General features: G+C 41.3%; 2 protein-coding genes across 10 annotated transcripts; one reads left to right on the top strand and one right to left on the bottom strand.

The window, feature by feature from the left end:
- Window positions 1-13,348: 13,348 nt before the first annotated feature.
- On the top strand, window positions 13,349-35,381 carry KCTD18 (potassium channel tetramerization domain containing 18). Of its 2 annotated transcripts, none has more exons than XM_019974633.2 (7): window positions 13,349-13,494; window positions 16,296-16,501; window positions 18,409-18,620; window positions 20,931-21,124; window positions 22,217-22,311; window positions 27,960-28,062; window positions 32,565-35,381. In XM_019974633.2, exons 2-7 carry the CDS (start codon window positions 16,342-16,344, stop codon window positions 33,067-33,069), a joined length of 1,269 nt encoding a protein of 422 aa, XP_019830192.1. In that variant the 5' UTR covers window positions 13,349-13,494; window positions 16,296-16,341; the 3' UTR covers window positions 33,070-35,381. The 2 variants fall into 2 exon arrangements, with proteins under 2 accessions (XP_019830192.1, XP_019830185.1); XM_019974626.2 differs by having other exon boundaries at window positions 13,350-13,494; window positions 16,267-16,501.
- A 10,037-nt stretch (window positions 35,382-45,418) lies between these two features.
- On the bottom strand, window positions 45,419-236,720 carry SPATS2L (spermatogenesis associated serine rich 2 like). 8 transcript variants are annotated; one of them, XM_070800186.1, is made up of 13 exons: window positions 236,702-236,720; window positions 212,053-212,101; window positions 148,073-148,133; window positions 116,573-116,681; window positions 111,794-111,843; window positions 109,015-109,261; window positions 88,224-88,430; window positions 86,729-86,864; window positions 62,140-62,198; window positions 54,837-54,946; window positions 51,464-51,566; window positions 48,402-48,622; window positions 45,419-46,321 (listed from the first exon to the last, which is right to left on the bottom strand). In XM_070800186.1, exons 3-13 carry the CDS (start codon window positions 148,109-148,111, stop codon window positions 45,926-45,928), a joined length of 1,677 nt encoding a protein of 558 aa, XP_070656287.1. In that variant the 5' UTR covers window positions 148,112-148,133; window positions 212,053-212,101; window positions 236,702-236,720; the 3' UTR covers window positions 45,419-45,925. The 8 variants fall into 8 exon arrangements, with proteins under 8 accessions (XP_070656287.1, XP_019830138.1, XP_019830132.1 ...); XM_019974579.2 differs by lacking the exon at window positions 236,702-236,720 and adding an exon at window positions 236,183-236,290; XM_019974573.2 differs by lacking the exon at window positions 236,702-236,720 and adding an exon at window positions 235,853-236,096.
- Between the last annotated feature and the right edge of the window lie 30,659 nt (window positions 236,721-267,379).

The raw sequence follows: 267,379 nt of genomic DNA, 5'->3' as shown, positions 1-267,379 counted from the left end.
CACAACTTTTCATTTTACTTTATAGAATCTAGATAAATGATGCAAACAATGGTTTTGAATTAGATCTTTAGTATATTTCAAGATCAGTCTCCAAAGATATCTAGCTGAGTCTTTTGTAAGCAGAAAAGTATTTACTGATTGGCCACCTGCTAAAATTACAGTGTATACTATAGTAAAAACTCAAATAATAGTGGTTTAAAATGAAATTGATTATAGAAATCTCTGCATATCTAGAGTTTAACTAGCACTATGTCTTGTGTACTCAGCTTGACACATTCAAGTCAGTTCAATTCAGTCCCTCAGTCATGTCCGACTCTTTGTGACTCAATGGACTACAGCATGCCAGGCTTCCTTGTCCATCACCAACTCCCAGAACTTGCTCAAATTCACACCATCCAACCATCTCATCCTCTGTTCTCTTCTCTCCTGCCTTCAATCTTTCCCAGCATTAGGGTCTAAATGAGTCAGATCTTCTCATTAGGTGGCCAAAGAATTGAAGCTTCAGCATCAGTCCTTCCAATGAATAATCAGGACTGATTTCCTTTAGGATCGACTGGTTTGATCTCCTTGCAGTCCAAAGGATGCTCAAGAGTCTTCTCCACAGTTCAAAAGCATCAGTTCTTCAATCCTACTCCCACAACCATACATGGCTACTGGAAAAACCATAGCTTTGTCTAGATGGACCTTTGTTGGTAAAGTAATGTCTCTGCTTTTAAAATGCTGTCTAGGTTGGTCATAGCTTTTCTTTCAAGGAGCAAGCGTCTTTTGATTTCATGGCTGCAGTCACTATCTGCAGTGATTTTGGAGGCCAAGAAAATAAAGTCTCTGTTTCCATTGTTTCCTCACCTATTTGCCATGAAGTAATGCGACTGGATGCATGATCTTAGTTTTTTGAACTAAGCCAGCTTTTTCCCTTTCCTCTTTCATTTTCATCAAGAGGCTCTTTAGTTCCACTTCACTTTCTGCTGTAAGGGTGGTGTCATTTGCATATCTGAGGTTATTGACACTTCTCCACGCAATCTAGATTCCAGCTTGTGCTTCATATTCTGGCATTTAGCATGATGTACTTTGCATATAAGTTAAATAAGGAGGGTGACAATATACAGCCTTGACGTACTCCTTTCCCAGTCTGGAACCAGTCTGTTGTTCCATGTCTGGTTCTAACTGTTGCTTCTTGACCTGCACACACATTTCTCAGGAGGCAGGTAAGGTGGTCTGGTATTCCCATCTCTTTAAGAATTTTCCATAGTCTGTTGTGATCCACACAGTCAAAGGCTTTGGTGTGGTCAATAAAGCAGAAATAAGATGTTTTTCTGGAACTCTCTTGCTTTTTTGATGATCCAACAGATATTGGCATTTTGATCTCTGGTTCCTCTGTCTTTTCTAAATCCAGCTTGATTGAACATCAGGAAGTTCTCGGATGAAGTACTATTGAAGCCTGGCTTGGAGAATTGTGAGCATTACTTTGCTAGCCTGTGAGATGAATGCAATTGTGCTGTAGGTTGAACATTCTTTGGCATTGCCTTTCTTTGGGATTGGAATGAAAACTGACCTTTTCCAGTCCAGTGGCCACTGCTGAGTTTTCCAAATTTGCTGGCATACTGAGTGCAGCACTTTCACAGCATCATCTTTTAGGACTTGAAATAGCTCAGCTGGAATTCCATCACTAGCTTTGTTCATGTGATGCTTCCTAAGGCCCACTTGACTTCATGCTCCAGGATGTCTGGCTCTAGGTGAGTGATCACACCATTATGATTATCTGGGTCATTAATATGTCTTTTGTATAGTTCTTCTGTGTGTTCTTGTCACATCTTCTTAGTATCTTCTGCTTCTGTAAGGCCCATACTGTTTCTGTCCTTTATTGTGCCCAACTTTGCATGAAATGTTCCTTTGGTATCTCTAATTTTCTTGAAGAGATCTCTAGTCTTTCCCATCCTATTGTTTTCTTCTATTTCTTTGCATTGATCACTGAGGAAGGCTTTCTTATCTCTCCTTGCTATTCTTTGGAACTCTGCATTCAGATGGGTATATCTTTCCTTTTCTCCTTTGCCTTGCACTTCTCTTCTTTTCTCAACTATTTGTAAGACCTCCTCAGACAACTATTTTGCCTTTTTGCATTTCTATTTCTTGAGGATGATTTTGATCACCATCTTCTGTACAGTGTCACGAACCTCCATCCATAGTTCTTCAGGCACTGTATCAGATCTAATTCCTTGAATTGATTTGTCACTTGCACTGTATAATCATAAGGGATTTGATTTAGGTCACACCTGAATGGTCTAGTGGTTTTCCCTTCTTTCTTCAATTTAATTCTGAATTTGGCAATAAGGAGTTCATGAACTGAGCCACAGTCAGCTTCTGGTCTTGTTTTTGCTGACTGTATATAGCTTCTCCATCTTTGGTTGCAAAGAATATAATCAATCTGGTTTCGGAATTGACCATCTGGTGATGTCCCTGGGTAGAGTCTTCTCTTGTGTTGTTGGAATAGGGTGCTTGTTATTACCAGTGCGTTCTCATGGCAAAATTCTGTTAGCCTTTACCCTGCTTCATTTTGTACTCCAAGGCCAAATTTGCCTGTTACTCCAGGTGTTTCTTGACTTCCTACTTTTGCATTGCAGTCCCCTATGATTAAAAGGACATCTTCTTTTGGTGTTTTAGAAGTTTTTGTAGGTCATCACAGAATCATTCAACTTCAGCTTCTTCAGCATTAGTGGTTGGGGCATAGACTTGGATTACCATGATATTGAATGGTTTGCCTTGGAAAGGAACAGAGATCATTCTCTGACCTCCCCCCTCCCCCATCAGAACAAAAGCCAGAATCCCCTGCCCATGGTCCCACCCATCAGAATAAGGCCCAGATTCCCTCACAGCCAATCCCTCCCATCAGGAAGCTTCCACAAGCTCCTTATCCTTATCCATCAGAGGGCAGACAGAATGAAAACCACAATCACAGAAAAGTAACCAAACTGATTATATAGATCACAGTTTTGTCTAACTCAATGAAACTATGAGCCATGTCATGTAGGGCCACCCAAGATAGATGGGTCATGGTGGAGAGTTCTGATAAAACGTGGTCTACTGGAGAAGGCCACGGCAAACCACTTCAGTATTCTTACCTTGAGAACCCCATGAACAGTATGAAAAGGCAAAAAGATAGGACACTGAAAGATGAACTCCCCAGGTCAGAAGTTACCCAGTATGCTACTGGAGAAGAGTGGAGAAATAACTCCAGAAAGAATGAAGAGACAGAGCCAAAGCAAAAACAACACCCAGTTGTGGATGTGACTGGCGATGGAAGTAATGCCCAGTTCTGGAAAGAACAATATTGCATAGGAACCTGCAGTGTTAGGTCCATGAATCACGGTAAACTGGAAGTGGTCAATCAGGACATGGCAAGAATGAACATTGACATTTTATGAATAAGTGAACTAAAATTAACTAAAATGGGTGAGTTTAATTCAGATGACCATTATATCTACTACTGTGGGCAAGAATACCTTAGAAGAAATGAAGTAGCCCTCATAGTCAACAAAAGAGTCCAAAATGCTTGACACACTAAAAGCTTAATATATGTTCAGTTCAGTTCAGTTCAGTTCAGTTGCTCAGTCGTGTCCAACTCTTTGCGACCCCATGAATTGCAGCACACCAGGCCTCCCTGTCCATCACCAACTCCCAGAGTTCACTCAAACTCATATCCATTGAGTCGGTGATGCTATCCAGCCATCTCATTCTCTGTCGTCCCCTTCTCCTCCTGCCCCCAATCCCTCCCAGCATCAGAGTCTTTTCCAATGAGTCAACTCTTCGCATGAGGTGGCCAAAGTACTGGAGTTTCAGCTTTAGCATCATTCCTACCAAAGAACACCCAGGACTGATCTCCTTTAGAATGGACTGGTTGGATCTCCTTGCAGGCCAAGGGACTCTCAAGAGTCTTCTCCAACACCACAGTTCAAAAGTATCAATTCTTCGGCGCTCAGTTTTCTTCACAGTCCAACTTTCACGTCCATACATGACCACTGGAAAAACCATAGCCTTGACTAGACGGACCTTTGTTGGCAAAGTAATGTCTCTGCTTTTGAATATGCTATCTAGGTTGGTCATAACTTTCCTTCCAAGGAGTAAGTGTCTTTTAATTTCATGGCTGCAATCATCATCTGCAGTGATTTTGGAGCCCAAAAAATAAAGTCTGACACTGTTTCCACTGTTTCCCCATCTATTTCCCATGAAGTGATGGGACCAGATGCCATGATCTTAGTTTTCTGAATGTTGTATGTACCTTATTTCACAGTTCAGAGAACATAATGAACCAAACGTTTTGTAAACTATAAAAAGCTCTTGAAAATGTAACTTCTTATGTGTTTGCATGCTAAATCACTTCAGTTGTGTCCAACTCTTTGTGACCCTATGGACTGTAGCCTGCCAAGCTCCTTTGTCTTATAGATCTCCAGGCAGGAATACTGGAGTTGGTTGCCATGCCCTCCTCCAGGGGATCTTCCTGACCCAGGGATCAAATCCACATCTCTTGTCTCCTGCATTTGCAGGCAGGTTCTTTATCACTAGCACCACCTGCGAAGCCCAAATTCTTATCATACACAACCATAAAGTCAAAAAGTATAATGGAAAGGGCTGAATTTAACCTGATCTCAGCTTGTTTTAGGGGCTTCCCTGGTGGCTCAGATAGTAAAAAATCTGCCTGCAGTGTGGGAGATCCGGGTTTGCTCCCTTGGTTGGGAAGATCCTCTGGAGAAGGAAATGGAACCCACTCTAGTATTCTTGCCTGGAGAATTTCATGGACAGTACAGTCCATAGGGTCGCAAAGAGTTGGATATGACTGAGCAACTAACACATTCACTTTTACCTTGCTTTTAGGTCATTTGCCTCTTGGATGGAGACAAGTAGGTAGAACCATAAGCCCTGGACTAGGAGTGTGAAGATACAGTTAGTTGTATCTTGAACACACATTACCTTTGGGTTCTTTGTTGCAAGTTCCTATCCATAAAATAAACCAGTTAAATAAGCTCACAGTTGTATTGTGATACTCTTATGCAGAGGGCACTGATTTTGCTCCTATCCCTCTATTTCAATTTTCATACTCATTAATTGTCTGATTTTTCTCTTCCTAAGAGTAGATTCCAGTCCATTAGAATTTGATTGTACTGAAAACCTCCCCTGCCCTCCACCCCACACACACCAAAAAAGAAGACAGAGGGAAAGGTAGAAGAGGAAAGCTTCCTACCAAACAACAACAATGAACAATCCTCTTAAACATCTCAGCATTACCAAAACAAAAATCATCCAAGAAAAACAGTCCCTGAACAGGAGCACACTGCAAATCAATAAGCCAATAAAGGTAGAAATAATGTATGTGCATTTTATTAAGCTATCTGATCTGATAATCTTTATCAGTCTGGCAGGTTGAAAAATTAACCTAAGCTGATAGAAGCAGTAAAGGACACTGGGTTATTTAAAGCATTTCTAGAGAGGATACAGCTACAAGCTTGGAAAACAGACAAGAACAAGGGCTCTTGGCAGCAGATAAGGCTCACCCACAGTCACAGCCTGTGAGGATGCTGCTGATCCTGCATGGCCAGCTGTGGCCTTGCACGCTGCTGTTGGGACCACTGCTTCCACTACCTCTGAGAAAAGTGGGCACACTGTATTGCAGTGCTCCCTATACCTGCCACTTGGCTTCAGTAGCTCCTGTTGCTAGGCCTGGGTTGAGTGTACCTGATTGGTCCAGCTTGGATCTCAGGCTACAAACGCTACCTGCAAGGGAGTACTGAACATGCAACCTGTATCTGGCACTGTCAGGCTTTTAGTGATAGGCCTAAAACTGCCTATCTAGACTTAGGAAGGGCATTTTGAACTGGGCAGCCAAAAGCATGACAAAACTTTGTTTCAATATTTGATACAACCTTACTACAATCATTATTTCTATTCTCATTAATGAAAAGACTTCCTGCTGTGCCAGGTGAGGGATGGGTAATAATTACAACAGCAGCAGATAACATTTATCAAGTGGTTACCATTTCCTCGGAGAAGGCAATGGCACCCCACTCCAGTACTCTTGTCTGGAAAATCCATGGACAGAGGAGCCTGGTAGGCTGCAGTCCATGGAGTCGCTAAGAGTCCGGAACGACTGAGCGACTTCACTTTCACTTTTCACTTTCATGCATTGGAGGAGATAATGGCAACCCATTCCAGTGTTCTTGCCTGGAGAATCCCAGGGACGGGGAAGCCTGGTGGGCTGCCGTCTCTGGGGTCGCAGAGTCAGACACGACTGAAGCAACTTAGCAGCAGCAGCAGTACCATTTCCTAAGCCCTATGTCAAGCCCTTTATATGCCTTTTAAATTCTCATAATGATCCCATGTGTAGTTATTATTATTTCCTTTTTATGGTTGAGGAAACTGAGGCACAGAATATATAAGTAACTTCTGTAAAATTTAGTCAGTACTGCAGCTGGAATTTAAACCCAGGCAGTCTGGCCTAAGCCTCTTTCTGAAAGAGCAGAATTGACTTGTCATCTGCCACTTCAGTTTCGAGGGATGATGTCCATCATGTGAATTTCACCAGGCCACCTGCTTGCCAGTCTCCTTTTTCTTCAGTACACATTTTTGGGGAGTCCCTTTTGGCATTATGCTAGAGGTAGAGGTAAATGGGTACAATGGGAAGATTATCCATTCCCATACATTTCCATAAGTAGAGGCTGGAGGTTATTTTAAACTGTTTCTTTGGTTTAGGTAAGAACAGAGTGAGTGAGTGAAAGTCGCTCAGTTATGTCTGAGTATTTGCAACCCCATGCATGGTGGCCCACTAGGCTCCTCTGTCCATGGAAATCTCCAGGCCAGATTACTGGAGTGGGTAGCTGTTCCCCCTTCTCAAGGCGATCTTCCCAACCCAGGGATTGAACCTAGGTATCCTGCATTGCAGGAGGATTCTTTACTGTCTGAACCACCAGGGAAACCCAGGGAAGGACAGGGAATATGGAATAGGAATACCAAGCATTCTTCTTTCTGATCTGGGTATGTGTATACGTGGAAGGAGGCTTCCCTGAGAAAGGTCAAACTACTCAGGGGTTATGTTGGGCTACATTTGTCCAGCTGCATAGCCTCTAGCAGTAGCTGTCACTGCACCTCTTTCACCTACACCTCTGTAATCCACATGCTGGACTATATTGAGAGAGAGGGAGGGGTTGAGGGCAGTGTCTCCTTCCCAACCTCTATACTGTGCCTCCACAGGAAACTCCAAAAAGGTTCAAGCATTTCTTTATTCAAGACTTCCAATGATAAAGGCTTCCCTAGTGGCTCAGACAGTAAAGGATCTGCCTGCATTGCAGGAGACCTGGATTCAGTTTCTGGGTTGGGAAGATCCCTGGAGAAGGGAATGACCACTCACTCCAGTATTCTTGCCTGGAGAACTCCATGGACAGAGGAGCCTGGCAAGCTACAGTTCATGGGGTCGAAAAGAGTCAGACATGACTGAGCAACTAACACTTGAGGTTTCCCAGGTGGCACTAGTAAAGAACCTGCCTGCCAACGCAGGACATGTAAGAGACGTAGGTTTGATCCCTGGATTGGGAATATCCTCTGGAGAAGGAAAAGGCAACCCACTCCAGTATCCTTACCTGGAGAATCCCATGGACAGATCCAAACCATACAAACTAGAGGTTTGGGGAAGGTTTGCAAAGTCAGCTGTTGTGGTCACTAGCTTTACCAGCAGACTTATATTCACATGTACTGTCCAACAACATGGGGGCCCTGAAGCCCACATCTCCAGTGTTCTCTCCACGCAGACATTTCCCTGGATCGCAAGAGGTCTCTGTCCCCACACTTCCTTATCTATACTCCTTCTCCCTTCTGCTCCTCACTGCAAATGCAAAGGAATAGCAGTTGTGGAAAACAACGAATTCTGCTGTTTTCAAGTCCTTTTGGGTTAACTATCTAAGTAGAAATGTCCAGCAGACACACAGGTATAAAACATGGAGCCTAGAAGAGACGTCTGGATTTGGGAGTCAGCACTTAACAGTTATAGAAATCATTGGAGTCAGTTAAGGAGGGAGAGTATGTGTAAGCACAAGGAGGGTAGAAGATAGAACCCTGGTGAGCATCAACACAGGGAGGAAAGATGAAAGGGCAACAAGAAAGGCAGTGAGGGGGAGGAGGAGGAGACATAGGCCTCGTGGAGGAGCTCATTTCAAAGAGGACACAGCCACTTTGTCTTTTGCAACTGGAGATGTGAGTGCAAACAGCCTCGGAGGTTAACATTAAGGATGCAGCACAGAGGATGCAGAGATGAGAGAGGAAACGATTCTTTGAGGATGAAAAGAGAAGTGACAATAGCTCCAGGGTACCCAGGGTAGAGGGAAGGTTTGTGTTCTTTGTACAGGCTGGAGGAAAGGTCAGTAGAAAGAGAGAACAGATGACACAGGAAAGAAGTGGGTTGTGATGAAGCAGACTTCCATGGATGCTACGCCATGGGCTGAAGGGTTGCCTCTTCCTCTGAAGCAGGAAGAAAAGATGAAAGGCCTGATGTCGTAGACATAGATGAGTATGAAAGCAAAAGAGTTTTGTAAGCTTTCAAATTCATACAAAAGTAGGACTATTAACTATCATTTTATTTAAAACACTTGCTTCCTTAAAAGGCCATCTCTACATTTAAAATATTTTGATGCCTTAATTTAGTAAAAACTAAGGTCAGGGACATTAAACAAGAACCAAAACTTTCCCATCTCTGTAAACAGTTTCTCTAACAGAATGAAAGGAAGTAGTTTGTGCCTAAAACTCTCAGCTATTATCAAATCAACCATTATACAAAGTTAGGACCTCTTAAGATACAATTAGTTATAGAAATAAATATAAAAAGCACTGGTTTCAAACTGGCTGACTAAAGCACTGTAGAATTTGAGAGGGAAAAGGTAAATACAGTGGATTGCAGATTTCTCCCAAAGTAAAAATGTAGACAATGAATGTAAATAAACTCAAACAAATAGGGTCATCAAATCAAAATTTTCTCAGCCAAGGCAGGAGCCATAAGTAGCTAAATATTTATCATAACAGTTGGCTATAGAAAACTTTGCTACATTCACCCTTAAAGCAAATATGAAATACTTTTCTCAGTTAAAGGACAACACATAACTTTTTAAACTCACAAAACACATATTTCTCATTCTCAAAGACAGGAGACCTCACTGACCACAGGTGAACAGAAAGGCCCCTTGGAAGCCAAAGAAAAGTGATGTCAAGGGATGCTCTACCCATAGGCCTTTGCAGTAGAATTCATCTTGGCTAAGAGATGTGTGCACACACATGGGAGAATCCTGAGATATGCTAAACATGGACTGTGAACAAGGCAAATAAAAATGATTAGCCAATAGAAACCCCGGAAGAAATGCCCCATAAAAGTAACTTAAAATGCCATGAGGGTATGACTCAGCAACTCTCTGAGTTCACCTGTGTGTCTACCCACACATAGTGTATACTCTGCCTCCAAATAAATACTGTACTTGTTTCACTACTTTCCATCTTTGTGGGAATTCTTTTCTCCAAAGCTGAAGGACCAGGGCCCTTGTCACTGACCACTGGTCTAGCGGCTAAGATTTGGTGCTCTCACCACTGTGACCCAGCCTCAATCTCTGGCTGGGAACCCAAGTCCCACTCCAAGCCATTGCAGGCTGAGGTCACCAGAGATCATTTCAAGGTGGATATTTAATTCTCTTTGGAGTTTCTGTTGTAGTTTTTTTTTTTTTTCTTTTCTGCTTTGGGGTAGTTTTTTTTGGGGGGGGGGAAGCACTTTTTATTAGTTGAAGTTGTCTTGTTTTCTGTTTTCTTCTTGTAACAGTTTCGTGTATATTTACTGTTTTCATCTATTCATTTCAAAGATTTTTGAAAGGTTTTTCTTACTGGATGGTTCTTATGTGTATTTGCATCTATGCACGTGTGTATGAGTGATATGGGCTAAAGTGAAAGTGTTAGTTGCTCAGTCGTGTACTACTCTTTGAGACTCCATGGACTGTAGCCTGCCAGGCTCCTCTGTCTATGGAATTCTCCAGGCAAGAATATTGGAGTGGGTTGCCATTCCCTCTCCAGAGGATCTTCCCAACCCAGGGATCAAAACCAGCTCCTGCATGGCAGGTGAACTCTACCGTCTGAGCCACCAGGGAAGTCCATGGATGTATGGGCTAATGATTGCATATTTTCACAGCTTTGGATCTCTTTTTTTCTTACCTGACCCTAAAATTTCCTTTTGCTTCTTTTCTTCTTCACCAGATTCCAAAAGGGGCCTCTCCATTCCTTTTTTACCTTCTATTCCAGAAGCAAGGGTTTTACACACTGTTCCCTTGAAGTACGTCCATCTTTACTTTTTAAAAACATATGCAAATGTTTTGATTTACCACGGTTCCTTCCCAGTATCTTAGCACAAAAGTGGACTTTTTCCCTTTTGTGGTTATCTTAGACCAATCATACAACCATCAGTAGTCTTCTCTTCTATGCATTTTCTCTGTACCGTCCCTTACTTCTGTGTAAATTTGCAGCAGGAGAATGGGACACAGCTTGCTGAGATTTGGTGTTTATTTTTCTACTTTGAGAAAATCTGAAGTTTGGGCATTCTCTTTTAGTTATGCAGATAACATGGGTTTTGTGCAGTTTTGTTATCTATTTTGTTTTCAGTTTTATGGACAATGAGTTCAGATTTATGCTGCAATTGCTGCTATTATCTTGGCTACTCAGGAATTCTACCCTTAGCGTTATTTTGATAGAAGTGTGGTGATGCTAGTGGTAAAGAACCCACCTGCCAATGCAAGAGACTTTAGAGATGCAGTTTAGGTCCCTGGATCAGGAAGATCTCCTGGAGGACAGCATGGCAACCCACTTCAGTATTCCTGCCTGGAGAATCCCATGGACAGAGGAGCCTGGCAGGCTACAGTCCATGGCGTTGCAGAGTCGGACGCAACCGAAGTGACTTAGTACACACGCACATGCCCTCTGCACCAGAAATTTTTAAAAGAAAAACAATGCAATTCACTCAGGTTTTGTGAATAAAGGAGCAACCAGACCCCTCATTCTCTTTCCAATACTTTGTCCTGGCTTGGAGGAAGAGGGTTGCTTATGGTTTGGGAATCTTTTCCTGAAGGATGAACATAAAGTTATTTACTTCTCAAACATGCCAAGTCCCTATCTTTCCCATTCCAGGAAGAGCCAGAGAGGAGGGTAGTCTTGAGTCTGATCAGGTCTGTGACTCAGGCTCTTCCTATCTCCCTTCTCCTCAAGCTCCTATGCATCAGAGCTAGGATTGTCCTTTACTTCTGGGAGAGCTGGTGGAGGGAACAGTCACCCAAAGGCTTTCCTAATGCTTGGGTTCCTTGTAAGACCTGCCCATTCACTCTGTTTACCATAGAATTGGGAGCAGCCAGAGGGTGACCTCAATAACTACTGAGGCCATGCAATACTGCTAAATATCTGGATATTGGCTTTAACTTGGAACTAATAGAACTAATAGGACTGTTCTCATCATGGTTCACATCCCTGTCTACCTTAATCCTCCCAGTAATTCCAAACCTTCAAGTTGTCCACTGTCGCTTGAGCTTCTGTTCCCATATTGCCAGTATGTCCATCACTCTGAGCCAATCCCCCACTCTTTCCCTTCCTCTCAAACATTTCCACTGAGCCCTTTAAAATTCCTTTTAAAAATGTCCCATTTTTTTTTAATGAGAGTTCTCTGCTTCTAGTGTCTGTTTCTCCCATTTGAACAGAAGTAGGCAAATTCTGACCCATGGGTAGCCCACACTCTATGAGTGGTTTTTACATATTTAATGGTTTTTGAAATATTCAAGAATATTTCATGACACATGAAAATTACATGAAATTCAAATTTCAGTATCCATAAATAAAACTGGAAGACTCACTCTCATTCGTTTATGTATTATCTATGGCTGCTTTAACACTACAACAGCAAAGTTGAGTAGTTATGTATGGCCCACAAAGCCTAAAATATTTACAGACAAGGTCTTCTGACAACTGCACTAGAATGGAAATGCCATGAGACATTAGGTCAGGGACACTGATCAGGGACATTTTTTAGTCCTTCACTTCCAGGGCCTACTTCATAGTTCTGTTGTTGTTGTTCAGTCGCCCAGACGTATCTGACTCTTTGCAACCCATGGACTGCAGCACGCCAGGCTTCCCTGTCCCTCACCATCTCCTGGAGTTTGCCCAAGTTCGGGTCCACTGTACCCTGGACATGACAATGGACAATATAATTGTTGAGTGCTAGTTAACTAGTTCATAGCTAGCACTCAATTGGAGAAGGCAATGGCACCCCACTCCAGTACTCTTGCCTGGAAAATCCCATGGATGGAGGAGCCTGGTAGGCTGCAGTCCATGGGGTCACTAAGAGTCGGATACGACTGAGCGACTTCACTTTTACTTTTCACTTTCCTGCATTGGAGAAGGAAATGGCAACCCACTCCAGTATTCTTGCCTGGAGAATCCCAGGGACGGGGGAGCCTGGTGGGCTGCCGTCTATGGGGTCACACAGAGTCGGACACGACTGAAGTGACTTAGCAGCAGCAGCAGCAGCAGCAACACTCAATAATTATAGGTTGAACAAACCTTCTCCCTCTCCTGCATACTATCAATATCTGAGGGGTAGGTGGGCTTATCTCAATCTTATTCCCTTCTAAGACCCAGTTAGAAAAATTAGGAACCAATTATTATTGAGTCCGGGAAAGTACTTTGAGAATAGACTGTGTTTTATCCATTTTGAAATACCTAGCAAAGTCTCTTGCACAAGTTAGATTGCAGTTGGAAACCAAAAGCACTCTTGTGGTTATTGTTAAGAGAAAATTAGTGCATGCAAAGAATTTAGAAGAACCTCAGGTTCAATAAATGTTTGCTCCTGCCTCAGTGTTCCTTTCTGTAACAGGAATAACAATACAGGACTGTCACACAGCTAATTTAAACAAGAATGCTCTGTGTGAAACAGCTTTGCAAGCTATAAACACCATCCAAAAGCACAAATATTCCACTGCTTGGCATGGCATTGAGCAGCCCAGTTTGGAGGGAAGGGCCTTCATCTAGAGGTAAGAAAATCTAACTCAGCCTCTTACCACTATGAACTGACCCTGAACGATTGCAATTTCGGCTTTGTTTTCTTCAAGTGTAAAAGTAGCTTCTGAATGGTCAAGATCGTTTCTCGGGCATCCAGACTGCGTCTCCCTCCTGTGACCTTTCTTTTCCCAGCAGGATAGGGAGACTGGGGTGGGGGCGGGAACCTCCCACCATCCCCTCCGCAGCCTCCTCTGCGGCGGCTGAGGGGCGGGGCGCTGGAGGGGCGTGTCCCGGGCGGGGCCTCCTTTCCCAGGCTCTGCCGGGACGCACGGGGGCGCCGCTGGGCCCGCGCTGCTACAGGAGTTGCGGAGCAGCAGAGGAGGCGCTCACTTCCGCATCGGGCCAGGCGGCGTCCGGCTGCGGCGGCGCCCACGGCCAGGCGGGCCGCAGGTCAGTCGGGGATGCCGCCTACCCTGCCCCGCCCATCCGGAGGATCGGGGCGCTGGGTGGGCCTCAGGCCCGGGAGGCGGCGCGGCGCCCTGATTAAGGGCCCGGGCCGCAGACTCGGCTTCCGGTAGATTCGGGATCCCCGGAGTGCGGGAGACCCCGGCGGGGCTTTGTGGTGTCCCAGCCCCTCCCCTTTCGTCCAGCGTCATGGGAGGAGCTCGAGGCCCTTGAGCCGAGTTTCTCAAAGTAGGGTCCGCTGGCGGACTCCTGACCCCACCTCATACTTTGTGAACCGGAGTCTCTACCGTGGTCGGGGAATCTGCATTTTCATCAAGCCTCCCTGATGGTTTTGATGCAGGTGGTCACAGGACTGCACTCTGGGAATGCTTTCTTAGAGGACTGGGCACTTCCGACTCCTTCCGACCCAGCAGGGAGTCCAAGTGGGTCCATTTGAGCATAGGGCCCTATGACTGGCCTTGAAGTGGTAGTCCTCTGTCTTGGGGGTTCTCTTGAATCCTTGCGCTCAGGGTGCTGCTGTGTTACTGTTGCCATCAGCAGGAGTCTTCAGATGGACAGATGTTTAGTGAGTGACGTGCCCGGGTCAGGAGCCTTAGTGAGAGTGCTGAAGGAGGCTGTGTGGCCTGCGGCTGGAAGAACTTGGAGTTGGTCCAGCTGTCCTGGATTGGGGCTGACTTCACCATTTATAGCAGGGCGCACTTTCTTGTACCTTTCTCCAGTGTCCTCACCTGGAGAAGGAAATGGCAACCCACTCCAGTACTCTTGCCTGGAAACTCCCCTGGCGGAGGAGCCTGGTACGCTACAGTGCACGGGGTCTCGGAGAGACCAACGGGACTGAGCGACTTCACTTTTCATGCATTGGAGAAGGAAATGGCAACCCACTCCAGTGTTCTTGCCTGGAGAATCCCAGGGACGGGGGGCCTGGTGGGCTGTCGTCTATGGGGTAGTACAGAGTCGGACACGACTGGAGCGACTTAGCAGCAGCAGCAGCAGCAGCAGTGCTCTCATCTGTCAGTAGGGACAGGAACGCCTACCCAGTAGGACTTTTCTGTGAATTAGGTAAAATCAGTCCAGTGACTCCTACAGTGGCTGGCACTCAGTAAATGGAAATTGTTAAGGGTGATGCTAAGGGTTGGATGGCATCACCTACTCCATGGACATGAGCTTGAACAAACTCTGAGAATTAGTGAAAGACAGGGAAACCTGGCATGCTGCCTGCAGTGAGTGAGGTCTCAGAGTAGGACACAACTTAGCAACTGAACAACAACAGAGGTGATGCAATTTATAGTTCCCCAAGCCAGAGATTAGTCAAGTGGAATAATATGTGGAGAGGGGTACAGAGTATATCTGGAGAACAAAGATTCTAACTGGGGTTGCTTGGGAAGTTCATGTAACCAATGAGGTTTGCCTGCAGCTTTGAAGAATAGACAGGATTCCAGGGAGCTGATAACAGGGACAGCGTGAACCAGTTCCACCCCAGGCCTCAGAAGTGCTTCTTTCACATGGTTTGTTGCTGGGCTGCTGCTTGGACTTATACGCAGTGTAGGAAGTCACAGTGATAAATGGATTTTGAAAGCTGGACTGTTGGCCCATAATAGTTGCTGTCTACTGATTATGTTTCACACACATGGTATTCCTCAGACTCTAATGGTCTCCTTCTCTTATTTCATTGGAAGTTGGGTAAATTGGAACATCTACGAAAAGATCATAGTTGATGGCATAGGTGAATGGCCATGGATGCTTTGGGTGTAGTTGAGCCTCTTGGCAGCCATTTTACACTTGCTATGAAAGGTCCAGATACATTGGGAGTGCCTTTTTCATCATGGTGTTGTTTTAGGTTTCATAGGAACACTGCCGTCACCTGTGGTTCACCTATCTCCAGAATGGGTTAGGAAATAAAATCTATAAAATGTCCCCAAAGCTTCAGCTATTTTGGAGGGAAGAAGCCAGATGATTTACAGATATCATTTTGTTCCTCTAGACCAGTTTGTCTTTTGGTATACATGGAATTCTAACCTTAGTTGACAAATTATATTTGCCTAATTTAAGAATTATCGTTACCATTGTTAGTAATGTCTGCTCTTAGGTTTCCTTAAATCTCTGGAGCCAATATAACATCTTTCAGTATACACCTTCTGGTAGATTTTTATGTCATTATAGATGCTATTTATCATTTATTGAGTACTTACTCAGAGTCAGAGACTGTTCTACATACTTTTTAAATTTTCTGTCAGTCATTCCTCTGATAGTCCTTTAAGGGAAGCATCATCCTTACCTCCAATTTAGACATGGGGAAACAGGCAAAGGAGGATTAATGTTTGCCTAAGGTCCCAAGATAGTAAGTAGTAACGTCTAGCAGCCTGATTCCATGCTACATGCTCATAACCTCTGCAAGTCTACATTGCTCCCTAAGACTTATTATAGTTTGAAAAGATGTGTGAATACAAGAGATCATAAGCACACCTCACCTATGCTCTAAATGTAACAAACAATGCATTAGTTATCTCGTTTAATTCTTTAAGCGATCATCTCAACACCTCGATTTGGTTATAATAGTTTATTATCATTTACATACTTGGGGACAGAGTTTTCCAGCTTCTCAGATTATCTGAGACTTCTTTTCTGTTATATAAAATCCTTCAATTCAATATTGCCAGTGCTGAGGAATTTGTTTAAAATCACATTTGAGTGTATACTTTTTAATCTATTTCATGTATTATTGGAAATGTCAGTGGTGATTGTCCTTTGTTTTTACAGAGGGGGACTGAGATCACTTTGTTTTGCAGTTTCTAAAAGTATTTCAAGGCAGAACTGTGGGTGTTGGAGAGAGCAATGGAAGGTCACAAGGCAGAAGAAGAAGTGTTAGATATTCTTCGACTGAACGTGGGTGGCTGTATTTACACAGCCAGGCGGGAGTCCTTGTGCCGCTTTAAGGATTCAATGCTGGCATCCATGTTCAGTGGTCGTTTCCCTTTAAAAACAGATGAATCAGGTAAATACCTCAAGTCTGTAAGCATGATCATGAATATTCATTAAAATAGGGGTCTAGTTTAAATTCCCTTTAATTTTTCTAATTACAACAGGATGTATTAGCTCAGTATGCTGATTACTAAGATCATTAAGACTGTATGGAGTTTCATTAAGTACCTGGAGAAATTAAATACCAGTTTCTAGAATCTGTGATGCTGTCGCTAAAAGTTGACAAAAAAGTGAATGTATATAAAGGTCAAAAAGTGAAACTGTCCAACTCTTTGCAACCCCATGGACTGTAGCCGGCCAGGCTCCTCTGTCCATGAGATCTCCCGGGCAAGAATATTGGAGTGGGTATCCATTCCCCTCTTCAGGGGATCTTCCAAATCCAGGGATTGAACTCCGGGTCTCCTGCATTGCATTGTCCAACCATGGATCTGATTTGGGGGATTAATTATATTTGGAAAGGTGTTACATTTATGCAACTCAGTGGGTCTTTGTATTGAGCTTGATTAAATATATTAGCTTCTGTATGTGTTCTTCAAGTTAAAAATTGTGTTTCTTAGAGAAAGCAGCTGCCTTCATAGCTAAGGGCAGTCATTGTCAGTGTAGAATTAGTGTTAAATTCACTCCTGGTCCAGCTGCAGAGCCTTGTGTGGGCTGACATGTATGCCACAGAAAACGTCAGTGCAGTGATGCTATCAGTCAACCATGGGAGAGGACTGAAAATTGATGTTTCAGAAGAAACTGTAAAACGCAAGGATTAGGGTCCTGATGCTGCTCTTTGCTTCAAGTGTTTTGGGGTACACTGAACCTACTGCTGGTTGTAAAAAAAAAACTTCAGCAGTGCAAGTAGGGCTTTTTGTACATCTGAGGGATTCTGGGGCTCAGAGCACCCACTCTTGCTTCTGTGTTAGGTTGAGGAGTTCTGAGCCTGAAGGGCTGTTAGTATCCCTGGGTCTTGTTTGCCAGATGAATGGCAGTTGAAAGAATGAAAAACTCACTGATGTGTGGTGCCCAGGACTTGATGTCCATCTGGACAAAAAGGCTGTGGTAAAAAGGTGGTCAGTGGGAAGTGAGTTGTTTCCTCTGCTCCAAAGCTTATACCTTCTTAATCCTTTTATTCTAAACTAATCAATGGAGAAAAGGAATTATTGAATAACCTCATGGTGGTGGTTTAGTCACTAAGTCGTGTCTGACTATGACCTCATGGACTGTAGCCTGTCAGGCTCCTCTGTCCATACAGAAGTATTTTTTTAAAAATTCTGCTGAATTGTCTAAGAAAAGCCCTTTTTTATAAAGTAGTACCCGCATAGCATTTCTCTTTTAAAGTTTAGTACAAAAGGACAAGCCTAGTAAGTCCAAGGTCATGTGTCCAGGTCTTGGAACCATGGGTTTATATGTCAGTGACACTGCAAGTTGATTTGTACGATCACTGACATACGAACGCCAGACATAGTGACGAACACTCACATACCCTCATTAGGGAAGAACTCCATATACCTCTCCTGGCCCAGCCAGGCTGAGGTTAGGGGTAAACTTAAAATTCTACCAGCAGTCTGAGGCTTCCATGGTCTTTGCGGTAGCCAGCAGTGGGAATGTGGTCATTGTATCCAAAATTCCTGATGGAGCTCAGAATACATTTTCCTATATGGTAGGTGTGACTAGCGACCCCATGGACTGCAGCCCACCAGGCTCCTTGGTCCATGGGATTTTCCAGGCAAGAGTACTGGAGTGGGGTGCCATTGCCTTCTCCAAGAGGTTCCCCAAATTTGACTAAATCTACTTGAACACATGATATTAACTTTCTTATGAGAAAGAAACATTTCTACTTGTAGAGGTCTTCAGTCTAATTTTAGTTTGACATGTTGAAACTTTATCATGGTTATTTGTATCTATGCAATAATTTTTGAACTGAATGTTTTCTAGGAGCTTGTGTTATTGACCGTGATGGACATCTATTTAAATACCTTTTGGATTATCTTCATGGAGAAGTTCACATTCCCACAGAGGAGCAAACTCGGGTTGCTCTGCAGGAAGAAGCTGATTACTTTGGCATCCCTTATCCGTACAGCCTGTCTGACCACTTGGCCAATGAAATGGAGACATATTCTTTAAGGTCAAATATAGAACTTAAAAAGGTCTTGGCATTTTCTTAAGCTTTAAAATACATATATGAATATATAATATTCATTTATTATACATTTATTATTCACAAAGCACTGTATGTTATTTTGCATAGCCTGTGTTGTAACGTAAGCCACAATGAGACAGTTTTACATCTTACGATTTTTGAAGTTGTGTTTCTTAATTACCAGTATTCATTTTTAGGCCAAAATTCTGTTCTAGGAAAGTATATTACAAAGCCACTCAAAGGTTTATGGAGTTTTTATTCCTTGTTGAAAATTTACCACTTTTTGATGGCTTTTTATTTTTAAAAATAGAACTCTTCTACTCTTGAAGTTCTCCTTAAATTAAGAGCAGCACTGTAGTATGTAAGGATATAGTGGTAATAATTTCTTTCCCAAAATGATATTTTGAAAGGATAAATGTGTTAGTCGCTTAGTTGTGTCCAACTTTGTGACCTCATGGACTGTATGTAGCCCACCAAGCTCCTCTGTCCATAGGATTCTCCAGACAAGAATCCTGGAGTGGATTGCCATTTCCTCCTCCAGGGGATCTTCCTGACCCTGGGAATGAACTCATGTCTCCAGCATTGCAGGCAGATTCTTTACCATCTGAGCAACCAGGGAAGCATAACTTTAAAAGGATGGTAATGATAAATAAAAGATGGAATAAAATCTTTCACCTGATTGAATGAGTGTAGCAGTTGATTATTAAGTTGAAATATGTTTGATTAGTTCACCTTGAGATCAGTAAATTTTTTTTTAAGCTGCTTCTATTTTAAGTCACATTTTAAAGGTGTTTATATGACTTGAACAGCTTCATCTGTTTTTTTCTCATTAATAAGTATCATATTTGCTATTAATTAGCACTTTGGGGCATCTAAGAAAAATGTTTTTCCTAAATAATTGTGCATAGTGAAAACTGGTTTGAATTGGTCTGAATTCTGTTGACTTAGACGTCAGTGTTTAGGAGAGCAAGTTGATGGTATGGTTATTAGGAATGCAGCATGAAGAGAAAGTTGATTTGGTTCCAGATCCCCTTCGGGAATTTGCGTGGTTGTATAGATTCTGCTACTGGAATTATTTATAAATTGAGTTGTTAAACAGTCTCTTGGTACTGCTTGTCGCATCTGTAGAGTGGGGCTAAAAAAAAAACCTAACTGGGGTTAGTTGGGGTGGATTAACATTCACGTTTATAGTCTTTCATTCCTGGTTTGCATGCACAAAGAACAGAGCATGCATACGTTCATTCTGCCAGCCAACTCGTACTTATTACACCTAAGACACTGTTCTGGGGACCGTGTGGAACATTCAGTTTTTGCCCTTGAACAGTTTATAATGCAGTTGATGATTTTCACTGATGTGCAAGTGAAGATAAAAGCCAATTCAGGAATTAGATAGCAATATTAAATGCAGTACACATTAGGGTCCTCTTTTCCTTCTCTGAGTCAGTAAATAGTAAGCATCTCCTGTGTGTCAGACCCTTTTCTAGGCCCTTGGGATACAAAACCAACAAAACATTATTGCCCACAGCAGTAACGCCGTTTCTCCCAGGGAAGGCCTGAGCCACCCCACCGGGTGAAGTCCTTTTGTTCTGTGCCCTCAGCGCCTCGTAGGCTTTCCTGGTAGCACTTAGTACACTGTGTGTTGATGACTTATTTAATGTCTGTCTTCTCCATCAGCTATAAATTGAGGAGGGCTGGGACCCTGTCTCCAGGACCTTATATACATAGTATTCACACATCACTTAGTATTCAAGTGACTGAATGAATAGGTGGATAAATGCCAAATAAGTTCAGACCGTAGGCATTTAGTTTCATATATTCATATCCTTCAGTGTGAAAGAACAAGTTAATCTGGTTCATCCATGATGGGATTTTGAGTTCAGAATAAGCATCCACCATGGGGTTAGTGAATAGAAGGTAAAAGGAAAATTGAGTCAAAAGGAAAATTTGGGGGAAAAGAAAAAATTCTAACTTTTAGTGATCATATGAAGATTTTAAAATGATGTTGGTAGTGAGTCTAGAGGAGGAGGAAATGAGGCATAATTTCCTAGTGGAAAAGGATTCTCTAGATGAAAAGGTGTTGGGTTTTGGGATAGTGAAATGCCCAAGCCCCCTCTACGACACCCCAAATTCAACAAATGGTTTGGTTTTTAAAGGCATAAAAGGTAGATGATATGTTTAGTCTTTTTATTTCCCTCACAACCAAGTGAAATGATAGCTTTACAGGAAAGTAATAAAACAAATTCATTTTTACTTTGCTCCAGAGTTAAATTCAAACTTTATATATGTATATATATATTTTTTTTTTTTTTTGCTTCAGGCTTTAACAGACTTCTGTGATTCGTATGGTTTAGTATGCAATAAACCAACAGTTTGGGTTCTCCACTATCTTAACACATCTGGTGCAAGCTGTGAGAGTAGAATTATTGGTGTATATTCCACAAAAACTGATGGAACAGATGCTATTGATAAGCAGCTGGGAGGAAGAATTCACAGTAAAAGCATTTTTAAAAGGTATGTCTGTATTTAAATATGAAAAGGAACAAAATAAAGTCTTGGTCTCTTCTAAGAGGTGTTACGGAATTTAATATGTGGTTGACTAGGAAAGACCGTCAGTACTTCTCAACAGACAGAGTGAGTTTCATAGCTGTTGAGATAAGCCTGCTTCATGAAGAGATTGCAGTTCAGGCCATTTGTTATCTGTAGAAGCAATAGGCCATCCACCTGGTCTTACAGAAGTTCTCAGCTGGAACAGTCATCAGAATCCCCTGAAAGGCCTTATACAGAGAGAAAAGAAAGAAGAGAAAAGCCACATGCCTGGGTGTCTCCCCTGGACTGCAGTCCACGAGCAGAAGCCTAACCTAAAGTCAGCAGGCCTGCTGGGTGACCCAGGACTGGCCTCTGTCTTGGTGTCCTGGTTTAAGAAATGCCAAGAGTCGGACATGACCGAGCAACTGAACTGAACTGAAAGGCTTTTCATCCAGTCCCGTCCCAACTTGAAAATTCTATACCTTGAGCATGTTAAATTCTTAAGGGTTATTCTGTTAATGTTTTCCTTGTAATCTTATTTATACTGGTCAATTCACCTAGCAGTTTTATTTTAGTTCTCTGGGAGATTGGATTGGGTCACATATTAGTGACTAATGCATGACCACATGAGCTTGCTTTTTAGACAATTAATATATCATCATTTTCTGAATTCTTTACAGACAGAGATGTTTGTATATAAGTACATGGCATAGTGTTAGAAAAGTTTTAGTCAAAGTTGAACCTTTTCTAACTTTGCTGGAGTTAGGTGATTTTTTAGAAAACTTATTTTAAAGATTTATTAGTTTGTCTACATAGTTTATATTGTGGAGTTAACAAATACTTTGCCACAGTAAAAAGAGATAAAATGTAGATTAGTATGTAAGTTTAGTTTATTGTAATAATATAGCATGTCATATATATATATGCTTAAGGATCACAGAAGAACAATTTTACTCAGTACCGACATATTTTTTCCCTTAATTAGCAAGCGCTTACTAAGTATCTTATTTGCTGTATACATATACATACATTCATACTTAGGTAGTATATTTTCATTACCTTTTGTAATATTTCTAGGGAGGCGGGAAATAATGTTCAGTACATTTGGAGCGATTATTCAGTAGCAGAACTGAAGAAAATGATGGATGCCTTTGATGCCTGGGAAGGAAAAGGTACAGTCCAATTTTTCTATTTCAAGGCGGAAGGTAGACTTTTCCTTAATAAGACAAAGCAAGGTCACATACTGAATTGCTTTTTTAGATAATGTAATTTTTGGTGTGGGTCCAGGTATTTGTCACCTCATAGTAACATTGAGGCAGTTTACTTAAAAAATTTTAAAACTCCTGCATTACTGGCTATTATTAATAATTTATAGTTCAGTAACCTAAAATACACTTTTATTAGTTATGCTTACTTAATTCAATTTAAAAAGAGTTCCTGTAGCACCTTTTGGGTACCTAGCATTGTCGCAGGAAGTATACATCTGTGTTAAGCATAAAATGTATAATCAAAAGGAGAGCGAGAGAGAGAAAATGAAAATAATGCTGGGAAGATAGCTAAAGAGCCCTTAGAAAATAAAATATTATTTAAATGCACACTTTGAAATTTGACCATTTTTACCAAGCTGCTAACTTGAGTTGATAATAATACTGCTACTTGATATGCAGTGTGATACATAGTTTACACTTAGAATCTGTTAGTCCTAAGACTATGTGCTGTTTACTGTTTATTGATGAGGAAAAGAAGTCTCAGGGAGGCACGCCACTTATTAAAGATGGCAGAGAGTTAACTGTTCTATGCTTAAGTATTTTTTTCTTACTTAACATGTATTGATGTCTGTTAGGTGCAAGCACTATAATAAGTCCTAAAATTATCCAAAGATAAATAAGACACATCTTAGTCCTCAAATGATCTTAAAAGCTGGTAGAGACGACATTGCAAGTCACATAAGATTGAATAGAGAACGGAAGAGCCTTTTTAAAACTCTTCATCAGCTGTTCCTCTTTCAGGCAGGATGGTGGTCCCAAGCCTTTTTTCCCTCAGTACCCGTACTTTTCCTCCTTTTTCTTTTCATATCATGCCCCTCAAACAGATAGGATGAAGTGTAATGAACAAAGTGCTATTCTCTCTAAGCTTATTACTTGGGACTTAATTGACTTTGAGACACTTGGGCTTAAGTTGAGGAACACCCCTGCTGGTGTTCTCAGTCTCCGTTTGTGCCCCTGGACTGGCAGGCTGCCCAGGAAGCTTTGGGAGGGCCTGGCTGGGATTCCTTCTCCACTGACTCAGGAAGCTGGGATCTCTGACTCTAACAAAGCATGTGTGTGTAACTGACTTTAACTTTTTAGAAAGCATATTATAAAGTATTACTGTTATCTTATAAAAGTTCTGGAAGGCCTGTGGAAAGCCATAATACAGGAAACAGAAATGAGAGAAAGAACTATTGAAAGGAAGAAGGTGAAAGTGAGAAAAGTGTGGAAGTGTTAGCTGCTCAGCTGTGTCTGACTCAGCTCCTCTGTCCATGGAATTCTCCAGGCAAAAATACTGGAGTGGATTGCCATTCCCTTCTCCAGGGTATCTTCCTGACCTAGAAATTGAACCCGGGTCTCCTGCATTGCAGGCTGATCCTTTACTGCCTGAGTCACCAGGGAAACCCTAAGAAAGCCTTAAATACCAATAAAAAAGGATAGGTTATTTGAGAAATATGCTTGGGAGAAGAACATAACTTTAACCTCATAGCATTTATCAAAATACTGCCAGTATTATTAATTTTTTTTCATTATTTCATTATGAATGAAAAATGAAACTTTTATAAACTATAGTAAGATATAACCAAATAACTGATTTCTTAATTGGAAAATAAATTATAAGCTTAAAATGAAACATAAAGACAAAGATAAATTTGCTTATACAATATTTAATGTATTAACTTTAAAGCATAAAACGTTATAAATAAAATTTTAAAACTAATTAAAAAACTTGTATAAAAGTATTACATTAAGCAAAGATTATCCTTACAATAAATAGAGTTTATTTAAATTGACTAGAAAATCAGTTCAACCCTGTTACAAATAAAGGTATAAGATTCATGACCATAAAATTCCCAGGAAAGGAAATAAATGTGGCAGAGATTCAAACTCATTATTAATGAAATATGCATTAAATGAGAACTATTTTTACATACCAGATTAGTAAAGATCTCACGCAATCTTGGCAGGAATAAAATTAATATTACTTTTTTGGAAATTTATCAGTACATATCAATAGCATCAATATTGTTCATATCTTTTGACTCAGTAATTCTACTTCCAGAAATCTACCTTATGGACATAATCAAATGCAGGAAAAGGCTTATGAACAGAGATGTTCAACTGGGCATTATTCATAATAGAAAAAAAGTAAAAACAATATAAATGTCTATAATACAGGGCTAAATACATATTGGCACATCCACAAGATATAGATGGGATATAGCTATTAGAATTACTTTGAGTAACTTTTTACATTGATGAGCGCCCATGATTAAGAAATGGTCAAAGTAAGAAACAAAATTAAATATAATGTGTTTTCAATTATGTACATATAATATAAATAGAAAAAAGATTTGAATGAGATACATCAAAATGTCATGAGCCATAACTCCTAATCCCTTAATTAGAAGTGGTTTTTATTTTTTATATATACTTTTCTATATTTTCCAAGTTTTATACAATGACATGAATTTTATAGGAAAAAAATAAAAGTTTTAAAAACAGTTTGCTGTGTATCCATATAATAGAATTCTACTCAGAAATAAAAAGAAATGACTATTGATACATATATCAACATGGATGAATCTTCAAAGCATCATAAAGAAGCCAGACACAAAAGGCTACATACACAGTGTATGATTCCGTTTATGTGACCCTCTGGAAAAGGCAAAACTAAGGAATGGAGGGCAGGACATTGAGTGTAGAAGGGCACGAGGGAACTTTTGAGGGTGATAGAAATGTTGTATATCTTGATTGTGGACGTAGTTACATGACTGTACACACTTGTCAAAACTCAAGAGTAATTAAAAAAGGTGAATCTTATTTTATGTAAATTACATTTCAGTAAACCTGACTTGGAGAAGGCAATGGCACCCCACTCCAGTACTCTTGCCTGGAAAATCCCGTTGATGGAGGACCCTGGTAGGCTGCAGTCCATGGGGTCACTAAGAGTCGGACACAACTGAGCGATTTCACTTTAATGTTTCACTTTCATGCATTGGAGAAGGAAATGGCAACCCACTCCAGTGTTCTTGCCTGGAGAATCCCAGGGATGGGGAGCCTGGTGGACTGCCGTCTCTGGGGTCGCACAGAGTCGGACATGACCGAAGCGACTTAGCAGTAGCAGCAGCAAACCTGACTTAGAGATGAAAACTTACTGGATGAGATTTAGGGATGTTTTTGTGGTGTTTAAGTAGGTGTTTAAGTAGTCAAGCAGTTCTAGAAAGTTGTCTTAAAATGAGGTCCACAGACTTTGAGTATTGGACACAATATATATAATAATTTATGGGCTCACCTTGCTAAGTTGGTTATTACTGGACCTTTAATGATGAAAAAGAAAATGCCAAATTCTTTCTTGGGATTTAAAGATTACTTTTGTTTTTAATGCCAAGCAATTTGTATTCAGCATCATTCTTTAAACTTTTTCTAATGTGTCTGTGTATAATTTTTATGGTTGTTTTTTTTTTTAAATTGAGGTGTAATTCACATAAGAATTAAAGTACACATTTCAGTGACATTTGCTGCACCAACAGTGTGTGTAACCAGCACCTCGGTTTAGTTCCAAAACATTTCCTTCACCCTAAAAGGAAACCCAGTATCCATTAAGCGGTTACTCTCTGTTCTCCTCTCCCCTCAGCCCCTGGCAACTACCAGTCCGCTTTCTGTCTCAATGGATTTGCATATTCTGAATTTTTATATAAATGGAATCCTACAATATATGACCTTTTGTGTCTGGCTTCTTTCACTTAGATAATGTTTTTAAGTTTCATAAGAATACATTTTCAGCTTTCAGTCAGAATCATATCAAACAAACTGTTACCTATAGAATAGATGAACAACAAGGTCCTATTGTCGTGAATCCTGTGATAAACATAATGGAAAAGAATATGAAAAATAATATATACATATACATATGTATAACTGAATCACTGTTGTACAGTAGAAATTAACACAACATTGTAAATCAAGTATACTTCAATAAAATAAATTTTAAAAAGAAACAGCAGATTTAAAAATTAAGTGAATTTGACTGGAATCTTGGCTTACCACGTTAACTCAGATTATTCTTTTTTCTTTTTCTAAAAAGATTTATGTACTCATTTCTGGCTGTGCTATGTTCGTTGCCGCGTGTGGGCTCTCTCTAGTTGTGGTGAGCAGGCTTCTCACTGTCGTGTCGTCCCTTGTTGCGGAGCACAGGCTCTAGGCACGTGGGCTTTAGTAGTTGTGGCGTGAGGACTCTAGGGTGCTGGCTTAGTAGTTGTGGATCACGGGCTTAGTTGCTCCCTGGCATGTGAGATCTTCCCAGACCAGGGATTGAACCTGTGTTTCCCACACTGGCTGGTGTATTCTTAACCACTAGACCACCAGGGAAACCCCTCAGATTATTCTTGTTTGAACAGGTGCCTATAAAGTATTGATGACACCTCCTGTTCATATAGTGGTTGCCTTTTATAGAGTGGTTCACAAAATTTATCTGAATTGATGATCGAAGCAACCTGCTGCTGCTGCTAAGTCGCTTCAGTCGTGTCCGACTCTGTGCGACCCCATAGACGGCAGCCCGCCAGGCTCAGCCATCCCTGGGATTCTCCAGGCAAGAACACTGGAGTGGGTTGCCATTTCCTTCTCCAATGCATGAAAGTGAAAGGTGAAAGTGAAGTCGCTCAGTCGTGTCTGACTCTTAGCGACCCCATGGACTGCAGCCTACCAGGCTCCTCCGTCCATGGGATTTTCCAAGAGGTAGAAAGGGCAAGTGTTAGAACCCCCACTGTCCAATCTTTTCACGTTACTACCAACACTGTGACTTACGATAAAGGTACCGAACATCTCTTGAATGCTAAGTTCTAGGCATTTTGCTTTTATTTTCTCATTTAAGGTTTGAATTCTCATCATCATTTCACAGATGAGGAAATTCGGGCACAGAAAAGTTGTTAACTTTCCCAAGGTGTTATGATTAGCGAGTGATAGAAATGGGATCCAGACCCAGGCAGTCTTGGCTCCAAAGCCTGTGGCCTTAACCAGCATACACTCAGTTGCCCAGGTCTATATAATGACCTGCTGATTATCAGTAGCAGAGCTGGGCTCGGAGAAGGCTATGGCACCCCACTCCAGTACTCTTGCCTGGAAAATCCCATGGACAGAGGAGCCTGATGGGCTGCAGTCCATGGGGTCGTGAAGAGTTGGACATGACTGGGCGACTTCACTTTCACTTTTCATTTTCATGCATTGGAGAAGGAAATGGCAACCCACTCCAGTGTTCTTACCTGGAGAATCCCAGGGACGGGGGAGCCTGGTGGGCTGCCGTCTATGGGGTTGCACAGAGTCGGACACGACTGAAGCAACTTAGCAGCAGCAGCAGCAGAGCTGGGCTGGTAGCCAGCTCTTCGTAGACCCAGGTCATGAGCTGTGTCCCTGCTGCCCTGGCTCTTCATGTGAGCTTTTCCTGTGTGTACTTTTCTTTGTTAAATAGGAGGCATGAACTTTAAGGTTTTCCTGGCCAGTTTTATACCAAACAATGTTGCTGAATCTTTGGCAGTGGACAGTGGTTCTCTAAATTGTCTTTTATCTTCCAGGTGTTAGCTACTGGCGGGTGCCTCACGAGCTGATAGAATGCTGGACTCTGGAAGAGCGCCCTTTACTTGGAAGCCTGAGTCACATGGCTCCAATTCGAAAGAGGTTATTTGTTCTCTGTTGGTTTATTATTATTAATCTGTCACCTTTATTTTTACTGCCTTTATTGGGGGAATAAATAATGGTTCTTAACCTCACTGAGCTTACTAATCACCTTGATAAATATTCTGACTTACCATCAAAATATAAATCTAGATAAATGCAAAGTTACCAGAACTATGTAAAAAGTAGAAGTAATTCTTTAAAACTGAGTTATATGGTTTATTAGTATTTAAGCAGAGTCTGATTTTAAAAATACTAATGGACACAGTAGGAATGCTGTGGTATTTTTCCCCACTAAAGTGAAATCTCAGGCTTTATTGGCAATAGTTAAAAAATGTGTTAGACTTAATATTTGAAACTTCCTGTGATTTACTCTGAATTCTTTTCTGTAACCACAAATACTAATAGCATTTTTATTTAGTAGTATTTTCTTATGTTCTATGAGATAATTAGCATTAAATTCACTGCATGTCTGTGTCTTTCACTGTGTTTTACATACATTTAAAATTATTTCATTTTCATTGTCTGGGTATTATTCGTGGCTTTCTGATGTTCTAATTTCTTGATCATCTATTTTAGACTTTGTTTCGGTCCTCCTGTGAAATTTCAGACTGCTTTCTTTTACTCTCTGAATCTTTCACAGAATGCAGAGAATTTTACTTAGTTTTTAGTATTAATCCTATATTATTAAAACATCTTTTTTATTAAGGGCTTTCATTTTATTATCATAATTTCATTTTGCCATTTGAACTTACAGCGAGCAGATATCATTTGGGTCTAGAGCAGTGGTTATCAACCAGAGGCAGTTTTGTTATCCAGGGGATATATTTGGCAATGTTTGGAGACACTGTAGGGTGGGGGATGCTGCTGGCATTTAGAGGGTTGCTTCCTAGAAGGCAGAGGGCAGCCCCTCACAGCAAAGAAATATTGAACCCCAAATGGCAGTGGTGCTAAGGTAGAGAAAGACAGGACTGGAGTTCAGTGGAAGATGCATGTAAATGCAAAGCAAGCAGAAGGGGCTTTATGGAAGCTCTCCTCTGTGTTGGTTGTCTTTCCTCTGGGATTGTATTAAGCATTATTTTTGATTCATGGTCAAGATGGTGATAATGATGACTTAGCAGCACTTGTGAGGTCCCAAAGAACCATTTTTCACCTACAAAATTTCAGTTATGTTCAGTAGAGTTTAAAGGTCAAATATATTATATTCACAGTTTTCAAATCAGTATGCTATTATGATTCCAGTTCTAAGAATCTGATGTTAAGTACAGCTACTCCAGCTTTCTTTTGTTTTCTTTCGGTTTTTGTGGAATATCTTTTCCCATCCCTTCACTTTTAGTCTGTGTGTGTCCTTACATCTAGAGTGAGTACTTTGTGGGCAGCATATAGATGGGTCCTAGCGTGTGATCTGTTCAGCCACCCTATGTCTTTTGATTGGGGAATGCAGTCTGTTTTCATTTAAAGTAATTATTGATAGGTATGTATGTACTTAATTCTCCTGAAGTAGGAAATGGCAACCTGCTCCAGTATTCTTGCCTGGAAAATTCCATGGACAGAGGAGCCTGGCAGGCTACAGTCCCTTGGGTCGCAAAGAGTCAGACATAACTCAGTCAGACTGAGCACACATGTACTTATTTCCATTTTGTTAACTGTTTTCTGGCTATTTTTGTAGTTCCTCTCTGTTCCTTTATTTTGCTCTCTTCCATTATGGTTTGATAACTTTCTTTAGTGGTACGATTCATACCACTAAAGAAAGTTCAGTTCAGTTCAGTCGCTCAGTCGTGTCCGACTCTTTGCGACCCCATGAATCGCAGCACACCAGGCCTCCCTGTCCATCACCAACTCCCGGAGTTCACTCAGACTCACGTCCATTGAGTCAGTGATGCCATCCAGCCATCTCATCCTCTGTCGTCCCCTTTTCCTCCTGCCCCCAATCCCCCCCAGAATCAGAGTCTTTTCCAATGAGTCAGCTCTTCGCATGAGGTGGCCAAAGTACTGGAGTTTCAGCTTTAGCATCATTCCTTCCAAAGAAATCAAGTTATCAAACCATAAATCTCAGTATTTGTACTATCCCATGCCATGTTTTATGTTTTGATATCATATTTTTATACTGTCTTAACTGATTATTGTAATCATAGTTATTTTTTTTACTTTTGACTTTGAACCTTTATATCAGCTTAAAGTGATTAATATACTACCTTTACTACATATTTACTTTTCCAGTAAGATTTATTCTTTCATATGTGTTCTTGTTACTAATTAGTGCCCTTTGTTTTAAGCTTAAAGAAGTTCGTTTAACATTTCATATAAGGCTGGTTTCAGTTTAGTTCAATTCAGTCACTCAGTCATGCCTGACTCTTTGTGACCCCATGGACTGCAGCACCCCAGGCCTCCCTGTCCATCACCAACTCCTGGAGTTTACCCATACTCATGTCCATTGAGTCGGTGATGTCATCCAACATCATAATTTCATGGCTGCAGTCACCATGTGCAGTGATTTTGGAGCCCAAAAAAACAAAGTCAGCCACTGTTTCCACTGTTTCCCCATCTATTTGCCATGAAGTGATGGGATCAGATGCCATGATCTTAGTTTTCTGAGTGTTGAGCTTTAAGCCAACTTTTTCACTCTCCTCTTTCACTTTCATCAAGAAGCTCTTTAGTTCTTCACTTTCTGCCATAAGGGTGGTGTCATCTGCATATCTAAAGTTACTGATATTTCTCCCAGCAATCTTGATTCCAGCTTGTGCTTCATCCAGCGCAGTGTTTATCATCATGTATATAAGTTAAATAAGCAGGGTGACAATATACAGCCTTGACGTACTCCTTTTCCTATTTGGAACCAGTCTTTTGTTCCATGTCCAGTCCTAACTGTTGCTTCCTGACCTGCATACAGATTTCTCAAGAGGCTGGTTTAGTGGTGATGAACTCCTTTAGCTTTTGCTTGTTTGGAAAACTGTTTCTCCTTCAATTCTTAATAGTAACATTGCTGGGTAGAGTATTCTTGGTTGGATTTTTCTTTCTTTTACCACTGTGACTATATTATGCACCCCCCTTCTGGCTTGCAAAGTTTCTGCTGAAAAAAATCTCTTGATAATCTTATGGGGGTTCCTTTGTATATAACAAGTTATTTTTCTCTTGCTGCTTTTAAGATTTTCTCCTTTAACTTTTGACATTTTAATTGTAATGTGTCTTAGTATAGGTCTCTTTGGCTTTACCTTATTTGGAATTCTCTGGGCTTCCTGGATCTGGATGTCTCTTTCCTTCTTCAACTATGTAATTTTCAGCTTTATTTATTCAAACAAGATTTCTTCTCCTTTCTCTCTTCTTCTGGGAGCCCTGTAATGTGGATGTTAATTTGGTGTTGTCCCATAAGTCCCTTCAGCTATCTTCAATTTTTTCACTCTTTTTCTTTCTGCTGATCTGATTGGGTGAATTCCACTGCCCTGCCTTTGAGTTGAGTGATTCTTTCTTCTGCTTCATCTGGCCTGCTGTTGAACCCCTGTAGTATATTTTACAGTTCAATTATGGTGTTCTTGAGCTCTGTGACTTATATTTTTCATATCTTTGTTGAAGTTTTTCACTGTGTTCATTCACTCTTCTCCCAGTCCAGTGTCCATTTTTATGACCATTATTGAACTCCTTATCAGCCAAATTACTTAATCTGTGTTTCATTAATGTCTTTTGGTGAGGTTTCATCTTGTTCTCTCATTTGAAACATTTTCCTCAGTTTTTTCATTTTAGTTGATTCTCTGTGTTGATTTCTGTGCAGTAGATGAAACAATCACCTGTTCACCAGTGTTCCCACTTTAGGCTTTTTATAGTGAATGGTAACTCAGTTCAGGAATCTTGGAAGGTTTGTCCAATACTTCTCGAATTCGAAAAGCATCTAACTGTACCGTGGGTTTTACTAGTCTAGCAGTTCCCAGAATGTGTTCTGTGGCATGCTAATTTTACTGGGTGCCAAGGGTTACATTACAGAATGATTGGTCAGTGGAGTCAACAAAGCTAAACAGGTGTCTTTACTATAGAATCTTTGTTAATATAGAGTTTAAAACTTCAGTAGAATAAAATACACACTTAGCATTTCTCAAGTTTATTTGTGAAACCCGTTTTTTCCCTTAATAAATCTCTTGCAGCTGCTTTTCTGGGAAAAACAACTTGGGACACTCCTGGTTATCCTCTGGATTGCATCAGGCTTTGTGAGAACAAGTCATGTGTTGTATAATTCTAGTGTAACACTTCAGATTTTAACTTATCATTGGTATTAACATTATGCATGAGTTTAAAAGAATGTATTTAAATTGAAACAATCTTCTGCAACCTTGCTAATTTATTTATTGACCTTGGTGGGCAATGAGAGATGAAGTAGGTAAGTTGATACCGCTAAACCTCTTGACTCAAATTCTTGACAAAAACCTTTTTGTTCACCTTGAAGTTAAACTTTGGAGACATTTTCATTAGCTATTAAACCTATAAATGCTGACAAGCACCCATTTCTGTATTTACAGGCGACTAATAGTCAATGAAGAAGAAGAAGAAGGTGTGAACTGTAAGACCGGACCTAAGCCAGTCCGATTTTTGGGTCCTTCCACCAGCACCCAAATTAAGGTCAAGAACTCTGCTTCCATCAGGGTGTCTCCAGCCAGTGCCCCTCAACCCTGGCCCCGGGCAACAGCAAACCTGGCTGCAGGAGGAAGGGCAGTGCAGCGCTCTGCCCAGTCAAAAGTGCCAACCCCGGTGGGAACTGGGCTGCCTGAACATCCCCAGGCTGCACAGGGGCCTGGGGCTCCTGAGAACGGGGCCACGCACCTACCTCCGGCTAAGGTTCTGCTCTCGGACAAGACGGCCACCCCGCACCGAGTGATCAAACTGAGACGGACTCCACTGTGTGCCACCGGGTCTTCCCTGCCTGCCTGCACCACACCCAGGCCAGCGGGTCCCCCGGAACCGCCCCCTGACGCCCTTAGCCCGCTGGGCACGTGGACCGAAAACGGGCAGGACCAGACCAAGTGATGGAAATGGGGACTTGGGACTGTTTGCCTCTCCAAGCTTCCAACCCCGTTAACACAAACAAGCAGCTCTCTTTCCCCATACTGTCCAGGTGAACACTTACGTTTCTATTTAGGATGATTAGTGTGAAGCAGGAATGGAGGAGGGAGACTGTAAGTGGTTGGGCCTATGTTTACTTCTCATTTTCCCAACGTTTAAATTATTTGTCTAGGGACAGTTTTAATTTCAGGTTTTTTAATGTGTAGTTTTTTTTATTTTTAATAAAAATACCAATTTTTATTGGTATTAAGGCAACAAAACAGCTGGGCAAAGTCAAACCTAGGAAGCCTACTTTGTTGCTGAAATAATTATAGATTTTAGGCACTTATTTGATGTTACTCATTTCAGCGGAGAGATAAAAGTGAAATTTGAGCTTAGCTCTTCCTGCCGGTGAAATAGAGAGGGGGATTTAGTGCTCCCCTGTGCTGCATGCCAGATGGGGAAGATTTGAGAGAAAACGTAGATCAAGGTGAACTCCCTGCAGGTGACTCTCAGAATCAAGAGGTAACATGAAAAGAAATGATGGGGAGGGGAAAAAAAAGTAATTTGAGATCACACTTTGACTCTCACTTAATGAAACAGTTTTCTTTCCTAGATTGACTTTTCTTGCTCTTTTCCCTTAGCAGATTTATTTTATACATCACAGGAAGATTTCTTGGGTTTAGAATTATATAACATGTTTTTGGACTGAATTGTGAAAGTATTTTATTTTCATTTGGATTGTGAAGTTTTGAAAGTACTTTGAAAAAGAAAAAAAATTCAGCTTTTTAACTAAAGTTAGTATTTTTTTTCTGGAAATGACTATTAAAGAGTTACTCTGATTATACAATATGGTTTTTATGTATACAATTTCCACATAATTTGAATTTAATATTTTAAAACAGTATTTTGATTAATCTTCTATTTTTTCACAGTTCAGTTGTATGTGCTTACACATACATATTATATTTTGTAATTGGATCACGTTTCTATCTTTAGTGAGCAGTATGTTTTCAGTGTGTTAAAAATAAGTTCATAAAGCAGGATACTTTTTACTCAGTGCTTATCATTGTACTTGCATTGGTTTAAAAGACTAAAGTAAATATACTCAAAACATTGCTTTTTATTAAATAAAGCAAAACCTTTCCATAAAAAGTGATATTTTTCTGTAACTGTACTTATTTTTAAGTCCTTGAGCCCTTTAGTAGTGTGAAAGTTTGTTCATTTATATCTGTTTCTGCTCACAAAATTGCTTTCTTGTATAGTTAATGTATGAAATAGTTAAACCAATTTGGATAGCTGTCTGAGTACCATCAGCTTTTTTAAATAAGTGGTTTATTTGGGTAGAAAAAGTGAATATTTAAAAATTCATGAATGATAGTCCCCTGGGAAATATATAAAATATGCAGTCATCTTGAAAAATACTAAAATCCAGGTCTTCTGAAAATTAAAGACCATAGTGAGTTTTAAGTACTTTCATTTAGGATATTATTCATATTGCTTGATCTATGACATTTTGAATTGCGGATTCATATAAGAAGATTTTATAGTAATAGATGTGTATTTTATACATAGTAAACATTTGTCTGGAGAGGAAACATGTTGAAAGTTAATCATGGTTGATTCAGTTGACAGCCTGCCTTTCTTTGCATCAAGTAGTTTAAGGGACATCTATTGAGCAGATTTGGCCTTTATAAGAGGTGAGTTTTTGGAATAACTACTGGGCCATGGCACAGCTAAAGTGGAAAGGTACAGACTTTCCCTTATAAATATCAGGAATCAAAATGCTCCTGGAACTTGAAAATTACTTTATTTTGGTGTGATTGGGGTGGGGGGGTACGTTCATTTTGCATAAAGAAACATTTTACCTAATACCAGACTCTGCAAACATATGAGTTGGCAACTCATCATAACCCATGGCCCTTCCTGGAAAATAAAAAATTTTTAAATGAAAGAATGCTTTATAGAATAGTAATTCAGTATCATTACTTTGGAAAAGTAGGTTTGTGCAATTGTTGGGTCAAAGGACACAATAGAAATTCTGAATGGGGTGAGTAGGGTATTTAAGTATTGTTCATTATCTTTTTTATGAAAAAGATAATTAACTATGCCCTTCTAGGTAATCTGTGTTGAAAACTGGTTTGCCCTGATTAAAACTGGTTAGTTATACAGTGGAAAGCCTAAGGCTGACAGTAGGAGTCTACTGAAACAGTTGTTTCATGTGTATTTTTAAATACCAAGTTTTTGTTTCAATATTGCCTTATGTTATAGTTTATAAAGTATTTTCATATATTTTATTTCATTGTGTTTATTTTACTTTTTAGTTTCAGAACAACATAATGAAGGTTAATCTTTCCTTGTCCTTTAAAGATCAGGAAGATGAAGTTAAGACTGTACAATAATGACTGCGCTACTCCCAACACACATTTTAGCTTCATAATCTAATTTTCACAGACTGACACAGCATCACTGACCAAAGGAAAAGCTAGATGTAACTAACTTCACATGTCTATCTTCTCCTAGAGGGACTCTGCCACCTCTATACTTGCAATGCCTGGTACATAGTAGGCCTCTAGTATGTTGCTGACAGTTAGGGCAACCGCCCCACCCCACCCCCTCTTCTACCCTAATTATTTTATAAAATGTATATGGTAAGAGAAGGCAATGGCACCCGACTCCAGTACTCTTGCCTGGAAAATCCCATGGACAGAGGAGCCTGATAGGCTGCAGTCCATGGGGTCGCTAAGAGTCCGACAGGACTGAGCAACTTCACTTTCACTTTTCACTTTCATGCATTGGAGAAGGAAATGGCAACCCACTCCAGGGTTCTTGCCTGGAGAATCCCAGGGACGGAGGAGCCTGGTGGGCTGCCATCTATGGGGTCGCACAGAGTCGGACACGACTGAAGCGACTTAGCAGCAGCAGCAGTCTTCATGGGGTGCAGAAACTGATTTCTGACCTTGCAGAATGTATCTTGTTGAACAAAGGAGATGCTTGTGAAAGTCCCTTAATTTGATGATTGTTTTTAATGACCACAGTTACCATTAGTAATGATCATTTACAGTTACATAGCTTGTCAAGTTGTTTAAAATAATTTAGAGATGTGGCTCATGAGACCCCAGAGAAGTCAGACAGATGCTGCCTGACTTCTGAGAAAGGAAAAAAGCAGCCTGGCCCCTCCCCTCCTGCCTTACTGCCCCTGCTAGAATTGCTGATGCAATTTTTCATTCACAGACTGAATCCTATTGCTTCCTTAGCAGGTACTAACATTGAAAAAATTGTTGATTCACTTCGAAGTCTGTGGTTAAATACAGTATAATTATTATCAACCATACCTTGATTTCTAAAGAAGGAATTGATATACAAGCATATTTGGCCTTCCCTGAGAAATTGTTCATACAGGAATTTTTATTTAAATAGCATTTTGAATGTGCATATAGACTTGTGGTAGTAAATTGTGCTGAAAAGGGAAAAATGCTAACCTTTATGTGAATATGAGGTGCCTTGTAAAGGGTTGCCCTATTTATACTTTCAATCCCTTTGAAGAGCTTTAATTGACATTTGGTAGGATGCTGGTTAGAAACTAAGTAGAAAGTATGGACTTCATAAAATGAAGGGAAAGAGCTTCTGCTATAGCAAGTGAAAAATATTTTTAAATGATTTACATGTGTGTATTCCTAAGTTAGCCAGGAACTTTTTAATTATGGAAAATACTGTCATTCTTCCATATGCTGAAGCTCTCCCTCAAGAACTGTCAACAAGTTGCTGAATTCCTCAGCCAGCGAAGAGTGGATGAGTGATTCTTGAGGGCTGCAGTTTTCAATCAGATGAAATCAAATGCAGGATTTCAAGCAGGTAGTACAGTCAGGAAAGGAAACATCATGAATAACTAGCAGAAACAAAAAAGATTGGTTTCCAGCTGTTTTCAGAATTTTGTATGCACGGAATTTGGTTGGTGGTGAGGCCTCAAAGGGACCGTTTTCACTTATGGTTCTCGCAGCCTCATGAGCTACACATGGTTTACATTGTTACAGAAAAGCTAATTTTTCTTTGTTCACATGTGTTGCCTCAGACAGCCCATACGCATTTTAGATTTGCTGGCTAGACACTTCCTGATGCAAGCTGTGGCTAAGACAAACAGAATTTTACAGTAACTGTCAATCAGTACCCTGTCCTAGTTGTTTATTTAACAGCTTTTCATTTTATAATGTTGCTTCTCATACTTTCCCTTCTTTTACCCTAGAACTTCCATTACCTTAGTAAAATTTTGTTCAGCTACAGGAATAAATTTGAGGGCCTGAAACTTAGAAGCGAAACATTTTAAACAGAGAGCACTTTGTGGAAAGAAAAAGGTCATGTGTTTGCTAAAGTTGGAAGAAAACGAACATTGCTTCTTTCTGCCAAGGTTTCTGAAAAATTTGGACGTTCTACTTCAGTAGCACTTCTTTCAAGAACTTATGCCCTAATTTCTGGGTTTGGAAGATGTGGGAATCCAGATTCCATGTAGATGACATGAATAGCCCAAAGACATCAGAGAGCGTGCATTGAGATTCCAGCTGTGGGCCAGACGGTCTGGATTTGGTAACATGGGCTGAACCAAGTGGGAATCCAGCGCAGCTGGAGGAACAAGGCAGGATGTCCTTGCTCATCTGCTGTTTCTGTTTTCTTTCTCCAGAGCCCTTGGAACCTCCAGATCAGAGTTTTCAGCTGTGACACTTTTGGACTAGATAACATTTTTGGACTAGATAATTCTTTATTGAGGACGGCTGTACTGTGCCCTGTGGGGTACTGAGCAGCACCCTGGCCCAGTTGTGACAATCAAAATGTTCTCAAACTTTTCCAGATGTCTCCTGGGGTTGGAGGGTGGACACAAAATCGATTACCCCAAGTTGAGAACCATTGCAGTAGTTGAATAACTTAACCTGAGCAAAATACTGGTGGCTGCCTCTCAATTGGGAGGTGTGGATGAGTAAGGGAACTTTAGAGCTGTCAAACACTGGCAGGAATGGAGCCCTGGGAATTGAGGGGGAGAATAATAAAGGAAGGCTGTCCCAGGCCTGCCAATTAAAAAATTCGATCCCGTTAGTTCTCACATTTCTGGCTTTAGTATAATATTAGAGACATTTTTGTTTGCTGTTATAACCAAGCCACTATTAATATCTAATAAAAACTAAGATGTATCTTTCTAAGCCCTTTATATGTTAACTTAATTGAATACACCAACCCTATGATGTAGGTGTCTTATTATTATCTCCGTTTTTCAGATGGGGGAAACTGAAGCACAGAGGGTCTGGTAAACTGTGTTGCATCTAGCAGGATTCACATGCAGGCCTTTCAGCTTTATTCTAGGCCTCTTATAGGAGCTTGACATTGCTTCCGGAGATGAGCTAGATAGGACTTAGTGTGTCTGTGTGTCTCACAGCTATGATATATTTATCAGGTACTCTTTTAGTGCTTTCTAAGGGTATGTGGGTGCTGTGCTTAGTTGCTCAGTCATGTCCGACTCTTTGCGACCCCATGGACCCCATAGCCTGCCAGGTTCCTCTGTCCATGAGGATTCTCCAGGCAAGAATACTGGAGTGGGTAGCCTATCCCTTCTCCAGTGGATCTTCCTGACCCAGGAGTCAAACTGGGGTCTCCTGCATTGCAGGCGGATTCTTTACCAGCTGAGCTGGTAAGCCCTTCTAAGGGTATGCCAGGTTTCAACTCTTTGCCTCTTGATTTCATATCTGCTCTTCATTGTCCTGTTTGTGATCCTAGAGCTGGACCCCATAAGCACTTCCCTTTAGCCAGCTGACTTTGCCACTGGAGGGACCCTGAAGGAAGAGGAGGCTTTGTTCAGTGAGTGTCCCTGTGTTCTTGTTCCAGCAACGAGTGCTCAGTTAGGGTGTGGAAAACCCATGGGCCCAAGTTTCAGCAACAGCAGGTTGCAGTCCCACAGGTCTCCTTGCTGGCTCCACAGTTAATTCAACATTACTTCCTGCAGGAGGCTGCCGGGGTCCAGCCCCAGTGGATCCAGGGAATTCGAAGTGGGGATGGCATCGGCGAGGATCAGGAAACAATTGCTTAATTAAACATTAATTAAGGATATAAAGAGTGGTTAAATAAGGACAGCTCAGTGAGAAAATTTAGTGGAGAAAAGAGGCTGAATAATTCAGCCAGAAGGTGAGAGAAAGAACGACATGGGGAGACCAAGTTTCGGTGAACAAGGCCCACACTTTATTTTCCAAAGTAGTTTTTTCCTTAAGTTATGCCTAGAGGGTAATGGGGGGAAGGGGTAGAGTCCTGCAGTAAGCCAGGCTTTCTTCCTGCAAATTTATCATATGCAAAAGTTTAGGTGATTTGTATCATCTTCTGGCCCGGAGGCCTCTTAACATTATAAGACCCTTTCTTCAGAAAACTTATTTTTCTCTAAAGGTGACTAGTCAGGCGCCACCCTCCAAAAGCATTAGATAAAGTTGCATTCCTATAGGGCAAAGGTGTGGTGGGCTATAACAAGAAAAAGAATTAACTCAAGGGTCCAAGATTATAAGCATTAAAGCTACTACTTACACCAATTATATTAATCAATACAGTGCCAGGGACACAGCAGGTAAGGGATATGGAAACTTAGCAGCAAATATTGGCCCAACAAGTGAAAAACCCTTCACCAATACAATTTCTAATCAATCTTTTAACTGCTCAAAGGGATCTGTATTCAGACAGTTTAGAACATCTCATGCCTCTCACAGTTGGGAGGCTCCGAACAATCACCTGTGGCCGGAAAAACCTATTCAGGCAGGCTAGAGGACTTCCAAAGGAGTTTGTAGGTTGAAACACTGTCACACCCAGGAATTATTAACTGGAGCTGTAAGTTAACTCTTTTTTTCAGAGAGAGGTAGTGGGGGACAGCCCCCCGTAAAGTCAGAGGTGTAGATGAGAGCACAAAGCAGAAAGTAGGCAACTCTGGTTTTGGGGGTAGATGCTCGAGGATTTCCAGGGGGACTCCTGAGGCTCTATCCCGCCTTTTTGTATGCCGAGCCTCCTTCCTCATGACCTTTGCCAGGGGCGGAGCTCCTGCTCCCGTCAGGAAGCTTCCTAGCTGGTGCCCAGCAGGATTCCCAGTGAATTCAGCGGCATCCCTGGGGTTGGACCCCTGGTGAGTTGACCAGCCTTTCAGGAGAAAGTTCCTGGTTCTCCAGTGCCCTGTGGGGAGCTTCTCTCTTGTTAGCACCTCAGGGAGCTTCTTGACCTCTACTGGAACCATAGCCATACCCTCCCCAACAAGGTCAGAACCTCAGCCTTGGGAGCAGGGCTGGTGGGTGGTGGTGGTGAGCTTTCGCAAACTTGATCCTTTGCTCTGCCTCAAGCTCTAACAGAAACCATCCCAGTGTCTGCTATTCCTGTTTTCTTTAGTAGCTACTCCCATTACTATTTATAACTTCATATATACATACATATTTCTCTCGATAAAGCTTCCCCATATAAATTTATAAAGCATTCAAATTACTCTGTGGTTACTGTCTCTGTACAAAGTGCCAGGCATTATTCCAAATTATTACTTTGCAAATATTAACTTATTCAATCTGTGTAGCAACCCTTCAAGGTAGGTATGGTTATTAGTCCCATTTACCTGTGGAGAAATGGAGATATTGAGCTGTTTAGAAATGTGTCCACACTGACACAGCCAGGAGGTGATGGGACCCTGATATGAATCCAGATAGCCTGCCCCAGGGCTGGGACTTCAGCTGCTGCTCTCATCCCATCTTCTCTAGAATTGACGGACTGGATTATTTTGCACAAGTCATTTAGATTTCAGAATTCTCTAGCGCATTGGAGTTGGTCATTCTTTCATAGTTGCTCTCTCTTCCTTGTATTTATTGAGTACCTACTATGTGCCAGGTCTGATGTTGAAGCTGAAACTCCAATACTTCGGCCACCTTATGCAAAGAGCTGACTCATTTGAAAAGACCCTAATGCTGGGAAAGATTGAGGGCAGGAGGAGAAGGGGACGACAGAGGATGAGATGGTTAGATGGCATCACCGACTTAATGGACATGGGTTTGGGTAGGCTCCAGGGGTTGGTGTTGGACAGGGAGGCCTGGCGTGCTGCAGCTTATGGGGTCACAAAGAGTCAGACACAACTGAGCAACTGAACTGAACTGAACTGATGTGCCAGGCCTTCCCTTTTAGCTCAGATGGTAAAGAATCTGCGTGCAGATGGAGGAGACCAGGTTTGATTCTTGGGTTGGGAAGATCCCCTGGAGGAGGAAATGGCAACCCACTCCAGTATTCTTGTCTGGAGAATCTCACGGACAGAGGAGCCTGGTGGTCTACAGTCCATGGGGTCACAAGAGTTGGACATGACCAAGCCACTAAACCACCACTATGTGCCAGGCACTAGCAGAGGAGTAATGATGTTATTGGGCAGCTTAATGGTAATTTACAAAAAGTACATGTTCTCCCAAAAGACTGCTGCTGCTGCTAAGTCGCGTCAGTCGTGTCCGGATCTGTGCGACCCCATAGATGGAAGCGCACCAGGCTCCTCTGTCCCTGGGATTCTCCAGGCAAGAACACTGGAGTAGGTTGCCATTTCCTTCTCCACCCAAAAGACTAGGAATAGGTAAATCTAACTCAAACTTAAGTTAAAAAATAGAGTAGTTTTCTGTCCATGACAGGAAGTCTTTTTTATATTTATTTTCTGTAGAAGTGTCTTTGGTCATGGTTGCAATCATGGTACTAAAATACATTTTTTTTTTTTTTTTGCCAGAAATCTATGCACACTCTCAGGCAAATACAATAGACAAATTTGCCACTAAATGTATGTATTCTGTAAAAACTGTGTGTGGTTATTTCTGCTCTGAAACTTGAACTTAATAGTAACACTGAAAATGCTTCTGAGCTGTAGGAAGAAGCAGAGTTCACAAATAAGGGGACTTCTGAGAATCAGTCACCAGAAAAAATTAGTGAGAACCTTGTGTGTTTCTCTGACAGCATGACCGAGTCCACGCTGGAGTGCCTTTGCCTGAGGGGCTGCTATAATGAAATCAAAACTCTGATTTGGGCTAATCTGCCTCCAAGGATCAGGGACCTGGTTCTTGGAAACTAAGAATGGACAGAAAACTTCTTTAGGATTTATAAAGCTTTGATGGGAAAAGCAAAAGTACAAAAAACAAAAATTCCTTTGAATAGTTTGCAATGAGTAGTATTAAAATTGTGCCTCAAATAAAACCCTGGCTAGCAACTCTTCCTATTTTTTCTCACCAAATTAGATAAATTAAGATGGCTCAGTACTTTCTGAAAAATGCTAGAGCAAAGTTTTAGTCATTGAACGATTATTATTTATTATTATCTTTCACTATGATATGGGCTTCCCTGGTGGCTCAGATGGTAAAGAATCTGCCTGCAATGCGGGAGATCTACATTCAGTCCCTGGGTCAGGAAGATCCCCTGGAGAAGTGAATAGCTACCCATTCCAGTATTCTTGCCTAGAAACTCCATGGACAGAGAAGCCTGATGGGCTACAATCTATAGGATTGCAAAGAGTCAGACATAACTGAGTGACTAACACACTTGCTATTTTATAGTTTAGGAAATTTGGGAGCAAGTGACTGTTTCTTTCACCTTTATTTTATTGTTTGGCATCCGAGGGCAGTCTGGAATCCTAGCCTACCTGTGCCTGAATTTGAGGTATAGGCTCTGAATCTAGTGTGGTTATTAAAAAGGTGCCATTATGTTTTATGGATGCTGTCACTAGAGTGTCTGCTGAGAAATGAAAATGTTACCATATCCAGACACAAGAGGGCACTCTAAACAGGCCAAGTAGGATACAGTATTGACAGGGAGGGATGGAGGGAAGGAGGAAGCTTAGTCAAAGGTAGTGTTGAATTCAGGCATCCCTCTGTCTCCATTGTTCCCCCTTCTCCCCTCTAAACCACCCCACCCCCCGCAACCCTGCCTCCAGTTTGCTCTAGGAAAAGAGCTGTTCAGGCCCTACATTACCTTTTCACATGGTTAAATCGAGATTAAGGCTTTCAGAGTCAGAATTCCCACATCTCTTACTTTAGCAAAAATCTGCGTGTTGCCTTTGCTCTGTTAACTTTCCCCATTGGCCTCGTTGGATATTGCTTCGCTAAGAATGTTAAAATGGAATCTTTTTTTCTGATGCCAGCAGAATTGAACTGCTAGTGAACTGAGCTTTACATTGGATATAGAGTGTTATTTTTTCCCTACCCACTCTTCCCCCCCAGCTCTTGTAAGTACAGCCTTTATTAAGGATGAATTTTATATAAACTTGTGTTTAACCCTCTGAACCTTGCTCAGCCCCTAGAATAGGCTGGACTGAGCTGGAGTATGGAGAGATTCTCAAATGAAATGTAAATTTGGAATGTAATTGGTAACCCAACTGAGAGGTTTGTCTTTAACAGATGGGAGTCTTGGTGATACAATGTAGGTGAGTTTTGAAGTTATTCAATCTTCATGGGTATTAGAATGGTTTAACCTCTACTAGAGAAATGTTTAGAAAAAAGAATCTATTCTTCTGGCTACTGTGTATTAAGTAGAGAGATTAGAGTGCTCATAGCCCATGGAATTTTTTTTTTTTTAAGTTTGACACAGTTTAAAAGAATCTCAGAATTTAACCCAGATTTCTAGAATCACACCAATGATTCCATCAGAATAGATGAAGATATATATATATATATAGATATAGATCTATCTATCTATCTATATATACACACACACACACACACACACACACACACAATATTTCCATGGACTCACACTGGCACTAAAATATTGAAATTACCATTTCAAAAAATGTATATTGGTAAATGTTTACATACCTGGGTCTACAAGAAAGGCAAAATCTAGGAAAAAACATAAACAGGTATGCATATTTCTTAGCATACTTTCTTGTTTCTTTTCAGTAACTTTGTTATGTGCTTAGGAACGTGACTGCGCTTTCTTAACCCTGAGAACAACATGATGGGTGTGTCAAGGTTGAGAGTCGTGTCCACCCCTGACAAAGACAGGTGTGCCCCTGACCTGGCAAAGCCATTATTTTCCTGTTGCATGAATCACTTGACTCCTCTTTAAAGCTGTCACATTTATTTAAACTGACATTTTCTGTGGTGAGCCAAATCTTGGTACACAAAATTTGTGCAAAGTCCTTCTGTCTTGTAAAATATAAATCCAGGGTCTCAGATGGACTAAACGGAGATTGCAGGCCCCAACGTTTATCTTTCTTATTTGAACGAACAACCCTTCCTTCCTTCCCGGAATGTGACTTAACATTTAAAATTCCTATTAAATCTCTGGATACACCCAGAGACCTCAGAAAGTTCTCTCCAGACACAGCAAACATCCTCCTTGTATTTGGCAAAAGAAGAAACGGATGCTTGCATGGTATGCGGACTCAGCTGCTCAGGGCTGCTCTTTGGAAGAGAAGCCCACTGAACCTGGGCTGCCAGAAAAAATGTTAACATTGAGCTGAAAATAAGCATTTGCTCTTGAAAGAGGCCAACAAATCTGCAGGATACATGGAAATTCAATGGAAGCAGTAGCCAAACTGAGTCACCTTGCACTCAAAGACTGGGGTACTTGGGGCTACTTGGGGTGTGGGCCCCTGGTATCCATTCTGTATTCCTCAGGGAACAGAAGCCCTGCTCCAGGCAGCCCCTGTGCTTCTGGGGAGCCTGCAACAACCCAACTTGGGGGTGGACTCTGATTAGTCTATGCCCATTAGCACATCTCATTTGCTGATTGGTTGAGGGACAAGCCTACCCGCAATCTGGGGCAATGATATGCACTACCCTCTCTGGGACTTTTGAGAAAGACACTTGCTCCTTGCCGATGGTACCTGGAAAGCTTTTCTTTTCTTCTAGACCGTGTTGGGGATGAACATGAATCTGAATCTTAGGATCAAGGCACGTATTTTACCCCATTCTGAACACAATGTGAGCTTAAGGAGGAAGGGAGAGCTAAGATAATCAGGAGAAAGGAGCTAGAATCCTGATTCAGTTGGACCCAAGGCATAATTTTATGCTGGGTTTTTCAGCCACTGAACTAATCGTTTTCTTTACTGTTTAAAGTAGGCTGAGTTGAGGTTTATATTACTTGCAACCAAGGTTTCCAAACTGCCAAGTCGTGTCCAAGACGATTGGGGTACATGTGCATCTGTATATGTGTAAGGTACTGGCAAGGCTATGGTAAGGAATTCTTTCTTCCAAAAGGACCCTTATTCCAAGAGAAAAGAGCATTGTTCAAAGCTCTGTGCCACAACCGCTTTAAGTTTTCATGGTACATTTTATGATAAAGTGGGCTTCAATTAAAAAAAAACAAACCAAGCCAGGTGTCAAATGCAGCATATTTTAATTTGTTTCAAATAAAGCAATATATGTATATATATATATATTTCAGAAAAACACCAGATGTTAAACTCTACAAAAGCGCATGTGTCTTCAGCAGATCATGTTTGTCTGATCAATAAGAATTTTGTTTCCAACATTAACTCTCTAAAGACGATCAATGGACTGACATCACTGCTACAACATAGGTTGCTACTGAGCCTCTGATCTTTAGCCACATCTTGATTTTCCTAACAAATGAGTAAATACTGCCTGGCTAAAATGCTGCAATGTGTCGATGAGAAAAAGCGCCAACAGATCAAGCAAAGCCATGAAAGTTATGAAGCAAGCTAGAGCTGATTATTAGAATTAGTAAAAATGATTAAGAGAGGATGACACAGCCGTACAGGATTTGTGTATTCAGATTGACTCTCTTTTGGCAGCGAATTGGGTCAGCACCTCCTGCGGGGAACCGCAACTGAGTGAAAACGGCCTTTTTTCCCCTCTCTCCACGCTCAGGCCACCAACGTCACAGCCGGGACCGAGAGAACCGTGGCATCTGTGGAAACTTCTATTCTGGTGGGGCAGAGGTTGCACTGGGAGACCCTGGCTACGTTGCCCCGGAAAGGCCTGGCCTCCGCGTTGTCCGCGGCGTGCTGCCTTCGCCGGGGCTTTTCCGGATGGGCGGGGGCCTCAGGGGTCTTTGTCCCCAAGGAGGCCTCTTGGTTTTTGGCGCCACCTTTGTTTTTGGGACGGAAGCCGTTGTGTGGCTGTCTTCTGTGTTCGTGGCGGTTGTTGCTCTTCGCCATCAGATCGGCTTCATTACCACTGCCCTGGGGCTTGGCAGACCCATTTAGCCTGTTGTTGTGATACTGCGGATTAAATCTTCGTCTTTGGCTAGAAGACCCATTCTATAAAAAGAAAGAAAGAAAGAAAGAAAAGAGGTAGATATTAGATGCCAACAAACCCCAGATGACATCAAACCAGGGAAACCAAACCTCTAAGTCACAGGTCACCTTTTTTTTTTTTTTTTACACCCCAGAAGAATGTGAAAACATGCAAATAAGGTCAAGCTGATAAAACCCTCAAGCTTAAAAGAATGGTGGACTGTCTTGTAAATGGAAGTTCAAGAAAATTGCTGATGTTGAAAGAGAGGTTACAGAAGTGTAAGACAGACAATTCCAGAACCAGGCCAAATAAAACCCATCAAGTATAAACCTGAAATAAATCATAAAGAAAAGTAACACAGAGGCAGGGAAATGATGGTTCTCTACCATACATATTTCTGGGACATTCTGTATGGACTATATATATGCATTCTCATGATCATTACCAGTTTACACACCCCTAGGTCTAAAGGGTGATTATCTGTGGAGGTGGGGACGAAGCTTAGGTGTGCAGGCAGGCGTGTCCACATTCCTGTCTCTGTGCACAGCTCCCTCACAATGTGGGATGAGGCCAGAGTTGGGAAGAGACAATATTCAGACACATGGGACGTGGGCCTCCGCCTTTACACTCCTGCCCTGGGCCCTGAGTTACTAGCGGTGGGTCTGTCCTAAACCAATACCATCCAATCACAGTGCACAAACTAAGAACTTGATATATTTGTAACATATGATACATCCAGGGAAGTAGTCCAGACAGACCCTGAGAATAGGCTTGGGGCATTTGGGAACAGAATTCCAGGATCTCGGGTATTCGGAGAACTTTCCAGAAGGGAGAGCGTAGATTCTGGGTAGTCATCTCTTAGTCTCACTCTGAAGGGAGGGCCATGGGCCACGGCTGGGGAGGGCCACAAGGGTTTACTCTAAAGCATGGGGCCAGCACAAGGGCCTTTCTTGGACTTAGATATATTTTCACATTTAAACATGCTTTCACCTGAAATGCTTTGCTGAAAATAATAAAACAGTGAGCACTGAAAAGGTATCTATGTGGTTAACATTTAATCTGGCTTCCTTTGTTTTTAAATAAATTGTGACAGAGAAATTCAAACTAAATTTTGGACTTAATTTTAGCATGGGGTTTAATAATGAGCAAGGAACAAAATCTGTGAAGGTGTATTTCAACGACAGTGAAACAGATTTGATTATGATCTTGAATCAAGGACTGTATGAAACACTCCTTGTCAAAGTGCGATTTTAAAGTTCATGAAGACATCTGGGGCTAGAGAAATGCCTGTCAGAGTTACTAATGAGAATTCTAACAGACCAAGACCACAAAAGCCAACAGGGCATCTGTTAGAAAACCAGCATTTTGGAATGCTTAAAAAAAAGTCTCTTTATTCAAGCTCTCTTTCTGAAAGATGATGAAAAATATCTTTATAGCATGCCCAACTTCTGAATCATCAAATCCCATTTCATGGTCATTCTTTAATAAGCGGGGATCACTTCTCAAGAATATAATGGAGAAGCAGAAGGAGAGAAGACTGTCCTTTGGATATTTCTGTTTTTAAGGGTCATTGTAATGAGAATTAATAATGTCATTTTGAAATGCATGCTGAAAGCCCAAGAGAAGAGCGAGCAGTTTGAACTAACTTTGGCCTCTTATGGATAAATTAAAGATAAATGGGATTAAAGGATCTTAAAAAACATGCCAGATTTCTTCTCACTAATGGTGTCAATAGCCTGGTTCTCAATCTTGTTCCCATGTCTGTGAGCCAGTTACCAGTACCTGGGTGGCACTCAAGTCATGAGAAATGCCATCTCATGTAGAAGGATTCTTTGCTAATGCTGTCAAGTGTGTGAAGACCACTTCCTCCACAGGGGAGAGTGCCTGTGAGGGGACCAGATGGACGAGGGGAGCTCAGGGAGGCTGGCCAGGCAAATGGAGGCTCGACAAGTCAGGCTGCTGCTGGGGGCAGATGGAGCCTAGGGGTGACTAGCAGTGGCTATTTTCTTCCACTGCAAATGGGTGGTTTCTTGCCCAGGCAAGGCACCAGGGTCTGCAGGACCCCTGGAGGTTGGGCAGCGTGGCCTCCTTGGGGCAGCTTACCTGCTTATTAGCCGGCACGGCCTGGTGAGAGCTGTCGGCGGTGCTGGGAAGGTTGCTCGCCATTTTGGGGTTTGCTGCTTTACCCTCGGAGGGCTTGTTGTGACTCGAAGACTTTCGGGTAAAGTTACTCTGTTTCCCAGAGGTGGCTGCGTGAGCGCTGAGCAGTGGCAGCAGGGAGCTGCAGGGAGTTCTTGAGGAATAGTTGTTCTTTGGATGTGTAACTGCAACAAGAAGTGCTTGGTGTTAGGGGCTGTGCCTCAGTGGGCTCCCCCGGTGGCTTAGATGGTAAAGAATCTGCTTGCAGTGCAGGAGACCCAGGTTCAATGCCTGGATTGGGAAGATCCCCTGGAGAAGGAAATGGCAACCCACTCCAGTATTCTTGCCTGGAAAATCCCATGGACAGAGAAGCCTCGTGGGCTACAGTTTGTGGGGTTGCAAAGAGTTGGACACAACTGAGCAACTAACACTCACTTGCTGACTTACTCACTCAGTAATCTGTTAGAAGATGAGAAGTTGGCAGGAACTTCATAAAAACCGTAAGGGAAGACTTTTTTTAAAAAAAGATGTCTTTGAAAAAGCACTTAGGTGCTTGGAACCACAAAATATCTTCTGTGGGAATTAGTGAATAGCATAATCATTCAAGCTGGGAGACATTTGTAGGAAAAGAGACAAATCTGAGAAACTTTAATATTGTTCTTTAGGTTGAGAACCACCTGGGGAAGAGGGATAATGAAACCCCAAAGTACCCTCTCAGCCCTGTCCACAAATGCACTCTGCCCCTTGGGCTCCCCATTACCAAACCCATTTTTGCTGTTCTTGTCAGATCCCTGGACCAGCGGGTGCTGCAGAGATGAAGAGCAACGTAGGGGTACATCCACACTTGGCCGGTCAGAGCCACGGTGTTCTGAGAACATGGGGATGGAGTGATGCTGGGTGTCAGGGATTTTGTCACCCTGGGTTTGTCACCCCAACTTTAAGGCCAGGCCTGCCAGCCCAAAAGATGCATCTTCTATCTTCCATTAGAGCTATATTATCATTTTTTATCAACTCTAGAACCCCACTGCAAATCTGCAACAACTCCATTGCTAATGTCAACCCAGGCTTATCAGACAGGTTCCCAGCAGGGATCGGGCAGGTCTGTTCAATGTTTACTATCACCCCTCCCGCTGGCTTTTGAAAGGGGTGGTTTTGACGGGATGGTTTCTATGTGATTATGCTGAATTGGGGCTGGAGGGAATCAACTCAGGGATATATTCATGATCTTCCTGTCATAGTTCACCAGAATTTGACTGCCAGTCTGGACAGCAAGACCTCTGGATCTTAAAAATGGTCACCAGTTTTGAAAAGCAATTTTCTCTGCTACCTGTGTTGGCTTAGACTTAATCCCAGCATTCTTCCTGAGGATCTGGAGCATGGGTAGGGATCACAGCACATTATAAATGGAAAGGACACGGATACATCTCCAGGCCCTTCATCTGACAGGTCAGGTGTGATGGCATGTTGGGGGTTGTCCAAACAGGACCAGGGGATTTTAGTGCCTCTTTGCTAACGATGTTCAGTTTTCTAGGGGTCATTATTACGGTCATTTTCTAGGGTTCAGTAGCTGTGGGATTCCAATGTGCTCTCAACAAAGCCCAGAAGTAAAGGGCCTTTTGAGGACCACTGTCTCCCAACATGGGAGGCTGGGTTCCAGTGTGGACACTTGGGATTTGGTGAGGGATGGCTCCTCCCACTAGGTGGCACTGGTGTGCTCTGGAGGAGAGCAGGGGACGCTGCACTGCCCTCCCCTCCTCAGATGGTGGGGTCTCTTGGCATCAGGGGCTAGCCCATTATCAAGCTGAGGTGGAAACTAGTCTGCGTAGTTAAATTTCCAACTGTGAATCATATAGTCTGGCTTTTTTCTACAAAATCTGGGGATGGAGAATGGCAAATGGAGTAGATTCTTTCATAAGAGAGGAAGTCTATAGAAAAAAAAGAAAATTTAAAAGAAAGGCAATCAGAAATTCAGATACTTGTCAAAGATAGGTGAACAAGGATGCTCACAGCAATGTTATTTTAATGGTGAGAAGATGGAAGCAATCTAAATGGCCACAATCCTGGGACTGTTTATGTCAATTATATTTAAGTAAATTATGGGTTAAAATATATTGACGTGGAAAAATGTCAACCATATATTGTGAAATGATAAGAGCAAATTCTCTTACTATATATGTATGTCATGTAGTATAGTAAATAAGATGCAGTATAATTAAGTACACTGCATAATTTACACAATAGATATATGTGCATAAAAGTGTGAATGAGCCTCGAAAGTAATGTCACGTTCTGTTTAATATGGCTGTGTAATTTTTAGATCAAGATTGTATTTTTTATACTCAGAGAAAAAATGCAATTTCCACTTTGAAAAAAAAAAAGTGCAGTCAGATCTCCATTTCTTAGCTCACTAAGAGGCTGTGGATATTCCATGTCCTTCATCTGTCCTTCCTACCTCCTTGTGACTGTCCTTGGAGCCACTTTAATGCAGGTTCCCACCTCCCTCAGTGGGTGGGCTGGAGCAGGGGGGAAAGAATCAGCCAATTTTGTTGCACGTTAACTGCTCTAATTAAGGGAGAGGCTTGGGAACTGCTGAGCAGTGCGTGTGTCACACACACACACACACACACACACAGACAGCTGGGCCTTTCACGACAATAGCCCATTGTTCCCAGACTTATTAGGAAGACTTGCTCTTCCCATAACAGGTCTCTGTAGAACCAGACTTTTGAAATCAGAGACACTTGATCCGGCAATGCTTAAGAAAAGTTTGCAAAAGGTATAAACTAGTTGACCTGTTCTGTTCTGCTTAATAAATCCTGGGGATTTACTGATGGGCAGTGGCATTTGAAGACTCGAAGTTCAGATCTTGACATTTTTAGTGACTCATGTCATGACCTTAGATCATTAAACCTCTTTAGACCTCACTTCAGGCCCCTGGGGGACCACACACCTGACATTTCCCATATTGACTCCAATAGTGCCAGCCTTACTCACACAGAATTATTTAGCAAGTATGCAGAACTCACTTTCTCCGCAGAGCATGATTTGGGCCTTGAGCTGTTCAATGTCACAGGAGAACCGGGCAGCTTTCCCGAGCTCTTCATCATATTTACGCTCGCTGACAAAGTGCTGCGGGGAAGAGACAGAACCCCATGATGACAGAAATGACTGAGACACGCTGTTGATCCATTCTCTCTGTTCTCCCGCCCCTGCTGTCGGTGTGAGAGCATCACCAGGTGGGGAGCAGGGCAACTCTGTGCTGGGGGGTGCCTTTCAAGCGGGCTTGGCTTTGTCCTGGAGCACAATCACCTTCTTGTTCTTGGGAACTCATGCAGGTCCTGTCTTTACCCTACGTGGGCTTAGACAAAACTGTGGTTCAGGCAAGATGAGTGTCTGGACTCATCTACTTAACCTTTCAGCATCCTACGCCCTCTTTCTGGCACTTCCTGTCCTGTTGTAAGTTATGGGATTCCCTTCTGGCCGTCTTGCTAATCTGCCCAATGGCCTGCTCAGCTATCATTCCTCATGAGAAAGTGTGTCAACCTTCCTAGACATCCATCTCCATTTTTAATAGGGGACCAGGAAGTGGTAAAGAACCTGCCTGCCAATGCAGGAGACGTAAAGACATGGGTTCGATCGCTGGGTTGGGAAGATCCCCTGGAGGAGGGCGTGGTAACCCACTCCTGTATTCTTGCCTGGAGAATCCCACAGACAGAGGAACCTGGTGGGCTACAGTCCACAGGGTCGCAAAGAGTCAGACACGACTGAAACAACTTAGCACACTTAGTAAGTCCAAAAAGCCTTTAGTAACTAGAAACCATTATCTTGAATGGTAGAATTTCAAGTGCTGTTAAGGGAAGTGGTAAAGAGATTACTTCTCAGTTCATTTAAAATTAAGATCTATGTGCAGATGACAGAGGGAGAAATACAGAAATAACTATGACTCAGTCCCTCTGTGAGTTTACCAGGGAGTTCACCATGTGGCAAGAGAGACAGATATCATAAAATAAAATATAAGGTAGAATGTAGTAGGTGCTTTAGGAATATGAAAGGGAAAGAAATTATTTCCTGCTGAGGGGAATTAGGGAAAGAGTTATGTAAGAGGAAGCATTTGAACTGGAACATTAAAAAAATATTGAACACTTACCAGACATGGGCCAAATTCTTAACAGATAATCTCATTTTTATCTGATTACATTATTATGAAGTCAGTACTGTTATTAACTCTGATTTACAGAGGGGGAAATGAGGTTCTAAGAATCTAAGAGAATACGTAATTAATCCAAGTTTGCAAGAGCTGGGCTGTTGCATTCCAAAGCCTGAGCTATCAACCATTTTACGAAGAGTAGGGTTTTGATAGGTAGAAATGAAACTTAGAAGATGAGTGGATTTCAATAGAGCAGGAAGCTGGCAATTTCATAGTCATCAAAATAAGTGTTTGTTATTTGTTTTGCCTTCCAGGATGTCTTTCTGGTTATCAGGACAGGTTTCACCAGCCAGCCCCACTCTCTATTCTAATCTGCTTGGGGACCAGAGAATGTCCGTGACATTGGAAGTGCATCTGTGTCCACAAGATGAAGGGTTTCTTCTACTGAAACTAATTAGCAATGGTCAGAACCTACTGGGGGTTCCTAGGTGGCACTAGTGCTAAAGAACCTGCCTGCTAATGCAGGAGACGCAGGTTTGATCCCTGGGTTGGGAAAATACCCTGGAGGAGGGCATGGCAACCCACTCCAGTGTTCTTGCCTGGAGAATCCCTGTGGATAGAGGAGCCTGGCGGGCTACAGTCCATGGGGTCACAAAGAGTTGGACACGACTGACGTGACTTAGCACACGTGCTCACACAATGTATACTGGAGTCTGGTGGTGGATTTTGTTCTGAATGGAAGAGTAGCCCTCAGTGGGGAAGACCAGATCTGCTCTAACAACTCCAGTCTTAGGGTGAATGACTGAGCTGGAGGAAGACAGTGGAGGCAGAAAGGCTGGTTGGGGAGGCCATTACAATCGACTGGTTGGAGGCAACAAAGACCAGGAGGGCAGGTGAGAAGGGAAAGACCTCTAGAACTTTTCAGAAGCTTCAGGGGAAGTCCTCACCTCCACAGGGCTCCCTTTCATGTCTAACCAGGACAGAGGGGACCAAAGAGTTACTTGCCACTTTCTACTATCCCCAACCACTTTTATGCTGGGATGGGCAGATAACCCTATTTAGAAAGCTAGCAGCAAATGTGTCTGCCTTCAACGTGGGAGACCCAGGTTCAATCTCTGGGTTGGGAAGATCCCCTGGAGAAGGAAATGGCAACCCACTCCAGTATTCTTGCCTGGAGAATTCCATGGACAGAGGAGCCTGGTGGGCTACAGTCCATGGGGTCACAAAGAGTTGGACACGACTGAGTGACTAACACACACAAATGTGACTTCAGAGCTCCCCGGTTCCCTGGAAGTTGGTCAGAAGCAGGGGTGCATGCGTATATGTGTATGTTTAGTATACTAGAGAAAAAGAGGGTATGGCAAATTTATTAACTGTGACTTCCTATCTTGTTGTAGATACTTTTTCTGCCTTTCTGGTGACAACTTCTCCTTCTGGTAACTGTACCCCAACACAATTTTGAAGATTCACAGCATTGGTGGATCTGTCAATCAAGACCTCTCTTGGCCAAATGGCAGATGTGACCCAAATGGAGGCAGTTCAGAGTCTCTCTCTGGGATTTGAATCAAGAGGGGGATGGCTCAGGGGGTGATGACATCTGGAGGTCACACTCGGATGGTGCCTGGAAGAGTGTCTGGTAATTACTGCTGCCTACATTCCTGCCCAGTTGTAGCCTGGAGTCTTCAGAGCACACTTTGCTTTGGGGAGCTACTTTCGTATTTTTTCCAATTCTACTTGTTCCAGAGGTTAGCAGAGTCAGCTTCTGTTGTGTGCCATTGAAGAAATCCAATAAATACATATTTGTGCATGGTATTCTTAATAAAAGGGCAAGTAAGCTAGAAAAGGATACAGGGAAGAAGTTGCCACATATTGCGCGTTCTTTAGAATCCTCACTGTTATACTAGGTTCATACTTTGTGTTCACATGTGTGCGGTTTATATGCATAAATTACATATGGTGAAAATAATATCCCCTTTCCCAGATATAATTTATGGTTGAATACATTTTATTTGGGTCACTTTCAATAGCCTGTACCTCTCCTCTGTAATGCTATATCCCTTCAACCCATAGTATATTTAAATACAGTGATTAGGTGGTTCTTTACCCTTCTGTATTCTCAATTTCAACCCTGTGAAAGAGAGCGGGGTGTCTGATTTAGATCCTCAGAGAGCAGTGCTCTGTGGATGCAGAACAAACATAATAGGGATCAGAACTCTGGCTCAGGGTTCAGGCTGTGATATTTTAGAACTGACCTTAATTTCTGCCCTGAGTTCGGCCAGCTGCATCTCTGCCATCTGACTGGCTAGATCAGTAAGTCTTTTTAGTTCTTCTGCTTTCTTTTGACGAGCAGTCAGGATTTCCACTGCCGAATAAGAAGGAATAATACGTTAACGCCAAGGATTTAGACATATTAAATGACCTAATTTCTTGGATTAGTTTTCCGTCTGCAGACTGATCACTTTGTTGGGCTATGGCTGTTTTCTGAATTGGTCACTGAGGTGGGCTGTCTCTGGGTGCTCAGCACCAACCACTCATTTTCATATGTCTTTATCCACCAAGCGTCAAACCAAACATGGTCCTTTCTGATTCACTGTACACCCACAATCTTCTTCATTTTCCCCACTGGCACCTGATCTCACTTACTTAATTTGGACTTTCAGATTTGTGCATTACTCAGAACAACAATCTCCAAGAAAAGAAACGTACAAATCCTATCTGAATGATGCTGCAAAGACAGGAGTGCACTAAGCAAAAGCCATTCTTGTGTGTGTGCTGTACTATTAAACTTGAACATTGGACTCTCTGAACTTAACACATATTCATGTAGGGCAACTAGCTGTGTTATTGAAATACGACATAACAGTTTTCCTTTATTAGCTTTCTGTGAGCTAGAAAATGCCTCTGCTTTTGCTACTCTGCAGATTTGTTTCCATTTTGCAACCAAAGAGAAGTTGCAGACCACAGTGTCTTGTTTTTGTTACGTGTCCACAATGGAAAAATTTCCAGAGAGAGTCAAAGCCTGCTTGAACTGAATTCATGTGCACTCTTTAGCATCTGCACATACAGAGAAGATACAAAGGAGTTTTCAGCATCACATTTCACACACTTGCCAGATGAACTAAAGGTTCAAGTAGATGTACAAGCGCACAGGTTAATTTATATGTTTGTGTATGTTCCCCAAAAGATCATGGAGCTCAAAGCAATCAAAGCAATGAATACAAATGCATTGGGTGAGATTTAAATAAGAAGTTTGATTTTATAATACATAGACTTGCAGTTCTCTCATTCCAGTCACATATGAATTGCCTTCATTTCTTTTGGACAAAGATTTTGAGTTATAACAAAAGTCCATCTAACTAATAGGATATGCACACGGAATTCACATTCCTGTCTCAGCTGAACAAAGGTCAACTGCTTTATTAGACCAGATTCACAGAGCACATGCCCAGCAAACAATGTGATTTCCCATTCTAAGAGTTCTTAATTGATAAATGTCCAAAATAGTCACTTCAAAAACCCCCAAAGATGTTCAGAATCAATCAAGAGTTAATATTTCCTGCAAACCATAAACCATTCTTCAGACAGGCTGAGGAACATCTTTTTTATGCTGATACCAGTGTCAAGATGTCAGTAAAATAACTGATCTGTAACTCTTAAAGCCTAATCATCTGCCAGACTACTCTAATCATGCTTTGATTATTTACTGGGATGCCCCCTGCCTCCCATTTACAATACCATGTAGCTGGGCAGAGGCTGAGCTGTGCCTGGTAGCATTTCAGGATACAGAGGAGCTGGAGAAAGCTTGTCCTGATGATGGGAGGCAAAGGAATTTTCATCGTATTACTGAATGATGTCCCAGGTTACCCAGTCACACTGGAAGTCACAAAAAGGTAGCCCACTATCACTTTTGGTGACAGGGTACATATATTTTGTTTGGTCCACACGTTGTTGTTGTTCAGTCGCTCAGGTGTATCCGATTCTTTGAGACCCCCATGAACTGCAGCACGCCAGGCTTTCCTGTCCTTCACGATCTCCCAGAGTTTGCTCAAACTCATGTCCATTGAATCCGTGATACCATCCAGCCATCTCATCCCCTATTATGCCCTTCTCCTCCTGTCCTCAATCTTTCCCAACCTCAGGGTATTTTCCAATGAGTCGGCTCTTTGCATCAGGTCCACACATTACGTTTACAAATAAATTGCCCATATTTGAAAATTAAGATATTCCATTTAAAAGCTGGATTTCCGGCTGTTATTTCTGGCCACAGTTGGCCAAGCACTCCCATATCAAAACCATTAGAGCTGAGGGGTCGCTGCCATGTTTACATGGAGCATGACACCCAGTGTGCCCTAGTCCACTGCTCCTCTGCCCCCACGCACCCTGTTTGACTCACTAATGTTACCTTCCTGGCCCCTGTGGGCATTTCCAATTCAGAAACTGCACATTTAGTTCTTTGTATTTATGATTACTAGGACCTAGGACACAGTGCGTGCCCAATATGTTTGCTGAATGAAAGATTCCAATGAATGGATCAGTGCATTACTTAACAGGAATACGCAAAGAAAGGCAGAAGTTCCTTTTCTACAGGGCCACTTAAGAATACCTAGGACTCATACCTTCGATTGGGCTTCCCAGGTGGTGCTAGTGGTAAAGATGTCCAATGCAGGAGACATGAGATATGCAGGTTCAATCCCGGGGTGGGTAAATTCCCTGCAGAGGGTAATGGCAACCCACTCCAGTATTCCTGCCTGGAGAATCCCGTGGACAAAGGAGCCTGGCAGGCTACAATCCATGGGTCACAAAGAGTTGGACACAGATGAAGTGACTTAGCATACACTCAGGCATACCTTTGATTAATCAATTATTTCCCATTATAATTCAACATATGGGTGGGACTAAAGCCTAGCGAATGAGAAAATGATTCTTGAGGAGGAAGATGAAATGAGGTGCTTTCCTCTGGCAAAGTAAGATAAATGAGAAATTCTGAAGGTCCAGATTTGATGAGCAGCTAGTAAGGGGTCAGTAGACCCCGAGTGACTACACAGTTAAACAGATCTGACTTTTTCTTAACGGATCATTTGTGGGACTGGTGACAATTAGGGGTGATTGTTCTTTTTGATTACGTAGAATTTGGGCATTCATACCAAACAAAAGATTTGGTAGAAATAGATATAAATGGGCCCTAAAATAGGAATGCAGGTGCAAGATCACCAATAAATTCCGAGTTTACACTCATGCAAATGTGCATGGGAATGAATACTTTGCATCAGCAAGTGTTGGGATGAGTTTTACATATAGTCTCATTAACATTTCAAAGATTTCCATTATGAAAAAGCCCTAAAACTTGAGATCAAAAGCCAATATTTTCTGGGGGAGAAGTCAACATTTTCACCTCGGAAAAATCAATGACAGAAACAGAAAGCAAAACCAAAACAGATCAGTTCCTAAAATTCATTGATCCTATAATTTAAAATAGAATGCTTTGAAAGCACCATCCTTTGAGAAATTTGTAGAAAGAGACAGTTCCATATGGCTTTAGATTTTCACTGCATTCAAGACTCGATTAATATTATTTATGTAGTTTTATAAACAGTCATCTGGTATGCTGAAATCCATTTCCTCAATAGGATTTATACTTTCCTTCAAGTTTCTGGAATACATTAGAAGCTTGTTCATATTACCTGAACCATAGAAAATTTCAGGGCTTCTTGAATAATACTCCTTAGCAGAGTGTGTACTTGAAATCCTGGCGGGTAGGGGACCAGGAGCTGGGGCAGAAGTAGCTCTTTAAACACAAAGTGTCTTTGAAATCCTTTTGATTCCTTAAAAATTCTGGTGAATTTTGCATTTTGCTTCATAATAAATCTGTGTTCCATTAATATAATGTTTTCTTCCCATTTCTAGTAAATTCGACACTCTGGGAACATGCTTGTCTAGGCCTCCAATTCTCTGGGCAGCCAAAGTTTGAGATCATAGCACTACAGCATCTTCAGTTTCTTCATCTGTAATATGTAATAACTGTATACCCCTCACAGGATTATTATGGAACTAAATGAAATAGCCTATGTGAACTGTTTTGACTAGTATACTAAAAAACCCTAACTAAAAATACTATTAATAAAGTGAGATATATTTATCTATTCTCTTATTGCAGTTGCATTAATGCTCACTAATACTGGATCCCACAGCCCATGGATACTGAATTAACTATAATGATTCACTAACACAATTAAGTACTTACAGTCTTCCCAGCTTTGTGTTAGGTGTCATGAGGAATGGAGAAGCTTACGTTATGATTAGGGAAATGTGGCTTATATCATGTGCAGGAAATGGAAAATGTGGAAAACATCTTGAGACCATAGATAAGGAGGCTCAAATGGTGGTTGTAAAGACAATCTGGGGCTTCCCGTGTGGTGCAGTGGTAAAGAACCCGCTTGCCAATGCAGGAGACGCAAGAGATGCGGGTTCGATCCCTGGGTCAGGAAGATCCTCTGGAAGAGGGCATGACAACCCACTCCAGAAATCTTGCCTGGAGAATCTCATTGACAGAGTAGCCTGGTGGGGTGTGGTCAACAGGGTCGCAAAGAGTTGGACACGACTGAAGTGACTTAGCACGCACAAAGACAGTTCAGTACTTTATAGAGAGATTTAATGGTTTCTTCTTCTCACACATACGTGTGTCACCTGAGAGGCTGCATAACTTACCATCTGACCCCTGTTTTTCTCAGGGGGTTGAACTAACTTCTTTACTAAGATGGGCTTTCTCTTTTGGACACACTGCATCAGGCACTGTGCCAAGTGTCCGACATGTGTCTTCTTCTCTCTTTACAGTAACTATTTGAGATAGACACAAATGTTATGCCCCCCTTTCCTTTTATTTTTAATTTTAATAACTTTCTATTTAACCTAGTATATCACAATATATCATTCTTTCAACAGGTCAGCCATACAGAAATTATGGGTGTGATATTTACTTTTTTTTTTTTTTAAGATATTCAGTCTTTGAAAACTAGTGTGCATTTTACATTCAGCACATTTCAATTTAGCCTAGCCACATTTTAAGTGCTTGGTAGCTGCGTGTGTTATGTCCCCTTTTCTGATAAGGAATCTGGCTTTGAGAACATCACAGAATAGTTCAAGGTCACACAGCCAGTAAAATGGGTGGAACTTGGATGTGATTTCAGTTCTGTTCACCTCCAAGGTAAGTGAACTGGCTTCCCCAGGGCGCTGGGCAGTTCTACCCCAGGACAGATTCTTGAAGTTAGGGGTATCCTGTGAACCCATCTCGCTGGTTCAGCTAGCCTGACGGTTCTGAGTCTGCAGTTCCAGACCTATCTGTCTGCTGCGTGTCCCACTCTCCACCAGTGCTTAGCACATACAGAGCACACAGTAAATGCTCACTGACTGAATCAGTTTTAAAAATAGGGATGCTCTCCAGAGATGCCCCAAATCCCACAGGTCTTGGGATCGAATACTATTGTCCCAAGGAGGAAGAATGAACACTTGAAATCTGAAGCCTTCTGTTAACCTCTGAGAAAATGATGTGCTAGTAACTTTCTATTTTGGTGCTAGAGAAACATTTGTGTTTGCGTTGGAAGTTAGCATTTTTGTCATTAGGAAATGGAACTGAAAATAAGCTGTACCCAAGAAACAGGGAAAATCCCGTCATGGGGTAATCTACTGCTACTGAAGAAATCAACAAATTCCATAAAAATAAAATATTTTCACAATCAAAGGGATTGTGAAAATATCTAAATATTCCATAGCTTAACCCTGGATCATATTTAGTTTTATTTAATAAAACCTGCTGTATTTTAGATTCTAAAATGTTGTTTAAAATTATTTAGAAAAGTCATCTAACAAAAATAATGATAGCTATTTTTCATAAAATGACTACTGAATTATGGCCAAGGGCCAGGCAAGAAAAATATTAAAAGAATGAAGAATTTGGTCTGATCCTCCACTGATTAAAAAAAAAAAAAAAAGCACTGAAGTCAAAAGTACAGGAACTTAGCTGAAAGCTGATTGGGGATGCAGACTGCCATTTATCCAATTTATGAGATAAGATTTGGGAAAGGATGAAGAATTTAAAATGCCTAGAAGATAAAAATTGTAAAACTAAATCCCAGCTGAAAAATATGGTCTTAGGTTTCCCATTAACAAAGCAGATGAATTTAAAAATAAAAGAGGGATCAACATGTCCACTTGTGTTGAATTTGACTAAGCAGTCTTGTCTCAGCTGAAATTTCCAACTTATGAATCTCAGCCTATCTGAGATGGCAAATCCACCCTACTGGCTGTTGAGCAACTTTACAACAGTAGAAAGGTTTAGAAATAGGTGTAAAAATAGTAAAATAAATCAAACCCAGAGTACTAATATTTTGTGTTAAATTTAGAAAAAATTTTGTAATGATCAAGACTGCCTATGTGTGTTCATTATTTTATATATAGAATATTCTGTATCTTAAAGCAATCTCACTTGTGATTTCAATTTAAAACATTTCTTTTGGAGTGTTAAGTTGTTAGGTGTCAGTGAATCTGACTGAGTTTGTAAACAGAATTGGAGTGTTTTAAGAGAATTTCATTTAGTACATCTCTGAAAGTGAAAGTGTTAGTTGCTCAGTGGTGTCCCACTCTTTGCAACCCCATGGACTGCAGCCCACCAGGCTCCTCTGTCTATGGAATTCTCCAGGCAAGAATACTGGAGTGGATTGCCATTCCCTTCTCCAGGGGATCTTCTCGACCCAGGAATTGAACCCAGGTCTTCTGCATTACAGGCAGATTCTTTACCATTTGAGTCACCAGGGAATTATTAATCTTGTAAGTGTTGCTTAAGAGCTTGGAATACTTTGCTGGTTAGCTTTGTGAGTTTGCCTTCTCAGGTTTCTGAAGTGCTTGAAAAAATAAGCTATATTAAATTTACAAATGTAATTCAAAATATTAAGGGGAATTGAAGTAACTTTCAAATAGAACAAATTTTTTAGGGGAACTGAATTTGGTAAACTTGAGCGAGTTGAAAGAACAAGTGAAAAGGATTGTACAAGTAAAATAGCAATATTTGTAAACTATAAGGCTTAAAAACTTATATTTTAAAAATTTGATATTCAATATCATTTTAAACCCAGTTAATTATAAGTAGTCCTATTTAGGCACAAAAGTCTCCTGGACTTTAAATAAACCCAAGTGACACCTATTTTTTGCTGCATGCATTCTGCCCTCTGCTCAGTGGGTGCTTCTGTTCCATCCTTTTGGCCCCCACTCAGAATCTGACTTAGATGGTAAAGAATCCGCCTGCAATGAAGGAGACCTGTGTTCAGTCCCTGGGCCAGGAAGACCCCCTGGAGATGGGAATGGCTACCCACTCCAGTATTCTTGCCTGCAGAAGTCCATGGACAGAGGAGCCAGGTGGGCTACAGTCCATGGGGTCACAAAGAGTCGGACATGACTGAGCGACTAACGCTTTCACTTTTATTCAGAATCTATATCACTGTCATCTGACCTATTGATTACTTCTGATTGGGAGGCTCCTTATCGAACAACCATGTGTCTACTTACTGGCTTCTTCTTTAACTTTATCCATTTCTGCCATTAATGAAACTTCTTTGTCAATGATGCTGGGGGGAAAAAAAAACAAAAGCAAAGAATGGTTAATCAAAGATAAACTTTTAATAGGCACAGGAAATAAAAGAAAAATTATTTTCATTAAACAAAATACAAGATTACCATAAATATTTCTATGTTACAATGCCAGCAGCAGGCTCTGCCTTTCCAAAAATGAGGCAACATGGTAGGGATGCTCCCAGTGTTACACAGTGACATCTGCTGATTAAATCATTGTCAGCAAATCTAAAAACACAAGCCTTTTCAGACTTTCGGAATTGCACTGCTTTGAATTTCAATTTGGGAGTATTTTTGCCCTATGAATTTTCAAAGTTCCAAAACAATATAATAAGTATCTAAAAATCTGGCACTCAGTTTATCAAGGCCTGTAATTCTCAAATGTCGCTATGGTTCACTCTGCCAGAATCGGTCTGGGAGGGAGAGAGAGGGCCCAGTTCTGATGCAGAGGGTCCTAGGAAACATGGGTCTGGGTCAATCCATCCACATGTTCTATATTGAGTCCATGCTTTCTCGTTCACCCAAATAAGCATTTCAAGGTCAAATTAACCTTTTCCATTATATTTAATGTACTTATTGGTTAGTCCTTTGAAAAGGTATGATCTGGAAAAGTAATAATTATCTGTCCAAAAGTTCCTCTCTCATCCTAACTCCTTGCTCCCCTTCCAGAATCAACACATCACAAATCACTTATATATCTTCTCACAGATTTTTATGTGTATATAAGTAGAGATGCCAGACTTTTAAAGTTTTCATCTCAACCATAAATATTTCAATATAGATAGCTCAAAGATAAAAACTTTGGGGGGATGTAACCACAGTATTACTACAATACCTAAAAACATTAACAATAATTTAATGTTATCAGATATATACTCAGTATTCAAAATTTCCTAATTGCTCCATAGTTTTTTATTTTTTAACTGTTTGAACCAGGATCTAAATGAGGCCTATTCATGACAATTGGTTGACTGTCCCCTATATCCATTGTAATCTATACATTTCCTCCTATTTCTCTTTATTTTTTTTCCTTTGAAATTTATTTGTTAAAAAAAAAAACCAGGCTACGTGTCCTGTAGAGTTATTCAAGGTCTTAATTTTGCAGACTGCACGTCCATGGTATTATTTAACCCAATCTTTTCTATTTTCTATAAATTTGCTACAATATAGAAATTTGATTAAATTCAGATTTGTTTCTTATTTCAGGAGAAATTATTTTATGTTATATACTTCTGTCACAGGACTGGAAAAGGTCAGTTTTCATTCCAATCCCAAAGAAAGGCAATGCCAAAGAATGCTCAAACTACCACACAATTGCACTCATCTCACACGCTAGTAAAGTAATGCTCAAAATTCTCCAAGCCAGGCTTCAGCAATATGTGAACTGTGAACTTCTTGATGTTTAAGCTGGTTTTAGAAAAGGCAGAGGAACCAGAGATCAAATTGCCAACATCTGCTGGATCATGGAAAAAGCAAGAGAGTTCCAGAAAAACATCTATTTCTGCTTTATTGACTATGCCAAAGCCTTTGACTGTGTGGATCACAATAAATTGTGGAAAATTCTGAAAGAGATGGGAATACCAGACTACCTGACCTGCCTCTTGAGAAATTTGTATGCAGGTCAGGAAGCAACAGTTCTGGACATGGAACAACAGACTGGTTCCAAATAGGAAAAGGAGTTTGTCAAGACTGTATATTGTCACCCTGCTTTATTTAACTTATATGCAGAGCACATCATGAGAAACGCTGGACTGGAAGAAACACAAGCTGGAATCAAGACTGCCGGGAGAAATATCAATAACCTCAGATATGCAGATGACACCACCCTTATGGCAGAAAGTGAAGAGGAACTCAAAAGCCTCTTGATGAAAGTGAAAGTGGAGAATGAAAAAGTTGGCTTCAGATCAGATCAGATCAGATCAGTTGCTCAGTTGTGTCCGACTCTTTGCGACCCCATGAATCGCAGCACGCCAGGCCTCCCTGTCCATCACCAACTCCTGGAGTTCACTCAGACTCACGTCCATCGAGTCAGTGGTGCCATCCAGCCATCTCATCCTCTGTCGTCCCCTTCTCCTCCCACCCCCAATCCCTCCCAGCATCAGAGTCTTTTCCAGTGAGTCAACTCTTTGCATGAGGTGGCCAAAGTACTGGAGTTTCAGCTTTAGCATCATTCCTTCCAAAGAAATCCCAGGGCTGATCTCCTTTAGGATGGACTGGTTGGATCTCCTTGCAGTCCAAGGGGCTCGCAAGAGTGTTCTTCAACACCACAGTTCAAAAGCATCAATTCTTCAGCACTTAGCCTTCTTCACAGTCCAACTCTCACATCCATACATGACCACAGGAAAAACCATAGCCTTGACTAGACGAACCTTTGTTGGCAAAGTAATGTCTCTGCTTTTGAATATGCTATCTAGGTTGGTCATAACTTTCCTTCCAAGGAGTAAGCGTCTTTTAATTTCATGGCTGCAGTCACCATCTGCAGTGATTTTGGCTCAACATTCAGAAAACGAAGATCATGGCATCCGGTCCCACCACTTCATGGGAAATAGATGGGGAAACAGTGGAAACAGTGTCAGACTTTATTTTTCTGGGCTCCAAAATCACTACAGATGGTGAGTGCAGCCATGAAATTAAAAGAAGCTTACTCCTTGGAAGAAAAGTTATGACCAACCTAAATAGCATATTCAAAAGCAGAGACATTACTTTGCCAACAAAGGTTCGTCTAGTCAAGGCTATGGTTTTTCCTGTGGTCATGTATGGATGTGAGAGTTGGGCTGTGAAGAAAGCTGAGCACCGAAGAATTGATGCTTTGGAACTGTGGTGTTGGAGAAGACTCTTGAGAGTCCCTTGGACTGCAAGGACATCCAATCAGTCCATTCTGAAGGAGATCAGCCCTGGGATTTCTTTGGAAGGAATGATGCTAAAGCTGAAACTCCAGTACTTTGGCCACCTCATGCGAAGAGCTGACTCACTGGAAAAGACTCTGATGCTGGGAGGGATTAGGGGCGGGAGGAGAAGGGGACAACAGAGGATGAGATAGCTGGATGGTATCACTGACTCGATGGATGTGAGTCTGGGTGAACTCCGGGAGTTGGTGATGGACAGAGAGGCCTGGTGTGCTGCAATTCATGGGGTCGCAAAGAGTCGGACACAACTGAGCGACTGATCTGATCTCATATACTTCTGTCAGCAGACACACAACAGGACATACTTATAAATATTCCTCTTGAAAAAAAAAATAAAACCTGAATGTGCTCAGATTTCTACATTTCAAAATAAATGTAAAGGAAGTACAATGAACATCTCTAATGATTATTATATTAGTAGCTATTGGTGGTCATTGCCTAGATCAACAGGATTTGAAAAATGAGAATATTTGAATTCTCTCAATCTTTCATTTATTTACTGAAAACTTCCCTAAAGAGAAATTTCCTTTACCAACTATTTGGTTATCATGAAGTACAGTTTGCATAGATGAGTCAGGATAAATGCTTGGTTCTCCCCTTTTATTTATCAGTTTTCAAAACAATAGTTGGTTCCTGCAAAAGTAATCAATTAGATGATTTTTTTTTTTGCTGGTTTGTATAGTTTAATTACGAACCCATATTTAATGTACTTCAATACACTTATTACTTTATTATACTCAGATTGTTCCAACAGATGTACTTTTTGTTCTCCATCAGATGTACTTTTAAAATTTAAAGTGTGTTGAAAGTCTTTTCCCCTTAAGAGAAAATATTGTGTAGTATTTGTCAAGGTAGGAAGTGGTTCCTGGGATGTATCTATGTCTAAGAGTTTAGGGCTCCTCAACCAGTGATATAACCTAAGCACTTAGAGAGTAATGACTGTTTGCTGAAGAGCTTGGCTCTTTCCAACCAGGAAATCCTAATGGAAAGAGCTGACGTGAACAAGGAATGGCAAATTCTCCAGAACTGGGCTTCAAGCCTAAACCATCAAGCGCAGACACGTGGCTGAAGGTCACTGGCTATGACCATTTTGGTGGAATTAGCATATTAGAGGATTGTGCCTAATTTATTGACATTAAGTACATATGATGTCAGGGTGTTAACATAGGAAATACATGACGCAGAAAGATGGACGGCGAGAAGAAAGTCTTTATCCCATCCCTGTCCCAGTTTACTTAGTCCCCGTGCCTGGAGGTATCTATTTGCTACGAGTTTCTTGTGTTTCTTTTTGGAGATCATAAACCAGCATATGTTCATGAATTGTATGAAATGCTGGGTTAAGTCAATAGGCTTGTACTCCTGCAATTATCAGGTATATTTAGCTTTCCTGTAAAGTTCACAAATGCAGCTACATAGAGGTCAAGTGAATGGAGCGAGCAATTCTATGCTAGTTTAGGAAAACAAGGGTAATGGATAAGCTGGTAGGGAGCTTAGGTGAGAACCTAGAGACCTGGGGTCAGGAGCCCAAATGATGACAACATGCTAAGCTATTCTGCCTGAGAAAATGCTTTGAATTTTTACAGTCAATCTTGAAGGAAATCAACCCTGAACATTCACTGGAAGGACTGATGCTGAAGCTGAAGCTCCAGTACTTTGGCCACCTGATGTGAAGAGCCAACTCATTGGAAAAGACCCTGATGCTGGTAAAGATTGAGGGCAGGAGGAGAAGGGGACGAAAGAGTATTAGATGGTTGGAGAGCACCACTGACTCCATGAACATCAGTTTGAGCAAACTCTGGGAGATAGTGAAAGACAGGGAAGCCTGGTGTGCTGAAGGCCACAGGTTTGCAAAGAGTCGGACACAACTTAACAACACAGAAAGGGAGATGAAAAGAGAGAGAGTCAGCCAGGACGGTGGGAGCTGTGTAAGGGTGAAGAGGCTGGGAGAAATGACTGGTAGTGAGGTGAGCAAAGGAGCTTCCAGAAGCAGGAGGACCACATGTGCTACTGTGAGGTGTCCACTGTGAGGTGTGTGAGGTAAACCTTGCTTGGGGCATCCAGACCTTCACCACACTTGGTGTGAGTGGTCTGAGTGTGTGTGTATACACACACACACACACACACACACCCCATAGACCCTCACACACACAGACTGAGGAAGTGGCTGAGTGTCAAGTCTGCATCAGTGCAGGGCTGAGGAGATGGGAAGAGGTCACAGCCTGAAGGCAGAGTGCAGGTGAGAATGTGGGGGTCTGGCCCACGTCCCTGAACTAACACAAATCTCAGGGCTTTTGACTTTCTGCACACACGGAACTGGAGTCCAGGGGGCTGGGACTCTGCTGACTTATGGGCTGCAGGTCATGTGAGACTTGCTCTCTTCTCTTCATCAGCACTGTGAAGCCGGGTTGCCCAGTTGGGGTGGCTATACAGGATACGCCACAAAGAGCACGAGGAAACTCTAGTCTGTGGAGAGACTGACACATCATTCAGCCACTGGACAGATATTAGCTGAGGGTGGGGCTGGGGATACAGCTGTGGATTTAAAAAAAACAGATTCCTGCCATCCTTGTGGAGCCTACATTCTTTTGGGGGAGCTGAGAGGAAGAAGGTGAGAGGACCTGTTGAGCTTATGGGGGAAACAGTGAAACACAGATGGAGAGAGAAGAAAATGACAATGGTGAGAAGAGGAACTTAGGATTCCCCACCCTCCATCAACCACAAGGCTAAGATTAGAGTCTCCAAGTCCTGAGTTAATGCAAGGTACACGTGATACCAGATGGGGTGTCTTTAGATTTCAAGGGACGGGACGGGGCAGACTGCAGTCAGAAAGCCATGACAGCCTCCACAATCCCCATGGCCTCAGTCCCCAAACAGGACCATGGACCCTGTGGCTTGTCCATGTGCTGGGTGAGGAAGATGGTGTAGGAAGGGGCCTTTGCTAATTTCTTTATCAGCTATAAGATTATAGTTAATTTTTGTTGATTAAACTTGTTAACATAATTATGTGCTCAGAGAGTTTACAAGATGGACATTTGGGGTATAATCTGTATTCCTAGGTCTAACATGTATTAAACAAAGCTGGACATTCACACCACGGTTAGTTCAGGCCTCCTGGGCTAGCAACAGGAGGGATGAAGGCCACACACAATAAATTGTTAATCTGTTTAATGCCCACTGGAGGAACTGAACTGAACTGGAGGATGTGAAAAGCCTGTGAAGTTGGCATCAAACTATGCCTCCACTCCTCTGGGTATTTCAACAAAAAGACCGTCCTCAAGCATCTTAGTAATTCAAGCACTGCTATGTATGATTGCTTTCAAAACTCATGCATCAAGGCGAGCCAAGGGATCTCTGCTGCATCAGGACCCTGCTCAGAATATATGAGCTGGATGCAAAGCAGGATTAAGGTGCTGGCCCCAGGCAGTGCCCCAGGACCTCTCCTGTGAGAATCAGTAAGGTGAACCTGAGAATTCCACTGTATTCTTTTGTCCTTTCAAGGCAGCAGGTTTCTGGAAGGGAAGACTAAGGGAAGAGGATGTGGAAGTTGCAAAGGAGGATGGGACAGTGGAGGCTGACAGGCTGTCAGACAGCAAGGAAACAGCATCATAGCATGCTGAGAGCCAGTTCAAAGGAAGGTCCAAGCGGAAAGGCTGTGTCTAACACCTTTATGGCTGCTCCCTGAGGCTTGCAGGATCTTAGGTCCTCGACCAAGGAGCGAACCCATGCAGCGAGATCATAGAGTCCTAACCACTGGACCACCAGGGAAGTCCCCGAGCCTAACACCTTCTAAATACCCACAGTGCCTGGTGTCATGTCCAACTTTCTGAGCAATTTCATCAGTGCCATTCACAAGTCCCACGAAAATTTCTTAGAGACACAAGGACAGAGATACACACTGAAGGGGTGTCTGGTGGGAAACAACTCTGTGGGCTGGGCAAGGGCAGAGGGTGCTGGGCAAAATCCAGGAGGGAGTGTTAGGAGACAGGGAGGGTAGGAGGGAGGAATGGCACTGGAGAGTTGACGAGCCACAGAAAAATCAGTGTCACTGTCCCATCCCTGCTGCAGAAGCAGAAAGGTCAAGTGTGGGCTTTCAAGGTACCACTGTGTGTAGACAGACAGCAGCCTCCAGATGAGAGCTGTTTGTAACTTACACCCCGAGAGTGTGCCCTGTGCCCCGCACATTAGGGAGAGCACCAGTGCATCACTACAGTGAGTTCATTCAAGCGTCCTAACAGACACCCTGGGAAGTATGAGCTCCTCTCTCCCCTCACCACAGGGCTCTGGCACATGCCCTTCCTGTTGCTGGAAGACCTTTCCTCCCCAACCCTGCCTTTCTTCATCTCCTTCTCTTGGTGGCATCTTTCAGGTCTCTGCTTAATCATCCATTCTTCAGAGAAACTCTGAAGGAGTTTTAAAAAACTTCCATTCTTAGACTTTATGATCTTAGACTATTGTGAGCTGCTCGACAAAAACGGCTTGATAGTGATGAATGGAAGGGAAGACAGCATATTCATTTTTCTACAGCATAACAGTAATGAAACTCCTTAATTGGTATATTGTAGTGCTTGCATATAAATCATGTTTATGCAAAAATTTATATAACTTTTGTCACTGATGGAATCTAATCATTTGAGACACAAGCTTATGAATAAAAGTACAATGATATTCACAAAACCTCACAGGGTTTGGCTCAGAATCAAAACATGTAGAGAATGATTCTGTTTGCAAATTGGGAGGGTAATAAATTATTGAAATTTGTACTTTCCCCACACTAATCATCTGCGATTCTAGATTTGGGGTATATTTGCTTTTCAAAGGTGACACTTGGAAGAAACACGGAAGTCTTTAATCAGCTTTCTGCTGACCACTGAAAGTTTTCTAAATAGCTGGATAAAGTCCTCAGAAAGGCACCAGACTGAAGACAGACACTATCAAACATGTTCTACATAAACTGAGCTCACAAAAAAAACCCATGCTGACCTCACATGTTTCAGACGCGCCCTTTATCCTTCCAAAAACACATCTTCTAATTTTATCTAAACTGCCTAGATAGTAAAATTTTATCCTGTTGCCGTAAAAAAGCTTTTATTATTAAAGCAATAAGGTGTAAGGAGAGGAAGATTACCATGGCCCAGGCTTTAGGGTTTATTATATAGTTAATCACAGAGATAAAGTGTCATTTTATAAAAATGTTTCCACTGTCTTGATTCCTTTCTATAGAGGACTAATCATAACAATAATAAAAAGAATCAGAAAGGCACTTCCGCAGGAAGAGATTTATCACGTTCTTCTCTGTGAAAGACTTCTTTAAATGTGGAGGCAAAGACACAGAGAGACAAAACGGCTTCATTTGAGAGCTCGGAAGAGCCATGTAGAGTCGGGTGTGTTTCATGAATAAAGATGCCCTCATGGGGAGCAGCTACTGGACTATCACTGGGTGAGAAGCTGGAGAGCAGAAGCTACTGGCAGATACTGAGGAAGGGAAGGTAGGATTTCAAAGGGAGATGAACAAGATCTCCAACAGCAGCCAGAGTCAGATGTTAAAGAGTTAAAACTAGGCCATACTTCATCTTCCTGTGCTGGTCTCAGGGAGGCCGTAGTGAGAGAAACTGCCTGTGAGCATCTGATCCCAGACAATTCTGCTTCATGACCTTCTGGCGGATGAAGGGCTTCCATGTAGAGCTTTAACTCTGGGGCTGCCAAGCAGAACCAAGTGGAAGAAAAAGAGCTTCAGGAAGCAGACACAGCCCGTGCTCGCCAGGAGGATGAGCACGAGGCAGAGCCTCCGGACCGCCGGTCCCTTGAGAGAGAAAAACATTGTGGAGACTGGACTTCCTGGTGATCCCGTGGTGAAGACTCCACCTGCCAAGGCAGGGTACACGCTTCGATCCCTGGTCTAGGAAAATGCCACATGCCGTGGGGCAATTGAGCCCTCGCGCCACAACTACTGAAGCCTGCGCTTCTAGAGCCTGAGCTCCGCTGTAAGAGAAGCCGCCGCAACGAGAAGCCCACGCACCACAACTAGAGACTAGCCCCCACTCACTGCAACTAGAGAAAAGCCCTCGCAGCAACAAAGACCCAATGCAGCCAAAAATAAAAAAATAATTTTAAAAAGAAATGTGGAGATGGCTACGGAGGAAGGATTCTACTGAATGCTAAGGGGATAGCTATGACAAACCTAGACAGCATATTAAAAAGCAGAGACATCACTTTGCCAACAAAAGTTGGTATAGTCAAAGCTATGGTTTTTCCAGTAGTCATGTATGGATGTGAGAGTTGGACCATAAAGAGGGCTGTGCACTGAAGAATTGATGCTTTCGAACTGTGGTGTTGGAGAAGACCTTGAGAATCCCTTGGACTGCAAGGAGATCAAACCAATCTATCCTAAAGGATATCAACCCTGAATATTCATTGGAAGGACTGATGCTGAAGCTCTAATAATTTGGCCACCTGATGTGAAGAGCCAACTCATTGGAAAAGACTTGGATGCTGTGAAAGATCAAGGGCAGGAGGAGAACACGGCGACAGAGGATGAGATGGTTGGATGGCATCACAGACTCAATGGACATGAGTTTCAGCGAATTCTGGGAGATGGTGAAGGACAGGGAAGCCTGTCCATGCAGTCCATGGGGTCTCAAAGAGACACAACTTAGCAACTAAACTTGTAACAACAACAAAAGGGGATGTTTCACCTCTCCTTGTTGTTGCTCAGTCACTCAGTCATGTCTTTTCCTGGCCTGTATCAAATAGCTTAAAGCAGGGTAATATACAAATATCTCCCCTCATCTTGGGCTCTGCTCCTTACTGCGGCATCAGGAGTAAGAACTGTGACCATGGGAGGAAGGCTAGCTGAGTGCCTGGCAGCCTCGTAGTGCCTAGTGGCTGCTGTGTGGACCCTGAGCTGGGAGCAGGTGCTGATGGGAGAGACCACCGGTACTGCTCAGAGTTTAGGCATCAACATCTCTTGCCCTGGAAGAAAGGATTGAGCCCACCAGGTGGAGGGCAGAAAACCTCCCTTTATCCACTTCGGGTGTACTATACTATTACCACGGGAACCATCTCTAGTCCACTCCCCAATATATTGCCAAGAATTCTTGGGCCCAGGGCAAAACTAGTCAGGGGCTTCAGTTCACCCATTTCTCAACTATTTCTGCTGCCAACAAAGGTGTTCCTGGCCTGGTAGGCACACACACAGCAAGACTGCACATGGTTCTCTATTCCTGGGGTCAGGAGAACAGGTGCCCACAAATGGTGCCCACGCTCTTGCATGGCTGCCAGTTCCGTGTTCCTCCTTTCTCCCTTCTGCTCCCTGAAGACTAGCAGAATATGCCACCCCAAAACACGGCACTTCGGTATATTGATTACTGTGAACACTATGGGCAGTGAAAAACAGCAAATGCAGCGAGACACGTTCTCAGATGTGCTTCAGGACAGATTGTTCAAAAGGAGCTCAGTTGTCATACACCCACCTCCTTTCCCAGGAGTTTTCACCAAACAGGGAGGATGCTGACATCACAGGAGAGACTAGAATTGACACCACAGTCAGACTTTGTCACAAGCTGTCATATACTTCCTGGGCTTCCCAGGTGGCGCCAGCTGAGTGTGCTGCAGTCCATGGGGTTGTAACGAGACACAACTTTGTCTTTTGGTAAAGAACCTGCCTGCCAATACTGGAGACATAAAGAGACATAGGTTCGATCCCTGGGTCTAGCAGATCCCCTGGAGGAGGGCATGACAACCCACTCCAGTATACTTGCCTGGAGAAATCTATGGACAGAGCAGCCTGGCAGGTTACAGTCCATAGGGTCACAAGGATGCAGACATGACTGAAGTGACTTAGCAGCAGCAGCAGCCCTTCCATTTGCTCTTCTAAGGACCAGTTCATCTTTCCTAAAAATCATGCACTCTCCCCTCAGAGATCTATATGCCTCTCCTCTTTCCCCTTTAAGATGGTATTTAATCCTGAATTCCAGGCCACTGTGGGGACTTCACTTTTCCCTAAGGGTCTCCCCTGTGTACCTGAGATGTCCATGTTAATATATGTCTGTTTGTTTTTCTCTTGTTAATCTGTCTTATATAACAGGGTCTCAATCAAGAACACAGAAGGGTAGAGGGTAAATATTCTTCCTCCCCTGCATGTCCATCCTGGCCCCTTCCTTGCCCTGACTGTTCTCACCACTCACCAGTTTCCACAACACCCCTTCATTCACTTCCCACGTGATCAGTTCCTCCTGCGTTATCCCAGAAATGGCTCTCCTAACCAGCTCCACCTGCCAGTGTGCCACTACAGCTCATCATCAAGGAGCCGGCTATGCTCATTTATTTAGCTTTCTGTTGGGATTCCTGAGTCTTTTACCTTCTACTCTGTCCACGTTTGCACCTCAGTTTCACAACAACCCGCGTTCTTATAATTGGAATTTTTTTTTCTGAATGCAGCAGTGATTTGACAATTGATCTAAAGATTTCTTGAATTCCAACGTATTGTGCAATAAACATACAAAACCCAACATGCATGTCTACAGCCTGTCAGCTGGGGTTGGGATGCAACTCTTTGAACAGCTGCCTAGAAATCGTGACTCTCAGGGAAATAAAGTAGAACATCTCTGAGCACAAATCGGAGTTAACACGTACGGCAGAGCCACACTGCTCTGGCGGCCAGTGAACACGGCAGCTGGGCTCCATTTGCCAATCAGGTTGAGGCCATTTTTTTCCCTTTTTTTTTAAATCAGAGGTAACATAACCTGTTAATGTTAATACCTCTTAGTCTGCATATTTTATATTGGAATTAGATAATGATTTAAATTACAGTTGATGAATATTTCACCACACCATCTGAGATGCATAGACATGTGCAGATGAAGCATAATGACTAACTCTCACCACAAAATCCTGGAGTTCCTTACACACAATAGTTAATTGAAAAATGAACAAATATGGACAGGGATTCCTTTTTTTTCTTGGAATTTAAGAAATGACATCAGAGTTGCAAAATCCTGCAAATTCTACAAATCCCACATCATCACATGCTTAATTAAAAAGTATCTACATTCCTTATATACTTCTATTTAGAATTTTACATCTGATTTGACTTAATAATATAATTTCTTATCTTTGCTGACTACTTCTTAGTTTTGTTTCTTTACATGGTGATCAGCATTCAGGGAAAGTAACTTATCTGTATTTCAGCTTCTATAGGTATAAATATGATATGACTTACTACCATCTCCTTTTTTAAAAAAATAAAAGAACAACAAAACTACATCTATGAAAAAGAAAGCAAACTTCTATCTGTGGTGTTGATTGTCTTACAGCACAAGGGTACCACTTAAGGAAGTAACATTCTTCATTTACTTTATTTTGTGCTAAGTCACTTCAGTCGTGTCTCACTCTTTTTGACCCCTGGACTGTAGCCCACCAGGCTCCTGTGTCCATGGGATTCTCCAGGCAAGAATATTGGAGTGGGTTGCCATTTCCTCCTCCAGGGGAATCTTCCCAACCCAGTAATCAAACACGTGTCTCCTGTGTCTCCTGCACTGCGTAGGCAGGTTTTTTTTACCACTAGCGCCACCTACAGCTCTCATTAAAAACAAAAAACTGGGAAATGTAGAAAGGAAGATAAAACAAATTTCAAAATAAAATCTCTGTCTCATACCCAAAATACAGCCAACCACTCTGAATACTGTTGCATTCCCCTCCAATTTGGGGGGAAGAGGGCATCTAGGCAGAAGCCATCATAGTGATGAATCACAGTTAACACATACTCATGAACAGAAACTAGAAGAGATTGACAGGGCCAGAAAAAGTCACAGAAATGCTGGCCTACTTCTGACCCAAGGCAGTCAGGCCTAGCCTCCACTGCTCTGGCCTCCTGAGGGCTCCTGCATCTTTTGACTCTTTTGTGAAGAGGAGAGAATGTGTACTTCTTGGTTTGGGCCAAAAAGCTCTCACCAGCCAGCATCTCCAGGCTCATCTGTTGCCCCTCATCTTCAGGACCTGCCCCAGCCAATGGCTTCCCAAATAGGGGCATAAAGAAAATAGTAAACTGCATGTACATACATTTTTAATTTTTTTTTTAAGCTGAGCTATGTGGCATGCAGGATCTTAATTCCCCAACCAGAGATCAAACCTGTGCCCCCTGCATTGGAAGTGCAGAGTCTTAACCACTAGACCACCAGGGAAGTCCCAGTGTTTACTTTTCATTCCAAAAAGTAGACTTTCCCAATCTTCAGTATACAGATTAACCATAGCACACATAAATTATTTATAAATAAATTTTTTGGTTTGAGAGGGATGTGCTCACAGTTCACTTCGATGGAGTGAGACCCAGGGCACACACTCCTCTCAAATCATGTTGTGGTCTCTCTTATTTTCTGGTTCCTTGTGTTATTTCTTCTGCATGGAATCCTTTTTCCCTCCCAGGATGACAAATTCCTAGTCTTCCTTCAAAGACCAGCTCAAATGTCACCTCTGTGGTCGACCCTTCCTTAACCAGGCGGTATTGATTTCTCCTCCTCCAGGCCCAGCTCCATTGCAGTACTTGCCTTTGTGCAGTTTCTACATTCACCCACTAGCCCTGGGGTTCTACTGTATCGGGTGGATGAATGAAGAGAAGGGAAGGGAAGGTAGAGAGAAGGCATGGCAAGACAGGAAAGGGAAAGGAGGCCTGATGTGACAACTGTGGCCATTCGGAATCAGAGGTTCCTTTGCCTTACATCTCTCTTTACCAGGGAGCAGACAGTAAAAAGCTATGATGAAATATCCATATCTTACAGCTGAAATCCAGTGTATGCTCAGTAAACTGAAAGGTGGAATGGATTCACTTCCTCCTAGTGTCTTGGTAGAGAGGAAAAGACATTTACTAAATGCTTACCTGAAAGAGAAGAGAACCAGTCTAGACTGAACCTCTATCATGGACCAGGCATGAAATTTTCTAGAATAATCTGCAGAGTGCATATCTTGTACATGAATCTTCATAAAACTCCAGAAAGAGACAGTAGCCCTGTTTCGCATCTGAGTAGAAGTTAGGAAACTCAACCATATTCGGTACTAGCATATGTGGAGAGGAGATTTAAATCCTATCCCGTGGAAATCCACACCTCATGCCTCCTAATTAAGTTGTTAATAAACCCAGGAAGATGTCACTTTTGTTCCAATATGGCCTATTAAGTACCAAAGGTAACAGTCACTGGAGCAATAATGTAACATACATGTAAGGAAATCTACTGTATTAGCTTCAGGTACAGCTTTTATATGATTTGTTGCTGTGCTAGACAATTAAGTGTCCCAAATTACTCCTTGGTCTCATTTGACTCTACACTCTCACTCTGTACTGGTCTAATAAATACAAATAAACTCCAAGATGTACTCTGAGACTGTGTCTAGGATATTCCACTTTTCAAACAATAATGTATTTTATATTTATCCTAATATATAGGAACAAATTTGTCTTATTTTCTCAGTGAAAATGGATTATATTTTAAATTTTTAAAAACACACACATACAAATGATACACATTCTCTTGGGATTGTATAGTTAGAACACTTTGCTTAATTCCTTTTTATATTTCCGTTCTATGATAAAAACTTAACGATTCCTATTGGGGAGCATGTTCTGAAGCTGATTTGACGGGCAGCCTTCATTTGCTGAAAAGATTCAGAAATCTTTTCAGATTTCAAGCTGAAATCAGAACCAACTTCTTATCCTCTAGCTCTTCTTCTGGGTTTATTATTCTGCAAGAAGGCTGCAGTGAAAGAAAGCTGACTTCCAGCTCTAAGTGTGCCGCTGACAAGACGTATGGAGGTAATCACACGTGGAGCTCACAAAGGCTATTAATACAAGGTGCTATTTATGCTGGTTTCCCGGGGACCGTATCCAAACTGAAAAGGCCAGTTCTGTACTTCTTGTATTTATCAGCCTGCTCTTCCTTCATGTCGACTGATTCACTCGGTCCTTGCAGTGGCCCTGGGGAAACATCTAACGCAGAGAAAAACCTTGGGGAGGAAAGAAAAGAGGAAAAGAGAAGCTTTCGCTTCCCAAGAGTGAGCTACCCCTATTTAGAATGACACATATTCACGAACAAGGCAAGATTTGAAATGCGCTGTGCCACGGGGACTTGCCATAGACACAAAGTCACAGGAACCTTGAGTTCCTCCATGGTATAAGGTATTTACCCTTTTCACAATTTCAGAAATGGATCCTGGAACTGATTTCTGTTTATTGGACTGGCGCCAAGTGAGGAAAAGGAGTCATTTTGGGCAGTTAGTCAGCTAGGCCAGTGACAGAAAAGCATACATACGGCTCTCTTGAGGCATAAATATATTTATTAGCTTCTTCTACTACTGTCTCAATATCCTTTGCAGGTGTATGCTCATCTCCATAATGTGCGTTCTTTTAATATGCTGGCATAATCTCCAATACTGAGTGTGGGGAGAAGGAATGGATTTGTCTAATTTCCACAGGATAACACAAGTCACTAGCAGGTAGGCACTTGGAAAAAACATCTGATGAGAAGGAAGGAGATTAGTCAGAAAGTCTTGTTTGGATAGGCTTTGCTCAATGAAAAGATTGTATTCCCTTGCAGGGCAGAAGGATGTAGAGACTTTGTATTAAACTTCTTGGAAAAAACATAAAATATGTAAACTCTTGGTTTTATCTGCATCATGTGTATAGGCTAAGGAGTTGGCAAAATCTAGCAATTATTTAACACGTTGTTGATATTTTAACAGGAAACCAAAGGCCTGTTAAAGTCCTCACGTGACAATACTAAGTGACTACAAAGGTTCCTAACGTCAGCCCTCTCTCCTATTGGTAATCCTGTGATGAACATCCTCTGTTGAAGGGCTCAGAGAAAAGCATCACTTTATTACTGACCAACACCCTGCCCTAGACACTCAATGCACTCAGAATGCTTCCTATTTCAGTCACACTGTTTTACAATGGAGTCTCAACTCATTACCCACACTGACATCCACATCCTCCACGTGACTGAACTCAAAAGCCAGATTTGCTTGCTGTCATAGCATCTATTCTGAGGCGCAGATCTGATTCTGGGACCTGTTTCACCTAATATATATTTCCCCTGTACTTTCCTATCAAAGTAGACAGAGTGCCTTAATTTCAATATTCTCCTAATTAAAAGAGGGTAATTCTCTTATAATTAACAGAGGGTCAACAAATACTTGCCCAACCACTACAGCACGGTAAGATTGCAAAAAGACCTTCTGTTGTCATTCAGTTTAAATAGCACAAGGGCAGGCCCACCTGAGGATGTCACTGGCACCAGAGTACTTGGATATATACCAACGTCTGTGTAGCCAGAAACACCAAGCAATACTGCTGCCTGGCTAAAGCCAGAGGAAAATAATACCTCCCCAGACAGACACTTAATGGAACAATTCCCTACTGTATATATCTTTACATGCCTCAGATCTTCATCTGAATCCGGGTCCCTGAATCAATAACTGCGTTATTTGGTTTTATTGCAAAATGAGAAAGAAAAAAAAAAAAGACTCAGCAGAGACAGCATGGTGAATGAAAGTGACTGTCTATCACCAGCTACAACTTTCAGTTCTTAATTTTTCCATTTTCTCCTAAGGACTGACTTGAATTCTATAATGAAAAATAGACAAAGAAGCAAAGTCCTCAGTTTTCTACACTTCAATGTAATTGTTTCTGCTGGTCTTATGGAAACAAAAATGTAATTTGACCTTTAAAATGTGTAGCAATAAGGTTTATGTTTCAGGAAGTATGGGAGAAATGCCTTCCTACTGCACTGCTGTGAAAAGAGAAGACACTATGGCTGCATTGGGGGGTATGTGAATGATTTGGGCATGGAAAGGAAATCTCCCTTCTCTCGTCTGCAGTGGTGGATTAGGAGGGCTGCTGGAGGAGGGGCAGACAGCTACTGGGTAGTGGGGTGGGGGCAAGTTGCAAAGGGAGGAATCTCCACCCTTCACTCAAGGAGCTGCAGCAGACCATGCAGAAGGACTGGTGCAATCTTCGTCTCCCTTTCCTCTCACTCAGGCTTTCTCAGCCTATTGACGTCTTGGACTAGATCGTTCTTTGGAGGGGGTGGGGTGGGGAAGGCTGTCCTGTGCATACTAGGATAAGTATTAATAGTGGCATCCTGATGTCTGCCTACTAGAGGCCAGTAACACTACCTCTCTGCAGCTGTGACAATTTAGAAATATTTCTAGACATGCCAACTGTCTCCCTGGGGGAAGGCAAATTCATCTGGTTGGGAACACTGCTCCAGCCCCAGACATATCACCCTCCTTTGCGGGACTCTCAATCCGTGGTTTTCAACCACAGATGCACAAGAGAATCACCAAGGGATCTTTAAAAACAAAAACCTTATTTCTGGGTTCACTTATGCCCAGTGAAATCAGCATCTCTGGGCCTGGTACCAAAGCAGAGGATGACCACGGAGCTCTAGAGTTTGTAATTATAGTGCATACACATATACTTTGGTACTGAGAGAAGTAAATATTAATTCTCAGGCATCATCTTTCAGTCAATGCTAAGTTATTCACAAAGATAACAAATAAAAAACCTAAAGGGCACAGAAATCTCGGCTTTTAGCACTGTATGGAGAGCCGGGTATTAGAAAAGGCAGCTAAAAGTTTGGGGAGTTCGAGCAGGGAGAGGGGAGGAAACAACCAAAGAATAAGAATCCTGTTATGTGATAAATCTGCAAAAGTGAAGACAAATGGTCTCATTTGGACTCAAGCTGAAGTAGTTCTAAGGCTGCCTGCTCCAAGAATTTGATGTTATTCAGGCACCCAAGAAGCAGCAAAGTGGGAATATGGGACAGACTGCTGCCTGGCTTGCTCTGAAATGCAACAGCCCCACTGACAATTTCTTCTTCGGGAGGCATTCTCAAGTTCATATCCCAGAAAAAGACACAACATTTAAAATGTCACAGTAGCGATATCTGGTCTGTGCATGGGGCCACCCTGCTGACCACCCTGGTGGTCTGTGTGTGGTTCTGCTTGGCTACCCACAGGGCTTTAGCAGCAGATAAAGAGCCCTCCTTCAGAGGGGGATTTGAGAGATGCACAAGATATACTTATCTCGAAGTGGCTTTCTCTTTAGCTGGCAATTCTCACATTTAGAGTCATTCTTTTGGCTGGAGGAGAGCTTGAACAGACTCTGTTAGCTGGTTAACATGCAAATCTGTCACTCTGGAGGGGGCGATGGGGTTGGGGGGAGGATCACATGGTCATCAAAATGATGAGATTACCAGTGACACAAAATGAGTTTCAGTCATTAAAAGGAAGAAAAGAAAAAGGAGACAGAGAGCCCATTACAAGGTCCTCCGGTGTAGTAGGGGCTTCCTGGGTGGCTCAGCAGTAAAGAATACACCTGCCAATGCAGGGGACCCAGGAGATAGAGGTTCAATCCCTGGGTTGGGAAGATGATCTGGAGGGAGGAAATGGCAACCTGCTTCAGCAAAATTCCATGGACAGAGGAGCCTGGTTGGCTACATTCAGGGAGGTGGGGTGTCACACAGTGGGGTCACACAGAGTTGTTCATGACTGAGCAACTGAACACGCAGGCATAATGTAGTGACTGGGGTCGCTGTGAGGAGCCCCTGGCCTGTAGGGGACAGTAGGAGGCTCACCTGCCCTTGCAGGGAGGGAGTGAACTCCAAGATGGAGGGAAAGCTGACAAAGAAAGGGAAGGTGGGCGAGGGCTTATGGTTGGGGGAGCTGGGAAACTTCTGACCTACTTCCAATTTCCTGGCACTGTTTCAAGAGAAAATAAACACAGGTCCAGGAACATGTCTGGCCACTTTATATAGGAGGCATGCTTTGACTGATTTCCCTTTCCTTTTTGAAAGCAAAGCGGCCTAAACATATTATTCCCTCCAGCCCCCATTCTCTGCAACCTGGTTACCCAGCACATACCCTAACCCTCTGGCTCCTTAACCATCTTCCGTTTTCTTTAGGAATGCTTTTAATTAGATGTTAAACTGATAATAGCACCTAACAATTTTTTTACAGCTCTATTTTGGAATCCTTTCTCCCCCACATATGGCAAAACTATCAAGTATTACTCTCCTTCCTCAATGTTTTTTGAATTTAATGTTTTATTGCTCATTTAAAGCCGTCAACATCAACTTGGCCATGCACACACAGATTTGTGAGAAGTTAGACTAGTCTGCACACAAAGCAATTAAACCTGGCAGCTATGATTCGAAAGATGAATATTTTCCAGTTGTGGTAGGGGGCCAATCATATAGGAAAGAAACCAGCTGCTTCATGTTAGTTCCTGATGTGACTTTTCACACAGACGCTCATGTTGCAGAATTTATTTTCTGTGAAGACATATTGAGAGGGTATTGTGTCATCTTTGTTCCCCCTCTTAAATCCCTAATTCTTTCTGGAAAAATGAGAAGGAGCCATGTAATGATCATTTAGCCCTGTGCAACTGTGTCCTGGTTAAGTGCCAACTCTGATATTATAAGTTAGCTACTTAATGGCTTTCTTCAGTAACATATTGAGCAAAACATTCTTCACAGCCAGATTGGGAAGGACAAGGATTTCCTTCATTTCGCTCAGACACCCTTCACTCAGTACTGAGCATGTGCAAACCACGGCTTTCTCCCAACCTCACACAATTCATTCCGGTGAATTCCAGCCTGGGGAGGAATTTAGTTACTTGGGATTCACCTCCTGAAGCTGGTGCTTTGGTAGCAAAGTGAATATGAAGGGTGGTTTTTCTTTTTTTAACTGTCTATTTATTTCTAAACTACACACAGCGCCTATTGAGAGCTTAGGTGAGAGAACAGGGTGGCCCCGAGGAAGCGCAGGAGAAGCTGCAGAGGGATGTACTCCACACCCCTGTTGCTTGTGCACCACGAGTCAACATCTGCCTCAGAACCGGCACTCCTGGAAATCTCCAGAGGGCTCCACATCCTCCAAATCTGGACACACTCTATGTGTGTCGCAACCCTGAGGTTTCCATCGTACTAAATGAATAGGGCTGCATTCAAAATTCTCTCTACTGCCTAGAGTTCGTGATTTCAGCACCACTAGGGAAGTTTCATTTTTTAAGCTTTTAAGCTGCTTTCTTCTATTTTGTGACCCACTATTTTTTCAAGAGCACCACAATCCTTAAGATCCAGCCTTTGCTCCTCAGAAAATGAGAGGCTTAATTCAAGCACATCGCCCTGTTGCCTGGGCAGCATACTTATTTTGAATAGAGGTCAAGTTTTTCCCTTTGGCATAAATGCATGTTTGTGGTTGTTAAAAAATACTTTAGTTTTACGTTCAAGTTAACATTTGTGTAATTATTTGGGGATTGTTTTGCTGAAGGGTTAGGTCAGAAAACAAGGGGTGGTGTTTTCCCCTTTCGCAGCAACACCATACAGGAAGTAGTTGGTCTAAATGTTCTCTTGTTCAGTTTGGAGGGAAAATGTCCTTTTGTCAAGGAGGTGACTTTTAAACAGCCGTATTGCTTTGGCAGAGCTCATTCAGAAGCCATCCTTCCCATCAGTATAAAACACGATGTGAATTACAAGCAAAGATACGCATCTTCCCTGGGTTCTGACTTTCCTGGCCCCACACTTCCTGCTCTTGAGGAGTAAAGCACTCAAAGAATCGGTTATAAATCTCAAGACGTCTCATGAGCCATGCGATGTTCATTTTACTAAGGAAATAAAAAAAGGACTCAGAGCAGCTGGAGGAGAGAGGTAATTTGAGGTCATTGCTACACTCTGTCGATTAGTGTGTGAGTCACTCAGAGGGAAGGTGTCACACGTGGGCCTCAGAGGAAGACTGTATTCTAAAATGCCGCACAAAGGAGAAGACAGAGTCATCTTCTGTGAGCAGCCTCCAGACAGAGGCTGGCAAACCACAACCCCCCCTGAGCCAGATTTGGCCCCTGCCTCTGCAGGCTCTCCAGCTGCTTCCACACCCCAACAGCAGCCCTGAGTAGGAGCACACAGACCTTACAGCCTGTAAAGCTTAAGGTTTTTAACCCGCCGGCACTTTACAGGTGACGTGTGCTGACTCTGGCTCCAGAGAACAGGTCTGGATGTTGCGTGTTCTTTTATTTATTTATTTTTGGCTGTGCTGGGTCTTGGCTGCTGCACACGGGTTTTCTCTAGTTACAGAGAGCCGGGGCTGCTCTCCAGTTTTGGTGTCCAGGCTTCTCACTGTGGTGGCTTCTCCTGTTGTGGAACAATGGCTCTAAGGTGCTTGGGCTCAGTAACTATGGCACTCTGGCCTTGTTGCTCTCCTGCATGTGGGATCTTCCTGGACCAGGGACTGAACCCATGTCCCCTGCATTGGCAGGTGGATTCTCAACTGCTGGAACACCAAGGAAGCCCCTGAGCATGCTTTTACATATTAGGGTAACTTGGAAAAGGTCAGTTTTCATTCCAACCCCAAAGAAAGGCAATGCCAAAGAATGCTCAAACTACCGCACAATTGCACTCATCTCACACACTAGTAAAGTAATGCTCAAAATTCTCCAAGCTAAGTTTCAGCAAGACGTGAACTGTGAACTTCCAGATGTTCAAGCTAGTTTTAGAAAAGGCAGAGGAACCAGAGATCAAATTGCCAACATCTGCTGGATCATGGAAAAAGCAAGAGAGTTCCAGAAAAACACCTATTTCTGCTTTATTGACTATGCTAAAGCCTTTGACTGTGTGGATCACAATAAACTGGAAAATTCTTCAAGAGATGGGAATACCAGACCACCTGACCTGCCTCTTGAGGAACCTATATGCAGGTCAGGAAGCAATAGTTAGAACTGGACATGGAAAAACAGACTGGTTCCAAATAGGAAAAGGAGTTTGTCAAGGCTGTATATGGTCACCCTGCTTATTTAACTTATATGCAGAGTACATCATGAGAAACACTGGGCTGGAAGAAGCACAAGCTGGAATCAAGATTGCTGGGAGAAATATCAATAACCTCAGATATGCAGATGACACCACCCTTATGGCAGAAAGTGAAGAAAAACTAAAGAGCCTCTTGATGAAAGTGAAAGAGGAGAGAGAAAAAGTTGGCTTAAAGCTCAACATTCAGAAAACGAAGATCATGGCATCCAGTTCCATCACTTCATGGCAAATAGATGGGGCAACAGTGGAAACAGTGTCAGACTTTATTTTTTTGGGCTCCAAAATCACTGCAGATGTTGACTGCAGCCATGAAATTAAAAGAGGCTTACTCCTTGGAAGAAAAGTTATGACCAACCTAGATAGCATATTCAAAAGCAGAGACATTACTTTGCCAACAAAGGTCCGTCTAGTCAAGGCTATGGTTTTTCCTGTGGTCACGTATGGATGTGAGAGTTGGACTGTGAAGAAGGCTGAGCGCCGAAGAATTGATGCTTTTGAACTGTGGTGTTGGAGAAGACTCCCGAGAGTCCCTTGGACTGCAAGGAGATCCAACCAGTCCATCCTAAAGGAGATCAGCCCTGGGTGTTCTTTGGAAGGAATGATACTAAAGCTGAAACTCCAGTACTTTGGCCACCTCATGCAAAGAGTTGACTCATTGGAAAAGACTCTGATGCTGGGAGGGATTGGGGGCAGGAGGAGAAGGGGACGACAGAGGATGAGATGGCTAGATGGTATCACTGACTTGATGGATGTGAGTCTGAGTGAACTCCGGGAGTTGGTGATAGACAGGGAGGTCTGGCATGCTGCGATTCATGGGGTCGCAAAGAGTCGGACACGACTGAGAGACTGAACTGAACTGAACTGACTGAAGGAAAAATTAAGGAGGAGAAGGGGACAACAGAAGATGAGATGGTTGGATGGCATCACCGACTCAATGGACATGGTTCTGGGTGGACTCCAGGAGTTGGTGATGGACAGGGAGGCCTGGCGTGCTGTGGTTCATGGGGTTGCAAAGAGTTGGACATGACTGAGTGACTGAACTGAACTGAACTGAAGGATAAATTGGAAAAGTCATGTAACTATAAAATTTAAAAATCAGTAATAATAATACTTTTTATTTGTATAGCATCTTTACCTTCTCCAAGTACTTTCAAACATATTCTTGGAGTTTGCTTTGAACAATTAGTGAGGTTATAATCTGATCAAACAGAGAAGTGTTCCACTGGGTGGAGGGTAAATGATTCCTCACTGAATGATAACTGAAGGAGATGGTTTGTTTTCAAGTCCCTGGTGATTGATGCACCCCTGGAATCTCACATTCTAAGTAGCAGATGCTTTAAAGTTTGAGACTTTTACATTAGGTTACTGATTGACATAATCCTTAGTTTTACACTATGCTACAGTCAGCAAAAAAGCACATCAGTGTCAAAGAAAGGACTTAAGAATGGGAAGAATATGCAGAAAGTGTGATCAAACTCTGGAATCATGAGAAGCCAATATAGGGATCATGTTATGTGAGCCTGGACATTGTGGACATGTGTTTTCTTTGTTCTAATTTTCCTCTTTAACACCATGATTTTTCTCCAGGGATCCAGGGTTCTTCACCTCTCAGTTCATGGAGTTCAGGTGGGGTTTTCCCCCCACCCTGCAAATGTCCCACCGCTAACTCTCTGGGCAGGCACATGACTCTGGCCTGGCTAGTGGGAAGACTGTCCCTGTAGCTACAGGGACTGGTTTATAGACAGATCTATGTCCCAACCCAGCCAATGGGCATTAGCCCTTTCGGACTTTTTTGTCAGAACTACTGGAAACGAAGTCTTCTCTCAGATCACAGGGCTAAAGATTGTGAAAGCTTGGAGCTGCCAGCGTGTCATCTTTGCTGCGACATGGAGACACTGTACCTAAGAGTGAAGTGAAGAATAAGCAGAACCAGGAGACTGTGGGGGACACTGGTCAAGGAAAGGAGGCAGAGAGAGAGAGAGAGAGGAATCTGAATCCTGCTAACATACTGGGCTTAGAACCAAATTTGCCTAAAGGAATTTCCTGGGATTTTCATGTGCATCAGTAATAAATCCTCTTTTCTCTTTAACTACTGTGATTTGAGGTTCTGTCACTTGAAACTGAAAGTGTCCTGATGGATACACTGAGAACATTTTTCTACTGATATTAACTTAATCTTTTTTACTAACAGGTATTTCACTCTGACTGTGGACATGAGCAAAAGTATAAGGCTGAAAGAAATGTCTTCCATCAAAATCCATTGCAGAGCAGGGCAGGGGCAGGACCAAAACCACACTGGCATACCATTTCTTAATTCCAGTCTTCAGGATACCAAGAATGGGGGTCTATCGCTAAGTTTACATAAGCTGTTTCTGAATTTTGTTAAGGGAGCTTTTCTTATTTTATGATGATATCAGGGTGGAAAATATTCTTTCTGAGTAAGCATTCATGATGTTAACCTTCCAGAGATTTGTCAAAAATATAGTTTTTGAAGTTTTGTCCTTTACTGAGGTTGTGTTCTACATCATTCATATACTTTTGACCCAACTTCAAACTCCAGCGAATAAGTCTATCAGGTTTCCCTTTATTTCAAATTTTCTCTTCTTTTCTATTCCCAAGATATGCATCTGTCAGCAGGGTTTAAGAAAATTCGCCAAAGTGTTGTTCTGTGATGTTTATGTATTAAATAAACATTTTCCATCTGATGCTTTTACCTATAGGAACAGCTCAAGTGCCATAAATTGATAGTTTCTAAGTGAAATTACTCACCAGTTGTGTAATTCAGCAAAGGCAGCTTTGATCTTCTTCACGGAGCTATCTACTTCTTCCTTGATCATGACACGGTATCTAGTCAGAGACACAGTACAGCGTTGCAAATCCTTCACCGATTTCTCAATATTTGGGCCTGAAATTAATGTCAAGAAAGAACATGTTAAAGTGAACACTTTATTTTTTTTATTTCTGAGCTAAACAACAATGACAAAGGCAACTATATCCCCTTCCAATAAAAAGGGATCTTCTTTTGTTTTTCAATGAAAAAAAAAGTTCCATTAAGAGGATGTTTATAATCCCAATTTTTTAAAATCCAGAGTGGGTGGTTTGTGCGGTCCCTGAGAAGCTGTGATCTCACCAGTGGGCTCTCTGGCTGGGCCATTTTGGGCACATGTGTCTCCTTTACCCTTTGCAAAGAGGCTCAGATCATTATGTTCTATTACAAACTGGGGATTCTTAGAATCTGATACGTCTAAAGACCATTTGTGCTGCTGGCTCTCTCTATAAACACCATTCTGTGTGGTTTAAAGCCAGCAGGGCTTTTGGAAGAGGAAAATGACATAGAGGTTGGGAGAGGTACAAATGAACTCGAGAGAGGACAGAGCATCCATGCCAGGTACCCTGGCTCTGGCCCCATCAGTCCTGAGCCAGGCCTGTAATTATACCAGCAGTACTTAAAGCAGCTCTGTGGGTGCCAATCTTGCCTGATTTCCTGAAACTGTCACCAGGGTTTACAGATAGTGCAGAGCAAATAGGCAAATTGTACTTATCCCAACAAGGGCATGGTTTCTTAGAAAAAAGAAATCTCTCTCAAGAAAAGTGAGAAGGTATAATCAAACCCAAGCCAAGGAAATCAGATACAACTGAGGCCTGAATGAGAATATTATTTAAATCCTCTGGTAATCAGAAAGGAAGTGATTTAGCCCCTTTCATGTTTAATACTAGTTATGCATAAAGTATCAATATATCAAAGTTCAAAATGTAATCAAAATATAGTGTGTCCAATATAAAACCCTCTTTCAGTGTCTTTTGTCTGAAAGTTCTAACACAGAACTGAATTTACATGAGGAACATCATATCAGAAGACATGGTTGGCCTCTAAACTCATCTTCAGTCAATGCAAATTCATAACCTGTATATCAGGGAAACATTCAACATTTACATGGCTAAAGAGGCTCCTGCATTAACATTTGCTTTATAGGATGTTAGGGTACCAAGTGTTTGAGGTGCAAATTTATCCATGCCTAGAAAGAGAAGAATGGCCACAGAGAGGCAGACAAAGGGGATATAATTCCACTTAAACATTCAAGACCTTTGATTAACAATGGAGGAATCATATCTGGTTTTCAATCTATGTGGCTCACAGAAAGAAATGCAATTTCAGGTCTAACTCTCTTCACTAAGCAGTATCTTTTGGAAAGTTCTGTCATTCAGATACTTCTCTGTGTGTGCAAAATATGTTGAATCATTTGTGCAAAAGAAATCACTTTACCTCTTTTCTTTGCCAACTCATCTGGCTTTATTTCAAGATGAGCTGCAGGGGCATTGGACTTAACAGGAGATGTTTTTGTCTTAGGCTTGCTTGGGTTACAAGGCTGCTCAGCTGACCACTGTAGGCCATCTGACCTCTCTGGTGTTCCATGTATAGGTTTGGGGTTCCCATCTAAGGACAGTTTCTGTTGCAGTGGTCTGTTGCCTTCTGTAAGAAAACACCAAATAATGACTGTGAAGTGATAAACTAAAAACACTGACGATCAGGTGATGGGGATGCCACAATTTTGGGTTTTGTTAACATGTTGGCAATAGTTCCTTTCACTGCAAACAGTCAAGAAACTGTTTTAATAGACTCCCCAGAAGATGAAAGGATATACTAGAAAGAGCCTTGTACTTGGAGTTAGAAGACCTGAGTGGGTGTTTTGACTCTAGTAATTACTTACAGAGTGACCCCAGGCAAGCCACTTATCTCTGAGTCTTAGTTTCCTCACCCATAACTACCCAGGAAGATCCTTAGGAGCCTTATATGCATGAACAGTTCCCCCACTATTCAGTAAAGGCTTAGATGTCTTTAAGTATGATTTCAAATTGAGGCTATAAAAACACAGCCCTCCCATCTCCAAGTGCTACATCAATGTCTTGTGGTATTTTATTCGGAATTAATGAAGGCAGAAGAGGAGCTAGGGCAAGAATGAAGTGACAACAGGTTCTATGATCATTTCATCTAATTTATGGAAGGATTAAATCAGGAAACATCATCACAATAACTCAACTATATTTAAAATCTAGAGAGTCAGATTCCCTCTGGAGCTTTAACAGATGTGGCAATAAATTAGCAGCACGTTGCTTTCGGCATCTTTTAAAGGTAGCTTCCTATTTAGTTATGGCTGGAGTGGATTAAATGGCACCTTAGTGGCCTGAAAAGGAAATGTATCACACTTAACATCTCACTCACAACCAGAGAGAGCTCTGGGTATGAGAAAAAGGGAAGCCAGCCTGCTTTTGCAGGTCAGGTTCTTGGAGAAAGTTGGGTGTAATGGAAAGAGTGTGGGTTTGGCACTTCTGACCATCCTGATGTCTGGATTACCCTGTATGAATGAGTCCATTTCTCTGGCCAACTACGGCTCATACCCAAACTGAGCACAACATCATCACTATGAAGCCCGGCCTCTGTCTCACCTCTCTCTACTTCCTGGTATAACCTGGTGCATTAAATTCAACACAAGGTTCTCATGTCTGCTCCTTCCCTGCAGAGGCTAAGATGCCCTTAAAGGCAGATGCAAAATCTGATTCGTTTTTGAAGCTCCAGTACTTGTGTCTAGCTCAATAGCTATCTGTAGGATTGTGACTGAATTAAAATACTCTTAAAATGATTTCATAGGAAAAAAAAAAAGAAACAAAGAATACCTTTCCTGACACTGTCACAAGCATTATAGAGAACACACTTGGAAAGTACAAAAGAATAGGATTTGGTCCGAGTCAGTTTGGTTTTAGACGTTTGCCCATTTATGATGGGTAAATCTGATTTTAGTTGAAGCCATCATTTATTACCTATATATCAAAAAGGCACAGCCTATGCTTTATAGGCTGAATACTGAGTGCCTCTTAAAATTTACTTAAAAGGAAATTACAGCACACAGTGGAATGTTCAGCCCAGGTGGTGAACAAAGTAATTAAGTACTGAAAACATCATTTCCTCCAGTAATAAAACAGATTTAAATGATAGTATACAATTTTATCTTTAGTCATACTAAAGTTTGGAACTTTACTGCAGGGGCAGTGGTTGTCAAACTTTAGTGTGCATGACTTTTCCCCTAGTACTTATTGCAAATGCAAATTCCCTGACACCACCTGCAGAAATTTCGATTCAGAAGTGGATCCAGGATTCAGCTTCCAGGTGTTTCTGTTGGGGTGGAGTTGGATGGTACCTGGGTAGTACCCTCACCAGGAGAAACTCTACTGTGAAAGATGAAAAACTAATTTTTTGATGACTGTATAAATGTTTTGTTAAAAGTGAGTAAGTATAGGCTGGTTCCAACTCTCTCTAAATCACAGTTGAGATTCAGGTTTGATGAAATTCAATAAATTAAGACTCTAAAATACAGTTCATTGTGCATAGTGTAGTAAATTACTGTTATTCTTGAAAATAAAGGGGATTTCCATTATAGCCTAGTGGAAATAATGACCTTAGAACAGAAGAAAGAAATTATTTTGTTGAATGCAAAAGCATTTTAAATGGGAAGACCAGCATGCAAATGAGTTTGGGATTATTAACCTAGAGCTGAATATATTTTGTGCATCAAAGAACTGATATGAGGGCTACTGGTTCATTTCATCATTCATCTAACAAGTATTTATTGAGAAATTTGAGTAGTAGTATTGTTTTTAGGACCTGAAAGCTGTCTCAATGGTGGGGTCATTGAATGATGGAAAGATCTGAGTTCTCAAAGACTGCTGCTGCTGCTGCTGCTAAGTCGCTTCAGTCATGTCCGACTCTGTGCGACCCCATAGACGGCAGCCCACCAGGCTCCCCTGTCCCTGGGATTCTCCAGACAAGAACACTGGAATGGGTTGCCATTGCCTTCTCCAATGCATGAAAGTGAAAAGTGAAAGTGAAGTTGCTCAGTCGCGTCCGACTCTTTGCAACCCCATGGACTGCAGCCTACCAGGCTCCTCCATCCATGGGATTTTCCAGGCAAGAGTACTGGAGTGGGTTGCCATTGCCTTCTCCATCTCAAAGACTACTTGCGTATATTTGCACACTGGTGGTACAATTTGTCTCCAAATATAGTAAAACTCTAGGATTCTTTCAGATGAAAACTGGTGAATTGGTGGAGGGTTACAGAACTATTGACTATAACAGAATTAGTTCATTCTGACCACAGGTCCTTATATTTCTAGCAATAGAATAAAAAGAGTCCTTTCCTGGAAACAGTGATTTTCCTCTAACATTATGAGCTAGAAATACCATCAGTTTTCCACCTTTCAGAAATCTACTTGTAAACTTTATTATTTTAATTAGAAATTTTTACTTATGTATTTTTGGCTGCACCGAATCTTAGTTGTGGCACATGGGCTTTGTAGTTGTGGTGCATTGCCCCATAGCATGTGGGATCTTAATTCCCTGACCAGCGATTGAACCTGTGTTGCCTACAGTGGAAGGCAGATGCTGAACCACAGGTTCACCAGGGAAGTCCCTCCACTTGTAATCTTCAGTAGACTATAGCTGACTTGGAGTTGAATCATATCACTCTCCAATAAGGTAGCCACTAGCCACATAAGGCTACTGAACACTTGAAACATGGCTTGTCTGAATCGAGTTGGCTCTAAGTGTAAATTACACACTGAAATGTGAAGACTTAAAAAAGGAGAATTAAAAATATTCCTTTGATCAATAAAAAATATTGATCACATGTCAATATGATTGTCAACATAATTTAGATAGAATATATTACTCAATTTAATTCACCTGTTTATTTTTACTTTTTAAATGTGTCTACTAGACAATTTAAAATTACATATACAGCTCATACTATTTTTCTATTGAAGAGCCCTAATACAAACCAAAAGAAGCATGAAATTTGTTGGCCTACAATCTATAGTCATTACAAATTTATATTCTAGACTAAGAGTATTGATTTTAGTGAAACCTTAAAATATCCTCTTCAATTTCTACATGAGAAAAGTGGAGACAGTGATGTATGTCTTGTTCATCATTATATGCTTGGCGCCTTGTGGGTACATGATGAATACTGAATGGATGGGTGAATGAATGAATCAGTATTCCTTTCATACTTTGCATGCCTGGGGCCTTTCCAATTATAGGGAGCCTAGTTTGATATGAGTCTCTGGCTATGTCTTTATCCAATATTCATCAAATACTTGAACCAAAGTAGCTACTTCTTGGAAAGAAAAGTTATCTTTGGAAACACCCAATCTGCCCAGATTTCAATAAAAATTATATTTGAATTTAATCCTTGTCCATGTGTCTAAAAAATTGCTCCTAGAAGCTTATGTGTTTTTGAATCTATTACTTGAGGCTTCCTCTTATTAAAATTACTTATCAAATCCCAACATAGATGTTATATAGCTTTCTGAGTATGGATCTGATTTCTGATTCAATTTAACTCAACAGGCCTGTATAGAATGACCACTATGTGCTTGCCCTGGCTAATTCGCAGGAGTTAAATGGGACATAGTCTTTCTGCCTTTAACAACTAGTACGTAAAATGCGAAAAAAGAATATAAGACTCCAGCATGATAAATCTGAGTTGACCTTTCTCCACTAAACTATTTTGGCACCTCAGTTGAAAATTTGTTGACTGTATCTGTGTGTTCTATTGCTGAACTCTATTCTATTCCACAGATCTAATTGTTTCTCCTCACCCTGATACCACACTATCTCATTTACTAATTACTATATAACGAGTCTTAATATTAAATAATGAATGTCCTTCAATTTTACTCTTCTTTTCCAAGATTGCTTCAAGATCTTAGGTCCTTTGCATTTCAATATAAATTTAACAATGAACTTGTATATTTCTTTTCAAAAAAATCTGATGGGATGTTAACTGCATTTGCATTCAGTGTATAAATCAATTTGGAGATAACTGGTATCTTAGTGATATTGCATCTTTTGAGTACTGGACATTATATATCTCCCCATTTCTTTAGGTTTTCTTTTATTTGTTGCATCATTTTACAGCTTTCAGTGTCTTGTGCATCTTTAGTTTTTATTCCTAGGACATCAACCCTGAATACTCTTTGCAATGACTGATGCTGAAGCTGAAGCACCAATACTTTGTCCACCTGATGCGAACTGCCGACTCATTGGAAAAGACCCTGATGCTGGAAATGATTGAAGGCAGAAGAAGAAGAGGGCAACAGAGGATGAGATGGTTGGATGGCATCACCAACTCAATGGACATGAACTTGGGCAAACTCTGGGAGATGGTGAAGGACAGGATGCTGAAGACTGGAGTGCTGCAGTCCATGGGGTGGAAAAGAGTTGGTCACAACTTGGTGACTGAACAAAAATTTTAGATGACATGCAAAATGTCATTGTATATATAGTAATTTTTTAAAACTTCCTTTCCCAATTGCTGGTTGCTAGAATACAGAAATACAAATTAGCTTTTTATATATTGAACTTGAACCTAAAACACCTTGCTGATTTCCTTGTTAGTTTTTTGTTTTGTAGCTTTCTTGTAATTTTCTATATGGGCAATAATGATATCTGTAAATGAAGAGTAATTTCTGTCTTTCCAATTTTTCCTTGCCTTATTGGACTGGCTAGGAATTCTAGGACAATGTAGAACAATTACTCTTGCATTGTTCTTGATTTTAGGAAAACTACATTCAATATTTTATTATCAAGTATTATATTGGCTATACAGTATAATTTTCATATGTTTATCAGTTAGTTTTCTTATATACTGGGAGTTTTTATTTTATCAAGTGATTTAAGATGATCATGCTGTTATTTTCTTTGATTTTATTACAACATTGGTTGCTTTTTAAATGTTAAACCAATGCTGCATTCCTGGAAAAAACTACTTTGGTTATAGTGTATTAACTTTTTAATATATTGTCCTTACTTTGGTTTGCTAATATTTTGTTGAGGATTTTGCTCTTTTATTTATGAGCAATGTGGTTCCGAGGCTTTTCCTGTAATAATTTTTGTCAGGTTTTGATAAGGCTATGCTGGCCTCATTAAATGAGTTGAAAAGTGCTGACTTCCTTCTATTCCTAAACTATTTCAGGAAATAAAGATTTGTTTAAGACTGCTATTATTTTTTCTTAAATTAAGAGTTCACTGGTGAAGCCACCTCAGCCTGGAATTTTAATTACCAATTGCTTTGATGGATTTAGAGCTATTTCTATTTTCCATTTCTTCTCATGTGCATTTTAGTGATTCATATTTTTAAAGAAATTTGTTCACTTCCCTTTTGGCATAAAATTCTTTTATACTATCCTGTTGTTAGTCTTTAAATAAATAAATGTGGGATCAGGATCGATTTCATTACTGATACTGGTAACTGAGTTACTGTATTTTCATTATGGTGCAGTTCAAATGATTTTCTAGTATCTCTTGTGAATTTTTTTTCCTTTGATCAATGGAGTATTTATTTTTGTTTATTTATTTTGGTTGTGCTGCATGGCTTGAGGGATCTTAGTTCTCTAACCAGGGATTGAACCCAGGTCCTCAGCAGTGAAACCACAGAGTCCCAACCACTGGACTGCCAGGAAATATCCCATCAATGAATTATTTAGAAGGTTCATTAATTTCTAAATTTTTGGAAGTTTTCTAGATATCTTATTGCTATTAAATGTTATTTTACTTCTATTTTTGGTCAAAGAACATAATCTAAAGATTTTAATACTTAAATTTTTTGAAACTTATTTTATGGTCTAGCAATTGGTCTATTTTGGTGAAAATGCCATGTGTCCTTCAAGTTGTTAGGTGTAGTGTTCTACAAATGTCAATTAGGTCAGGTTGGTTGACAATACTATTTAAATATTCAACATTCTGAAAGATTTTTCATATACTTGCTCTATCAGTTACTAATAAAATGGTGATAAAACCCAAGCTCCTCCGTCCATGGGATTCTCCAGGCAAGAATACTGGAGTGGGTTGCCATTTCCTTCTCCAGGGGATCTTCCTGACCCAGGGATCAAACCCAGGTCTCCCGCATTAGAGGCAGACACTTTAACCTCTGAGCCACCAGAGAAGCCTGATAAAACCCATAACTATTGTGAATTTGGCCGGTCTCTGTCTTCATGTGTAAAGTGTATTTCTTTAATCAGCATATAATTGAGTCTTGTTACTGGTCTTACTACCCAGTCTGTCAATCTCTGCTATTTAATTAGAGTCTTTTGTCCATCTCCATTTAATATAATTATTGGTATTACTGGGTTATGTTTACCATTTTGAGTTGTGTTTATTCTTTATTTCTTTGATTTTTTCCTTACTTCTTTTAGGTGAAATGGTTTTCAAGAAATTGTTAATCTTATCTTTTTTGTGATACCTCTTCATTCTTTGCTTTTAGAGGTTGTTCCAAGGATTATAGTACGTATCATTAATTTATCATAGTGTCCTTTGAATCAATATTATACTGTTTCATGTATAATGTAACAATCATACAATAATAAATAAATAATTACACATACCCACTTCTATCAACTGTATACTTATAGCCATATATTTTACCTCTATGTTTGTTCTGAACCTCACAATACATTGTTATTATTTTTGCTTTAAGCAGTCAATTGATTTTCAAAAAAAAACAAAGAGGGGAAAAAAAAAACATTTTTATTTCTATCCATATATTTACCATTTTCAGTGTTTTTCATTTCTTCCAGCAGATTCAAATTTCAATCTAGTATCATTTACTTTCAACCTAAAGAATATCCTTTGGCTTGTTTTGTAGTGCAACTCTGTTGGTGAAAAATTCTTTCCATTTTTGTTTATCTTAAAATATCTTGACTTTATCTTCCTTTTTGAAGGATATTTTCTCTAGATATATATATAATTCCATACTGGCAGTTATTCCTATTATAGATTTCATTCTGGAGTTTGCTGACCCATATCATTTCTGATGAGAAGTTAACCTTTACTCTTCTTGTTGTCTCCTGTTTGTTATGTGTCTTTTATCCTTTGACTTTGACTTAAACTTTATCTTCATTTCTGATTTTCAGTAGTTTGACTGTGACACGCTTTGGTGTGATTTTCTATCATTTACCCTGCTTGGATTTTGCTGAGCTTTTTGGATATGTGGGTTGTTGTTTCATGTTAAATTTGGAAAAACTGTGGGCATTGTTTCTTCATATGTCCCCCTGTTTCTCCATTCTCTCCTTTTTTCTCCTGAGATTCCAATTACATATCTATGAGAATGCTTGATATTGTCCCTTGAGTGACCGAGGCTCTGCTTTTGTTGTCATTTTGTTTTCTCTTTTCTTCAGTTTGGATAATTTCTTTTGACCTGTCTTCACGTTCACCGATCCTTTAGTCTTTATTGTCCAAATTTCTGCCAAAAGCATCTGATGACTTCCAAAAAACTTCAAATACTGTACTTATTAGTTCCAGGGTTGTCATTTCATTCTTTCCATCTCTCCTGAAATTCTCCTCCCTTCACCTACTAAGTCCACTTTTTTGGGAAAAATTTAAAACATATTGATAATCCTTGTCTGCTGATTTCAACATCTGGGTTGTCTATGGGTCTGCTTCTAATGACTAATCTTTCTCTTCACTAAAGGTCATATTTTCTTCTTGCAATGTCTAGCAATATAGTAATACTTTAAACTGGATACTGAATATTGCGGATGACACTTTGAGAAACACTGGGTTTTGTTATTTTCTTGTGAAGAATTTTGTATTTTATTTTAACGGTCATTAAAATACTAGCGTATCACTTTCTGCTCTCCCTACTCCCACCCCTCCTTTTTTACCTTGAAGGCAAACGTTAGACATCTTATAAAACAAACTGGAATGGAATTAGGTACGGGGATAGTGGACTGTTCCTTAAAATATCTTTATTTAATTACCCTGCTTTATACCTCTCTTTCTAAGCTTGTCCCCCATCCTAAAGGCTGACTCTAGATCTAGAGTTTCCCCATTTTCTGCCAGGCAGTCAGCATCCTTCCTGCCAAAGCTCCCTCCCTCTGAAGTCTATGCTGCAGCTTCCCATACTCTGCTTCATCAGTCAATCCTTTTCCATCTACTTTTCTTCCTCTAGAAACTGAGGCTGTCTTTTCCCTTTCCTTCATCATTGTGGATTTCTGTATTTAAAAATTCCTTTACTATAATTTAGTAGGGTCTGTGATGAAGAAGACACAAATTCTTGCCTTTATTTTTCTTAAAAAATTATTGATATGCTTTGCCAAATTATTTTCTAGTCACGTAGATCCACTGACACTCAACTGTAGTGGACGTAATTGTACTTACACTTAACTCTTGTCAATACTGAGAACTATCCATTTTCCAGTTACTAAATCTTAGTATCTACTTACATATTGGACTTGTCCTTGATTTATTTTACAGAGTAAAACATGAACAGTGGTGGTTGTTTTCTATTAACAATATCAAAGAAAACAAATCTTCCTTTGGGGAGAAATATATGAACTTAGAGCCAAAGATTTTTATAATATATGTACAACTATGTATGTGTTCAGATTTGAAAGTCTCTGAAGACTCCCTTGTCTCTTTAGCTTTTTGGTGAAAGCCTTTTATACTTAAAGGTAGACTGAAGGAAGTATACACGGTATTCAAGTCTAAATTTAAAGGATGTATTAAGGGACTTCCCTGATGGTCCAATGACTAAGACTCCTTGCTTCCAGTGCAGGAGACATGGGTTCAATCCCTAGTGGGGAAACTAGATCCAACATGCTGAAACTAAGACCCAGCACAGTTAAAAAAATAAAAATACATATTAAAGGATATATTTATTATAGAGTAGTTCTAAAATAATTATTTTAACTCACTGAGTTAAGATGACTTCATAGTCCCCTATACAAATGTAATTTCAGTAAATCACACCATCTCATGATGATTAACTTAGTATTGTAAGTGGTCCTATCAAGAAAAAAACTTTGATAAAAAATAATTTTGCTATTATAAAATAATGCCTAAAATTTCTAATGTCTGTGTTACTTAAAGCATTACCATTCTCTTAAAAGTACTTATGTGAATACAACAGTGTTTTCTGATAACCAATAATAAAGTAATTTTTTGTTTTTTGACCACTGATCTTAATGTTCTTAAATATTCACTAAAGAAGAGATGCAAATGGAAATTAAACATTGCAAAATTCTCCATTTTCCTACTAATCAGTTTTACAAATAAAACAATGAGATTAGTGCAATCTTTTTGGACAGCGATATATTAAAAATTTTAAAAATACTCATACCCTTTGAATCCAATAATTCCACTTCTAAGAAAGTATGTCAAGAAGATGATTGTTCATAAAGATTTATATACAAAAAATGTTCATTATAGCATTGTTTATAATAGCAAGTGGAAACAATGCATATGGACAATAGTTTGGAAATAATTAAACTAAATGGCAAATTCATAAAAACACAGCAGAGCTATTAAGGTCAAGTTTTTAAAGAACAAAATGATATGAGGTAATGTTTATAATGTCATGTTAAGTAAAAAGCAAGATACAAAAGTTCACACACTACATAACATTTGTAAAAATGACCCCTATATATCTATAAATCTAAAACATTCTGAAATGAAATTCCACAGTGGTTGTTTCTAGGAGGTAGGCTTTTCCCCTCTAAACCTTACTGTATTTTTCACATCTCTTCAATTAATATAAATGTCTTTTAAAATCAGGAATACAAAATCCACAATTATCTTTAAAAAGCAGCATAGGAACTTATAGGCAAGAATACTGGAGTGGGTTGCCATGCCCTCCTCCAGGAGATCTTTCCGACCCAGGGATTGAACCCAAGTCTCCCACATTGCAGACACAGTCTTTACCATCTGAGCCACCAGGGAAGCCCCAAATTAACCTATACATATCCATTTATTTATTATTAATAACTCAATACAAATCATGAAAAAGGCTTGAGTGCTTATTATGTCCAGTTATTGTTCTAGACACCAAAACCATAACAGTGGTAAAAGACAGCTGTGGTTTCCATCTCATAGAACTTGCAGCCTCAGAGGAAGACACATAAACCACACCACCACACAAACAAAAGTAGAATTACAACTGTGATAAGTTTTATGGAAAAAAAAAGTACATAGTCCTGAAACCTACAATTGGCATGCATTTGGCTTAGGGATATCAAGAATGAATTCTCCACAGAAGAAAAAACTAAGCTCACCTGAAATCACATAAAAGACTAATCAGATGAAGAGGGAAGAAAACTGCATTCCAGGCAGAGAGTGTTTGAAGCAGTTATCAAATTATTATCTCTTGACTATAAATCTACCCTTGTTTGCCCTACTTTGTGATAACTGGCAGTGGACCCTGTAAACAATTTTCTTTCGCCAATTGGTAGATTGTTAGCTTTGTTAGTAGAGGGCAACAAAGAGTCCCCTGCAAGGTGATGAGGGCAGAAGTACACTTCTGGTTTTGGTCCATCATTATTATTATTCCCTACAGGAGCCAGCAGCCATGCAGAGGAGTTCCAGGTGCACGCTCATGCCATGTTCCCTGACTCCCCCCAGTGGCAATGGCTTTGAGCAGTTCCAGTCCATCTACACTCTCCAGAAATGGCAGGCTTCTTCTATAGAACAGCTCGGCCCAGGCCTTATGCCAAGATCTTTTGTCACCACAAGGCTTCGAGCATGTTCCTCTGGTAGTCATGACTATTTACTGGAAGGACTGATGCTGAAGCTTGAGCTTCAAAACTTTGGCCACCGGATGCAAAGAGCCAACTCATTGGAAAAGACCCTGATGCTAGGAAAGATGGAGGGCAGGAGGAGAAGGGGATGACAGAGGATGAGATGGTTGGGTGGTATCACCGACTCATGAGTTTGAGCAAACTCGGGGAGACAGTGAAGGACACGGAAGCCTGGCATGTTGCAGTCCATGGTGGTGCAAAGAGTCAGACACGACTGAGCGACCGAACAACAAACAACTGGTAGCCACACAGTTTATTTGATGAGGTCAGAATCTAGTTTTAGACTAGGGGAATCTCCCAGTCCTACTTCCTTTATTGTCCAGGCTTCTTGGAAATAGTAACTGTTCTCTTGACAAGCCTAGACCCCTGAGAGTCCTCACTTACCCATTTAGTAGTTAGCCACCTCCTACTGTTTTAGTTAGCAGTTCTTGCTATTACATTCCACCCATTCAAATGTCCAGTGTGGCTTCTGTCTCCTGACTTAAACCTGACTGATGTACACAGCCCCTATGTGGGACTAAGAGGAGACCAGTATGGCTGAAGCAAAGAGCAAGAATCAGCACACCAGATCATGAGGCTGGAACGGGACACAGGGGCCAGAATATGCAGGAAATGGCAACCCACTCCAGTACTCTTGCCTGGAAAATCCCATGGACAGAGAAGCCTGGTAGACTACAGTCCATGGGATTGTAAAGAGTCGGACACGACTGAGCCACTTCACTTTCACTTTCACTCATGGGCCAGAGTAAGACTTTTGGTCTTTATCTTTAAGAGTCCAAATATGTGTTATCTGATGCTGGGAGGGATTGGGGGCAGGAGGAGAAGGGGACGACAGAGGATGAGATGACTGGATGGCATCACTGACTCGATGGACGTGAGTCTGAGTGAACTCCGGGAGTTGGTGATGGATAGGGAGGCCTGGAGTGCTGCGAATCATGGGGTCGCAAAAAGTCGGACACGACTGAGTGACTGAACTGAACTGAACTGAAGAGATTACAGGATAGAGAATGATTTAGAGGGGAACAGAATGAATGCCAGGTGATTAAGGAGTGGATTACTATAGCAGCAGAGACAAGAGAAGATGGTTTGGATGGAAATGTAGAGATCAAGATAGTGAGAAATGGATGGATGTCAGGAATATTTGAAAAAGAAAATCAATAGGACTTGGTGACCAATTGAATATCAGGGGAGAGGAAGATGTCTTGACTGATGCCTAGATTTCTGATTTGCTTCAGGATGGATGGATGGTACACTAAGATCAGAAAGCTAAGACTGGGAAGAGAGATCAGGAGTTTGTTTTGAGCATGATGTTAGAGTGCTTGAAATATCAAAGTGAAAATATCAAGTAGGAGTCTAAGTTCAGAGAGTAGCCTCAACTGGGATGAGGAGTATGTGAGCCAGCATACACAATCAAAGTTACAGCACGACTGAGATGATCTAAGAAGAGAGAGCTTTATGTGTGAAAGGACTTGGAACTAAACCAGTCGTGATGAGCCTCAACAATTAACAGCCAGTTAGAGGAGATGAACCCTCAAAGGAAACACAGAAGCAATGAAGATGCAGGGGAGAAATCAGGAAAAGTGTCAGGTCATAGATACCAAAGGGAAAAGACATGATGGTCGAGGAAAGAGTGGTCAATAGTCCTGCAAGGAAAAGGTAACTTAAGGATTGGAAAAACGTCTGCTAGATTCAATATGTGGAGGCCAATGGTAAACTCAGTGGGGGCAATTTCTTTGGAGTGATGGGACCTTAAAAAATTGGTAAGTGAGAGAGAGGTGAAGACATGGAGACAGTGAGTAAAGATAATTTTCTTAAGATGGTATAGTGATGAAACCCCAAGGAAACTCTTTTCACATTACAATTATTGTATACCTTAATTTGCATCTTACATCATTCTTCTATCTCTACGTGACAGGGTAATTAACAGAAATTCAGAGGAGCCAATAACTTTGGAACAAAGACTTAAACAAATAGGTTTATTCCATTCTGTAAAACTGGACTGGCTTAGATCAAGCTGGGAACTTTCTGACTGGAAACCAGTCTTTTAGTTTATATTGTCTTTACAAGGTCTTAAATGTCATTAATACCTTTAAAGGTTTCAATTCAGTTCGGTTCAGTCACTCAGTCGTGTCTGACTCTTTGCGACCCCATGGACTGTAGTATGCCAGGCCTCCCTGTCCATCACCAACTCCCGGAGTTTACCCAAACTCATGTCCATTGAGTCAGTGATGCCATCCAACCATCTCATCCTCTGTCGTCCCCTTCTCCTCCTGCCTTCAATCTTTCCCAGCATCAGTCTTTTCAAATGAGTCAGTTCTTCCTATCAGGTGGCCAAAGTTTTGGAGTTTCAGCTTCAGCATCAGTCCTTCCAATGAATATTCAGGACTTATTTCCTTTAGGATGGACTGGTTGGATCTCCGTGCAGTCCAAAAAATTAATGAAAGGCATTTTATTCTTTGCAAGGAGTGCATTCCATTTAATTAAGTCTGTTTGTAACTGAAACCTTGTAACTAACCAGGTTTGAGTGGGAAGTTGGGAAGGTATCAGCTATTCAGAGATGAAGATGGTTTGAATTTTTGCTGTAGGGATGCAGCAAAAGTAGTTTTCAAATGAGAAAGAGAAGGGGGAGGGCTCTGGAGTTCACTCTACCCAGGTGACAGAAAAATACCCGAGGGGTTTTATTTATCCCGTGTCCTTGTGTCACCGCATCCTATGTCTGTCTCCGTCTCCTGCTTTATCACACACAGAGAAAGGAAGCAGAGGTCTAAGAAATGGGAAACACAATGTAAGGCTGCCTCTAATATTATCCGAACTATTCAGACACTGTGCTGCTGGAAGCTGAGTTTGAGACTGAACAACACACAGCTACAAATGGGAGTTAGCACTAAGGCATCAGATGCCAAAATAACAGAGCGAGAATAATGATAAATGTGCTTTAAACTTATGTGCTTTAAACTATATGCTTCAAAACGCCTATTCACATGACAGTACTTAATGTCAGCTATATACCCTAACACAGCACTAAATCTTTAATTAAAAACCAACGGTTACAACGCTACAAGGGCTTTAGCTAAAATAATCCTTAATTAAGGTTTAAATTGGAGAAGGCAATAGCAAGCCACTCCAGTACTCTTGCCTAGAAAATCCCATGGATGGAGGAGCCTGGTGGGCTACAGTCCATGGGGTTGCCACGAGTCGGTCACAACTGAGCAACTTCACTTTCACTTTTCACTTTCACGCAATGGAGAAGGAAATGGCAACCCACTCCAGTGTTCTTGCCTGGAGAATCCCAGGGACAGCAGAGCCTGGTGGGCTGCTCTCTATGGGGTCGCACAGAGTCGGACACGACTGAAGCGACTTAGCAGCAGCAGCAGCAGCAGCAAGGTTTAAATAAAACACTGGCTGTTTAGACCAAGATAGCCTGATGTCAGAGAACGTGAATGGGGGCTCCCTCAGCATCCACATATCCTCTTCCTTCACCCATTCACATAGGACCTTATCTGAAGTTGCTACACACACCCCTCTTCCTGCTCAAAGCCTCTCTCCTTCTTGCTGCCTTCACAACATTTACTATAATCTATAAACATTTAACGGAGAAGGCAATGGCACCCCACTCCAGTACTCTTGCCTGGAGAATCCCATGGACGGAGGAACCTGGTGGGCTGCAGTCCATGGGGTCACGAAGAGTCTGACTCGACTGAGCGACTTTTAACTTTCACTTTTAACTTTCACTTAACTTTTCACTTTTAACTTTCATGCATTGGAGAAGGAAATGGCAACCCACTCCGGTGTTCTTGCCTGGAGAATCCCAGGGACGGGGGAGCCTGGTGGGCTGCCGTCTATGGGGTTGCACAGAGTTGGACAGGACTGAAGCGACTTAGCAGCAGTAGCAGCAGCATAAACATTTAAACTTCCCTGGTGGCTCAGATGGTAAAGAATCAGCCAGCAATGCAGGAGATCCAGGCACGATCCCTGGGTCAGAAGATCCTCTGGAGAAGGAAATGGTAACCCACTCCAGCATTCTTGCCTGGAGAATTTCATGGACAGAGGAGCCTGGCAGGCTGCAGTCCACGGGCTCACAAAAAGTTGGACACCACTAAGCGACTAACACTTCCACATAAACATTTTGGTGTATTCTGGTTTACTGTGCATCTCTTCTCCCCATTCCCCACAAAAGAACAGAAATTTCAGGAAGGCAAAAACTTTTTTATTTTGTTTACTTCCTCTAGAAGAATTTCTGGCACATGTTAGACGCGTAAGATATTTCCTATATAGACAAAGAAATGACTTCAGGGTTTACTCTGTGCCAAATACTGTGCTAATCACTTTATTTATCTCATTTATTCCTCATCACAATTACAGAATATTTTGCAGGTGAGACACAGAAGGGTTAGCTTGTCCAGGGTCACATACCTAGTAAGTGAAGAGGCCAAGATTTGAATCCAAACATGTTTAATGCTAAAGCCCTGCTTCTTAGCAATGATATTATGTTGCTTCCATCTGAGAGCTGGAATGGCTGAAATCCTGGAATATACACATTTGGCTTTTCTATTAAAGTTCTAGGCAAGCTGCTTTCTTCTTGTTGATCTTTTCTAATCCTCTGGTCCAATATAGGGTTTAGAAAAGCAGAGGAGATAATCTTGGAGCTAGGGCCAACAACAGGATTAAAAAATCTGCTTGGAAATCTTACAGGGAACCCCATACCACAAAAATATTGTAAAATAGTCTGTTGTTGTTTTCTTCTTTTTTATATGAAGCACAAATGAGGGACAGGCAGCCAACATTCTAAAATAACAGGACCCTTTCTCTCACAGTTGGTTCAGTTCACCTAGAGAATAAGAAAGCGGTTCCGTCCCAGAGGCATGCCGCACGCAGAATCTGCATGGCAAAGGTAAACGATGCGGCTGCCCCTGTTCTCCCACACAGGGCAGAAGCCCGGGTTGTGGAGGTCAGTGAACACAGCATGGGGCCTTCTGTTAGAAACAAGTAACGGGTAACAGAAGAGCTGGCTTCCCAAGATGCTTTACAAGACGAGAGGAAATAAAGGAAGCCTGCTGGGAAGAGGAGCTGAAGACAAGGAAAGTCCCGCCCCCAAGCTTATCTCAGTGGAGCCAATTGGTGGCTCACAATCCTGCTCCTTTCCTATTGGATGGGAATTGTGTCCAGGGGGAGAAGGACAGCAGAGGAATCTGAATTCCTATTCTAGCCCATGCGGTGATAAGCGTATAGACATTTCAGCAATCGGACCCTTAAGGAAAATAGAGCAGGAGCCACATTTGGGAAAAATGAAACCTAAGGTCATAATGCACTTTAACCATTTAGATAGAGCCTTAGAAATAAAAGTGACCCTTGGCATTACTTCTGTGAAAATAAATCTTGATCTACTCCTTGTCTGACTTTGTACTTAGATGCAGATAATCTTCGGAGAAGGCAATGGCATCCTACTCCAGTACTCTAGCCTGAAAAATCCCATGGATGGAGGAGCCTGGTGGGCTGCAGTCCATGGGGTCGCTACGAGTCAGACAGGACAGAGTGACTTCATTTTGACTTTTCACTTTCATGCATTAGAGAAGGAAATGGCAACCCACTCCAGTGTTCTTGCCTGGAGAATCCCAGAGACGGGGGAGCCTGGTGGGCTGCCATCTATGGGGTCGCACAGAGTTGGACACGACTGAATCGACTTAGCAGCAGCAGCAGCAGATAAGCTTGATTGGATTATGTAAAAGATCTAATTTGAGTGGTTATTAAAAATTCTGAAATACAGAAAAAACTACTCCAAGGCTTAAAAAAGTAATTTTGTACTAAGTTTAAATCAAACTCCCCAACTTCAGAGCTATACGCTGACTTGCAGCATTGTCCCACTCGACAGTACTATATTTACAGCCTGAAACGATGATGCTTTTGGTGGTTATTTTTCATGTGGGAAGTCACACTAACACCCCGGAACCACCTGCACATATCTTAAAGCTAACTTTTCCCCTACCAGCAAATGATCCTTTTTAAAACCTTTAGAAAGAGAGATCTTGAATGTCAAGGTGTTATAAAAGATAAAACACGCTTTCCACATGTTCACAGCCTGCTGCCCAACTGGGCATTCAGGGCAAGCTTCCCTGAGCCAGTTTCATCACTGGAAAGCTTGATAAATGCTCCACCACCAGCAGACTGGAGATTTCTTCAAGGCTCATACTTTGAACTCACTCAAGTACAGAATATCATTATCTGGTTTTGTTATAATTACTTTTCCCTAATTTTTCAATTGTATACATCTTTAATAACTCTCTAATGCATGCATAAAATTGCATGGATTTGAGTCAGGCTTTTGCTAACCAGACAGAGTTACCCATGGGGCACAGATCTTCTCAGCTTCTTGACCCCGGGGGCCTTGGTTTACTCAGCTATATAGTGAGGGGATTAAGGGATCTTTCCCATCCTTCCCAGTTTCAAAGGTCTACTCAAAATAGGGTGCAGTAATACGCAAGATCCGACACTCATCTGTAAAATATTTAGCAGAGATCTCAGGATTTCTGAAAAATTGAACAAAGCACTTCAGAAGTCATTTGATAGTTTTGGCATCAACCTCCTGATGAATCTTCATTATCTTTGGGAAGAAACTTAACTAGCTATAAACTCATTTTAAAATTTATGATCACAAGCTGCTGGTGAAGTTAATGGTCAACCAGGAGAATTCCCTTCCTTTTGCAAAAACTTCTGATAACCTTCCACTGTCATCATTTATTCTTTAACAGAAAGATTTACAAGAGTAATATCTTTGTTTTATTAATTATTAACAAATAATGCTGACATACCTTAATGACTTTATGCTAAACTTACAAAACTGAGGGATCTTGGGATGGTTCTTTGTGCAATAAAGTATTCTTTGCCAACAGTTTCATGACAGGGTTCACAAAAGCCCCCTTGTACAGAGAACTCATCTGCTGGGTATTTAACTTTCAAGGCAGCTCTCCACTGTGAAGTGAAGCGCTTCAATATTGCATTTGCTCTAATGTCATATACTTGATAGAGTTACTGAAATTGTTTTAGGAAGAAGGTATAAATTATAAGTAAATGAACAAATATATGTGCTGGGCTTTTAATGTATGATTGATATCACAACAGCAACCTGAGTAATTAGATTTTGAAAGTAATTCGTGTGAAAGCAATCACAGGCAAAGTTGGGAATGTGCCATTCGATTATTTAATTTCTTTCTCTTGCCCTGACCATAAATCAAAACATTCTCAAAATTGTAGGCAGAGGGAAAGCTGAATTAAAAGATGACTGGAATATCCAGATTCTAAAGAGAAATAGGTTATTTTTGTTGTTTGTTGTAAGATATCATTGTGTAGTAAGGATTTTCTGAATTATAGCACTATTAATAGTGCTGTTAAGTAATGTTTATGGAAGAAAATTAGAGCTTTGTGAGCAATTAGGAAACTTCTTAATGTATTACACAGTGTCAGTTATTTCATGCTTCCTCATGGTAATCCCTGATTCAGAACAGGTTATCATGTGATTTTCTGTTTGCACCTGTCTCTTCTGCTCGACTAAACTCTCCCTGTAGGTTGTCATTCAGTTGCTAAGTCATGTACAACTCTTTGTGACCCCAAGGATTGCAGCATGTGAGGCTTCCTTGTCCTTCACTATCTCCCAGAGTTTGCTCAAACTTATGTCCATTGAGTCAGTGATGCCATCCAACCATCTCATCCTCTGTCACCCCCTTCTCCTCCCGCCCTCAATCTTTCCCAGCATCAGGGTCTTTTCCAATTTTAGTCAGCTCTTCGCATCAGGCTTCAGCTTCAGCATCAGTCCTTCCAATGAATATTCAGGGTTGATTTCCCTGAGAATTGGCTGATTTGATCTCCCTGCAGTCCAAAGGACTCTCAAAGTCTTCTCCAACACTATAGTTCGAAAGCATCAATTCTTCGGCACTCAGCCTTCTTTATGGTTCAACAGTCCCATTCATACATGACTACTTGAAAAACCATAGCTTTGACTATATGAATCTTTGTCTGAAAAGTGATGTCTCTGCTTTTTAAGCCCCTGTTTTATTCATCTTTGGTTTATTTTAGGAGGTGTTTTGAAAAACTTTTAAAATTTATCCAAGCAATTTTCTATGGGTGGGTGTTGGGGGCAGGATGCTAGATGACTCACAATCACAGGAATCCCACACAACGAAGAACCGCCCAGTGACCTGAATTTTCTCTTGTCTTCCCAGACACGTGACATATAAACTCAAAGTATTTTTTGTACAGTTTTCCTATGGATTTCCAAGATTTACTTGGATTTCCAGGGTTCAACTACTATATACATTAAGAGAAAACTGTACTCTCTGGTGTTTATAACTTCACCAAGAGTTTTTCACCATTTGGAAAATTCCATGGCCAACCACAAGGGCAGTCACAGTATTTGAGTGGATAATCGGCAATTGTCAGTCTGCATTTGTAGCAGCTGCTTTCCCAGTGACCCCACGTCTACATTAAAATATACTTATTTAGTTTTTACTTCACATGTTGAATATAAAGAAGCAGTATTCATGTTATCCAGTTGACTACTCTCTCCCTTTCTGTAAGTGTAAAGCAATTCATGATAAGTGGGTATGAACATCTGGCCATTTTATTAAGCCTTCTATTTTAGCTATTCTTGAACTTCTTATATTTTTATGTTATTGATGTTCTGTTTCTAGGTAGATTTATATTATCTGTGAATTTTACTTTAGGACTTGACATAAAAATGGAGCTTTGGGCCAAATAGTATTGAAGATCACAGATCTAGTAGAATCCTGTACAGTTGCCATATTTTACAGAAAGGAAATGGGACACTAGAGATGAAATGATTCCCTTAAGGTTATACAGTTGATTAAGAAGCAGCCTTTCGTTGAGTAATGAATATATAGCTGTAGCACAAATAAAGAATATTCCAGATTCTAACACCCTGGAAGATTATATTCTATCGCACGATACAAAATACCAGGAGATAAAATAATTTGGTCTACCCTTTAATACCATTTCCTTTGATCACCAGTTATCCCTCCCTTATTCCAGCCAAAGTGTCTTTAGAAAGAAAATTTCTGTAAGCTGGAATTTCTGTTTTCCTGATGATTCCAATAGAGACTAGAACTATATTTTTTAGATACCTGTGGCAGATTCATTTCGATATTTGGCAAAACTAATACAGTATTGTAAAGTTTAAAAATAAAATAAAATTAAAAAAAAAATGCTCTGACTTTCACAGGGCTGGACTGGACATGTCTTCTCTGGTCCTGTTACTTTCCTCCCAGCCCCTACCATCCTGCCTGAAGACTGTTTGAATCTATGGACAATGTTGCAGGACAATCGTTTCCTTTCAACAACAGTAGCAGTGACTGTCCCAGTGGGTCCCCTGCCATCCTTTTCTTCTATGTCTTCCTAAGCAACTTTACTTAAGAATAACTGACCTGTGACCCCACGGAGTGCCTTTGAAGGTTCCTCCAGTATTGAGATCTTTTTCTCACGAGGGGGAAGGGCTGGTTTTTCACTGGCAGAATCAGTGGATGAGCTGTCCTTCTCACAGCCGTTGATGTGGCCATTCTGTATCTGGGGCGGTGGTGGCTGCATGGGCCCTGCCTCGGGCCTCTCTGCCTTGTCTTTAGCATCTTTGTTGCCTTGATGCTGCTTGGACTTGCTTCGTTTTCTCTTATTGTTCTAGAATGAGAAACAAATGAGAAATGAATATTATGCAGCTCACAAGCACCTTGAAATAGAATGGGAGTCCAAGAATGCAAAATAAGATATGTTATCCTTTTTCTTTTTTTGTTTTCTGACTCTTCAAATAAAATGGGTGAAAACACTGATGTCTTTATTAACCACCCAAGTTACTATAAATATCTTCTTTCCCACAATGAGTTGTATAAACTTTTACCTCATAAACATAGAAAACAAAAAGTTTCCTTTACAAGCAAAAAACAGCAGGAAATGGCTTAAAATAGCTGACATATCATTTGAGCAAACTGAGGGCCTACATATCTGAATGGTCATAGAGTAAAAAATCTCATGGTTACTACCCTGGAGGAACTTGAATTCATCTACTGTGCTATTAAAGAAGAGTTCTCATTCCTTATAGAGACCATGAGGGTGGGAGGAGGGCAGGGAGGACCCTGAGGTTCTACTCCTCTGGGGAGGAGGGAAACGAGGGGAGGGTGGAAAATGAATTCCTCATTTTCCTTGCAAAATGAGGAAGTGGAGTCAAATCCCCAAAGTCCAGGTTGGGTCTTTGAAAAGGCACCCCCTCAACCAGGCCACCCCTGGATTGCTGCCACACTGTCCAGGAAGTCCCAGAATCATCCCCATGAACATTCTAGCTGGAGTGGAGAACTACTACCAAACATTGCCAAACCAACGTGGGCCCACCTGAATTCTGTACCCCTGGAATATCTGGATGCTAGCTCAACAGCACCATATGACTTTTCTTACATTTAGCTCAGAATAACACAACTATGCATTTTGTTTCATTTTTTATTTATATCTTTTAGTAATTTAATTAATGTATTTATTGGCCACATCTTGCAGTATGTAGGATCTTAGTTCCCTGAAGAGGGATCAAACCTATGCTCCTTGCAGTGGAAGTGTGGAATTTTCATCACTGAACCACCTGCAAAGTCCCTACCCCGAATTTTAGATAATTGAAATTTTTTAGACCTTGGTACAGGCTTCAGCCAATGAGAACAGACAAGGGACCTGTCAGGACAGACCCTGGCCTGCCTGTGGCATCAGTGTCCCACCAGCTAAACATCAGCCCGGCTTTGTTCTGCAATATGTTTGAAAAGAAATAAGAAGAAACAATTTTCTCTTGATTCTCCTCCCCATTCCCTTTCTTTTCCTCTGAAACCACAAGCATGGCTCTGCGTAAGGGCTCCTCCAGGGGAGAGAAGTGCAATGACTGGGTGAAGGGAAGGCCCAGGGGCACCTATTCCCACAGGAGGCCTGAGTCTCCTAGGCTAGGGAGACCATCTTCCCATTTAACCTCTAAGAAGAAGGCTTGGTAATGAGTTGGGTCTGCAGCTGCCATCTGCTCTTTTTTTTCCACATCAGAGAAATTTAAAACCCAATCCACACATCTGAAATTTTTCCATGTAAGTATAAATACTGCCTTTCAATCACTTGCAAACCATCTTCATTTCATACAGAAGTCTGGGAAGCTATGATTAAAGATAAGCAGACATTGTCAAAGATGGTGGCATACAAAGGTTGAACAAAAAGCCTCGTAATTCTCCCTGTTCTCCATGAACAGGGAGGAGAAAAAGGGGGAAAGGATCATTCCAGTAATTTCAGTAATCTTGGGAATTTATGAAAGTAATACTGCTTTCACGTGTGCGTTTGTTAAAACCTATTCCTCGGGCCAGTGATCTTCCCTCAGTGGGAAGAGTATATACTGGGATTCCCCTTGGGGAAGTTACTTTGGAAAGAGAAGCAGACTTTTTGTCAAAGTCATGAAACAGATGACAGGCCTAGAACAAGAAGCCGCACCTCAAAGGAGCCAGTGAGTACCCATACATGCTCACAAGACCAGGAAGGCCAGTGTGTGCATAGCACACCACGCGTGTGCCCAGAGGTCGAAACAGTGTGACTAGACAAGAAAGAAATATAACTTTGAATGGGGCAGCTTAAAATCTCCCCTCTGCTCACAAGGAGCAGTCAGTCTGCCAGGGTTTGAAAGAAAGGCAAACAGGTCCCTTACTTACCATGGCTTTAAGGCATGTACGTCCTTTTTTTCCTCCTTTATTAAAAATCTAGCTTATTAGAACTCAGGAAAAATGTTTCTCGGGGCAGCCCTGCACAGATTCTCTCGGCTGGAAAAACATGTGAAAATATATTTAGAGCTTTTCAAGTATCTTTAAAAAGCTCCTTAATGTTTTCCTTTGTGCTGTGGGATACGTTCAGGCAAGTTAACATCTAGGATCCTTTGAATTCTCTGGTTGGGCTTGCCTTAATACTTAAAAAGAAAAACTCTGGGACTTCTAAAGCACACCTGGTGGTTAAAAACACTTGAACAGAAAACAAGGGCATTAGTAGGGAGGGTGGCTTGTAATTTAAGAGAGTCATGAATCTGGAAGCTTCTTGGGTGTACATATTAACATATTTGAAAGAAGCACAAAATTGGCACCCTTGTTAAAATGATAACAACCACGAAGGTTCTGATGGAAGATGTTACTAATTTACAATCCATATCAATCTTACCTTCTTTTTTCCTGTCATATTCCATTCTTTTAGAACTTGAATTGCACTGCCTAGACAAAGACAAAGAATCTTCAACATGTATTCACATAATAAAACACCACACAAAATTCATCTCTGTCTTTCCATTTTGGTAGCGATTTTTTTTCCTGGCTTTTTCATTTGTTTTGATACATCCTACCTTAATAAAAATGCCAGTTTCATTTTTTATTTCCAGATTTTCATTTAATTCACTGCATGATCTTGGTTTTATCAAAGTATTAAGCCCCACTACATGAAGCTTACTTTGTTTTATCATTATGTTGTCTTAGAGAAAATGAAATATATCTTGAGAATTTTCTGATAGCTTCATTGCCATAGGTAGAATTAAAATTGTTCTGTTTTATATATGAATCAAAATACCTATAATCTTCTGGGCCAAACATGGGATTTTGAATATTATTAACCATGTGAATCCTAACTTTTTGTTTGGCTATTTCTGCTCATTTTCTGCCTCTACTCATTATGTTCACAACCTGCAGGGTGACAAGAAGGACAGATGATCTGATGTTAATTTTGCTCATGTCACTGTGGATAAGGACAGGACGCAGTCTTTGCAAGGTTCCACTTTGAAACAAAAGAAGCTCATTAAATAATAAGTTGAGTCCCAGGTTCTGCAATACTCTTCACGTGCATATGTGGCATCGCCCAGATGCAGAGGAAAAGTCTAACTTGATTAAATTAGAAAATATTTTAAAAGAAATGCTTAACCAGCGGTCAGCTACAATAAGTATCTTCATGTAATCTAAGTTTCTTCACTCACTCCAAGGTGCTAGTGGTAAAGAACCCACCTGCTAACGCAGGAGATGTTAGAGACTTGGGTTCAATCCCTGGGTCAGGGAGATCTCCTGGAGGAGGGCATGGCATCCCGCTCCAGTATTCTTGCCTGGAGAATCCCACGGACAGAGGAGCCTGGTGGGCTACAGTCCATAGTGTCACAAAGAGTTAGACACGACTGAAGCGACTTAGCATGCACTCACTCACTCACTCCAAACTGCTGGGGGTAATTTCAACAAGTTATTGGTAATGAGTAGACCGGTTGTTCTTATTTACATAGGTATTTCTAAAGAGTAGCTCTTAAATGTATTCTTTCAACAATTTTAAGCATTCTCATACAATTTCATTATACTAATAGTTCTCTACAATAAGTGTGTTGGCTAAACAAAGATAAACTTCAGGCTAGTCTTTATAACAAATTTCAAATTAGTAGGGCCCCAATTATTGAGTCTACTGTCACTGTTAGATAAGCAGAAGGCCATATTGCTTTGACTAATGTTTAAAAAGACTAATTATTCCTATCCACTCAGAGTTTCCAATTCAGTGCCCCTCGAAAGCTTTTTGCGTTACATGTACTTGAAATAGTAAGACTGCGTTTAAAAGTAAGCTATAATTCAGACTTTTTATTAACTAGGCTGATCTTTTTCTAATTTGCCCAGAGAATTAATGTTTCACAGTATTTTCCTTTCGAAGAACTTTAGGAAGTCACTTTCACTAGGTTACTTCCTAAGTCACACCCGTGGCTAAGAATTATTAGGGTAGTTCTTATTTATAGCTCAACTTCAGTATTCCAAATAAAATTAAATTAAAAAAACGTTAAAGACTGTTCTTTTAAATCAGAGGAAGGGGTGAGTTGTTTACTACTTTCAACTGCAATATTCAATTATTCCTCTAATTTTTATATTTGGACATAAATTCTATTTGCAATTTGGACCATGAGCTTTTAGAGGGTAATTCTGAAGAACCTGTGTTTACAGACAATTTTGAAACTGTTATTATTAAACTTTAATTATACTAAAACTGCTTGGGTTTTTTTTATATACATAATTTAATTAATTAATTTATTTTTGGCTGTACTGGGTCTTCGCTGCCTCAGGGACTTTTCTCTAGTTGCAGCCAGCGGGGGCTACTCTCCAGCTGTGGTGTGCAGGCTTCTCACTGCAGTGGCTTCTCTTGTTGCAGAGCCCGGGCTCTAGGGCTCCAGGACTTCAGTAGGTGCAGCATGTGGGCTCAGGCTCTGTAGTGCCGGTTCCCCGGCTCTAGGGTACAGGCTCAACAGTTGTGGCAGAGGGGAGTAATTGCTCCAGGGCATGTGGGATCTTCCTGGATCAGGGATCGAATTTGTATCTCCTGCATTGGCAGGCAGATTCTTGACCAGTGAGCCACCAGGGAAGTCCTGTTTGGAGTTTTTTAAGCCACTCAGAAAGTGTGCTTTTAGTGTGCCTCATAAATGATTCCTAGTGATTATTTCTGATTTTCAGTGATCTTTAAACATGTTTTCCTATTGACCCCCATCCAAAATGATATCTCAGCAATCGATGAATTTTTTAAAATGAGATCTTAATCCTGACAAGGTGAAAATTTCAAGAAAGACAAGCATGGTGCTCTATTTAAATATAATCGGATTTGATGATAGTCCATCAGTTACTGAGCATCTGGGCATCTCATCAGGGTCACCGTAATAAAAACTTTCAGGATGGAGAATGTGGGGGCCTCACTCCAACTGAGGGTGGGGAGGCATGGGGATAGTAACCTGTTTCCTTTCCTAAAGCTTTTTTCCATGTGAGTGACGGTGGCAAGTGAAACTGAAAAGAGAGTTTATCTGAGCCAGGCTGTGCACCTCTCAATTTTTTGTGTGAGACAAACTGTACCAAATGTTGCGAAGTTAGATTAGCATCCCATTCTCTGTATTTGTTTCTTACAAATAAAGATTCCATATTTGTTCATTCATGAAGCAGGAAAAATAGTCAGAAAAGTTATGTTCTGTGAGTCTGCTTGCAGGTCTATTTTGAACCATGTGTGCTAAGTCACTTGACTCTTTGCAACCTCATGGACTGTAGCCCACCAGGCCCCCATGCCCGTGGGATTCTCCAAGCAAGAATACTGGAGTGAGTTGCCATGCCCTCTTCCATGGGATCTTCCTGACCCAGGGATCAAACCCTGGTCTCTTGCATCTCCTGCCTTGGCAGGCAGGTTCTTTACCACTAGTGCCAGCTGGGAAGTCCCATTTTGAATGATGTGTGTGTGTGTTAGTCACTCAGTCATGTCCGACTCTTTGCAACCCCGTGGACTGTGGCCTACCAAGCTCCTCTGTCCATGGGATTTTTCCAGGCAAGAGTACTGGAGTGGGTTGCCACTTCCTTCTCCAATTTTGAATGATAATCATTTTGAATTCAATTAGCACTCTAAACTCTAACTGCAGATATCAGAATGTGAGTGTGCTATTGGTTCCAAGACCTTGCCTGAGATGCAATTATAACATATGTAGAAACTTAGGAAGATTATTCTATTTCCAGGAAATTGAGTAAGTTTAACAGAAGGTAAAACTAGTATAAAATGGAGGGATATGTTGAAAGGTATTCCCTGAACTTTCGGTCAGATTATGTTTAGTTAGTCCATATTAACAAAACAGAAACTAATGCTAGGACAGAAGATATATGATCTCAAAGAACAGGTATAAGGTATTTGTTCATAAATGAAATTTGTTTAATTTGTCTAGGAGAGAAGAATTTCCCATAATTTATAGGAAATGTAAAACAGTAGGTTATACATTTATGAAAAAACTACATTCCTGAGAATTTAGATTCTATAAGATCACTGGAAATGGGCTGTTCAAAACATCAAAAATTTTTTAGACAGCGAAAAACGTTCTAGAGGTGGATAAGATGAACTAATATTCTGACTAATTAGGAAATTTCAAAATGATAAACTAAGGATATTAAAGACCAAATCAGTCCTCTCAGACTATGTAAGCATCAAGTTCAAGGATTCCAATCCTAAGGCTAAGTAGAACTATGCTGGTTGAAGAGCTGAGAAGGCTTTTCAGATCAGGAGTGAAGTTCATTATCCTCCATTAACAAGGACATCATCAAATAAAGGACATTGTTTAACAACAGATTGGACAGACTGGTCGACAGTGGCGTTAGTAGCATTAGAACAGGTATCCTTTGCAAACTATCTACAGTCTGTCTTCTGTTTTTTCCCAATGAGGAAAAAAGAACTTCCAAATTCTGCTCTTAATGCATAGATGTGTTTTTTTAAATGCTGTTTTCTGTGGTAAAATTCACATAATATAAAACATACTGTGAGCTTAGTTGCTCAGTCATGTCCAACTCTTTTCGACCCTGTGGTCTCTAGCCCACCAGGCTCCTCTGTTCATGGGATTCTCCAGGCAAGAATACTGGAGTGGTTTGCCATGCCCTCCTTCAGGGGATCTTTCCAACCCAGGGATTGAACCCAGGTCTCCCACACTGCAGGTGGATTCTTTACCAGTTGAACCACTAGGGAAGCCCAAGAATACTGGAGTGGGTAGCCTATCCCTTCTCCAGGGGATCTTCCTGACCCAAGAATCAAACGGGGGTCTCTTGCACTGCAGTGGATTCTTTACCAGCTGAGCTACCCGGGAAGCCCCTGAAACACACTATCTTAACTCTATCTAACTGTACAGTTCAGGGGCACTAAGTACATTCACACTGTTGTGCAAGTCTCATCATCATCCGTCTCCTGAGTTTTTCCTTTCCTAAACTGAAACTCTGTCCCCATTAAACCTAAGTCCCCATCCCTCACCACCTCCAGGACCCTGGCAAGCACCAGTGTATGTAGACGTGTTTTTAAAGTCTAGCATATTTTTATGAAAAATAAAGCATTAGTAAATAATTGGTATTCAATGCATTCAAAGAAGAAAACACAGAATATATGGAATATTTAGTTCTAACATCTACAGGTTCACAGGACATGTATACTCACCATCCACAAAGGCCTGCACTGCTTTATCTACATTAAAATCAAACTGCTGTAGCACCAGGACTATTTCATTATTGCTTTTGTTGGGAACAACTGATCGAACTGCATAGATCTGGAAAGGAGAGGAAAAGAGAAAGGCCAACATTATGAATGTTTTTCATCCATGAATCTCTCACTGGATAGAAAAAAAAAAAAAAACAACTGTTCGAAAGGCCTTAAAAAGCTGACTAATCTGTCTTCTTGCTATCAAGCATACTCAAGGCATTTTGGACCCATAAAAGTTAATCCTGGTAATCACCTTGATACCCTCTTTATTTGAATACACATTTCTACAAAGATTTCCCTGTTAGGACTGGAGTAGCAAGCCTGAAGAGCCAACTCTGGTTTTGCAATCTACTCCCCTCCCCCCCCAGCCCATGCCCAGGACTCCAGATGCACACAACATGTGTTTTCAGTGAGCACACAGATAGTTCTCTGTCTCTGGCTCTCTTCTCCATGAGCTCAGGGCCTATCTTTGGAAAATTTACAGAAATAGCTTCATGCCTCAGCTTCTCTTATCTCCACAGTGGAGACAGTCACATTGCGGTTCACAAAAGTATGTTGTGAAACTCCATTAATGTTTATAGAGATATAAAAATGTGGGGCATTGTGTTTTTGAAATGGCAATCTTAGCCATAATACAGAAAAGGTTCCCCAACACACTTCTGAAAATCAAACATTTAAACCAGTGTAAATACATACACGAGAGCTAAGGATTTCAACAGGTTAAGCTAATATTCAATTTTTAATGACCTATAGATATTTCTTAGTCAAATTTTGCACATTTTCTTCTTGCCTAATAGAATTCATTGACCTTTAGCTCACAGAACTTGCAATTACTACAGGATACTTTATCCACTTTAGCAAAACCTGGCTCTCTCCGCTTTCTATCAAGGGGATGACTGCAGCCACTACTGACAAATATGAGAATACTATATGGTGCCAAGGTGAGTGGCATCCACATTGATGATCACAAAAGCACTGCACAATCCTTACTTGTTTTCAGTGAACATGTTTTGAATGCCTACTGTGTGACAAGGCACCAAACTTCTTGTAATTTACTGACTAGAGGGGACATATCAGTATGCACATACTGATCAAATGATCACACAAATAAATATCTATGTACATGTTGCAATAAATGCTATAAATCATGTCAAGGAGACTTGAGTGTATATAGGTATGCTGAAATCTGATGGACAAAAGAGAAGAGATGGCTGGGAGGTTAAGGGGGAGGCCATCTTAGAGCGGACAGCATGAATGAGGAACCAGGCACAGATGAGGAGGGAGTATGGAGCAGGACAGAGGCTGAGGCTTCCAAAAGTACAAGATGAGGCCAGAGGCAGGCAGGGACCAGATCATGTAGCCCGCAAGGTCATGTAAAAGATTTTGGTCTTGTGAGCATCCCTCAACCATCCTTTTATGCTGTCCTTTCTTATTCATTCATCATGTTAGAAAGATATCTCTTGGGAACTCCCCAGCAGTCCAGTGGTCAAGACTCTGCACTTTCACTGCCAAGGGCAAGAGTTCCATCCCTGGTCAGGGAAGTAAGACCCTACAAGCTGCATGGTGTGGCCAAAAACAAAACAAAACAAAAACATTACAAAAAAAGAAAAATAGCTCTTTCCCTCCTCCCTCTCTCTCTGTATGTATGTATGGTATTACCTTCTATATGCAACACTTGTGTTGCTTCCAAAGCTTGGCTCTTGGTGTGTACACACACACACATACACATACACATGGAATATTACTTAGCCATAAAAAAGAATGAAATTCTGCCATTTGCAGCAACATGATGGACCTAGAGAGTATCATGCTTAGTGAAATAAATCAGACAGAGAAAGACATAGACTTTCACACCGTATGGTATCACTTATGTGTGCAATCTAAAAAATAAAATGAATGTATATAGCAAAACAGAAACAGACTCACAGAGAAAACAAAACAGTGGTTACTGATAGAGACAGGGAAGCAGGGAGGGGCAAGATTAGGGCATAAAATTAAGAAATAGAAATGACAATGTATAAAATAGATAAGCAACAAAGATATATTGTACAGCACAGGGAATTATAGCCATTATCTTATAGTAACTTTTAATGGAGGATAAGCTATAAAAATGCTTAATAACTGTGCTGTATACCTGAAAACTAATATAATATTGTAAATCAACTATACTTCAATTAAAAAAAACACAAAATTTTCAATCTACCTCCACAGTTGTGTGATCAGTAAAGATCAAGAAGTATAAATTCTTGAATAAACATAAAATAGTTGTTTGCCCTGTTTCCAGACTCTCCTCTACAAAACATTATTTTATTATGTTAAGCCAAAACATGATATAAACCATAGCTTATAGAGATACTTCCTCTTTAACAGGTACACAGCTCTTGCCTGTTACTCTTTAAAAGAAGAAAAAAAATCCAACATGGTAGAATATAGAAAGCATCTATCCTTGTCACTTTATATATCCTATCTCTGAACATATCCTCAGAAAATTGTCAGTAACTGAGTTCTGATATCAAATATAACTATGAATATTGCAAATAGTTCCCAGAGGGAGACAATTAAAACAAGAATGTCAAAGAAACTAAAGGAAGGAAAGGAAAAAAAAAATCTATTCTTAGATATTCCATAGTAATGTTGAATTCTAGTGAACTCGGCCAAGTTTCTGCTTTAATCACAGTCCTTGGCTAATGGAAGAGAGTAGCATTGTTTTTCCACCTTCTTATTTATAAATTCACTACATTAGTTTTGCTATGAAAATGTCTTGGAGAAAGAGGGAGGAATCTAGATACTCATATGCATGCATAAACATACAGAAACCTCACAGTGTCACTATTTAAGATGCAGCAGTCATAAGGGGTCTAAGCATTTAAATCTAAAAAAGGTCTTCTTAAGGAGCTTTAAAACATAAGGTGTGGATGACAAAGGCAGTGTTACAGGGAGGTTGTGCTGAAAAGCTGCCTTTGCGTTAGGAAACGAAGCTCCTGGAGCAATGGATCAATCAATGCGTGACTAATGGTAGTTTGCATATGGGGAGCTCATAAAATTCTCGCCTGCAGTGGCTGTTTTGCAAAGGCTGTTTCTGGCACCGCTTCACACACACAGCCTTTACGTCGCTGCCACAGCCTAAGCTGGTGAATCCGCTGCTGCAGCTTCACACTGAAGCCCACTGTTTGAATCTGCACGCGACTGCATCCCTCAAGGGTTCTCACACCATAAAACAGTCTCCTGGGGGGCCGACCAGACGGCAGCACAGGATGCTGGGGGACAATCTGGACCGTGAGTTAGCGGTTCATTTAGCAACTGCTTTACCTTTCCCTAATCACTGTTCCCCTGTTTTGCTTTTACTAATTTAAATGGCAAATTCAATTTGCTATTGACAAATCTGCCTTTTGCACCTCAATAGTTTTTTTGATTTTAAATGTTTTTGCACAGCAAAGGAAACCACTGATAAAACGAAAAGACAACCTAATGAACGGGAGAAAATATTTGCAAATGGCATGACCAATAAGGGGCTAATATTCATCATATAGAAACAGCTTATACAACTCAACTTAAAAAAAAAAAAAACTGATTAAAAAATGGGTGGAAGAGTTGAACAGACATCTTTCCAAAGAGGAAATGTAGATGGCTAACAGGTAAATGAAAAGATGTTTAACATCGTTAATCACTAGGGAAATACAAGTCAAAACCACAATGAGCTATTACCTCACACCTACCAGAATGGCTCTCATCAAAAAGAATACAAACAACAAATGTTGGTGAAGATGTGGGAAAAAAGGAACCTTGGTACACTGTTGGTGGGAAAGTAAATTGGTGCAGTCACTGTGGAAAACAGTATGGAGGTTTCTCAAACAACCAAAAATAGATCTACCATATATGACCCAGCAATTCCACTCATGGGTATACATCTGAGAAAAACAAAAACAGTAATTCGAAAAGATACACGCATCCCTAATGTTCATAATAGCATTCTTTACAATTGCCAAGATATGGGCACCATGTAAGTGTTTATCAACAGATGAAAGGATTAAGAAGATGTGGTGTATATATGTATAACGGAATACCACTCAGCCACAAAAAAGAATGAGATTTTAGCCATTTGTAGCAATAAGCATGGATTTGGAGGGTACAACAAGTAAGTCAGCCAGAGAAAAAGACAAACACTGTATGATATCACTATAAATGGAATCTAAGAAATACAACAAATAAGTGATTATAACAAAAAAGAAGCAGACACAAATACAGAGAACCAACTAGTGGTTACCAGTGGGAAGAGGAAAGAGGGCGGGGGCAAAATAAGAGTAGGGGATTGAGAGATACAAACTATTACATATAACATAAGCTACAAGGATATACTGCCCAACTGTACAATACTGCACAACGTGGGGAATATAGCAAATATTCATAATAATTCTAAATGGAATATAACCTTCAAAAATTGTGAATCACTATACTTTACACCTGTAACATATAATATTGTACATCAACTATATCTCAATAAAAAATAAACATTTAAAAAAGCGTTGTGATTTAACTTAAGCATTCTAATCTCCCTTTCTCTCCTCTCCCTGGGGTTTTCTATCTAGGATGGCAGGTTTTGCCCCGTTCTGCCTCAGGCCCGTCCTGCTGGCATTTTCTTTTTCTTTATTTATTTTAAACTTAATCTTTTAATTGAAGGATAATTGTTTTATAGAATTTTGTGGTTTTCTGTCATACATCAACAAGAATCAGCTATAGGTACACCCATGTCCCCTACCTCCTGAACCTCCCTCCCATCTCTCTCCCCATCCCATCCCTCTCGGTTGTCACAGAGCCCCTCTTTAAGTTCCCTGGTTCATACAGTAAATTCCCATTGGCTATCTATTTTACATATGGTATTGTAAGATTCCATGTTACTCTTTCCATACATCTCACCCTCTCCCTCCTCCCCTCTCCCTGTGTCCATAGGTCTGTTCTCTGTGTCTGGTATTTTGCCGGTACTAGGCAGCAAGGCAGTGTGGCTTTCACAGACACAGTTTACTTCAGCTTCCCACATTAACTTACCTCTCCTGGACCTGACTTGTCTGGCTTAAGAGCTGTTAGCAGATTTCTTCATTCACACTGTGCATTTTTTGAGCCTATCTGTGATGACTCCTTAGAAATTCTCCTTGGCTTACAGATGAGTCACTTAAGACTATGTCTGAGTTTCAAAAAATGGTTCTAACAGAAGTTTTCAATCCACCTACACAGCTGTGTGGTCAGTAAAGACCCAGTATTATCAAATAAACAGAAAATAACAGTTCCCTCTGCTTCTGGTCTCCCACCTGCAAATTCATCCTGAGCCTATTGCCAGACTACTCTTCTTCAAGTATAATCAGGACTACTTCCCCATCTTCCTTAAGAGTAAAATTCAGTGTCTACAACGTGGCACTCCAGGCCATTGACAACTGGGCACTCATCTGCTTTTCCAAATGCCCTTCTTGCTCTGCCCTTTATAGATGAGCACAAGCCCAGTGTTGGCCACTTACCCCTACCTCCATGTGAGTTTTGCCCTTGATAAAAAGCAGAGACAAAAAAAAAAAAAAAAAAAAGAGTAGAGATGTCACTTTGCTGACAAAGGTGTGTATAGTCAAAGTTATGGCTTTTCCAGTAGTCATTTTATGGATGTGAGCGTTGGACCACAAAAGCTGAGTGCCTAATAATTGATGCTTTTAAACTATGGTGCTGGAGAAGACTCTTGAGTCCCCTAGACTGCAAGGAGATCAAACCAGTCAATCCTAAAGAAATCAGTCCTGAATACTCATTGGAAGGACTGATGCTGAAGCTGAAGATACAATATTTTGGCCACCTGATGTGAAGAACTGACTCACTGGAAAGGATCCTGATGCTGGGAAAGACTGAAGGCAGAAGAGGACACAGAAGATGAGATAGTTGGATGGCATCACCAACTCGACGGACGTGAGTTTGAGCAAGCTCTGGGAGTTGGTGATGGACAGGGAAGCCTAGCGTGCTGCAGTTCATGGGGTCATAAAGAGTCAGACACGACTTAGAGACTGAACAACAAAAGATGTGTCCACTTGCCCAAATTTTATACTCCAGCTGAAATGCCATGTATCCTGTGAGGTTCTTTGTCTCCACCATCCCTGCCATAAGTCATCTCTGTCTCCTTTCAATTCCTGCAGACCTTATCAGTGGATGTCTCCTAACCCCAGCACCTTCTACGTCACAGGCCTGTCTGTGTAAGGTGCGTATTCTAAATGATAAGGAACATGCAGACAGAATTCTCCTCCCAGTCATTTCTGCATCTTCACCATGTTCACCCGAGTGACTAATAATGTGCACAGATAGACGGATATGAAAGTGAAAGTCGCTCAGTTGTGTCTGATTCTTTGTGACCCCATGGACTATACACCATGGAATTCTCTAGGCCAGAATACTGGAGTGGGTAGCCGTTTCCTTCTCCAGGGGATCTTCCCAACCCAGGGATCAAATCCAGGTCTCCTGCATTGCAGGTGGATTCCTCACCAGCTGAGCCACAAGGGAAGCCCAAGAATACTGGAGTGGGTAGCCTATCTCTTCTCTAGCGGATCTTCCTGACCCAGGAATCGAACCGGGGTCTCCTGCATTGCAGGTGGATTCTTTACCAACTGAGCCATCAGGGAAGCCCAAATGTGCACAGAGTAGGTATTTAATAGCAATCTGTTGAATGAGAGAATGTCAATTTGTAGCTATACCAGGCTGCTCTTTTTTTGACATGGTATGCTACTATTTTTATTCCTTTTCCATTAGTTCATATGTGTTATTGTGCTACAGTGGGGTTTTGCTAATTGTATATAAATATGCTAAAAAGCTCTCCTTCATTCTCTACCCTCTAAAATCATTTTTTTTTTAATTGGCATATAGTTGATTTAGAATGCTGTGTTAGTTTCAGGTGTACAGCAAAGTGAATCAGGTCTACATACACATACACCTATTCTTTTTAAGATTATTTTTCCATATAGGCCATTACAGAATATTGAGTACAGTTCCCTGTGCTCTACAGTCAGTCCTTACTCAGGCTACTCTTCTGAGTCAAAGGAATATTCTGCTAGTGTTGGACCATCCCATCACTCTGCATTTACCATCCACAACAATAGATGGGTGAGTCTCTGCTGACTGTTATGTGACCTAAGCATTATATAGTTATAGAGAATAGACACATGCTCTTTAAATTTCAGTAACAGAGATGGGAAGAATATTTATGACATTTCTATATAATAAGATACTCATGGTACTTTGTGGAGTTTTTAAAATAGCATAGTAATCGCCTATCCTTCCGAAGCTCAGCCCAGGAATTGGTTGGGCCTCCACTGGGTACCAGGCCCTGAGGACACAACTGCCCTAAGACAGACAGCACTGCAGGGCGGCCAGAATATCTGCACCTGAAAGCATGTGAGCGCTGTGCTGCTTGTGTGAGAAAGGCTGGAGTGTCACAGAGAAGAGAGCAGTCAAGGAGGGGAGAATAGAGAGGAAACAGCCAAATACCAGGCAAGAAGCTCTGGAATTAAACAGACCTGTTCTCTAACCTTGGCTCTGTTACCTGTTAGTTCTATGACCTTGGATGAATGGTTGAAATTGTTGAAACTTAGCTCTGTAGCTGTAAAATGAGGATATTACCTGCTAGAGTCTCAGTAAAAATGAAAAGAGATGATGCATGTAAAGTGTCTGATATAGAATTTGGCATATATTAGCTGCTCAATAAATTTTAAAAAGGAAAGTGTGGAAGCATTTACATTGGGCCATGAAGGAGAAGGGTGTCTCTAGGTATAAAGGTTGGTATGTCTTTGAAATGGAAAGAATGTATGTCTACCCTGGTGACCAGGACTTATCTGGGGGAGATCATCCTATATACAACCCTTCTTAAGAACATTCCTCCTCAGCCTTGCTGAGCAGTGGACCCAAGGCTGTCTTCAATCTCTCCCTCCCCTGCAAGTTGAGTGGTACCACAAGGAAGCCCATCGCTAAAGTGGCTAACAATATGCGCTCCTGGCCTCCCCCCACCCCACCCCACCCCCTACCTTGGTCTCATTCTTTCATGTATTTATTTACTAAATGCCTGCTGTGGTCAGGATGCAGCAGTACACTGTGTGCATATAGTATACTGCACTATGGCTGGATACAGCACTAATAGAACAGATATGGTCGCTACCAAACCTAGAGAGGAAAACAGATGTGAAACATACAAATTAAAAAAAAATGTAATTACAACTTATGCTGAGTGAGTGACATGAAGGAAGCAGAGTACAGTGACAATGATGGCAGCAGTCAGGAAGGGGCCTGTCTGAAAAGACAAAGTGGGCCAACCAGGCTCTCTGCCTTGGAGTCTGGACTATTCCACACAAAGGGAGAGAAGCCAGAGCGGAGTTGAAGAAGGGTTGTTCGGGAGCTGCCTCACTTCCTGCCTTTTCTGCTTCTTTAACTTGTTCTGAAGTCCCATGAGTCCCCACTCCATCTTTAGAGTAACCTCCTTTTTACTTGAGTTTTCATTTTCTAGAACAAGTAAAGAGTGCCTAGAGACAACATTTGTAACTAGGGCTGAAAATAAAAGTAATAAAGCCAGATAACTAATCCAATTGGCAAAGGGGAGAGGTGGGCAACGTTGAAGATAAATCCCGCTAGAATGGGAATGACAGATCAGAGCAGAGAGACCCACGAGCCTGGTTCACAGACCTTGTTTAGCACTCACGTCACCCTAATTATTTACTTATGTGACTGTTTGTCCCACTGGAATGTGAGCTCATAAATGACAGGGATCACAGCTGTATATCCACAGGGCCTAGAACAATGGGTGCCATTCAGTAGATGATTCGTAAATGTTCAAATAGATGAATGAACAAAAGGAAGTAGGGAGTCCAGTAAGATGGTCATTGAAATATTCCACTTTTATTTATCTAATTTTTTTTTTTCACTGCATCTCTGTAATTCAACATAACATATTGTATGGTGGTGAAAAGAATCCAAACCCCCAAGTGTATGAAATGCCTCCTAGGTCTCAGACATTGCTGGTCCTTATCTTGAGGACCTGGCATCTTAGAGGTGAGCTTAATCTTTTCACCTACAAAAGGAGAAACAGCCTACAACTTCGTTTTTGCACCAGTGAGAACCAGTTATTTATGGGTTGCCATTCCTGCAATTCTGAAAGGAATTTTATAATCAGCTTTGGTCACATTTCTCAAATGCTGATCCTTTCAGAGATGCCTTAAAAACAGCTCATCTGTGTACGTTTTGCTTCACTTGCTGGGCCACTAATATTATCTACACACTAATGAAGGCTGTTCTCCTATGAATCTTCTTGAGAAAGAAAATATTCTTTGCAGGCCAGTACCTTTGTATCATGGATAACTTTATAATTTAATTGCCTTTTCTAACATCTACTTTCTGCCAGTAAAAAATATGCATCAAGTGCTGCCATCTTCTTCATGGCTGGCTTTTGGGGAATTAACACCAGGGGTATAAATCAAAATTAACTTTTTTTTTGGGCAGGAAACCAGGATTAGAAGGAATAATGAAGATTTGAAAGTGGGGAAAAAAATGCAGTTTTCATAGAATTGTGGCAAGTTTAAAGCAGAGGGAAGCTTACAGGTAGCTTACTAGCGACTTCTCAAATGTTAAAGTACATTCAAATCACCTGGGGATCCAATGAGAATGCAGATTCTGATTCTGTAACTTGGGGGTGGAGCCCCATTCTGTTTTTCTAATAAACTCCCAGGTTGTGGAGATGCTGCCTGTCCAAGGATGTGGCAGCAGAACAGTAGCCCCAAAGCCACCTAATCCCCCAGAACCAGGGAATACATGAGGTTATTGGCAAATTAAGGCTGCAGATAGAATTAAGATTATTAATCAGATGACCTGGAGAAGGTGGAGATTATCTAGATTATCTCATTGAACCCAATATAATCACAAGGGTCCTTATAAGTAGAAGGAAGATGAAGAGAGTATAAGTCTGACTCACTGAGAAAGACCTACCAGCCATTGCTAGGTTTGAAGATGAAAGGGGGCCACGAGCCAACGAATGCAGGCAGCTTCTAGAAGCTGCAAAAGGCAAGAAGATGAATTTTCCCCAAAGCAATGCAGCCCTGCTGACACCTTGATTTTGGCCCAATGAGACCCATTTCAGACTTCCGTTCTCCAGAATTGTAAGACAGTAAATTTGTGGTGTTTTAAGTCACTAAGCTGTGGCCATTTGTTATAGCAAATCCCATCTGTTACAGCAATGGGAAAATACTGCAACGGGCCATGTTTTGAGGAACAAATGTCTACTCTTCTCTTCTTCCTAATATGGAGCTACCTTTCCCTTTCTCAACGATGATCCTCTTTTTAAAAAAACATACCTTCCAGGGGGCAGCTCTCCCTCTATTCCTACCCCCACCCCTACCCCTGCCCCCACCCCACGTTTTAAGGAAATCCTAAGTATTCGTTCAAAGCTCTGTTTCGTGAAGGAAAGTGAGAAGAAATTGTGAGATGAATCTGACACGGTATTTGCCCCCAAGGAGCTGACAAAACCACAGGAAAATAAGACAAAGTCATAAATAGCAACTAACTCAAGGTCATTCTGACAACAAAATCCTCTCAGAATCTCACCTGTTCTATATTTCTTCTTTTACTACCCTGGACAGTTTCCCTCTGCCTTTCACCTGGACTCTAGAAAAAGCCTTCTAATTGAACTCTCTGGCTTGGTTTCTCCTCTCTCCAATCCATCTTAAAACAATCACCACACAATTAATCTCCACAAAGCACTTGAGTGTGTTCACTGAGGAGGTAAGAGGGCTGGCACTGAGAAAGAATTTGAAGAGAGGAAAATACAGAAGATAAACTATGAAGCAAAGTCCCAGAGGAAATGGAAGAAAATGGTATCAAAATCCATGTGGAAATAAAAGCTTTGGAAGCAAAGACAGATTCTTTCTCTTTCTCAGAATTCTGAGGAAGGAAGGAAGGAGAGAAAGGAAGCGTGAAGACAGAGAAGAAATCTGAGATTGTGAAGAGAAAGTTTAAGGAAACTATTTCTTCTGAGTGAGAATTTTAGAGTTTGCTTTAGGATTAAAAAGTGGGGAAAGCGGGACGTCCCTGGTGGTGCAGTGGCTAAGACTCTGTGCTCTCAATGCAAGCAATCCCTGGTCAGGGAACTAGATCCCACAGGCCACAACTAGCACCCAGCACAGTCAAATAAATACTTTTTTTTTTTTAAGTGGGAAAAGGTTTAGAGCTTCCTTATGGGAATGTGACAGAATATGGCCTAGAGGAACGAAAGAGCTGAGCCAGACTGAGGGGCCACGATGCTGGATGGTATGGATTTGTCATGGAGCCAACTGGCCTGGCTTTCTCCAAGCAATTCTCAACATGCCAGATGGAGGAGCAAAGAAAAGGAGTGAGCCAAAGTTACGAACCCTAAAAAAACACAGTGGTAGATCCTAGGTCTCAGGGATATGGGGGCCGAGAATCGTAAGGTACCTAATCAAGGCATCTGTGGTCTATGAAGGGGGATGATGAACCCGGGGACTAGGGACAGACTAAGGGATGAGAGATCCTGTTGAGAACGCAGAGCAGATGCTCAAGAGAATGAGCAGATGAGAGAGGCTAGCTCTCAGCACCCTGGTCAAACTCCTTCGAGTGTATGCTGATGAAATGTGGTTCCATAAATGAAGTACATTGTTCCAGAGATAGTTGGATCAAGGCAGGGGACTGTGGAAACTGCACCTCTCTTGGTGTGGCTCCACTTTTCCATTAAAGGAATCTAAGATGGCATGAGCAGTTCCAGGAGCCTCATCAATTATAGTAAGTCTCCTACATGTGAACTTTCAGTTGAAGACTTTCAAAGATGCAAACCTGAAAACTGGTCAACCACTTGTAAAAGAATGAAACTAGACCACTTTCTAACACCATACACAAAAATAAACTCAAAATGGATTAAAGATCTAAACATAAGACCAGAAACTATAAAACTCCTAGAGGAGAACATAGGCAAAACACTCTCTGACATACATCACAGCAGGATCCTCTATGACCCACCTCCCAGAATATTGGAAATAAAAGCAAAAATAGACAAATGGGACCTAATTAAACTTAAAAGCTTCTGCACAACAAAGGAAACTATTAGCAAGGTGAAAAGACAGCCTTCAGAATGGGAGAAAATAATAGCAAATGAAGCAACTGACAAACAACTAATCTCAAAAATATACAAGCAACTCCTACAGCTCAATTCCAGAAAAATAAATGACCCAATCAAAAAATGGGCCAAAGAACTAAATAGACATTTCTCCAAAGAGGACATACAGATGGATAACAAACACATGAAAAGATGCTCAACATCACTCATTATCAGAGAAATGCAAATCAAAACCACTATGAGGTACCATTTCACGCCAGTCAGAATGGCTGCGATCCAAAAGTCTACAAGCAATAAATGCTGGAGAGGGTGTGGAGAAAAGGGAACCCTCTTACACTGTTGGTGGGAATGCAAACTAGTACAGCCACTATGGAGAACAGTGTGGAGATTCCTTAAAAAACTGGAAATAGAACTGCCTTATGATCCAGCAATCCCACTGCTGGGCATACACACTGAGGAAACCAGAAGGGAAAGAGACACGTGTACCCCAATGTTCATCGCAGCACTGTTTATAATAGCCAGGACATGGAAGCAATCTAGATGCCCATCAGCAGATGAATGGATAAGAAAGCTGTGGTACATATACACAATGGAGTATTACTCAGCCATTAAAAAGAATACATTTGAATCTGTTCTAATGAGATGGATGAAACTGGAGCCTATTATACAGAGTGAAGTAAGCCAGAAAGAAAAACACCAATACAGTATACTAACACATATATATGGAATTTAGAAAGATGGTAACAATAACCCTGTATACGAGACAGCAAAAGAGACACTGATGTATAGAACAGTCTTATGGACTCTGTGGGAGAGGGAGAGAGTGGGAAGATTTGGGAGAATGGCATTGAAGCATGTATACTATCATGTATGAAACGAGTCACCAGTCCAGGTTCGATGCACGATACTGGATGCTCGGGGCTGGTACACTGGGACGGCCCAGAGGGATGGTATGGGGAGGGAGGAGGGAGGAGGGTTCAGGATGGGGAACACATGTATACCTGTGGCGGATTCATTTCGATATTTGGCAAAACCAATACAATATTGTAAAGTTTAAAAAAAAAAAAAACTAGTAAAGAAGAAAAAAAAAGAAAAACATCAGTAGTTCCCCTCCCCATTCCCTCTTTTCCATTCTCCTTCTCTAGGGTATGTTACCATTAATTTCTAGTTTATCCTTCTTGTGATTCTTTTTGAAAAAATAAACTGGTGCATGCACAGTTAAAAAAATAAAAATAAAATAAACAAAGATGCGAACCTGCATTCGCACGTCCCGTCACATAAATTAGTTCACATGTCTGGCGTACAGTGCCTGCATCCCCTACAAGCTGTTGTGCTTTTGTGTACCTTACTGTACAGTGCTGAGTGTACTTCAGTAGCGCAGTATCTTTATCTCAAGACCAGGATGTCTGGAAGCGAGTGTAAAAGCAGCAGTGACGTAGCTAAGTACTACTGTAAGGAACTGTACTGTAAGATAAAAAATGTGTTATTTTTTGTGTTTGCTTTTTATGTGCGTATTATTTGTGTGAAAAGTATAAACCTATTACAGTACAGTATTGTATTAGTTGGGTACCTAGCTTAATTTTGTTGGACTTATAAACAAATTGGACTTAATGAACGTGCTCTCATATGTAGGGGACTTACTGTACTGGCTCAAACAGAACTTACTATGTTACTAACACACCCTGGACTGTTTCTGTGACAAGTATCTGTTGGATACCTGCATAGTGACTAGAATGCAAGGACAGGATACTGCATTTACCTTTATTAAATTACAGTCTGTAAGTTCTGACCCATCACTCCAGCTAGCTCTTTGGTTTTAGAACCTTGCTTTCTGCCATCAAACACAGGGAATATGTTAGCCAATCCTTTCAATTTTATATCATTTAAAACAAGTAGCCGTCTTCTACAACTTATTCAAATTGTCGATCTGAATTTTAAATGGGCCATAGCCAAGCACAGAGATCAGTGTATCACGCCAAGAACTTCCCTCAGAGCTGATACGGCTCTCTTAATCCACATTCACTTGTTTATTCATTCATTCAGTCACCAATGGACAGAGGAGTATATGCAGTGACATATACATTTCATGACATGCCTGGGAGCTTATAGCCTAGGAAGGCAGATGATTGATGAGCCTTCCAGAAGGGTAAGTAAAGATGCTTTGGGCAATTGTAACAGGGGAACCTACCTAAACCAAAGACTCAGAGAAACCCCATCTGAGGCTCTGGAGTCTGTTTAAACTCAGGATAAAGGGCAATTAAGACCAAGCCAGGAGAGGGAAAGGGAAAAGGAGATGGAACATTCCAGGAAGAGTTTATAGCATCTCCTCACAGACAGGACTGAGTATCTGGGAGCATGTTCAAAGGGAATAAAGGCCCAGGATCGCTGGAGCATTAAATGAAGGAATGGGATTTCAGATGAAGCTTGATCCAAAAGGCATGAGGCAAAGTGTGCCAGGCATCACAAGCCATCTTATGATTCTGAGTCTTATTCTAAAGGTAGCCATTCAAGGGATTTACTCCGAAGAGTATGATTATTTGTGTATTTAAGAAAGTCACTGTGGTTTCTATGTGGATGAGTTGGAAGAGAGCACACAGATGCTTGGCAGGATTTTAATGCAGGGACAGAATGTAGACCAAGATGGAGCAGTAGAGACAATGACTCATAATTTACTTGGGTGGAAGTAACTGATGTGTATTTAACTAGATGCAGGGAAGCCCCCAGATGACTCAGTGGTAAAGAATCTGCCAATGCAGGAGCTACAGGAGACATGGGTTTGATTCCTGGGTCAGGAAGATCCCCTGCAGAAGGAAATGGCAACCCACCCCAGTATTCTTGTCTGGAGAATTCCATGGACAGAGGAGCCTGGTGGGCTACAGTCCTGGGGGTTGCAAAGAGTCAGACAAGACTGAGTGACTGAGCATACACACACAGACACAGGGAATGAAGAAGACGGAAGATGAAGGAATCTGGATGGTTCCCGGGTGTCTGGCTTGAACATTTTTGTGGACAGTGGTGTCATTTCCTGAGAAAAGGGGCAGTGAGTGGTAAAAATGGAGCATTCTGAGGGGGCTGGGAGACTCCACTTCAAGATGTTTAGAAAGCAGCTGACTTTATGAACCTGTAGCTCCAGGGAAGAACTGAGCCTGGGATACAGATATGGGTGCTGTTAGCATCCAACAGCGGAGAAGGCAATGGCACCCCACTCCAGTACTCTTGTCTGGAAAATCCCATGCACAGCCTGGTAGGCTGCAGTCCATGGGGTCGCGAAGAGTCCAACATGACTGAGTGACTTCACTTTCACTTTTCACTTTCACGCATTGGAGAAGGAAATGGCAACCCACTCCAGTGTTCTTTTTTTTTTTTTCACTCCAGTGTTCTTGCCTGGAGAATCCCAGGGACGGCGGAGCCTGGTGGGCTGCCGTCTATGGGGTCGCACAGAGTCAGACACGACTGAAGAAACTTAGCAGCAGCAGTAGCATCCAACAGTGGTTCTCAGCCCTGGCTGCAAACTGGAACCACCTGGTGAGATTTAAAATGTACCTACGTTCGGGTCCCACCTCAAGCAATTAAATATGGGCCTAGATATTCTTTTTTTTTTTTTTTTTAAGTTTTCCTAGTGGCTCTGGGAGTTGGTGATGGACAGGAAGCCTGGTGTGCTGCAGCTGATGGGGTCGCAAAGAGTCGGACGTGACTAAGCAACTGAACTGAACTGAAGTGGCTCTAATGGCCACCCACAACTGAAAAGCATGAGTGAGAGATGTAAGGGAAGGCATGAATAGCTAAGGCAGAGTATAGAAACAAGAGAAAAGAAGGGGGCTAGGACAAAACCTCTTTTTAGGTATAACTGCTTACCCTATCAACTAATTTACCTGTGCCTACTATCCACTCATCCACACTTCTGCATAGTTTATGTAACAGTGTCATTTTTAAAATATCAGTTCTAGTTTAGAACAGTTTTACTTTCTGAGGAGGTATTTCAGTTATTTACTGCTGCATAACAAGTCACCTCAAAATTTTGTGGCTACAAACAAAAATCAGTTATGATATTTCAATGTTCCTGTGGGTCAGGAGTTGAAGAGGAGTTCGGCTGAGAAGGTCTACCTTGGGGTCTTTCAGACAGACAGAGAGAGGAGCTGGTGCAGTAGGGGAGGGGGCCACTGGTGCAGCCAGAGTCTGGCTGACCATCTCTCTCTCTCTCTCCATGTATTATGCTCAGGCATTCTCCATGTGGTCCTTCTGGGTTCATCTGGGCTTCCTCACAGCATGGAGGCCTGAGAATAGTTAGACTGTTGACATGGCTGCCCAGAGTTTCAAAACAAGTGTCCCAACTAGTGAGCAAGAAGCTCAATCACCCACTGCGAAAGCCACACAGAGTCAGTCAAAGCCTACCCAATTTTAAGGGGAGTGGGCACAGACCCCACCTCTTAACAGGAGAGATCCTGTTAGAGCCGCTAGAGAACACCATCTGGCTCAAAGGGTTGTTTAAGCAACAACAATCCAGGCTTCTTTCCATCAACTTGGTGTCTATACTTCCTCAAGTCATTGAGTATTTGAGGGGCAAAAAAGCAAATTAATGCAATAGTTACAACACTAAATGAAAATCGATAGCTTAAAGAAGTTATAAAACTTCCCTGATTCCTAGAAATAAGACTGATATTTTGACTTGTCTTTGAGTATCTGATCTTAAAAGACACTTTTCAGATGAAGTATCTTCAGTTCAGTTCAACTCAGTTGTGTCTGACTGTTTGTGACCCCATGGACTGTAGCATGCCAGGCTTCCCTGTCCATCACCTACTCTTGGAGCTTGCTTAAACTCATGTCCATCAAGTCGGTGATGCCATCAAACCATCTCATTCTCTGTCATTCACTTCTCCTCCTGCCTTCAGTCTTTGCCAGTATCAGGATCTTTTCCAATGAGTCAGTTTTTCACATTAGGTGGTCAAAGTATTGGAATTTCAGCTTCAGCATCAGTCTTTCCAATGAATATTCAGGACTGATTTCCTTTAGGATTGACTGGTTGGATCTCCTTGCAGTCCAAGGGAATCTCAAGAGTTCTCCAACACCATAGTTCAAAAGCATCAATTCTTTGGTGCTCAGCTTTCTTTATGGTGCCCAACTCTCACATCCATACATGACTACTGGAAAAACCATAGCTTTGACTAGACGGACTTTTGTTGACAAAGCAATGTCTCTGCTTTTTAATATGCCGTCTATGTTTAATTTAGTCCATGACACATTTTTCATATCAGAAGTTTCACCTTTCATCTACCACATATAGGTTTGGTGTATATCTCAAATAGTTGCTATTGGTAGCAGCTAAGAGTTGGACATGACTGAGTGACTTCCCTTTCACTTTTCACTTTCATGCATTGGAGAAAGAAATGGCAACCCACTCCAATGTTCTTGCCTGGAGAATCCCAGGGATGGCGGAGCCTGGTGGGCTTCTGTCTATGGGGTGGCACAGAGTCAGACATGACTGAAGTGACTTAGCAGCAGCAGCAGCAACCCTACCAATTTATACTGAGACAAGCAATGGACTTAACACACATTTCATTTCACCTACTTCGCTACTAGCATGTATTCAGTGTATACCCACACGTTCTGCATAAGTGCACTTTATTCTTCCTCGTATTTTCCCAGAAACACCAGACGTGCACATAATTTAGGATCAGTTCAGTTCAGTTCAGTTGCTCAGTCGTGTCTGACTCTTTGCAAATCCATGGACTGCCGCATGCCAGGCTTCCCTGTCCATCACCTACTCCTGGAGTTCACTCAAACTCATCCATCAAGTTGGTGATGCCATCCAACCATCTCATCCTCTGTCATCCCCTTCTCCTCCCGCCTTCAATCCTTCCCAGCATCAGGGTCTTTTCAAATGAGTCAGTTCTTTGCATCAGGTGGCCAAAGTATTGGAGTTTCAGCTTCAGCATCAGTCCTTTCAATGGATATTCAGGACTGATTTCCTTTAGGATGGACTGGTTGGATCTTCTTGCAGTCCAAGGGACTCTCAAGAGTCTTCTCCACCACCAAGTTCAAAAGCATCAATTCTTTGGCATTTAGCTTTCTTTATGGTCCAACTCTTACATCCATACATGACCACTGGAAAAACCATAGCTTTGACTAGACTGACCTTTGTTGGCAAAGTAATGTCTCTGCTTTTTAATATGCTGTCTAGGTTGGTCATAACTTTCCTTCCAAAGAGTAATCATCTTTTAATTTCATAGCTGCAGTCACCATCTGCAGTGATTTTGGAGCTCCCCAAAATAAGGACTCTCATTGTTTCCATTGTTTCCCCATCTATTTGCCATGAAGTGATGGGACCAGATGCCATGATCTTAGTTTTCTCAATGTTGAATTTTAAGCCAACTTTTTCACTCTCCTCTTTCACTTTCGTGAAGAGACTCTTTACTTCTTCACTTTCTGCCATAATGTGGTGTCATCTGCATATCTGAGGTTATTGATATTTCTCCTGGCAATCTTGATTCCAGCTTGTGCTTCATCCAGTCCAGAATTTCTCATGATGTACTCTGCATATAAGTTAAATAAGCAGGGTGACAATATACAGCCTTGACGTACTCCTTTCCTGATTTGGAACCAGTCTGTTCCATGTCCAGTTCTAACTCTTGTTTCTTGACCTGCATACAGATTTCTCAGGAGGCAGGTCAGGTGGTCTGGTTATTTAGGATACAGTGAAGTTTTTTTCTCAGCCAGCCTTTTATATCCACACAGTGTTAGGATTTAGGAAAATATTTCTGGTGAGCTTGAGCAACTTTCTTTGATGAAATTCATACTTGAATTTATTAGTGAAGGCAAAAAGAAAGTGGGAATTTTATTTTTACAAGGCATTTTTGTTTTTGTTTTTTTAAAGTTTTAATTGATTCAACTCCCTTTTTTTTTTTTGGCCACACAGTGCAGCATATGGGATCTAGTTCCCTGACCAGGGATTGAACCTGTTCCCTGTGCATTGAAAGTGCAGAGTTTTAACCACTGGACCACCAGGGAAGTCTGATTTTGGTATTTTAATCAAAATAGAAAAGTGAGATATTTTAAACTTATCTTTTGCTTGTAACTTAGAATAGTCAGTTACAAGCATAATAATAACTTCCCTGGTGGCTCAGACGGTAAAGCATCTGCCTGCAATGCAGGAGACCCGGGTTCGATTCCTGGGTCGGGAAGATCTCTGGAGAAGGAAATGGCAACCCACTCCAGTATCCTTGCCTGGAGAATCCCATGGACAGAGGAGCCTGGTAGGCTACAGTCCACAGGGGTCGCAAAGAGTCAGACACAACTGAGTGACTTCACTTCACTTCACTTCACTTAGAATAGTCAATAAAAAATCTTTCCTCACTTCTTTGGAACTTGAGGAAGGAAGTTAATTACTCAAATCTACTCTCCCTGTGGGTATTTCCCCCTGCTCATTCAGGTACTAGTCACTATTATACTTTGCTGCTGCTGCTGTTGCTAAGTCACTTCAGTCCTGTCCAACTCTGTGCGACCCCATAGACAGCAGCCCACCGGGCTCCCCCGTCCCTGGGATTCTCCAGGCAAGAACACTGGAATGGGTTGCCATTTCCTTCTCCAATGCATGAAAGTGAAAAGTGAAAGTGAAGTCGCTCAGTCGTGTCTGACTCCTAGTGACCCGATGGACTGCAGCCTACCAGGCTCCTCCGTCCATGGGATTTTCCAGGCAAGAGTACTGGAGTGGGGTGCCATTGCCTTCTCCTTTATGATACTTTAATCAATACCAAATAAAGAAGTTAGTTATCCCTTGTGCATGCATGCTCAGTCAATCAGTTGTGTTCAGTTCTTGGCAACCCCATGAACTGTAGCCTGCTAGTCTTCTCTGTCCACGGATTTTTCAGGCAAGAATACTGAAGTGCGTTGCCATTTCCTCCTCCAGGGGATCATCCTGATCCAGGGATCAAAACCACATCTCCTGCACTGCAGGCATATTCTTTACCACTAGCACGACCTGGGAAGCCCTAGTCACCCCCTTAGTCAATACCAGAACAAAGGAGTTAAGTTAATCTCTAAATTATATTCAGTTCAGTTCAGTTCAGTCGCTCAGTCGTGTCCGACTCTTTGCAATCCCATGAATCGCAGCACGCCAGGCCTCCCTGTCCATCAACTCCCAGAGTTCACTCAGACTCACGTGCATTGAGTCAGTGATGCCATCCAACCATCTCATCCTCTGTCGTCCCCTTCTCCTCCTGCCCCCAATCCCTCCCAGCATCAGAGTCTTTTCCAATGAGTCAGTTCTTCGCACGAGGTGGCCAAAGTACTGGAGTTTCAGCTTTAGCATCATTCCTTCCAAAGAAATCCCAGGGCTGATCTCCTTTAGGATGGACTGGTTGGATCTCCTTGCAGTCCAAGGGACTCTCAAGAGTCTTCTCCGACACCACAGTTCAAAAGCATCAATTCTTCGGCACTCAGCCTTCTTCACAGTCCAACTCTCACATCCATACATGACCACAGGAAAAACCATAGCCTTGACTAGACGGACCTTTGTTGGCAAAGTAATGTCTCTGCTTTTGAATATGCTATCTAGGTTGGTCATAACTTTCCTTCCAAGGAGTAAGTGTCTTTTAATTTCATGGCTGCAGTCACCATCTGCAGTGATTTTGGAGCCCCCAAAAATAAATTATTGGCTATTTCTTCACTGTGGCATGAAGGATGGACACCATCTCACCATCATGGAAACCAGGAACATGCCCTTTCTTTAGGGGAAGTGTATTTGTTCACCCACATACTTTTTTTTTTTTTAGACTTTAACAGATTTGACCAATTTTAAGAAGGTATGCTGATTTAAACATCAGTAAAAATGATAATCTGTCTGGCCAGATGTTGTTTTCCCAATGATTTTATGATTTTGTTTGCTTTTTCTCTAAAAGTGATAAAAAGAGTTAAAACTAGTTTGTGGATTCAGCCTTAGTCAAATAGCTACAATTTCAGTCTGAGTCAATAAAAACTTACATGGAAAAAGAATCTGGAAAAAAATGGTTATATGTATATGTATAACTGAATCACTTTACTTATGAAACTAACACAACATTTTAAAGTGACTATATTCCAATGTAAAATTAAATTTAAAAATAGATTGGAAAAACTGGGAAAAAAAACAACAAACAAACATCCACTGATGGATGAGTAGGTAAAGAAAATATGATATATACATACAGAGGAATACTATTCAGCCTTTAAAAAGAAGGAAATCCTGTTATATGCAACAGTGTGGATAAACCATGAGGACATTATGTTCAATGAAATAAGTCGGAAACAGGACAAATACTGCATGATTCCACTTACATGAGGTATCGTGTTAACACAGTCAAACTCATAGAAGCAGAGAGGAAGAACAGTGGTTGCTAGGGAATGGGGGAAAGAAAATGGGGAGCTGCTGTTCAGTGGGTAGAAAATTTCAGTTACGTGAGCTGATTAAGTTCTAGAGATCTGCTGGGCAACACTGCTAGATTAACAACATTGTAGTGAACGCTCAAAGAGTAATCTCCTGTTAAATGCTCTCACTACAATAAAAGAAAGAAAAATGTTAACTTTAAAGTGTATCATGGCTCTTCAATCATCATTTCAGTACATTTTTATGGATAATTATCTTCAGGAACTGAGCAACAGACATATTCACTACTACGTATAAAATAGATAATTAATGAGAGTCAACTGCATATTACAGGGAGCTCTACTCAAAGCTCTGTGATGATCTAAATGTGAAGGAAATCCCAGAAAGAGGCAATATATGTATACATGAAGCTGATTCATTTTGCTGTACAGTAGAAACTAATACAACACTATGAAGCAATGATACTCCAATTAGGAAAAAAAAAAAACGAGCAGCAGAGTTTTGAAGGATCTGTAGACAGTTATCAGACATGCCACACAAGTGAACCATACATGTAGCTTGAAAGAGAGTTAAGTCACTCAGTTGTGTCCAACTCTTTGTGACCCCATGGACTGTAGCCCACCAGGCTCCTCCATCCACGGGATTCTCCAGGCAAGAATACTGGAGTGGGTTGCCATTTCCTTCTCCAGTGGAATCTTCCTGACCCAGGGATCGAACCCAGGTCTCCCATAATGCAGGCAGACGCTTTAACCTCTGAGCCACCAGGGAAGCCCAAGAATACTGGAGTGGATAGCCTATCCCTTCTCCAGGGGAACTTCCCGACCCAAGAATCGAACTGGGATCTCCTGCATTGCAGGCAGATTCTTTATCAGCTGAGCTACCCAGGAAACCCAGAGAGGTTGTGTAGTGTGCTCCAGTGGAGGCCACTGATTTATATCAGGACCAAGGCTGCAAACAGGTTCTTTGACCCATGGTACAATCCCCTTTTCTGTCTTTTATGGTGCTTATGAGGTGAGAAAGTCCATGGATTCATCCATTATTAGAGCTGGAAAGGATTTTGGAGCTCCTCCACATGAAGGAGAGTCCTCATTTGGCAGATAAGGATACTAAAGCCCAATGTACCAAAGGACACACAATTTTTCAGTAAAATTAATGTGTTCCTTTGTTTCCTTAAATGTGGTTAGAGTATACTTGAATAGAAAATGAGACTCCTAAATCATCCCTTCCCTAGAAGTCACGAAGACTCCCTATGCTAGTGGCAGTATGGCTCATCTTCTAAAGGAAAGGAAATTGTAGTAACTGTATTTTAACTTACTAATTAACAGAGGCTCTCAAGTGTTTTATGGATTCTTTTCAATAAGCATATAAATCGCATGCTTTTCTCTTACATGATTCAATTCCAAAGTAGTTATTTCAGTTTCCTTTGTAAATCTAAAATTGTGTTATCCTCTCAAAAATAACCCTTTGCGGGAAACAGAGGTGACCGACGGCCCAGCTACCATCCCTCTGGGTCCACCCAAGCTATGCTCTCCCCACCCAAGCACGCAAGTCACACTCCACCTGGATGCACCATTCGATGCCTCAGGTAGGTGGCAGGGTACTCGCGGAAGTTCATTACAGGATGAGGGTTTCGGGAGTCCTCTAGCTGGGGTCTGAGGATGCCTCATCCACCTGCACAAACTTCCTCAGAACTGCACTCACTGCCCAGGGAGACTCTTCCTACCCTGTTTTCTTGTCTTCTCCTTCTTCTTTCAACAATAGTGGACCGGCATGCGTGGCAGTCTATAAATTCTCCCTGCCTGCCCCTTCTGCTCTTTTACAAGCACCTGCCTAACCTGCTTCCCACCCCAAGAAATCTCTTACTCATGTAATCCCACCTTGGCTTCTGCTTTTGGAGGACTCAAACGAACACAAATATGCCTTTTCTAATATGCCTTTTCCCATCTTTTTCTTACTGACATTCTAAGGCTTGCCCCAACACAGGGAGGCACGCTCCACTTGCTTTTCCTTTCTTCCTGCTGCCTGAGAATCACCGTTACAGAATCTTGGCTCAGTTATTTAGCTCAATAGCGATTAACAAATATTTGGGGGGCATAAATTCTATGATATTACTACTATAGAAGCTACTGAGTACACAAATAAATTAAAAGTCCATTTGTGCTTATAAGAGGCTTGTAATCAAGTTGGGGATAAATCTCAGAGAAAAAGTGGTTTTAACAATAATACAAGCAGTATGCTGTTAAACGCTGACTCAATCAATCTACCTACCTACCTATTTAATCTATCTGGACAGATTTTTAATGCTCAAGGTCAGAAGAGAAGAAACCATCACAACTTTATCATTTTGTGTGTGTGTGAAAAATAACTAGAATATTGGTAAAGTCCCCGTAAATTCCAAGGGATTGCCAATAGAGGTAACTTTTATTCCTGTCACCAAAGGTTTTAATTTTTACATGCTCTTGTATCGTTTAGCATTAACCATCTATCTTGTATCTACCTCTCAGCCATGGTGCAAAAGGGGCTATGATGAAAGGCTGGAAGGAGGTGAGGGGCAGGAGAAACAGAACAGAAACACTGAATTCCGATTGTGTAGCTTGGAAAAAAGCAATGTGATGCTAATCCTACAATAGTAAATTTCTTCTTATCCCCAGAAACCGATGCTGACATTTCCATTTATTCATTCAGTTTCTTTAGACTCCTTGTCAAATCTCTTCTAGTTGCCAAGCAACAATAACAGCAGTTCTGTACATAAGCATTAGGCAATAACTACTGTCAATGTTTCTCCTTTCTTTGAAAGGGAAATTTAATGACCCTTTCCTATGAGAAAATGATGACAAGAACCTATTCGTGGTGAAACCTAAAAGCTGTGTGTGTGGTTTGTGTTGTTGCTGCCTGAATCCAAGGACTGGGCTAAACTGACCTAAACACTATTACAAAAGGTTGAAATAAAAATTTGCTCCAATGCTTGCATTGTTTGATCTTTAAAAACAACTGCATATCATTAAAGCTTGTCCACATCCCATGAAATGAGTTCCCTATTAAATGGAGTTAAAAAAAAATAAATAAAAATAAATAAATAAAAATAAATGGAGTTAATATTTTAAAGATGCATGATGATGGGTCTTTTCTGTACTTTCTCTGATCCTGCTAAAATCTCTTTAATCAAACTCTTGGGTTTTTCTGACAATACTCCTCCACAGTAAAGAATCTGCCTGTAATGCAGGAGACCAGGCTTCGATCCCTGGGTAGGGAAGATCCTCTGGAGAAGGGAATGGCAACCTACTCCAGTATTCTTGCCTGGAGAATCCCATGGACAGAGGAGCCTGGTGGGGTACAGTCCATGGGGTCACAAAGATTTGGACACGACTGAGTGACTAACACTTTCACACTTTCACTCCTCCATGTAAAGACTTGAACAATATTTCAGTACTTTGTAAAACACAGATCAAGACAGTTTTAGGAAAAAATAAAATGAAATGGAACATCTGCCCACCTATTGAGGACAGACTCCAGGACACAGAGTCTACGTGAGGCACCAGCACAATGGTGGAGACGACCCCTCCCTGTGTCCACTGTGGACCAAAGGCTCCTCTCCTCTTATCTAGTCCTCCTCCTCCATTTTAATGAGTCTGTATGATTATTGTTTACAACCCAATTTACCTCTATAACTTTAACAGCTCAAAAAGCTGTTTACAATAAGTGACACATTGCAGCAAGGATATTGTAGACTAAGCAATTCCCCATTTCCATATCATCATATTTTCTAGTCTCACTTATTTTTTGTGAGGCTCAGCAATAGCTATAAAAGTTTGAAAAAGTCAAGTCCAGTTTTATGTTCTTTTTCTCATTTGGGATTTTTATTATGTTTTCTTTCTGATCTCATTTCTGTGTGAATTATACTTTGAGTTCCAAACAAAAACATGAACTCCTTTTTAATAAGCTCTTTTTCCTTTTTTTAAAATAATAAAATACACAGATGAGCTCCCCCGGATGCTCTATAGTTCATAGGATTAAGAGCTTATAAAGCTGCCGTACATTTATTATCGGATTTGATGACTTTGTCAGGTAGGTTTTATTTTCATGTCTAACCTACAGATCAGGAAACTGAGGCCCAGAAAAGTCAAGTGACTTGCTCCAGACCACTCAACTAGTAACTGGGGAGAGGTAATAATCTCTGCTTCTGCTTCCAATCTCCACTCTCCTTCCATGACTTTACCTGGCTGGAGATTACTTCCCGAGCATACTTGCTTTCTCTGTGGCTTAAGGATCACTTTTGGTTGGGATTTTTTATCAGATCAAAACTGTACATTCAGCAAATATTATTTTGTAACTCCATCTGTAATCCTATTTTACAAACAAGGATCTTCTTGGCTTTCCATCACCAAATTGTACTGCTGAATTGTATTCTATTTAAACTGATTTATAATAATGCATGAAAATATCTAACTAAAAATGTTATTTTGTGGATGCCAGTTGCAATAATCTTTCCTTAGTCAGATGAGAATTACATCTAAAACTTTATAAATCAATTTAGTTTGGTACCCTAGTGCTTCACGTGAGAAATAATGTAATAGTCACCACTGAGCCCTATCTTTAACTCATCTATGAGTTTCTAGTGTTAAATTTCTTTTTCTTCTTCTTCTTTTTTTATTTTTTAAAGGTATTAGTTAGTAAAGAGCTGTAAAAAGTGAATTGGCCCTAAATATAAGATCCCTGATTGGGTTCCCCAGGTGGCACAGTGGTAAAGAATCCAGGCAACACAGGTTTGATCCCTGGGTTAGGAAGATCCCCTGGAGTAGGAAATGGCAACCCACTCCAGTATTCTTGCCTGGACAATTCCATGGACAGAGGAGCCTGGTAGGCTACAGTCCATGGGGTTACAATGATTTGGATGCAACTGAGCATGCACATGAGATCCCTGATTAGCCTGAAGATTTTGTTCTGGTATCTTTCTTTAACAAAGTGAAATATTCTTCCTATTTTTTGGAAACAGTACAGTGAGATAAGACTGGTTACTCACCAAAGGACCTCATTTGTTATCACTGAAACCTACCTGAGACCACCTGTATTTGATAACTGTCTCATAAAGATGCTGCTTTTCTACAGAACCACAGGGAATCAACCTAAGTAACCTAAGCTTGTTTTTAGAAGCGATTTAAAACTTGCTTTATTTAATAGAAAAGTAAGTACTAAAATGAGATGACATTTCCATTAACCTACATTTCAATTTTCAAGAACGCTTGAGGTTTTGCAAAATATTGTGAATGGAAAATTTGTCTATAAAGAACGTTAACAATTCAAGCAGGCAGGTTCATTCATTTGTCATCCATTCATTTATTTAACTCACATTGGGGTCAGCTATGTGTCAACACTAAGAATATGAAGACAAGAAGGGCCCCATGCCTGCCCCCAAGCAGCACACAATCTCACTTGGGAAGACAGACCACTAAGCATCACAATACAGGGGCAGAAGGCAGAGAACCCCACTGAAGCACAAAGGAGAACAGTAGAAGGGCCGGCGGGCAGAGAAAGGAGGTACCTGAAAGGATTCCTAAAAGGTAGTGAGTGAGGGTCCCTTGGGAGGACATCCCAGAGAGAGGAAACTATCCTTGCAAAGGCCTGGAGGCAGAAACACTCATGGTCAGGATAGCTGCACTGAAGTGGGAGTGGAGAAATGGCTACAGATAAAGGTGGAAAAACAGACAGGGTCAGCTCACACAGACAGTGGATGTCACACTAAGGACATTAAACTCTGACTTCAAGACTATTTCCAGAACTTTCCTGGTGGTCCAGCGGTTAATAATCCACCTTCCATTGCAGAGGACATGGGTTCAATCCCTGGTCAGGGAACTAAGATCCCACATGCCAAGGGGTTAAGCTCCACAACTACAGAGACCGTGGGCACACCTAAGACCCAACACATCCCAGAATAAAATGAATAAATAAATAAATAGTTTTTAAAAAAGAATATTTCCAATTTAAATCCTTTCAGTCATAACCCAATCACAAAAAGTGTCAATTGCAAATGCCAATTGTCTTGGATATGAGACCTGAAGTTATGTCTTTGGATTAAAAGCTGCATGAGGACAGAAATGATGCTCTCACCTCTTCCTTTCCAATTCATCCAAGAGTGAACGCACCAGAGATAACTGAGGAAATTATCTCACTGCAAGACTTTAACTAAGTATTTAACTTCCCACAGTGCTTGACTAGATAGTGTATAAACACACCACACAGATTTGTTCTCACATCTCCTAAGAGCTTATAATTTATAATGTAAGACATAACAGTTGTTATTATTCTTAATCTTCAGAACTGAAATGTCACTGCTGTGTGACAGATTGAGAAACAAACTAATCATAAAAAGGCCATAAAAGCTAATAACTAAAGGAAATAAAAGTGCAAAAATAAATCAATGTGAAATTACAAATGATCAGAATTTTCAGTTGTTTATTATGATTTATTTTATTGAGCTAAGAAATCTATTAACCTTTTGATATGGGAAGATGGAATTTACTGAGTTAGAAGAGCTCTACTTTCATTGTCATGCAGATGAATAATATTTACAACTTAAACATCACCCTCTTTCAAAATAATGCCAACACTTTGATAAGTTACTGAAATGCAACAGCAAAAACACCATCTACTGCTAATCTTCATACATACATGTGACGTTGGTCAGGACAAGCAGATGAATGTGGCGGTTAAGCCAATGCATGGAGCATTCGCACTGAACCTCTATGGTCTGTGAGATGATGGATCAGCCTCCTTCCACATTTTGGCTCGACACTACCTCTATTTTGAATAAGACACTCTATCTGCTGAGCCTACCATATTGGTCTGTCCACTGGCCATGTTTTGTAGGGAATCAATTATTATGACTGATTCTTTAAAGTGCTTTTCCTTCTCATAATCCAACTTTAAGAGCTGTTCAGCCCATCCATCAACAGACATTTGAAAGGGGCCAATATCTGGTCAGCACTGTGGTGGCAAACTCAGCTTCTCCAACTGGGAACATATTCTTGCCTGAGGGTATGACTGTGAGTCACGGAGAATATGAAGCCACAATATAAAAGGGCACAGACTTCTGCCACTGTTCACTCAGCGGTCAATAAGTGAACACAGTTCTGTATTAATATAATATAGGGAATATATTATGGAATACAATAGATAAAAAATTTGCACCCATTTTTAAGATAACACAGAAGATCCCAAAGAAATTCTATGTGGAAGTTGGTGTTGACCATGTCCCCAAGTAGGAGGTTTGTTCTTCTGTGCTCTCGGGTTATTCTGGTAGAAAACTCTGGGGAGCGGTAATGTAGAGGAAAGAGCAAGAGAAAGAACCAGAACCAGTGTAGAGGAAAGAGCACGAGGAAGAACCAGAACCAGACAGAGCTGAGTTTAAATCCTTGCTCTTTCACATTCCTTGAAAGTCTGACTTTGACCAAATCACTTTATCTCAAGCCTTTGTATCTTCATCAAACAAGTAGTACTTGTTTATAGATCTTCATATTAAATAACTTTTCCTGGTGCTGGGAAAGATTGAAGGTAGGAGGAGAAGGGGACGACAGAGGATGAGATGACTGGATGGCATCACCGACTCAATGGATATGAGTTTGAGCAAGCTCTGGGGGATGGTGAAGGACAGGGAAGCCTGGCATGCTGCTATCCATGGAGTCACAAAAAGTCAGACACGACTGAGCGACTGAACAACAACAAACCACAGCTGGCAAAGCTGGGGGAGCTTTGAAAAATATACCATATCAGGTCATGTTCCTGCTTAATTCCTTTCAGTGGCTACTTTTGCCCTTTGAATAAAACCCTACATGTTTCTATGTCAAGTTCTAAATTTTGGGGGGCACAGAACCCCTATGACAGTCTGGTAAAGCCTTGGGGGTCCTTCTCAGAATAATATTTAACTAAAGTACATAGGATTACAGAGTAAATCACTCATATTGAAATAACGTTGACATTAATAAAAAGTTTATGCTACAGTAATATATATGTGCTTCTGTCAACATCAAATAACACAATAGGGTGGCAAGTTCTGTAACTACAGTAATTCTACAGTGTGTGCTAAGTCGCTTCAGTTGTGGCTGACTCTTTGCAACCCTACAGACTATAGCCCACAAGGCTCCTCTGTCCATGGGATTCTCCAGGAAGGTATTCCTGGAGTGGGTTGCCATGCCCTTCTCCAGAGGATCTTCCTGACCCAAGGATGGAACCCTTGTCTCCTGTGGCTCCTGCACTGCAGGCAGGTTCTTTACTGCTGAGCCACTGGGGAAGCTCCAATTTTGCAATAGAGATAAACAAATAACATTTTAAGATATCTGTAACAAATGTAATCTGATATGAAGATATTTGTGATTTCTAGTTGTGAAAGTCAGAGGTACTCCAGCTACTCCTGTGGGTTGTTCTTCTCCCTTGCCTATATTCATGATTGAAGGAAATTTTAAATTTCATTCAGATATGAATAAAGATGAAAATTCATCTTTTCTCATCCAGCTTTGTGGACCCCTGGCTTCCACTCATGGATGCTGTGGAGATTGAGGAACACACAGGTGAGGAGCCAGAATTCTACCAATACTGGTTCATGCCCTGCTCTCTGATCTCATCTCCCATCACCATTCCTCTGCCTACCGCACTGTGGTCAACCAGCCACTTGCCCACTTGCTCTTCAAACACTATGAACTTTAGTCCTCCTCAGGCATCTGCTTTTGCTTTTCTACCTGGAACACTCTGCCCTTGGATCATTGCACGATGTTCCTTTCCTGTTTTCTTTATCTCAGCTTGCATCACCTCCTCTGAGAGAGCTGCCCTGACCAAGCCCACCTAAGTAGCCACCTACCTGTGCCACCCTGCTGTATTTTTCTCATCGTAACATCATTATCTGAAACGATCGCATTCATTTACTTGTTCTTGTGTTTACTCTCTGTTTCCCTGCCCTAAAAAGCAAGCTCCATGGGAGCAGGAACCTCATCTACACATTCAGTGCCACATTGCGGGCATCTAGAACAGTGTGGAGGTCGAAGTAGGCATCTGATACTTCTCAGCTAAATGGAGGCAAAATTACTAAGGATTCCAGCGGTGTTACTTCTCTCATTGTTCATTCAGTATTTGAGGTACTAGGAGGATACAAAGAGATGAAAGACAAACTCCTGCCTTCAAGCAGTTCACAGCCTAGTGGAGGTGGGAGGCAGCCAGCCATGTAGAAAGCTGGAGGGAGTTCCAGAGGAGGCTCCTCTACTCTGCTGTGCAACCATGGACAAACCTCTGGAAGGGCCTCATTTCCCCTAGGGCAGATGAGTGGTTTGGACAAACTGATCTCCATAATTTCCTGTGATCTACGGTTTATGATCGTTAAAGAGCTAACAGTGCAAGGAGCAGATTCGGCAGGTGAGGGGTTGTGACCCGAAGTGGAGGAAAGTCACAGAGGAGGACAAGATTTGGAAGGACTCTGATATCATCAGCCTCCATCAAATAGAGGGGGGTGGATTTTCAGACTCTTGAACTCTGTGTTGAAAGAAACTGTAAAGGGCACCCAGCATGACCATGAGGTAAGACTTTGGATAAACCTATGAGGCTGTTTTTGGAGATGTAACATAATACCCTTGCGTTTAGATGGAACCCAGCGTGGTGGGTAAGAGTATCAACTGTAGAATGGCACTGTAGCTATGTGAACTTAGGCAAAGCACTTACCTTCTCTGCGTCTCAATTCCCTCCTCTGTAAAATGGAAATAACTACATGGGGTTATAGTCAAGACTAAATGAGGAAATGAATGTAATAGGCGTACATGCTACTTATGATTGTGTGGAATGGTTTTCTCCGGTGTCAAACTTATTATGTATCCCTCACCACCCGCCCCCCCCTCCCCCGAAACCATTTTCCTCTTGTTCCATTATAATTGAGTTTTTACTAGCTAGAGACTACATTATCCAGTTTGGAGTTTCTGCAAACCAATATATAATTATATCCTACCTTTTCCTTGACATTCACATGAGTATTGAGTTCGGCCATCTTGCTTCTAGTGGAATAAGCCCTACCAAGAAGGAAAAAAAAAAGATTAACTTTTAAAATTGATTTCTCAATGTGTTATTTTTACGCTCTCTTCCAATATAGTAAACAATTTCATTTCGCCATAATCATAAATACCAATTTAGAATATAAAAATACTTTCAAGCTAAGCACTTGTCTTAGATATGGTCTAAAAGCATGTTACAATAATTCCAGATGACAACCTGAAATCTTTTATTCATACTGTACTGACACAGAAAATGACAAAATCAGATGGGTATGCACCTAATCTGCGTTCCTTATTATGTAAAAGAATGGTGGTCAAAAAACAGTGAGAGGAGGAAAAGTGTATCTATTTTAACTAAGCACTGTTGTCATAATCTCTACTGCTTCGGTGTTTCTCAATCTCAGCATAGCAAACACTGACTGAGTCTTTCCTGCATGTATGTAACTATACCAAAACGCTCCAGGAAGAAACAGGAGAAATGGTTTCAGGTTAAAACGTAAAAAACACATAGCAGTTTTAAAACTTGCATTTTCACTTATCAGTATAGAAATATCCCTCTCAATCTATACATATATACCTTTATCATATTTTAATGACTATAAATTCATGATCTCTAGTCTCAGAGGCACTCTTAAAACTGCCCATAATCATTGTTTCCTAAAGTTCTTTAGGTTTTAAGCCTTTGGTATCCAATCTTCTTTGAGAAGTGGCCCACTATGAGAAGATCTTTATTCTTAATATCTAGCTGTGGCATTACCTTCTCATCTGGTCTAAATCTTTTTCTATTAGTAAAGAAGATAGACTGTAAGTCTTCTATAGTTTCAATCTCTTTCTGAAATTGAGCACAAATGACTTACAATGGACAAACAGATTGGTGCAGAAATTAGCAGCTAGATAGGCCAAGATATCAATATACTATCCATTTGCATGTTTTGTCAACCCAGATTTACTTTCTATTTGCTTTTTGTCAATCAAGAACCACTGAAGCTCTTTCTTATATTCTTTGACTTTTGCTACAAAGAGTATATCTAGGAGACTTCCCTAATGATCCAGTGGTTAAGACTCCATGCTTCCAATGTGGCCACAGGCTCAATCCTTGACTGGGGAACTAAGATCACACCAAGACAAATAAATAAGTGAAACAAAATAGCTCACCTCCAAGCTAGAAAAACCAAGAGTGTATCTAGATTTGATACATTTCAAGGTTTAACTTGCAAAAATTCTGATTTCTCCCCACCATTTTCTTTTAAGCTTAGGTCTTAAATAAAGCATAAATTCAGATCCATTACCTTCTATTGAGCTTGGCAATGTGTAACCTTATCACCATTCAAATAAGAATCCATATACTATTATCTATTATTAAATATTAATGTTAGAAACAGTAAAATTTTATTTTTACAAGCTTCCAAATGATACTGCCACTAATACATGAATTTGGGCACTGTGGTGGGGGAGACCCTGCACACTCAATCACCAGAGAGCTCCTTTCCATATACTCTGCAAAGAGTGCCCAACACACTGGATACACCTCCCATTTCACTAACTCTTCCAAATGGCAAATCCTGTATCCTCTGCCTTGGCATAAGGGAGAAAGTAAATAATGCTAGCTGGCAAATAATGTCTGAATTTCATTCTCATGTACTTTTGCCCCTGAGAGTTACTAGTAAAAGACAATAGGATTATTTTCTGATTATCCGTAACAGTGAATAGAGATGGTATGTGAAGTATAAGGACAAATATCAGGCGTTTTTTTGTTTTTTTTTTTTTAACAAGCCATAGATGTGAAACCTTTGATCACTTACCACAGTGCCTGCAAGATGGTCAATAAGCATGATATCTGAAGACATATGAATGGTTGATTTTCTTATTCAAATGGAGGTTCTGGCATTATGCAAACATACACGGCTTACACATGGATTTTTCTACATGTGATAGTATATGCATGTGTGAGAGAGAATGAGAATGGGGGAGGTAGTGAAAGAGACCCAGGCTGCAACAATGGAGTAAGGAAGGCTCAAAGGATACAGGAGGACTTGGGGCTGTTTGTCAGGATGGATCTGAGCCACAATTCCCCTCATTAGACTAGATTAGCTAAGTCTTCCAGACACATCTACTCCTGCCATTAAAGAGGTGTGAAATCTGATAGAAAAAGGTTTTTGTTTTTGTTTTGCTTTGATGTCTAAGATTTGAGTGTGCAGCATTTTCTAAAGCCGGAGTGTTGTAATCTACAGAAGAATCAGGGAGGAATTCCATGGAGCACAGAAAATTTCTGAGATCTGAGTAACTGGCAGTATGGAATGGTGAGCTAGATTCACAGAAATACACAATTTCCTTGGCAATTCCCTTTCTCATTGACCTCAGCGTCTAAGTCAAGGAAGACTCTTCTTTGGTTGTGATGCCAGTAAGATTAATTACAATATTATTTTGCGGTGGGGAGGAAAATGCTGGCTGTGAGGGTAGAATGGGGCTATTACAGGTTCCTCAGATGGGAAAATAAGATAAAAATAATTTCTAGGGAGCTGTTCTTTGTCTATTTTACGCTCTTTTTTTCTTTTTCCCCCTGCATGAAGGGCTGCCTCTACAGGCAATCCCTTCCAGCTGGACTCTAATGGCCTCTGCATGCCAAGGCTCTCCACTGGTTGGTGTGTAACAGAGAGACTGAAAAATCAGCTACAGCTCCACTTATGGAAACTAGAGGAAAGATTTCAATATAAATAGAAAGTAAATCTGGTTTGCCTTAAAGAATTAAGAGTTTAAGTGGTTAGAATTAAGAGTTTAGATAGTTAAATTGGGTTTCATTAATAAAGATGACAACGAGGACAAGGCTGATCTTCATTGTCAAAGGTCCTTGCTGAGTGTCCACACCTGGGCTTGGCAATAGCCTGCCCAGAATACTCTGAAGCACGCCTCGCCCTGGCACAGCATCATGTGTTCACTGCCTTTCCTCTGACCCCCTCGCTCCTCTGAAAATGAAATTGTGCTATGCCCCTGTTTTCTGGGATTCTGTTCTCTGTTATGAACTGTATCTGGACAGTCAGATCCCCTGAATATGACTTGTTTAATTTGAATAGTTAAGGAACTTTTCCTCTAAGAAACCATATCTTGGCACCTCCTCCTAAATGACAGGTCCAGAGTTCAGCAACTTGAAACTCCATCCCTCAAAGCTGCAGATCCTTTGGGTTAACCTGAGAAGCCATGGATGCTGTGAGTGAGAGACAGAAGTCTGGGGCCAACAGATCTCCTATTTCCTCCCCTCTCGCCACCCTTGGTCACCACCCTTGATGGTCTATCAGTAACATAGCTTGATCTCAGAGTTTTAAATCCAAAAGAAAGGTACCGTGATCCCACACTCTGACTTCTTGGGAAAGAACCTGGTTTCTAATCCAGTTATCACTTAAAATTGCTCTTAGAACACAGCAATGACTGAGGCCTAACTATTCAAATCCACAAACACAGAAACACAAGTCCTGATCCTGGAACAACATTTCAACAGCTTAGGAATGTTTGAAATTTTTTTTCCTGTAATTTTATACTTTGGCTTTCAATTTTACATATAGCCCAGAGAAAAATAAAGATCAAGGAAACTGTTGAAATTTTATTTATGAAACCTCAGATTAATCTCTTACCTCAGTCTAGATGCATGTTCCATAGTCAAAAACTTATTAGGAGAGATATCAGTCCCAAAGGAAAGAATTTCACTGTTTATCACCAATATATCATCTGTATACTTCTCCAGTGTAAAATTAATAATGCACAACTATAGTTACCACCAATCACTTCATGTACAAAGTTATATCAAACTGAACTTACTTATGCGAAAATCTTACTTAATATGCATTAATGCTAGTCAGAAAATCTACTAGTTTGTAAAAAAGAGAAATATTCTTTATGAAAAATAAACCTGAAGAGTATAAATTCTGGAACATATGTTTGTTTCATCATTTCTAATTAATATAATTCAGAGAAGGTTAATACATACAACAACCTGAACAATTGAAAAAGATATTACATATATATTAATATATCTCATGCAATCATATAAATTATAAAAAGTTAAGAGTGTAAAAGAAGGTGTTAGTTGCTCAGGCATGTCTTACTCTTTGTGACTGCATGGACTATAGCCCACCAGGCTCTTCTGTCCATGGAATTCTCCAGACAAGAATACTGGAGTGAGTAGCCAATTCTCCTTTCCAGGGTATCTCCTGACTCTGATCAAACCAGGGTCTTCTGCCTTGTAGGTGCATTCTTTACCATCTGAGCCACCAGGGAAGCCCAATCTCTGTTTTCGCTTGTTTCACTGCGTAGGTAGTAATAAAAGTTTCACTTTTGTTTCTCTGAAACCTATTACTACTCTTAGACTGACTTTCCTGTTCTCAGGTATCCTATTACTTTTCTGGAATGGAATTTAGAGGCAGAGGAAATACATAAGAAAAAAAAAACTTAAATAATCATTTTAACAATTTTTTCAAGGTCATTTATGCAAAGTCCTCCCATGATTTATAAAAACCTAATAGAGAATGTCAGTTGGTATGGGAGGGTGGAGGTCAGAAAAAAGAAACTTACTCATGTCATTTACTTGCAAAGCCAGATTTGAATGCGGGCTGGTCTGAACTGGAATGTCCTGTAAAATACTTCCTGGATTTCAAAGGCATGCTAAAGAAAAGGGATGTAAGCTGTCTCAATACTAATTTATGTCAATCGTGTGTTGAAATGATAATATTGGATGTGTTGAGTTAAATAAAACATTATTAAAATTTAACTTCACCCATTTCTTTTCACTTTTTTTACTGTGACTACTAGGAAAATTTACACGGCCTATGTGGCTTACATCTGCTAGAAGCTGGTGTCCTGGAGCAGTGGTTCTTTGAGTGGGCTTCCCAGAGGAACAGCATCTGAGAACTTGTTAGAAATGTAAATTCTCAGCCCATTTCCAGAAGGACTGGATCAGAAGCTTTGGGAGTGGGTACAGTGGTCAGTGCTCCAACCAGCCCTCCAGGGCATTCAGACCCACAGAGACTAAATTGTGAGATCTGCCGCCTGGGAATATTAAGAATGGGCCTCTTCTTTGATCCCAGCCACTACACACAACAGACTCTCCAGAAGCCTAGACAGATAAACAGGGTGTGGGGGCTTAGGGGTGGTTTCCTACCAATTACCTTGTTAGGGAATGGTCATTTCACCAACATACTAATTATAATAATAGCAATAAATATGGAGCACTAATATTGTGCCAGGCACTCTCCTTAGTGCTTGACATGAATTTATCCATTTAACCCTTATACCCCTATAAAGTAGAAACTGATTATCCCCATTTCATACACATGAAGGCTGAGCAACAGAGGTTCAGTGACTAACCCCGGGTGCATGGTAAGTGACAGGGCCAGGACTCAAGACACAGGCATTGTGACTCTGGGGCCCAGAGCCACTGTGCTGGAAACACTTTAAAACCGTCACAAACAAGTCACGGAGCGTATATGAACTGCAGGAAGAACTCTGCGAGGAGAATAAAACCAGTCCCAGTCACTGTCTTCTCCAGTGAGGCAGGGATGTGATGTATGCCTTGTATTATACATTCACAGGGCACACAGACTGCAGAGCGAACCACGAAACTCGCACGGGAATGGGCGGGAATGTACCTATTATAAAGAGATGGCTGTTTTCCTTCAGCTTCTGCCTCTGATGAGAGTGTTAGAAGCTGCATTTAGTGGGCCGTTGGCCAACAAGCTGCTTCCTGGTTCTATGATGCTGCCCAGAGGCGCCACGACATTCCAGGGTCTAATGTTTAACTACTACATCTTTCTAAATTAAAGTAATTAAAGTGTCTCTGTAGCCAACTTTTGTACAGCCTTGACAGTGTTGGGATCACATAGATCTTGAGATGTCATCTTGTGGCTGCCTCAGAGAGGAAGAATCGGGGCTGATCTTGTGGTGCTAAATGCTAGGTCATTTCAGTCGTGTCTGACTCTGTTGTGACCCTGTGGACCGTAGCCTACCAGGCTCCTCTGTCCATGAGAGTCTCCAGGCAAGAATACTGCAGTGGGTTGCCATGCCCTCCTCCAGGGGATCTTTCCCAACCAGGGATTGAACAGGAGTATCATGTCTCCAGCATTAGCAGGAGGGTTCTTTTATCACTAGCGCCACCTTTCAAGCCCTGATCTTGTGGGGAGGAAATCAATTATATGACGTGACTGGAAAAGTAGCAGAAAGCCTCTCAGTCAAAACAGAGCACCCCATGATCTACCAGAGTGTCAAAGCCTAAGCTGGGAAAATCTCTTAAGAGATAGCTACACTCTTACTTAGCTTATGGCATGCTATCATCTCCTGGAGAAAGAGTGACTTCATACGTTAGTTTATTTCATTCTCTACTGCCATCATTTGGCCCTTCGCAGAGAGTGGTGCTCTGAGAGAATGGGAGACAGGACAGATAAGAGAGAATGGGAGACAGGACAGGTGAGTTTTGATAGAGATCTAGGGAGAGGCTGCAAATTTATCTATGGGGCCACCATTCGTCCTGGTGGAACATCTGAGCAGAGGTTTTAGGTTGTCAGAGTATAGCATGAGGGCCTCAGGTCTCCAGCTGCAGAAAAAGAGGATGGAGTTCTAGGAAAGGAAAAGTAATTTCCCTCTTACCCTTTGAGTTCTTAGTTGGGACCCCCATAATAAAAGACAGATTAATATGAGAAAAACAAACACATGCTTATTAACATGTATATCTCATGGTATCGCTCAGTTGTATTTGACTCTTTGCAACCCCATGACTGTAGCCTGCCAGGTTCCTCTGTCCATGGGATTTTCCAGGCAGGAATAATGGAGTGGGTAGCCATTCCCTTCCCCAGGGATCGAACCCACGTCCCTTGCATTGCAGGCAGACTCTTTACCATCTGAGCCACAAGGGAAACCCCGTATCTCATGGACACATGGAAGATGGTCAGAAGAAAGTGAAGAATTCTCCCCAAGGTAGCCTAGAATTCAGGATAAATACCATCTTAACAGGGAAAGCAGAGGGGGTACAAGCCTCTGAGGGGACAGTGAATGATTTTTAGGAAAGACAAACAAGTCCTTAAAAGGGCAGATGGAAGCTATGATAGCTTGTGACAAAGTCTGCTGAGTGTGGTGTCAATTCTAGTCTCTTCTGTGAGGAGAGTCAACTTGCCCCCTGCGAGTTTCACCAACCAGGGAGGGAATTTATGGCAACTGAGTTCTTCTTGGACGATCTGTCTTTAAGCAGAAAAGCGGAATTCAAAGAAAGCCTCTTCCTGTATTTGCTGTTTTTCAGTGCCCATAGCTCACCAAATACACCAAAGCAGCATATTTGGGGGTACCATGCTCTGAACTCCCCAGGCATGTTTTGGGATGGCATCTTCTCCAACCTTCAGAGCATGGGACCTCTGTGGCCCTTTTCAGCTCACAGGTACTCAAGTCTGTAACGGCCCTTGGGGTGATAGGAGCAGTGATCAGCCAGAGCAGCTGAAAGCTGAAAATTTACCTTAAAAAAAAAAAAAAAAGACATAGGTGCTATCTCCCATATATTTGGCTATTTCTCTGTAAAGATTATCTTTAAACTGGCCAAGGACTAACTGTCCAGTCACCTAAGCACAGTCAAGGGGACTGACATGCTAGCTCAAGAGGGAAACAGTGCTCCCTCTATGAAACTGGAACCTTGTCTAAATGTAACAACATATAGGTTTTCCATTGCTCAACTTTTCCATTGTTTAATCTCTCTTCCGTTTTGTGCTCTCTTTCCCTTCACTCCCACCTTTACTGTTCCTTATCTGGTCTTGTAATTACTGAGGTCTCTCATATTCCAAGTACTTCAGCTCTTTCTTCTGTGGTTTAATTCCCACAGTTTAATAAAGGTTCTTGTGCGGTGCCTTGCTCCTTGGAGGAAAGTTGCTTTAATTATTAGGAATGAGGACACATAAACAATGAAACAGGGAACGGTGGCTGAAATACGACTTTCATATGAAGACTCCTAACCTAGACTTTTTTTGTTTAATTTGGAGGGGGAAAAAAAGATCTCAAGGTTGCATTTTTATTCAAAGACACTTCAGTGGACTAAACCCACTGTTAGAACAGCTTCACGGAAAAGCATTTTAGGGGCAAATGTCAGGGGAAAAAAAATTCACATTTAAAAGCCCAGTCTCTGCCTCTTTTGAAAAGCAGAGTTAGCCTTTGGTTTAGAAATGTCACTGCCTACTAAGTTCTTTGTAGGGGGAAGAAAGAAAATTGAATGTTTTCTTTAAACAGGTCATTAACAGTCAATACTTATTTGAAAAATCCTGCTTCCAGAGGCAGATAAAAGCTTCCAATCACTTAGGATATCACTTGAGCATATCCAGGGCAAGATGGGCTGATGCAAGTTTCAGACCTTTCTGAGAGAATGTCTTGACTCAACAGCCCTGGGTGCTTGTAGAGGAGGCAGAGTCATCTGGATTGTACGCCCTTGTACACACTGCACACACAGAGTGGTCTGGGAGAGCACAAAGCAGACTTGATGGCGAGCCCAGCTTTGCATTTTCCATTTTAGTACCGGCAAATGCGTATGAATGAAGATTAACCATTTTTGCATAAAGTGCCAAACCACCTCCTCACTCACTGCAGCAGAATGCAAATAGGAGCAAAAGAGCAAAGGACAGCTAAAATAAACGCGTAGATCTCAGGCCCCTGAGAACACAGGGGGAGGGTGCATGGCAAGCTCTATTAGCATTCATCTGTGGCCTGATTTTTCTATTTAATTTGAAATTATTTCATTGCATAGGTCTCTGACAGCTCGAGAATATAAATAAATGCCTTTTTCTAAAAGTGACCCAATGCTGGCTCCTGGAAGACTCTGCTTCTGATTGCTGGGCTTTCAAGCAAACACGTGTTTCCATAGAGATGTGGGTGAGCGGGGCCCAGTGCAAGTACCCACTTGTATCAGCAATTCAATTATGCTCCGTTCTTTCAAGATGCAATGATGTCAGCTCAAGTCTTTACAACAGGCCCATCCTCAGAGATGCCTTGGGAAAGGTGAAGTGGCTGGCGTTTTGAGGTTCGGAAGAATAAATCCATTCTCTCCAAGCATGCTATAATAAGCTGTCTGCCCACAGATCACACCGCCTTGCCCACCACCCCTCTGCTGCCCACGGAACAAATCCCAAACCCCAGAAGCTTTCAGACAAAAGATCAAGCACAGTTCTCCTCACACCCCTGAGCACCAAAGCACCTCGCACCAACTCCCCAAATGTTGAAAAGGAAATAACAAGCCTTCTCTTTTTTTTCCCTTTCCCCCAGCTCTTTACCCAGCTATGGCAATTCCTACACAAAGTTTTTTCTTAATATCTGACAAACATTTACTAAACACCTACATGCTGGGCTCTACAGAGAATGCTGGCAATGGTCACAAAATAACACTTATGGAACTCTTCCTGTAAACCCCAGGTGGCTCAGACTGTAAGGAATCCAGGTTTGATCCCTGGGTCAGGAAGATTCCCTGGAGAAAGGAATGGCTACCCACTCCAGTATTCTTGCCTGGAGAATTCCATGGATAGAGTAGCCTGGTGGGTTACAGAGTTGGACACGATGTAGCAACTAACACATCCACATACTCTCCTGTATACACAAGTATGAACTTGGGCACTTACCAAGTATGAACTCATTTAATTCTCATAAAGACCCTGTGGAGTATGTTAACCTTCATTTTATAGAGAAAGAAATGTGAGCACACAATGGTGAGCTCCTTAAGTCACACTGCAGGCAAGTGCCTGAGCTGGGATCTGAACTCGGACCTCCTGACTCCAGGAGTTCAGTTCAGTTCATTTCAGTTGCCCAGTCATGTCCGACACAGCAACCCCATGAACCGCAGCACTGCAGGCCTCCCTGTCCATTGCCAACTGCCAGAGTATACCCAAACCCATGTCCATTGAGTCGGTGATGACATCCAACCATCTCATCCTCTGTCGTCCCCTTCTCCTCCTGCCCTCAATCTTTCCCAGCATCAGAGTCTTTTCAAATGAGTCAGCTCCTCTCATCAGGTGGCCAAAGTATTGGAGTTTCAGCTTCAACATCAGTCCTTCCAATGAACACCCAGGACTGATCTGTTTTAGGATGGACTGGCTGGATCTCCTTGCAGTCCAAGGGACTCTCGAGAGTATTCTCCAACACCACAGTTCAAAAGCATCCATTCTTCGGCACTCAGCTTTCTTTATAGTCCAACTCTCACATCCATATATGACCACTAGAAGAACCATAGCCTTGACTAGATGGACTATTGTGGACAAAGTAATGTCTCTGCTTTTAATATGCTGTCTAGGTTGGTCATAACTTTCCTTCCAAGGAGCAAGCGTCTTTTAATTTCATGGCTGCAATCACCATCTGCAGTGATTCTGGAGCCCTAAAAAAATACCTGCCCCCAAAGGAGCTTAAACCATGTGACAGAGATAGATATACAAGCAAAAATACAGAAAAGAGGAGGTGGGGGAGGAAAGCAGCATGTGGACTCAGGAAATTAGACCTGGAATTGAACTGGCTTAAGGTTTGGGGCAGAGCACCACTGGGGTTGCGATCAACCCAGCTAGCCAGTCTCATTAGAGGGTTAGGGGCAGACTTGCAGAGGGGGTGGGCTGGAAGTCGGCTTGTTTTTACAGCAAATCTTGAAGGGAAACACTGATACCCATCTCCAAAGAAAACACGCACTGCGGTTCTGCATTATAGCTCTGGCCTGGCAAAGAAAAGTACTAACAAAACCTGGCAAACAAAGCTCTACCTTCACCGCCAGTTCAGGGAAGTGGTCTCATTTGTCACGGAATAAACATCTGGTAAAGAAAGCCACCATCTCTCCAGAGCGTATTCTGGTTTCAAAAACCTTTCTTCTAAGGAACTCACAATATTCCTGCTTCATTAAGTCAGCACCCTCCCAGTAAACACTGAATGGTTTTCTCAAAGTAGCGGAGAAAGTCAGGTCCCATCTTCTTCCTTGAAACGTTTGCCCCTGGCACCGACTGAATCAAAACAGGCTATGATGGCATCTGCTGGGAGAGAAATGCTAGAGAACTGAGGCAGAAGAGAACTAGAGGCAGCCGGACCCTCTCATGCCTCCTTCCCCAACCCAGTACCATTGCTCCTAAGCCTTTCTCACAAAATCCACCTCAACTCACTTGGTAAGGCGTCCAAATCAGGGCTTCCCATGCCCGGCTTGGCTGCCTTTCTCAACAGACAGATAAGCCTTTCCCCTGAACTGACCACCTTTAGCAACTTGCTTTTACTGTGTCCAATCATCTTAACAGTGTGACTCAGGTGGAGTCGGAGACTGGGATAAGTAGCAGGATCCTGAGTGTGGTGGCAAGATAACCAGGGGTGGGATGGTGGCTGAGGACATCTGAGGCTTGGAGGGACTCACCTTCTGCGAAAATGCTTGTTTCCTTTACGTAAAACTGCCCCGTGCTCTGGCTTTCAGGCCTCTGTTAGCGAATGCTCAGTTTTTTGTTCTTCCCCACTTGGGGAAGGCAGAGCTGTAAGATTGAACTTGGAACTTTTACATCGACTGCCCCAGAGACTCAGAGACAGTGCGGGCGGGACCGCAGTCATCCTTCCAAAGGTCAGTTTCTGAGAATGTGAGTCAGTTAAGGGCTTCTAATCTTTCTGTGACACCAGGATAGGCAGGTCAATCAATCAGCAAACATTCCTCGCCCTGCACCTCCTCCCTGTTCTAAAACCTGTTCCTGGCTCCAGACCTAACTGGAGGCAACTGCCAGCTAATCTTACACCCAATGAATAAGGTACTACTGTGTCCAGGGGTATATACATTTTATTTGGGGTGATGCTCTCACCCATAGGAATGAAGTTTTTTAAAGTGGATTTTACCAATGAAAAGCCAGTGTGAGGAGCTTGGGGGTGGGGATAACCATTGGAACTCAGAAGAGAGAAGGCTTTCTTGCCTGTCAGGCCTGTGCCACCTACAGGCACCGTAGTCTTATACATGTTTGTTTGCTGGTTTGATATTTAAAAAAAGAAAGAAAGAAAGAAAGAAAAATCCCTCGTAAATTCAACACATTCTGAGAAAGGCACTATTTCTCCTTAGGTTCAGGCCTCTCTTTGTCCCCATCGTCTCACTAACTACTCCCAGGCAGTCAGCCAGAGAGCTTCATAGCCAGCCCTGTGGCAGGGGTGTCTGCATTAATTATGGTGCCATAGTCACCAGACACACAGTATCTTTGGTGTTTGTTGTTCAGTCGCTCAGTCATGTCCAACTCTTCATGACCCCATGAGGTGTAGCAGACCAGGCTTCCCAGGCCTTCACCATCCCCAGGAATTTGCTCAAACTCATGTCCATTGAGTCAATGATGCCATCCAACCATCTCATCCTCTGTCGTCCCCCTTTTCCTCCCACCTTCAATCTTTCCCAGCATCAGGGTCTTTTCCAGTGAGTCAGCTCTTCGAATCAGGTGGTCAAAGCATTGGAGCTTCAGCTTCAGCATCAGCATCAGTTCTTCTAATGAATATTCAGGGTTGATTTCCTTTAGGATTGACTGGTTTGATCTCCCCTTGCTGTCCAAGGGATTCCCAAGAGTCTTCTTCAGCACCATAGTTTGAAACCATCAATTCTTTGGTGCTCAGCCTCATTTAATGACTACTGGAAAAACCATAGCTTTGATTTAGCTTTGTATTGGCAAAGTGAAGTCTCTGCTTTTTAATATGCTGTCTAGGTTTGTCATAGCTTTTCCTCCAAGGAACAAGCATCTTTTAATTTCATGGCTGCAGTCACCATCCACAGTGATTTTGGAGCCAAAGAAAATACAGTCTGTCACTGTTTCCATTTCCCCCATCTATTTGCCACAGAATCAGGGTCCCCTAAATGATCACAAAGAGGAAACACTGCCAATTTTCTGCTATTCAGATTCTTCTTTATCTTCTTATGATAGAAAATAAGTAACTGCAATTTACCAAGTTTGAATCTCAACTCTGCCTCTTACTGGTTTGGGGACCTAGGTAAGTTACTCAACCTCTCTACACCTTCATTTCCTCATCAGTAAACTGAGGCTATTTATAGTAACTACCTCAGAGTGTAGTAATGAAGATGAAATGAGTTCATATTTTTCAAGTGATTAAAACAGTGCTTGGGGCACATTATGCATTATAAAATAAATCTAAATAGATAAATAATCTCATCAATTCCTCCAAAGCATATGTGGTTGCTTTCCTCCATCTTCACTTTGCAGGTGAAAAACTACGCCATAAAAGGCTATGGTCATGCATCTGGCCAGTGATGGAGCTGATCCTTGAAACACAATCTTCTGACCACAAGTTGCCCTCATGTAGATATACCCTTTCCTCACCATGGATGCTGCCACTTTAAATGAGGCAAAGGGCAATTAGAGGGAGCTGTGGGTGGCAGCACAAGGCTGAGGCCTGACTGCAGCATCCTGAGAGACTCCCAGGGCTCGGTGTCCACAGAGCCATTTGTTTATCATGTTCTTAAAATTTCAGCACAAGCAAAAGTAAATCCAAGACTATAACACCTCTTCTTTGTAGAATGACTCAGAAACCCATGCCAGATCACACTTTCCTGCCCTATGTTGGCAGGTGTGGTCAGTGCTCTAGTGACCAAGTTGACCTTCAAGGTACTTGTCTTCAGAGGGCAATGAGCAGCTATAACACGGAAAGGATAAAGTTCAAATAAAGTCTTAGAGCTAATAACAGAAGAGCTTAAAAATTATGAAATCTCCTTTGATACATGCTGATTTTAGGTAATTGTATCAATATGGATAAAAGAGAGAATTAACATAATTTTAATGTCCTTGAATTTATTCTAATGCAATCACAGATAATAAAACTCATTTTGACTGATAGGTTCAAAATTCTAGACATCATATTCACTGCCTTAGCAAATTTTATTTCAATTTCTAGCTATAATAAAAAATAAAAATTTGCCAACTGAAATATATGCTGTTTTGGGAAAATTAATAAGTACTTTTAAAAAGTGAATTACAGAAAGAATCCCTTCCTTTTAAAAAGCCTGTCTCTGACCAATTCAATTTCTCCTTTCTCTTTTCCAAAGTACTTAGGAGAGTGTCCTTGACCTTTGAAATGTTCAATAAAGACATGTGGAAAAAGAGGAATAAATGTCTTCTCACTTTTATTTTTCTTTTCTTGGTTGCAATGATTTACTCCCCAGGTTTCAACATCAAGTATTGGGGAATCACTTAAAACGAGTGTTGTCACCATTGAAACAAGCGGTGTCAAATGCCACTCTAGCCACCTCACTTACACACCCTCCAATCCACTCCTTCTCCTTCTCCCCTCTTATCTCCAACCCAGCAGTGTCCCAGCCAGTCATGGACACTGAAGCCCTCTATATCTTCCCATATTGGACCCCACGTATCCCATGTCTTTAACCAGGTAACTTTCCCAACATCTCCTACTTATTTTCTTAACTCAGAGACTTGTATGCAGGATAATCAGGTAGCTAGACTAGCCCTCCCGTTCACCTCCATCAAAGCTCTGTCTGAAAATGTATCTTTTCTATGGAATATGAGGAAAAAAGAGTGGTTTCTAGCCCAATGCTAAACACATTTAACCACTAACCTCACCATTAAATACTCTCTAACTCCACCTATACGTATGGATTTTCGTTGCTGTTGATACCCTTATGCACACTATGGGTTCTTTGTAAACCTTCTCACAAACTGTCTGCTTATTTCTTTAGTGTACAGCAATCAAAGGCCTGAAAGCATACACCTTGCTCTGAGTCTCAGCCTGCCCTGTGGCTCAACTCACACTGGGTGAAGTTTGGAAGGTACCAAATGCTTATGACTGTCTATAAGCCACAGCGATATATAGTTTAATCTCTTCCAAATCATTTTTCTAAAGACTGAATGATTCAAAACTGGTTTTTGTACAGTAGTTCAAATATTGTACAGGTCTCTCAAATAAATATAATACCATATATTACTTCCCTTTGAAAGACTTTCTGTTAGTCATCCAATCTACTTTAAAGCAATTTTGAGGTGTAAATGTATTAGGTTTTGATAACTTATCTGATGAAAAATATCCATCTCTCACAGCCTTGATTCCATTTATACCCATTCTTGGCAGATGATAGAGACAAACAATCAGGGCTGTCTGGCTTTTTTCACTAATGTTAAACATTTCATTACCCTGCTGTAGAACACGTCCTCTGAGTGTGCCTTCCATGGGTGGACACTGCATGTGTAGGGGTGTGCCTGTGTGTATTGCTGTGGGAAATAAGACTCAATGCCTATTCCTGAGGTGTGTATATTGTAGGGGTATGAGTGATGCCAGAGCCAAGAGGAATTAGAATCTTAAATCATTCTGAAATGACTACAACCATGTTTATAAAACAGGCTTCTCGGTGGGTGAGATGGCTTCAGTTTAGGTGGGTTAATCAGGGGAGAGGAGGCGCTCTTTTGCACTGCTTTGAGGCAGTACTGCCAATGATGTGAATGGCATTTCAGGTAAGAGAAAGAGCAAAACCAAAACCTCTCTGGCATGAACGAGTCAGCCATGCATGAGGCCAGAAAGAAAACCCACCTGCGCAGTCCACAAAACTCAACAAAATATTTACTGGGAGTCCATTTATGTGTCTTGGCTAGATGAGATGTGTTTAGCTAATGGTAACTCAGCGTAATTTTAAGATAGGCTTCTGAAGGAGATAAGATTAGCAGGCAGTAAGTAATTAGATGACATCAGAAGGCAGTATGTGAAAAGGTGTTATGTGCTTTGGTTTCAATTATACGCTTGTCCTGTTCGTAACAGCGAAGAGATAACATCCTTGTTTCGTTTTCCTTTTAGCAACTGGGAGAGTTCTTTCTCATTCCCACCCCACCCCAACTCCACATCCCACCCCACTGTCAGAAACCAGACTCTATTTTCTCTGCTATTCTTGAAATGCTGAATTAAACACTGGAGTTTTGTTGTTTTTTTAAACCAGTTCAACTTGATTCTTTGTCCTTACAGTTTTGTAAAAACATTAGTTTTAATCTGACTAACACGAAAGGCCTGCAAACAAACAAAAGCTATGAAGCCAAGTTTCACTTAGCTCTAGGAAAGAAAGTCATAAATTATATTAAAGATTTCATTTGGTTTTATTTTTTACCTGGGAGATGACCAACGGCTAATACTATGTACTTTACCAAATTCAGCCTTGAAAAAGAGATAATTAGACACTGGAAACATATTCCTGTTGTTTTACTAAATGCTTCTTTTAAAAATGAGGAAGTCTTAAAGAGGAAAATGTCTCTGAAAATTAATCTACTTAGAAAAAAAAAATCTATTTCTGAATGGCTATCAGCCAGACTTAACTTGGTTTCATTTTTCATTTCAAGCTTTCAAATAATATCTCACTAGACAAAATGAGAGGAATGGAAGTCCTTACCCCATTTTTCTCAGGGAAGAAATGGGGTAAGAATTGAGGAAACACTACAAAGATGACCTAAAGGTCATAGTTTTACTTTAGTTTTTAAAAAATCCTGAAGCTATGCTGTATAATGGGAAAAAATAAATTTAGCTATGACAAAGCATTCCCCTTCTTCAAACCTGTGAAAAATCAGTCTGTTGCTTTACAAAGACTTCTCATGATAACACTGCTATTCCGATAGCTCAGTTGGTAAAGAAACTGCCTGCAATGCAGGAGACGGGGGTTTAATTCCTGGGTCTGGAAGATCCCCTGGAGAAGGGATAGGCTACCCACCCCAGTATTCTTGGGCTTCCCTTGTGGCTCAGCTGGTAAAGAATCTGCCTGCAATACAGGAGGTTTGATCCCTGGGTTGGAAAGAACCCCTGGAGAAGGGACAGGCTACCCACTCCAGTATTCTGGCCTGGAGAATTCCATGGACTGCATGGTCCATGGGGTCACAAAGAGTCGGACACGACTTAATGACTTTCACTTTCATCCTTTACTGAACATATTCATTCATTAGGTATTCACTTAGAAAACACTGCCTAGAACCTTCTGTGTCAGGCACCAGCCTACTTGTTTGGGGCTACAATAGTGAAGAAACACCATGCCGTATAATTTTCTCTTTATGTCTACTTCCTGAGTCCTCAGGATGTTCCTGCAAGGAAGGTGTTATTGTTGCCATCTTCTAGATGAGGGAAACTAGGCATTGAAACTTTAAGGCCAAGGTCCCAGAGCCAGTTAATAGCAAGAAGGGGACTCAAACTCCGGGATTGACTGCCAAGCTTCTGCTTATTCCACTAGTCTGCTGCCATTGTTTTGGTTCAACGCAAATAAAGGGACTCATTTAAAAATTATTTAGTGGGTTCATTCCACTAAATTGAAAAACCTTAGTATTCCCTAGAACTAGAATCAAAAATGGAAAGTTGACTTGGTTAAAAAAAAAGTCAAATGGGGTAGAAAATTATTAATGGGAAAAAGAACAATGATTTAAATTTTGCTCTAAGATTGCATTTTGTTGACAATCACACTATTCATTGGTCATAGTGAGCCAATATTAAATGAAACTCCCAAGACTTTCTGATTTGCTGTAAGTCCTATCTTTCCAATCTTTACTTTTGCAGTTGATTTATTTGGAACTTGAGTGTATGAGTTTACATTTGGCTCAAATTAATTTTATCTTTATTCACTGGGCTAATTTTTCCATTCTATTATTATTTTGGGGGTGGGGGCACCAAAGCTCTAACTTTACATACCTGTACATTTCACTTTGTTGTTGTTTATTTATAGTTGCTAAGCTGTGTCCAACTCTTTTTGCGATCCCATGGACAGCAGCTTGCAAGGCTCCTCTGTCTGTGGGATTTCCCTGGGAAGAATACTGGAATGGGTTGCCATTTCCTTCTCTAGAGGATCTTCCCGACCAAGGGATCGAACCCATGTCTCCTGTGTTGGCAAGTGGATTCTTTACCACTGAGCCACCTGCGAAGCCTCACATTTCACTTTGGTCATCCACATATTGATGGATATAATTCATATAACTTATGCCATTAAGTAAACAGTCTGGGCTTGAATCTCAGTTCTGCCACCTATAAGCTCTGTGACCTTGAGGAAGTTACTTCAACCCTCTGTGCTGCTTATTTGTAAAGTGGAGATAAAAATCTCAACTATATAGGACTATTGTTTTACATAAATGAATACATACAGAGTAACAGAAGAGTTTAACAGATGGTTCTTATTTCTATTATTTTTATCAGAGTAATCGTCATTCAAGTCATTGATAAAGGATCTAGAAAATAACACAAGTAGATGTCAATAGATCACCCTTGGATCACATGGACCCATTCTTTAGCACTTCTTGGGCTTGGTTATGCAAACCTAGCTGTGAATCCACTTGACTATTCTGTTATTCAGTTCATAGTTCTCATTAAATTCATAATAGGATCTTGAGATGTTGTGAAAACTGCCTGGATGAAATCCATATACACCATATCTACCACATTTTCTTCATCTTGCATTCTAGTTACTCTAGTGAACAGGAAAATCATTTAGTCCTGTTTGACTTCTTCTTGGTGCCTAATAGTTATCTCTTTCTTTTCTGAGTGTTCTCAAAAGTTTCAGAATAAATTTTTGAATTTTCCTGGGATTTCATATTTTCTATTTTTTGTCAATCACCAGGCACTTGGGGGGCTTTCCATTCACAAATGCCTCCAAGATGGCTGGCTGGAGTGGAACAGTTACAGGCGTGAGTGTTCTCAGGCTACAGCCTGGGCCAGGAGACCCCGATCCACACCAAATAGCTAAGGATCTGGTGTTTCACGGCTGTGGGCCTCAATTCCCTCTTCTTTACATTTTGTTCTGTCTTACCAGGTGAGAAATCATGATCCTTGATTAAAAGGCAAAAATAGGAAGAGATGAATAGCCTTTTGTTTTTCTCATCAGAGGTCCTATCCATTTCTTGTTCTTTTTTTCTTCAAAAGTAAAACGAAAGTCTACCAAAAACAAACAAACAAACAAAAACAATAAAAATAGTATCCCAGTCTTGACAGAAATAATAACTATGTCATTAGCAAAAATGGGCATAGTACTGAACATCACAAGCATTCCAGTTTTCTATGTTTGGCTTATTTTGTCACCGTCATTTTCTGTAGCATTGTTCCTTGCCAGCCTTTTAAGTCTCTTTTGTTGTTTTTAGAATGTTTTACATACTTCAGCTCACTCTGGACTTTAGGCTTCCTGACACTATTCTAATGGGATTATCTCTCTCTTTGGTATTTGTTCTGTGTTATTTGCCTCTCCCTGCATTCTTCTTGAAATGGTCTTTTATATTGTGAGTTACTTTGAGCATGCCCTTTATAGCCGCAGCCATTTCTTTTCCTCATTAGTTAGAACTTTTAACCCTTTAATTCTAATCATTCAAAAAACTGAACTGTTAGACTTGGAATGTGTGTGTGAAGGTGTACATTATCTTTGATAATCTGGAAAAATATTCATGATTATATTATCAGCATTTCATTATTGTTTACTGCTTACTTCATTACATATATAATGAATTGTGGGTGTGAGTATATGTGGGTGTGAGTATATGTGGGTGTGTGAGTGTCAGCTTTGTGCCAGGTACTGTCCTATTTGCTAGGATACAAAGATAAGTGTGAGAGATGCAACCCTGCTGTCTTAAAGCTTAAAGTGAAAGTGTTTCACTTTTAGTGGCTCAGTTCAGTTCAGTTCAGTTCAGTTGCTCAGTCGTGTCCTACTCTTTGCGACCCCATGAATCGCAGCACGCCAGGCCTCCCTGTCCATCACCAACTCCCGGAGTTCATCCAGACTCACATCCATCGAGTCAGTGATGCCATCCAGCCATCTCATCCTCTGTCGTCCCCTTCTCCTTCTGCCCCCAATCCCTCCCAGCATCAGAGTCTTTTCCAATGAGTCAACTCTTCGCATGAGGTGGCCAAAGTACTGGAGTTTCAGCTTTAGCATCATTCCTTCCAAAGAAATCCCAGGGCTGATCTCCTTCAGAATGGACTGGCTGGATGTCCTTGCAGTCCAAGGGACTCTCAAGAGTCTTCTCCAACACCACAGTTCAAAAGCATCAATTCTTCGGCACTCAGCCTTCTTCACAGTCCAACTCTCACATCCATACACGACCAAAGGAAAAACCATAGCCTTGACTAGACGGACCTTTGTTGGCAAAGTAATGTCTCTGCTTTTGAATATGCTATCTAGGTTGGTCATAACTTTCCTTCCAAGGAGTAAGCATCTTTTAATTTCATAGCTGCAATCACCATCTGCAGTGATTTTGGAGCCCAAAAAAATAAAGTCTGACACTGTTTCCACTGTTCCCCATCTATTTCCCATGAAGTGATGGGATCAGATGCCATGATCTTCATTTTCTGAATGTTGAGCTTTAAGCCAACTTTTTCACTCCTCTTTCACTTTCATCAAGAGGCTTTTTAGTTCCTCTTCACTTTCTGCCATAAGGGTGGTGTCATCTGCATATCTGAGGTTATTGATATTTCTCCCGGCAATCTTGATTCCAGCTTGTGTTTCTTCCAGTCCAGCGTTTCTCATGATGTACTCTGCATATAAGTTAAATAAGCAGGGTGACAATATACAGTCTTGATGTACTCCTTTTCCTATTTGGAACCAGTCTGTTGTTCCATGTCTAGTTCTAACTGTTGCTTCCTGACCTGCATACAAATTTCTCAAGAGGCAGATCAGGTGGTCTGGTATTCCCATCTCTTGAAGAATTTTCCACAGTTTATTGTGATCCACACAGTCAAAGGCTTTGGCATAGTCAATAAAGCAGAAATAGATGTTTCTCTGGAACTCTCTTGCTTTTTCTATGATCCAGCGGATGTTGGCAATTTGATCTCTGGTTCCAGTTGCTCAGTCGCGTCCAACTCTTTGCAACCCCATGGACTGTAGCCCACCAGGCTCCTCTGTCCATGGGATTCTCCAGGCAAGAATACTGGAGTGGATAGCCTTTTCCTTCTTCAGGGGACCTTCCAAACCCAGGGATCGAACCCAGGTCTCTCGCATTGCAGGCAGATTCTTTACCATCTGAGCCACCAGGGAAGTTCTTAGAGCATAAACCTTCAGAGTAGAGATGAGTGCAGGGGAATTCTGATTGAGCCTGACACTGGACTTGTCAAGGGGTTTTCAGGAGTTTCGGGAGCACATAGAAAGGGCCCTAATCTGAATTTAAGGGTTGGGTTTCTCATTTCCTTTGTCATCTTCTCTTTTGGAGTCTCAGACTATAGAAGCACATCTACTTCTTTGACTATTTGAAATTTCCCTCCTGAAGTCCACAGCATGTCACCTGCTCCCTGGTTATCACAAAAGCAAGATGACATCATGGCCACTGTCTTCCGAGTGCCTGAAAGCAGCAGATGCCCACTGAATATCTGTTGAATAAATGGACACACATTCTTTCCACTTCTATTTCACCAATAAATCTCTTCTTGGTTAAAATTTGATCCCCAAATAGACATTTCCTTCATCTTCTTTACCTTTCTTTTCTTTTTAAAATTTGCATTTATTTTTGACTGTGCTGGGTCTTCATTGCCACACAGGCTTTTCTCTAGTTGCAGAGAGTGGGGGCTCCCTCTGGTTGTGGCGCATGGGCTTCTCATCGCGACGGCTTCTCCTGTTGCGGAGCACGGGCTCTAGACTGAGCAGACGTCAGTGGTCGTGGCTCTTGGGCTCTAGAGCACAGGCTCGACAGTGGTGCACAAGCTTAGTTGCTCTGTGGCATGTGGGATCTTCCTGGATCAGGGACTGAACCCAGATCTCCTGCATTGGCAGGCAGATTCTTTACCACTGAGCCACCAGGGAAGCCCTTCTTCACCTTTCTAACGATGAAAATGTCAGTTAGGTAAACTGGTATCTAAGATTTGTCTTCATTTAAACATGAATAAGACTTCTAGTGATGCCCAAAGAGCTTAAGTCTCTCCACACCCCTACTAACTACCTTTGTGTCACTTCTGTACTCGATATCAGAAGTAAATTAGACGCCTGCTTCATATGGTTGCGCAGTCTAAGTTCATTTATTTGCTCAGAACTATTTATTGAGTGCTTGCTATGTGCAAAGAACTGTTCTGGGCACTGTATTCTTTCCTTCTTCCTTTTAACTTCTCCAAACATGTCCTTCCCTGCATTTTTGGCTATTCACACTTCTGACTCTCATAGAATGTCTGGATTCCTGCTCCATGGGAACAACTCATTTCCTTCTGTTTATTCTCCATCAAAAATACTGCCATGGACCAACTTTTTCTTAACTGCAGATTAGTTAAAACAGGTTTCTCAATCTTCTGATAATGAAAACCTTTCTTATTTTCCTATAATGCTATTTGAAATTTCAAATTAAGTAATCTAAAAAATCAGAGCTACAAGACAGCATACTACATTGTTTATAAAACAGTCCTGAACTTCCCTGGTGGTCCAGTGGTAAAGAATCCACCTGCCGGTGCAGGGGACACAGGTTCGATCCCTGGTCTGGGAAGACTTCACATGCTGTGGTGCAAATAAACCTGCGAGTCACATCTACTGAGCCCATGCTCTAGGGCCCAGGAACCGCAATACTGAGCCCATGCACTTCAACTACTGAAGCCTGCATGCTCTAAAGCCTGTGCTTTGCAACAAGAGAAGCCACTGCAGTAAGAAGCCTGTGCATTGCAACCGGAGAGTAGCCCTGCTTGCCAGAACTAGAGAAAGCCCACAGGCAGCACAGAAGAGCCAGTGCAGCCAATAATGAAATAAATAAATTAATTAAAAATTAAAAACCCATATCACTCATTAAAAATAATAATAATAAAACAAAATAGACCCTCACCACCCACCATTAAGAATCACTGACATTAGTCATGGAAATAATTAACATTTTAAAAGAATATGGCCAAATTTAGAATATTCAATTGATCATCAAAATGATGAGTAACTTTCAAGATTTAAACTATATTTTATTTAGCCATATACCCTATGTTTTGCATAAAAATTGGAATTCACTTTCAACAGTTCAGTTCAGTTGCTTAGTTGTGTCTGACTCTTTGCAACCCCATGAATCGCAGCACGCCAGGCCTCATTGTCCATCACCAACTCCTGGAGTTCACCCAAACTCATAAACATTGAGTCGGTGATGCCATCCAGCCATCTCATCCTCTGTCGTCCCCTTCTCCTCCTGCCCCCAATCCCTCCCAGTATCAGGGTCTTTTCCAATGATTCAACTCTTTGCAAGAGGTGGCCAAAGTATTGGAGTGTAGGACATGTAAATATGAGCACTACTTTGTTAATTTTTCTAGCCTACTTTTTGAAAAGTAATTTAAGTAATCTATAATAAAATGCAAAAACTGTTTCAAATAAACCACCACAATTTTCCACATGAAATAAAGATACACTCTTACTTTCTTAAAAACATAGATTTTCATCAAGGTTTTTGTACCAAGTATATGAGTCATTAAATCATTTTCACTGGTTGTGATTTAGAGTAACTTGTAAGTAGAGGAACAACAAATGCATTTGTCTTTGGTGTTTTCCTGATGTGCTGCTAAAAGACTGTGCTCTGTCCAAACAAGGTCATGGCCAGCTGACCTGGAAGCAGGCTTTGCTGAGCCACAAGGTCAGAGATCATCATGGATTGCTACATAAGCAACAATATATAAAAGTAAGAGGAAAAGAAAGAGGAAAAGAACCCTGATGGTAATTACCCTATAAACTAGCCATATACAGTTTTGTCCAAAGATAAAAGAAATTCTGTATTGGACAAGATAACTTTCAGTTAAAAACAGAAAATAAAATATATTTATAGTGAGTTTACCTAGAATACTTATGTTATTGCTGTCTTAACCCATTAGGTGTATCATTTTAATAACATTGAAATGAGCAAGGCTTCGTAGTAAGGTTAAGAAATAATTTTGAGGGGTGAGCAGGGCGCGGCCCAGGTCAGCGGGAGCAAGGTTCGTGCTGCACACTCAGAAAAAAAAAAAAGAAAGAATTTTGAAATTCAGCTTTTAAGTCTTGAGTTAGTCATAATTACCAGGAAACAGAGAGCAAATTTTAGGAAAAATTAATTGCACCTACAGAGAAGGCAATGGCACCCCACTCCAGTACTCTTGCCTGGAAAATCCCATGGACAGAGGAGCCTGGTAGGCTGCAGTCCATGGGGTCGCTAGGAGTCGGACACAACTGAGCAACTTCACTTTCCCTTTTCACTTTCACGCATTGGAGAAGGAAATGGCAACCCACTCCAGTGTTCCTGCCTGGAGAATCCCAGGGGCGGGGGAGTCTGGTGGGCTGCCGTCTCTGGGGTCACACAGAGTCAGACACGACTGAAGCAACTTAGCAATTGCACCTATAGAAACTCTTAGTAAATTACTACTTCAGATTACTACACATAAATATTAATGAAATACCTAAACATGTTTAATTTAGTAGCAAGATGTACTTGAGACATGGTAAGATTCTGATTCCTATGATAATAAGCACTAAGAATGTACATGGAAGCAGCCTCCAAAATCTTTAAGCTCAGATGCAATCTTGTAGTTTGACATGGATTCCCTCATAAGGGATAACCCAGCAGACATCATGTGTGAGTCACTGCAATGATTAACATTTCATATTCATATTCTTATAGCTGGCATGTTGGTAGTTCTCTTTTTCCCTTTCATTTTCATATCAAATATTCCACATTGTTAATATATGGTATTATGTCCATTACCAACTCAAGTTCACCAAAAAAAAAAAAAAAAAAATTCAGCAAAACTTGCAGATCTTTTTCTTATTTGATAGTGCTGTTCTCATATAATGGCTTGTTTAATTACCTTCACTTGAAATTATTAGTACAGTAAAAGATTTCATTAAGCCCCTCTAGGTAAAAAATTAGTGGACATAAGAACAAAACAGTGGACATAAACAGAATTTATCATTTTCTCAGGCTTAAAAGGCTCCTTTCAGATGTTTCTATCAGTGTAGATGCAGAGAGTAATCCAGCAGAAAATAAGCCCTTGAGTTAAGGACAGAAAAATCAACACAAGAACAGGTATGAATCTAATGACCATTAATATACATATAAGTGGATGAAGTGAAATAATCAATCCATGTTCAAGAAATGAATTCTGTGGCAATGCTCCCAACTTATCATTTGCAAGATGTGACTGACTACTGATTTATAGCTTCTGGATGGCTAACGAGTTGCATTAGAATCCCAACATGTTCATGATTGGAAAGAATTTCATATCATCTCAATGAAATTTCTCTTTTCATAAATGAGGAAACTGAGGGCCTACAGTTTCCTACATATAAAGCAAAAGTCACACACTAGAAAGTGGCAAGGCAAAGGCTTCAACAGAGGTCTTTCATTCTCTATTCATTCAAGAAAACTTTATTAAGCACTTCCTGAATATGAAGGCTGTGACAAGTACGAGGTAGAAAAGTAATAGTGAATGAAAGATGGACCCAGCCTCAGAGAACTTTGATTCTGGTGAGGGTTACCAGATAGATAAACAGGACACAATTCAACACAAACTATTATAGAGGAAACACAAGTTTTATTAGATGACTTTGACTTGAGGGTGGGAGCAAATAACTGAGATTAGGAGGATCAGGGGAGGCTTCCAGATGGATGCTAGGTCTAAGCTGTGCCCTGAAATAGACAGATAAATGGGTTACAGTGAAGAGGAAAAAACTAGGAAGACTATGATCTTAGCAAAGTGACCAGAATAAACCAAAGCACAGATGCAAAAAAGATTCAGGGCTGATGGGGGTGTTCAATATCCCTAAAACTGAGTGAAGAGAGAAGAGATGACTCCAAAGAGAGAAAGGTTTGTGACTCAAGTAATGGAGCTTCAGCTTTAACCTGAGGGGAGCAAGGTGTCCCTGAGTGGTCCTTCAAGGGAGTGAAATGGCCGGATGCATATTTCAGGAAGAATTCAGGGGCACTGAGGGGATCAGACTGGAATGAAGGGCAAGAGAAGTCTGTGAGCCCTTGATTTTGGAAAGAGGATGTCTTTCCTGGTCCTTAGAAAGAAGAAATGCCATATTAATAAAGACATAAGCTTTCTGGTTGATCCATCATCCATAGAAAAACTATGTTAGCCCAAGAATATCACTAGAGAATCTGAGTATCTCTGAGCTCACAGAAAAAGTCCAGTGTATGGACCAGCAAGACTAAAAATTAGGTTTTGAAACAAGGCCTCAATGGAAAGGGCCTGCCTAGGCAACCGGCTAGCAGCAGCCCACACAGAGGGTCACATCGCTGTCCCAGTCAAGCCAGCACAGTTGCCATCCCCGGACCCCTGGGGCCTCCGCTGGAAACGGGGGTCATGACATCTGTTTATTTATTTCATAGTGATATTGTGAAGATACACCCCCTTCTTCAGCAAGAAGTGAGAGTAGTAATATTTATTTTACAATGATGCTGCTGCTGCCGCTGCTAAGTCGCTTCAGTCGTGTCCGACTCTGTGCGACCACATGGACTGCAGCCCACCAGACTGGAGTGGGGTGCCATCGCCTTCTCCATGATGCTGCAAAGACTCAAAGATAACCACATGTAAACGTACATAGTTTTAGCACTTAAGTAGTAGGGATACAGTTCCACTGGTTTCTTTTCCTGTGATAATGCAAAAGCTGTTCTCTGTGAAAACAACTGACTCAACAAAGAGAGAAAAACCTGTGGCCTTCATTTCATTCACACTAGGCTCGACCCAACTGACTTAATGAAGCAAGTCAGTGAATGCTACATTGTGAGGAGTGTCATTTCAGTGGGATTTTGTCAGTCATTAAAAAAAAAAAACAGCAAAACAAGAATGAACACACACACACACACACACACACACACAGAGTCCTTAAGTTAAAAAAAGAAAACAATCCAAGTTCATTGTTCTCAGCACAGTCAGGCTCTAAGTTGGAGTGTCTTTCTGGAATGGCAGCCCACTTGGGACTCACCCTCCCTCACCAGGGTGCTTGGCAGCTGGCCCTTTTCTCCTCACTACCACTGCTGGGAGTTTCTTTCTCCACCACACCACCAAAGCTTCAAACAGATCAGAAGAGGGGAAAACAATGGGGGTAGAACTACTTGAAGGAAGGACCTAAGAGTTAGTGATACTCAAAACATGTTGAAAAGAACATCCCCCAGTTGAAATAAAATCAATACATCATGGTTATCTTAGGTCAGTCTCCGAAGGCAATATAACAAAAGCAAATATAAATGGATCAAGCTGGTTTTAGAAAAGGCAGAGGAACCAGAGATCAAATTGCCAACATCCTCTCGATCATGGAAAAAGCAAGAGAGTTCCAGAAAAACATCTATTTCTGCTTTACTGACTATGCCAAAGCCTTTGACTGTGTAGATCACAATAAACTGTGGAAAATTCTGAAAGAGATGGGAATACCAGACCACCTGACCTGCCTCTTGAGAAACCTATATGCAGGTCAGGAAGCAACAGTTAGAACTGGACACAGAACAACAGACTGGTTCCAAATAGGAAAAGGAGTACATCAAGGCTGTATATTGTCACCCTGCTTATTTAACTTTTATGCAGAGTACATCATGAGAAATGTTGGGCTGGAATAAGCACAAACTAGAATCAAGATTGCCGGGAGAAATATCAATAACCTCAGATATGCAGATGACACCACCCTTACGGCAGAAAGTGAACAGGAACTAAAAAGCCTCTTGATGAAAGTGAAAGAGGAAAGTGAAAAAGTTGGTTTAAAGCTCAACATTCAGAAAACTAAGATCATGGCATCCAGTCCCATCCCTTCATGGCAAATAGATGGGGAAACAGTGGAAACAGTGTCAGACTTTATTTTGGGGGCTCCAAGATCACTGCAGATGGTGATTGTAGCCATGAAATTAAAAGATGCTTACTCCTTGGAAGGAAAGTTATGACCAACCTAGACAGCATATTGAAAAGCAGAGACATCACTTTGCCAACAAAGGTCCGTCTAGTGAAGGCTATGGTTTTTCCAGTGGTCATGTATGGATGTGAGAGTTGGACTGTGAAGAAAGCTGAGTGCCAAAGAATTGATGCTTTTGAACTGTGGTGTTGGAGAAAATTCTTGAGAGTCCCTTGGACTGCAAGGAGATCCAACCAGTCCATTCTAAAGGAGATCAGTCCTGGGTCTTCTTTGGAAGGAATGATGCTAAAGCTGAAACTCCAGTACTTTGGCCACCTCATGCTAAGAGTTGACTCATTGGAAAAGACTCTGATGCTGGGAGGGATTGGGGGCAGGAGAAGGGGACAACAGAAGATGAGAGGGCTGGATGGCATCACCGACTCAATGCACATGAATTTGAGTGAACTTGGGGAGTTAATGATGGACAGGGAGGCCTGGCGTGCTGCAATTCATGGGGTCGCAAAGAGTCGGACATGACTGAGCGACTGAACTGAACTGAACTGAATCAAACTTACAAGCTTCCGTACAGCAAAGGAAGCCATAAACAAAGCAAAAAAAACAATCTATAAGCTGGTAGAAAATAGTTGCAAATTATGCAACTGGCAAGGGCTTAATTTTCAAAATATACAAACAGCTCATATAACTTAATAACAAAGAAACAATCTGATCAAAAAATGGGCAGAAGACTTCAACAGACACTTCTTCAAAGAAGACCTATAGATGGCAAACAGGCATATGAAAAGATGCTCATTATTGCCAATTATTAGAGAAATGCAGATCAAAATTACGAGGTACTACTTCACATCAGTCAGAATGGCCACCATTAAAAAGTCTACAAATAATAAAAGTTGGAGAGGGTGTGGAGAAAAGGGAACTCTTTTACTCTGTTGGTGAGAATGTAAATTGGAAAACGGTATGGAGGTTCCGCAAAAAACTAAAAATAGAGTTGCCATATGATCCAGCAATCTCACTCTTTGGCATATTCCCAGACAAAACTATAATTCAAAAAGATACATGCACCCCCTCCCCATGTTCACAGCAGCACTATTTACAAGAGCCAAGACATAGGAACAATCTAAATGTCCATCAGCAGATCAATGGATAAAGAAGATGTGGTACCTATATAAAATGAAATACTACTCAGCCATAAAAAAGAAGGTAATGCCATTTACAGTAACATGGGTGCAACTAGAGATTATCATACCAAGTGAAGTAAGTCAGAAAGAGAAAGACAAATACCATCTGATATGACATATACGTGGAATCTAAAATACGACACAACTGAACATATCTCTGAAACAGAAACTGACTCAGGAAGCAGACTTGTGGGTTGTGGTGGGGAGGTGGGGTGAGGGGAGGACAGGGTGAGGATGAGGGGCGAATTGGAAGTTTGTGGTTAGCAGACGCAAACTGAAAGTATATATATCATGGATAAACAACAAGGTCCTACTATATACACAGGGAACTATATCCAATGTCCTGTGATAAACCAAAATGAAAAGAAATATGAAAAAGAATGTACATATGCATAACTGAGTCATTTTGCTGTTCAGTAGAAATTAACATCGTAAATCAACTATACTTGAATAAAATTTTTAAAAATAAAATCAATACTTGACAAATCTGAGGAGATATCTACAAAGCCCCTTTAAAGTGATAGAGTCAGTTGAAGGTCTGACTGTTGTCAAAATAATCAGAGAAATAAACAGAATAATCAGAAATAATCAGAGAAAGAAACCTCTCAGCAACCTCGGCATGGGAAAGTACACCGAGGGCACAAACGTTGCCCGTACGAGCACTGTCAAGGCTTGAGTGGGTCACTATGTTCCTTATGCTACGTACCACTCACAGATTATTTTCTTTAATGTTTACAACAAACCTGTGACATGCATCATTCTATTCTTCTCTGTGAACAGGAGAGAAAACTGAGTGCATTCATTTTCTACTGCAGCTGGAACAAAGGAGCACAAACTAAGGGGCTTCAAACAGCACACATTTATTACCTTACAGTTCGGTAGCTGTAGAGGAGGCTCTGTTCCCTTGCTTTTCCAGATTCTGGAGTCTCTCCACATTCCATAGCTCATGCCCCCTCCCCCCACCTTCAAGGCTGGCATGGTAGCATCTGTCTGTCTATCCCGTATCACAGCTCTCTCACTCTGCCACTTATACCCTCAAGCACCAGTTTTCACCCCCATGAGGGAAATGCATCCCCTGTTGAGAATGCACAGTCTACAGACAGGAATAATGGTACTGAAGCAGAAACCGATTGCTTTTCTTTCTTCCAAAGCTCCCAAGTATCCTTTCCTCTGTTGTGTAGCAGCCATACAGTTTGGGTGCCACCAAGTCAAGGCTTAAACTTTGACCACAGAAATTGGTGCTGGGAAGATATAAATTGAACACTCAGCAAATGAGTTTTTATTATTACCTGATTATTATTTCTACAATAGGCAATGAGAATGTTGATTTTGCATATCAAATACAAGATCAGCTGAAAAACACACTTAAATGGAATTCTTAACATCCCCTATATACTCAAATGAATCCAATACTTAGAGCATTATATTTCTTTTTTGTTCCTGGTTAAAATAATGGATGCTCCTGATCTAATTCTGCCTTGGTTTTTTATTACTTTTCTCAATAACAAAAGCCAGGGACAAAATCAGATTTGGCTTCTAGCAGTTTAAATAGATAAAAATCAGTGTGACTGTCAAAATCCAGGTTGGTCTTGTCAGGATGAGATGAAAACCAGGGTTATATCTGGAAAAGATGAATGTGGACACTAACAGGAAAAAGCGCCTGGCTAATCAAGTAAACAAATATGACATGCAAGTCCCAGATGGAGTATGTATAGCACTGTAATCATGAGTATTTTTTTCACCATTATTTTCCTAGAACATCCTTAAAGAATGCAGACCTTACAATGGGGTGGTAGCAGTACTACAATTGTTAAACTCAAATTTTTTCACTTCCTAGCATTTTAAAAAATTTTATTTTTATCATGACAGGGCTCAAATACATGTTACTGCCCTGTTCAGAGAATGATCTGGACCTAGGGGCAAGAGGGCAGCATGGTTTTTATAGCCTGAAATCACTGTAATGGAACTATGTGGGGTCTTGGCTTTGTATTGAACCTATTTAGCCTGGAAACTTCTCCTAGAAAATCTATTTTAATTCAGTCGTACAGTAGTAAAAGACATTTCTGGAATTAAGCTTCAATTTCTCTCCCAGTGGCAGGAGAGGTATGCCTTATTGTTGAACTCCAGGCCTGAAACCCACAAGGCTGCAACACCAAGCTTATCCAGGAGTCTCAGCTTCTACACCCAGCAAGACTCTCTCCTTCTTCATATCCTTAGGTATCATCTCTGCGGCTTACAAGTTTCCTAGTGAAGTCATGGTTCTCCATCTGAAACACGCTTCTCTAGGCTAGCCCTACCAAGCCAGGTGCAGAGCTAACTGTTGTCTTCCAAATCCATCTTTCTGTCTTCCTCCAGTAATAGAACTTTGCAGTCTTACTTGGGAACATGACCCTCCAGTTCATAGACAGACTTGCCAGCCTCCCTTGCAGCTCAGTGTGTTCATGTAGCTACATTCTGGCCAACAGGATGTGAAAAGAAGGGATACCCAAGCACAACTTCTTGGCTGTACTCTTAAGAAGAAAGACTGGTGCTTTCCACTTCCCCTTGTACCCTTCTTCTAGCTGGCTGGTGTATGAGATCTTGAAACGGAAGCCATGAAGACAGCATGGTAGTGCTACAATATAATAAGACTGGTCCCTATCACTGTGGGGCCTCTACATTAGCCTGTACACTTAGACTGTTCATAGGCAGAGATCAACTTGCAAGTTTTTAAGTTGCTGCAGTCTGGTGTATATCACAGCAGCCAAGTCAGAACCCTAACTAATATTTTAGTCAAACCATTTTCTGAACTGGCCTTCCTGAAACTTTCAGCATTCATATTTTTGGATTAAAAAGATTTCTCCATCTTAATGACTTAGGTATGAATATCCTAATACCCTACAGAAACCTGAATGGACAAGTAAAGAGCTGGTTCTGAGTGAGCATTGTGTTTTCAAAGCTGAGTACGTGGGAGAATCACATGGAGGCACATGGAAACCATCCTATCATCTTTATATTTAATTTCCACAACTAAAGTGGGAACCAAATTGGGGAAGATACAGACAGGTACCACAGAGAGGAATAAAGGTAAACAAAAGTAGATGTATGAATGGACTGGTTTATTCAGTCATAAATCTAGTGGTCAATTGAATATCACTGAATCAGACAAAGGATGGTGATAAACTGTCCTGTCCACTATGGAAAGAAAACCATTTAAAACTGAAGCAAGAAAGCCTTGAAAGTTTCAAGAATGGTGGTCACTGAGCCCCAGGTTAATCATCTTTGTTTTTAATGTATAAACTACATTTAATTGATTTCTTATTCTTTAAAAAATTTATTGGAGTATATTTGATTTACAATGTGGCATAAGTTTCAGGTGTATAACAAAGTGAATCAGTTATACATATATCCACTCTTAATCATCCTAATTAGTTACTGAGGGTAGTTGTGACATCTTTCTCTGTAGATGTTTACCGATTTTAACTGGGCAGATTTTAACCTTCTAGGATATCATGTTAAGAGTTCTGCCCTGTGAGTCAGGAAGGAGTGCTGACGGACTAGGTGACCTCAACAAGGTCCCTCGCCTGGGGGCCAGAGGTGCTTTCCATGCATCTCTCTCTCATGACATGAAATTGTTTTCTGATTATGAGCAATGAGAAGCAACAAGTTTTGGTTTCTCTTTGCTTTATTTCTCATGACCACATGCTTTGACCTATGTCTTCCCTTCCACAATGTGCCAGAGACTACAAAATTTAATTGTAGCAACAGCTTGAGGTGGGGGCGGGGGGCGGTGGTGGTGCCGGAGGGGAGTGTGCACAGTGGAGCATGGGCTGGTCCAGCTGAGAAAGGTGTTGTACAATGTATTTAGATGAGATGGACAGCCACACTATTCTTCCAAAGAAACACATACACAGGCACACAGGGCTCTTTTCTGTGTAATCAACTCTGGAGCAGGGTCACATAAGGCGTATCTTAGACCTTCAAGCACACAATTCAAAATCGGATCAATGGGATTTATGTGTTTTGCTTTTTCTTGTGGTAAAAGAGAGGAGTGCTCCTTCATAGGGAGATAGATTGGTCACAACAGAAAATCTTACTTATTAGGAGGTGTCCCTTGTGGTTCAGCTGATAAAGAATCCACCTGCAATGTAGGAGACCTGGGTTTGATACCTGGGTTGGGAAGATCCCCTGGAGAAGGAAAAGGCTACCCACTTCAGTATTCTGGCCCAGAGAACTCTGTGGACTGTATAGTCCATGGGGTCGCAAAGAGTCAGACACGACTGAGCGACTTTCACTCACTCACTCACTCAAAAGCTGAAGCAACAGTGGCATACTTATGAGCAGGGGTCATCCCCTAACCCCACAGTAACAACTGCCCACCTCTCTCTACCGGCTACCTCCTTTCCTTCCACCAAGAAGGAGTGGCCTATCTTATAGGTGCATTTGAAAGAATAAAGCAAACAGCCCCATCCCACTTCTGTCAGAAGCCACCAGCCTTTGCTGTTGGTCACACAGGAAGCTTTGTGTGCAGCCCTGGGTGGGAAAGAGGGAGGTAGAAAAGGCGCTGCATCTGCATCTGCATCTGTCTACTACTCGTCTGCTAACCCCAGGGGAGACATATTAGCTAACCATCCCGGTCCTGATCTAAAGTCACATTTTCCAGGGAGCTTTTATCAGAAATAAAACTAAAACTTTGAGCTTTTGTCAGAAATAAAACTAAAACTTTCCCCGACACACTGCAGGGGAAGGGTAAACAAGTTTTGAATGAGAGAATGAGTGGGTCTGGATGGGCCAGTCTGCTTACCTTCGAAAACCGCAATGGAATTGTCCTGAATTTGAGGCTTTATATACTTTTTGATCACTCACTATTATTAAAATGGACTCCCCAATATATGTATGTTATTTATTTGTAAATGCTACACATGTATCTCTGTAGTAAATATACTTTATAAAATACTACAAAATAGAAATTTTTAGAGTTACGAAAGAATGTAAATAGAAGTTCCAAGAGATTCCTCCTGAACCCTGGGGTTATTCTGAGCACTCCATTCCATAGTCTTCTGGTCTAGACTTTAAGTACTCAGAAGTTCAGAAGAGAAGGATGTGGCAGTCTGGTGTGGTCCAGACAGACTTAAGCAGTACAGTATGACTCCATTTCACACAGCCTTAATACTCCTCACGATACCCTATGTAAGGTGACTTTCAATTTGATGGCAGGTGCTCAGTTGGCAGGTGTTTACCAGGACTTCCCTGGTGGCTCAGATGGTAAAGAATCTGCTTGCAAAGCGGGAGACACAGGTTCAATCCCTGGGTTGGGAAGATGCCCTGGAGAAGGAAATGGCAACCCATCCCAGTATTCTTGCCTGGAGAATTCCATGGACAGAGGAGCCTGACGGGCTACAGTCCACGGGGTCACAAAGAGTTGGACATGACTGAGCAACTAACATATAGCAGCAACTAACATATATATAGCTCAGTCGGTATGTGTTAAATAAATTGAACTGGAAGGAAATGGTGAATGGGTGTCTATCAAGCTATTAATAGGAGAAAGGGAAGGGTATCCCAAGTGAGACTATCTTATTCTAAGTACAGACATCACAGAAATGCAAGAGGCTTGAGCTCTAACACACTGTAGAGTAGCAGGAAATAAAGTCAGTTATTGAATGAGAGAGAGAAGAGAGAAGGCAGCAAAGGACCCTGAACCATGAAATCTAGGCAGAGACGATCCACATCTAATGTGCTGTAGAACAAAACAGGAAAACACAGAATGATTTGGGGCACCATCATGACATCAATGTTTTCTGAAGATACACGGGGATTAGGATGCATATTGGATGGAACAAAATTTGGATTCGGTTTGATCAGTTCTGAGTCTAGAATGAGGAACCATGAGAGTCTGTCAAGGGGAATGCAGGTAATAATAGAGAGAAAAAGTAGGAAACTAAAAGTCCATTAAAGGGAACAGGATCAAGTGTTGTAACCAATGAGATATGAAGGAAGAAAGAGAAGAAACCAAATAATCCTAGAGCTAATTCCACCATTTGGAAAATGAACAACATTAATTGATTTCTTGATGTTTTCCTCTGTCTTGAATTGCTATGATAAGTAACCTCCATGTGGGCTGGTATTTCTTTGCTCCTATTTAAAAGCTTGGGGCTCACCCTACAACCTCAAAGTAATTTAAACACAGAACATGAACTAAAATCTTTATAAGTCCAAGGTACCAAGTTTTCTGGAAGACGCAATTTAGAAACGGCACTCTGCCTCAAAAAGAAGGGAAACATCATGTATGTGTATATGCAGTTGACAACTGTTGGTTTTCTACCCTCAAGTGAATAATCTAGTGAAAGACAAGATTAGTAATAAATCCATGACCTTTTCAGCCACATTTTTCCTTTATGTGAACTCCATGGTATTGTAAGCGACAGAGTCTAGCTCTGGAGTAATTCAGCCTGCTGAATAAAAAAAAAAAAAAAAGGATAGGATAGAGGAGTAGGTTATAACAATGCTGGAAGAGAAGAAATCCAAGTATTTTCATCAAATAGCAATAATTCTGTGGACAGGTTAAACAATGAGCCTATGTTTGTGCAGTTCATGTTTTTTGAAATCTATGTGCTTTATCCCTCAATGACTCATTCTGAAAGTGGTCTCCTAAGATGGTAAGAAATGACCAAAAATTACATAAAGCTCACTTTCCAAATAGAGTTCTGCAGAAAATACAGCTGCCATCTGGCCTTCTGGCTAACTTCACTTCTTTCCTTTTAGGCAGATATTATTTAATCCAGACCACACAGTTTGTGTGTCTAGTTGGTTCATGAAAATTTCAGAACATGAATCTGTAGCAGGAATGTTTGGCAAGTGACAGAACATTAGCTGCTTGACATGAGGGCAGTTTCCTTGTCTCAGTGGTTAAGCAGGTCTCTCCCAGGCTCTGTGCGCTTGGGTGCCTTCAGCTATGAAGCCAAACTGATTATCCTTGTCATTTCTCAAAGATGATGTCTGCAGTGCACTCTGAGACAGGTACTGCTCCTGTTCACACAATGACGCTTTAAAATGACTAAGATTTTAAAACCCAGGGCCAGTTCACACTTAACATGATGATGGTCTACTTGAAGGTAAATGGATTTAAACCAAGTTACCATAGTTGTCATTTCATACAAAATAGGAATAAAGTTTCCCTATTCTTATTATATAAAATACAACCCGTGCTTTAAAATTTATCCAGGGTGTATTAAAGTAAGGGAAAAGTAATTTGGTCTGGGTTGGTTTTTCAAATCCTGTTTAAGAAAAGAGGCATTTAACAACAATAACAACAAATCACATCAGTTACATAGATCCTTTTTCCTCTTTCCAGGTTTATCAAAAGGCAGAAATTGTTGGTCTCTGTAACTGCCTACTTGTCTCCAAAGAAAGCGAGAGGGTGAGTTAGTCAGAGCCTGCAAACTCCTGTGACATTTAGATACGGAAAGTCTTTTCAACACACTCTAGGTTTGGCTTAATTTTTCAGTGGTCTCACTTAAGTAGCAGTGCTAAAGACTGCAGCAGAGCCCAAAGCATAAATCTACAGATACTGCCAACAAAATCACCCTTGGGAAAAGTAGTAACCTACCCAAGTGAAGCAGATTAGAAGGATCAACCTATGTTAAAACAAAACAAAACAACACCTGGCCATACAATAAAAGTGAATGGAACAGCTTTCAACGTTTCTGAAGAATGTTGGAGGATGACATATTACAGTTTTCAAGAAAATATTCAGGTAGAACTTTATAGAATTCTAATCAGGAACAAGATTTTAGCAAATAATAATTCCATGATCCTTGAGGATTAGATATTTATCAAGTTTTCAGATTTTCATTTCCTATTAAATTGAATTTATAAGTTTAGCATTCATTTGTATCATTCCATTTCCTTCAGCATTTCATATTCAGAGCATGACATCATGGAGTCAGAGAATGGAAACTGTTTCTATACTTTGGGAGAAAAAATAGCAATGTTTGTGATAAACCAATTTTTTCCTTCCTTCTAAGTTAAAACAGTTATAATCCTTAACACATGTTTTCTCTTGGAACCATTTTTACTTCTGGCTTTATGTAAAATGTGAAAATTCTCTATCTCAGGAAGTGGCACCAGTTCATCTCTTATGACATTCCCATTGTATGTTCACTGCTAGTGAGGTAATCAGTTTAGACCCACCATCATTATTACTATAAATCGACCTGTATAGTGTACTTTTATGCATTCCTATCATTTTCAGTTTCAGAATTGTTATTTAGGCCCTGATCAGGAATGTTATCACATGAAAATATTTAATGAACCTGGCTCTCAGGTATGAAATTCAAATACACTTTGTTGCTACATATAATACTCAGTTACTAAAAGTGGACTGACTCACTATAAGTAATTCAAAACCACAGATGTAAACATATTATCAGTGTTGGAATTAGGTCTGTAAACAGAAATATAATTCATGGATTTTATTATTTAACCAACCACTACATAGGTATTTCTCAGTCAAGTTGCAAAATCTTAACATGGCTTCTAAGTGTGTTTTATAGGCACACACAGCACTCTCAAATCTCTAATGCTTGTGAAATAAGACCCCCTCATCTAATTTTCACCTTCCAGGTACAAGGATCTTAAAAAATAGCAGAATATCGAGGTCAGACATGGTTTGAGAGTCTCTGAATTGTTTGCTGATCATATGCAAACATATTTGCTTCACTTAAAAAGGCAGAGCTGTGATCATGTGTATATACAAAAACCCAGACATGTATAAAAATACACACCCAATGGGATATGGAAAACAAGAACTGGATTCCAAATTTGAATTTGCAGTTTCTAAAGTCCTGCCTGCAGCATCTCAAACACTGCAAACTGAGTTACGAGTCTCACCATTTGCAAAGCAGCTGTGAAGAACAGATGCCTGTGGGGAAACCTTTTATCAACAGTGAGATATAAAACACTAAGCAATACTCCAGGGCTGTGTTGGTATGTGTGGTCATCGTAGCTTGACCCAGTTCATACAAACATACAAATGAAAGGAGGCTGCTTTCTCCGTTTCTCTCACAGACATCCCATATCTTAAAAAAAAAAAAAAAAGTCCAAATGAATAAAAGTAAATGGAGCTTAAAAGACTCCTACTACATTAGAGAAAATAATGGGGGCATGCACCTGGCCCTGCCCAGGAGCTGTCTCTGGGGTCAGGCCCAATTGTGCCCATTGTGTTCAGCTTCTTCTCCCACTTTAGAAACCACAGTTTTTCCAGAAGAGCCAAGTTTTTCCATGGCAGTTTCCATGGCAGTGCTGAAATGGCTCTGGCATTGAGAGGACAGGAGGGAGGGGGGTGGAAGGGCAAAGAGGAGAAATGAAAGGGATCCTGAGAACGCGGAGGGTGGAGGAAGGGCAGCTTTTTCTGTCTCCTGGAAACTTGTTTGTCAAGTTCTTGTAAGTCAGGGATTGTATGTATATCCAACCACACTTAACTACAGTTTTTAAAAAAGTCATTCACGGTTGACATTTCCTAAATGTCATGTTTAGCTACAAAACACAACCCTGGCAAGGCGTCAAAGGTACTGCCTTTGTTGCTAAAATCTGGTCTGTTCGGTCACAGCAAATAACTACCAGATTTATGGCTGTGTGTGTGTGTGTGTGTGTGTGTGCACCCGCATGCTCAGTCGTGTCTGACTCTGCAACCCCTTGGACTGTGGTCCGCCAGATTTGTCCATGAAATTTTCCAGGCAAGAATACTGGAGTGGGTTGCCATTGCCCCCTCCAAAGAATTTTTTCGACCCAGAGATGGAACCCACGTCTCTTGCATCTCCTGCATTGGCAGGCAGATTCTTTACCACTAGCTCCACCTGGGAAGCCCAAACTCATGGCTATTTTCTCTTAAATGGAAAAGCATCTTCTCAAAGATCCCAGAAAGTACTTTAAAATACATCTACCGACAGTTAAAAGGTACATGTATTTTCTACAAACTACCCCCTAAGGTGAGAAGAAAAGACATTAACAAGAATCCTTGGCCATATGTAGCCTCCCGCATCGATGAGGACCTCAGAGGCTGAAACAGGTAAGCAAAGGGAGATGGCTGCACGTGACTATACTGGGGCTGGTTAACTGCATCAGCCCTAGGGCTCCATGACCAGGGTCTCCAGGTAAAGCTGAAGTCATCTCATTGCAGGAAGGTAAGAAGCCTCAATATCTGTTTCTACCAAGAACAAAGAGCCTTCACTAAGCTGTATGGTCTGATCAATACATTTTTTCCTCTTTGGGATAAAAGATGGGGTCTGAGGTAATGATTGTGTTAAAATTATAGATACAGGAAAACACTTATTCACGGTTAGCTAAGCTTCAGTCTGCTGCAACATGCCTTCCCGAAGCAACTCCTCTCAAAAACAAACTCTCCTGGCAAATGTTTAACTTCATTAAGGCTGAATGACATCAAGAGGGTACATTTCCAATAGACTCGGACATGCAAAATATGGATCGGGCATCTTTACTGAAGGCCATGTTGATATTTGTGGAATGTTCTCAAATGACGATAAGACCAGAGTGTGGCCAAGAAAATGGAAAAGCTGTCATTTCCTACAATAGCGTGGTATATTTCTGTTTTAGACTCTAGTGCGGTACTTGGAAAAGTCACTGCTTCCGTAAGTGCCGATTACGTGTTTACTTCTCAAGAATAAAGTGGCTGAATGGCGAACACCTTCAGAAATATTTTTTTTAAGGGATAAGCTAAACTAAGTCAAATTGCTCTGTGAAAGAAGGGATGTGGCAAGACAAATGGTGTTGAGATTTAAAGTCTGAAAATTTGGGGTCTGGTAGCCACTGAGGGTGGGGGATGGTGAAGGCTTTTTGGAAGAGGGTGAGAAGATCCAAGGACCACAGTCACGTGCTCTGGTTTTCCTCTTCAGGGGCAGTGACCTCTTTTGAAAAATGAGAGGTTTATTTTCCTAACAGGCAGTGAGGAATAGCTAGGCAGATGTGTGTGGGCTGGTTCTGGCCCTTGATTAGCAGACAGAAATGATGCTGCCTTTACGTTTCACCAAATATATCCATCCAAACACATACGAGGGACCTCCACTTTAGTTGCACAATCAAGATCCTAAATTTCACTGCAGCGATGGTGCTGTTTTAGGAAAGTTTACATGGGACCAAAATTCCATTAGCAGAACCATCCTCAGATGTGGTTAGCAAATAACATGGACTTTTTCTCCCCGCTGTTCACTCCCGTAGTTTGAAAAGTCTGAAATCAAGGTATTTGGGAAATGTTTCTGCATCTTAGTCAAGGAGGCAATTGATAGGGGCCAGATATAATTCTCCGGGCAAAGTGAAGACTACGACCAGACCCCTTCCTCTATAAACAAGAATGGTCCCCGCCTTTTAAAGACTGTCTCTGTCATGCACAACATGTAGATGCTCTTATCAGTGTAGCTCGGTTTTTTACAGTTAAAACCGGAGCGTGGCTTTGAGCACTCACTACAAAGCTCCCTGTGCAGCTATGTTTGTGTGTCAATGTGGGTGTTCCCCCTCCCCCTGCTTTTTCCGTGGGTTTTTTTTCCTCCTCCTAGAATAGGGGGTTTTGTGCTGTTAATCCTCTTGGAATGTAGCTCTTATCACCACCTAGATGAATTCATTACCCTTTTGCCCTCAGTGCTCCCCAGGCCCATGAGACTTGGGAACAAGAGGGTAATTGTCTTGGGAGCTGCCCCTTGAATTCAGGTGTGCTGGCACTGAGTTACCATGCATCCAAGTTTTCCTATAATCAAAAGAGAAGGGGAAAAATTAATCATGCATCCTTCTCCAAGGGAGTGGGAGGAAAAGAGCCTTCAGGAACGTAGGCTGAGGCCCCCTGCCATTAAATCCAGCTATTCTAAAGCTAAACGTTTAAGGGGGGAAAAAATGGCACCAGGTTCACAAGAGCATTTTTGTGTTGTGTCTGCACAAGGCCAGAGCAACTGATCAATACAGTGGGAAAAAAACTAGCCAAACCAGTTATCTGGATGATGTTTAAGAGAGACAGAGGGAAACGCTGTTTGTCTTTATTGTTTTTAACCTTCTGCTGGTTATACAGTGGCATCAAAACCAAAATGTTCTATATTGTACATAGAGCTTGCAAAACTCATTTTATGTCTTTAAGTGTATGCCCTTTTCCATCATCTTTAAATTGTCAGTTTTGCTCACATGAGAAAACAAAATCAGAAGACAAGCATACTTCTCTGGGTTGTAAACCATGAGGTGTTGTCATGTCATCAAGGCAAGAGGTGGGGACATGCAGGAGTGCATGCATCTCTGGTTCTTCCTTCAAGCACATAAACTGAGATACACGCTGACCCAAACCAGAAAGGTGACCAAACATACTGGAGAAGAGATACGAAGGACATTCTTAGATGCACTAGAAGCCAACAGAAAGCAGCCATTAATTAAACAACACCGAACTAGACCCCCTCTCTTAAAGAACGATGTCAAGGGGGCAGGGATTTATAACCAAACTCCTCAGATTATTCTAGAATCCAGTACTTCCTGAAGGAAGTCCACAGGACCACTACGTTCTTGTTAGCTAAGGGCTTCCCGGGTGGCTCAGACAGTAAAGAATCTGCCTGCAATGCGGGAGACCTGGGTTTGATCCCTGGGTTGGGAAGATCCCCTGGAGGTGGGCATGGCAACCCACTCTAGTATCTTGCCTGGAGAATCCCCTTGGACAGAGGAGCCTGGCGGGCTACAATCCATGGGGTCGCAAAGAGTAGGACACGAATGAGTGACAAAGCAATGGTTTCACAAGGCTGAACTGTAGTTGTATCAAAATAAAACTCAATTTGTGATCCTCACCTTGGGGATGGTCGGGGGAGGAGTGAATACAAAACTTCTCATGCCTTCTCCTTCAGTTTACGGCTATGTAAATCAATTATCAATTCTGAATACAATGTTAGTGAACCCCTCTGGTAACAATAACGTATGTCAGAACTCCGGGAATGGGGTACTAACTAAAATACATCAGGAGTTACTGACAGGCTAATATATTTATTTTTTTAACGGAAAATTTTAGTTCTTGGCAAAATAAAATATGTGCCATTTATTTAATTTTATTTTCTCAGGAGTTTGAAAAGCATCTTGCCTTGTTTATATTGCAAACACATTGCAGGAGTCACAAAAACATTTACATACATTAAATTTATTCACTTAACAAACACTTCTTCCTCTGCAGTCCTGGTAGGTACACAGGCAGAGGAAAGCTTCTTCTTGCTGGCTGGTGTCTCTAAAAACACAAAGACACTGAGAGATGTTCAGCGCTTCTTCCCAGCAAGTGTTCAGCCACAGATGAAATATACAAACACGCCTCTCCCTCAGCGGTTCTCATTGATTCCCAGCCATTGATTTCATAGTGGCACATTTCATTCTCAAAACACTTCCATAAACGTGATAGTGAACCACTCTGGGAGGTTAATTTTTGGTGATAACACAAAACCTGATAAGATTTGTTTTTCAGAAGGTTCTCGGCAGTGAAGGAAGGTATGATGCATTCTTTGCTGAGTGCAACTCCTCACACCCAAGATTTCCTTAACCCATTCTCTGTACTGCTGAGGGCCAAGGTCCTTAACACTCAAAAAAGAAAAAAAAAATTTTTTAAACTGCATTCAGTCCTGGTCAGTTACTACCCACTGGGCTTCAGATCCACCTTAGAAATGTGTATTAAGAGAGACAGAAATAAACAAGGTGTAAACCCCAAAGGACCACAGATGGTAGAGGAGACAAAAGATGTGACATGACAATTGTAAAAGGTAGAAAGCAAACAGAGGGGTGGACCTGACTCAGCAGAGGCCAGTGAGAAGAATACAAATGAGAAGCCAGCCAGTTAGGCCCCCAAAGAACCCCAGAAGGCCCAGGATGCGGACAGGTCCACACCACTCAGGGCAGCCCAGCAACCATCCCTCCCCAGCCCTGTGGGACACGGAGGTTTATTCTAGAGAAACTGAACCCAAGGAGCTGGAGTCCAGACGTTAGAAGAAGACAGTGCGGGGCACCATGCTGAAATTAAGGGGCTGTCTGGGCAGTAACTGAGAGGCCTTCCATTCAACAGTGAGCATGGGGGCTACTCTTAGACCCCCTCAGTAGGAGCTGTAGGTTCCGTTTGTGGGAGATGACGTGGACACAATAGGAAGTCCTACAGATGTTGACATTCTGGGAGGGAGTAAGGTGGCTTCTAACAAACTGAACTTGCTGAAAGGAATGAGTTCCTGTCCTTCAGTTGTTGGATGAAACCAGCAATTAGAAAGAAAAAAAAAAAGAAAGGGTGGTTTTGAGGAAACCCAGGAGTCTAGGGACTACTGTCATCCTTGACCTGGGCATCAGGAACCTCAGGTTTAAGGTCCTGCCTGTGTCATTGACTCTGTGTGTGGCCTTTGAGTTACTTTCTCTTTCCAGGCTGCAGTTCCCTCATTGTACAATGAAGGGTTACACTCCTAAGGTCCTGTTACTCTGAGATGCTCACTCTCCCCAGCAGATGCAAAATGACAGACAGATAGAGTCTCAGGGGTCCCTGACGAGATACCATGCAGCCGGAGGCTTCACTGACTTCTCAGGTCCTTGCAGCTCCCACAGCAGGTGGTTGTCATTCCTGGATATGATCCAATGACACACTCCTTCCAAAAAGGCTATTTGCAACCAACTTGCATCAGAAGTATAGTACAGGACTCTAAGACACCTACAATATGCCCATATCCACTCTCTATTTTTTCCATATAACAAAGTAAAAGCATCGTCAGGTGGAGCAGACCCAAATTCAACTGTTTTACTGTCACACTTTCTTTTTTTTCTTAATGAAACTCAGAAGAAAAGAGTGAAAAATTCAGCACTCTTCCCTCTTTTCAAGGGACAACTCTGAAAACAGAAAAGTAGTTAATGTTTACTGAGCAAGTAGGATAGGTCTGAGGCATTGGGCTAGAAGCATGCAAATGCCTTCTCTCACTAGATTTTCAAATACTCCCATCTTACAAATGATGAAATCGAGGCTCCAAGAGCTTAAGTACATGTAGAAAAGCCAGTGTCAAACCACAGGGGCCAAACTCTCATTCCTACTGTCTTCAGCCCAGATAGCCAATCCCCCGGCCACTGCAAGAAAGCTTTCTACAGCCCACACTCCAGTGATGCTTTCCTGTAGCTTCAAAGGATGGACATGATTAGCCCTTCCTTCTCCTTCAGAATGGGGGCATTCTGAAAAATCGATACTGGCTTCTGCAAGAAGCAGCCTTGCCCAAAGCTAATTGAAAGCCATCTGAACATTTTCAGAACCGTGGCCACAGTCATCTGTCTTGTGGTGTGCTGTGTTCCGTCATGCGACTACAGTAAACCACTTCCAGATCACATCTACGTGGTCATTCCTACAAAACAGCAGCCCATGGTGTTTTCTGTCATTGCCCAGTGACTCCTCCACCTAAACTCAGAGCACTGGAATTATGGTGACATAATAGGCAGCTTGCTGACATTACTATTTTAAAGTACCACTTTTTCAGGGTTTATCACAAGTCATTTTAAATTTGATTTAGCTGTAACTTGTTATATAACTTCATGTTTGGAGACAATGTCCTCGGCTGCATCAACAAGCTATGTTGGAAACATAGTCACTTGGGGGTCTAAAAAACTTTTTGGGGGGCAAACTTTGATTTCTATCCTTTTAGAAGGCCATAAATAGGGTGGTGATGAAAAAGGGAAGTTATATGGCTTATTGCAAGATGTTAATCTGGAAAACTAAAAGATATATATTTTGATATTTAATCTGGATTTATTGTATGGCCTTCACACTTTAATTTCTTTAACAAAATGAATCCAAAGACCAAATCATTATTGAGTGTAACTCTGCAAACCAAATGATCATCTACTCAATACTAGAGACTACAACTCAGAAAAGAAACTGGAAAATTTGGTGGGGGAGATATTTGTGGTTTGGTCATCATCCAGTATCTTCCTTCCCACTTCTCCTGGACCTCCAATGAATCCATCAGCACGTCATTCTGTATGTCTCAGTTATGGGTTCAACACAACTCCAACTGGGGAATCAAGTCAAGGTGAAGCCAATTCAGGGTTTTGCTTGAGCTACTAGGGAATTGGACTTTCTTTCTGCTAGGCTTTAGTAGAAGAAAGTGATGGAACTCACACTGTGCAGTGGTAAAATCATTCACCACCTGCCAATATAGGAGATGAAGGAGACATGGGTTCAATCCCTGGGTAGGGAAGATCCCCTGGAGGAAGAAATGGTGACCCACTCCAGCATTCTTGCCTGGAGAAGCCCATGGACAGAGAAGCCACAGTCCACTGGGTCACAAAAAGTCAGATACGGCTGAGCACAGCAACAAAGCATCCTCAGCCGCACTGTGCACACATGGAGCTCGGAAGGGAGAGTCCACAGAAAAACACAGAGGACGCAGAGTCAAGAAATACACACCCCAGGCAACTCCTGCCAAAGAGGTTTCCTGAAAGTCCCAACTAACAATTTCCCCACTGGCTACCCCCTAACTGCAAGGGAGGCTGGGAAATGTAGTCTTTCCTCTTGAATAAAACCAGAGTGGGCTACTAAGGAAGAAAGAAAGAATGGGCATTGGGTGGGCAATTAGTAGTCTCCACTGTGGCCTGTTTCGGTTGGGTTTTCTGTGCTTACTACAGAAAACAGATATCCTATATATGTAAAAGAGTTAGTTGCTCAATCACGTCTGACTCTTTGCAACCCTATGGACTATAGGGTCCATATTCCTCTGTCCATGGAATTCTCCAGGCAAGAATACTGGAGTGGGTAGCCATTTCCTTCTCCAGGGGATCTTTCCGACCCAGGGATTGAACCCGGGTCTCCTGCCCTGCTGACAAATTCTTTACCGTCTGAGCTACCAGGAGTCTACAAATGAGAAATTAAGTAAAAACACCCAAGTGTTTGATTTAGAAAATCTTTCGTTAGGGTAACCTGATTCTCCTTTTACAGTAGATTCATTTGAAATAATTACTCAATTTTAAAATATGCTATCTACAATTAAAAATGCAGGATCAGCAAGCATGAGCAGCAGCCCAATTTTGCATATTCAGTGTATACAGTGAAAAAAATGTTGCTAAAAATGTTAAATATCCTAATTTCTTCTAAATTATAGGGACAAATCATACTACATATTTATGAGTTCACTGTCTCAAGGGAGGAATTTTTCTGTCTCAGATTTGCCTTAGACTTCTATAGGTTAGGTTGGAAACGATAACAAATACAGGAATCTTTGAATTAACATTTACCTCTCATTTAGTTCTCAGGGCATAGCTTTAAAAACTAGAGAAGCAGCTGCTATTAAGAATTTTTTTTCACTAGTCACAAAGACACATCATACATTAGATATAGAGCATGCCAAAATGAGATGGAAATTATTTAGTGTGGCACAAGAAAAGGAACATAAACAAGAAAACAGGGTTTATTGCACCAAGAGAGATAAGAGCCGGATTGTTAACAGACACCCTGCCTTGGGTCTAGAGTCATGTAGGCAACAATAAACGGCCTTTGTAGATCATTTTCATATAATTTTAGAGCTGGAAGGGAGCTTGAAAACCACTGAATTCAACCCTCTCACTTTAGAGAGGAGAAAAACTTGGACCTAAAAAAAAAAAAACCTCTAAGGTTCTACAAGTTCATGGCCGAGTCAGGTTTCTTTCCTAACTCGTGGCACAATATTCTTTCCAACTTCCATTCAGAAGTTACAGAATTAGGAAGTCAGTCTGCCAGATGTGTACTGTAATTTACCTCGATGTTGATTGTGAACTCATTCTGAAATTGTATGTTTACAGGTAGGAGGAACTGATTGTAACACCATGACATCTACCAGAGTGATTAATGAGAAGAAATGTACAATATCGCGCCTCACTGAGCTAAACCTGGCCGAGGACAGACACAGCTCTCCTTGATACCAAAGGAGGAGGCTGTCAGGGTTAACAGCTGGCGGGGCTTTTATCTTCTAGTGGAGGTGAGTTCTTTGTCACTGTCTCCTTCAACTGCTTCCCACCTACTACTGACGTTCCCCCAAAACACTGGAGCAGTCGTGTTATGTGCTCTGTTATGTGACCCTCATCATACACAAGTTCTCCCCAAACACTCAAAACAAGGGTAATCAACATGTGATGGAAAAAATAGATCATTTGAAGGTCTCTCTCTCCAAAGTATCAGAGGACAGATTCAAGGACAGTCTTTCAGAGTGGGTTGGTTTGAATGTACTATGAATAATAAGATGAATACTTATTAATACACCTTCATCATATGGCAGCTTGTAATTAGCTCAGCAGTTTCTCTGAATAAAGGATAGACCTCGCATTTGGGAGTAGGAAGAAACCCCAGAGATAATCTAATAAGTTGAGTTCCTTCGTTTTGCAGAGATTAAGAAGAAAACTAATAAGCTCTGCTAAATCAAGTGTAGGAGAGAGCAGTTACTAGTCTCGAATCATGGCATTTTCAGCTGAAAAATGTTTACAAATGTATTCCACTGAAAAGTATCACGAGGTCTCTAGGATCCATCTGGATCATGTGGTTTGACTCATATATTTTCCTTTTTTCAATTAAAAATAAACTTTGTTGGTTTTTTCTTATTAGAAAAGCAATATATGTTTAGAGCAGGAAATTAAAGACAGAAAAAAACAGAAGAACATTTGAAATGCTCATGGATCTTACTACCCAGAGAATCTCTTTTAAAACCTTCAAATATATTTCCAGATCATTTTCTAAGAATATATCCATATATTAGCAAAAATGTGATCATTCTGTGCATACTTGGAGGGATTTTTTTTTAAGAATTTTTGTTTTTTTAATGGGGGCTTCCCTGGTAGCTCAGATGGTAAAGAATCTACCTGTAATGCAGGAGACCAGGGTTCGATCCCTGGGTCAGGAAGATCCCCTGGAGAAGGGAATGCCTTTTTTTTAAATAAGAGGATTTCATCACTTAACAATATATGATGAACATCTTTTCATTATCAATATTTATCTATATCATTAGAATAGCTGAACAGTAGTTCACTATAACATAATATATATACATATTAATATATACAACTAATCTGTTATTGTGGTACATGTAAGCAATTTCCTATTTATCCTTTTATAAGTAATGATGTGATTAACACCTTTGTGGCCAAAACAGTTGCACATATCTTGGATTATTTCCTTAGCATACATTTCTAGAAATAAAATTTCTGTTATAAAACAGTGAACACATTTTAAAAGATCTTTTAAAAATACATACTGCCTCTACAAAAGTACAAATAGTCAAAGCTATGGTTTTTCCAGTAGTCATGTATCGATATGAGAGTTGGACCATAAAGAAGGCTGAGCGCTGAAGAATTGATGCTTTCAAACTGTGGTGTTGGAGAAAACTCTTGAGAGTCCCTTGGATAGCAAAGAGATCAAAGCAGTCAATCCTAAAGGGAATCAACCATGAATATTCATTGGAAGGACTGATGCTAAAGCTGAAGCTCCAACATTCTGGCCACCTGATGCGAAGAGTTGATTCACTGGAAAAGACCCTGATGCTGGGAAAGATTGAAGGCAAAAGGAGAAGGTGGTGACAGAGGATGAGATGATTAGATAATATCACCAACTCAACGGACATGAATTTGAGCAAACCCTGGGAGATATGAAAGACAGGGGAGCTTGGTGTGTTGCAGTCCATGGGGTTGTAAAGGGTCAGACATGACTTAGCAACTTAACAACAACAAAATTGCTTCTACAAATTGAGTCAACAGTTTAATTTACTTGAGTTACATGCATATCTAGTGTTCTGATCAGTTCAGCACTCCATGAAGAGAAATCTTATAGGTGTGGGCTGGTTAAGTGTAATAGATGTGGCTTTTATCTATAATTCTGATGTTTGTTACTGCAAACACCTTAATCAATTAGATAAGCTTTTCACTAGAAGCTCTCTATTTATATACCTGACTTACACATTCCATTTCGACTTTTTCTTTGGAATTTGATGCTTTTTCTCCCTCCCGTATTAAGTACTCTTTTTACACACCAGTATTCTTAAACAGAGTCTAGATATTTAGTCTCTGACAACATTCTTGTAGAGCGCCGATTATATGCATCAGCTAGAAAATCTATCATCCAAGTTATGCCCCCAGTTAGATGCCAGAACCAGTTTGGAGTTTGACAGTTTAATGAAATGATAAAAATGACACCTGAAGTTCAGGCAAAATCAACAAGTATCTGCAAGACTAAAGAGAGGAAGGAGAATGTGTTGTCAGACCATGTGTTGTACTTTAACTTTTTTATTTACTCATTTTTATTCCAACTGATTCCAAAAAAGGACTTAAGGCAGCTTTTCTTTTTAAATGTGTCTTCTAAATTGGACATTTCACATCACGAGGCTGCCAACCCCTTTCTTAACATAAGGATATTCTTCTATCATGACTACTTGCTATATTTGAAAACTGAATGGCGAGGATATTGTTCTTATCCAGAAAAGAAGAAAAAATAACTCGTTATGATCATGACTCCTGTCTGGAAGCCTCTCCAAACAGCATGCCCTAGGTATAAAATGCCAGTCTCATTAACAAACCAGGAAGAACTCCATTTCTAGGATGCATGAAAGCTCCAACACAGCACAGAAAGTTAGGCCTTTGGGTATTCACTTCTCCCAAGAGACTGTAAGAATGCAGATCTCCGACACTGACTTGTGAGAACACTGTGAGACCCGAAAACTAAAACGCATAGGGGGCCTGAGGGCAGCGAAAGCCAGCCGGGCATCATGGGGAGCAGGGAAGCCTCCCTCTCCCCCAGACCAGTTGCAGGAAACCTCCATCTCCTGCTTGGTTTGTTCTTCTGAGTCTGCTCTTTCTATTTCTTCCCAGGCTCTCCCACTCTTCCAGCACCACCGGTCAGACCTCTCAGGGGTCTGGCTTTGGTCTCCCGTCCTGTGCTTTGAAACACGGGGTTTTTAGCACATGGTCTTTCTAAATCCTCCTCTTGAGACTCAATTTCCATCTGTCTTCCATCAGCCTAAACCTTGTCTGGTATCTCCTGTGTCAGGGCCGCGTGCTGGAAAGACATGGTCGCAGACCCCACACTATACACTGAAGCACGCTTTATGACAAGTACTTGGTATGAGGTAAACAGAAGACTTGGAAGAAAATTAATTTTGCATGCTTTAGGAAAAAAGGGAGGGGTGTTAAGTGCTACGTTACTGTTAAAGGGATTAAAGGGAACAAATATTACTGAATGTACTTGGCATATTAAAAGTACAACGCTGAGTTTTGCCTGTGCTCTACATCAGTGGTCATCAATCTTTTCTGGCACCAGTGACCAGTTACATGGAAGACAACTTTTCCACAGATTGGTGGGAAGTAGCGGGGGTGGGATGGTTTGGGGATAATTCAAACACATTACATTTATTGTGAACTTTACTTCTATTATTATTACATCAGCTCCACCTCAGATCATCAGGCATTAGATCCTAGAGTTTGGGGAGCCCTGCTCTAAACACTCCCAAATGCCACCATTTAGGAATACAAAGGATCATTTTCATTGTGAGATCTAAGGTTTTCTGAAATTTCCAAAAAAAAAAAAAACCTCAAGACCAAACACTCAGCATTTTAATAGGGCATCCAGGGAGCATGGACCAGATTCAAACACTAAAATCCACCTATTAGAAAATATCATATCGACAGTTAGCCCAACTTAACCCCGAGGCTTTAGTATTTCACAATCCACTGGGCCCTTTCAAATGATTATTTCATTTGATCCTCCCCACAATTTAGTCAGGTAGATGTCACTAGTCCCACTTCAGAGATGAGGAATCAGGCTCCCAGGGGTTATATGATGTGCTTGTGGCACTTAGGCAGCTGGTTCAGTAATTGAGAATGTGGGCACTGAGGCAGACCCCCAGGTTCAAGTCCAGGTCCTGATCACTGTGAACTATGTGAACTCGGGCAACTAACTTCCTTTCACTATGCTTCAATGTCTACATCCTAGAACACAGACAAACAGCGATACTACCCACCTCACAGGGACGCTGTGAGGAATAGTTGAATCGGTGCGTTAAAGACGTTATAGAATCAGTCTGCAGGTGCCTGGCACACAGTTATCACTTAAGAACTGTTCACAAGACTCAATTCCCAGAGCTGAGGGTTTTAAGGCCAGATGAGGTATCCTTATCTTTAGCAATTACACTGCTTCTTTGATTCATCATTTTATCAGTAGAGAAATTAGCAATTTCTCACCAAAGGAAACGACATGCTAAATTAAGGCAACCTTGCACTGGATATGACTCGAAAAGGAAGGAAAGGGCAAAAGTTCAAGTGTGGCTTCTTAAAAGAACCCCATTTATTTTTGTTTCCAGAAAATTACTGTATGCCATTTAAGTATTTTCAGTCATTTCAGAGCACAATGAAAGGTCAAGTTAAATGGAAGTAATATTTGCGTAGCCCATGGTGACTGTCCGGGAGTCTGTTTCCCATGGCCTGGCCCTGGGTGTGGACAATGAAGCATTTCTCTGGGCGGGCACCCCTCACCCTCAGTACTCCCCTGCACCCAGTCCACTGGAGCTCGGGCAAGACAGGAGGACAAAGATGCAACTGGCAATGCTGGAATGCTAAGGAAAAGAGCAATCTGCCAGGAAGAGGGCAGAGGAATAGCCCCAGCACACACTTCCTTGCTTCCAGTTTCTTGTAGCTCTGAAGACCCCAAAGGAGGCTAGAGCGCAGAGAAGTCGTGCTGGGAGGACAGACAGAGTGACCAAGACATCCAAGACACGGGCTAAAATAGCCTGCTGGAGATGCCGAAGCAGCAGAGAGCATCCTGGAAGAGAAGAGCTGGAAAAGTAGGACCAGAGGACCCAAAGGTGGGTCATATAAGGCCACGAATGAGTGATTTCTCAATCCTCTTCAGGTGGACTTCGAGTGGGACTGGGAGATGGCCATGGTGGGGCTCTTAGCCATCATCTGTAGAGTGCAGCTGTGATGCAAGTCGAGGTTTCTTCCTAGAAATCACACCGCCTTCTAAACCATTATGTGAAACCTGCTCCTCCCGGCACAAGTGTAGTCTGGAGTGTTCAAAAGTCAAGTGCTGTGTGAAGGAACCCAATTAAGGAACTCAGGGAGTCTCTGACACAAGAATTATATGTGAAAAAGGAAATTTCACTTGAAACAGGAACATATTCAACATTAAAACACAAGTTATAGACTGTCATTCAGCTCAGAAGTCCTGCATGTCGCAAGTGTAAAAATAACGATACCATTCATATCGCACTTTAAAGTTTATAAAGAATTTTTTTTGTAGAAGTCTGAACCACGTGGATGTTTGTCATACCCTAACAAGACATGTTCTTCATATTATTATGAGTCCCTAAGCATTGCTTTATACCACTGCAAATACCTTTTTTTAAAATCTATAAATACTACACATAGAATTTTATCTAAAGTACTATACATAATGCCTGGAGAAGGAAATGGCAGCCCACGCCAGTACTCTTGCCTGGAAAATTTCATGGACAGAGGAGCCTGGTGGGCTACAATCCATGGGGTTGCAAAAAGTTGGACATGACTGAGCATGCACACACTCACTATACATAACAGGCAAATGGTGAGTTTTAGGTACTGAATCTATTCTAAAATATCTACTATTTTCCAAGAATGACTAATTAAATATAATTTACGTTAACTGAACTAGGTGTAAATATTGCAATACTCTGCACAGACCATTAAGCATATCTCATTAAGAAGTTTCTATATTTCCAAACCCTCAGACATTCTGAAGCAGTACTACAGATGAATAATTATTTTTAAAAAGAATGTGCTAAAGGATATCCCTCAAGGGTCTTTAAAAACAGCTCTTAATAGCATAAACAGGAAGCATGCCATAAGGTAATGAAGAATGGTGGAATAAAAATGATTGTGGCCTATTTCCATAAAGAAGCATGGAAAAAAAGAAAACAAGCTAAAATTACTTCCAGCTTGCCGAGTTAAAATGAACTGTTATGTCATTAGGCAAGTGTCTTATTTACTCTTTGCCCTATATACAATAATAACATGTGCTGTTGAGAGTCAAGAGTTCACATTAGCATTTTTTAATTTAGGAAAAAGAGGAAATTGTAAATCCTGAGGAACGGTTCTCCGGTTGACACAGTTGAGCATGCCTCAAGGGTGATGTGTATTTTGTACCCAATCTTTATTAAACGTTCTGTCCTTGAGACACAAAGATAACACTTCTGACCCACAATCAGCAGAGCATTCACTCTGAGGTTCTTTCTCTCAGCTCTGACAATAAATTTGTGCTGATTTACCCTCTTTTGGTCATCTGGGTTCCTATGTTACTGACAGCGTACATTTGGGAGACAGCTGCCTGGCTCTGTGAGAGAAGTTGCAGCTTGGAGAAGGGAAGTGAAGCAGAGGGCTAACCCTTGGCCTTGGCACTGAGTGCTTGCCAACTGATGTGTTAAAAGCAAGATTCTGTACAGTTGAAACTGATACTGTCAGTATGGTAAGAACTCTGCAAATGTATTTACATTCAGAAAAGCTGCGATAGCTGGATATGCTAACTTCTAGAGTCAGTTAAGCCTGCTGGAAGGTTGTAACAGTCCTTTCTATATTCCTGAGTATTTGGGTTGTTCCAAGTGTTCGTTTCTTCAAGCCCTTAATTCTCCATCATATTGGAAAATCACAGTCTATGAAATTTAGATATTGAGTCCTTGATCAGAATTAATCTCGCCTAGAGTATGTGCATGCTAAGTCGCTTCAGATGTGTCTGGCTCTGTGTGATCCTATGGATTGCAGCCCACTAGATTCCTCTGTCCATGGGATTCTCCAGGGCAGAATACTAGAGTGGGTTTCCATGCCCTCCTCCAGGAGATCTTACAAACCCAAGGATCAAACCTGCATCTCTTATGTCTCCTGCATTGGCAGGCGGGTTCTTTGCCACTAGTGCCACCTGGGAAGCTCTGAGTATACCTGGCCCAATATCAGTATCAGTTCAGTATCAGTTAGTCACTCAGTCTTCTCCAACTCTTTGCGACCCCATGAACCGCAGCTCGCCAGGCCTCCCTGTCCATCACCAACTCCCAGAGTTTACTCAAACTCATGTCCATTGAGTCGGTAATGCCATCTCACCATCTCATCCTCTGTCGTCCCCTTCTCCTCCCGCCTTCAATCCTTCCCAACATCAGGGTCTTTTCAAATGAGTCAGCTCTTCGCATCAGGTGGCCAAAATATTGGAGTTTCAGCTTCAACATCAGTCCTTCCAATGAACACCCAGGACTGATCTCCTTTAGGATAGACTGGTTGGATCTCTTTTCAGTCCAAGGGACTCTCAAGAGTCTTCTCCAACACCACAGTTCAAAAGCATCAATTCTTTGGTGCTCAGCTTTCTTGATAGTCCAACTTTCACATCCATATATGACTACTGGAAAAACCATAGCCTTGACTAGATAGACATTTGTTGACAAAATAATGTCGTTTTTAATATGCTGTCTAGGTTGGTCATAACTTTCCTTCCAAGGAGTAAGCGTCTTTTAATTTCATGGCTGCAGTCACCATCTGCAGTGATTTTGGAGCCCCCCCCCAAAAAAAGTCAGTCGCTGTTTCCACTGTTTCCCCATCTATTTGCCATGAAGTGATGGGACCTGATGCCATGATCTTAGTTTTCTGAATGTTGAGCTTTAAGCCAACTTTTTCACTCTCCTCTCATTTTCATCAAGAGGGTCTTTAGTTCTTCTTCACTTTCTGTCATAAGGGTGGTATCATCTGTAAATCTGAGGTTATTGATATTTCTTCTGGCAAACTTGATTCCAGCTTATGCTTCATCCAGCCCAGCATTTCTCATTATGTATTCTGCATATAAGTTAAATAAGCAGGGTGACAATATACAGCCTTGACGTACTCCTTTCCCAATTTGGAACCAGTCTATTGTTCCATGTCCAGTTCTAACTGTTGCTTCCTGACCTGCATACAGGTTTCTCAAGAGGCAGGTCAGGTGGTCTGGTATTCCCATCTCTTTCAGAATTTTCCACAGTTTATTGTGATCCACGCAGTCAAAGGCTTTGCCATAGTCAATAAAGCAGAAGTACATGTTTTTTCTGGAACTCTCTTGCTTTTTCGATGATCCAGTGGATGTTGGCAATTTGATGTCTGGTTCCTCTGCCTTTTCTAAAACCAGCTTGAACAAAACTGGAAGTTTGCGGTTCACGTATTGCTGAAGCCTGGCTTGGAGAATTTTGAGCATTACTTTACTAGCGTGTGAGATGAGTGCAATTGTGCGGTAGTTTGAGCATTCTTTGGCATTGCCTTCTTTGGGATTGGAATGAAAACTGGCCTTTTCCAGTCCTGTGGCCACTGCTGAGTTTTCCAAATTTGCTGGCACATTGAGTGCAGCACTTTCACAGCATCATTTTTCAGGATTTGAAATAGCTCCACTGGAATTCCATCACCTCCACTAGCTTTACTTGTAGTGATACTTCCTAAGGTCCACTTGACTTCACATTCCAAGATGTTTGGCCCAATATACAAATCACCAATTTACAGATCATAGAGAGACCTGCCTGAATACATTCCTTCATTCAACAAATACTAATTGAACATTTCTTATGTATCAAGTACTGGTCACAGCACTGGAAATACTAGTGAACAAAACTTATACTCAGCTGGTGGTCTATCATGGGGCTAGCTGAATATATCATGCACTATTTTGCTACATCTTTGAGTAGAACATAGAGAAGAAAAAAAGAGAACATCAGCTCATTAATCAGAGAGCAAGCTGAGAGGACAAAGCCACATCTCTTTTCACTTGTTGGTTTCCTCTCCCTAACTCTTTGTTACTCTAGGTGAGCAGCGCATGCTTCTTAATTGGCTGCCAGAGCCCTCTTCAAGCTCTCTTTTCAGAAACCTCTGCAAAAGTCTTATAAACAATTCTGCTATTCCAGAAAATGTTAATGCTCAAGGTATTTCTTTGAAAGAAAAGGAAAAAAAAATTTTTTTCTCAGTAGCTAGGAATGCAATTAGGCCTATACTTGGCAACTTCGTCAGTTCTCAGAGCCAAGAGATCTCAGGGTTAGGAGAATAAAGCTACCAAGATGCTTTAGCTATTGACTGTGCTGGCCCCAAATTCAAGAGTTAAAGCCCGAGAACATTTTACCCTTTTAATTTCCCATGTAAGTAACTTCCAAATTCCAAAGCTTAGAGGACCTAGAATGCAAAATCCTTTCCATTACTTTATTGAAAAATTACGTATGCTGTGATTTACTGCTAATGCTGGACTTTCAAAGCATTAGTCAGGACATCTGCAAACCTTTGGACAACAGCTGCCAATACAATTTTAGCATTTCATGGGTCAGCATTTAAAATCTGACGAATAATAAATCATCCTTATAAGCTAACCAGTGTGAGGCACTGGGTTGGTAATCTATTGAGAGCTGGTTTAAAAAGTATAATCATAGACTATGTTGTAACTCAGCAACTTGGGAAAATGGAAACTGAGTAAAATAATGATTGTTTTTACCACATCTCTTTCTTCAGTGGTACTCTTTCTCTAAGAAGGAACTTGTCTTTTGATTTAAAGAAATTTAACTGCGTGTTAACAACCTAAAATGTGGTCATTACATTAAGTCTATATGCTTAAAAAACAAAGAATTTCTGTTCTCTTTATAGCTATATAGTGACTGTTCCTAAGGGGACAATATCCATTTAGGACTTGCCAGGGCAATATTTGATAGCAATAGTTAACTTGTTTTGGAAGATATGCATTGATTTCTCAGGGATATAAACATTTTCATCTTTTCCATTATTGGAATATTGCACGTATCTACTTGAGCCCTGATAGAACAAATGGTAAGCACTGAATACCCTTTTGGTGTGAGGGTGTGAGACAGCTATTTATGTCTGTCTAGGAATGGCTGTGATATATTCAAATATACTTTGATAGGCTCACAAGATTGGTATGATGACTTGCCTGTGGTACACAGACTCTGCACCTCTCTTACCTTCTTTCCACATTCCATAAAATTTTAGGGCAAGTCAAGCTGTCAGTAAGAAGAGCATCAGCATTAGGAATGCTAAAATTGATTTAATACCTTCTTTCTAACAAGAAAGACTTCCCTGGTGGCTCAGATGGTAAAGTGTCTGTCTACAATGCAGGAGACCCGGGTTCAATCCCTGGGTTGGGCAGATCCCCTGGAGAAGGAAATGCCAGTCCACTCTAGTACTACTGCCTGGAAAATCCCATGGACAGAGGAGCCTGATGGGCTATAGGCTACTCTCGCAAAGAGTCGGACACGACTGAGCAACTTCACTTTCTTCTAACAAGAGGTAAAGCAGTAGCTAAAGGCAGAAATGGAGTCAAACCTTAGAGAAGTGGCCTGGGCAGGAGGACCCCTTGGGACCTTCAGAGAATTTTCAGCATCTAATGAAAGTGATTTCAAGTCCAGTGTTTACCTCAAGAAATATATGAGAAACCCAGGCTCAATTAGGTGCATTGACATTGATTGAAAAAAACACTTGTATATACTTCCATACTTGTATTAATATTTCTCTGATTCTTTTAATTCAAATCCCTTAAAGAGAGTTGAATCATTAGTAACTATGGAAACATTAATACCAATGGTAGGCAGAAGCTCACAGGGATGCCCGATTTTCTGAGAGGGCCCAGACATGCAGAGCCAGAGATCCCAGGAATCTTGTGCATCCTCTGTGACCTCATCTCCTCACCTGAGGCTGACTGGTCAAAAGGCGATTCATCAACCCAAGTTGGATAAATTAGATTTCCCCTTCATGGAGCCTCAGATTTGGAACCATGAACCCCAGAGGGCAGAAGTCATCGGTGACCCACCACACTGGCAGCACTGCCTTAGAGAAGAGGCCCCAGAGTCCAATGCTAAGACCGCAAGGCCTTCCCTGGCGGTGGCCCTTTGTGCAGTTCGAAGACTCCACCATCCCTTCAATTCTGTGAGTGCACGTGCGTGTTCAGCGTCCGGCTCTTTGTGACCCTTTGGACTGTAGCCCACCAGGCACCTCTGTCCATGGGATTTTTCAGGCAAGAATACTGGAGTGGGTTGTCATTTCCTCCTCCAGGGGATCTTCCCAACCCAGAGATGGAACCTGTACCTCCTGTGTCTCCTGCACTGGCAGGCAGATTCTTTATCACTGCACTACCTAGGAAGTCCCTTCAATCCTATAGGTACTCCCAATAAAACAATTCAAAAATAAGTATATTTTGATTTAAGCTAGCCAGTCAGTTTCTGTAGCTTCCAATAAAAAGAGCTCTGTAAGTTAAAGATGTCAGCACTTTAATAAAAAGTTATAAATGTTGCTAAGTTGTGTCTGACTCTTTGTGACCCCCTGGACTGTAGCCTGCCAAGCTCCTCTGTCCATGGGATTCTCCAGGCAAGAATACTGGAGTGGGTTGCCATGCCCTCCTCCAGGGGATCTTCCCTACCCAGGGATCGAACCCATGTCTCCTGCATTGGCAGGCAGGTTCTTTACCGCTAGCACTACCTGGAAAGCCTGAAATAGAAGGGACAGGACCATAATTCCTTCTGTTTGAAGGAAACTCCATTTTAAAGAGGCTCTCATATGTGATCCCTGTGCCAGGTCAGGGAAGGGTTGCTATCACAACCCTCATGATAGAGAAAAGGCAAAGACAGCTCAGGGAGGATCCCGCCTCTGTGCTGTGGCCTGGCTGCTGGCTACTGGCAGAACCAGGCTCAGAATCAGGTCTCCTGACTGCTGGTCAAGCACCCTGTCCACTGCACCTTGGTGGGTATGCATAGATGTAACCATAAAGGAATCTTACAGGGAATATAAACGAAACAGAAAAACAGAGCCATTCTGAGTATATACCCCTTTTCATTTTCTCCTACCCAACTGCAAGCCAAGGGCTTGGGGAAAGTCTTAGTAAAGTAAAATATATAAACCCTTGCCTTACTGTTGATATTTACCAGTAAAAAAAATTAAGGCTAAGAAGTGCATCTTTTTGATATGGATAGCAAGTTTACTCTATTCTACACATTTTAACAGTTGGCAAGGAGTAGCCTTTGAACTGCATGACAGTGAAGTTCAAGGTATTTTCATCCTAGATGTTGGAACAAAAAAGTTTCCTTGTTTGTTTACAATTCATATATATATGTTATTGTACTAACATGTTATATATCTTATAAAACATGATTAAAATAGAAAAGAATGACAGAATTGATGTACTATTTTGCGATGTCTCAAAACAACATACTCAGGACAAGGTTCAAGATTAACCACAGTGGATGTAAATCTATACATCTTTCAGATAATTTAGAATTTTGGTGGTCAGCTTCTTGCCAGATCTGATTCAACTGATCATGGTCATTACCTCACACCGGGGCCAACAAAGTTCATGTTAAACTTTGCCATTTTCTTGCATGCAAATTTAAAACTATTTTCAATTTATGGGAATTCTTTGAAGACTCTATTTAAGACAGTTTGTGAGGGTTTGTTAAAAGTAAAACATTGAATTTGTAAATCCAGGTGACCAGGTATGATATATTCCATACAATAACCAAGGCAGATGAACCAGAGGGGAAGCCACTGTGAAGAGGAGGTCTTGCCTCCCTCCCTCCAGGTGATACTCGAACATCTGACACGTGGACTCAGCAAGGATGCCAGTGTCAATACAGTTACCTGTTATCATAATGTTTCATGATAATGAGATGAAAGTAAACGCAAGTTCTAATCAATTTCCTTCTCAACCAAATGGATCTTCTCAAGAGCTCCCTGGGGTGCATATTCTACTTTAGAGGCCACTTTGCCAGGCAGGGAGGCAGTAGTTTACTTCTAGAGCCACTTATAACCACAGGAATCTCTTGGCCTAAAACTATGCAGGACAAGGATAAACCACCCTGGGTTGGAGAGAGTTTATTCTGCCTTTTTAAAAAACTTTTAAAATTATGAACTCTAACCTACAACCAGAAAAGCAGATAAAACATTAATGTAATTAATATAAATATAATTAACATTATATATATAATGTTCCCTGGTGGCTCAGACGGTAAAGCGTCTGCCTACAATGCGGGAGACCCAGGTTCAATCTCTGGGTGGGGAAGATCTCCTGGAGAAGGAAATCGTAATCCACTCCAGTATTCTTGCCTGGAAAATCCCATGGACCGAGAAGCCTGGTAGGCTACAGGCCACGGGGTCACAAAGAGTTGGACACGACCTCACTTTCACTTTCATATAGATATAGATATATATATATATATATATAGATATATAGATATAATAATAATACAGTGTTTTACCCATGCAACTATGTGCGTATGCTCAGCCACTCAGATGTGTCTGACTCTTTGTGACCTTATGGACTGTAGCCTGCCAGGTTCCTCTGTCCATGGACTTCTCCAGGTGAGGATACTGGAGTGGGTTGCCATTTCCTCCCCCAAGAGAATCTTCCTGATCCAGGAGTGAACCTGTGTCTCCCGTGTCTCCTACATTGTCAGGGAATTCTTTACTACTGACCTGGGAAGCCCCCGCACCTACAAGCTCCAGTCAAAAACCAGAATATCGCCAGGACTCACAGGAGTCCCACAGCTCTTCTGTTTTCCCCAGCACACTCTCCTTTAGAAGGGATTTGTTCAGCAGTAAATTCCTGGTCACTTTTGTCCATACCCTTTAGCAACAGAGTGTAGTTTTTGTCTGTTTTCACACTTTGCACAAATGAAATAAGATTGCTATGTAGTCTTCTGTATTTTCTTTCTTTCAACATTATGTCTTAGGATTTATCCCTGTTATTGTGTGTAGCTCCAAGTTTTCTTTTTTTCATTGCTGTATAATATTCCATCCTATAATTATAGAATCATAACTTCTTCTTATTACTGCACAGTTTATTCATCTATTCTACAACGGATGGCTATTCTGTTTCTAAGTTGAGATGAATATAAGATATGCTGCTAAGAACAACTTACACATCTCTGGATATATGTGAGTGCACATTTCTCTAGCATATACACACAAGTGCACACCTGTGCATGCATGAGAGTAGAACTGCTGGACCAACCTTAGTTTCTGGGGGGAAAAAAAAACTTAAGAAAGGTAATTCTAGTGAATCACTTGGCAATCAATTTTAAAATAAACTCTTATGTAGCCATGAGGAAAGCTCATTAAATTACTAGATTTATCTTTCCCTAGACTTTTACTCCTGCACACTGATTAAATTTGAACTAAGACATTAAATGCATTTAACTGTTAAAAAATAGTATGAAAGTTTCCAATGAATTTACTGAAGTCAATTCCCCCAAGCCTCCTCTCCCCACCACATATATTTTTTACATATCATAACTGTATTTTTCATTTTAATGAGGACCAGTATTGTGCCTACTGAGAGAACAAAATGTTCATTCAAATTTTAAAGCAATTTTACACCAAAAGGTTTCATATTGATCAAGCATGGAAAGCCAAAAATGTTAATCCTAAGCTAAACTGAGGTGTACAAATACAAACAACAGAGATTAATTTCAACCCCAGAGTCCCCAACGTATCATTACCATCATGAGTGATCCCCAAATGGATGACATAAATGGAACAAACTTGGATGACAATATTGTGGCACCAGCAAATCTGCCCATCAGTCTCCTACTGTCTTATGAACAATAAACATAATAAGTAGCATCTATCATAGTGCCAGGGACTGTCTGCATGTTAGTTCATACATGCAATGCTTTTTCAAGCCTTAAAACAACCCTATGAGGTAGGTACTATTATTCCTCCCATTTACAAAAGGAAACTGAAATACAGGGAAAGCAACTTGGCCCAGATCCCATGACTGTAAATAGTTGAGCTGGGAATCAAAACCAGTTCCTGGTGCCTCACTTCATATTCTATTGCCTGGCAACATGTTAGTTTTGTTATTGTCATTGTTATAATTTTGATAACAACAAGAACAATTCTTTAAGACCATAGCAAATGTGTGAACCATAGGGGGGAAAAAATCTATGTATGCTTGTTTTTATTGGAAAATTTTGTGAAAATGATTATAACCAAGCAACTCTAATTCTGGGAGAACTAATTAAGAAATGAATTAAGGGATTCAATGGATACCCAAATTAGTCATTAGAGCTTGAAGATCTGGAGTTCTGGTCTAAATCCAGCTTTGGCACTTGCATCCAAAATAAACATGACCAGATAAGTACCACAGATCACAATTAAAATGGATTTATATGGCTTATGCATCCACATGGGAGAGGTCGCTTCCTAATTGAATTCGGACACCTCTTCAGTTACTGTGGGTTTCATTTGCCATCTCTCTGTTCTTTTGTAACTGCCGGCAATAGGATTAGGCTGAGGGAGAAATCATTTCCATCAGTGATGTCTGCAGAATGAACATAAAAAGATAAAAGTAAAGCCTCTGAACTATAATTAGAAAATTCCTTAAGTGTGCTCATGTGACATGTTTCAGACTGTGACCAATTGGCAAGATGAGTTACAGAATGGATGCCCAATGTCACTGTTCTGGGATAAGCAGCCAGTAACACTAGTGTTCCAACATGAGACTAGAGTGATCTTTTGCAGGCCAAAACATTCCTGCTTTCTACCTCTAATATAATTAGTGACAGACAGCTGGAGGCATCTCATTCTCCTGACAAAAATATGATCAGAATTGTTTTCAATTGGTACATCTTTCCATCAAGCTGCTTGTTGCCTTCAAGCAGAATAATCAGTTTCTGATTATTTGGTACATTCCAAGAAAACAGGAATTGATTGTGCCCTTGCTTGTCTGATGGGGAGAAGGCTGCCAGAAATTTACATAGTAACTCTTCAGTTGCCTAAGGGAAAGAAAAACTAAAGTGTGTGTGTGTGTGTGTGTGTATGTGTGACACAGAGAGGGAGAGAGAGAAAAATCAGTCAGCAGTTTCCATAATAATTCCCTTTGAACAACAATAAAGAAAATGTTTTTATGGTGATTCAGATTTCAGATATGAGGAAGTAAAATATTCTATTCCATTAATGGAAGACAACCAACTCCCACCAATGTTAATGACTCTTTTCCAAAAAGTTACAGTCATCTTACTCCTGAAGTTTCAGGGTTTTAGAAAAAGAATCAAGCTTAAGTATTCATGGAGACATTCACGTGGAATAAGACCTCTTTATTTTGGACTACTTCAATTTGGAATTTATAATCATTTGACAGGTTCTATCAGAGATGATCTTTTCACAATGAATATATGGCTTGCTAAGCAAATTACTTTAAACAAGCAAGACTGCTGGTGGAGAAAATGAAAATATTTCAGGGAAAGTATGTGGATTAAAAAAAAAAAGCATGCTTTCCCCTCCAGAAAATACTTGTTATGAGCCCATTCAAATATCAATAACTAATAATAATAATTGCCATTGAATTGAATGTCAATCTTATGCAGTCCACTTTACACAAATCCCAACAACTCTTGCAGAGATGGGTATAATTAGCTCCATATTAGAGAGGATGAAACTGAGGCTCAGAGAGGCTGGGGACACGCAGAGACACTACAGTTACTAGGCAGCAGAAGAGAATGCAAAGCCAGGTTGTCTGGCTCAAAAGGCTGTGTCCTTCCACTCCAAGTCAGCACTGAGTGAGCACTGAAGACTGCAAACCAGACTTCTAGATTCAGGGAACCAAGCTTTTCAACAACACCAAACATGGTTATCAGTGCAAGGAGGGAAAACCAAGTAGTTTGGCTCCAGAGCCTGCCCCTCTTAACTATAATTCCTTTCTACAACACAAGGATCTCTAAAAGACTTTTCCCCCTGGCACTTTGAAGTATTTTACATGCATGAAACTACACTACAGAACCGGTGAGGCAGGTGGAGAAGGTGCACGTGGGTGGGGCAGCAGTGCTTCCGGTCCTCTGTTGCTCTCCCCTACGCCCCCCTCCCACCCCAGCACCAGCAACTTGGCCCTTCAGCTTGCGAACCCATACATAAGCGTTCTGGTGCTAAAACCCTTGAAGATTGACAGGCTATGACAAAACCCCTGGCAATCAGCGACAGGTGCAGAGGCAGCCGGCCATGTGGGCAGGAGGAGGACACAGAGAAGGGAGGGACCACCTCTGCTTACCTGGGAATCCACGGAGATAGTCCTGAAAGTGGCCAGGGTCTGGAGTGCTCTGGGGGAAAAAAAGAAATTTGGGAAATCAGATCTCACGTTTCAAAGCCACACTGCTCATCTTCCTCACACTCACATCCAAGCTCAGGCTGTCTTACCCGTGACTTAAAACTGTGTGGGTGGGGTACCTCTCTGTGCCTCAGTCTACTCAACTGTAAAATGGAGGATAATAATAGCAGCTTCCTCACAGAGATGTTGGCAAGACCAGATAGTATATAATTTGTGCAATGAATTTACTATTCACAGCAGTGACATTTTAATAATAACAATAGCTAACATTTATTGCTTGGTATTGTTCCAGGGCTTCCATGAGTTAAGTCTACAATACTCTGAAAGAAAGTGAAAGTGTCAGTCACTCATTGATGTCTGACTCTTTGCCATTCTATGGACTGTAGCCTGCCAGGGCCCTCTGTCCATGGGATTTGCCAAGCAAGAATACTGGAGTAGGTTGCCATGCCCTTCTCCAGGAGATCCTCCCAGCCCAGGGATCAAACCTGGGTCTCCTGCAATGCAGGCAGATCCTTTACCTTCTGAGCCACTAGGGAAGCCAATACTCTGAGATAACCACTTTTGCCGCTGGCATTATGCAGATAAAGAAAATGAGGCACTGAAAGTTGAAAGCACCTGTCTTATAAAAATATACAGGACAAGTGATGGAGCTGGGATTCTGTGACCATCTGACCACAGGGCCTGGACTCGAAACCACAGGGATATCCTGCCTAATTTATCACAAATAGATGTTAGTTATTATTGTTTCTATGATAGTCTCCTTTCCAAAAGATAGCCTGTAATATCCATACAAGCCCAGCTAGTAACCACTTAGGCATTAGAGACAGCTGCCGGGCTGGTTAGTCAACCAGGCAAACACTCACTAAGTCCACAATCTCTCCAAGCCTTCCCTGAGAATCCCTCTGCATCTGCTGCTCTGTTAAGCTCTGAGTGGGGCTTCAAAAGCTCTGGTCACTGATCCTGCAAAGTCAGCTCAACCTCCCTGAAACAACCAGGGAAAGATGACAGGAGTGAGAGCCGGGAAGGACGGGACAAGACCTCAGGATGCCGGATGCTGGGCCTGGCTTGGTGCCAACTCTCTGGGTGACCTTCTCCAAGTCAGCTGACTGCTCCGGGTTTCATCTTTAAGTGAGAGGACTGACTGAGAGGCTCTTTTAAGCTCTGAGATTCTAATCCACAATTCTATTCTGACTCTCTTTCAATCGGACTAACTTATCCTTCCAACAGTCCATTTCTGAGAGAATATATTGTAACCCTTCATTTTGCTAACACGCTGACTGAACACAATGCCAGATGCTATGAATGTGCCCAGGATATCAACACAAGACAAAGCCTACACTTTGTGATGAGCTCTGAGAGCCTGGTGAAGTCTCAGGAAATCCTGGCAATCGGAAAACCAGGGAAGAGCACAGCCCCTAGGACAACTGCGCATGCCCGGTGGGCCCCCATTTGTGGTGGGGCCCCGAAGAACTCTGAGCCAATCTTAGGACCCAGGGTCCTGGTGCCCCAGGTGCCCAGCAGTCTGGGAAGAGGGTACTGTGCTAAGCCGGTGGGGTAGATAAGACTGTGAAAAATAAGGCAGAAACCAGACCACAAGGGAGATGCTTGAGTTGAGGGTTAGGTTTGTTTTCTGAAAGCAACAGTGTTGTGTACAATAAACCAAAGAGATGAAAACTCAGCTGGCACTTGACTTTCTTCTTCAACTACTTGACTTTCTTCACTTTAATAAAGTATACCAACGGTCATTTCGATAGCAATCTTTTCTTTTACGTATGTGTGTGTCTGTGCTCATGCATGCCTGCTTCTTTAAGAAACATTTACCTTGACACAAGATGCTACCGACTTTATTTAAAGATCAGTTCATCACACTTAAGATATATTTGCTTTTACAGAAGCTCCTTGGAGGGAAATCATTCAGTGACTATAACACTTCCATTAAAAAGACATTGATTTTAAAATGTGCTTTTTCAAACTTTTGACAAAAACAATTCTTTGATTTTCTTTATGTACCACAAAAGGCAAAGATTGTTGTGTGGACTCTGTAATAAATAACATGAGTTGTCAAATGAGATAGTAAACATTTATAGATTTAATTTTTAATAAAGACTTTTAAATATAACCCAAAATGTCCATCAATCTTTGACACGGGAGGAAGTAGCATTTTGGTAAACTCCATCTCCTACCACAACAGAAGTGGCAGAAGATGTTTATGGTCCTTAGAGAGGGTAATGATGGTATTCTTTACAGGATGGTCAAATATTTGCAGCATATAATTTTAGAAGGCACAAAAGGTAGAACATAAAATATATTATTCTGACAAGCATTTAGGGAATGGATACATTGTCTTTGCTATGTCTCTACCAAAGTACCCAGTGCATGGGAATCTACAGAGAATTTAGTACCTAAATTGGCTCTGAATAAGGTTCTAAAAATGCTTTAAGCAATGGCAACTGTTGTTAGAGAACATGAATACACTTCAAGGATGACAACTCTGAAGAACAATACTCTCTCTAAGATATATAAATTATAGCTTTCTTTAGCTTGGAGAAGGAAATGGCAACCCACTCCAGTATTCTTGCCTGGAGAATCCCATGGACAGAGGAGCCTGGTGGGCTACAGTCCACCGGGTCGCAAAGAGTCGGACACGACTGAGCGACTTCACTTTCACTAGCTTAGAAAGAAAAATAAAATTTAGTACTGATTATCCTTGGGGTGAAGAATTATGAGTGATTTTTTTCTTATCATTTTGTCTGTTTTCCAAGCTTCCTATAATGAACATGTGTAACTTTAACAATTTAAAAAAAATATCTTTTTTCATTCTCAAGACACCTGGTGAAAAAAATGAAAAGGCTTTGGAATCAGACTAACTTGGGTTAAAATCCCTGCTTATACCCGTTCTAGCTTGGTGCCCTCAGATAAGTTATTCAGCAGTTGAAACTGAACATGAAATGGAAGTAATAATACATGCATTAAAGCATCATTTTAACTATGAGAGATGAGATATTGTAAGTGCTTAGCACAGAGTAGGAGCCCAAGAAATGACAGTCACTCTTCTATTCACAGTACAGGCAAGAGAAGCTCAATTTTCTGAAAACAGTAAATACATTTGATGATGTTTATATTGATGCTTCAGGCCATTTGTTTACAGAAACACTGAACTTTTAATAGGTAATTTTCAGAACACTTCTAACAATTAAAAGTTCCAAGAAAGAGTAAGGTAAGAGGCTTTCACCTTACTCTCCCTTCCATCACGATGATTAGATTCCTACAATCTGAGACTCTTGGGTTCATTAGTATTTGCCAGTTTGTGGGTATGTTCAGAAATCCTCTGACTGGGACAGAAGATGGGACAGTGTGTTCAGGTGAACGCTTTAGAGCAAAGAGAAAGAAAGCATACCTATCACAATCAAGATCTTATCCATACTGTCATTCCTTATGATGAAATTGAGCTAAATAAATTTGGGATTGCTTAAATGAAAGATGAGGGACAAGACAGAGATTTTCTGTGTTTTTTTTTTAACGGTAGACTTGTGGATTATTTTCAGCCTATTTATGTGAAAGTAGTTCAATCAAGTAGGTTTATGATAAACTATATGCACTTAACAAAAGAAGTCAAATGGGCCTTAGGAAGCATCACTATGAATAAAGCTAGTGGAGGTGACAGAATTCCAGTTGAGCTATTTCAGATCCCAAAAGATGCTGCTGCTACAGTGCCGCTTTCAACCTGCCAGCAAATTTGGAAAACTCAGCAGTGGCCACGGGACTGGAAAAGGTCAGGATTCATTCCAATCCCAAAGAAAGGCAATGCCAAAGAATGTTCAAACTACCGTGCAATTGCACTCATCTCACACGCTAACAAAGTAAAGTCATGCTCAAAATTCTCCAAGCCAGGCTTCAACAGTACATGAACTGTGAACTTCCAGATGTTCAAGCTGGATTTAGAAAAGGCAGAGGAACCAGACATCAAATTGCCAACATCTGTTGAATCATCAAAAAAGCAAGAGAGTTCCAGAAAAACATCTACTTCTGCTTTATTGACTACACCAAAGCATTTGACTGTGTGGATTACAACGAACTGTGGAAAATTCTTCAAGAGATGGGAATTCCAGACCACCTTACCTGCCCCCTGAGAAATCTGTATGCAGGTCAAGTAGCAACAGTTAGAACCAGACATGGAACAACAGACTGGTTCCAAATAGGGAAAGGAGTACATCAAGGCTGTATATTATCACCCTGTTTATTTAACTTGTATGCAGAGTACATCATGAGGAACGCTGAGCTGGAAGAAGCACAAGCTGGAATCAAGATTGCTGGGAGAAATATCAACAACCTCAGATTTACAGATGACACCACCCTTATAGCAGAAAGCAAAGAACTAAAGAGCCTCTTGATGAAAGTGAAAGAGGAGAGTGAAAAAGCTGGCTTAAAACTCAACATTCAAAAAACTAAGATCATGGCGTCTGATCCCATCACTTCATGGCAAATAGATGGACAAAAAATGGAAACAGTGACAGGCTTTATTTTCTTGGGCTCCAAAATCACTGCAAATGGTGACTGCAGCCATGAAATTAAAAGATGCTTGCTCCTTGGAAGAAAAGCTATGACCAACTTAGACAGCATATTAAAAAGCAGAGACATTACTTTGCTGACAAAGTTCTGTCTATTCAAAACTATTGTTTTTCCAGTAGTCATGTATGGATGTAACAGTTGTACTATAAAGAAAGCTGAGCGCCAAAGAATTGATCCTTTTGAACTGTGGTGTTGGAGAAGACTCTTGAGAGTCCCTTGGACTGCAAGGAGATCAAACCAGTCAATCCTAAAAGAAATCAGTCCTGAATATTCTTTGGAAGGACTGATGCTGAAGCCATCCAATACTTTGGCCACCTGATGTGAAGAACTGACCCATTGGAAAAGATCCTGATGCTGGGAAAGATTGAAGACAGGAGGAGTAGAGGACAACAGAGGATAAGATGGTTGAATGGCATCAATGACTCAAAGGACACTAGTTTGAGCAAGTTCCAGTGGGTGGTGATGGACAGGGAAGCCTGGCATGCTGCAGTCCATGGGGTGGAACAGAGTTGGACACGACTGAGAGACTGAACTAAAATGAACAAAATAAGGCTGGTAGGGATATGCTGCCCTTGGATATATGTTGCTGTACCTTCGCTACAGCAAGAAATATTGATTTAACTGGCTTTACTATCAAATCAAGTATTTGTTGACACGTGGAAATGAACAATATAGAGGAAAAGCTTGATATAGAGGTCAAGTCCCATTTCAACTCACTCCAAGGGACTGTCCAAAGTCTTCTTTTGCATTGAAATTGTGTTCTAATGATGTTTGCTTCAGTCACAGACAACAGGAATTTTCATTTTAATGGGATTTGTTACATAAATGAATGTTGGTATAGATTTTTATGTAGCACAATTTATTATAGAAAATACAGCTCAAAAAAAAAAATCATTACGCACTTAACTTCTCCCTTTCTCTCAACCCTGGAGACATATTTTGCTTTCTACCTGAGGTGTGACTGTTCTCTCCTTTTCAATGTTTAATTCCTTTCTGTTCCTCTCAGAGTACCCAGTACAGAGCAGACACTCAAGAAATAGCTGATGAAGAAATAAGATGAATGAAATGCAGTAGCAAAGCAAATAAGGGAAATTTAGAATAGTTTCCTGTATAAAAGGAGAAACAGCTTCCCAGGTGGCGCTAATGGTAAAGAACTGGCCTGCCAATGCAGGAGACAGAAGACATGCAGGTTAGATCCCTGGGTCGGAGGGCATGGAGAATCCCATGGACAGAGGAGACCGGTGGGCTACAGTCCATAGGTTTGCAAAGAGTCAGACATGATTGAAGCAACTTAGCAGGCACACGCATAGAAGGAGAAACAAAATTTCAAAACCAGTTCAAGATGAGTACAGCAAGCAGGGTTAGCCATTCCCAGGTAGCAGGTCCTTCATGGGTTTTTTTTTATAAAACATCTAGCACTTGGCTTACACCACTCCCCTGTCCCCCATCCCTGAGGAATGCCACAGAGACACTTCAGTTATTATAGACCTGAAACACATTCATAAGACGTGAGCTGAGCTCACTGGTGGCCAATAAACCAATCCTGTCCTTCTAAAGGACTGAGAGAAAGGGTCATCACGACCAGCCGGGAGGCAAGAAAGGGCAGGGAGGTTAGCCTGAAACATCCCAGGGAAAGGGAGTAAGTGCAGCCCCGCAGGTGAGATGGACTCTCTGGCAGCCAGACACAGAAGCAGTTTCTGAGCCCTTGCCAACATTACCAGGGCTGCAGGGGAACCACAGGAGACTTCAGAAAAGTGTGTGTGATGTCCAGTGTCAAAATTCCTAACTTCTTCTCTTTCCTTCTCCCCTTTGGCAAAATGATTGCTTTAATAATCAAAGAGCTGCTTATAATTATTTATAATGCAACCCTGTTGGAATGGTTTCCTATCTGATATCTTTTCTATAAATCTTTTTTATTGAAAGCTAAAATAATGCATCAAACATACAAGTTTTGCTTCTATCTTGAAACAACACAGCAGACTTAAATGCCTGTTTTTATAAAGGTCTATATTGTGTTCAAAGGAACCACCTACTGATGCCAAGGGCCTCCTTCCTTCATCAGAGGGATGTGCCATGGGATTGAGCATTCAAGCTCTGAGAGACGCCATGCTCGTTGGGCACCAGGTGCTTCCTGTGCAAGCATGGAGCCTATCCCTATATTACTGCAAAATGTATAAGCAAAGAGTTAGGAGAGTCAAGTGAGGTTAGCACCAGGAATGGTATATTTTTACAAATATTCCCATTATTCATTTGAAAATATTTCAAATGGTAAACTGGCTTCTCCTCGGGAGGCAGGACCTGTGACTATTTATTTGTAACTTGGGAGCTAATCATCAGAGCACTTTTGAGTTAACCCATTGGTTGGCTCAATGCATTTAATCCTCCCTATGACCTTTGACTGTGCAGGAATCATTATCTCTGTGTGAGAGCAGAGGGAGCCAAGGCTCAGAGGCAGTAAAGCACTTAACCCAGCGTTACATAGCTACGAGGGCTGGATGAAGCCACATCTAAGATCCAATCTGCAGATCCAGAGTCCACCCTCTGTCCACAGTGGTAACTGCTCACTAGTTGTGCAGAGAGCCCACACTCAACTCGCAGGCCCTTCCCACCTGCTACCCCACCATGGGCAACCTACTCTCCACAGCCTGAGTTGGTGGTCATGCTGTGTCAAGATGCAAAACCTTCTTAGTTCTTGGGCTATGAGGGACACTCTTTCTTCCCTGCAGGAACTAAAATGATCTGAAGGGAAACTGAGACAATTATAAGGCAAGTATGTGTAAGCTCAAGGACTATGAAAATTCAAGAACTCAGAAACCAAAGGTAGCTTTCTTGACTAGACAAGAGTTGGTTATAAACTCAGCAACAAAGTACCTCTTAGATATGAAATATTACTACCGGAGCATTTTTTTTCTCTTTCATTTTTCACTAAGAACTGATACCTACAAAATGACAAGCCAGGATTACCCTATTAAAAGACAACTTCAATTGCTCCTTTGTTCTAAGAAACTGTGTGTTAGGTACTGACTGGCAATACTTTCTACTTTGATCTTCGTATTAATTATGCATTTTTCCTACAAAAATTGACTGCCACACTACACACTGTAAGTCAGATTTGAGAGCTGCCAAGATAAATGTTCCGAATGGCTGACTTTTTAAAGACAACCTGTCAGTTCACCAAATAATTCTTTGGAGGTTTGTCCCAGCATTTTTATGTCTCCCTTATACTTATACTTATACCTATAGCAATTGTTTTGGCTCTTTCCTGATATATCATCTTACAATTAAGGCTAAAGATTTTTCCTTTCAACCCTTAATATACAAGTAATGAAACTTATAATCCCTTTTGACAGCATCCATTTACTTTGGCTGTTATTGTTTAATTCCTATACTGATGTGTGTGAAATACTCAGATTGCTAGGGAGGTAAGCAATTCCAGCCTAGCCCATCCAACTAAAACAAAGACGATTTCTGTATTTTTTGACTAAATAAATGTTTTCTTCCTCAAGGTTTGCTTTCATCAAATAATCATACCAATGTTTTATTTCCTTTAGTTAACACTTTATTTTAATGAGGCTTGATTCCAAAACATATAAGAACATACACACATGGGAGGTGCTATATTGAGCAAGCTCAGAGTTCCAGCCAAGTGTCCTATCTTTTATGTGGCACCAAGTGACATTTCATGAAAAACACAATGGTGACTATTCATCCCGCCAGCCTTAAAAAGATAGGCACGAGCTGCCTGCCAGAATGGAAAGGCTTAAGCTTTGAAATCAGACAGCTGGCTTCACACACCATCTCCACCACCACTGTCTCTGTGACCTTGGGCAAGCTGCTTGTCTCCCATCAGAGGGTTTTCATCCAAAAACTGGGGTAACAGACGTACCTCAACAGGGTTATGGAAGAGTTAAATGAGAATTTTGAGATAAAAAAATCCCTAGCATATCACCTGGCACATTAGCAGATACTAAAGAACTGTTCGTTTTTTTCTGCTTCTCTGTAAAATGCCATTAGTAATTCATTTTGTTGTCTATGCACAGAAATGAATGTAAAGGATATTAACTGTGGCGCTCTTCGTGACAGCAAAGAACTGGAAATGGTCTAAGCATAGAGAAATGATTACATTAAGGTATATTCATGTATTGAAATATATGCAGTCATTCCAAATACTTCTCAAGTAATGTTTTTTGACAAGAGAAATTGCTACTAGAAAATAAAGTGAGGACAAGAGACAAGAAAACCTGTATAATAACAATAGCTCACACTTACTGAGCATTTACTACGAGGCATGTACCATGCTAAGTATTTTATATGTATTATTTTATTAATTCTTATACAATAAACCTAGTAGATGAATACTATTATTATCCCCATTTTATAGAAGTAGAAATGGAAGTTTTGATAGTTTAAGCAATTTACAGTCACTACATAAGTAGTATAGCCAGGTCTAAAATTTCAAACTGATTCCAAGGCATTTTTAAGTCATACTGACGGTTCAGTACAAACTTCTCAGGTCCACGATGAAGCTAGTTTAAGCACACGCACACACACACACACACACACACACACAATGTATGCACATACTCATAACCACACATGAATGCATATCTGAAAGGAAAATATACCAGGTGCTAACAAAGATGATCTCTGGGTGGTGAAATTTTAGCTGACAATTCTTTTACCCACTTCAGTATTTTTTCCAAATTCAATGATATGCAATTATTTTTATAGTCAGAAAAAAAGTTTTTTGCAAAAAAACTTGTTGAAAGTATTTTGTAAAATATAAAGCACTACCAAAGAGCAGTATTTCTAGGAAGCAAGAGTTTATTTCTTTCTATTGCAGATTTGAATTCCTCAGTGCTACTGTTCTTTCACATTATTTTTTTCTTTCTATTGAGTCCAAGGTAAAAAGCATGTAGAAGACTATTTTGTACACAAAGAAAACAAAATACAGTACATAAATATTGTTTGTATATTTGACATTTGATATTAATGTAAAAGTCAAAGAGTTTGTGTAGTGGGTGGCGGTGGGTGGGGAACTTTTTCAAATAATACAGAGTTTTCTACTTAGAGAAAACACATCCGTTAGCGACATGATGCCATCAGTGCATTCTCTGTCATGGTCACAGTTAGTGAAGCTGTCATGGAGCCATTTACATAGATGCCAGCATGCTGTGTGGACACGCCTCAGTGTGATTCATGTCTGTCCCAGGAGGAGTGAGTATAATGATGTGCTGGAGTGACACCCAAGGTCTGATTTCCCATCCCACCACCAATTAGTTTTCAAAGCAATGATTCCATAAAGAGAACTGAGTGATACACAGGAAAGCAATTCCTTTTAACCAAACAAGCTCATATGAGTTGAAATTAGAGGTGAAGTATGAGTTTACTTTACAAAATTATTTTCTAAACATAAATAAAAAACAGGGTCATTTACATATGCTCTTGAGTAAACTTTTCAAAAGAAGAATGTATGCAATCTACAAGTTACTCCAAATTAATCTCGTTACATTTCATAATACAGGTTCTATGATTGGCAGTAAGTGGATCAATAATGATGGCATCACTGAGGCATCGGATTAAGTCTTTCCTGGCTGTATCCTCTTAGAGACAGCTTGGGGGCAAGAAAGTAAACCCAAGTGCAAGATGATCAAACTCGTTCAAACAAAGAAACAAACAAACAAAACACAGCTAACAATTCATGTATGGATGTCAAGAAGTCTCGTGGAGAAAGTCACAGAACTCTGTCTTTGGACTGTCTTGGTCCACATTTTATCAATGACAAAGGAAACACCTTTTTCAAAAGTATAATCGACAAACAAGTGAAAGATGTACCACTGAGAGATTAAATTTTTAGAAGTTAGAATCCAAAAATGTCTTGATAGAGAGAAAAAATGATTTGCAAAAAAGGAACAATTTTCATCAACCTTCATGAAGATACTTCTAGTGTATTTCCATAAGGAACAGCTAAATATGCCTTGCCTTAACAAATGAGAAATAACTACAGACAATCCAGAAGATTCAGAAGGTGAAATCCTACCAAGGTTTGGAAATGATAAATTAATGTTGTCATGACCACCTCAGTTGATACCACCCACTGCAACTGCAACAGTTCTTACTCTGAGACTAGTAGAACAATAAATGAGTTTATATGTTAATGCCACAAACCAACACTAAATAATATTTTTAATGCTATTATTTTTAACAGCATTAAAGGTAGCGGGTTTATACTCTCTTTGTGAGTGTTCATGGATTAAATATGACACTCCATTGATACTATAGTATCGCCAGGGGCGATCAATTGCATCCAAGGACCCAGGAAGCCATTGACAGCCCCTGCATGCACTGAATCCAGCCCATCATTTAGACTTCACAGAATACATACAGGAAAAAGGCCAAAGACCTTCTAGATGAGAACACTAGCAGTCACAGTAGCCAGCATAACATCTTCCACTTTCCCCTTTAAAAATTATAGGACTGCCCCCATTCCTATAATAAACACAGGCCAATTAGAAGTGGCAGTATGTCAGATCCAGCTCTGTTTACGGGTTTCCTCAGTTATGTATTAGCAATCACTACAATACAGGAAAGTTAGCCCACACTGAGAACAACATGCCTCCAATCAAAACCATTCTCTCCTGAGTATACTAAAGCTGTTTCTCTCTTTTTGTCAGCAACAAAGGTGACAATAAAAGAACTTCCCAAACACCCACAGTTAAGGAAAGAATGGCTCCAACAAAGCAAGTGTGAAGCCTGTCCCTGGTATCTAATTTGTATATGAATCTTCCTTTTCTGGGTTATTTTAGTGGCTTCCTTTATCTATAATTTATCAGCAAAGAATAGAAATAAAAGTTTATTTTGATGGCAGTGCACCTGACTATTCAGAGATTCAAAAACTTGCTTTGTTTATTCTTATATTATCCTGGCAAAGGATGTAAACATGTCTTTTTTTTTTTTTTCCCATGGCTTCATGCTGCATTCATAATCCCAGATGAATATTTTCACAAATGCAAACCATTAGGCAGGACTTGCCTTAAGCAAAAATGTGAAGGCAACTTCCTTCTGATCCTTTTTCACCCAGGGACGGCTGAATTCTGGGTCTCTAGGCCCAGATTTCTTATCTTCTTCCTTATCAGTCTCAGGAAAGGGTCTGTAAAATCTGGTAAGTTACCACTTCCTTAGCACTGCATTTTAGGCCCTGCTGCTGGGCACTTTATACCTTGTTTTATTTAGTCATAAAAAAATCGTAACAAAGCAAGTAGGTACTATTAATTTCACTTCATAAACGAGAAAACTGAGGTTCAGAAAGATTAATCTTCAGGAAGATTAAGTAATTGGCTCAAGTTCATTACAGCCAGTCAATTACATGAGTCAAAACTAGGCTTTCCAAGCATCAAATCTGCCCTTTCTCTTCCAAACCATAGTGGTCTTGGGAAAGAAAACAGAGCTTTTATAATGTAGGCTTTTGCATATTAGAGAGCAAGAAAGAGTAAGTATTGATATTTGAAAAGCTCTTTTAAGTAGAATGAATTCTGAAAGCACACCATTATAAAGGCAGCAGCTACCTTTCTAGTCTACATGTAAGACCAACTTTCCCACAGGGAACAAAGAAGCAGATATACCATAATTTAGGAAAATCAGGCTACACTTGCCTTCCCCTTCTCTTCCCAAATTGCATTTATGGTACAAATGGGACCCCAGAGACCAGCAGGGCAGCCAAACTGAGTTTCTGGCCCTTTGCTGGCAGGAGTCAGTTTTGAAGAAGCTTGAAATGGAGCAGCAGGCACTTACTGTAGCGCTTGTAGCTCAGAGGCAAGACTATTGGCTTAAGAAAGCTTGGAGGTAAGTGATGGGACCCTTACCAAAGGCAATTTGGGATTCCTACACAAGAACTCAAAGTGGGGACTTGGGAATGTGAGAGAGAACCTGGGGTGCAAAGTGGAAATTTGGTACCCAAGAATGAGACGGTTCTGGCGTCCCGGGTAAGGGGAGGCAGACTGCACAGTCAGTCCAATGGAGAGTCACTCAGCTTCAGATGGAAAGGAGCTGGAGCCCCTGTTAAGGGCCTGAACTAGTCCCAGATGTTGCCAATGGGAGAGCAGTCACCACACCTGGGTGGTCACCACTTTCTCAGGCCAGTCTCTATACAGTATGACTTTCAAACTTTTAACACAACCACCTCTCCCCCTACCAGAATCTTATACTAATGCCTGATACATAAAGGCAAGTCAGAACAACTGCCCGGGGCATTCTTATTAGAACCAAGGGGTTCAATAGAACACAGCATGCAAACCACCAGAATACAAGCGCTGAGGCCACTGCCTATCAGCCTCACCGGCATGGGATTCCATGGGACTTTTCCCTTAATAGTCATGGCTTCTTCCCTTTACCTTCATGTTTCTCCTGGCTCCAACCTAAGTTCTGCTTTCCTATCACTGTTTGGCTTTTCCACTTGAAGACAGAAAGCTCTGCATATCTCTCAGGACATATTATCTTCCGGGTCCTTGTGACAGCTCTATACCTTACTCCAAGCCTTTTAGGCCAAATGATCCACAGACTGCTGCCCCCAGTATCCTAAGGCACAACTGAGAACTTACCAGCTGTTAGGCAGGTCATTTTGTTTGACGCACAGTGGCTTCATCATGGACATATTATTGAGACTCAAGACAGTGGGGGAGCTGGGACTTCTCCCACTGGGGAAGGAGCCACGGCAGGATGGGGGATCTCAGAGATCGTGGCTCTTGGTGTTCTGTCTGTACCTTACAAGCAGGAGGCTTCCTGGGAATGGGGCGCCTCTTGCCCTGCCCTTGCTCCTCCTGCCTACCTCAAAGCCTCCCTCCAACGCACAGTCTCTCTGCTTCCCTCTCCCGAGGGTGTCTGGGGGGTCGGGGGAGACAGATGTGCCTGACTTGAGATTTCAGCCCTGAATACGTGGTACGAAGGGCTCCCTGCTGCAATTTTCACAATCTGTCTCTGTGAAACTGAATCTTATCTAAAGCACTTAATATCTCAGTTCAGTTCAGTTGCTCAGTCGTGTCCGACTCTTTGCAACCCCATTGACTGCAGCACGCCAGACTTCCCTGTCCATCTACACCAACTTAGTATCTCTGGATTTATGAAATGGAGCAACTGCTGCTTCTCTACACCTGTAGGGTTGACTTAATCATTCAGAAAGCTTTTGGGAGTGGTTCAAACAGGATGTATCTCCTGGGAGCAAGGAGATGGCCTCCGTTGATGCTGTCCAACAGCACTACTATGCGAGCCACGCAGTCAAAGTGTGAAAGTGTTAGTTGCTCAGTCGTGTCTGACTCTTTGCCACCCCATGGACTGTAGCCCGCCAGGCTTCTCTGTCCACGGGATTCTCCAGGTAAGAATGCTGGAGTGGGTTGCCATTTCCTTCTCCAGGGCATCTTCCTAACCCAGGGATGGAACTTCCTGACCCAGGGATGCCTGCATTGCAGGCAGACTCTTTACCATCTGAGCCACCAGGGAAGCCCAAACACAGGTAGTTTATAATTTCCTAGTAGCCATGTTAAAAAATAAAATAAAAAGAAACGTGAAATTAACTTTAATAATGTTCAACCTACTATATTCGAAATGTTACTGTTTTAACATGGGATCAATATTAAAATTTGTTAATGAGTTATTTTACACTCTTTTTTGCATGCTGAGTTTGAATCCGTGATGTATTTCACACTCATATCTTTGTTTGGACCAAGTGTGTTTCAAGTGCTCAGCAGCCACAGGCAGATAGTGGTCATGGTACAGGACACCACAGCCCTGTAATCTCTTCTCTGTTTCCATACCTCCTCTCATTTCTCTCCTGTAACAACTCATTTCCTTTAGGAGGGATGCTATGGGCAAGGGTAGTCAGTGGGGACCAGGATCATTAGAGAAGACTTTGATACACACCCGAAGGGAGAGCCAGATCACAAAGGAGCTTTTGTGCCAGGCTAGGGAGCTTAGATTTTTATCCTGGAGGAGCAGTGACTCTGCAGAAAGATTTTCAGCAGCGGAGAGTCCGTGATCAAATTTGCCTTTTAGAAAGGCGGCAGTGTGGGGAAGGGATTGGAAGCAGGCCAGGCAGAAGGCAGCGAGACCAGTTACAAGGCTACTGCAGTAACCCTCGAGAGAGTGATGAGGGCCTGAACCAAGGTAGTTGTGGAGGTAATGGCCTGGAGAGGTGAGGGCAGAATTAAGGGTGTGAGAAGATAGTTTTTACATGGCTGAGTCATCAATGAAGAATAGGGGAATAAGAAATAAGAATAGAGGAATAAGAAACAGCTCCTAGATTTTAAAATTGATCAAATGGCTTCATTAATTGAGGCAGAGAACACAGAAGGAGTAGGCTGGCTGTAGAAGTAGAGTTTTGAACTTACTGAGTTTAAGATGCCTGGCACAGGTATCAGGAGAATTCACAGTCGGAGTTGCAGACTGAGGAATCGACAGTATAGGTGGTAACAGAATCAAGAAGTAGGTGAGCAGAGAGGGTTGAAGGATGAACCTTCAAGGGTGCTGAGGTCTGGGAGGAAAAGAGGCGCCTGCAGAGAACTCTAATACAGAGCAGTTGGGCAATAGGAAAGAAATCAGGAGAGGCATGACTCAGAAAACAGGTGGGCAAGGTCTCAAGGTGGAGAGATCAGTAACACCAGAGGCAGTGCACAGGTCAAGAATTATAAGAAAATCCTGGGCCATGGGTCTGGCAGTTTGAAGCACAGAGGCAGCTGTTACAAGAGAACAGAGCTGTAGAGGGTGGAGAAGAAAGGGGAGTTGGGGCAGGGTAAGTGATGTGTGAGGACCTGTTCTTCAAGGAGATGCCTTCTCAGACCAGGGAGGGAGATGGAACATGACCAGACTGATAAGGAAGGGACCACGAGGATTTTGCTTGACTTCTCTTGTTATTAAAGAATGAGAAAGATTCATGAATGCTTATGAGACAAAAATGAAGGCTGGTTGAGACCCTGAGGGAAAGAGAGATGATGGAAAGAGACACTTGAGGAAGAAAGAGGGGATGGTGTCCAGACAGATGGGCCTCAGAGTACAGAAAGTAAAAGGAAGAAAAGGAGTGAGGAAGAAGATACATTTACAAGGAAGACATGAAAGCACCATTGTGAAACTACTTTTCTTTATTCAGAAATCTGTGTGAAATACAATTATAGTGTGTGCGTGTGTTAGTTGCTCAGTTGTATCTGACTCCTTGCAACCCCACAGACTATAGCTCACCAAGCTCCTCTGTCCATGGAATTCTCCAGGCAAGAATACTGGAGTGGGTTTCCATTCCCTTCTTCAGGGGATCTTCCCAACCTAGGGATCGAACTTGCATCACTTACATCTCCCGAATTGGCAGGTGGGTTCTTTACCACTAGTGCCACCTGGGAATCCCTATTAGGTATGGTGTGTAAAATCAGATAAATGCTGAACATAAAAAGAAGGCACTACAGTTTTCTGGAACTCCAGATGTGTCGTCTTGGTGAACTACCAAGCTTTCACATCCCTTCAGACCTTGCCTCAACAGGACCTCATGGGAATCCCATCTCTGAGAAGAATCACAGTGTTGTGTATAGCTGGTGGCCTCTCTGAATGGTTGGTGTCTATGCTGAACTGATAGGTAAATATGTCTGACATCATCACCATGCATTACCTTAAAGGGTGATATAAGAAAACAGCCACTCATCAATTCTGTAGATTTGATCAATCTATGCAACTTGGCAGAGCTACGGCGCCCCTTCCTTAAAAGGATACATAATCCCTACCTTGCAAGATGGCTGTTAGATTTAAATGAGATGATCAGTGAGTGGTAGCCATCATGATGGTGATGGTTGCATTCTCTTTGTTCTGAATTTCTAGGAATTGGGTGCTGCTGTTGATGAATTAGTGCTTGGCAACAATTAGCAGGATTCTTGATCCCCCAAGGAGAATTAAGACTCAATCCTAGCGTGAGGAAGCATCCTTAAAAATCCTAGTGGCCATCTGAGGTTTGCCCCCTTTCCTCATCCAGTACATATTCAGTCTCTGCTTTCAAACTGCCAGGGTTGACACCTGCTCTGTAATGTACTCACCACTCAGCCTTGCTAGGCTTCAGGATGGCCCATCGGTAAATGAGGTGGGAGGGGGCAATAGCAGTGATTTGAGGAAAGATGGAGATAATGCATGTATGTAGACATTGCCTGGTATAGCCCATGCCTGAATACATTTAGTCAGAGTCTTATCACCTCGTGAAATAGCTCGATCCATTACAGGACCACCTTCCTTATACTGACCCCAAATCTGTCTCCCTGAAACTCATACCCATCTGTCCTAGTTTTATAATCCAAGGGGTCAGAATCAGAACCTGGGAACTACAGAACAGCATGTTTACTCATGCAGCTGTTTACTCATGCTCTGCTAGGATCGCAGTGTCCCACAGGTGCCTGGTTACTTAGGACCACGATCAGGGCTGACCTGTTTACATTACTAAGAAAGTTTCAGCCTTCAGTGGTGTTTCCACGTTGCAAGAATCCTTTTCAGGAATTCTAGGCAAGCTGGATGCTACCCAGAAACACACCAATTATAATCCTTACAAGATTTACTTTGCACTTTATGTCATGGTCAGTTCAGCACTTGGCACCAAAAGTAACAATTGCAGGTATTTGTATATCCTTTTAAGTTTCATTACTACTACCCAGGAGGGTCCTAGTAGCATTTCAGCTTTGGCGCAGTGGTAGTAAAATATGTAAAAGGACTGATGTTAGAGTCAAAAAACCCTGGGATGCCTGCCCTGCGCTCCTCCCAACGCTGTGGCCCTTTCCCCACCTCTATATTCCCAATATAGTTACTGAAATCTCACCCGAAGCCTTTCAATAATCAGCTCAAACAACCGTCACTCTTGGAAGGCCCTCACCACTCCCCAAGCAGAAGGGAATTTTCCCTTCTGAGCTCTCTTAGACCTTTGTTTCTGGGATGCATATGTTCTTTCTCCTACTGAACTATAAACTCCTTCCCAGCAGAAACAGGGCCTTGTACAAAGTGAGTCTTATTATAAGTTGAAAGAACTGAATTTTGTCCTGATACAGCAGAATGGGTGTGGCAATTTTTCCTACCTCACTTTTCATCCTTAGATGGATTCCCGGATTTTTTTTAATGTTCAAGAAGCTTTTAAATGAAACGATTGGGTAACTCTGCAACTGTTGTTGCTATTGTTTAGTCACTAAGTTGTGTCCGATTCTTTGTGACCCCATGAACTGGGATTTCCTAGGCAAGAATACTGGAGTGGGTTGCCATTTTCTTCTCCAGGGAATCTTCCCGACCCAGGGATAAATCCACGTCTCCTACTTCACAGGCAGATTCTTTACCATTGAGCCACCCAGGAAGCCCTTAGAGCTGATTAGCCTGAATATTTATAGAAATACATGCATGCATATTAAGTTGCTTCAGTTGTGTCCAATTCTTTGCAACCCTATGGATCATAGCCCGCCAGGCTCCTCTGTTCATGGGATTCTCCAGGCAAGAATACTGGAGTGGGTTGCCGTGCCCTCCTCCAGGGGATCTTTCTGACCCAGGGACTGAAACCACGTCCCTTTTGGCAGGTTCTTTACCACTAGCGCCACCTGGGAAGCCCATTTATAGAAATGATAACTCTGTATAAAATACTGGCATAAGGCCTCAGTGCTTTCACCTGTGCTCACTAATGGGACCCATCACTCCACCTTAAAATAACGACAGCCTCCTTAATTCTAACTCACAACTGCCAGCCTCCATCATTATCTCAACTCTGGAAAATGCCGAGGTCTCAGAATCCTCATAGCTGATGAATGAAGAGACTGATCAGAACCACTAAAAAAAAAAAAAATAGGAAAAAACTCCTTGACAGACTCTTCTTCAAATGCTGGTCCCTTTCATCCAATGTCAACATTAATTTCTACATTAACAAATATTTATTAAGGTCATTACTAAGTGTCAAGCTGCAAATTAGGCTCTGAAGACACAATGATGAGCAGTACACAGGCAATATCAAAGCCCATCTTTTAAAAAAACAACAAAAAAAATCACCTTTCTAATTTATTGATTCTACAGGTCTACTTATCAAGGGTGTGCTGTGCCCAAGGCTGGTAGACGATTCAAAGACAGCATACAAGGTCCCTCAGTGCCCTCTGAGGACTTGCAGTCTAGTTGGGAAAGCAAGAATTAAGAACACAATGGTATAAGGGAGTATAAGAGAGAGTATATAAGCGTGTTCTAAAGAATGATGCAGGCAAAAGGGTAGAAGAAGAATCCAAGGACAGCAACATGATTAGGGCAAGTGGACTTAACCTGGAGATTGTGCTTAGGTCAGAGGGAAAAGGAAAAGGCATCTAAAACAGACAGCATGAACAAATTAGAAGGGCTGCTGCTGCTGCTGCTAAGTCGCCTCAGTCGTGTCCGACTCTGTGCAACCCCATAGACGGCAGCCCACCAGGCTCCCCCGTCCCTGGGATTCTCCAGGCAAGAACACTGGAGTGGGTTGCCATTTCCTTCTCCAATGCATGAAACTGAAAGTGAAGTTGCTCAGTCGTGTCCGACTCTTCGAGACCCCACGGACAGTAGCCTACCAGGCTCCTCTGTCCATTTCCATGGGATTTTCCAGGCAAGAGTACTGGAGTGGGTTGCCATTGCCTTCTCCAATTAGATGGGCAGTGAGATTCAATTAGTAGGAATAGGAGCTTCATGTTAGAAAAGTAGGAAATAAAGTTGGTAAGTAAAATTTGAGCAAGAGTCAGGTACATTAACGGAGAAGGCAATGGCAACCCACTCCAGTACTCTTGCCTGGAGAATCCCATGGACTGAGGAACTTGGTAGGCTACAGTCCATGGGGTCACTAAGGGTCAGACACGACTGGGGGACTTCACTTTCACTTTTCACTTTCATGCATTGGAGAAGGAAATGGCAACCCACTCCAGTATTCTTGCCTGGAGAATCCCAGGGACAGAGGAGTCTGTTGGGCTGCCGTCTATGGGGTCGCACAGAGTCGGACAAGACTGACGCGACTTAGCAGCAGCAGCAGGTACATTAAAACCAGGTTGAGAGGTTGGACCAAATGTGGTGGGTACAGGGCATAATAAATACTTGAACTAGTGAAAAGAGTACGAACTTTGGAATCAGACAAACCTAAATTCAAGTCAGTCTTCTCATGAGACAATCCTTGGATAAGAATTCTAAAGAGCAGAGTTTTAGGAACATTGATAAGATGAAATGCTTCTCATTGGGAGAACTCAATTACAGAGATACAGGATGTAACCGACTATAATCATCCTAGAATAGTGATGGCCAAGGGTCTCGGCTATTGGGGGAGGCAGTGAGGAATGTCGGGGCTGGTTCGGAGAAACTCTTACAAAGGAAAAGTTGACAAGATCTGGTGTCCACTTGGGCTTCCCTGGTGGCTCAGTTGGTAAAGAATCTGCCTGCAATGTGGGAGACCTGGGTTGGGAAGAGCCTCTGGAGAAATGAACGGCTACCCATTCCAGTATTCTGGCCTGGAGAATCCCATGGACTCTATAGTCCTGGGGTCGAAAAAAGCTAGACATGACTTGAGCGACTTTCACTTTCTCTTTACTTAAAGGAATGAATGAGAGAGAAGTCAGGATGGGTCCTAGGTCTGAGTCTGAGTGATGAAGCGAACGCTAACAGTAGAAAGAAAAGGAAAGTCTTTTCATTGTGAAAGGAAAGGGTTTAGCAGAAAAATATAAAAAATTGATCAGGCATGTAGCTTCTGCCCTAACTACAGAACATCAATCATGAAAACTATTAAACAAGTGCATAAATGAGAAGAAAGTTAGAGTCAGGACTACAATGCTGCTGCTGCTAAGTCACATCAGGACTACAATAATTGGTACATATAAGGATAGATGACAACATCACATTTAAGAATATTTTTATTAGAAAATAAAAACACTAGCTGTTAAACAAAAATAATGGGAATGATATACACAGTAGAAATGCATCTTCACAGGCTATTTTTCTTAGCTATGGTACTTAGGGGATCCTATCCATTATCACAACATTGAATGAATAAACTTCTGTAGAAATTCAACATATGGCCTATTTACATAACAAGCGTCACAACTCCAAATTAGCCATTTTGATGTGTCAAGGAAATAACACCTTCACAGCAGACTACTTCAAAAAAAAAAAAAGGAAGAAAAAAAAATAAAGGTTTGTTTTTGTTCTATAATTATGTGTACTGGTGTTTTTTAACTGTTTGTATCATGAAAATCACATTTTAATTGTGTGATTACACACTAAGACAGAACAGTGATGGAATGAATTGATTGGCTGAATTATGCACAATCATTCAGAGATCAATAAACAGACTCCATCACTTAAATCTGCCCATATTACGCAGCTGCCGTCATGTCCTGTGTCATGCTTGTGAAAGCAACTGTTCTGGGTACAAACACTGTAACAGCCATCTGATTCAATTATCACCTTTAAATAACAGTGAAGGGTCTACAGAAGATGACTAGTGAAGAAACACAAGGGAGCAGTGAGCAGGCTGTATCCATGTCACACAAAACCCACTCCATCTATCATCACATGGGGAGACACATGGTTGCCGTTTAGATCATACCATGAGAAATCTCAACTTCTTCCACTTATCCATCAAACAGTAACCCAAAGTTTTTGTCCTGCCTCATAAGATGCTGATTAAAGCTGTGTAAAGATAACACAGGTAACAGGATGAAGATCACCTAAGTGCCTTCAACACAAAAGCCATAAATGTATATTCATTGATAACAGCACAATTCTATCATCAGAGACAGAGAAACCGATAAAACTTAGAACCAAAAATGAAATATTTCTAAAGCTTGACTTCTGATGGAAAGTATTTCCATCTGCATGGCAAAGTAGGTCTTTGAGATGCTTCCTACTGGCAGAGTATCAAAGACTGCAATGGTGTGGCCTAAGCATTTTCTTTTCCTGATCATTACAGAGATTGGCTGAGCAGCCTCACAAGCCCACAGAAATCTGTCCCCACAAAGGCCACTTGAAAATCAGGCAAGCACAGCAACAGTCAGTTGGAGACTTTCATTAGGGGGCTCCCTAAAACAAAATGAATACAAAAGAAGCCTTGAACATTTTGCCTTAGTAAGTAATTTAAATTGATTCCTAGAAAATTATTTAATATTTTCACAGGCAAGGATTAAAGAAAGAAAATTGCCAATTAATATACTCCTTTCCCTGATGTTGAGTATCGTTTTGTTTTTTTTCTAACCATCCTCTTAGATATTCTCTGCATTCAAGTGATTGTATTTTTATGCAAATTATCCTTTGGAGCTAGTCGTGTAAGTGTGTGTATGTGTGTGTGTGCACGCGTGCACATATGTGTTTAAAGCCACACACAAATAAAGAATTAGACATATTTTTTGTTCTGCTGCTCCATAAAATAGGTTTTAACAAAGCTTGAGTTTAATCCAAAACTCTAATTAGAGACTGCAGCAGCATTTGCCTTGTCCAAATAGAAAATCATTCCCAAAGTTGATTTTCCCCTAGTTGATCTCCCCTAGAGATCCAACAAATATTTTCATACACAGGTATTTTTTTTAAATACTACAATTACTTGATAAAAAACCTGCCCCATCTATACAACACACTGCATTTTAGTTGATATAATTTTATAAAGGCCAATCAAATACTTTATACAACAAAGCGACTGGAGACTTCATTTCAGAGTATCTTTCAAAGTAAATGAATTTGTTACTTGGATAATATTTTTTCTTTTTTCAGAATGAAGCAATTCTGACTTCCTGTCTCTTCTCTCTGCCATATTACACATCTGCTTAATCTCTAGAAAACAAAATCAATCAGATACGGCAATGAATCGTTCCTTTAGGACAAACTAAACCAGTCATAAAGGTCACACGACCTTACTCTTTCAAATACTGGCATAAAGCTCTTCTTCTGCATAGGTTCTAAAATTTGAGTCATTTTTTTCCTGATGTGCGAGAGGATTGGTAAAAGTTTTTAATATAACATTTTCTTAAAAAATTAAATAAGCAAGTAAAAAATACTGCACATAACATTTCATGAAAGAGGCTGTGTTTGAAGTTCAAGGTTTTTCCCTAGTTCTCAAGCTACAGATTTTGTAGCTCACTCAAAGGAAAATGCTGCACAGAAAGAATCTTTAAAATGTCAGGGCTCCAAAATCTTGGCATTTGCTAAAACCCGGACTACTGGGAATCAAAAGCTCAGGAAGTTCACAAACACACACACCAACCCCCTAAGAGGTGGAAACCTCAAGTTGACATGATAGGAGGTTTCAGTCGCATCCCCTGTCCAGGTAAAAGTCTCAACCCTTCATCTCCCACGTTTGCAGTTAAGTATTAATCACCAAACAGAGTGCGAGCGAGCGGGACCGATCTTCCGAGGCACGGAAAAGTCGGGAGTGGGCATAGAGCGGGAAGACCCTCTCGCATCTCCGGAACCACGGCTGTCTCGAGCTCTGGCCAACGTCGGCCGACTCCGGGTCAGCCCGCCCAGTCGCGGCGACGCGAACGCTTACTCCCGCGGCCAAGTCTCCAGGCATCGCCTCCCGTCACCCTGAGGACCACCACGGCGAGTTTACCCGCTCCGGGAGCCGCCGCATCCGGCTCCCACCGAGCACCGAGGGGCGCGAGTTTCCTTGGACCGGCTGCCCCTAGGCCGGACAGCGATCGAGGGCGTGATGCTGCCGGCAGAGGCGGCTCGGAGCAGGAGCGCGGCGGCAAGAGGGGATCGGTCTCCGTCCGCCCGGCGGGTGGAAGGGGGCGCTCGCGTAAGGGAGGGCAGGCGAGAGACCGCGGCCGATTCAGATCCGGGGCGGGCGGGTCCACGTCGGAGCGCCGCCACCACACGCTCGCCCTGGGCGCGCGAATGTGCACCGCACCCTGCGCCTCCTCCCGCCCGCCGGCTCGCTCGCCAGTGCCGGCCCGAGAAAGGCAGGACGGCGACCTCCGCGTCCGGTCCGCTTGGCCAGCCCGCGTCGGCGCCCAGCGGGGGCCACACCCAGCGCCCCGGGAGGCGGCGGGGGCTGGGCGACTCAGGCTGCGGATCGCGCGGCCCGGGCTCAGCTACCGTCCCGCCTGCGCAGGCCCTGCCGCGTCCCGGCCCGAGCCCGGCGGGCGGGCGGGCGGGCGGGGAATGGGTCCCGGGAGGCGGCGGCGGCCGGAGATCCTGGGCTTACCTCTGTGCCGAGCGCCGGCCTCTCCGTCCCGGACCGGGGACGGGGATTGGGGGCACGGTTGCCGGCGAGGGGAGGCGCGGCTGCGGTGGCGGCCCCTGCGGCGCGGAGGGCGGGCGGAGCAGGAGCCGCTGCCTGGGCCGCGCGCCGTCCGGAGCTAGCCCCGCGCTGCCGGCGCTCGCGGCGGAGGGCGCAGCCGGCTCGGCCCCCGGGCTAGATTCCTTCACTGACACAACTCCGGGTCGGCCCGCTCCACGCAGGGACACTCCCGCCCCTCGCAGGCTGCTCCCGCCCGCCGGCCAGCCGGCCAGCCCGCCCCTCGGTGTCACTCACCCAGGCGCACACACCCAGAGCCGGCGCCCCTCGCTCCCGCTCGCACACACAGCGCTGCTCACGCCTCTCTCGGGTTTTGTATCCGCTCACACGCACGTTCTGACACAGATCCCTTCCCTCCACACGCCCTCCCTAGCTCCTTTCCCACCCCACTTTCTAGAAGAATCCCCATACAGCTTCCGCACTTTGCTTGCTTGCCCCACACCACCCTCCTCGCCTTCCCCCGAACCTCTCCCTCACTTAAGCTGCCTCTGTGCGATTCAGAGATGTTGCCACCACCGGCACGTGTTGCAGGAGAGGCACCCTCCCCTGCCCAGGAGAAGGAACTTTGCTCCCCCAGCACTGTCTATAAACGCAAGAGATTTCTCTTTTTTAGAAAGCACTAAGGCTTTCTAGTGCTGAGCCAACATGTAAACAAAGGTAGCCGATTTCCGAAATCACCAGGAGAACCAGCCGCGGAAAAAGTAGTGGGGGGGGGGCGGGGGTTGGGTTGGATCTGACCTTAGAAACGCTGCTCACCCGAAGTGTCCCGGCCCCTCCCTTTCGCTGCCTTTCACGCTGAGTACTGGTTGCTTTAAACGTGTGTGATAACCAAGTTCCCGATAGATGCCGTGGGCACCAGCCCATGGATTTCTGCCTGAAAGTACAGTAGTCGGAGAGTAAAGGCAGTTTCTCCATCATTATTCATGATGGAAGCACTTTAGATAACACACCTCTTCCAGAGGCAGCAGAGTGAAATGCAGGCAGCTCTCCAGTTCAGTGTATTTTTTTTTTTTTTCAGGGTGACTTAGCCTCCCTTTTTCTCAATACCAATAACTTTCTTAGCGGCTCCTTGGCTGTCAAAACTTAGACATACGCAGGCCAGAGTTCCTTACGACTCTCACGCCCAACACTCGAAGGGGCCCCTGAGTGTATAGCAGCATGGTACATCATCCAATGTTCAGGAATTCATAATTTGAAATTAGATACAAACACCTTTCTGGCAAAGCTCAAATCTGCTAAAGTAGTGTGCTCATGTAGACAAAGCACTTTTCTAATAAGGGATAAAGGAGCCGAAAGCGGAGGAACTTAAATTCTCACGCAACTTGTGGTGGTTCTTGTTATCCTGGATGGGAGTGTGGGATCATATAATTAAAAAAAAAAAAAAAATTGTAAAAGCTTTGTAAGCATTAACTCAATTACTCCTTTAAACAGTCCAGTCAGATAGGTAGTATTTTTGAACTTTTTTTAAATAGATAAACTGAGTCAAGGAGAGGAGAAAATGTAGAGGGAGGATTTGAACCTACACAGTCTGGCCCCACCGATGCTACTGAAAAGAAAGTTTGCTTCTAGAAGTCGTATTATATGCAAATATAAAGGATAAACTTCATACTGCTTATCGAATTTAGATGGAAAGGTAACTTGGAACAATTTGACTTGGAATTTGATGCATTTTTTAGGTCCTCTGGCAAAATAATTCACTTAAGTTTTGAGGAGTTTCTCCTCATAATTTAGAATTCCAAAATGAGTAATAAATTATTGTTTTCCTAGGAAGGGCTTTGGAAATAACATTGAACTCAGTCCTTTCATTCCATTCTTCTACTTCATTACCTCCTGGGACTCCAAAGCCAATTTATTTAAAAGTCTGAAAGAAGAAAGCCTTCACGACCTGGATATGACCAGAGGGAAGAAAGGGTTTTCAGATGCCTGTACGTGGCCTTTTACCTTTAAGGGCTATTTCTCAGTAAGTAGGTAGTCACGCTTGCTTAGCCATTCAGTGGAGTCCGACTCTTTGCGACCCAATGGACTATAGCCCACCAGGCTTCTCTGTCCATGGGATTTTTTTCAAGGCAAAGTAGGTAACTGGTATGTGTATGGAGGGTGAAAATATTAAAGCATTGAATTTGATGAAAATTAAATAAATGGAGAATGGGTGTATAGTATAGCCACTATAACACAAATTAGACTAAAACTAATTCTCCTGGGAATGGAGTCCTAGTCCATCAAGAGACAATTATAAAGTAAAAGAAAATAATTACAACTTTCATTAGTCACTTAAGGGACCTAGCAAAAGAAGTCAGACTTTTAAAAGTTTATACAAGGACTTCCCTGGTGGTCCAGTGGTAAGACTCCATGCCCCCAGTACAGGGGTCCCGGGTTCGATCCCTGGTCAGGGAACTAGATCCTGCATGCATGCTGTAACTAAGAAGTCCACGTGGTGTAACGGTGATCCTGCAAGCCACAACACAGCCAAAGTAGATAAATAATAAATATTTAAAAGTTTACACACAGTGAGTTTCAAATAAAACTTCAACCTTTTGATGCTCAGATTAATTTACTATAGGGGAAAGAAAAGTGAAAACTTCTGTTTCTGAGAGGGAGGGTTTACTCAATAAACATTCAAATTGATTATTGAAAAATATGTAAAAATTTCTTGGACATCAAATAACTAACAAAGCAGTATTTTGATGAGTTAAGCTTAAATGATTTTTAAAACATGAGTTAACATTCCTATAATTTCATGGAGATAGAAACATTCAAAGAAGTAGAATATGAAAAAGATATGTGTTGGTGTTGGCACCAGATATTGAGAATTTACTTGAAAAATTACATTATTTGAAAGTTTAATCAGAAGGTAATATGTTTAAAGCTAGTATGACTTATTCAAAATGATTCTGTGATTATAATCCATGAATCCCATTTTACTATTTTCTAAGCTAAATAGAAAAGTGAAAGTCTTTCCTTAAGCAAACAGAATCATAAGAGTAAACATTTTCTGAAAGATGAACAAAGTATAGTAGTTTGTATACTATTTTCACACAGGTATTTTTCATCTGTATCTACTGCTTCCCTCCATATAGTCACTTACCCCGTTTATCTGATGTACTTAATTATAAACATGGGGGAACAATACCTATCCTGCAAGGAGGCTGACCTTTTCCTTGCAAGATTTCAGCAAAATGCCATAGTTCTTATTTTCCAGCTTCTAGATTGTCCTGATTCTCTAGGCATGGCCATACAGACATGGACACCACTCAGATCCCAGAAGCCTGTTTCAGGGCGTGGTCAGCTGTCTTTAGGATTTGGGCATCGAAATAAGTGTGAGGACAGAGAGTGACTTTAGTTGCCTGGCTCCAGACCACTGAGCACTGGGCTCCAGAGTGCTCTTCAGACCTACTGGAAAGCCTTTTATCTAGAGAGCCTTGACTTTGACTAGGTGCAGAGACTGGGTGGTATCTGGCAGATCTCCTTTGGGGAAGAGATAAATGCGCTCTGTGAGTGTGGTGTTCATTAGAACTGTTTACAAATATTCCAGCTCTACCTCCTTCAAAGCATATGGGAGGATTGCCTGTCTGCAGCCTACTAAAGAATCCTTTGGACTGCAAAGTGATCAGTCAATTCTAAAGTAAATCGACCCTGAAAATTTATTGGAAGGACTGTTGCTGAAGCTGAAGCTCCCATACTTTAGCCACCTGATGCCAACAGCTGACTCATTGGAAAAGACCCTGATATGGGAAAGATTGAAGGAAAAAGGGGCGGCAGATGATGAGATGGTTAGATAGCATCACTGACTCAATGGACATGAATTTGAGCAAACCCTGGGATATAGTGGGGAACAGGGAAGCCTGGCTCCATGGGGTTGCCAAGAGCTGGACACAACTTAGCGACTGAACAATAACAAAAGCCTGCTAATGTACAGAGTAGCTCTGGCACTTGCTTCAGCCAGTGAAAAGTAGATGGAAGTGATGAGTATCAGTTCTGGGCAGAAGTTAAGAGCTAGTGCAGGTATGACCCTGTTCTGTTTTTCCCTGTAGCACCTAGCCAGCAAGGTGCTTGTGGTGGCTGCTCTGTTGGACTGCAGTGAATGACGACCATGAGGAATGCCATACCTTCCTACCATCCCTTATTGGACCTGAGCATAAGTGAGAAATAAAGTCACTGAAATCTAGGGGTTGTTTGTCTCTGCAGTATAATCTAGACCATTCTGATTAAAAGTAGGGAGGAAAAAAGATTTAAATAATTGCAGGGCACATTGAACAGAGAATGGCTAATAATTCTACAACTCTTTCCTCCCAGGTGCACAACTAATTCACATTTTTCAGCCTGTGTAGTGAAGTGAGGCCATAGGACTGAATTCCGCCGAGTGTAATGTAGATGAAAGTTTTGTGCTCCACCTCCAGTCTCCACTGTGAAAAACCTGCATGATCTCTCATCTCCATCTGCCACATGGAAACTAAGGATTCTAGAGCAGGAGTCAGCAAACTTTTTCTATAAAGGGCCATATGGTAAATATTTTAGGCTTTGTGGGTCATGAGTTCTCTGTCATAACTATCTGCTATTTTACAGGAAAATAGTCATAAGCATTATGTAAACAAATGGACATGATTGTGTTCCAATAAAACTTTATTTAAAAAAACAGGCAGTGGGTCCACATTTCCTTGGGATGATTATTTGCTGACTTCTTACCTAGTGGAGGGTAGAAACACAGGATGGCGGGATCCTGAGTCTCTGAGTTCCTCTAGGGTATTTATTTGCTGAACACACACATGGAAATGTAATCTGAGTTAAAAAAGCAAACTTCTGATGAGTTAAGCATAATTAATATGCTATCTTATCCCAGATTGCAGAAAAAATTCTGGGTGGATTAATAAACAAAGAAAACTGTAAAAGACTAAAAGAAAATGTAGGAAATTCTTTAACAATACTGGTTATCTTTGTAAAACTAGTTAGAAATAGTTTTTATCATGATATAAAACCCCAGAAACTATAACAGAAAAAATTAAACAGATTTGACTACAGAATAAACAACCCAAGCATTTTTATACAGTGACAGGTACCATAAACAATATTACTTAAAGGGGAAAAAATAAATGCAACATATATTCACAATAGGAAAGATTAATATGCAAATACCAAATAGCTTCTAGAAATCAATATAAAAAAGAGAAGCAGCAAAATAAACACAGGACGTGAAGAAGTAATTTTTCAGAAGAAGGAATATGTGCTAATGAACATATGGAAACATATTCAACCTCATCAACGATCAGAGTGTAAATTGCAAGAGCATTTTTTACTTATTACACTGGCAAGGAAATGTTTTAATATAAGATGTTTGTGAGTGCACATTAAAAATACAACTTTCATATTCAACTGACTATAGTATGAATTGATGATATAGTATGAACATTTCTGGAAAGCAGTTTGCAGTATCTGTAAATGTTAAAAATGCATATATACTTTGACCATGCATTTCCACTACAAGTAAGCTATCCTACAGAAATACTTATGTGTGCAAGAGTGTACTTACATGTATGTCTGTTACAGCATTATTTGTAAGAGAAAAAAATCAGACTGCACTTCAACACTTATGAATAAAGGAATGCTTAGAAAAATTGAATGTATATAGACTGTGGAATAATAAATAACTGTTTAAAAATCAGGGAACTATGCATGTGTTGACACAGAATAGTGTTCATGACATATTTTTGAGTGATAAGAGCGAATCAGAACAATATGTACAATATGTGCTCTAAAAAAAGGGGAAGGAGGGCGGAAGACTACTTATCTTGAAGGATATGCACCCTGTTGACTTTGGTAACCCTTATATTAAAACATTTTTAACTTTGTACACTTCTCTTTTTCCCTTTGTATATCATTTTTATAATTATAATGTCTTTAAAAAGCGAAAGGACCGAAGTCAGGAGAGACTGAAAAAGAAGCCGGTTGTGGAGCCTGGCCAATGCTGAGAGGTTGAGGGGTGGACGGGCATAAGAACAAAGACTTGCTGTGGACTTGCTGAGGCAAATCCACAGGCATGAGTCACTCCCTTGGAGTTCCAGTGGCAGCAGACCGAGTTGTTACGACCTGGAACCAGGGTTCTGCTTGGAAACTTTCCAGGAAAGAGGAACACTTAGGGTGAGAAGAGAAAGGATAACCTTGCTGGCCTAAGGGCAAAACATGTTGGAAACACAAAAACCAAGTAATGTCCCTTGGCTGAACTTTCTTAGTCTATACAGGCGCTAAATGTTATGTTATATTTTCATTGCTCCAGATTTTGTTTAGGTTAAAAATCTTCTCAGAAGCTGAAATGAATATATACCTAATAGAAAGGTTTCTTATTTCTTTATTTATTTGGCTTTAAAGTTTCCATGTCACTGTGTATTCTAGGAAGGTAATTTAAGGTTCATTCAACCTTAGTTGTGCCAACAGGAAGACGTGGCCCCAGTGTGTGTTAGAGATGTACAGGTTGTCACTCATTCAGGAGGCCTTTCATTCGTTCTCTGATGTGTATTAGCAATTTCTGTTGACCAAGAGTAGTTTTGTCACAAGTCTGATTCTAGCGAGATGGAACGTCATGTATGTTTATTGACCATTTGAGTAAAGCCATGTTGATGTGTTACTTAACAGAAAGTTTTATCTCCTGGGTATAGCTTGTACTCCAAAAGTCCTCGTATTACTGACTGTTACTTTTTACCTTATAAACAAAAGCCCACCATAGGAATGAACCAAAGGCAGATTCAGGCGTTTTTCTGGTTGGTTGTACTCTGAGTGCCTTTGCCCTTCCCACACGTGGGACTGGCCTTGCCTGGGGTGGAGCCTGAAACATGGCATATGCTGCTGATAGGGAAATGAGGTTTTAGTTTGCTAGGACTGCCATAAGAAAGCACCAGAGACGGGGTGGGCAGCTTACCACAGGAATTTATTGTCTCAGAGTTCTGGAGGCTGAAAGTCTGAAAGCCTGGTGTTAACAGCCTTGATTTCTCCGAGGGCTGTGAGGGAAGGATCTGTTCTGGGCTTTTCTGCTTGGCTTATAGATGGCTGACTTTTCCCTGTGTCTCTTCACATCATGTCCTGTCTATGTGCATCGGTCTTCATGTACAAATTTCCCCTTTTTATAAAGACACCAACCATATTGGATTAGGGCTCACCCCGATGACTTCATGGGCTTCCATGGCGGCTCAGCAGTAAAGAATCTGCCTGTAGCACAGGAGACATAAGAGATGTGGGTTCGATCCCTGGGTCGGGAAGATCCTCTGGAGGAGGGCCTGGCAATCCACTCCAGTATTCTTGCCTAGAGAATCCCATGGACAGAGAAGCCTGGCAGGGTACAGTCCACAGGGTTACAAAGAGTCAGGCATGACTGAAGCGACTTAGCATGCACAATGACTTCATATTAAAGATCCCACCTCCAAATGAGATGACATTCTCAGGTACTGGGGGTTAGGACCCCAACATATCTTTTTTCTTTTTTTCTTTCTCTCTTTTTAAAAAAATTTTGTAAGGCACGACAGCAGGGACAATTCAACCACAACTGATGGCATAATGAAGTTAACAGTAAAAGTGGGGTCAGAGCCTGGCTGTCTGAAGTTACCCAGGATTTTTTTTTTTAATCAGACCCCCCTACCTCTGTGTTCCAAGCAGTCTTCCTGCCCCTTTTCCGGGGTTCCTATTGATTCCAGGGCATTTCTCTAATGTAATAATTAGGTAACTGGGCATTTATCTCCGTGGTGAGATAAACACTGGCTGTGAGAAGGGACCGTGTCTTTTGTTCCTGGGTCTAGCACAGTGCCTGACTCAGACAAGGTAACTGAAGGAAGAGCAACATCTGTCTTGTAAAGAGGGCCAGTCCACACTGCCATTTGTCTTCCTGATCGCACAACTAAATATAAGTACCTCCAGACTCAACCCTGTGAAACAAAGTGACATGAAACCTTGAAAAACTTAAAAATCCTTACTAAGTATATTGTGGCCCATTGTGGACAGAACCTTCTAGATGGGGTGGTGGAGTAAGGAAGTCCCAAACAGGAGTCCTTACATGCAGTTGCTTCAAAAGCAAAGCAAGTTCAGCCAAAGGATAGTGCGCCTGGCTTACATTCATAATGAATTTTAAAGTCTAACTTAAAAATGCAGAAGGCAATGGCACCCCACTCCAGTACTCTTGCCTGGAAAATCCCATGGACCGAGGAGCCTGGTAGGCTGCAGTCCATGGGGTTGCTAGGAGTCGGACACGACTGAGGGACTTCACTTTCACTTTTCATGCATTGGAGAAGGAAATGGCAACCCACTCCAGTGTTCTTGCCTGGAGAATCCCAGGGACGGGGGAGCCTGGTGGGCTGCGGTCTATGGGGTCGCACAGAGTCGGACACGACTGAAGCGACTTAGCAGCAGCAGCAGCAAAGCAGAAATGCTGCTGTAGAAATTATTCAATAGTTAGTAAATAGAGTTCGTGAGGAAGGCCTATGGGAGTTGTGGGTTTTTAAAACCAAGAGAATACCAAGTCAGAAGGGCAACTTAGTAACAGTCTTCAAGTGGAAGCACAGGGATGTTGATGAGTTTTTCTGTCTCTGCTGAAGACAGAACAAGAATAGCTTATGCCACAACAAGCAAGGGTTGGGTTGACTATAAAGGAAGCATTTCCTGCTGCTGCTGCTAAGTCGCTTCAGTAGTGTCCGACTCTGTGCAACCCCATAGACGGCAGCCCACCATGCTCCCCCGTCCCTGGGATTCTCCAGGCAAGAACACTGGAGTGGGTTGCCATTTCCTGATAGAATACTAAATATCAGGGTGGCTTGGATTCCAATACAAGCTTCAGTATTGCATCTTTCTATCACTTAAATGAAAACTAAAATATAGGTAGCCAAGCTCTTTCACTTACTAGCCACAAGACTGTGGAAAAGTTACATCTTTTCACTGAGAGTCTGTTTCCTTAGTGATAAAATGGGCTTAATTTTTACCTCAGAGAGTAGTAAGAGATTGAATATCAAGCATGTAGTAAGCTCCAAGCACACTGTAAGCACTCCAGAAATAGTGTTATTAATGAACTCGAGAACAAATATTTAAAATTCTGATTTGTTATTCTAAGCACCTCATGTGCTATTTCATTTTGGTTTCACAATAATCATGTGAAGTAGGTGCTTTTATTTCCATTTTATAGGTGAGAAAAATGAAACAGAGAAATTAAGTAACTTGCCCCCAAATCATAGAGATAGTAAGTGACAAAGCTCCAGAGTAAATCCAGCCCATCTGTCTCCAGAGCCTGTGTTTCTAGTCATTTGACTAGCAACCTCTACATGTTTATAGCAACTAAACATTAGATTTTTAAAAATAAAAATGTGGTGTGTTCTTTAAAAATTCAGTCTAGTGGTCCCCAGCCATTCAATGTCCTTTTTGTTTTTACTTTACATGTTTTGAATGATTTTATTTACTAAAGCACTTCAGTGATAAATAATAATTATTTTTCATTGCTGTTAATCAAAGAAATATGTGACAGAGCTCCAGATCAATATGAAGTAACAGCATGATCTCATAAAAGTCTTGTCAGAAGCAAACAACTTGATGTTTTGGTTGGCTCATGCAGTTTTATCACTGCATGGCTTGCACCAAGGTTTCTGAAATACCTGTGATAATTAGCTGGTCTTCCTTCCACTCTGAAGTTCACAGAAGTTAATATGCTGTGATGAATCATCTATGGTACTGATATATGAGTTCCTTCTACTGAGACATCGTAGTAAGTAGGTTCCCCCCACGAATGATTCCTCCATGTGATTAAGTGCACTCTGAAGGCACAGATGTACTACACTGTTGATGTTCTGTCACTGCAGCACGCCAGGCTTTCCTATTTTCCTCTATCTCCTGGGGTTTGCTCAAATTCATGTCCATTGCATTGAGTCGGTGATGTTATCTAACCATCTCATCCTCTGCAGCTCTCTTCTCCTTTTGCCTTCAATCTTTCCCAGAATCAGGGTCTTTTCCAATGAGTTGGGTCTTCCCATCAGGTGGCCAAAGTGTTGGAGCTTCAGCTTTAGCTGAATACATTAGTATTTCCCAAATAGTGTGGTCAGTAGTTTTTAATAGGTCTAGTTAAGGTCCAGAAAAGACAATGGCACCCCACTCCGGTACTCTTGCCTGGAAAATCCCATGGATGGAGGAGCCTGGTGGGCTGCAGTCCATGGGGTCGCAAAGAGATGGACACGACTGAGTGACTTCACTTTCACTTTTCACTTTCATGCATTGGAGAAGGAAATGGCAACCCACTCCAGTGTTCTTGCCTGGAGAATCCCAGGGATGGGGGACCCTGCTGGGCTGCCGTCTACGGAGTTGCACAGAGCTGGACACAACTGAAGTGACTTAGCAGCAGCAGCAGCAGCTAAGGTCCAGAATGTATTTTAAATATATGTATATAATATATATATATATATATAATACATATATTCCATTACTAAATGTTTAAAGTGAATGTTTTAAAGTAGGAAAAAAATATCACTGGTTTTGGGTGAGTGTGAAAGTGTTCTCTGCAGCTGGAGGCTAAGGTAGACTGAAGAGATGAGGATCTGGCATTAGAGCTGTCTACTGAGTGAGTGCCTGTGTGTGTGTGTGTGCATGTACAGCTATGCAGGGGGCAATTATGGAGGAGAAACAAGCAATGGTGTGATAGTATACCACCTTTAAGGGGAAAAAATGGCCCCACTTGGTAGCATTTACCAATTTCCATGTTATATATAAATACTTCTACCATGGCCAATTACAAGCTACCAACAGTTTGACAACATTATTTATTTATATTTATTTTAATATATTTTTGTACTTAGCAGTTGGCTCTATGAAGCCACCATAAGCCTCTTCCATCAAATCCCCAGAAATAAACAAACTTGTTTATCAGTAGTCTCAAGATAGAACCTGAAGATGCTATTGATGAGAACGAGTGTCTGACCGGGCAGGTGAAGGAGAAAGTTAAGAAAACAGAGTTTATAAGATGAAGCCTATGACTGATGACTTATAGCCAGAAATGACCCCAAACCAAGGAAGCTACAAAGAGGAGAAATTTTGGAAGGCAGCAATCTAGTTGCCAAACTGGGAATGAAAGACTTGGATCCAGGGGCTTATCACAGAGATGATGACTAATTGGCCAAGGAGAAGAGGGGAGGAAGATGATGCAGTACAAGTACAGTGAGGATCTGCTCACCCCAGACCAGATGTATTTCTGTACCAATCGAAATTCTTGTCTGAGATAGCCAACTTACAAGCTAGATACTAAGGAACAGGAAGAGAGTGGGGATTTCATTCCAAGAATTCTAGTACAGGATGAGGAAGAAGGAGGAAAGACAGTTACTAGGACTAGGACATAAGATAAAAGCCAAACTAACAACCCTACTCAAAGTCTACTTCTCTGAAAGAGAGTTGTGTGTGTATTAATTGTTCACTCGTGTGCAACTCTCTGTTACCCCATGGACAGTAGCCCAATAGGCTCCTCTGTCCATGGAATTCTCCAGGCAAGAATACTGGAGTGGGTAGCATGCCCTTCACCACAGGGTCTTCCTGACACAGGAATCGAACACAGGTCTCCTGCATTGCAGGCAGATTCTTTACAGTCTTAGCCACTGGGGAGCTACTTAAATCCAAATCTGAAAGCTTCCACCAGACATCCCCTTTTGCCAAAAGCCACAAGCGGAAGAACAGATGGTCTACCCGTGGCAGTCAAGTGCTTGCAGCTGTGAGCAGAGACGTGTCCTGTCTCAGTACAAGGGAACAGGTAGGTCATTATACTAAAGAGTAAACTGCATTGGTTGTGAAGAGTTCAGACATTTCAGTGTAGTTTTTGTCTGGAAAATCAAATTATGTTTAGCATCTCACAGCCTGGTGACCAAACTCTCTAGGCTACCCCTGGTCTGACAGTACAACCTTTTCCCTGCTCCCCATCATATCAGGACCAAATTTCTGGATGTCTGAAGACGGTGAGTGGTGGAAGGAGTCTGAGGAAGTGGAAATGATGGGTGTGGACCACTCTTTCTAACAGCTTGAAGGACAGAGATGGAGATAGAAAGAAATAAAGGACCTAAGGGCTTGAGTGAAGGAGAAAAAGAATAATAAAGTGATGACTGCCGGGAATTCTGACCAAAATTAGGCATATGAGTATGTTTATCTGGGGAAAGACAAAGTAAAGAAGTGAAAGCTAGTAGTCTAGACACACAAATGTCTTTCTTTCAGTGCTCCAGTGTGCTGTAACGTCCTGAGAATGGATGATATGACTGCCCAACTGCTTCTTTTCTGCCTGCTTTATAATAACCAAAGTATAAGGCAAGAGTATTAGAGCATTGGTGTCTTAGAGCATTCACCTCTGCAATGACACGCCAAGTATCTCCCTACCAAGGTCACCAGAGACTTCCAATTTGCCCAATTCATTTGACAGTGTCCACCCTTTATCTTCCCCAACCTCCTTGAATGATCTGACACTGTCCTCCTTTTGATAACACATTAAGAATCTGCCTGCCAATTCAGGAGATGCAGGAGATGCAATTTCAATCCCTGGGTCCAGAAGATCCCATGGAGAAGGAATGGCAACCTACTGCAGTATTCTTGCCTGGAATATTCCACAGACAGAGAAGCCTGGCTGACTACAGTTCGTGGGGTCACAAAGAGTGAGACATGACTGAGTGACTGAGCACTGCTTCCCTGTGCTGTCACTCTGAGCTGCTATCCAAGCTCCGGGTTGGTCTCTTTCCAGTCTCACACTGGGGCATCTTCCTCTTACTACTAGTGTCCTTTTTTGGTCGTTTCACTCCTCAATCTATATTTCTAGATTACCTCCTCCATGTAAGTTGTTTCATTGGCTCTGTACAAATGGTAAGTCCAGTATCTTTATCTTTAGCTCACAGCTCTGTCCTTGGCTCTAGACTTCTCGATCCTAAATCTATGTAATTATGTCCCACAAACAACTCCACTCCCCCAGTCCAAAATTAGAACTCTCCATCAACTTTGAAAGACTTTGGAGTATAGACATTACATCTCATGCCTATTTTTATAGCTTCACTGCACAGAGGGTTCAGCAACTATTGTCAAATGACAACATGGCTGGATGTTTTCAACAAACATTTAAATTTCATTTATTTATTTAATATATTTACTGAGATACAATTGATATACAATAAATTGCACATATTTAAAGTATACAATTTGATGTTTTAATATATGCATACCTTTCACCACAACCAAGATGGGGAATAAAGTCATAACCTCTGAAGTTTCTTCTTTGTGCCCCTGGTAACCCCTCCTTCTGTCTTCCCTACCCTACCCTCACCGCTAGGCAACCACTGATCCAATTTCTGTCACTATACTAATTTACATTTTCTTTAATTTTATGTAAATGGTCTCACACATTATATACTCTTGTTTTTGGCCTGGCTTTCTTCACTCAGCATAATTATTTTAATTGTTCTTGTGTCTCATGTCTTAATAGTTCACACCCTTTTATTGCCCAATAGCATTCTCTTCTATTGGTATATCACCATTTGTTTATCATCTGTTGATGGATCTTTGTGTCATTTCCATTTTTAGTTATTACAAATAAAGCTGCTATGAATCATTTGTGGGACAGTCTTTGTGTGGCGTATGCTTTTATTTCTCTTGCTGCTGCTGCTGCTGCTAAGTCGCGTCGGTCGTGTCCGACTCTGTGCGACCCCATAGACGGCAGCCCACCAGGCTCCCCTGTCCCTGGGATTCTCCAGGCAAGAACACTGGAGTGGGTTGCCATTTCCTTCTCCAATGCATGAAAGTGAAAAGTGAAAGTGAAGTCGCTCAGTCATGTCCGACTCTTCTCGACCCCATGGACTTCAGCCTACCAGGCTCCTCTGTCCATGTCCATGGGATTTTCCAGGCAAGAGTACTGGAGTGGGGTGCCATCGCCTTCTCCATTATTTCTCTTAGGTAAATAAATAAGAATGGAATGATTATAATATACGTATGTGTGTTCATTGCTCGGTTGTATCTGACTCTTTGCAACCCCGTGGGCTGTCCTCCTCTGTCCATGGAATTCTCCAGGCAAGAATACTGGAGTGGGTTGCCATTCCCTTCCCCAGGGGATCTTCCGGACCCAGAGATCAAACCGGAGTCTCCTGCATTGCAGGCAGATTCTTTACTGTCTGAGCCACCAGGGAAGCCCATTATAATATATGGTAGGTGTATATTTGACTTTATAAGAAATTGCCAAACTTTCTCCCAAATTTTGAACTATTGTACCTTCCCACTAGCAGTCTGTGATGTTCTAATTTCTCTACATCCTTCACAATATTTGGTATGGTAAGTAGTTTTAATTTTAGCCATTCTAATAGATGTGAAGTAGTATATCACTGTGGTCTTAATTTGCCTTTTTCTATTGACTAATGATGTTGAGTATCTTTTCATGGCTTATCTGCCATCCACATATCTTCTTCGGTCAGGTGTTCATTTCTTTTGCCCATTTGAAAAATGTATTATAGTATTTTGAGAGTTCTTTATGTATCCTGAATATAAGTTCTTCATATATATATATATATATATGATTTGCAAGTATTTTCTTCCAGTCTGTGGCTTATTTGTTTATTCCTTTAACTATGTCTTTTGAAGAGTAGAAAATTTTAATTTTGGTGAAGTTCATTTTGTTCTCTTATGGATTGTGCTTTTTGTATCATATTCAAAAAGAATTTTGCCTAACCAATGGTCACCAAAAAAAATCCTATATTTTCTTCCCGAAATGTTATTATTTTACGTTTTACAATTAAATATATGATCCATTTTGAGTTAGTTTTTATATATGGTGGGAGCTATGAATTGAAGTTTGTTATTTCAAAAGTGGATATTTAATTTGTTGAAACACATATACATTTAAACAAATTATGAGGGAGACTGACCTTATTTTACATGTGTCCTTATTTAAAATTTTTTAAGTCAAAAATAATCTGCCAGCGCCCAAACTGCCTAGTTTTTATAAGCATAGTCTTTACTTATTCTATTTTCAAATTAACTCATTATTGTTTAAATTGCTTACAATTTATTTTATTGGAGTATAAATGATTTACAATGTTGTGCTAATTTCTACTGTACAGCAAAGTGAATCAGTTTCACATGTATTTTTATTTTTTCATATTCTTTTCCATTATGACTTATCACAGGACACGAATATAGTTCCCTGTGCTATACAATAGGACTAATTTTTAAATTTTTATTATAAAGGAATAAATTGACATTTATGTCTTGTGTCCTATTGGCTTATCATCTTATCAGGTTTGAGTTCTATAAGCTTGTTTTTATCCAGATTGTTTTTAGGCCTTTCAGAGTAGGAGAGGAATAATGGGAAGCAGGTTAGTATGAAGTAGGGATAAATGTGCCTCATTGACACTTCATTAAAATGCTCATAATTCTGAGCTGGCACATTGAGGAGCCTCTAGGGTTATTGCCTGATGCATCTTTTCTGTACAGATTTTGACTCAGGCAAGAATGGAATACTTTTAACAGTATGTATGTGTCTGTGTATTTTATTAGAAGGCAGGGAGAAAATGGCTGATTATGGATCTTGTTTATTTCAGTTTAGTAAAGAGAAAAATCCTGGGACAAACCCATCTTCCCTCTTTGGAATGACCCACCAGAGTTTAATAAAAAATGACTCAAATATCTGGAGTGGTCTGTGAAGTCCTAAAGCCATTCTTGGGCCAGAGATGACAAATGGGCATTTTCAGCCTGCTCTGTGCAGTTGAGAGGAATGTTATTGTGGGTATTGGGAAGTAATTTTGACCATTAAAAAAGTATCCACTGTTTAAAATGAGACACAATTTGTCATTAGCATCCTAAGTCTCTTCTTTACTTCCCCTTTCGTAGTTTCTTCTTTCTAGGTATCCGAGGCTGTCATGCTTTCAAATGCTTTCTGGCTTCCTGAAATCTACATCTGCCCATGATTTATGATTATGATGCTGAGAAAGTGCTGCACTCAATATGCCAGCAAATTTGGAAAACTCAGCAGTGGCCACAGGACTGGAAAAGGTCAGTTTTCATTCCAATCCCAAAGAAAGGCAATGCCAAAGAATGCTCACACTACCGCACAATTGCACTCATCTCACATGCTAGTAAAGTAATGCTCAAAATTCTCCAAGCCAGGCTTCAGCAATATGTGAACCGAGAACTTCCTGATGTTCAAGCTGGTTTTAGAAAAGGCAGAGGAACCAGAGATCAAATTGCCAACATCCGCTGGATCATGGAAAAAGCAAAAGAGTTCCAGAAAAACATCTATTTCTGCTTTATTGACTATGCCAAAGCCTTTGACTGTGTGCATCACAATAAACTGTGGAAAATTCAGAAAGATATGGGAATACCAGACCACCTGACCTGCCTATTGAGAAATTTGTATGCAGGTTAGGAAACAATAGTTAGAACTGGACATGGAACAACAGACTGGTTCCAAATAGGAAAAGGAGTATGTCAAGGCTGTATATTGTCACCCTGTTTATTTAACTTCTATGCAGAGTACATCATGAGAAACGCTGGACTGGAAGAAGCATAAGCTGGAATCAAGATTGCCGGGAGAAATATCTATAACCTCAGATATGCAGATGACACCACCCTTATGGCAGAAAGTGAAGAGGAACTAAAAAGCCTCTTGATGAAAGTGAAAGAGGAGAGTGAAAAAGTTGGCTTAAAGCTCAACATTCAGAAAACGAAGATCATGGCATCCGGTCCCATCACTTCATGGGAAATAGATGGGGAACAGTGGAAACAGTGTCAGACTTGATTTTTCTGGGCTCCAAAATCACTGCAGATGGTGACTGCGGCCATGAAATTAAAAGACGCTTACTCCTTGGAAGGAAAGTTATGACCAACCTAGATAGCATATTCAAAAGCAGAGACATTACTTTGCCAACAAAGGTTTGTCTAGTCAAGGCTATGGTTTTTCCTGTGGTCACGTATGGATGTGAGAGTTGGACTGTGAAGAAGGCTGAATGCCGAAGAATTGATGCTTTTGAACTGTGGTGTTGGAGAAGACTCTTGAGAGTCCCTTGGACTGCAAGGAGATCCAACCAGTCCATTCTGAAGGAGATCAGCCCTGGGTGTTCTTTGGAAGGAATGATGCTAAAGCTGAAACTCCAGTACTTTGGCCGCCTCATGCGAAGAGTTGACTCATTGGAAAAGACTCTGATGCTGGGAGGGATTGGGGGCAGGAGGAGAAGGGGACGACAGAGGATGAGATGGGTGGATGGCATCACTGACTCGATGGACGTGAGTCTGAGTGAACTCCGGGAGTTGGTGAAGGACAGGGAGGCCTGGCGTGCTGCGATTCATGGGGTCGCAAAGAGTCGGACAGGACTGAGTGACTGATCTGATTATCCTACAAGGGATACTTGCACATTAGTACAGGACCAAGGCTTAACCAAAGGGCTTTCTCAGCTTGGAATGCTAAGGCTCAATAAACCAATAGAAGTGGTATATCCTTGGGTTGCCATTTAGGCTAGGAAGTGGACATAGGCAGATACTGGGTTACTTCCAAGCATTCCTTTCCCACTATGCAATTCTTCATAGGCCCCAATATCTTTGGGAAGCCTTGAACCTCTATGAAAATTGAAGCCACTTCTAACTTCCGGTGTGGAACATTGACAAATTAGCTCTTTCAATGTTCCTGACCCTTGAGATTGGTTCATGGATGGGAATATTACATGAGGTGGTTCAGTGGGAATAAATCCCACAATTTGTGTGGAAACTACCAGAAGTTTCTTCACTATTCCTCCAAGCACCGAATTATAAAACTGTAAGGGTTGAAATCACTGCCACCATGAAAGGAAAGCTTCTATTTGAAACCTGAAAATCAAGCCAACCCTGTAGATGGTTGACGGGATAGTCAATAAGAAAAGTTATTGGTGATGTCATTGAACTGCTAGGTCAAACTTCACTTGACTACTTCAAGACTGTCCAGTTGTGTAAGGCAGTATGTTTCCTTTTTCTTTTATGCCTGTTGCTTAACTGAAAGATATAATGGGATATCTTAAGGCTGCAAAGAACTGAGATCTGTTGAGGTCTCCTCAGGTTTGTTAGGATAAAACACAATGCCTCAGCAGGTCTTCTGAACAAGTAAATATTGGTTTAAGAAACAGTTAAACTTGCTTGAATCTAATTTTTTAACTTCCTCAGAAATTAGTATCTAATCTTATTCTGGTGCTCAGCTATGTTGGTGATTTAGCTGTTTTCTGCCCCAAATGCTACCAGTTACCCAATTATCTTCTAGTCTATTTCACATTCAAATTTTAGTGCAGTCAGTTGGTTATAATTCCAGAACCCCTCTCAAACATCACTGGCAAACATAGACATCTGCCTGGTCCACTCCACCCTGGCAGATAATAAGTTGGGGTGTTAAAAAGCATGGTGAATGGTGATGAGGGGGTAAGGAAATCTTCAGTTGTTTCGTAAGCTCTGCAAGTGTGAAAGTCTCTCTGAGCTTTCTCAGAAGGGAGTCTTGTTAGGCACCGTGAATGGGCTGTGCCAAGCAGTGTGCTTTCTGGAATCCCTGCACTGGTGATGGATCCTAGGAGAGAGCTGAAGGAGATGGGGAGCTGAGAGTTGGCAGGGATTGACCATGTGTCTATAGGAACTTCTGGAATGGTCTTGTTGGCAGTTCCTATGTAATCATATAATAAAAATGTTAAAATATGATTTTGACAAAAATCACACTGGAATGTAAATGCCCAGGTGATTTGGGTGGGGCCCTGACAGTGTCCCATATGATTATTAAATAGCTTTCCTGCCTTTGGCTTTCAGTTGGCTTCAGTCCAAAGGGAGCCATGGTGAAAGGGGCGAGATGGAGGAGAGTGATATATGGGCTATTTATGCCCCTGCTTCCTTCCTATGGGATTGCCTCAGTCTGGCTGTCTTGACCAAAGGTCACTGCTTTGCATTCTGAAGGTCACAGCTATTCCCAAGGTGAGCTTTTCTATATGATTCACTTCTCTCTGGTTTCTGGCAACTGTTGCCTGCCCTCTGCTGTTACCAACTCTGGTCTGGAATTATCTCTCTTGGTTTCTCTCTATCCTGATTACATCTTTATAAAAAGTCCTCTGCCAAATAAATCTCAGTTTGTTTTAATTTGTGGCTTATCTATTCTTTTTCTTAACAGTGTCTTTTGATGAGCAGAAGTTTTCGGTTTTGATGAAGTCTAATTTATCATTTTTCCAGAGTAGTGATTGCTTTTGTACCCCAAGAACACGTTATCCCTCCCCAAATCTTGAAACCTTTTCCCTAGGTTCTCTTCCTAAAGCATTATGGTTTTTGCTTATGTATTTACACCTCTGATCCACTGAAAATTAATAACTGTGTCCAATGTGAGCTAAGGGTCAATTTTTTCCTCATATGTATAATCCTTTTATTCTAGTGTCTTTTGTTGAAAAGACTCTTTTCACCATTGAAAAGCTTATATTGACATGGTTGGATTTATGTCCACCATTTTGATATTCATTTTATGTTCTTGTTATCATTCGTTCCTCTGTTTCTCCTTTTATGCCTTCTTTTGGATCAATTGCATATATTTTAGAATTCCCTTTTAATCTACTAGCTATACTTCTTTGCATTAAATGCTTTAACTAATAGTTCTAGGAATTAAACTACCATTCTTAACTTTTTAAGGCCCTCTTAGGTTATTCTTTATCTTTTAATGTGAAATGTAGAAACCTTGCAACCATAGAAATTGCATTTACTAGCCTTTTCCTTTATGTTATGGTTTAGTCGCTAAGTCGTGTCTGACTCTTGCAGCCCCATGGACTGTAGCCTGCCAGGCTCCTCTGTCCATGGAATTTATGCTATAATGGCCCTATTTATTGCATCTCCATATACAGTAAGTCCTCAAAGAGAATATTATAATTTTGCTTTATGAATCCTTAAAGGTTGAGGAAAAAAAAGGTTTTTCTAAATACCTAGCTCTTTGCTATTCCCAATGTTCTTTATTCCTTCCTGAGGATCCAAGTTTCCTTCTGATATTATGTCCTCCAGCCTGAAGAATGTCCTTTGTATTTCTTGTAGTACAGGACTTCTGATGATGGATACTCTTAGCTTCTTTTTCTTAAATCTGAAATGTTCTGATTTCATTTTTATTCTTGAAGGAAATTTTTGCTGAATATAATTTTCTTCAATACCTTGAATATGTCGCTGCACGGTATTCTGTCCTCCATTGTTTCAGATATAATGTTAACAATAACCTACAAGAAATGTGGTATTTATTTCTATCTCAAGCTACATTCAAAGACTTTTATTTTCTTTTTTAAAGCAGTCTGATTTTCATGCGCGGGGTACAGTTTTCCTTATATTTGTACTGCTTGAGTTTTGCTGAGCTTCTTCAATCTGTAAATAGTTCAATAGCTGCTTTAAAACTCTTGTCTCCTAATTCTGATTTCTGAATCATTTTGGTTTTGGTCTGTATTGATTGTTGTTTCTCTTGAGACTCAATTGCAATTTCTTGGTGTTTATATGTTGTGGGTATTCATGGCTGTATCCTAAACATTGTGAAAATTATGTTGTAGAGACTGGATTGTATTAAATTCTTCAGAAGAGCTTGACTCTGTGTTCTTTCTCACTGGGCTTTGGTTTATCAGGCAATTGACTTGGCTCGACTCAGACTTCAGACTTCTATTCCTTAGATGGCAGTTCAGATCTCAGTTCAGTTCTTTTATTGTTAGCTAGACTTGAGGGGTCTGGCAGCACTGTGTGGAGAGTATTAACTCCATCTATGTAAATACTTTCTGGGATAATTCTCTTGTTTCTTGCAGCTGTATTTCTCTGCACTCTGTCTTCTGGTTGTTCAGAGTTGTTCTGAGCTTTCTACCAGAGTTCTAGCTGTTCTGCATGGTGCCAACTGCAGCCTGTCCCTGGGCTAAAAGCCATAAAAGTGGGAAATTCACCTTATGACATTCTATCCTTCTACGTGTCTTCTCCTTTCCAAAATCCATCCTCTTTCATTTACTCTCTCACCTTCAGATTGTGATACCTAACAATGTAGGTAGCATATTCTACGTTGATTTTTCTCACTCATTTTCTCTACAAGCTGTCCAAGTTTTCCGTTACAACTTATTAGAGCCATTTCATTCTCCAAAGGGTACTTTCCAGTTTACATTTTTATGGGCATCCTATTTATGGCTTTAAGGGAATGCCATTCAGTACTTCTTGTATCTGAATCCTCTCAAGAAATGCCATTCTGGTTTGCTCCCTGAAATTATGAGTGTTTCCCTTTTACATTTCTTTTGGGCCCCACTGGCCTCTCAAGAACCAGGAATGACAAAACATCACCCTGTTTTATACTCCCATATTTCTAACAAGTTAGATTTTCCATACTTCATTGATTGTCTGGCCTTTAGAATATTATTTTTCTCTTCATATCTTTTTAGCCTACTAACTAAGCTCCATTTTTTCCCAAGGAAATTTCTTTCTTCTTCCAGCTTAATCAGCCTATATTTCTTTATTTTTCTTTTACTCCCTTGCTGCTCTGTTCTGAAAGTAAGTCAAAGGCATGTTCTAATATTATCTTTATTTTCATAAAAGAAATACATGTATATGTATCAAATAGTCAAATAATATTACAAAGTTTTAACAAACACCAGCTGTTTCTTGCCCACCTGTTTCCTAAGGCTTTTCCCAAATCCCCTCCCCAAAGCAATCACTTTCAATTGTTTTACATGTTTCTTCTGGTGCAATCCTCTATGTTTCTAAACAATATGCTTAAACTCGCGTAGTCAGTTACTTATTGATCCTTTCACCCTGTATATGTACATGCTTAGTCGCTTCTGTCGCGTCTGACTCTGTGCGACCCTATGGACTGTAGCCGCCAGGCTGCTCTGTCCATGGGATTCTCCAGGCAAGAATACTGGAGTGGGCTGCCATTCCCTCCTCCAGGGGATCTTCCCAACCCAGGGATCGAACTTGTGTCTCCTGCATTTCCTTCATTCCAGGTGAGTTCTTTTAACTGCTGAGCCACTGGGGAAGCCCCACCCTGTTTATACTACTGGTGTAATTTGGGTGCACCCAGAGGAGACCTGAATCAAAGACTTGAGGAAAATAGTTTATTTGGGAGGTAATCCTTAGAAGTATAGGTAAGACAATGGGGAAATGAGACAAGGAGCCTAATAGAGAGTGTACAATCAAGCATATTGCCATCGTGGACACTTAGGACTCCATCCTACTGGGGAGCTCTGGGAGATAGTACAGAAGATGCCTGAAATTATTTCTGAGGAGCAAGAGCCTGAGACAGTTGTCCTTCAACTCTTATCAGTCACTGATTGAGGGGTGCTTTCAGAACCTGTTATCTGTCTGGCACTTTCAGCTGCTCAGTATGCAGGTCAGGTGTATTCTATTGGTCTGAGAAATCCATCAGACAGAGAGTTGCCAGTGCTTTCCGTTAGAAGCTATTGAGTAGCATGCCTTGCAATGGATGGTGCCAAAATGGCAAGATAATGTAAGTGGGGCTGCAATAGCCTATTTGTATGTCAGAATTCTCTAGAGAAACAAAACCAATAAGTAGGGGCAGTGGGGGAGGGATTTATTATCAGGTATGGGCTCTTGTCATTATGGAGGCTAAGAAATCCCACAGTCCGCTGTCTGTAAACTGGAGAACCAGGAAAGCCAGTGGTGTTGTTTTAACGCCTGAGAAGTGGAGAATCCATGGTGTAGGTTCCAGTCTGGGTCTGAAGGCCTGAGAACCAGGAACACCAAGGGCAAGAGAAGACCAAGACGTTCAGCTCCTGCTGAGAGTGAATTCAGCCTTCTTTTGTCCTATTGTTCTATTCGGGTCCTCAACACATTGGATGGTGGCCACCCACATTGGTGAGCTCTGTCTAGCACAGTCCCTTGCACTTTTCTTACACTCTGCTCCCATCTTTGTAAATTGTCCCTTTGTAAATATTTCCTCCTCAAATTATTCCAGTTTGAATGTGCCATCTGCTTCTTTTGTTTTGGGACCCTGATGAGAGAATGTGGTTTGAAACAGCAGCTAAATGGTTTTGAACTAGACTACCCGCTCAGATCCACCACACGAGTGCAAGATTCTCCCAGAAGATAATTTTTTTCCTGAGGACTCACCATACCAAAAGCAGAAAGAACTAAGCTAGGAACAGTTCTGTTCCTTTTCCCAAATCCATCAGTTAGATACATCACTCCTCATTTCTTGAAGTGAAATGAGGACAGACGCTCTCTTCCCATTACTTCCAAAGAAGTGGACTTTATGGGCCAAGGAAGGAATACTGGGAGGAGGAGGAGAAACTGATCTCTACCACTCAGTAAATCTGAGCTCAGTAAAATCTACACGTACGATGTTTTCACACTCACAGTGCTGTGGGTTTGTAGGGAGGTAGGTTTAGTCACTAAGTCATGTCCAGCTCTTAAAACTTCACGGATGGTAGCCCACCAGGCTCCTCTGTCCATGGGATTTCCCAGGCAAGAATACTGTAGTGGGTTGCCATTTCCTTCTTCAGGGGAACTTCCCAACCCAGGGATCAAACCCAGGTTATCTGCATTGCAGGCAGACTCTTTACCAACTGAACCACCAGGGAAGCCCCTGTGGATTTGTCTCAGGTGTCAAAACCTAGTAGCAGACTGAAGTGTTAGTTGAATTGTCAGTTTACAAGCAGCCGATATTGATTAGAAAAGTGAATTACTTACAGTGTGTGACTAATAGTAAAATAATGAAGCTATTCCTATCACAAAAGGGAATGCTTATAATCTGCATTCTTAGGATTGCTGTAATTTTTAAATTTTTCTTTCCTTTGAATGTGCTTGGAATTCACCAGCCTGAGAACATGAAAGAAGTTGCATTTATTAATAATATTCAGCAAGCTCTTTATTCCCCCTTGCACTGCTCTCAGATCTCAGCCCTACCCTCCACTGGAATCTCCTTGAGCTCCCCTGGCTCCCTCCTGGGAGTTCCTAGCTGGTATCCCAGGGTTGCTCAGTTCTTATGACCCTGCCTCACGGCTTCCCTGGTGGCTCAGAGGTTAAAGCATCTGCCTGTAATGCGGGAGATCCCTGGGTCAGGAAGATCCCCTGGAGAAGGAAATGGCAACCCACTCCAGTATTCTTGCCTGGAGAATCCCATGGACAGAGGAGCCTGGTGGGCTACAGTCCATGGGGTCGAAAAGAGTTGGACACGACTGAGCGACTTCATTTTCACTTTCACTTTCTGGGAGGTTTGGGTGGGAGGCAGTTGTCTGCCAGCTTCTTGGAGGAGGCAGGTTTTCATGGCCTCTGCTGCTGGTATCCTCACTGATAGTGCCTTGATATTGCCTCCTAATGCTTTCGAGGTCCTCCTGCCACCAAAGCCACAGATGTTCTGAGAAAAAAAATGGGTTGAATGATTTTTTTCCCAACTCTGTGATGACTTTTGTCCTCTGGACCCCAAATAGTATTACATGAACTTCAAGACTCCGCAGATTCTTGGACAGCTAAACAAAATACCATAGGCTGAGTCGCTTATAAACAACAGAAATTTGTTTCTCATAGTTCTGGAGACTGGAAGTCTAAGGTCAAGGTGCCAGAAGATTTGATGTCTGATAAGAGTCTGCTTCCTGGTTCATAGATGGCTGTCTTTTTGCTACATCTCCACATAGCAGAAGGGGTGAGGGAGCTCTTACAAAGTCACTCCTTAGAAGGGCACTGATTCCATTCCTGAAGGCTCTACCCTCATGACCTAAACATCTTCCAAAAGCCCCACCACCTAATAACATCACATTGGGAAGTAGGTTTCCACATATGAATTTTGGGGAGTGGTGGGACACAAACATTTAATCTCTAGTACCTGCCTTCTAAAACTGATCTAAGACTTTCTCCTTAGATAAACTTTCTGACCCTAAAACAGCCTGATCAGACAGATTATGGCAATATTCCTGGATCTGAGAGATCCCCAAAATCCAATGGTTAAAATAATACTGTTTCTTTCATTCCACCACCTGTTCCATTCTCTCTTTCTTCTAAAACACACTCATTTAGTACTTAAGGATGAGACTACCAGTTGTGTAGGGTGTAGGCTAAGTAGAACATTCTAGAGTTGTGCAGCTCACACTCACACCACATGGCCCAATTAGCACTAAAGCCATTATTGCTGACCTATTGGCTATTTCTTTGCAGCTCTAGCAATCTATTCATTAGCCACTACATTAAATAAAACCAGTAGAATATAAAATGTAACTGAAAGAGTGGACCATGGGAAAAGCTAACCCTTCTACATTGTTGGTGGGAATATCAATTGGCACAGTCACTTTAAAAAACAGTATGCAGGTTCCTTAAAAACACTAAGAAAATATTTGCCATATGATCTAGCAATCCCATTTCTGAGTATATATCCAGAGAAAACTATCATTCAAAAAAATATATGCACCCTAATGTTCATAGTACATCGTGAGAAATGCTGGGCTGGAAGAAGCACAACCTGGAATCAAGATTGCCGGGAGAAATATCAATAGCCTCAGATATGCAGATGACATCACCCTTATGGCAGAAAGTGAAGAGGATAAAAAGTCTCTTGATGAAAGTGAAAGTGGAGAGTGAAAAAGTTGGCTTAAAGCTCAACATTCAGAAAACGAAGATCATGGCATCCAGTCCCATCACTTCATGGCAAATAGATGGGGAAACAGGGGAAACCGTGTCAGACTTTATTTTTTTGGGCTCCAAAATCACTGCAGATGATGACTGCAGCCATGAAATTAGAAGACGCTTACTCCTTGGAAGGAAAGTTATGACCAACCTAGATAGCATATTCAAAAGCAGAGACATTACTTTGCCAACAAAGGTCCGTCTAGTCAAGGCTATGGTTTTTCCAGTGGTCACGTATGGATGTGAGAGTTGGACTGTGAAGAAAGCTGAGCGCCGAGGAATTGATGCTTTTGAACTGTGGTGTTGGAGAAGACTCTTGAGAATCCCTTGGACTGCAAGGAGATCCAACCAGTCCATTCTGAAGGAGATCAGCCCTGGGTGTTCTTTGGAAGGAATGATGCTAAAGCTGAAACTCCAGTACTTTGGCCACCTCATGTGAAGAATTGACTCATTGGAAAAGACTCTGATGCTGGGAGGGATTGGGGGCAGGAGGAGAAGGGGACGACAGAGGATGAGATGGCTGGATGGCATCACTGACTCGATGGACATGAGTCTCAGTGAACTCCAGGAGTTGGTGATGGACAGGGAGACCTGGCGTGCTTCGATTCATGGGGTCGCAAAGAGTCGGACACGACTGAGCGACTGAACTGAACTAAACTGAATGTTCATAGCAGCACTATCTACAATAGCCAAGACATGGAAATAACCTAATGTCCATCAATAGATGAATGAAGAAGATGTGGTACATATATACAATGGAATACTATTCAGCCATAAAAAAGACTGAAATAATGCCATTTGCAGCAAAAGCATCATCTGAGAACTTGATAAAATGTAGGTGCTCAGGTTTCTCCTAGATCTACCGAATCAGAATCTTTGGGACTCTGTGTTTTAACAAGCTTTCTAGGTGATTTTTATGTTTGAAAAGCACTGGGCTATAATCTACACAATTTCTTGAGTTTGGTTAAGCTAACAGGAGTTGAATATAGGTGAGACATAACAAAGGCTAATAATTGTGTCCATCTGATGTTCTCAATTAAACCTCTTGGAAAATGGGACCAATAGTGAGTTTAAGATCAGTGACTAGCCATTCTTATCTTGGCCTGCCACTATTTCAGTATCTGCAGTAAAAAGGGAATGATGACGATGATAGAGAACTTACCGGGTTCATTTCTTCAAATGAAAAAATAATGTGATGATTCTTTGCTCCCAAATGTCAATATCTGCTATTAATAACATAAATCTTTTGAGTCACTTGAGTCCTGTTTATTAAATTTCCACTTTAGTAAACTACAATGCTAAGTTGCGTCAGTCGTGTCCGACTCTGTGCGACCCCAGAGACTGCAGCCCACCAGGCTCCCCCCTCCCTGGGATTCTCCAGGCAAGAACACTGGAGTGGGTTGCCATTTCCTTCTCCAATGCATGAAAGTGAAAAGTGAAAGTGAAGTCGCTCGGTCGTGTCCGACTCCTAGCGACCCCATGGACTGCAGCCTACCAGGCTCCTCCGTCCATGGGATTTTCCAGGCAAGAGTACTGGAGTGGGGTGCCATTGCCTTCTCCATAAACTATAATAGTATGCATCAATTTCTCATAATGCCAACTTTCAATCAATCAATAAAAATGCCACTGACATCGCTATTGTAAGTTTTAATATTTGAAAATATTTATTCATATTTTTTCTCTCTATGGATAATTAAGGAATGTCTTCTTATACTCTATCTTCCACAGATTGCTTATAGAAGGGACCAGATTTTTTTTTTTTTCCCTTAGAAGATTGTTTTTTTTTTAAGTCTTTTGTCTTAGTAACTATTAATTGCCAATCAGGATCAAAAAAATCTTGCCCCACTAATAATTTCTATTTTACAGTAACATACTTGGACAATTTCAGTACACTTTAGAGATACTAATAAGTGCTATTACTTTTTAATTGCTATTTTTGCTACACACTCATTAACAATTCAAAACTTGAATTAGAAGTAACCTAAAAATGTCTTACTTTATGTCAATGGAGTCTATTAGATACAAACGAAATCCATTTTTACAACACTCGAAGAAGAACATCTCACACCTAATGCAAATCTGTTCTCAGATTTCCTAGAAAATAAGCTGAACAAAGGGAGGACTAAGTAAAATGCAATTTTAATATTGAATTAACATGACAGAAGAGGAGAAATAGAGAGTAAAAATGCTGAACACATTTTCAGTTATCAAGGTGAGCCCAGGGGGTTTTATTTTAATTATACACGAGTGGTGATATTTTTAGGAAGTTCAAATAAATACTCATTATTCAACTTGACCTTTAAGTAGGCATTGAAACCTTCAGCAAAGGGAAGGAAACCATCCAACAAAATGAAAAGGCAGCCTACTGAATGGGAGTAGATATTTGCAAATTAGATATCCAATGTGGGGTTAATATATAAGAAACTCATACAACTCAATATCAAAAAAATAAATAATTCAATTAGAAAATGGCTAGAGGACCTGAATAGACATTTTCCCAAAGACAACATAAAGACAGCCAACAGACAGATGAAAAGATGCTCAACATCACTAATCATCAAGGAAATGCAAATCAAACCCAGAGTGAGTTATCACCTCATACCTGTCAGAATTGCTATCATAAAAAGCAGCAAAGAGCAAGTGTTGGTGAGGATGTGGAGAAAAGGAACTTTTGTGCACTGTTGGTGGGAATGAAATTGGTGCAGCCTCTTTGGAAAATAGTATGGATGTTCCTAAAATAATTAAAAATAGAACTACCATACATCCTACTTCTGGGTATTTACTCAAAGAAAACAAAAGCACTAGATTGAAAAGACTTATGCATTCCTATAATCACTGCAATATTATTTGTTACAGCCAAGATACGGAAGCAATCTAAGTGGCTATTGACAGAAGAATGGATAAAGAAGATGCGGCGCGTGCGCACACACACACACACACACACAGAGGAATATTACTCAGTCATAAAAAAGAATGTAATCTTATCATTTGTGACAACATGGATGGCTCTAGAGGATATTATGCTGAGTGAAATAAGTCAAAAAGGACAAATACCATATGATTTCACTTACACATGGTATCTAAAACACAAAACAAACGAACAAACAAAACAGAAACAAGCTTATAGGAGAGCAAATTGGTATTTGCCAGAAGGTGAGAGAAGAGATAGATAAGGTGCAAATTTCCAGTTATAAAATAAATGAGTCACAGGGATATATTAATAACAAAGAGAATAAAGAATATAGTTGGTAATATTGTAAGAACTTTGTATGGTGCCCGATAGTAACTAGATTTATGGTGGTCACTTTGTAATGTATTTAAGTGTCAAATCACTATGTTGTACCTCTGAAACTAATATAATATTGTATATCAGCTATACTTCAGTTATAAATAAATAAATGAATAAGGCATTAAAAAATCTTTGTAAATTCGGTAGAATCATCAGACTTCTGTTACATCCTCAAAGCTCATTATTTTTCCTTTGTTTTCCTATAAGCTTTTTATCTATAATTAAATGAGAGAAAATGTATGAAAGTACCTAACATATGAGTTAACACAAATGTACATAATAAATGGCTGTTTCTTTTCTTTCCCTGTTTAATAAACTTAAAGAGACATTAAATTTCTGGTCACATATTTATCTTGGCTTTCTCTAGCCATTTTTAAAAGAGCAAGTAGATATGCTTGAAAATGGAATTGAACCTCCAGGGAAAATTAGAGCTGTATGAAGACAAAATCTTTTTAGTGCTCTTAAGTGTTTAGAATATTTCATAATCACATCCACTAATAGTAAGAATTTTAACTTGAGCATAGTTGTGGGGATGTTGTTGATGTTTACATTTTAAACTAATATTTTTAGGCGTTATAAACTTATGCACAGAATTCAATTCAGAGGGAAGCTGGGAGCCTCAGATGACAGAGGATTTAAGTAAAAAGGAATTCATATTTAAAATAAAAGTAAAAGAACTCCTTTAACTATTTTTAGATCATTGGCAGAAATTCTAACCAAAAAAATTTAAAATGACTAATCCTGCAGTCCTAGAATTATGAATATTTGTTTCTTACGATTGAAAATTTTAGACTCATACAAAACGATACAAAGATTCAATTGTATAAACCTATAAGTTAAAAAAAATCCCAGTTATTAATAGGCAGAATAGCTGTTACATATTAATTAAATTGGATTTTATGAGTGTTTGTGTGTGAATCTGTTTATGACATGAATCATAGAATGTTCAGCTTTTGTAAGTTCAGAAATGTCTCCCTTCAAATGGAAATTAGGGCTCTCAAGGATTCCAGACTTGAATACAGGAAATGAAAGTTCCTGAAATGCCCACAGAATAGGTACCAGATGGAGATCAGGGTTACTCAGTATTTGGGGCAAAGCAACACAGGAGATTATATCCAAGTAAATGACAAATGAAAGTAGCTGAACCATTCAGTACACCCTGTGGCTCATTATGCAGCCAAATGTAGCAGTACTGTCTCTCTTCTCTCTTTAATCATGTAGGTTGGAGTCTTCAATAGGGCCGTAAGGGATTTTAGATCAATCTAGTTTGATCTCTTTATTATACAAATGAGGCTCAGAAAGATTAAGTGACTAGTTCAAATCACAAAAGCAATAAGAGGAAGAATAGGGTCTTGAACTCTGCTCTCTCTGTTCTCAGCCCAGAGCTTCCCCTATTCTTTTCCAAGGCCTTTCTCCAGTATTAACAGCATCACAAATGCTGCCTGAGGGCTGAGATCAAAGGTTGGCTCTCCCTTTGGTGTTGCAGACCGGGAGGGATTCCAGTCCTGCCCAGACCTGCCTGGAGGTTGAGACTGGTACAGGGAATCCTTGGAACCAAGGATTGTGGTTGGAAGGTGAGTGTGTGGTATGTGAAGATATACCCCAAAAGGAGGCTGGAACCATAAGGTGGGGCCCTCAGCTTCCCTGACGGCTCAGATGGTAAGGAATCTGCCTGCATGCAGGAGACTTGGGTTCAAGCCCTGGGTCAGGAAGATCCTCAGGAGAACAGAATGGCTATCCACTCCAGTATTCTTGCCTGGAGAATTTCATAGACAGAGAAGACCTGGTGGGTTATAGTCCATGGAGTTACAAAGAGTTGGACATGACTGAGTGACTAACACAGCTGCCAGGCTACTGAATTTGATATTTATTTGAACTGCCAAGGGGTGCCCCTCCTGGGTTTCTACCACAGTGTAGGTATTAATGTATGCCAAGAGTCAGACACAACTGAACAACTAACACTATTAATGTATATTTGTTATATAAATGAGTGAGCCCTTAGTAGTCTGTGAGCAATTCTAGGATATGTTCTGATCAGAGATGCACTTCAGGCTGTGTTAATCCTTCAGTGAGATTTGACTGAGTTTCTAGGAGGCTGGCAGTTGGGAGAGTAGATTCAATCACAAAGATGAGAAAGAGACTACGAATCTACTGACCCATCAATTACCTGAGTCCTCTGTTCATCACTCATTATGTTCTGTTGTTCTGTTGTTCAATGGCTAAGTCATGTCCAATTCTTTGTGACCCCACAGACTGCAGCACACTATGCTTCACTGTCCTTCACTATCTCCCAGTTTGCTGAAATTCATGTCCACTGAATAGATGATGCCATCCAACCATCTCATCCTCTGTCATCCCCTTCTCCTCCTGCCCTTAATCTTTCCCAGCATCAGGGTCTTTTCCAACGAGTCAGCTCTTCACATCAGGCGGCCAAAATATTGGAGCTTCAGCTTCATCCTGTTTCCAATGACTATTCAGAATTGATTTCCTTTAGAATTGATCTCCTTACTGTCCAAGGGACTCTCAAGAGACTTCTCCAGCACCACAATTGAAAAGCATCAATTCTTCAGCACTCA

The sequence above is a fragment of the Bos indicus genome, chromosome 2 (genome assembly GCF_029378745.1).
Source record: "Bos indicus isolate NIAB-ARS_2022 breed Sahiwal x Tharparkar chromosome 2, NIAB-ARS_B.indTharparkar_mat_pri_1.0, whole genome shotgun sequence".
NCBI classification, from domain to species: Eukaryota; Metazoa; Chordata; class Mammalia; order Artiodactyla; family Bovidae; genus Bos; species Bos indicus.
This window is presented reverse-complemented; position numbering and strand designations above follow the sequence as displayed.

Bases quoted from the DNA above. Each gene is read 5' to 3' on its own strand.
- KCTD18 (XM_019974633.2), top strand. From the start codon at position 16,342: ATGGAAGGTCACAAGGCAGAAGAAGAAGTGTTAGATATTCTTCGACTG. The intron at 21,125-22,216 runs GTATGTCTGTAT...TAATATTTCTAG, and splicing joins AGTAAAAGCATTTTTAAAAG to GGAGGCGGGAAATAATGTTC. The intron at 28,063-32,564 runs GTTATTTGTTCT...CTGTATTTACAG, and splicing joins ATGGCTCCAATTCGAAAGAG to GCGACTAATAGTCAATGAAG.
- SPATS2L (XM_070800173.1), bottom strand. From the start codon at position 235,106: ATGCGAGAGGGTCTTCCCGCTCTATGCCCACTCCCGACTTTTCCGTGC. The intron at 212,102-235,021 runs GTGATTAATACT...TTTTTCCCCCAG, and splicing joins GCTCGCTCGCACTCTGTTTG to AGCACTCCAGACCCTGGCCA. The intron at 116,682-148,072 runs GTAGGATATAAT...TCTCCTTTCCAG, and splicing joins ATGTGAATGTCAAGGAAAAG to ATCTATGCAGTTCGATCAGT.